Source organism: Rhipicephalus microplus, chromosome 5 (assembly GCF_043290135.1).
Source record: "Rhipicephalus microplus isolate Deutch F79 chromosome 5, USDA_Rmic, whole genome shotgun sequence".
In the NCBI taxonomy this organism is placed as follows: Eukaryota; Metazoa; Arthropoda; class Arachnida; order Ixodida; family Ixodidae; genus Rhipicephalus; species Rhipicephalus microplus.
In genome coordinates this window covers 165,664,339-165,952,696 of record NC_134704.1, presented here as the reverse complement: position 1 = coordinate 165,952,696, position 288,358 = coordinate 165,664,339, and the positions used below count along the sequence as shown (strand labels likewise).

Here is a 288,358-nt window from a genome sequence, read left to right as displayed (position 1 = left end):
GAATGAATCACAGGTTACTAAGATATTCTCTATTAACTCTTATCTGTAACTGTTCTCAATTCAGGGCTCTCAAAACTTCTTGTAAACACGCGGTAAATAGCATTGAAGAGATCGTTTTTTCAAGCCCTACACCCTTCTTCAACGTGATTATGTCGCTTCCTTGAAGGAGAATGGGTGAGAATGACGTCTCGACTGGTGGCGGGGGATCCGCTGTAGATTTCTTCCAGTATACTTATGTAGTGTTCGTCGTCGTCCTGATTTAGTAGCGCCTGCATTACTGCTGATGTCTTCACTTAGTCAAACGCCGTCTCGTACTAGGTATGCATATGGGGTGGTTGTATTTCACGCATTTCTCCATTACCCAATTTATAGTATGAATATGGTATATAAAAAATTCTTGACTGCCATGTAGCTGTAGTCACCTTCCTTGCGCCAGCAAATCTATGCAAGCCTCAGTAACACCCAGGGCCAGCCACTTGTCGGCTTATGAATTAAGTCGATTGCTGTGCTCGTTTTTTAGATAGTTTGGTGTAAAGAGCGTCTGTTGTGTTTCCGGGTAACATAAAGAAAAATACAACTGCACATATTTCAGAGGTACTGATGAATTCAACAATTTGTTTTTAAGCTTATAGATGAACAGGGTCAGACTAAAGTGGCATGAACAATATATTTATTTATAGGAATGAACTGTTCTAATGTACACAGTTTGTATTATAATAAAATCACCAGCATATATTGGTGCCTGAAGCCTGTCCACTGTCTGACTTTCGGCACTTATTATCAAATAGGAGTATATCGCATAGCTGTAATACGGAACTTGCGCGACTCAAATGCGACAACTCAATGACGCGGCCCATTTTCATTGCGCGGTTGGCTACAAGCTGCTGGCGAGAATTATTGTGTTGCTCTAACGCTTCTGCTCTGCTCTGAGATGTACTCATTTATACTCATGCGTCAGTAATATCTGTCCCTTAGTTCGATCGCACCTTGATTGGCTAAGTTACTTGGTGAACGCGGAACCACGAAACAGTAATTAGTGGCTCTCGGAACCCTGAAGAGGGACCTGAGGAACCATTAGGTTTCGCAGAACAAGCTTTGAGAAACCATGTTGTAGAAAATATTTTCTGAAACTCTATGCATACAGGTGGTGCACGTAGTTCTCTTCTTTGCTGCTCGGCTGTTGTTATTGCTGCTGCTGCAGCTGCTTCAATAGAAGTGGCCCACTGGTACGATTCGCTGCATAACGCCAACAATAAGACACTAAGCAGTATATGTAACCTTCTTGCGTAAATGAAAGGAAGAAACAAAAAAAGCAGGCAGGAAGGTTAACCACAAAGATATCCGGTTGGCTATCCTACGCTGGGTGATTAGGGAAAGGGACAAGAAAGAATAGAAAGAGGGAAGAGATGGAAAATAAAAAAGGGAGAGACTGACAGTAAACTTACTGCAGCGTGTAGAATTCCCCCGCAAGTCAGAGGTGCCCACACAAACCCGTCATCTTCAAGAAACACATGAGAGTTTTCACGGCCTTGTGGGCTGTTGAGGAATGTGCACGGGGCTGTAAATGCACCTGCACAGAAAGAGGCCGGTCATCCAGTCGCCGAGTCGCCACCATGCGTTGGCAAGTGCTTGTCTCTCTGAGGCCAATCTGGGACAGCGGCACAGCAGGTGTTTGATGCTTTCATCGGTGCCACAAACATCGCATGCCGCACTGTCAGTCATTTCAATTCACATGGTATAAGCTTTCGTGAAAGCAACTCCCACCCAAAGGCGATACAGAAGTGAATGTTTACGTAGTTGTAGGCCGGGTGGAGGCCGGAGCTGTTGTGAAGGGTCAAGTTCATGCTGTATGCTTGGTGTGTTCCACTCAGTTAGTGGGAGACTGCGAACCAGCCGACGAATCTGCCTCACAGCGTCCGCTTTTGAAAGCGGAAATGGAATGCTGTCTGTTTCGTGATGCGATGTGCGAGCAGCACGATCTGCAGAATCATTTCCGCTGATACCAGCATTTCCAGGTAACTTCTGAAAGACGATGTCGTGGTCTTTTTGTATTAAGAGGTGGGAAGTTTCACGGTTTCATAGGTCAACTGATCGTGGCATCCGCGTCGCATAACTGACTTCAGGCACTGTAACGCCGGGTTCGAGTCAGAAAACACAGCCCATTTACTTGGACTTTCTTCAGAATTGATGAGTTTCTGTGCACTACGCGGAGCCTTGAGTTCTGCTGCCGTAGACGTCATCGCGTGTGACGTGTTAAACTGCCGAGTTACCCCCCGTGATGGTATAAACACTGCTCCACCTGAATTGGACGATGTAGTTGAGGCAGCCATGTAGATTTGCACGTAGTTACTATAGTTCTGGTCCAGAAGGAATATACTGAGTGGTTTTAAGGCACGTGTCCGTAGGTCTGATTTTCTCCGCATTCCTGGGATCATTTAGTAAACTCAAGGCCAGCTCAAGCGCCAAGGAGGAAGCAATGGCGTTGATACAGCTGTGTACGCCTTAGTAAATGATGAGCGGTGCTTGCCGACAGTGGCACCGTATGTCGTGCTGGGATTTTCAGCGTCGAGGCTTGCCAAGTGGTGGGATCAGGTCCTACGATAATGCCTGAGGTGCATGCGAGTTGTCATGGTAATAATATGTGCCTTGATTGGGCGATCTAGTGTGATGGCAATGCTTTCAGCCGTTGAAGCACTGCGGGGTAATCCAAGGCATATCTTGAGTGCTTGGGCTTGAATGCTCTCAATGGTGCACAGGTTAGTCTTGCTGGTGTTATACATTCCAGGTAAGCTGTACCACAAGAATCCAATAAACAACATCATGTACAGTTGTAGCATGGATGGTATGGGCACTCCCCATTTCTTTCCTGCAAGAAATTTGAACATGTGACATGTTGCGATCAGCCACTTCTTCGCATAGCTCACGGGCGAAGTCCATGATAGGTTTCTGTCTACTAGGACTCCTAAGAACCTGTGGCTTCTGCTGAATGATATGTGTTCTTCGTTAATCGATATACTGTAAGCAGACATTGATTTCCACGTGCTAGCTACAACTGCACATGTTCTGTTCTGGCGGACACCTCGAGACCTTCTTGAACGAAAATAGCATGACGTTGTTGTAGCCGCTTTCTGAAGGTGGGCGCGAAGCTGAAGCTTTTTACACCTGATGTTCAAATGCAGAGGTCACCAGCATAGATTGAAAGTTCTACACTGCTTGGTAGGAGTTCGACTACTCCAATGAGGGTTAGTTTGAAAAGCTCAGGGCTTAGCACTCCTCCTTGAGGGACTCCTCGGCTACTGTAACACTCAGATGTTGGGTCATTGCGTGTCGTTACGAAGAACAATCTCAGTTGTAAGTAGCTGTAAACCCACATATATATCTTTCTACCAAGATCTACTGTTTCCAAAGAGCTAATGATGGCTTCATGGGCGACGTTGTCACAAGCCCCCATAATGTCTAAAAACAGGTCAGCACACAATCTCTGACAGGCTTTCTGGTGTTCAACATATCTGACCAGATCGACAACGTTGTCGATTGACGAATGTCCGCACCTCAATCTGGTCGTGGATACTGAATAAATATTATAGTGCTTTAATTATCACTTCATTTCTGTTAGAATTATTGTTTCCATTGTTTTCTCACAGAACTGGCAAGCGCAATAGGACGGTATGAGGAAATATTCAACAAATATTTACAAGCTTTGAGAAGCGGAGTAAGGCGAATTTACTTCCATGCTTGGTGAACCGTACCAGTCTGCCAGGAGTCATTGTAGAGGCATAAAAGCACCTTCTAAGCTTCGTTGTCAAGGTTACAAAGAGCACAGTACGTATGCCATCATGTCCAGGTTCTGAAGAACGCGTGCATAGTGCCAGTGCAGCTTCGAGCTCATTCATAGAAAACGGGCACTCTATTCGGGGGTCACGTGAGAGCAATTGCTTGTCAAGTGTTGCCATTCTTGTTTCTGTAAAATTGGGCTTGCCGGCAATTCTTCTACAGAAATATTCTGCAACGTAAATCTCTCTACATTTTAGGTAAAGTGCCAGAGATATAAACGGGCGTCACTGACCAAAGGTTGTGCTAAAACACCGGAAAGTTCTCCATATCAGCGATAGAGGTTTTCGCGAATCCAACGACTCGCCGAATAATGCCCAACGTGCCCTGCCAGTTGGTTTATGTGCCTTTGCATTTTCTTTTTAGTGCGTCTAGCAAGCCTCAAATCATCTATTCACTTTGTCCATTTGCACTTTGACGACGTATTGTGCGAAGTTTTTGAAGCTCGATGCGGATATTGGTGCGCTTGCGACTGGCCAAAAGTGAAAGCGTGATATTCGGCAGGGCATCCTTTATCGAGGCCTCTAGGTTAGATGATAGGCCGTCACTACAACCGTCTTTCACTAACATTCTGAAATTCAGCCAATCGGTGTATTTGAGGGCTCTGGGGAACTTGGAGCTGGTGAAATTTTGTATCCTCTGGTAAGTTGGAATATTGTCGCTGCCCCGCGTTTGCGAATTCGAAAACCAGTGCACTTTTCTGGATAATGAGCGAGAAGCTAATGTAAGATCCAGGCAGCCACTAAAGGCTGACCCGCTTGAACAAGAGGGCCTCTTCTCATTACAAACGCGAAGTTCGTACTCTGAGGCAATAGGGCACCACCTTTATTCCTCTAGAGTTTATGCTAGCGCTTCTCCATGCAAAATGGTGGGCATTAAAATCACCAGTGCCCAACCGTGAGCATAGAGTTTTTTATGTCAGATTACCGCATAAACGCTCGCAGTAGAGGCGGCTTGATGGAGACATGTCACCAAGACCTGTGAAAGTAACCTTCTTCTTCTTCAGAGTAAGGCACACATTCTCGTTGTCTTTGTCAGGTAAGGCTGTGTGGTGGACGTGAGGTCACGGTGCATGAATACATTAACCTTGCTGCAGTCTCTGTGGGTGGAGGACATAAAGCACTCATATCCTGACATTTCCATTCAAGCAGACAAGTTGGGTTCGCAAATCACAATGATGGGGAAAGGGTTGACAAACACAAATGTTCGAAAGTCATACATACGCGATTTAATACCTCTGTCGTTCCACTGAAAGACCAATGCAATTTACACTTCCACTCAGAATGATGGTACCTTGCTGGTCGGGGTTCTACCCTAGAGAGGCAAGCACCGGACTCAGGGTGTCCAGCACATGCACCGCGCTCTGCGCAGATGGAGGCTTCATAATGCTTGTTAGAGCACGCATGGCGCTCATCAGCAATTGCAGCAAGCTTATCACTTGTCGATCTTCATCCCTCGCATCAGTGGTTCAGGGGCCATCGAGATCGGCGGGATTTGATTCGGCTTCGATGTACGTTAACCTCAGAGAAGGGAGGGCCACTGTTCGGAAGGTGTGACTGGTCCCCCCTGTCTTTTGTTTCGCAGTATCCGTCTTGGTTGAGTTCGTTGTTCGTTGGTCAGCCACTTTGATGGAGGATGGCATTCCTTTATTGGTACAGCAGTCTTTTCGTGATGCTCTTCGACCTCGACGCCGTCAATGGCAAGTGTAGCGGCAGCTTTCCTGTGCGTTCAATTGTCCCGCACCTTACGCTTGAATACCACGTGCCCGTTTCGCACCTGCGGGCAATCTTTGTATGAGGCTTTATTGATTTATATGCGGAATTTAACGTCCCAAAACCACCATATGACTATGAAAGACGCCGTAGTGGAGGGCTCCGGAAATTTCGGCCACCCGGGGTTCTTTAACGTGCACCCAAATCTGAGCACATGGGCCTACGACATTTCCGCGTCCATCGGCAATGCAACCGCCGCAGCCGGGATTTGAACCCGTGACCTGCGGGTCAGCAGCCGAGTACCTTAGCCACTAGACCACCACGGCGGGGCGATGAAGCTTCATGAGCACCGTGGCAGTTTTGACATCGCGCCGCGGGCACACAATTTGTTCTCTCAGAGACCCTCTACGTGTCCAATCTTGAAACATTTGTAGCATTGCAGTGGCTTCAGTACGTATGGACGTGCTGAGTGGCGAACGTGACTAACTTTGACGTACGAGTGAAGGCTGTCTCCCTCGAACACATCTCAAGCAACGTGAGTTGCCAAGTCTGGTGATGTGCTTGATATGAGTTCCTTCTGTGTCTGGCTTTATCAATACTGGCAGGTCACTAGCTGAGATGGGAAGATCCACATAAAAAATGATGGAAAGATCCACATAATAAATAATGCCTACAGTGCCGTTACAACATTTGGCGACCATTGCCTGATCTTTCATGTTGCCGATTACTATTAAGCTCCAAAGGCTATGCAGCTCGCCAATGTGCATGACGTTCACGGCAAGTAAAGTGGTTGCTTGGATGTGTTCGTGCGACATTTTTTGACTAACACTTTTGTCTTTTTCTTTTTTTGTTTCACTGCCTAAGTACATAGTTCCACTGCATAGATGCATGGGTCAGTGCTCTGTATGGGTTATTTTTTGTCTGGTCTCTCATTTTTTGCACTGTTTCTTTTTTTACCCATGTCTACGGCAAGCACAGTCTTTTGTGCATTGATCTCCACATCTTCGACCGCATTTGGCGCGGTTTCTTCGTGAAGCACAAAGAGATCTTGCCTGTTGAGGAGTCGCAAGTTGGACGCAGGGTCCTCGGGCATGAACAGCGTGGTGGGCGGCCAGCGCTGTGCTGCAGCCTTAACGGTGGAAATGCTTGCGCGCGATGCCATCCACAGCAGTCTTAGTTTTGCAGTTCCACTCATGACGACCTTGAAGTCATTGTCTGATGACTCATAACCATCCGAGAAGAAATCGGTTGCCTCGCTGTCTTTGTCGCTCAGTGCTTTGCCACGTTTCCTGGACGGAGCGTGACGTGACCGTTGCACGTTAGGAACATTCTCTGGTGTGTCCTGAAGCACTACCACAAAGTGGGAAGCTGTAATTCCCAGGGTGTTTAAGAAAAAAAAATTTTAAATACTGAGATGCGGGTACAAGCGTTCAATTCAAAAATTACTTCGTGTACTATCACTTAAACGTGGCTGAGTATAGTTTTGTAATTTTGATATTTTAGTCGAGAATTCTTTGCCAGTACCTGTCCGTAGGCAGTGTAACAAATAATGTGGATACGGGACGTCATCGAACATAGTACCACAAAAATTCACACAATAAATTCTAATTATATTACTATCCGGAACTTTACGTCCCCAAACCATGATTTGATCAAGAGATAGCTTGGAGTGAAGGGCTCCGGAAATTTTCACCATCTGTGGTCAGTTAACGTAATGTGACCTCACTTTGTACACGGGCCTCTACTTTTTCACCTCCAACAACATGAGACCACCATTGCCGGTATGGAAACTGCAACCTTCAGGTCATCAGCCGCACATGGGCAATTTTTCCGCTCGAGCGTTAAGAAATACTCGACACCAGTAGCGTTGAGCCGAGGAATGCAAATAAATGTTGGGGCCCCAGTTGGGATCGAACCCAAGCACTCTGCATGGCAATGAAGCATTTTACTACACGGGTACGCCAGGCCTCGGACTTCTGCTCTACTGTGGCGTACTACGGCACTCTTTATGAGGCACAACTATGACAAAATGAATTCTCTCCTGTCTCGCGTTTCTGTAATTAAAGCAGCACAAAAGACAGAAAAAGAAATAGACTGTATGAATGCTTCATATAGTTTGAAACCATACTAACTAACCCAGCTGTCGAACTCCTGTTCGTACATTTTTTTTTAAATGCGAAGCATGTCTTAGCGAACTTCGGTGACTTTAAGCGTATCCAACTGTCTCGCCGCTTACGTTTGGGTGCTCTCGTGGTCACCCCCTTGGCTTGGCGCGAACCAAAATTAGCATAGGAGGGTAAGAGTTTTACGAATAAGACACGCTGGTCAAGACAAGAATATTGTCATGATGCCTTCGCGTGCACCGTCAAACACTTCCCGCCAGACAAAAGCACATACCCCCGGGCGGGTACGTGCCGCTTGTACGCGGGTATATGCCACAGGTGATTGACACTTAGTATCTACTCAGGAACGACGAAAACACAAATGGGCAATTTTAACACACGCACGCTAAGAAATAATCGGCCTCAGTAGCTTCGACCCAAGAAATGTAAAGAATAAGTGTTAGGGTACCAGCTGGTTTTGAACACAAGCACTCTGTGTGGCTATGAAACATTTTACCATAAAGATACGCCAGGTCTCGGACCCAGTTTTCAAATAGACGCTAATCTTCGTGATACGTCAATAGTGGTTGCACTGCAGCCTATCCAATTTTTTTAAACATTACATATGTACTCCTTCGATGCAGCCGTCTTGTCGGGTAAATGTCAATTGTGGTTAGTTCCACGTGCTGAAGTTGATTTATGTAGCAGTGCCCAGAGCCAGCAGCCCGACAAAAATCAGTGCTTGATATCAGCTTCTGGTGTTGCTAATACTGATGTTCCCGTTGGCATTGTTGCGCAAGTGCCAACAACTGGTTATTTAAACATCTGCATCTCTTCAACATATGCCTGTGCGCGCAATATTCGTACATATATTTAGCGTTGTTTCATGACGTGTGGCTCAATAAAAAAGTTGCAAAATGGTCACTTTCCCTCCGCATGCTTAGCATAACGTCAAATCCCAGGTATACGGGGGATCTGCCGAACTTTTCATTCCAAACATTTAGAAGATATATAAGCATACGCACTTATTTCACATGTTTCCCCAACAAAACAGACGGATGTGATGTACTGCATTCTACTAAAATAACACAAACAAGGGTCTCGGAAATTTATTTACTTGTTTGTTTCGCTTGTTCTTCACAGGCTTCGAAGACTTTTCGGGTGCTGGTGTGGAAACAGAAGACCACCATATTGGTTCCATGAAAGAAGTCGTGCCAACACCGACTAACGCACACTCATCATGGCTCCCCCGTTGGCGCCGAATGCCCAGTGCCGAAGAAATAGCCGAAACTTACCATAGAATGAAAGAAGCACTGAGGGACGCCATTAGTGCATTTCGCGGTCGGGTTAGCACAATATTTCACTGAGAAACCTAAAACTTCTACCAACAAATAAACAGTATTTCGGGTGATATCTGTGTCATCTGAACTGCTTTTTTATATGCCACGGCTTTGTTTTTACCGTCGTAAAAATTATCGCTTTTACATTGGTAACGAAATTAAAATGACCACATGAGGTCGTAGGCGTCTAGAATGACAGGTAATTTCACGCACTTTTGATATTTTTATACTAGTGGGCTGCGCTAGCTAAAAAAATAGAGCCAGTGCTCAGTCCAGGCTGCCGAAATTTTTCGTAAATTTATTGATGCTTTGAGATGATTGCTCGTATATTGCGCATGCGAAAAGAATAGTTAAGTTCATTCTAGGGCTAACGAAACCGCCAAAATAAAGCTGGAATTTTCGATACTTCTAACGTAAAAGACGACCTATGAAGGTGGTCGTCACTTCTTTGATGACTCACGATTATGATCACAGAGCTCGCCTCAATGTGAGCGTCTGCTGGACGCGATTCAACGGAGAAAACAGATCAATCTTTTTTATGTTCCAGTTTTATGCGCTTCACTCTCACGATTACGTGGCAACATGGTCAAAGCGGCTTTGCTTTTTATGTAGCTGAAACGGACCGAGTCTACAGTTCACTGAATGCAAAGCGATTGGTACACATAAACCAGACGCTCCCATTGAAAATCTGTGCTACTCCCACTAGTAGCATAAGTGACCCCCGAAAGCAGAGAATAAGAGGCAGCAGTGAACCGTAGCGCAACTACCGATGTTGAATACAGGCAGATGGCGTTAACTGCCTCGGCTTCCGTCTGTCGCTTGCCGTTCAACTGCAGTCACTGTGGTTTATGATTGAAGATTCGAAGTAGTTCATTTTCATAAGCTTTTCTACGTGTTCACGTTCATCTAGGGTCCTTCTAACACATGCTACAAGTGCGCAAGTCGTGGTTCCCGCTTTACTTACGGTTACCTTTCACGCCAAACAATTTCAACCCGCCCAAGAAGAGTTACAAGCGCAGATGACATTCTATATATAGCTAAATGATCCGTGAAGGCAGCAATAATAATAAAGATATTATTATTATTATTATTATTATTATTATTATTATTATTATTATTATTATTATTATTATTATTATTATTATTATTATTATACTTCAATGTACACATCCATAAGAAATACAAAGAAACGGGCCTGTCTAAGTCACCATAACTTGTGCGACTAGGCGCGGCAGAACCGGTTACAGCGATGTGGATACAAGGTAACAAAACTATTGTCATTTCCTTACCAACGAACCGACAAACGATTGACACCATTACTTTCTTACAGGCAGTAAATAAAAACAGGAACAAAGGAGGGACACAGAGCATACGTGGCATAGAAATAGACCATCTGATTTTACAGCTGAGCCAGTAATTTCTTTTTTGCCTTTTTGAACTCGCTGAAAAAAATTCGTCAGGTAATTGAAAATTATTAAAATATATACACTTCTACATGCTTTTCCATATCTGGTAGAGAGCCAGGGTACTATAAAACGCTTTTTGTCTCTCAGGGGTCGACGCGTTACATATGGCACTTTAAAGTCATCACACCAATTGTATCTTATAATAAAGATATTAATACTACTACTAATAATAATAATATTAAGAAGAAGAAGAAGAAGTAGTAGTAGTAGAAGAAGAAGAAGAAGAAGAAGAAGAAGAAGAAGAAGAAGAAGAAGAAGAAGAAGAAGAAGAAGAAGAAGAAGAAGAAGAAGAAGAAGAAGAAGAAGAAGAAGAAGACTGTTGTACACATTCATGAGAAACACAAAGAAACGGGCCTGTCTAAATCTCCAAGAACTTATGCGACTAGGCACGGCCGAGCCAGCTACGGCGATGTGGTTACCAGGTCACAGACACTATATACAAGTAGAACATAGCCATGCGATTTTATAGCTCAAAACAGTAATTTTTTTATTTTGATTTTTGATGTGGCTGTAAGAAACTTTTCAGGTAGTTCATTAAAAATTTTGGGAATATATACACTTCTACGTGCTTCTCTATATGGATTAGAAAATCGCGCTACAGTAAAACTTTTTTTCTTCACGGTGGTCACTACACAACACGTGGCACTTTACAGTCATCCCACCAGTTGTCTCTTATAACAACTGTTTTTCCAGACAAATCCTGCAATCCGCTAAAACCCGTATCATGAGAGATAGTATTGGCAGATAACGGATTAAGGTAGATGTCTTACTACACCTTAAGAAACACTGTTAGGCGCGAAGCTTCTTGAGGCGTGGGTCTTACGTCTCCTGCATGTGGTAGCCACCGCTCGTCTTAGACCTTGGAATGTCCGCTGGATGGCGGTACTTGTTGATTGATTGATTTTGTGGGGTTTAACGTCCCAAAACTACTATTGGATTATGAGAGACGCAGGTACTTTTATATAATGAATATATATGATGAAAAGCTGCGAGATGGCGGTGCTTGGAATGTTCACTAGATTTACGAAGGGACGGATGTATAGATGGACAGTCAGACATACAGACAAAAGGACATGTGGACAGACGGATGGACAGACAGAGAGGCAGACGAACATATGGACGAACGGACAGACAGACAGACAGACAGACAGAGAGACAGACAGACGGATGAACGTATGGACGAAGCAACGGATGGACAGATGAACAGGCGGATAAACGGACAGATGCATGAACGGACGGACGAACGTAGACAGCAGATGATTCGCGGTTTGCCGATAAAACCCTCCGAAGCTTTGCCCAACTGATCGTCGTTCACTTCGTGAATATGCTGTAATTTTGTAGAATCTTTCGAATCACACTGTCTATGCATGTTTTTCCACACTTTGAGTAAAATGCGAAAACTGTTATACCACATCTCACAGCAATATCTTCTAGAGTATGAACTATTTTTTTAAAGACGATAGTCTTTCTTGAGTACCTTCACCACAAAATTTTGGGTCTGTCTGTCTATCTGTCTGTCTATACATTTGTTTGTTTGTCCACTCTTAATGGCACCAGATACTTGAAATGGCCGACCCCATCCGCAGCGACCACCAATGTTGCTCAAGATTTAGTGTTCATACTTGTGCAACTGTCAATTAATAAGCAATTATTCTGCAAGTCTGGGGCATCATAACAATACGTTTATATTCTGCATGTGCATCTTTTACTAGAAACTGCATACATAAGAAATTTTAAGGACCGTAGCGCTTATCACGTTGCGCTGACCATGCAACGCTTGCGCGAAAAGGTGAGTGTTCGAAAAGGTGAGTGTTCACGTTGCGCTGACCATGCAACGCTTGCGCGAAAAGGTGAACGCTTTGCTAAGACGCGATGGTGGTGGCACCTACCCGTCGCCTTGCGTTTCTCACCTTATCACCTCTGAGACGGGCGCGCACACCCGTCTCAGAGCCACGCGTTTCGTTTTGCAAAAAGACTACCAGGTGACGCTCATGTCTCACGTGGGACGTGAGACATGAGCGCTCATTCGCCTCCGCTGCACGCTCGAGGCACTCTAGCGCAGCGCCTCCAAAATACCATCACCGATTTTCTTGCGAAGAACATCACACTAATTGTTCACTCTCTCCACACGCAAGACTACCATTTTTCGACGAGATCTGAAGATTACGTGCTGATACGGGGCCAATTTTTCAACTGGTAGAGGCGCCAAGTTTTTTATGTTGATTAGTTATACTATTTGTTATTTGCTGTCAATATTATTTGCTGTTTGCTGTTTGAGACTACTAGATCCCCGTTCTGCGCCCTCCAAGCTGGCAAGCCGTTAGGTGGTGACCAAATCATGCCAGTATCACACGCTAAAAGTTCAACAGGCCAAGTAAAGAAGCAGCGCGAAGCTGGCAACCCTGAGAGCAGCATCTCCACAGCGAGCCAAAAGTGCCTGAGGCTCATCAAGGCAAAAACAAATTACGAACAAATAGTTGTTCAGTGTAGGAATGAAAAAGGTACGCTCTCATTCCATATGTTCATGGTCTTTCTAGTCTATTTAATTGGTGGCCTCCCGATACAATGTGAACGTCATCTTCTATACGAAGTATATGGTTGGTTCCATTTGTCCGGCTCTTCATACGCACCTACACAACAAAGGATTGCCAAAGCAGTGAACATGCGAAATAAACCATGGAATTCCGTTTGTTTCCTGTGTTTTCGACTTTATTTACAGTGCTCCTTTCACAAGCTGTCAACCCTACGTAGGTAATACTAGCCGCTGCCTGAATATCTGGCTAAGGGAAGAACAAAGTTCTCTAAAAGGCGCCACATATTCGCACCTCGCGCGGCACTATCAAGAATGCGGGTCCATGCCACAATTGAGCAATACTTCCACTCTTTTCCGACACAAAAACGGGGCAACAAGAGAAATAATGGAAGCCTTTCATATTCACAACATTATTCGGCGTGCGACAGCCAGCCATCTATTAACCTATTAACAAGTGAAGTGGCTTACCTAGACAAGTCTTCCACGCTGAGAGCAAGGCCAGCGATAGCCACTCGCTCGCTTGTCATGACATGTGTTGACTTTGACCTCAGTTATTTTATTTTATGTATGATATCTTGATCTGCTGTAGGCACCTGGTTCTTTGCGTTTTTTAAACTCTGTGGTGATAACTTTTCTCCTATGTTTTCTTTCTAGATTGTAGTTTCATGCATGCGTTTTCATGTTCAGTGTAGAATGAAACACAGTATTTTCTGTGGATGAACTTTAGTTCGACATGAGTGCTCGTCTGTATACCTCTGTCTTTCGTTTCTTGTCTGTATACTTGCTTTAAATATACAACTATATTCTATGTTTCGCCCTCACCAAACTACCAGTAATTTCGGTAGTTTTATTGCGCCAACCTCCCACCTATTTCTCAGAGAAGAGAAGTTGATGTAGTCTACTGTGACGGGAACAAGGCTTCTGACGCGAACTATTTTTGATAAACTTGCAAACTTAGATATCACTAGTCTGTTGTGAACCTCCTGCACAGCTATCTGCCTAATAGATAAAGTTATGCTGCCGTAAACTGTCAAACATCTTTCTTGTTAAAATTGACTAGTGGAGTCCCTCAAGCATTGTTATTATGGCTACCCTTATTTCAATTTCAGTTGACAACGTTAAGGGCGAAGCTCCTTCTGGCTTAAGACAGTCCCGCGTCCCTCCGGTGTAGCCAGCACAGCATATCCACGGACACGTAGACAGACGGACCGACAGATGAAAGGCAGGACAGATGGAGGAAGAGACAGGCAGACGCACGGATGGACGCATGCACGAACAGACAGACTGATGGTCGCACACATGAACGGACGTATATATGAACGGACGGACAGATGGACGCACGAACGGACGGATCGATGGACGGATGCATCCACGGATATTCGGGCAGACGAACGAATGAATGGACACTTCGCCCCACTTATCATCATGCCCTTTATGAATATGCTGTGATTTTTCAGTTTTCTTTCTCTTGTATGCCGACGACATCAAGATATTTAGGAATATTCATTGAGTTAATGACTCTCGTTTGCTTCAGTCGTATTTGTGTTCTTTCTCCAAATGGTGCCACACTATAACTTTTCTATGAATACGTCGAAGACCTAATTCATGAGAATATCTCGCAAAACATCCATCGTGTAGTTTTTATACTCCTTCAATGCCCTGTGATTATATAAGGTTTATGAATTCTGTGATCTAGATCTTCTTTTTAAAAGCATGCTATATTTTTCCTCTCACACTACACATACTGCTATTCGTGGCCTTCAGTCACTCGGCTGTGTTTGCGAAATCTATCAAGAATTAAGTTTTTCGGCATCTCTCCATATATTGTGCACTGCAGTATGTCTTGCGGAGCTTGAATATGCATATGTGATCTATGTTGGCATTTCTAAATCCAGTGTCTATGCCTTTGAGTGAGTCCGGGAAAGCTTATAAGCATCTACAACCATCGTTTCACTAAGAATGACTGTAGATCTAGTTGTAGCACTGCCACATTCTGTCATTGCTGTCACTTCACTGCCGACTAAATTACGCAGACCACTTATTTCTTTACAAACTAGTTCACTACGTGATATCCAGCGCTTACTTCACATTTGTGCAAATTTTCAGATTCTGCGCAAGTTAACCAGAGAGAACAACTATTTCATGTACTTGCCAACTGCTTTCAACACTATACCGTTGACAGAATACAGTCTCTATTATGTTAACTTTCATGATCTTGGTGATCTTCACAGTGCAAGTGCTGTCATTGTTTTATATACAATCTGCACTATATTAACAAAGGTTTTAACAATGTATAGATAATTTTCTTTGCCACTTTTCAGTAAGGCTTATATACAGTTGTATTCCTATTCATGTTTCAATGTTTTTCATGAATCTTGTATTGTCTTTTATATCCTTACCATCACGTACTCATCTTTGGCAGTGTGGTGTCACTCATTTCAGTTGATTTTTAGTAAGACTGACTGTATTCTTATGTTAATAATACTTGTTTATGCGTATATGTATATTTATTGATAATATGTAGTGCATCTACCTATTGTTTAATTTTTGCGTGCGCCTTCACTAAGACCGCTCGGTTGCTTCGGGTTACGTTAAGTGAATGATTGACTGATTATCTGTGAATAATACTAATAACATGACATCAGTAATAATAATAATAATAATAATAATAATAATAATAATAATAATAATAATAATAATAATAATAATAATAATATCATAATATAAATACTAATAGTAATAATAATAATAATAATAATAATAATAATAATAATCACAAACTAGACCCAACAATTGCTCGAGTAGAAGCGTTGTTTCCTGTCCTGTTTTCATGGCTGTGCTTTGATTGCGTTAGGCCCCCTGTCTATCTTTCCCTCACTCTCTTTTCTAGGTTGTGTTAATTGGTCTAAAGCCACACTAGTTTCTGTTTTATTGGTTTGAGCCTGTTATGATTGTGGTGAGGGCTTGGCTACTACCATTTGTTTATTTTTGTGCCTCATCATAACTATAACGTGATCATGTCATTGTAGTCATCTTATCTAATGTGTGAAATAAAGTAATGCGAAAGGACAAAACAAAAAGTGACTCGTTATAATCTCGATATTTTATATTACCGATAGAACAATTTTTTATTGTGGGAAGACCCTTGGTGAGCAAGAAAATTTGGGCAAAATAGAGTGTAAATGGTCATTCTCTATGGAAAATTGCGCAATGGCTATAGCAGGACCTTATACAATATGGCAGTATCTCCCATGTCCTCCGGAAGCAATTATTGCTAAAAATATTCACATTCTCATCTAAAAGCGAAAGTATTCACAAGAAAACTTGCGGAAAATTTTCATAGAACCAATTTTGCCCGATTGCGCAAAGAAATGTTGGCAGTCATGCAATCACATTCACTTGCTCAAATTCCTGCGCAAATTTCTGTAATAAAAATTTTGCCATACTTTCCTGCTCCGACAATTAAAATGTGATGAAGTAAAGTGCTAGTGACAGAATTTAGAAAGTATGAGCCGTCCTTTTAAACAGGAATTAATTACTCGCTTTCGTGTGACGTCTGTGAGAGAGTAAACAAATGTGTGGGACATAAACTTTGCTTCTCGGGTGAGCTCGAATATGACAATCTTAATGGTATTAGGCGCCACCACAATGCAACGGAACAACGGGAGGACGTAGACTCAACACCCTCTATACAGCGCATAGTCAAGCGGTGCGCCTTCATCCTCGTTTTTCTGTTGTGTTTTGTTTGTGGTTAATACCAGTATGGCCTAAAAGTAGGGGGGCACACCACAAAATGAGGACCATATATACAGTGACTCAGCTTCATTAATTTTTTCATACAAATAGAAAGCACTCGGTAAATGTAGATAGGCTCGAGCCTTTCTTCCCCAAGCGAAGATCTTGTGACTAGCTGGGAAGTGATGGTAATCATTTCTCTAAATATCAACAAATGTAGACGAAAAGAATCACGACGAGCGGACTAAACAATGTTGAAGAAAATCCCCCACGCACTTATGCATGACATGTAAATTAAGAACAACCAGTGTGGGTACAGTAAAGACAACGTGTATTTATAGAGTATTTGGGTAAGAAACGAGTAAATATAAATAGAGGAAATTACCAATAATTTGCCAATCATTAAATTTTAAAAAGAGTAGAAGAAATTAAATTTTACTAAGTGAGAGATTTGCGAGAAATACCACCTTTTTCAGATTAACAATATTTCTACAGCAGAACAAGTATACTGTCACGCAGTTTATTTACGTACAGACCTACTGGAAGGCCGAGGAACGCCAGAATTGCGAGGAACGCCAACAGACCGAAAATACAAAACAAACGCAAGCTCGGGTCGCGCGTGTGCACCAACGCCATGGCTTGCCGTTTCTTGCTGCTTCATCGTCGTTCACATAGTTCCCTACATTGGCCCCCGGTGAATAGCATAGCCAACCTGGCGACTTAAGGCGTAGTCACTATAGCGGGGTCGTAATACGGCTTCAGGCGACTCACATGCACAATTTCTCGGCCACGACGGCGTAAGTCATGAGACTGTGTCAAAGGCTCAATCTCATAATTGACTGGTGACGTACGGGCGAGAATGCGGTAGGGCCCGTGGTATCGTGCCAGTAATTTCGACGAAAGGCCAGGAGAGCTCGGTGAAATACAGAACCAAATGAGAGCACCAGTCATGAAAGTAGAGAGATGTCGGTCGGTGTCATGCCGTAGCTTCTGGTGGCCTTGGTCCTCGGTTGTCAGTGAACAGGCCAATCGTCTGCAATCTTCTGCGTACATGGCAACATCATAAATTGCAGTGTACTCAGAGGAGTCGGGCGTGTATGGAAGGATAGTGTCCAGCATGCACGATGGTTCGCGTCCATACAACAGAAAGCGGAGAACCCTGTTGTCGCGTGCGAAGCGGTGTTATACGCATACGTGACGAATGGAAGGACAGTATCCCAATTGGTCTGGTCTGCAGCTGTGTACATCGTCAACATATCAGCGAGAGTGCGATTAAATCGTTCTGTGAGGCCATTCGTCTGCGGGTGATATGCTGTCGTCATGCGATGAACCATGTTGCACTGAGCGAGCAAGGCTTGAATGGCGTCAGACAAGAAAACACGCTCCCGGTTGCTCAAAAGTTCGCGGGAAGCACCATGGTGAAGAATGAAGTTGCGCAAGATGAAAAACGCAACTTCCCTCGCGGTTGCTGTGGGTAGTGCTGCCGTCTCCACGTAACGCGTGAGGTGGTCCACGCCGACAATTATCCACCTATTTCCAGAAGACGACGAGGAAAGTGGTCCGTATAAGTCGATACCGACGTGGTCAAATGGACGCGCTGGACAAGGCAGAGGCTGAAGTGTACCGGCAGGGCAATGAGGTGGGGCTTTACGTCGCTGGCATGCAGTACAAGCACGTACGTACTTGCGAACAAATGTGTACATGCCGCGCCAGTAGTACCGCTGACGAAGACGGTCTGTACGTTTTGTGAGCGCCGGCGTGAGCGCTTTGCGGGTCGTTGCGGAAAGCTGTACAGATTTCTGAACGCATGTGGTTGGGTAACACTAACAGCCACCTCCGACCTACAGACGTGTAATTCCGCCGGTCATCTCGAATAGCGAAATGTGTGGCTTGACATTTGATTGTTCTTGAGACCAAATTAGCTAACGGATCAGTCAGAAAAGCGAAGAGTTGGGACATCCACACATCTTTGCGTTTTTCCAATGCCATGTTTGTGAAGTTGATTGGTGTTATGACAGCTGAAGAAGGTGACGAGGAGGTTGGGTCAGCCGGTAGCGGCAAGCGGGACAGTGCATCAGCGTCGGAGTGCTTGCGGCCGGATTGGTATACAACACGAATGTTGTATTCCTGTAGGCGAAGCGCCCAACGACCAAGACGCCCCGACGGGTCTTTGAGCGATGATGACCAGCATAAAGTGTGGTGGTCCGTGACAACTTCGAAAGGGCGGTCATATAAGTATGGGCGGAACTTTGTCAAAGCCCAGACAATTGTGAGGCACTCTTTCTCCGTGACGGAATAATTACACTCGGCTTTCTTGAGGGTTCGACTCGGATAAGCGACCACGTATTCTTGGTATCCTGGTTTTCAATGAGCCAATACAGCGCCAAGACCGACACCACTGGCGTCGGTGTGGACCTCTGTAGGCGCATTGGGGTCAAAATGACGTAGTATTGGAGGGGATAATAATAACCGCCGAAGCGCGGTGAAGGATTCGTCGCACTCTTTCGACCAAGCAGAAATTCCTTTGGAAGTTGTCAACAGGTTGGTAAGAGGCACGATGATGGAAGAGAAGTTGCGCACAAATCGACGAAAGTATGAGCACAGGCCGATAAAACTTCGAAGCGTCTTTATAGAATTGGGCTTCGGATAGTCGGCCACAGCGCGGAGTTTCGCCGGATCCGGGAGAACACCCTCTTTGCAGACGACGTGATCCAGTATAGTGAGCTGACGTGCGGCAAAACGGCACTTCTTGATGTTAAGTTGAAGGCCAGCAGAGATGAGAGACGTCTGAATAGCACGAAGACGAACAAGGTGAGTCGAAAAGTTGCGAGAAAGAACGACGATATCGTCTAGGTAGCAGAGACACGTGTTCCACTTGTAGCCGCGAAGGATGGTGTCCATCATCCATTCGAAGGTAGCTGGGGCGTTGCAGAGTCCGACCGGCATGACGTTAAACTCAAACAGCCCTTCAGGTGTTACAAATACAGTCTTCGATCGGTCAGGATCAGCCATTGAAACTTGCCAATATCCTGAGCGTAAATCTAAAGAGGCGAAACATTCTGCTCCTTGCAAGCAATCGAGAGCATCGTTGATGCGTGGCAACGGGTACACATCCTTCCGAGTTATCTTATTAAGCCGGCGGTAGTCGACACAAAATCGGATAGACCCATCCTTTTTGCGCACAAGTACAACAGAAGACGACCAAGGGCTCAGCGATGGCTGGATGACACCACGCTCGAGCATATCGTCGACTTGTTCGTTGATAATACGGCGCTCTTCCGCTGAAACTCGATATGGTCGTTGGCGTAAGGAAGCATGAGTACCGGCGTCAATGTGGTGCGTCATGTTCGCTGTGCGACCCAAAGATGGTTGAGCGCAATCGAAGGCAGAACGGAACTCTCGAAGAAGAGACAAGAGTTCCCTTCTTTGGGTCGGCGATAGCTCAGCGGCAACAGAGGGCTGGAATGTGTCTGGCACGGGCAGTGTGGCCACAGGTGGCGTCATAGCATTGAGCTGGAGGTGAGGTGGGTGTTCGGCGAACTCCACAGGGCGCAAGAGGTCAACGTCTTGTATGTTACCAAAACATTCTCCGCGAAGTAAGGTAACTGGCGACGATAGCGAGTTCGCGACGAGCATGGCGGTAGCACCGGGTTCCACGGTGAGTACGGCAAAGGGCAGGTGTAGGCTACGGCGGCGGGCAAATACGTCAGACGGAGTGAACAAAACAGTTCCGGCAGGAGCGGCTCTACAGGTCAGGGCTACAAGGGTGGATGTTCTCGGTGCTATTTCCGTGTCTGCAACAACGACAAGTTTGTAAGCTTCAGAAAGAGAATCCACCAAGCAAGAGATTGGCAGCGGTGTTAGGGCAACTTCTGCACATGAGCAATCTATGATGGCCCGATGACGCGAAAGAAAGTCCCATCCAAGAATGACTTCATAGGAGCATGATGCCAGTACAATAAATTCAATGGCATAAAGTTCACCTTGGATAATGACACGTCCAGTGCACACAGCTGTAGGTTCTATGCACTGCGAGTTGGCCGTGCGGAGCATCAGGCCCAAGAGAGGCGTCGTCCCCTATTTCCACTTGCGGCATAAGGTCTCACAGATTATGGAAACGGCGGCCCCTGTGTCGATAAGCGCTTGTGCGGTGGTCCCCTCAACATTGACGTCAATAAAGTTTTGCGGCGAGAAAGGTGGAGGCCTTAAGCAGTTCGAATTGTATGCAGCTGTTGCCTCCGGAGCTGCAGCGATCCGTTTCACTCTTCCGTAGCAGGTCGGCGACGCATAGGTGACAGGGAGCGTCGTCGGGGCGATGGTGACCGATGGTTGGCGTAGGGTTGAGGACCGTCAGTGGTGTACCTTGATGGCGTCCTAGACGACGACGCCATTAGCCTGCCCACGGTGTCGACTGGAGGGGGATCTCGGTGACAGTGGCGGGCGACGTGTCCAGCGATACCACAGGCGAAACAGATGGGCCTAATATCCGGCGTTCTCCAAGCGTCTGAGTGACGGTAAAATGGAGCTGAAGATCTCGCGTAGGGATACGGCGCAGCAATCGGGGTTGTAGGCACTACATAGGGTGGCGTGGCAGGTTGAGCATATGGCATACGCTGTTGCGTAGGCCGAGCAGCGACGGTGGCATACGTGAGCGGCGTAGTGACTGGTGGTTGCTGATGCATCGGCGGAAGGGCCTCAGCGACTTGGACCGAATGACGTGTTGGAGGTCCGGTGCCAAATCTTGCGCGGGCTCATGTGTAAGTGGCAGCAGTGACAGCTGGTGCGCTACCTCTTCGCGACGAAGTCCTTGATTGTCGAAAGCAGCGGCTGCTGATCGGTAGGATGGGCAGGTAGGTGCAAGCTTGCGAGCGTGTCTGGCGTCGTGAGCGCTTGACGAGCAATTGCGCGATGCCTACATAACCCATCGAAGCTTTGACAGAGGGAAACGAGGACAGCAATTGTGGGGGGATTTCTCGCGAGCAACATCTGAAATGCGCCATCGTCAAAGCCTTTCAAAATGTGCCAGATTTTTTCTTCCTCAGACATGGTAGAGTTGATGCGGTTGCATAGATGCAACACATCTTCAATGTAGCCCGTGTAGGTCTCGCCTGGTTGCTGCGCACGGTGACGTAAACGGTGCTCGGATTGAAGCTTGCGTGCCGCAGGTCGTCCAAAGGCGCCCGTAATAGCAGTCTTGAATGCAGACTACGTAGTAATGTCAGCTGCGTGGTTATTAAACTACAGTTGCGTGGTGTCCGCAAGGTAGAACGTGACGTAGCCCATCTTACTTGGGTCGTCCAATTTGTTACTTGCGCCGACTTTGTCGTACCTTGCCGACCAATCTTCGACGTCTGACTCTGTGGAGCCCGTGATGATAGGAAGGTCTCGTTGATGATACATGGCGCCGCAATTAAGTGACATGAACGGTCGAAGGTCCCCCCTGGAGAGGTGTCTCAATGGCCATGTTCGTGTCACGTAGAGGGGGAAGCGGGAGCGAAGTTCAAGGTTTGTATGGGAGTCCACACACCTCCACTAGATGTCCCGCCGTTTATTTACGTGCAGACCAACTGGAATGCCGAAGAACGCTAGAAGAGCAAGGAGCGACAACAGGCCGATAATACAAAACGAACGCAAGCTCGCGTCGCGCGTGTGCACCAACGCTGTTGTTGTTGTTGTTGTTTCCCTGTGCAAATGGCTCGCACCCAAAGAAGGGGATTGGCCGATTATAAGGTGATTTTGCCCTAAACTTTCAGCATTGCGTCATTCCTACAATTTTTCTGTAACTTAATTTTGATTTGAAATACCGATATCAAGTTTGCAGAAAAAAAAGAAGAAAAATAGTGAGACAGCACTTTAGCAAGAAAATCGTTTAGTCGCAGTGATGTATTCTTGAACGGCGAATAAAACATCCCTGTGGCTGAAACCCAGTGTAGAAGCTCCAAATGAAAGAAGATCAGGTTGTGATAGTTGCAAGCCCAGTCTTTGAAGACGTGGTGCTAGTATGCTTTGCCTGAATAAATCGAAACGGCGACAATGTAATAAAAAATGACTGATCGTTTCCTCTTGATTACAGTAAATGCACATAGGGGAATTCAATATGCCTGATCTATGCAAGTAAAAATTGAGGGAGGTAACGCGGCAACGAAATTTCGTGATGACAACTTCCATCATCCTTGAATTAGTCAGTTCACTGTGCCAGGGAAATAACAGGTGTTTGTACTCTGGAGAAGCCGTCAGTGCAGGGTCAGATAAATTTTGCCTGATTTTAGGTGTGCGAAATCGCGCCACCGTAATGTATACTGTATGAGAGAAAATAGGAATAATTGGTGTCGAAAGGGATGCCTTCGCAAGAGAATCAGCTATTTCGTTCAACAACAAACCTTTGTGCCCTGGTGTCCAGATTAAATGAATACTTTGGAGATGACAGGGGATCAACTATTTAAAAAGATTCACTATAGGTGAGTGACTAGATGCGGATAGAGAAGAGCAAACTGATAATGAATCAGTTATGACTGCTACGACTGGAATGGAAATATTTACCTTTCGCAAAGCTAACATTATTGCCATGAATTCAGCCAGAAAGACAGGAAGAAAGTCCGGTAAGCGAAGTGAAAATGACCAATCAAGTACGGGGCAATATATTCCAACGCCTGATTTTTCATGTGATTGAGATGCGTCCGCTGCTATAATGACATTTGTTGGCACAGTACTTAAATGGTCCTGCAATAAACCATTTAAAATGCCTGTAGGTAATAGCTTTGCGTGAGTTGGGAAGATATCACGGTAAACAATTTCTGGAGAATTTTGTTGCTCAGTTAAAGGAATCAGATCACGAACGTGTACATTTAGGGGCTCAAGTAACGATTGAACAAATACTATTTGTGGTTTGGTAAATCTGGGCCAATGCACGGAAAAGAATAGGTCAAGATTAAAAATAAAAACAATTTGTTCAGGGTTAAACGGTGCTTCATATAGTCGTAAAAAGGTCTGCACAGTGAGAATGTTACAGCGACATAATAAGGTTGGTATTCGTGCTTCAAAATATAACACCGCATTTGCAGTATACTTTGGAAGTCCTAAGCAGAGCCGTAAAGCCTCTCTTTCCAACAGAACGAGCGGCCGAAGTTTGTAGGCTGGCGCACCAGAAAAAAGAATGCAGCCAAACTCCTCCACAGGTCGGACATACATTTTATATATAATCAAAACTGCCTTTCTTCTCATACCTGATCTACAATTGCTCAACCTCCGCAATACGCCCATCGCGCGTACTGCTTTTGTCGCGATGTATTCAATGTGAGGGCGCCAATTTAGATGTTCATTATACATAACTCCAAGATATTTCAATGATTGTACTTGTGGGATATCTTGAAGCTTGTAATTAATAGATATGTGCACGGGATCTTTGATTGGAAAAACGAGAATAGCACATTTACCGGTATTCAGGTTCAACATCAATCCATCCTGCCAATGTTCTATTTTATTAAGATATGCTTGCAAGATAGTGTAGAGACAGTGGAAGTCATGTGCCATAGCAAAGAAAGCAATGTCATCGGCATAAACTTAGGTTTTCACATCTGGATGAACGGGGATGGTACTAAGCAATATGTTGAATAAAACCGGGGAAAGTACTGACCCCTGAGGTACACCTCGGGTTTGCTTGTGCTAACAGGAAGAGAAACCACCTTGATAACAATAGAATTCTCTTCTACTTAAAAATTCCGTCACCCATGCTACTATATAAGGTGGAAGTCCATGACCCCATAACTGATTAGTCAAGATAGAATACTCTACACTCTCTTATGCTTTAAATATGTCTAACGTTACTAAAGCCGCAAAGTGCTTTTTGTGACGGGCAATATGAATACGACTTTCCAGATCTACATGTGCATGCCATATGGAATATCAAGATCTAAAGCCAATTTGGGAAGAACTCAACAGTTGTTTCTCGTTAATAAACCTAATTATACGACCATGAAGTACCCTTTCAATAAGTTTTACTACATTAGATGTTAAGGCTGTAGCGCCCTCGTTCGGGCGGCGCGCAAACCGGAGTGCGCGCGATGGCGACAGAAGAAAATAAAGAAGGCGCTAGGCCGTGGCACGCGAAGCCACGGCTCGCGTTCCTGGCTGGCATCGGTTATCGTTCAGGCGTGTCTTTCTTTCGCTCCTGTGGCATAAGCCTACAAGTGGTGACCTCGGACGAAGACAATGACTGACTCGAATGCACCCTCAACCGAACAAGCCTCACGTCCGCAGGATGTCTCGGCCGTGCAACTGCGTCTCCCATCTTTCTGGCCACAGGACCCGCAAGTTTGGTTTCATCAGGTCGAGGCGCGATTCTCCCTGTACCGCATCGCCTCGGAAACGACACGCTACTACCACGTAGCCTCCGTCCTTCCTCCTGACGTTGCCTGCGAGCTCTCCGACGTCCTCTCCAACCCCTCGGACACTACGCCATATCAGCACCTTAAAACCAAGGTGCTGGAACGATTCATGCCTTTGGAACGCGTCCGCCTACAGCAGCTCCTTGCAGAGGGGGACCTTGGCGACAGGCGTCCCTCCCAACTACTGCGCCGAATGCGACAGCTTCTTGGGAAACACGACGTCTCTGCCCACTCAGCGTTGCTTCGCGAGCTCTTCCTCCAACGCCTTTCTCAGCCAATCCGCCTCGTCCTCGCGGCGGCCGGCGACGTCAATCTCGACCGCCTGGCGGAGCTCGCCGATCAGGTTCATGAAGTGACCTCCCCATCTGTCAACGCTGTCTTACCACCAGCAGACACAGCGATTTCGCGCCTTGAGGCCCGCATCGACGAACTCGCCGCCTCCATTGCCGCACTCCGGAGCCCCCTGCAGGAGACTCGTTCGCCTCGTTCCGGTCGTCGAGCTCTTCCACGCACACGAGATGCTCGGAGTCCCAGCCCTCCACCCCTCTGCTGGTACCACCGGCGTTTCCGACACCGAGCCACGAAGTGTACACCCCCCTGTTCGTGGCAGGGAAACGCCCGCCGGGATCACTGACGGCGGCGTGTGATCTCCCGACTCGTCCCAGCCGCCTTTTCATGGTCACGGACCAGCTATCGGGCGCCAGGTTCCTTATAGATACGGGCGCGCAAATTAGCGTTGTGCCCCCGACTAAGGCTGATCGTTCAAAGTCACAGGGGCAAGTGCTTCGTGCTGCCAACGCCTCGTCTATAGCAACGTAAGGGCTCCGATCTCTCACCCTCGACTTCGGCCTTCGCTGCATTTTCCGGTGGGTTTTCGTCATCGCAGACGTGGTTCAACCGATCATCGGCTCGGACTTCCTCTCATACTTCGATTTGTACGTCAGCGTGCGGCGGCGCCGCCTCATAGATGGTAAGACTCGTCTCTCCATATCGGGAGTCCTGTCCGACATCGCTCCAATGGCCATCCGCATGCTGATACCTTCCTCACCGTTCGAAAAAAATCTTGGCGAGTTTCCCGGAGTTAACTAAACCGTGCAACCTCGCTCAGCCGCCTAAACATACGGTGACACACCACATCGTCACCCGGGGTCCACCGGCAGCCGCTCGACCACGCCGCCTGTGCGGAGACCACCTAGCAATTGCTAAACGGGAGTTTGACCACATGCTGCAGCTCGGCATTATCCGCCCGTCGTCAAGCGCTTGGGCTTCCCCGCTGCATTTGGTGCCAAAGCGTGATCCTGGTGACTGGCGTCCTTGTGGGGACTATCGAGCGTTGAACGCCAAGACTGTCCACGCCAGCTATCCTCTACCTCACATCCAGGATTTTACATCGCACCTCGACGGCTGCACAATTTTCAGCAAAGTGGACCTTGTTAAGGCGTACCACCAGATTCCTGTCGAGCCCGCCGACATACCTAAGACCGCCATCACGACGCCCTTTGGGTTGTTTGAATACGTGCGGATGCCTTTTGGACTCCGCAATTCGGCTCAAACTTTCCAGCGGTTCATTTCTGAGGTCACACGGGGTCTTGCTACTGTGTTTGCGTACCTTGACGATGTCCTCATCGCCAGCCGCACACCTGAAGATCATGAGCACCATCTACGCGCTCTGTTCCACCGCCTTCAGCAGTACGGCCTCGTTGTGAACGCCTCTAAGTGTACTTTCGGCGCATCTGAGCTCGAGTTCTTGGGCCATCACATATCATCCAAAGGAATACGCCCTCTCCGGTCCCACGTTAAAGCAATTCAGGATTATCCTCAGCCTACAACACTGCGCCAATTCCTGGGGCTTGTGAATTTTTCCAGGCGCTTCATACCACATTGTGCCGAACTGCTACGACCGCTCACCGACCTCCTTCGGTCGACCACCGGCCCGTCCTCCGCCATTCCTTGGTCGTCAGAGGTCCAGGCCGCCTTTGCTGCTGCTAAGCAAGCAGTCGCTAACGCCGTGCTTCTTATTCATCCACGCAGCAACGCCCCTACTCGGTTGATGGTGGACGCATCCAGCGTGGCCGTCGGAGCCGTCTTACAGCAGTGCATTAACTCCGAGTGGAGACCCTTGTCGTTTTACTCTCGGAAGCTACTTCCTGCTGAGACCTGCTACAGCGTCTTTGGCCGGGAACTACTAGCCATCTACGCTGCAATACAGCACTTTCGGCATTTGCTGGAAGGATGCTCGTTTTACGTGCTGACTGACCATAAGCCACTGGCGTATGTTTTCCGCACTAACTCATCCAAGTACGTGCCCCGTGAACTCCGCCATCTGGCTTATATATCGGAGTTCACGACTGACATCCGCCACGTGAAAGGAGCTGACAACACCGCCGCAGATGCCCTTTCTCGTATAGCCGCGGTTGACTCTCCACCGCCAACCATCGACTGGGCCTCATTCTCCTCGGCACAGCAGGATGATAGAGAGCTTGCCGCTTTTCGGGAGAACCCCCGTTCTCTCCGACTACGCCTGGTGCCTAATCCATTATCATCTGAGCGCTTGTGCTGCGATGTCTCAGCTGACCTTCCCCGCCCTTTCGTTCCCGCTTCATTACGACGCACCGTTTTCGACTCCTTACACGACATCTGTCACCCTGGCATTCGGGCTACTCAGCGTCTTCTCACCCAGCGCTATGTCTGGCCCGGAATCAACGGTGATGTGCGCGCTTGTACGCGCATGTGCCTGCCCTGCCAGATGACAAAGGTCTCCCGTCATACTAAGACGCCGCCCCAACCTTTCCTTCCACCCGGCCGTCGTTTCGACCATGTTCATCTAGACATTGTGGGCCCTCTACCAGTGTCTCAGGGGTACCGTTATATATTGACCATGGTCGATCGCTTCACACGCTGGCCAGAGGCTGTTCCGATTCAAGATATCACAGCCGAGACAGTTGCCCGCGTTTTCATTTCTACGTGGGTATCCAGTTTTTGCTGTCCTGGCACCGTAACAACAGACCGTGGACGTCAGTTTGAGTCCTCGCTGTTTACTTGCCTTAATCGCATTCTCGGAGCCAGACATTGCCGTACCACGGCTTATCATCCCTGCGCCAACGGCATGGTGGAACGCCTTCACCGACAACTGAAGACCGCCTTGACTACCCGCCTCAATAGAGCCACCTGGGTTGATGCCTTGCCACTGGTGCTCTTAGGTTTACGAGCTGTCATCCGGGCAGACCTGCAGTGCTCAACAGCAGAGCTGGTGTATGGCACTTCTCTACGGCTTCCGGGAGACTTCTTCACGTCAACGAAGCTACCAGACCAGCCACAGCAATTCCTACAACGCCTCCTCGACTGCGTTCAAGACCTCCGGCCCACTCCACCCAGACCTTCCGAACACAAGACCGTATTCGTCCACCCTGATCTGGCCACTGCAACACATGTTTTCGTGCGCCACGATGCGGTCAGACCACCTTTGACACCAGCCTACGACGGACCATTCCGCGTCCTTCACCGCACCCCCAAAACTGCCACTCTACTTCAGAACGGCCGTGAAGAGACAGTCAGCTTGGACCGACTCAAGCCGGCGTACCTGGAGACCGCCCTAGAAAGCCTCTCATCTACGACTGATCTTCCGTTGGAACACCACAAACGGCATATCACATTCCGACTTCCAGTCTACACGGGGGGCCCTGTAGCGCCCTCGTTCGGGCGGCGCGCAAACCGGAGAGCGCGCGATGGCGACAGAAGAAAATAAAGAAGGCGCTAGGCCGTGGCACGCGAAGCTACGGCTCGCGTTCCTGGCTGGCATCGGTTATCGTTCAGGCGTGTCTTTCTTTCGCTCCTGTGGCATAAGCCTACAAGGCTATCGGTCGTATGTTGTCTAAATTATAGCCTGCCCCCTGTTTCTTAAGCAATGGTATAAATTTCGCAATCTTCCATTCAGAAGGGATCCATGCTCTTCTAAGGAAATAATTGACGAGACCTAACACATCATTCGGATATTCCCTGTGAAGTATTTTAGCATTGTATTTGTTATTCCATCGGGGCCTGGTGCTGCATTTGGCAATATTTCCATAGCCTGATTTAATTGGGAAGTCGATATTTCTGTGTAGTCATAGATGGTTGTTGTGTAAGCCGAATTAGAAAGATGCGTTGGGAACCTGTTTTCTAAATCTTTAGCCAACTGATTCAATGATTCCTGCAGTTCCTGTGAGGTGTAAAGTACTGAGTCAACGTTTTCTGCTATAGGGGTCTTCTTCCTTCCACGAAGGAAGTTGAATAAAGCACGTTTGTTATTTGATTTAGACAGGTACTCGAAATGTTCTTGGTCATATTGCTCTTTCGCTCGCGATACAGTGCGTTTAAATGTTGCCGCAATGAACTGATGATCCTTCCAATTTTTTGGACTGTGATTACATATATATCTTTTCCATGCAGCTTTTCTTCTTCTATAATTTCGTGTGCACTCATCATTCCACCATCTACTAGGTTGGGCACTTTTGAATGACGACGAAGCAATTACAAATTCTGAAGTGTTCTTGGAGATTTTCAAAGCAGAACAGAGATTTCTGCCGAGGTCTTCATTTTGACCACTGGACACTGCCCTAATGTTGGAGCGCAAGCAGTCTTTAAATTTTTTGTAATTGATCAATGTTTTCTCTGTCCTTTCAATAGATTTCACAGCACACGAGATTTCAAAGTATACAGGAAGATGGTCACTGTTTGAAGAAAAATCAATTGTTTTCCAAGACTTTATTGAAACACTTGGGCTGCAAAACGTGAGATCTAATACCGATCGTGTCCGTCCGCGAATAAATGTCGGCTGTCTATCTTTCAGGCAGGTAAGTTTTTTATTAATCATCCAATCCCACAGAAGAGTACCAGAAGGGTCTGTTCGAAATCCTCATGAAACACGATGTGAGTTGAAATCACCAGTCAGAAGGAAATCATTCTTGCAATAAGCTAAGGCAGTATCTAATTGTTGAGTATTATGCAAACCCGTTGAAAAATATGCGTTTATAAGTGAAAAAGGGTGGTGTCCTGGCAGACAGAGGTCCATTACCAAAATTTCACAGTCAGTGGACATAAGCTGAAAAGCTATGCTCGCTGTGCGGCAAAATTTATTCGAGACTAGTATAAGTAGACCACCTCCTAGTGATGGACAGTCTAACCGAAATGCTCTAAATTGTTTAAATGATAATTCTTAACAGGGTTAAGCCAGGTTTCTTGTAATAAGATTATATCCGGATATAACTGAATAATTAAGCAAAGTAAGTCAGTAGAAGCAGAAATCAAAGACCTACAATTCCACTGTAGTACTTTCAAAGTATCTATGTTGACGAGCGAAACACTTCAGCAACGGCAGCTTCTAAAATACTCTCCTTAATTAGTGCAATGGCATTTTTGCTGCCCTTTTTGGGTTTTGTGTTTGGGCAAGGAGATTTTAATGGAGATCCAGTGCGCTTCTGACGCCTGAAATCTTGGCATACGTCCATTTCATTCTAATCCTCCACGTGGGTCGACGTAGAAGGTACGGACAAAATTGGGGTTTTCTCCTCTCGGGATTGTCGCTGTGGGGCTAAATTCGGTATCTCTTCCACTGCACAAGGTGCCGACTTGGCCATCGGTACTGCTATTGCAGAAGCCAGCTGTGTCATCTGTGAGCAAAACACTTGAGAGATGCACTCACTCACGCTCGTAACTATGTGTTCCAGCGCTTTCGACATCGCCTTTTCTACTGCAGCTCAATAAGATTGAGAATCTTCTTCTCACCTAGTTGTTCGTGCCTCGACGCGACTCCGGCATATCCAAAGGCTCTATCCTTCACAACTGTTATTGCTTCTCGCCGCGAGCAACGACGTCTGTCCATGATTTCTAGAAGTTGCGTTTCATTAGACCTTGCGGTGCAGTTCAGATAATCGGCCGCGTGATTTCCTGCACAGAGGCAGCACTTTTCGGTTTCGGCGTTGCACTCCTTCGATGGGTGGGTATCGCAACAGATGCGCAACGTGAATTTGATTTACAGCCCCCTGCACTGTGACCAAAACGCCAACAGTTTTGACATTGGAGAGGACGAGAAGCGAGACGTTCGACTCTGAAATGGAGCGGCCATATTTTCAACTCGGATGGACAGGAAGTGCCGGCAAAGGTAGCAATAACCGACTCAGTGGGGGCTTTATCACCGTTAACTAATCGGTTGCATCGGTACACAGCTATGACCCCAGCATCAGACAGCTTTTCCAGAGTCTCAGCGGGCGTTAATGTACAGTCGACTCCTCGTACAATTCCCTTAGTGCACGCTAAATGAGGCGGGATAAATGCACTTACCGGGACCGAAGCAAATGTCTTGCATTTTAGGATGTCAGAAACGCACGAAGGATCTGACGATCTGCATACCAAACCACCTTTTCCGAACTGACGAACATCACTTATCGCTGAAAGTGCGGCGTCATGGCCTGCAACTCCACCTGGATCGCCTGCGGGTTGTTGAGCCTAATAAACCCACCACTCGAGGGCACCAGCACAACAGGGATGCTTCCAACACCACTGCGGAAAAAATATTCCAATGGCAATTCATCATTAGGCAAGGAGGCTGACCAAGGGCTGTGCCCTTGGCCAGGAGATGAATTAGACATTAGCACTAATTCAATTGCTTAAAGAAGTAATATGCAAGGTCAGCTAGTTTCAACAGGTCAAATTCACCAAAAACTCAGCCAAACCACCGTCCGAAAGAGTTCGAAGGGACGAGCCCAGTTCAGAACGAGCAGATCACCGATGGCCACAACCGAAAAACCGTTCCCGGTTTTGCCAACTCATTGCCAACCAATTGCCAATCATTGCCAATTGCCAATTTTGCAATCATTACCAAATTGCCAATTTTGCCAATCATTGCCAACCAACGCTGTGGCTTGCCGTTTCTTGCTGCTTCGTCGTCGTTCGCATAGTTCCCTACAATAGCATTGACAATGGCCTTATCAAGAGGCTCCCAAGGATATCATACAAGAATTAATAAAATCCAATCTAATTCTAAGAAAAGCCGCTTTATGAATGTTTTCCTCAACAACTGAAGCCGACTACACGATAAAAAATAATGGTCAATGGTTTCGTTCTTTTTACATGATGAGCAAACGGGGGAAAGAGCCAGACCAACACTATGCATGTAATAGTTTGGTTTTGGAAGTATACGGCGTCATTTCGTGAAAATAACTTCATCTTGTGTGTTGACCAGATCCTACTACGCCAAGGGAACAAGAGGTGTGGATATTCGTTTAGGTCGAGAATGTCTTGTCTTCTCTTGTCGCCTAGAAAATCTTGGCTCATACCCACAAGGGGGATTGGCCACACTGTACCTTATAATGAAAATTTTTTATACAACGCTTGCCAAAAAAGAGAGAAATCAGATAAGAACAATAATATTGTTCTTTTAAAAACGTAAAAAAGTGCAAAGGAATTCCATGAACCAGAATATATAAAACAAATAAGCCAAAAAGAAGAAGGGGACAAAGAATTGGATATATCTGGCAGTAGCACTAGAGTGTCAGGTCTCGAACACGCTTATTCTTTGTCGTCATCAATCAAATTTTAGGCAATTATCTGTTTTGTTTATTCTGTTCCTCTAGGGCCACTTGATATAGAAGCACAAACTAGAGGTATAGAGGAGTTTTATATTCTTTACTGTCACTAAATGCCTATTTGTGGCGTTTGCGTCTAAATTTCTTTAGATACAATGAATGGCTATCTTCAGTATTGGTGCCTACAAGAACACTATTCATTGTCAAGCTCTGATTTGTTGTATAGTCTGAGACCATTATTCATGTCACTGGGCGAAATTCACCTTCCGATACTCTATGTGGTGCAGCCAAGTTCCCAGAAACAAGCATCTGAAAAGCAACCGCAAGGAGCAGTAAAATGAAAAGTGCTGGCACTCTTCGCGTCCACCCGGATATCGCACGAGTAATTGAAGGAAGGTTAGACGGTGGAGAAAAAAATAGGCTATTTATGCGACCCTAAAAGGTGGCACGTCCTAGAACATACAGGGCAATGTGGAGAGCAAAAGAAAGGTGGTAGTACGAGAGAGGAAGAAGAAGACGAGGATGAAAGAAGAAATAGGCCCCGTATCAGCATTTAATCTGCAAATGTAGTCAAAAGACAAAAGTCTTACGTGTGGAGAGAGTGAACAAAACATTTATTTGATGTTCTGCTCAAGAAAATCGATGAAAGGTATTCTGGAGGCGTTGCGTTAGAGTGCCTCGAGCGTGCAGCGGAAGCAAACGAGCGCATCAAGGCACGTCGCACGTGAGACATGATCGCCATCTGGCAGTTTTTTTTTCAAAAACAAAGCGCGTGGCTCTGAGATGGGTGTGCGCGCACGCCTCAGCGATGATAAGGTGTAGAACGCAAGGCAACGGTAGGTGCCACCACCGTCTCAGTTTAGCAAAGCTTTAGAAACACTCGCCTTTCCGTGCAAGCGTTGAATGGTCAGCGCAGCGCGATAGTACTATGGTCCTTAAATGCGTGCCTTTTACTATAAAACGCACAGATAAGTATATATGCGTTTTATAGTAAAAGGCACGCATGCAGAATATATACGTGTTAATATGGTGCCCCAGACACGCGCAATAATTGCTTTTTATTCAACATTTGCACAAGTATGAACGGTGAATCTTGAGCAATATAGGAAGGCACTGCGAATAGGGTCGGCCATTTCAAATACCCGATGCTGTCAAGAGTGGACAAACAGACAAATGTATACACAAGCGGACAGACAGCCACACAGACAGACAGACAAACAGACAGACAGACCAAAATTTTTCCGTTGAAGTCCCCAAGGAAGGCTATGGAATGGAATGAAAAAACATTATTTCAGTCCTGCAGGACGCGCTTAGCGCGTAGCGGGCGTCTCCCACGTAGGGACCGACAGGGAGCACCTGGCGGCCGCTTCGTGTGCCTGCTGGACGGCCCATTGCTGGTCGGCGAAGAGTGAGCTCCTGAGGCACCTCTCCCACTTGCTTGAAGTAGAGTCGGGAGGAGTTGTTTTACACTCCCAGAGCATGTGTGCCAGTGTCGCTATGTGTCCACATGATTGCCATGGGTCGCTGGGGTATGCATGAGGATAATACACGTGAAGCGTGGCAAGGTTTGGGTATGTATGGGTCTGTAATATCATCATCATCATCATCATCAGCCTGACTACGTCCACTGCAGGACAAAGGCCTCTCCCATGTTCCGCGAGTTAACCCGGTCCTTTGCTTGCTGCTGCCAATTTATACTCGCAAACTTCTTAATCTCGTCTGCCCACCTAACCTTCTGTCTCCCCCTAACCCGCTTCCCTTCTCTGGGAATCTAGTCAGTTACCCTTGATGACCAGCGGTTATCCTGTCTACGCGCTACATGCCCGGCCCTTGTCCATTTCCTCTTCTTTATTTCAAATATGATATCCCTAACCCCCGTTTGTCCCCTAATCCACTCTGCTCTCTTTTTGTCTCTTAAGGTTACACCTACCATTTTTCTTTCCATTGCTCGCTGCGTCGTCCTCAATTTAAGCTGAACCCTCTTTGTAAGTCTCCAGGTTTCTGCTCCGTAGCTAAGTACCGGCAAGATACAGCTGTTATATACCTTCCTCTTGAGGGATAGTGGCAATCTACTTGTCATAAATTGAGAGTGCCTGCCGAATGTGCTCCACCCCATTCTTATTCTTCTAGTTAATTCAATCTCGTGGTTAGGCTCTGCGGTTAATACCTGCCCTAAGTAGACATAGTCTTTTACAACATCAAGTGCACTATTACTTATCTCGAAGCACTGCTCTTTTCCGAGGTTGTTGTACATTACTTTCGTTTTCTGCAGATTAATTTTAAGACCCACCTTTCTGCTCTCCTTGTCTAACTACGTAATCATGAGTTGCCATTCGTCCCCTGAGTTACTCAGCAATGCAATGTCATCGGCGAAGCGTAGGTTACTAACGTATTCTCCATTAACTCTTATCCCTAACTGTTCCCGTTCTAGGCTTCTGAAAACCTCCTGTAAGCACGCGGTAAATAGCATCAGAAAAATTGTATCCCCCTGCCTTACACCCTTCTTGATTTGTATTCTGTTGCTTCTTTATGAAGCACTATGGTAGCAGTTAATCACGTGTAGATTTCTTCCAGGATGTTTATATATACTTCATAGACGCCCTGATTCCGCAGTGTCTGCCTGACGGCTGATATTTCTACTGAATCAAATGCCGTCTCGTAATCTATGAAGGCTATGTATAGTGGTTGGTTATATTCTGAGCATTTCTGTATTACCTGATTGATAGTATGAATGTCGTCGATTGTTGAGTAGCCTGTTTGAAATCCTGCTTGTTCCTTTGGTTGATTGAATTCTAATGTTCTCTTTACTCTGTTAGCAATTACCTTTGTAAATAGCTTGTATACTACAAAGACCAAGCTGATCGGCCTGTAATTCTTCAAGTCCTTATCATCTCCTCTGTTATGTATTAAGATGATGTTAGCGTTCTTCCAAGGCTCTGGTACTCATTCCATCAGGAGACACCTCGTAAACAGGGTGACTAGTTTTCCTAACACAATCTGTCCTCCATCTTTCAGCAGATCTGGTGTTACCTGATCCTCACCAGTAGCTTTGCCTCTTGGCATGCTCTCCAAAGCTTTTATGACTTCTTCTGTCATTACTGGTGGGGTGTCATCTGGGTTACTGCTAGTTCTTATAGTATCAAGGTCGTGGTTGTCTCGACTACTGTACAGATCTCTGTAAAACTCCTCCGCTATTTTAACTATCCTATCCATATTGGTAGTTATTTTGCCTTCTTTGTCCCTTAGTGCATACATCCGACTTTTGCCTATCCCAAGTTTTCTCTTCACTGCTTTGACGCTTTCTCCGTTTTTCAGAGCGTGTTCAATTCTCTCCATGTTATACCTTCTTACATCACATACTTTACGTCAATTAATCAGCTTCGGAAGCTCTGCCAGTTCTATTTTGTCTGTTGTACTTGACACTTCCATGCTTTGACGCTTCTTAATTAGGTTCTCCGTTTCCTGGGAAAGCTTGCCAGTGTCCTGTCTAACTACCCTTCCACCACCTTCCACTGCACACTCCGTAATGATAATCGTCAAATTATCATTCATTGTATCTACGCTAAGGTTGGTTTCCTCATTAAGAGCATAGTACCTGTTCTGCAGCGACACTCTGAATTTCTGTACTTTCCCTCTCAGTGCTAGCTCATTGACTGGCTTCTTGCGTATCAGTTTTTGTCGTTCCTTCTTCAAATCTAGGTGAATTCGAGACCGTACCATTCTATGGTCACTGCATCGTACCTTGCCAACCACTTCCACATCCTGCACGATTTCTGTGTGTGCAGTCATTATAAAATCTATTTAGTTCTTATTTTCGCCAAGGGCTTTTCCATGTCCACTTGCGGTTTTCTCGTTTGCGGTAGGAGGTATTCAAAATCCGCAAATTATTGCGTTCTGCGAATTCTACTAGTAGCTCTCCTCTTGCGTTTCTAGTGCCGATTCCATAATCTCCTACTGCCTGGTCTCCAGCCTGCTTCTTCCCTACCTTTGCAATTAAGTCGCCCATCACTATAGTATACTGTGTTTTTACCTTACTCATTGCCGATTCCACGTCTTCATAGAAGCTTTCAACTGAAGCGTCATCATGGCTGGGTGTAGGCGCGTAAGCCTGTACTACCTTCATCTTGTATCTCTTATTCAGTTTAATTACAATACCTATCACCCTTTCATTAATACTATGGTATTCCTCTATGTTGCCAGCTATGTTTCTGTGAATTAGGAGCCAGCCCCACTCCCAGTTCTCTTCTGTCTACCAAGCCCAGATAGCAAAGGACGTGCCCATTCTGTAGCACAGTATAGGCCTCATCTGTCCTCCTAACCTCACTGAGCCCTATTATATCCCATTTAACACCCTCTAGCTTCTCGAATAGTACAGCTAGACTTCCCTCACTAGATAAGATTCTAGCGTTAAAGGTTGCCAAGTTGAGGTTTCAATGGCGGCCTGACCAGATCCAGAGATTCTTAGCAGCCTCTGCTGCGTTGCAGATCTGACCGCCGCCATGGTCAGTTGCTTCGCAGCTGCTGGGAACAGAGGGCCGTGAGTTATATGACGTATGCATGTGGGAGATAGTGGCCAGATACTGCACCAGGGTGGCCAATCCTTCTCTGGTGAGGGAGTGCGCTCCCGGTGGTGGTTACCGGTGAGGCCGCACCCCAGGCCTCGTAATGCAGTTCCATCAACACGCGGATGTTTTTTTTTTTTGGTTGGAAACTGCGCGGCACCGGGATTTGAACCATGGACCTCTTGCATGCGAGGCGGATGCTCTAACTACTACGCCATCGCCGCACCCGGATTGTTATGTTTCTAAATGTAGGTTTCAGCGGTGTATCAGTCAAGTTTGTGGTTATTTTTATAAATATGTTTTAATAAAATGAGATTTCTGCTGATTACCCCCTTAATTAACGGTCTAGAGAGTACGGAGTTGGGCCTCCGATTAGCCTATGGGGTGCTGTTTATTAGTATATTAAGCGGACAAAATTGAAATTCGTTTGTGAGGTGATGTTACCAAATTAATCTTTTTAGTGATTAGGCTTAATTTTGGTAACGAAATAGTTCAGGCACTATTACTCCTGTTCTGATGAAACCTGAGCGGCGACAGGTCTACAATTATGGATTTGCACTGTATGAGTTAGAGGCTTCCCGGTAGGTCATTAACAAAGTTAAAAGCGATCGTAAGGGGAAAAAACACGTGGTTCAAGACTTTGATCTGACGGGCGTACATTTCTCCCGAGCAGTGAGCCACCTTCCTTCTCTGAGCGAGGGAAGACGCGGGCGCCACACGTTTATTAGCGGTTTTTGTTATATTCTTTCTAACTCTCTATTTTCCGGTTACCTTAAGCTATCAAAATTATTTTTACACGAAAAAAACTGGACTGTTGTGTTCTAAAAGAAGATATTAGCTATTTTTCGGTGGCGTTCGTAGCTTCTTTTGAAAATTTGTTTTAATGAAATGAGCTTTTTGCTGATTACCACCTTAATTAAGGGCCTAGAGTGTACTGAATTGGGCCTCCTGGTAGCTTATGGGATGCGGTTTATTATTATATTAAGCAGAAAAAATTTAAATGCGTTTGCGAGGTTATATTACCATTTTATTCTCTTTAGTGATAAGGCTTAATTTTGATTACGGAATAACTCTGGAACTATTGAACCTAGCCTGATCAAACTTCAGTAGCGTCAGGTTTGTTCTAAGGACTTTTAACTTTAAAAGTAAGAGGTTTCCCGGTAGAATATTAACGAGGCTACAAACGATCGTAAAAAACACGTGGTCCGACTGTTGTTTTCACAGATTCACACTGTTTTCCGCTCCTAGAATTTAACATTTTCGTTTGTAATAGCAGTATTTGTAGCGGTTGAACTCCTTGTATCTTCACGAACAAATCTGCGCCACGGGAGCGGCCGCGTCAGCAGCACGGGTAAGTGAGCTCTGCCCATATCTACCTATAACTTTAGCAATATTGGTTCTAGGAGGGTCAGAGTGGTCTGTAATAGGCGTAGGGTTAATGCCTGCGGTCTGTTAAGGTTCGGATGTGGGGGTGGAAAATGATAAAATGATTAAATGATGAGTGGAAAATGATTTTGGATGTGGGGGTGGTAAAAGTGCTTTGTTATGTCATTGTACGTAGTTGGTACATCCCGATTGGTATCTAACTCAGCAAGAAGGGGTCGCCCTGTGGCGGTGCAGTCAGTAAGTGTGCGCGCTCAGAAATCGGTGATATGTCAATCATGCAGCGGGAAGAGTGACCATGTTGTGATTTCGTTATTTACTGGCACGTCAGGAAACGACACTACATATATGTATAAAAGTTGCACGCGTAAATATATACTGAAGAGTTGCACATGTTTATATAACCAGTTCTTTCCTCTTGCACAAGCATGCCAATAGGAACATGAATATTAGCGACACCAGAAGGAATAAGCTGATATGAAGTGCTATTTCTCGTGAGGGTGGTAGCCCTTGACACTGCCTCATGAATCAAGTTCAGCGCAATGCACGTAACTGAAACTGACGTTAGTTCGACGTCAAGGATGTATCATAGGAGCATATGTATAATATTTATTTAATTGGATAACAAGCACTGCAGCTAATATTGACGTTTCAAGAACATTCAGGTGTATTAGAAAAGTAGTTCAGAGATTTGACGTGAGAGAGAGAGAGAGAGAACTCTTTACTGAAATGCAGAGAATTTAGCAGGCATGCGAAACTCACTTACTTCCTACTCTGCGTGGAGAAGGGTATCAAGGATTGAAAGTACAAATAAGAAGAGAGAGAGGGGGAGAAAAAGACAAATTGTAAATATACATGTTAGAATAAAAAGAAAAGAAAGGAAAAGGCCAACTCTTTGACCATTGAATGAGGACGAGCGTAAGAGTTTTTTCGTGGTGTCAAGCTACAGCTACAGCTTGTCTAGCTGACTGATGCTGTCTATGTACGCAAAGAAAAGTTTCATAGCACGTCTCTGTAAAGTGGGGCAGGCTAAAAGTCCCAATACACAGCCAAGGGAGAACGTTCTCTTGGTCATAGAATGCATGCTATGTTCATAAAGCGCACGCTTCTGAGCATACGCTCTACACTCAAACAATATATGTTCCACAGATTCGATGGAGCCACAGTTTTTGCAATACGGACTCGCTGACTGACCGAAGCGGTACCGCAGGCTGTCAACATAGGCACTGTTTAAACGTAGACGATGGTGCAGTGTTTCCAGGTGGCGAGGAATTTTTATTGATAGTCTTGTTCTCAGATAGGGGTCGATTGAGTAAAGCAAGGCATAATGATATGTCGAGAGGTTCTAGCGTCTCTTGTTTTCTTCAATCGCAAGTGTTTTGGCCATCTGGGCTGTAATTGTTCATCTTTAATTGTGGTGTCGAAGATACTTGCGTGCTCCTTCATCTGCTTTTTCGTTGGCAGGAATTCCACAATAAGCCGGTATCTACTGAAATGTGATATAGTTCCCTGTGGTCACAGCCAGGTGATGTAGATATGTTATGTCGAATGAAATGGGGTGAGAATTCGTTTTCTTTAGGAGGTTGAACAATATCTGTAGTGCTTCTTTGGAGTAGGTGAAAATTACCCATCGGTCCGGCGTTTGGTGCGAGATGTAAAGAACAGCCTCTGTGATGCCATGAAGTTCTGCTGCTGTCAAGGATATGTTCCAATGCAGTCGACAGAATAGCATTTGTCTTGTAGAAGGGATATAAAGTCCATAAGCGGAAGTCTCCTGGGTGGTTGAGGCGTCGGTGTAAACGTGTGAGTGCTGATCATAGTTCTTTGCTAAACACAGGAGAGTAGCTGCATCAGCGCAGCCTGTGACATTCATCGCTGTGCCCCATGAGTGCAGGTACAGCTTTTTTTATATAGTTAGAGGCGAAATAGTCCAGGGAGGAAATGTTACAGGCATCAATTTTCGTGGCTGTATAACAGGGGAGAGTTGAAGCATTCGCACAGCTTGGCCAAATGAAGAATTGTTGTGCGTAGGTGAACTCGGTTCAGGCAATGCTTTTTACCTTGTAAAACATGTCGAATGTGTACGCATGGTTTCTTGTATAGAGATGACATCCAGTGGGAGCCACCCTGCTTCCGCTACAGTTCCCAATGTTCATGAGTTCTTCGGGAGCCATAGACATATCCGTAGGCACCTGTAGCGTGCGGCTTATAAAATTTTCTTATTTGCTGGGGATAAATGGTGAAGCACCTGTATACAACAGCGTAATGTTCCTTCAATGTATGCTTTCTGAAGCTGTACCATTGAACGGCAACTACATACCCATCGTGTTCCAGCCATGAATTTGAAGAGTTCAGTGGCTGCTACCATTCTAGTTTGAAGTTTCTTCACATGAGGAGACCAGGAAAGATTTCTGTCGATGATGATTCACAGAAATCTTTGAGACCACACATAGGTCAGCGGCCGTCCACCGAGGAGTACTGCATACTTGCTCATTTTCTTTCTCGTGAAAGCAATGGCTGTGCTCTTTCCTGGTGAAAGGTGCATGCCTCGGGGCGCTAGATATGTGGAGTTGTTCTGTAAAGCTTTTTGAAGTCGCTGTTTGGTGATGTAACGTGATCTTGAAGCGCCCCAGATGCAGATGTCATCAGCGTAAATCGTGATGTGTACTCCTTGAGGAAGTGATTTCGTTATGTGTATCAGGGTAAGGTTCAAAAGGAGCGAGCTGAGCACGGCACCCTTTGGTACACCCTTCTCTACTGTATAGAACTGTGTGGGACCATTGCGAGTGCTCATATATATTTTCCGCTCTTCCAGATAGTTCTCCAACCATTTCTACAGATTCCCTCCTAGGCCAATATCTTCCAATGTTGCGAGAATGGCATGGTGAAAGACTGAGTCGAAAGCTGCCTTGACGTCGAGGAATATGGCTGTCGGGATTCGACCTGCCGAGAGGTCCTTTTCAAGGAAAGAGACAAGTTCGATGACATTGTCGATAGCCGACCTGCCTTGGCGGAACCAATTTATTTCTTGAGTAAACTCGCTGCGGCTTTCTAGGAACCATGTCGATCGTTTGTGAATCATTCACTCTATGAGTTTCTTAACGCAACTCAGTAGGGCGACAGCTCATAAGGAGGTGTAGCTTGTTAGCTGCTTACCAGGTTTTAAAATGGGCACTATTTTCGCCAGATTCCACTCAGCGGGGACCACTACAGAGATCCACGAGGAATTTTAATACTCTAGGAGTCGTAGGCGAGACGCGTGGGGTAGCTTTGCTATGGCTTCATAAGTTACTTCGTCATGGCCAGGTGATGTGCGCCTGTTTGACTCACCGCTAGCAGTGTTCAGTTCCTCCATTGTAAAAGGTTTTGTCTAGCGCTGGCACTGCCACCCATGAGTTGGCAGGCTGGTTACTTATACCTGCAGGTGAGGTCCAAAGCGTCGAATTTGTTTATAGTAGTGCGCAATATCCTGAAAGCTCTTTAAGGGGTTTTTGTTCGTGCAGGGAGAGTGCGGTGAAAGGGTGAAGCTGCTGGAGTGGCGTGTGCATGTCTCTAAAAATCCGTCACATTTTGGACACAGGCTGACGGGCATCTAATGTTGAGCAAACGTCACGCCATATTTGCCAGCTACGTTTATCCAGGTAGTGCTGAATATGACGCTGTGCCTGACGGCAGGCTCGGAGGTCTTCTAAACTCTTTGTGCGCAGAACTTTCCGTTCAGCTCGTCTGCGAATAGCACATAGTCTTTTAATCTAATCATCGTTTGCCGGAAATCTGTCGTTTTTAGTTGAAATGTGTGTTCATTCTTTTAGGCAATGAGCTATCGTAGCGAGTGATTCATCTTCCTTTGTAGCGGCAGTGATTCCCTTTCCCGCAGCGTCTTTGCACGCATCCCGATCTATGGATCCCGTGACGGTTCTCTTTGATGTCATATTCGCTCCAGCACCTTATATCATGATTGGGTAGTGATTACTCCCACGCGTTTCCAAGTTGATGCACCAGTCGAAGTCGCGAGCGACTGAACTTGTTACGAAGGTCCCGTGGATGCTGCTGGTAGTCGTGGTGCCTTGTAAAAAGGTGATGCTGCCTTCTTTAAAGGTTCAATTGAATGTGTTGAGAGCATTTCTGCATGCTTAGCTCCTCGAGAACAAGTGTGTAAGCTGCCCCGAATTTCATTGTGGGCATTGAAGTCTCCACAAATGATATGTGGGAAAGGTGTCCATGAAATCAAGTTTTCAAGTCTTGAAGCGTGGAAAGGCCTGCCTGGGTCCAGTTATGGTCCAATGAGAGTGCATTCCTGTTTACCTATTATTGTTTTGACACACACATATTCGTTGTCACAATGGGGCGCGATGTAGGTGGCGGAGGCTGGAATGTCTTTATGAAAGCCGACGAGTAATCTGCTGATACCGGCAGGTCGTTTTGAGTGATGAAAACAGTATCCGTTAATTATAAAATTTGGGTCAACGCGCGATTCAGAAATGACGATGAATGGGAATCGGTATTCTCGCACCAGTCACCGGAAGCCTGAGAGCTTCGAGCAAAGGCCGCGAGCGTTTCACTGGAATAAGGTGCATGTGCGAAAGATTCTGTGAATGGTCAGCTCAGGTGAAGATGTTGTGGGGAAGCCATGATCACTAGTGCGAGAGAGAACACCCCTGCGCAACGTTAGACGTCGACACCAACGATTCCATTGTAAGAGTTGCTTCTGCCTCTGGGATATTTCATAACGGAGGATTAGCGCAGACAAGGGCTTTGACAGCTGCGAACAGCATTGGAATCAGTATGCGTGCAAAATCTTGCTCTGTGTTTCCGTGTTGCTGCCCTTCGCAGATCCCCCTGTCATGTTGCGGTGGCTGTGACTCGTGACAACTGTACTCGACCGATGAATCTTGTGAGACGCGTTGTGGTGGTTTTGAAAGGTGCGATGTGCCAGTCGGCTTCCCACGTTTCTTTTTCGTCACATCGGCGTACGTGTCACCACGTGCCTTATGGCTTTGTGGGGGTCTTTCCTGAGAGAAGTCTTTCATATTCATGAATACAACTTCTGTATTAGGCGGTGGATCATTACGCCTTCGTGGTTTCCCTCGTGTTTGCTCTGACGGGCGTGCAGGTGTAGCAGCCTTCTTTTAAACGCTCCCTCCAAACGAAGCAGGGTGGGGACCACCGCAGTTAGCACATTTAGGTTGTGCTCTTGGGATTCACACTTCTTGCGAATGAGGACTAGCACAGACTTTGCCGCGCACCGGGTCATTGCAATGTCTCGATATATGACCATGCCTCTGGCATTTATAACACTGTGTAGCATCCCCGACGTACTGGGCCACCGTCTAGCTACAGAACCCAAGCGTAACTCGGTTAGGTAGTGGTGAATTTTTGCAAAATTACGGATCAATGACGTGCCCCTTTCACCTTGCCGCCATCTTCGGGTGCGTAGGTGGTGAGTCTTCTTGCCGATAAACGCCCTGATCACGTAGATAGTCTTGTAAGTCTTCACTTGAGTAACTAAGAGGGACATCTTGTATTTTCTCATAGTTCGCTGTGTAAGAGTATGGAACCCGGGCTTCCATGGGTATGCCTGCTAATTCAGTTACCGAATGGTAGACGGTTGGCGGCCGGCAGGGTCGACACTGCGACCATCAGGCTTCTGTCTTTGTTGAAGCGATGGTTAAGAACTTTGTCTTCAGCCGACGTTACAACGGCTGATGCGACCGTGTCAGGATTGACTTTCCATAAGCTTTCTCCATCCGTGGTAGGCCTGAAGACAACAGGGACGCCAGTACCACTTTTGTTTCTTGTAGGATACAACTGTGAAAAATGCCTGGTCCAAATCTTCTGCAGTTTCATCTGAAGGATCGGAGCCATCTTGCTCCCCCCGTAATCTCTTGTTCGCATGGCCAGGGTCTGTAACTCCACCTACAGAGGCTGCAGGAAGTGTAGTTGCCGCCGCTGTCATAGATGCTGCGTCGAGTGCATCTGGCGGTAATGTTCCGCGCCGTGGTGAGTAAGGCACAGGCCGTCTAGAAGTCTGTTTGACATGCTTTTCCGGGTGGGCGGGGACCACCAGGTCGTCACGGTGCGAGTACGAAGCACAAACATGTAATACGAACTGTTAGACTGGGAGAAATACCAAAACATTACGAACTGATCTAACAAAGGCAGTGCTTCAGAATATCGTCGTCTTTTTCCCGAGATCTGACATGGCTTGGTGGAGGGATGTCTCATTACTGTGCAGAATGTTTGGGCTCAATTCCTGCCGAGACCCTGACATTTATTTTTGCATTTGTAAGGTCAACGCTGCCAATGTCAGGTTTTTCTTTACGCTCACGCGTTAAAATTGCCCATGTGTGTTCTCGTAATTCCTCGGTAGATACTAAGTGTCAATGACCTGTTGCACATACCCGCACACCAGTGACACACACCCCCCCATGGGTATGTGCCACCATTTGGCGGGAAGTGCTTCATGACGAACGCGACAAAATTTTGACATGATTTATGTCTTGACTTGCACTTCGTATTCGTCAAACCAGGAGACCAGGAGATGTCTTTTTGCAGCCGCAAGAACATGGAGAATTAATACGAAGCAATGTAGAGCCGTCGTGAAAAGAAGAGTGTAGTTTAAAAGGATCTGTCGAAGTTGTCTTCGTTTGGATTGTAATTTACTTCATAAAAGGGGCTTACCCAAGTCGCGTGATAAATCTTTATTTGGCACCGAACGTTGTTGAGTGCCCAGTAAAGAGCTTCATACGACAAGCATTTTTAATTCGTTGATTGCGGGCTGCGAAAGAACGGCGCGATGAGGTGAGCTTGAAATCTTTATTCCTCGCTGCGTGTAGACTTCGCAAGCCAAATTTCTGCCCTGCCGTCTTCTCTATTGAAGCAACTCAGGACTACACGACGGTGACGCAAAATGTCATGCGCACGCAAGCTCTACATTCGCATGATATGGCCAAGCCAGGTCAGGCACGCAAGGTGTGTTTATAGCTTTATCGTTCTCGATCCCCCTATGCGCGCACGTTCGGAGAGGCCGGCATGGATCGGGTATCTTGACCATGATACACAGCGTTGCACGTACTGATTGAACTACCACTTGTCCCACTGATCATGTTCTCCCTGGGAAGTTCCATCAAAATCATGGCCACCATTGGCAGGGCTGGCGCCAAGACGGCGCGAGCACGGCGATAACACGAATGAAACAGAGGCAACTCCTTTTCTGCATCTAGCTCAATTCGAAGTACAAAAATGAATAAACTAAAAACGCGCCCAGATTTCGTTTGTAAGTTTTGATATTTCTATGAACGTTGATACTTCTATTCAAGCAACAGATTCCACAGATCACACAGATGTCGCCACGCAGGGTCACTGCGCGCGCCTTACGTCACCTCCTACATGTTAAGGTGAGCACACATGAAATGAAGGGCAGCTATGTCCAGGCTGATATTTCACCTTTTTCCGGGTGCATAGCATTGCCAATCTTGGCAGACATGTTCGTCAGCACTCGTGCATATATTACACTTATCAACTTGGATTGCCTAAACTTGGAGAGGGTCCCTTCAAAGTATTCATTAACAGACGAGAAATTAACCCAACGTGATTATATCCTGTTATTACGAGGCTAAAATACCCTTGTGGCCTCCTAAAGGTTAGACTATTTGCTCTTCCGTGTGCTACCCTTCCCACCAGGCCTGAAAGAAAGAGACGCAGAAGCGTGTTCAATCGACAGACAGTCAAATCACCATGCTGGGCAATAAAAGAAAAGACTGAGTTCTGCAAACCATCTGAGACGAAAAAGAATATTTTATGGCTAAGGTATACCCGTCGTGATCAGTGCACCAAAAAGGAACACGGAACGCAGGGAACTGCGCAACGCAAGTGCTACCAGTAATATAACATCCTCGCCTTTGTGCCGTCATAAGTCAGGACATTCTTTAGGAGCTTGCTGTTTTTGCTCGCGGCTTGTCGTACGGCGGTTGCTGGCGTGTGCACCAGTCTTGCCAGCGTGTACACTTCAGTGGCCGCCGCTTGAAGTCGGTTCTCCGGTGATTCCATCAGTACCCACCAGATGGCGCGCCAGCAGTCATGTCAAAGTGAAAAAAAAAAGAACTGGGAGGCTCATCATTAAATATACGGCTGGCAGTGTGGACGGCATGGCAACAAAAAGCATTAAGCGAAAAGTCAAAAAGCAGAAGAGGATCTATTGAATGATATCGATGTAAAAGAAGCCGGCTCTCAGTAACTACCTAAAGGGGAAGACTAAAATAAGGTGAGGGAGGTTTTATGAAAATTCAAGGGGAAGCGCTTTTTGTTTGAAGTGAGGTTGGGTTGCCATTGAACACGTAATCATAAAGCGAGATTCAGTAAAGAGGAAGAAGAATGTACATGCTTCGGGTAATTCAAGTAAACAATAGAACATGTTTTCATTGAATGCGGCGATATTCACCCAGGTATACGTGTGAGTACAAGCCTACATGAAGCTTTGGGTTTAAAGGATGAACATTGAAAGCGGAACGCGTCCACAATAGAAGCGACAAAGAGACAATTAGAGTACTCCGAAATAGTTAAATATGAGATCATTCTGCCTGAAGAGGCAGAGAGATGGAACACAAATTTATACTCTTCTTTGTTATAATAAGATTGGGTCCCGCGCTACCGTAGTTGTCCGCTGCCGCCACCGCTGACGAAAATGGCATAACGAATGCCGGCCTACTACCGAAAAATTTGTAATAATAATGTCATAGTGGGTATCAAACAAGTCAACTTCCAGTATTTAGCCGATGAATGCTTAGAAAAGGCTCTGAAAGGCCACTCTTCTAGCTGTCGCTGTGACTTTGCTGCACTTTATGCGCTGGCCTGGCGTTTTTTTTTTTGCGAGTCTGGTGGCACACATATAACCGCCCAGTTATAAAGGGAACGCTCGTAGGATTCATTCATTCATTCATTCTTTCATTGGTTTTCGATGGCCCGCGCGCTCGTTTACTCGAAGGGGCTCTGAAAGAAATGGAAATGAAAAGAATAGTGTGATGTCGTAACAGTCTCTCTATCAGGAGGTCACCTCAGCAGCACCATACTAGGAATGGGTACTGGAGAAGAGAAACGAATGTGAAATAGAGGGGAAAAAAGGAGGTAGTCACTAGAGTTAGGTTCAGGCTCAGAGGTGAATGGACTGAAAAAAAAAAGGATGTCAGGCAGGCTGGCAAAGCAAGGAGGATCCTAGCGACTACGTCGCCTTCATTCTCATCGTTTCGCAGGCACGGAAGCACGTGACAAGTTCCTGTGATGAGACATGCGTACGGGTACTGATATCTTCCCAAGCCCCTCACCTGCCTTAATAAGCGTGAGGTATTTGACTCCCGGTTGTGACCGGGGTATGAAAATAAGGGCAGGTGGTTAACGTACCAATCGACAATGCCAAGACTGTGCAGTGCCGACCACGAAACGTGTCCAACAACGCCACCTTCGACGTACACGCACTGGCTCATATACAAGTCTTCCTGCGGAAATGGTCTTGCCAAAGAAACGTCCTGTGCACATCCGGGCAAGGTCTTTTAACACATCATTCACTTTGTAAACATCGCTCTGATTTTTTTTGCTTTCCTGTCGTGGACACAGGTCACGCACGCCTTTGTTTGAAAATATAAATTTTCGAATACTTTTTTGTGCCTACATTTACGAACTAGGGGACATAAAGCTGTGTTTTGCTTGCTTATGTTTAGCACCTATATAGAATCAAATTTTTCTGTGTCCCTAAATTCAGTCTCTAGTAATCGGCCACAGCGTAAAGCGCACATAATGACTTACATGTGTGTAGCGGGCACTTTGCCTATCAACTGAATTACGAATGACATGGTAGTATACTGTGCGGCATAGTAGCATAGCAGCATAGTTACGGTGAGCGTATAGTGGGTACCCTGCATGTTTGTGCCGCTTAGTGCACAACGCACAACGAACAAGCCAAGACCCCCCCACCCCACCAAATTCATTCCCCTAACTTGGAAGCCAGGGCCTAGGTGAACCTCGAAGAGGACTGGGGGCCCTGTCCCCTCGTCACCTCATAGGTTCGCTGGATAACCCACAGTTTATCATAGAGGTTGGAGCTCCTCAGCGTGGCTGTTCACAGTGCCGTGCTACATTTGTTTTGTTTTTTTTTACAGTGAAAACAATGTCACAGCAAAATATTTCTAATCTGAGGTCTTTAAGCCATTTTTTTATTTTTTATTTCACTACTATATTGAACGCATACGTGTTCTTACCTATGAAAAATGGTACTTGCAGTCAGCTTTAGTAGGCCAGCGTGAATTCGCGATCGCAGCACGAGTTAACCAACGCCTGAATAAGTAGGCTCAATACAGGTTCTAAGCTTGTTTCTCATATATAGACGACTGATAATACTGCGAACCGGCGACTAAGAACAAGAAACACCATAAGACTTCTTTTACAACTAGGTATATTTTGAAGAACACGAATGTATATAGAAGACAGAAAAACGTGACGAAAGAACACGTTCTCCCATTTTTTCACTTGTTTTAGTCATCTGTATATTTCAATTTTCTCGATGACAAACCTATAGTGGCCAATCCTTGCCTTTTTGTGTCTCTTTTTTTTAGTGCTCAGTTCACGTTATAGCAATAGACATGACGTACATAGCTCAAGCCACCAGCCTTCTAAGCCTATTTCTTCATTTGACAACAGTCTGTACCTGTACAACGAAAGGCGAAAAACCAGGCGCTGTGATTGTACATTCTGTTAAAGTACACGTAAGCCGTCTCTGTCATTGCGCAATGCCATTCAGACATACGTCACAAATTCACGCACGCCTTCTCTGTTCGGCTTGCTAAACTCTTTGGCGACGTTCGCTGTTTTCCAGCACCGCATATTTTGCTGAGTGTTGCCGTCGCTGGAGTGAAAGAATTGATTTATAACTAGAACAGCGATCTAAATCGAAACTGATTTGCTCGAAGCACTGTTTCAAAAGAGCTAAAATGAAGGATTACTTGCTCAGCCGTCGTTAAGCCGAAAAAACAAGCACGCTTGTTTCTTCATCTGGGCCGTGAACTAGCGGATAGCGTGCGTGTTCACCGACCTGCCAACCAGAAACCTTGAAAAGGTGGCGTTACAGGACTGAAGCCTCCCTTTTTGTGGGGAGCAGTTTACAGCATGGGGCGCTACACTGTCTTGTTCTTGCTATTGCTTGTGGTATGCTTGCAATTGACGATCGGCTCATTTTTGTACTGTGATACACCGAACACTCACCAAAGTAAGCATGCTGCGACAAAGATGCGTGTTTCAGGTAAGATGCCAGTGCGTTCAAGCTATCTTCACAATCTAATTTCTTACAACCTATAAATGTGCCAGAAAAAAGCTGCATGAAGCAATGTTTATGCATGTACAAAAACTTATAGTTTAAATAGATAGGGACTTCGTACATTCCCAGACTTCGCGAACATCTGTGCGTGGCGCCATCTTTCAGCGGCAACAGTGGCGCGCGGTCATATCTGAATGGAAAAGAAGCTAAAGAACCATATCTTTTGGAATGAGTTATCAAAAGTTCAATTGGAGATCTATTCGCGAGAGACCTTCTGGAACATACGAGCAAAATTTATGTTTCCCACTGGGAAGCATGTGGCTTCCCAAGACAATTGGCCACCGTCCTTTGTAAAAGCCGCATGGTATAATATAAACAACATGGGAAAACACGTGATTTGAAGTTCAACACTGCAATTTTAACAGTATGCCTAATTAAGCCTTTGCTGCGTAGAAATGGAGCGGTTTTTGATAATTAGCTATTTCCGTCAGATATGTTTTTGTCGCCTATATTCCTTTGAGTTACCCCAGGCCGCCTCTGTCACCAACGAGCGAGGGCGCTACGTAGAAATGTCCGCAAGTGGTGGCCATGGTTGCAGACCACGTTGCTGAAAGAAAAATCTGTATAGACGTGTTATTTCTCAACAGGGGCGGGCGCGTTTATCTTAACGAAACAAAAAAACGAATTGCGGTTATGTGTTAATAAATGTGGCAGGGTCACTCTAATCAGATGGTGTCACATAAATTATCTTACTGTTTGACCCCCTGGCTGTTGGAGCGCATGACGAGAGTAAAAGAAAATTAAACGATCGCTTGTGCTCGCAGCGGCCAACTTCGGCCAACTTCGGCCAACTTTTGTATAATGCTACTTCGATGAAGGCTACTCTTGTCTAATGTTGCACAACGCTCGCTCTTGTTGATCGACGTTGGCTATGTCACCGTTACAACAGCAATATGTGCTTGATTTATTATCAGTTAAACTTAGCTTCCCCTAATGAACCACCCGGTTGGCACACACCTGAGATCAGAAAGTTCGAATGTGTATGGTCAGACTATGTATGGTCAGAAATGCTGCCGCCAGCGTAGCCCACATTTACCTTCTCCGGCAACACGACAAAAGATATAAACCGTAAGAACTATACGTGCAAAGAAATTTCTTTAATATGTCAGCACCGCCTGCACAGAGCTGACCAGAAGAACGGCGGTGCACTCCCCGGAATGGTACCCCAGCCACCTGTCCCGCTCATGCGAAAAGAACACGTGCAATGTCTATATAGTGTGTATTTAGGTGAAATAAATGTTTATCCAACGCAGAGCAATGTATTTTTCGTATAACTGTTTAGCAGGGAAAAAACTCTGAGCGGAGTGTTTAATGTGGCCTTGTTGTATTCTCACATATATTCAGTCAGCGAGGGTTTCACATTAGTAACTTAATAAAACCAATTTCCCCAACTGTATCGCAATGAAAGATTGCGATTGGAATATTTCAGTACAACCAGATTAGACATTATTTTGTCAAACATGATTGCTACAATATGGCTTTTGCGCATCACCTATTCTGTTTCAAAAGTTTATATCTTCTTTGCGCAAACTTCATGAAAGGGTTGTGTAACTACCACAACCTGATGCTCCTAAATAAATATTTTGTGCGATATTCCGCATGCTTCATCTAGCGTGTATGTATATTTATGATTCACTCACTTTATGTGTGCTTTGTAAGAGGACACCGAGTTAGCGTAAAGTGCACAGGTATCTCATTGGATAAAAGCGGAGTAATGGAATTGAAATTCACCAAAAGCGCGTTCTCTTTTTGTTGGTTGTGCACGTTTCGATGCGTTCCTCCTTCAAGTACGTCTGCCCACCAATTTACACATGTATTTGAAATACAGCAAATCGATGCTACACGGCCGAAGCCGTAGACAAGAGCATATGGGCAGAAACAAACTGCCAATACTTTGTATAGTGGTGCTCCACAATCATGGGTTTTAACTATGCAACACCTAGCCAAGAAACGCATTCTATTAGACTCCACCTGCAGACATATTTATAAAGAAGAAACACGCCCTTGCACTACCATAAGAGTGAAGGTATTCCACTCATGTACTATGACGCTCCTATATTAGCACGTTTCAGTTTTTAGCTGTATGAAATGCTAGCTGGTGATAGCCACTTGACTCAGGCTGGTATTGTGGTTGAGCTAATTTGTTCAATACATTCTTGTTGCAAACAGAAAAACCAGTATTGTTTTGCTAATACTAATCGCGGCGTGACACGCCCTGTTGGTTTAAGCAGGACATGTTCGAGACCTAATGAAGAAATATGGACGTTGTTTACACTCCAATTCTACAAGAATGCTAGTCCAGGTGAGCGAGTGTTCTTAAATCTCGGCTTCTAGACTAATAACACAGCATGCATGGTTTTATACTTTGGTTTCTCTGCAGTGTATGAAGAAAAAAATTATAGGCCAATTTTATGCATTTTTTAGGTAAACTGCTCTAAACAACAATCGAAAGTATGAAAAACGAGCGTGTTATTTTCTCCGAGCTTTTTCGTCCTTGGGGCACAATTCTTGACGCCAGCAGTATGTTCAGGTGATGTCAGAATGAAGTGAGCTCTCGACTGGGTAATATATGAGAGATATCAGTTGTGAACTGTGGCATATACCCCACGTTTCTATGATGTTGAATGCGCGTTCTGCCTTACCTTCCTTGCATATCGTTTGCGATAAACGTATAGAACTTCGTTTTCTACGTTTAAGAATGCTCAAGCGGAGATAATAGCGTGTAGCCGAAAATCGCGAAACCATGATCGTGAAACGAAAATCGCGAAACGCAGAGTACTGAGATTACATCCGTTTTATGATAAAATAAGTGGCAATTAAGGAGAAGACAGCACTTCAAGATAACGCTATGAAGGCGAGGAAAAAACCAATCGATCACCTTCGAACACGGTGACACTTAGGGGCCCTTTAAGGTATCAATGGCGCCTTGCTGTTTACTTTAGTTCTCTGCAAAGGAAAAAAATGAACCTTCACATGGAAACCTTTTTTCAAACTAATTTCTTCTTAATTCATCATTTTGAATGCATAATAGCTTCAGCTTTAATAATAACGTGAAAATTTTGGGTTCTTTAAGCGTCGCTTTTAAGAGTTGTACGCGTTAGCAGTATCCTGTTTGTAGTGACCACTTTAACTACATTGTGCAAACCTTTTGTGGTATGACCTTACTCAAAAAGTTTAAATTTCGAAATACTACAATACTAGCAAGTTGAAAGAGACTTGTGTCAGTGAAGCTTATGCATATGGCTGCATTCTTTGTAGTGAACAGCATGCTTTGAACCACGAGCATTCATGAGCGTGACACCGTTTCGAACATTCTTTGGAAACGCCACGTGGTCTTACAGGAATTCGCTAAGAGATGTGTGGAACATGTGTGCCTTTTGTATTGAGCGGCCGGCTTCAAATCACGAAGCCGTTTTGATAATCACATATTCTGACGCCCAATGTCATGTACAGTTCTACAACGCAATATCCCCGCTATATAACAGGTTCTATTACGACGTATAACAGGTTCTATGGCGATGGCGTAGTGGTTAGAGCATCCGCCTCACATGCAAAAGGCACGTGGTTCAAATCTCGGTTCCGCGCAGTTCCAAACTGGATTATTAAAAATCCGCGTGGTGATGGAACTGCATTAGGAGGCCTGAGGTGCGGCCTCACCAGTAACCACCGCCGGGAGCGCACTCCCTCACCAGAGAAGGATTGGCCACCCTGGTGCAGTACCTGGCCACTACCTCCCACATGCATACGTCAAATAACTCATGGCCCTCAATCCCCAGCAGCTGTGAAGCAACTGACCACGGCGGTGGTCAGATCTGCAACGCAGCAGAGGCTGCTAAGAATCTCTGGATCCGGTCAGGCCGCCATTGGAACCTCAACTTGGCAACCTTTAACGCTAGAACCTTATCTAGTGTGGGAAGTCTAGCTGTACTATTCGAGAAGCTAGAGGGTGTTAAATGGGATATAATAGAGCTTAGTGAGGTTAGGAGGACAGATGAGGCCTATACGGTGCTACAGAATGGACACGTTCTTTGCTATAGGGGCTTGGGTGACAGAAGAGAACTGGGAGTGGGGTTCTTAATTCACAGAAACATAGCTGGCAACACAAAGGAATATTATAGCATTAAGAAAGGGTGGTAGCTATCGCAATTAAACTGAATAAAATATACAAGATGAAAGTGGTACGAGCTTACGCGCCAACATCCAGCCATGATGATGCTTCAGTTGAAAGCTTCTATGAAGACGTGGAATCGGCAATGAGTAAGGTAAAAACACAGTATGCTATACTGATGGGAGACTTTAATGCAAATGTAGGGAAGAAGCAGGCTGGAAACAAGGCAGTAGGAGATTATAACATAGGTACTAGAAACGCCAGAGGAGACCTACCAGTAGAATTCGCAGAACGCAATAATTTACTTATTTTGAACACCTTCTACCAAAAACGAGGAAACCGCAAGTATACATGGAGGAGCCCTAATAGCGAAAATAAGAACTAAATAGATTTTATAATGTGTGCACACCCAGGCATCGTGTAGGATGTGGAAGTGGTTGGCAAGGTACGATGTATTGACCATATTATGGTCTGGTCTCGAATTTCCAAGACTTGAAGAAGGAATGACAGAAACTGATACGCAAGAAGCCAATCGATGAGCTAGCACTGAGAGGGCAAGTACAGGAATCCAGAGTATCGCTTCCGAACAGGTACTCTGCTCTAAGTGAGGAACCCAACCTTAGAGTAGATACAATGAATGATAATATGACGAGTATTGTTACGGAGTGTGCAGTGGCAGTTGGAGGCAGGGTAGTTAGACAGGACACGGGCAAGCTTTCCCAGGAAACGAATAATCTCCTTAGGAAGCGTCAAATCATGAGAGTCTCAAGTACAACAGACAAAATAGAACTGGCAGAGCTTTCGAAGTTGATTGATAGGCGTAAGGTATGCCATGTCAGAAGGTATACAATGGACAGAATTAAACACGCTCTGAAACACGGTGGAAGCGTCAAAGCAGTGAAGAGTAAACTTGGGATAAGCAAAAGTCGGATGTACGCACTAAGGGACAAAGAAGGCAAAATAACTAACAATATGGATTGGATAGATAAAATATCGGAGAAGTTTTACAAGGATCTTTACAATAGCCGGGACAACCACGACCCTAATACTAAAGAACTAGCAGTAACCCAGATGACACCCCACCAGTAATGATAGAAGAAGTCAGAAAAGCCTTGGAGAGCATGCAAAGAGGCAAAGCTGCTGTTGAGGATCAAGTAACATCAGATATGCTGAAAGATGGAGGACAGATAGTGTTGGAAAAACTAGCCACTCTGTTTACGATGTGTCTCCTGATGGAATGAGTACCAGAGCCTTGGAAGAACGCTAACATCATCTTAATACATAACAGAGGAGATGATAAGGACTTGAAGAATTACAGGCCGATCAGCTTGGTCTCTGTAGTATACAAGCTATTTACAAAGGTAATTGCTAACAGAGTAAAGAGAACATTAGAATTCAATCAACCAAAGGAACAAGCAGGATTTCAAACAGGCTACTCAACAATCGACGACATTCATACTATCAATGAGGTAATACAGAAATGCTCTGAATATAACCAACCACTATACATAGCCTTCATAGATTACGAGACGGCATTTGATTCAGTAGAAATATCAGCCGTCAGGCAGACACTGCGGAATCAGGGCGTCTATGAAGTATATATAAACATCCTGGAAGAAATCTACACGTGATCAACTGCTACCATAATGCTTCATAAAGAAGCAACAGAATACAAATCAAGCAGGGTGTAAGACAGGGGGATACAATTTTTCTGATGCTATTTACCGCGTGCTTACAGGAGGTTTTCAGAAGCCTAGAATGGGAACAGTTAGGGATAATAGTTATTGGAGAGTACCTCATTACCCTCCGCTTCACCGATGACATTGCATAGCTGAGTAACTCAGGAGAGAATTGCAACTCATGATTACGGAGTTAGACAAGAAGAGCAGAAAGTTGGGCCTTAAAATTAATCTACAGAAAACGAAAGTCATGTACAATAACCTCGGAAGAGAGCAGTGCTTCGAGATGGATAATAGTGCACTTCAAGTTGTAAAAGACTATGTCTACTTAGGGCAGGTAAAAACCGTGCAGCCGAACCATGAGATTGAAGTAACTAGAAGAATAAAAATGGGGTGGAGCACATTTTGCAAGCATTCTCAAATTATGACAGGTAGATTGCCACTATCCCTCAAGAGGAAGGTATATAACAGTTGTATATTTCCGGTATTTAGCGACGAAGCTGAAACCAGGAGACTTACAAAGAGGGTTCAGCTTAAATTGAGGACGACGCAGTGAGCAATGGAAAGAAAACGGTAGGTGTAACCTTAGGAGACAAGAATAGAGCAGAATTGATTAGAGAACAAACGAGGGTTAAGGATATCATAGTTGAAATCAAGAAGAGGAAATGGACATGCACCGGGCATGTAGCGCGTAGACAGGATAACCGCTGGTCATTAAGGGTAACTAACTGGATTCCCAGAAAAGGCAACCGGGTTTGGGGGAGACAGAAGGTTAGGTGGGCAGGTGAGATTAAGAAGTTTGCGGGTATAAATTGACAGCAGCAAGCACAGGACCGGGTTAACTGGCGGAACATGGGAGAAGCCTTTGTCTTGCAGTGGACGTAGTCAGGCTGATGATGATGATGATAATGATGATGATGATGATGATGATTGCGATATCTGTATACAAAACGCGTGTTTTTGTAAAACACGAAAGCTTTTTTCGTGCATTTGAGAGCTGAGGAAGTCATTTTAACTGTATTTTCAGGCAGAGGCCAACACCATCACCGACGCTCATATATCGATGAAATGAGCTTTTCACGCTATCTCGTTGAAGACCTCGCGCTAAAAAACGCACAGAGCATCATTTCATCCGGAGAAACACACCGACACCACTGTCGAATGCGAAACGAGCTCTTGGGTAGAGGTAAGAATTTTAATGAATGTCAGGAGAAGTTATTCGACGACAGTAACGCAGTCGTATAAAATAAACGAACATTGGAAGATACTTCTCGATAGGAAGAGTGAGATTCTCGCATTAAAAGAATTCCATCTCGTGCAGTGTACTCTTCATTGCATGTTAACATTAACGCTAAAAATATTGTCCAATATAGTTTTAATATAGAATGATGATGATAAATGGGGTTATATGTCCCAAGACCACCATATGATTATGAAAGACGCCGTAAAGGAGGGCTCCAGAAAGTTCGACCACCTAGGGTTCTTCAACGTGCACCAAAATCTGAGCACACGGGCCTGCAGGAATTTTGCCTCTAGCGAAAATGCAGCCTCTTGAGTCGGAATTCGATTCCTCGACTCTCGGGTCAGTAGCCGAGTACCTTAGCCACTACACTATCGTAGCGGGGCGTAGCTTTTATACAACAGAACATAGGCATGAGCCTTATCTTTCAGCGACTTACCGATGATATTCATAGTTATCACGCACATAGGCTTTTCAAAAAGCATATCATCTCCTGAAAGTTTTAGTAATCTTTACTTAGTAGAGATACGCAAAAACACAGGCACTGTGTACTTCTCAGTGCAGCAGCCACAATCGACGTATACAATGGTTATCGGTAATTGCTTTTGATGCAGGACATAAAAGCCCGAGCCCCTATACCCAGCGGAGACCAGGAAAGCGTTAACATTATGTACGTCGCCCCATGACGCAACAACCACAATTTTCAGCGGATATGTACAGCGATGGCGCGAGGATACTGACAACTATAATAAATCTCAGTAATACATAAATAGTGCAAAATTGCACTAACGTGACATAACACGTGTTGTTTGTACAGCTGCATGTGTGAGGAGAGTAGTTATTTAGGGGCACAAAAAGAGGCAGCTTTTTCTTTCTTGGAATATTTTCATTGACGTATAATTTGAACTTTATGTAATCTACAGGCAAATTCAAAAGCTCCCAGGTCACTATCTGATGTTTTTCTTTAGAAGTGTTGCCTGGGAACTTTTGACTAAGACGGTAAGGGTGTCTCATGAACTAGAGACTGATTACAGATCCATTTGAAAAGCGCCTATCACCCATCGTCATTGCAATGAACTCTGACGGTGCCTTACACTACAAGGTGTTCCGTCTCTAACCTACTTTCTGCGTCTTATGAAGCGTCAGGGTTCTGCAGTGAACAAAATGTCTAGAAACTCAGTCCGATTGCTCTAAATTTCCCATTCTAACATAACTGGCAGAAGCTTGAAAAACATATAAACTGGGGAACAACTAAAGTGCCACGCAGCTTGTCATAGAGCAAAAACTGATTGTCGTTAGCTCTAAGAGAAGGAAGGGAAGCAGATTCGATCAGAATACAAACAAATATAGCTGATATTTCAGTTGATAATATGAAGGGAAAATTGAAGAGGGTACTTCCTTTCGGGTTAAGGGCGAATAATCGATGGTCTAGGTCAGCATTTGAACGGATACCAAGAGTTGGCGACAATGAGCTTTGGATGGTAAAAAAGAGTGAAGTTTCACTGCGCGGATGAAATAATGATTGTAATGGTGAATGAATTGTAGCGGGTAGCTAACTCTCTGGGACCCAGCCTCACGCAACTCTACAAAACACTGGTGTAAAGAACACGGCCACACCAGAAACATTTTTTGCGCAGTCTATTCGCGTTGAGAGCAGCGCACGTAGAAAGGTATAAGAGCAGACTCCTGATGGCTACTAAGGCAGCGAGAAAGTGCGTGCCAGCGATGGCGATCGCGCCCTTAAAATCAATGTTCACAGTTGCTGCTCGTGCAAATCCCCTTCAACTCGCCTTTTTTACGTTCTCGTTCAAGACTAGCGGGGCATTTCCTCTATGCTGGAGCACTCGTTGGCTGTTCTAACAAGCAGGGAGTTTTCATTACAATGTATTGATGAAAGTTCACTTTGTTTTGTTTTCCTGATGTGATGGTTGAGACCAGTTACACTTACAACAAACGACAACACCTCTTGCAGATTTACAAATAATTACACTTTAAAGAAACATAAATGAACGAGCACTCACACGTACTAAAGAAACAGAGCAAACACAGCGAACAGAGAGAGATAACTAGAAAAGTTTCAAACGCGCAAAGTGTCCTTGCTATATTCTATCTCGGCGGATGGAGGCTCACCCTTGGAACAGTCGGACACGCCAGGCAACGTGAAGAGACGAGAGACGCGGGATGGCTTCAAAGTGGTTGGCGACGGCTTCTAAAAAGTTCGGCAATGTCTTAAATGCGGTGAAGAGGAACGCCTTGCCACAGGGAAGGGGGGGGGGGGGGCGCTGCGAGCGCTCGATGGTGACGGACGCACTCCACATCGCCTCCGTAGATTTTATGCTATTTCTGCGGACATCCACCTTGGTACCCCTGAAACTTGGATTTATCCTCACCGCCAAGTTCTCCGCTTCGCCTAGACAACACCTTCGTCCAGGTGGGTCCAGTTTTGACAACTTGAGGGACGTCCTTCACTCCCGGCTACAACGCCGCCTCGCTAAGGGCTCTCAGCCCGGCGATGGCGGCCGCTAACGTGGTTACGGGCTATGATCCTACCTCAAGCCAAATGCTGTCCATGGAGATTTCATCCTCCGAAAACACCATGCCATCAGAAGATGAATACCTCGACGACATGGTGAGACTGTGGCAACGCAAGCAAGCGAAATCGAAGTCTGCGTCTCAACAACAACGAGACGCCACAGCGGGCCACCATTCCCCAGCCTTGCAAGGAACGCCGGCGCGCCATCCCTCCGGTGGTGTGCTTACCTCTGCTCCGTCCTCGCAGCCAGCGAAGCAACGCAAGTGGCGTCCGCATCAAACTCCTCGCCTCTCTCGCGACGACTACATCGTAGTAGTGAAACCTCGCGTTCCCTGCGAGCTACGCACATTTGTCCCGGCCGATCGCGTGGGCGACGCCATCCGCAGCTACCTCGGCGACCGGACTACCACGCAAATTCAAGTGTGGCCAATCTGGGAACAGAACATCTTGGTCTGTAGCACCACCATTTTGCCTATGGCACAGAGACTCCTCGAAGACTTCGAGCTGCAAGTGGGGGATCAGCAGCTGCCCGTTCGAGGCAACGCCAAGGCACCAGGGGATACATGCAGGGGCGTCATCAACGTAAACCCTGCTGAAAGCCCGGAAAAGGTAAAGTCTGAACTGTATTGGCCTCGAGGTACTATCCTTGCGGTCCGCAAACTCGGAGATTCCGCGGCGGCGGTGGTGACTTTCGAGGGCACGAAGTTACCCCGCTTCCTGTTCTACCACTGCGTGGCGACGTACATCCGCCTCTACAAGAAAACGGTCCCGGTTTGCACCAAGTGCGGTACCATCGGCCATCGACCACCTCAGTGTCTTCACCCCGCTCCAACGCAGTGTGCCAAATGTGGAACCCCCGCACCTGCAGGTCTCAATGCCCACGACTGCCACCCCAAGTGCCTCCTCTGCCATGGCGCCCATGAGACTGGGACCAGTGGCTGCACGGCAAAATATCGAAAATATCGGAAACGCAAGCAGCCCTCAACATCTGCTCGAGGGACCACCTCATGTTCGTCACAGCCAGACAGCGGCACCAACCTGCATCAGTCGGCTCCACCACTCCACGCCGACACTCAGGCATTCCCACCGCTCGAAGCACCAGCGGTGGTACCTCAGGTGAGCAGTTGGGCAGGGAAAGCTGCTTCTAAGCCTCTCTCACCCCCTTCTGTCAATCCTCCTTCTCCAGAACTTGCGGCCCTTCGCCAGCAAGTTGCGGCACTTCAAAAGCAAAATTCTCTTTTAACTAAACAACTCGAACTCTTGAATAAGCGACTTCAACCCCAACAACAGTGTACTGCAAGGCCATCCGGTATTGCCTCCTCTGTCCAGGCGGCTACGCCAGCTACGTCCAAGCTTAGTCCTGGCGCTAAGCCCACTCCCATTAAACCGCCGGTTCAAGCAACCATTTGTACTCCAGCACTCGGAACCGGTGCCACATCTACTCTAGAAGCTCTTGAGGCTCCTGGGGCACCTCAGGTTATCTTGCCCGCTAACCAAACTCTCCCTAGCGAAGAGCGCACCCCGCGCGAAGAGGAACGCCTCACGCGCGTCAAAGCTTCGATTAATCACCTCCTCACCAGCTTCTCGGTCCAACGCATAGTAGTAGAGGTTACCCAGGCTATTCAAGCCTGGGCAATCACCCAATTTCAACCCAAGGCATCGCGTTCCCGCTCCTGCTCGGTGAGCAGTGAGGGTACAGCTCCACGGCGTCGTCGTAAGGTGGCTACCACCACCCCGCCGTTAGACAATCCGGCCTCCGTGCCCCTCTATGCCTCTGAGGAATCCGAGCGGGACATGGAGGACCAAATATAAAACCTAAGACAGTCACGATGGCTACCAATTGTACGTCCCGTTCAAACATTGCGTCTAAATTCGAGATCATACAGTGGAACCCTGGAGGCTTCGGGATTAGGCGAAAGCGTTCACATCTTTCCCTTTTCCTCAGCTCACTTGGCTCTCAGCCGGCCGTCTTGGCGCTCCAAGAATCTGGCCCTGCTCCATCCCTTTCTGGATACTGCTCCTATGTAGGCGGCACCACCACAAGCCTCCTCGTGCATAATGCTTACACGGCGGTACAGATTGACCTTGATCTGGATCTTCCTTACGACTACTGCATAATATCAGTGCTGTCTCAGCGGAGGGGCCAACCTTCAATACATATCTTAAACGTGTACTGTCCCCCTCGCATTGCAAGGGCTTCGTTTGCGCATCTCTTCCATCGGGCGCTGCGTATAGCGGCCCGACAACCACTGGTGATTGTCGGGGACTTTAATGCCCCCAGCCCTCACTGGGGTTACCACTACGAGAAGGCCCGGGGCAGAGAGCTCAAGGAGCTCATTTCCTCGCTGAGCCTGACGCTTCTTACCGATCCGGCACAACCCACACGTTCCGGCAACTCGGTCACGCGAGACACATGCCCCGACCTCTCTTTCACTTGTCACATCCGCGATGCTACATGGGAGAATTTAGGCGAAACCCTAGGCAGCGATCACTTTTTACTCCACATTTCGTTCACACCGCGGCAGAAAATGCGCCAACACTGGGGCCAAGCCCGTCTCACCGATTGGACTCGTTTCAGAATGCAACCATTCCCCGCCGGCCTCTCCTCGACCGAATATGCAGCGTGGGCATCATACGCTCTTCATATGAAACAAGCGAACACTCGCACCCTTGCAACCTCTAATTTGACTCCTGCAATCGATCCACACCTCCTACATCTTTGGCACGCTCGCCGCGGGCTCATAAGGCGCTGGAAACGCAACAAACTTAATCGGAAACTTCGCGCTCGCATTGAGGCGCTCACTTCAGAGGCGGCCGCATACTCCGCCCAACTTTCCGATGCTAACTGGGTAGACACCTGTTCGAAGGCTGCAAAGCAGGTGAGCTCTAAGAGTGCGTGGCGACTCTTTAGAAGCCTTCTCGATCCCTCCACCACCAGGGGAGAAACGCAACGCCAGCTCCACCGTGTTCTGCATGCCTTTCAGGGCACTACGGATGAACTCGCACGAGAACTTTGTGACCGCTACATCTGCCGCACAATTGATCCCGCAGGCCCAGCATATATGTATTCCGGCGCCCCGAACACCGACCTCGACGCCCCATACACACTTTCTGATTTACGATTTGCACTCACGAAAATGCGACGGGGCACGGCCCCTGGACGCGACGGAATCACAGTATCGCTCCTGGCAAATCTTCCCGACCAAGCACACCTCTCGCTACTCCACCTTATAAATTTGATATGGGACGGTTCTTCACTTCCAACGGAGTGGACCACATCGGTCGTGACATTCATTCCCCAATCGGCAAAGTCCGTTAGTATTGAGGCATTGAGACCCATCTCACTTACGTCTTGCGCAGGCAAACTCATGGAAACCATGGTTTGAGAACGCCTTTCCGCCTACTTGGAGGCCAGGAGGACCTTTGCCGACACGATGTTTGGCTTTCGCCCACATCTGTCGGCGCAGGACGTCCTGCTCCAGCTTCAACACGATATCATAGAGCCGACTACTATGCGCCATAACGATAAAGCCGTGCTCGCTCTCGATCTCCGCGGGGCGTTCGACGTCAAACACAGCACTATACTCACTAACCTGTCTACCACAAACTGCGGGCAGAAGACTTTCAACTACATTCGCGCCTTTCTATCACATCGCACCGCCTTCATTCGTCTTAATTCTACCGAACACGGCCCGTACTTATTAGGCACGCGGGGTACACCTCAAGGGGCAGTCCTGTCTCCTCTGCTTTTTAACCTGGCGATGATGAACCTCCCCTCTCTTCTAAGCGAGGTCGAGGAAATACAACACGCACTATATGCGGACGATATCACAATTTGGACCAACACCGGCTCCTTAGCGCAAATCGAAGAACGTCTGCAAAAGGCTGCCCTTCTGGTGGACACCTACGCAGGTTCATGCGGCCTGGAGTGCTCTCCAGCTAAATCGGCTCTTCTTTCAGTCTCTCCGCTACCGCCGCCTCAAATTTTTCTTCCGTCCGGGCCCGTCCCGTCAGTGCAAAATATTCGGGTTCTTGGCCTTCACCTCACATCGTCGTTGGATCCAAAGGGCACAATAGCAGCCTCAGACGCACCAGCGAACAGGTGAGCCGCATGATACGGCGAGTGTCTACCAAGCGCGGCGGCCTCCGCGGGTCTCAGTCCCTCCGATTGGCCCACGCGTTTGTGACCAGTCGCGTCCTCTACGCCTTGCCTTACCTTCGCCTGTGTCATCGACACGAGCACCAGCTGGACGTCCTTCTTCGTTCAGTATACAAACGCGCTCTGGACCTACCTATTGCAACTTCCAACAGCCGATTCACGGTTTTGGGGGTACACAACACCTTTGCAGAGATGCGCGAAGCTCATCGCGTTAACCAAATCAATCGACTGTCGCAGACGCCTTCAGGGCGCCGTCTTCTACACAGACTTGGCTTAACCCGATATCTGACCAAGACCCTCTGGAACCGGTACCAGAGCTCTGGCGTCAAAAGCTATGGGTGGAACCTCTGCCCCGTAATATGAACCCCGACCTCCATCCTGGCCGTAGACTAGCACGCGCCGCGGCCCTTCATACGCGACACTCCGATCGTCCTGGTGTTTTCTACGTGGACGTCTCGGGTCCCTCCCCCTCGGATCACTTCACGGCTGCCGTGATTACAGAGGGCAAACACGTAGATGGCCTCTCCTTTCGAGCAGACACAGTAACGCACGCTGAAGAGGTTGCCATAGCTTTGGCCGCCTCTCACCCTGCTTCACGCACCATCCTGACGGACTCGCGCTCGGCGGGTACCTTCAGGGTTCCATTGCCCCGCTGGCGGCTAGCCTACTACAGGCAGCCTCTTGGCGCTTTAACCCTCATCCCATTCGTATAGTCTGGACCCCAGGCCAGTCGGGCCTGCCCGGCAACGAGGCGGCAAATGCCGGTGCCCGCGCTTCTCCTGTCCGGGCCGTTGCCCCTCCATGTCCCGAGAAGGAATCTGGCAATACCAACCTGACGCGCTTTCGCGAAATTTTCGCTTATTACCGGGCTTCGCGCCGCCTCTACCCGGACCCCGCACGCGGTTTGGAGAAAGCGGACGAACGACTGCTACGCCGCCTGCAGACGAACACCTTTATCAGTCCGGTGGTCGCCAGGCACTTTTTGCCGGAAATCAATGGCACCTGCTCGACCTGTCATGTCCTCGCCGACACATATCACGTCGTGTAATCGTGCCCAGTTAATCCCGTCCCTTTCTCATCCCCTTTTCCTATCCCAACTAGAGAGGCTTGGGAGGGGCACCTGCTCGGCTGCTCTACCTTGGCTGCACAACGCTCCTTGGTGGAGCGCGCGCGGGCAGCTTCCAGCTCCACTGGCGTCCCGGAATAGGGTCTTGCCACTCTAGCACGCCGATGGGCCACGTCGGCACTCTCTAGTATGCTTTTTCTGAAATAAATGTTTTTACCACCACCACCACCACAGGGAAGTGCCCGAGGTGGAGGAAGTCAGCGGCCACGTGAATCCCGCACCTTCAACTCGTGGAACGCGTCCTAGAGCGTCAATGCTCGGTCCTGTTCACCCGACTGCATGAACACCCAACTCCATCTGCTCTTCTTTTTCCTTTTACCCCACGAAACTGCGACGCTCGGCACGTGCACGCATATTCGCACGCGCCCCAGCGTCTTCGTCGTCGTCTTCGAGCACCCACATACCACCAGGGCACTACACATTTTTCAGGCTCACATCACACACAGGCGTCCTCCGCGTGACAAATGAAGGGCCGGCTCGTTTGATCTCTGCTTCAGCACAGTTCTTTACCCCCGCTCGCGCGCGATTACCCAAGAGTAAACTGTAATTTGCGCAGAAAAATCTTATCAATTTGGACTTTGCGCGAGGCTAGACAGTGATAGTAACGATGACGGCAAAATCTCGTCGAGAATGTCCATGTGGTTGTTATCGCAAGAAATGTTTTGTGCAGTGCTGAAAGAAAAAAATGCCCCCACCTCCCATAAAAAATCGTGAGGAAATGCAAATGCATTTCTTGCGCTCAGAGAGGGTGGTGGTCAAACATTTAATAACCATGAAATGGTTACAGAGAGGTGATTGGGTTGTGGTTTCATTGGCCTCCTTCTCTCACAGCACTAGGTCGAACCCCTATATCGGAGCTTCATTGGCAAGCAACGCCGCACGCATCCATCGAACCTGGGCCTTTTTGATCGTCAGATCCTGACAGCCGAGCAGGACCGCCTCCTAGTCCTCTCTCATTAGGTAAAGGTTGAGGTTGATAGATTTATTTAACTGGTATGCGCAGACTATGTGCATGGTGTCAGCCAACTCTTCACAGAACTGGAACGTACCCTCAAAGCATAAATTGAAATGTATTAGCACCACCGGGCAAAGTACAGTATTGGTAAACAGTTTTAAAAGGAGGAGCTCGTCAGTGAGATGCCGTCCCTCAGAAGGGTTTGGATATAGCGCCGGTGCTCCTCCTTGTGGTACTTCAAAATATCTTTGAATGAAAGGGCCTGAATCGTCTGATTAGGAGTAGGTTCCCAAAGACAGGGAGATAGCCCGGAAAGACAGTGTGCGGGCAGCCTCATGAGCCTGTTCGTTTCGCCTGAGTCCTTAGTGACCGAGTGCTCAAACCAGATCCCGTGGGGTTGGAAGACAACCACCGCGGTCCTCTCCAGGTGCGCATGAAAGTGTTGCAACGACACTTTGGTCAAGAGCAACATGTGTGCAACGCGGACGTTGTCGGCCCTCAACTTCGGGGGTGGTATACGGCCGCACTCGTACACAACACAATCACCGTAAGCGGGCTCGCTCTCAAAGCCACCGCGCAACACACGCGGAGGAAATTGCCATCGCCCTGGCTCTCACCTATCCCTTTTCGAAACACATTGCTCCATTCCCTCCTCAAGTTTTGTTATCTCCCCGTTTCACTGTCAGTAGTTCTCTACGGTAACAATGCCTACGATGTTCGAGAAGCTTTGAGGCTTTAGTAGATAATTTTGTTAAGATTACGCCCATTGCATGAATCTTGCATAATATTCTGAACCTACGTCGCCGCTAGCGATAACGCTAGAGTATTTGATGGCAAGTGTATAAATGCCAACACACTTCGCCGCTTGTCAGTTGATCGACGGCTGACGCTCTGCTTTTGCTATAAGTGCCAGTAATATGTAACTGACTTTCTTTTACAGGGCCACAAGTTCAGCCCAAATCATGTTTTGTTCGACCTGCAGTCTGCTCCATTCGTCAACTTCATGACACCGTGTCAATAGCATCATCGACTCGCGACGGGCCCGCCGGAACTATAAGCTAGGGAGGGATCCCTCACTTACTCATCGCATACTGGAGCCTAGCTGCTAAGAGAGGGTACCATTGCCGCCAAGCATTCATCCTCGACGACTTTTGCCATCGCCTTGAGAGACACCTAGCCAGCGAACGGTCGAGAGTCAGGAGCAAGTGGACGGGAGAGTGAGGCGCCAGGGTTCTCGGCTTGGCGTTGGCGTTTCACAGTTTGTTTCGAGCACACAATTTCAGATGTTCTTGAGAGTCGCCCAGCCAGAGAATGGTCGAGAGTGAGCCGAGAGCGGACGGGAGATAGAGCTAAGGAAAAAAGAGACCGATCGTGGAGAGAATGCCCAACGATGCACTGCACCTACCCTCTCTTACATTCTCGCAACACGTGCCCCGGTTGCTTGGAGCGAGCACAACAGCGCGCGCCGACAGCTGTTGCTTTGGGAGAGAGAGAGAGAGAGGAAATAAAGCACCTCCCAGAGCGCTGACAACGCCACGGACAAAACCGAATGCTTGACATAGCCCGAGTAAAAAATACATTCGCATTTATATGTGGTAAAATTCAAACCAGCTGGCGCAAAACAAAGTAGGTTGGAAACCGACCCGGGAAGCATGCTGCTCTAGCACACGTAAGGTGTGCTATTACGTGTGCACACGTAAGGTCGCACACGTGAGGTGTGCTAGGCAGCCCCGTACACGTAAGGTGTGCGGGGCTGCCTGATTTTACGTATCCTTATGCGTACCCTACACGCTTCCCTCGTTCTGCCAGATACATGTGCCAAAGGAAATGGCAGTTTCTAATCTTGCGGAATATTCATGCACTTTTAAGTATAACCGAATTTCAGGAAATTATCCACTGATCGAATATCAAACATTTTTCCAGATGCCACACCTAGTCCAAGTCACTGACTACTTCAACTTTAAATGAATAAGCAGTTTCAGGATGTGCAATAACAAGGACAAATATGAGCGCAAAAGCAAAGAACGGTAGAGATTGAATTCAGCGGGAGTTAACATTTGTAGCGCACATGACACGTGTTAAACTATTTTAATGTCGTATAAGAAATAGTTGCAATAAAGGTACGCGTGGATGTCAGAAAAACTTATGAAACTTCTACATTTGGGAAAATGCGGACTCATGCTCTGGGTTGAATAGTAAGAGTGTCATAAGTTAATCTTTGCTTTGTTGTGTCTGTACGTGAACCTGAAACAACAAAGCACTTTTATTCAAGAAGTTGACGGGCCAGTCTTCGTTTCATTCCCTCGAGCAGTCGTGTTAGCAGTAAGCGATGCTTTCTATTTGCTGAAACACTTCTGTATTATTGGGTCGAGCAACAAAACTGTCAGTATTATTGAGCAGAACTATTTAAGGATCTCACCGAGTGACTCTTTGAGTGGCACAGGGTACGCGAATGAAGTAGCACAAAAATTTATGTCAGGTACGTCATGTGACGTAATTAAAGTACATTGATTTCTGTGAGACGATGTAACAGCATCGTATGACGTCATTCGTTGACATCATAGTTTGGTAGTAGGTGTCCATATTTTGGGGGCAACGCCACACCAAGTCACACCTAGAGTTGATATACTCACTCTAATGAAACACCTCCCCTTATTTTTATGCATTAAAAGCTATAACTACATGGGTGCTGCCATGATGGGACGATACTCAGCTTTCGGGTGACGTCTCACTCACACTCACCACGGCAATCATTCCTGATATTTTGGCATGAGAGTTTTATGTCGGAGTCAACCAAGACATCTGTAACGTGTTTCCGTCATGGAAACTACATCGAAAAATTAGGCATGATCAGAAGATAAACGTTCAGTCAACGGGAGTCGCACCGACGACATCTTTGTCTATGATAAAAGATGCCGAAGACGTTATCTACAATTCTATGATCTTTTTTTGACAATAGGGCCTCGCACACAACGGGACAAGAAAATTATGCTACAATACACAAGAAACATGGCGAAAATAACGCTGCCAAGGCCGTCAATGTCTGCTAAAGAACAACACCACGCCTTAAAATGCTCTTATAGTAAGCAGGGTGTCTACCCCTTCGACTTATTCTGTAGGCTTTACAAGCGCGCCATTTTTTACTCTTCACTCTTCTCTCATTATGACATTGCTAAAGTGACGTAATGCTTCATGATCGTGACATGCGCGATTAGTTCCTTTAAAGCAATGTTTCTGCAATCCGTTTCATTCGACTGGTTTTGAATAGAAAAAGTTCATTTTGTCAACGCATTACCACACCGTCAGGTGGTGGTGACCTTACCGCCAGTGTCGGCCTCTCTTATAACGTTCATCCATGCAAAAAAAATGGCCCCGTACCTGCATGTTTCTGCAAATGTCGCTGAAAGACGTCTTGCGTGTGGATAAAGTGAAGAAAACATTTATTTCATGTTCTGCGCAACAAAATCAGTGAGTGGTATTCTGGACGTGCTGCGCTAGAGTGCCTCGAGCGTGCCGCGGAGGCGAACTAGTGCATCAAGTCACGTCATACGTGAGACATAAGCGCCATCTGACAGTTTGCTTAGAAAACAAAGCGCATGGCTCTGAGACGGGTGTGCGCGCCCATCTCAGAGGTGATAAGATGTAGAACGCAAGGCGACGGGTAGATGCCACCACCGTCTTGTATTAGCAAAGCGTTGGAAATACTCCCCGTTCATGCAAGCATTGCATGGTCAGCGCTGCATGATAAGCGTTGCGGTCCTTAAAATTACTTATGTATGCCTTTTCTACTAAAACACGCACATGCAGAATATATAACTGTTGTTATGGTGCCCCAGACATGAGCAATAGTTGCTTTTCCAAACTGGCAATTGCACAAACATGAACGCTCAACCTTGAGCAACATTGGTGGTCGCTGCGGATAGCACGGCCGTTTCAAGTACTCAATGCCGTTAAGAGTGGACAAACAGACAATTTTCAAACAGACAGACCGAAATTTTTCCGTGGAAGTTCCCCATGAAGGACTATCGTCTTTAAAAGGGCTGTGCAACCCACAATTGCTTTGCATGGCCGAAACTTCACGTTTGCAACTGACGCTTGTCCTGCGAGAAACTGCTTCCGGCGAACGTTGCACTCGTTATTTACGTTGTGTTTTCCTTTGGTAGGACCAAACGGGCTGTGGTGTTGAACAAGTGTAACATGCCGCGAGTTCGCGACTTCAGCCAACATCTCTCATATAATATGGTCAAATCAAGTTAGTTTTGCCTGACCCCCAGTTTGGCATTCAATCAGTGACGCTCTTCTGGCTGTTACACCACTTTCTCTGATAACGCTCTCACCAGTAACTACTACAGCTACAATGAGCATCTATGAACACAACATTTTGTTTATAAAATGCGAAGCAGCCCTTTCACTAGTCTGTGTAAAGCTTTCCCTCCGTACGAACATGCCGCACGCTGCAGATGTTGACGTGGTGCCAAGTAGGTCACGCTGCTGCTGCACGTTGACGTCATGCTCCCCTCGCAGTAAGCGCTGTCATCGCTCTCTTCCTTGCCATCCACGCGATCGCAGCCACGCCAGCAGCGGCTGCCTCGTCTGTAGGCCGCAACAACTGCCGCGACCACCACACGGAACACCTAGAACTTTAGAAAATGGAATCTGTACCTTTGGGCTGTTGCATCAAAATAAGATGCGAATAGTTAGCGGCGGCCCGTTTAACTGCAATACCGCGAGGCGAGATGGCGCTGAAAGCACTATGATCATCATTAAACAGGTGCATTTTTTGCTGCAGGAGGTGGCTACCTGTTGGTTCGAGTTGCTCGCTTCCACTGGTATTTTGTTTTTGTTTTTCTCGTTGCTAAATTGTGAATTGCGTGTGTAATTATCGCCAAGTGACCGAACTGCCCTCGACTAGCAAAAACAACGTCAATCAAGTAAGGTTCGCATCGTTTATTGCAAGTGTCCAAGCCGGTACAGTCAATGTATACGGTCGGGTCCGAACAAAGCAAGTCATTCATACATATCAAAAGCTTTCACCCCATGTGTAAAAACTTTTGGAAGCTAACAAGCATATGTATATAACTTAACATCGAGATCGCTGAATGAACGTCACTGTTGCGGCGCTCAAGTTCAATAGCGTGATTTCATGACAAGGGTCAGATTCTGCCATAATATGCGACGCTGGCCCGGTATTGTTGATCTTGAAGAGAACTGAATGCATTATGTGCAATCGGAAAAGAAACTTGCACATTGCCGATATTTAGATCGCACTGTAAGAGCAATGTAGTTTTGCTAAATTTGTTAATAAAATAATCGTGAATGCATACCGTTCTGAATCTTTCTCGCTCTGCAATGCTACATTGAGTACTTCAAATTCTGCAATGTCGCATCGTGTCAACAGGGTAGGCACTAGTTTTAATTCTCAGCCGTGAGCCCATATCATAAGTAATATGTATTGAGAAGATGGGCCTAATATATTTAAGGCTTGTTATATTTATTGTTAGAGTTTAGTTACACAGAGACTACCGCTAGAATTTTTCGTCGCAAGTAATGACTGGTCTGCCAAGTATGCTAAAATAACAGAGTTATGAGGTGCGTGCTTACAGATCGTAAATGCCCCATTCTATGAAAATAAGCTTTACGAAAGCATTGTACAATTTTGTTGTTCTTACATCTTTGTTGGTGCTCTAGGCACTAGTTTGTGCTCAGAGCTGAGCAGTTGTTTACTGCTCAGCTCTGAGCACAATCTATTTTTTTTTTGCATCGACATATCGATAAAACTTGAGCATTATCTTGCAAGCAGGCTTCCTGAAATCAATTGGTGGCACATGATGGGAATCTTTCCAAATACTAGATAAATAAGGGTCACCTTTATTACACACTTGTTATGAAGTTTACTTTTTCAGTATTTTTTTATTTATTTATGCAGACCCTTAGGTCCAAGCAGGTGGGCAGTTACAAGGGGACATAGTCGAACAATAAGTGGCATAAAGATAGTTTGGGGTGAGTGTTTCATACACTCATAGTGAACACAAGAAGCGACATAGCAAATTATTTCATAATAACGCATGTATCGGACAAAAAAGAAAAAACACAACAAATTCATACTTCGTATGTTGTGCGATTAAAGTACAAATAAATACATAACAAATCAAAACAGTAAACACAATTATTTTTACCGTTCAAGCCAAGAAAGTAATGAATACATAAGTATACAATAAGTACAACACATACAAGATGAAAAAGAAAACAAAAAGAAAAGAAAAATGCTGTAATAAAAGATCGGAAACCTGAATTTTCAGGACAATGCTATTTAGAACGAAGGAGAAATAGATTCTCTGAGGATGCCCAAGTTGTTCTGTTCCAATCTGAGACCGTGCGTGGAAAATATGAGAACTTATAAATATCTGTCCTGCAGAAATAGGGTGTTAGAAATTTCGCGTGATGATGCCTTGTGGGTCTGGTTCATAACGATTTCAGGTACGGCGATGGGTCAATCACAAGATTGTGGTTCAGAAGAAGAGAAAGAAGGTCAATTCTTATCTGTTTTCGACGTAAGCTAAGAAGGGAAATGCCATTGGCCTTCATTATTTCAGAAGGAGAGTCGACTCGTGAGAACTTGTTAAAAATGAACCAGATGGCTTTCCTTTGTATTCTTCCCAGACACTTGATGTTAGTTTGAGTGTATGGGTCCGATACTGCACTCGCGTATTCTAATTTAGGTCTTATTAAAGAATAATAGGCCAGTAATTTAACATTGCTTGGGGCATTATGAAGCTTATGTTTTACAAAGCAAAGTTTTCTGAATGCAGAGGAGGAAATAATATTTATATGTTTATTCTACGATAAGGTAGTTGTTATTGTAACGCCTAAGTATTTATAGCTATCGACTTGCCTAACTGGCGAAGAACCAAGCTGGTGTGTAAAAGACAGGGGTGCTTTTTTACGCGTTATAAGGAGAAGTATGGCTTTATCGGCGTTCAAAACCATGCCTCATTTTTCGCACCACTGCAATACGTTATTTAAATTGCTATTTAACTCAACCTGATCATCAAGATGAAAAATTTTTTTGAATAATACGCAGTCATCTGCAAAAAATTGAATTTGAACACCAGGGCTTACTACGCTAACAATATCATTAATATAAACCAAGAAAAGGAGGGGGCCTAGGACAATGTCTTGTGGCACCCCTGAAGTGACTGCCAAACTTTCAGAACGTTCACCTCCAATGTCAATATATTGCTTCCTGTTAGTCAGGTAAGCAGAAATCTATCTGATGAAGTGTTCAGGGACGCAAAGAATTCTAAGCTATATGACTAGTTTATTGTGCGGAACTTTGTCAAAAGCTTTACTAAAATCAAAAAATATTACATCTACTAGGCCATTACAATCAAGAGATGAAGCGAATGAGTGAACTACTGTTATTAGTTGGGTTATCGTTGAATACCCTTTTCGAAAGCCATGCTGATGTCCTGTTAGTGCAGCATTATTTTCTAGAAATTCACGAACACAGTTGTCTATATTATGTTCCACAAGTTTGCAGCATCGGGATGTCAGTGAAATAGGACGATAATTTTGTATAAGTGTCCTGTCACCTTTCTTGAACACGGGAACAACCCGGGCTATCTTCCAGTCAATAGGCAGTTGTGCAGTGATGACTGAGACACGAAACAAGATTACAAGAAAGTTTTCAAGAAGCTCGGCATATTGTTTGAGAAATATGTTAGGAATCTCATCGGCACCAGAAGAACACTTAGTTTTCAAGTTAAGAAGCATAATAAATACCCCACCATACGATACAAAACTCATATCTAATTGTTTGGAGAATGCGCCATCACACGCGCATACAGTTGCGCTAGAGAATACATCTTGAAAATAGTTGCTGAGGTGTTGAGCAATCTCACACTGATCTGTCACCGGCTTCCCGTCAACTGATATTTGAGTAACTGGTTTCTTGCTATCTTTTATGTAGTGCCAAAACTTATCAGGCTCATTTTTCATGAAGTTAGGAAGCGATATTTCGAAATAATGATCTTTTGCTGCGCGAAGTGCACGAGCGAGGTCATGTTGCATATGCCTTATTTTGTCATTCTGCACATGTTTCTTTTTATATCCCTTTATCCTGCGTTTTAGTTGAATGATTTTCCGATTCATCCAAGGCGTTTCCTTTTTTACTTTCTTCAGTTTATTAGGGACGAAATTATCCAGGCTATAGTGACACATGTCTTCGAACTTGTTCCAAAGTAATTGAGCGTTGTTGCCGTCGAAATCAATCAAACAGTTTTGCAAGTAATTGATAATGTTTGGGTCATTGGCATGAGAAAAGTCCTTAAAAGAACGTGCAGGGACGTGCTTATACATTTCAAGCGGTTGAAGCGGTAATATTATGCTTACGAGATGGTGATCAGAGAGCCCTGGCTTCACTTCTACAGTGCAATCAGAAAAATCACGACTGATAAACGCCAGGTCTAACACAGAGCTAGATGAAATCTGTACACGAGTTGGTTCATGGACTACCTGCATTAAATTATACCTTAACATAATATCTACTAACATAATGCTAACGTGTTTATTATATGAGCTACTGGCAGCAATGTCTTGCCAATCTACTCCCGGCAGGTTAAAATCACCGAGAACAATTTTCTTATTTTCGTGCATTGACATTTCATTATTCAGCGTCTCTAATACATCCGTTGTGGCATCTGTAGGTCTATAAAGTACGAGCAACTTAAAACTCTGACCCCAGATAGAGATTTTAACAAGACGGCTTTCGATACCTACTACGTCATCTAATAAAACCGCCTGAACACTATCTTTAACTAAGATAGCCACGCCTCCACCCCTAGCCTGCCGATCTTTACGAAATACTGTGTAAGAAGGGGCGAATATGTCATTGTCACATATCTCCTCATTGAGCCAGGTTTATGTTAAGACAGCTACATGAGGATCATACTGTAGCAACAAAATTTCTCGGGACTCAGTTTTGTTTTTCACACTGCGGGCGTTTACATTCAATATTCGGACTTGTTTAGGGCTTTTAAAGGCATCATGTCAGTCGCAAGATAATGTCGATATATTATCACGCTGACCTTTTACGTGCGTGGACTGTGTGGTTTTTGTGGCTTTAATACATTTGTTCAGCGTTTCGTCCCAATAAAAATATTCCTTATCTATTCTTAGTCTGTCGTGAATAAGCGAGACCTTCTTTCCGAATTGCTTTTCACTTTTAGCACTTTCCCACAGTAGTTTTCGTTTTCCGAATGTTAATGTGGAGTAGTCATTCTGGAAAAATATTGAGCTGCCTTTTAGCTTTTTTACATTAGCGAAGATTTCCTGTTTTTCGTTGAAATCTTGTAGGTATATGATCACTGGGCGCTTACCTTTGTGTTGTCCAAGTCGATGAATGCGACCAATGGATCTACATTTCACGCCAAGTCTAACTTCGAACAAGTCTTTCACAACCTTATCCTTAAGCGATGTTTCGGTTTCATCGGATGATTTGGGTATGCCATGACCTATCAAATTAGATCGTCTGCTTCGGTCCTCCAGATCTGTAAGTTTTTTGGCTTGAAAGTTTATGACATGCTCCACTGACTGTAGCACTGCCTGTACTTTATCAGCTTGTCCTGAAGGAAGGAAGGGTTCAGGGCTACTTTCGGACACTTTATCGGTAAGTCTTTCTATCGTCTTTTTTATATCCGCTATTTTTCTCTTTAATTCATTTAAGCCACATTGCAAGGCCTTCTGGCCCTGAAGCAGCTCTTCAAAAATTTCTTTTTGTGTAGGTCCAGGGTTCACTTCCACGTCACCGCACAACAGCAACTTCAGCATAAACACACATTCATAATAAATGCTATAGCACCGTTTGGGGCACGGCAGGGCCACTAGGCCAGGACAGTTACTTCGAAACGTGCAGTAATGAGAACTAACCTGCAGTACGAAAAACAGTTTCCTGCTTAGCGTCATGGCATTGCCGGGTCCGCCGTGCCCAATGAAGTGGTAGTCGTGAGGCATCTGTTTTATATCCCCGGCTGTTGATGACGTCACGCCTCGTTGGTTAATAGGTGTCGCCAGCGCTATCATGCGATGTCGCTAGTTGATTTGATGAAGAGACCGAATTGAAAAGCTGGTATGCATCGGTGGCTTGGCGCACCTCGTGGCACGCCTGACAAGTCGTTGGTAAACCGGCGGCGATTCCCAGCAAACCCTGCAGTACCAAAAACAGTTTCCTGCTTAGCGTCATGGCATTGCCGGGTCCGCTGTGCCCAATGAAGTGGTAGTCGTGGGGCATCTGTTTTAGATCCCCGGCTGTTGACGACGTCACGCCTCGTTGGTCAGTAGGTGTCGCCAGAAGTTCCACGCTATCATGCGATGGCGCTAGTTGATTTGATGACGAGACCGAATTGAAAAGCTGGTATGCAATGCTGGCTTGGCGCACCTCGTGGCACACCCGACAATTCGTTGGCAAACCGCCGGTGATTCCCAGCAAACCTTGCAGTACGAAAAACAGTTTCCTGCTTAGCGTAATGGCATTGCCGGGTCCGCCATTTCCAATGTTCTTGAAATACTTGTGCTTGAAAGCTGAAGTTGTTTTCTTTCTGCTAGTTTGAGAGGTTTGCACTTGAAATACGTCCTATCTTGCAATGTGGCTTTGGATAAGTCAAGATCACGTATGTTTCAACAACCTGTGCGATTTCGTAATTTTTTTGTGACAGTAGTACACAAAATTTCACTTCATAGTAGTAGACACTATAGCTATGACAACTTAATTTAAACAGCAGCTGATGTGCTCAAAGAAATCTGGGACGATATTCTGCTATATGAAAAAAAAATGTACCCCATCCAATGAACACAATCCTGCTCATTCCGACAATATTCACGTGTTTGAGGAAGCTGTGTTACAAGTTCTCATCACCTGCATGATTTCTTATTTTAGCAGCCCATTGATTATATGAACATTGCTAGTGCAACTAAGTGCAGCCTTATGAGCTTCGGCGCATATTTTGTGAATTGTATAAGCTATACACAGTTAATTTAGACAAAAATTTCTGGGTGTAGTTTGCAAATTGTATCCCAAGGTACAACTAAATGTCGGAAAGCCTCTTAATGCCACTCACGGCGGAGGGGGTTTATTATGTAATGCAAATAATAATTTCTGACCATTCACATGCGAACTATGAAGCAATCGTGAGTCGTACACAAGTGGAAAACTTTAGATTGATTATGGCTTCCAGGGGTTAAAACAAATAACATTGTAGCCAAGACTGCATGTCGAAACATGTGCTCTGACACCTCATCTTCACAGATTTTTCATACTTTCAAGCTTCCTTCTTTTCAGGGTCAGTTTGGTTCACCTGCACCAATGAGAACTGGTTCACAGCTGTGCACGAGCAGTTCAAAACTTGTGCGGCACGAGTTGAGCAGTGCGACATCACAAGTGAAAGACAACATGGAATTCTTATTTGTGTTCGCTTAATTTATTCAGGCGCAAACATCTTGGCAAAACAAGCTGCGTTTGTTGAGGTGGGTACGGCACCTTCGTTAAATGCTATCTCGTTTGTTAGGCTGTGCGTGCGGCTGCACAAAACCAGCGCCGTCAGAAGAGGAGGTACAAAAAAATCATGAATTAGTTTTAGGTCTGTACTTCTCCTGCGCTTTTTGAAATGAATGGCACGGTTTAAAGGATGCCATCGCTGCACCACTTAAACAAATGGTGAGGTTCAGCACCTCGTAAATTGGATCATTTCGTGCAGGCGAATCGAACAAACCCTTAAGTACACGGCGTCTTAGCATTTCAAACCCATCGAAATATGGCCACTGTGGCTGGGATCGAGCCTGTGTTGTTGAGCTCAGCAGTGCCACGCAATCAAACAAATAGTGATTCAGTTTCAACGTTATTGAAGTCTAGGTTCTTTACCACGGTAGACAACTAATGCTTGTGGCCAATCTAAAGCCCCCTCCACGATAACCGTGGCAAAACATTCACAAATACAGCATTGCATGTGTGAGGTTCTAGATGACCTGTTGTAGTGGACGTTCAGATGCTTCAACATGCTTGCAGAGTGGACTGCAAAACCAAGTAACATACCAGATATTGATAAGCATAAACAGCATTATATGTATATATATATATATATATATATATATATATATATATATATATATATATATATATATATATATATATATATATATATATATATGGCACATCGGGAGCGTTGTCAACAAGGATAAATATATTTATTTCTCAACAGTTTTGAGAGGGGTCCTCCCTTCATCAGGGTATGAGTTTTACTGACATGAACTTCCAAACTTCGTTGCTGCCACGTCCCTCTCGCCTTGAAAGATATTTGCGAGAGGGAGAGAGAACCAAAAAAAGAATATTTATCCTTGTTGACAGCGCTCCCGCTCTGCCATACCCCATACCTTCATGAAGACTAACTGGCCCATTGAATTATAACTCCCACTTTATATCATCATCATCATCAGCCTGACTACGTCCACTGCAGGACAAAGACCTCTCCCATGCTCCGCCAGTTAACCCGGTCCTGAGTTTGCTGCTGCCAATTTATACCCGCAAACTTTTTAATCTCATCTGCCCACCTAACGTTCTGTCTCCCCCTAACCCGCTTGCCTTCTCTGGGAATCCAGTTAGTTCCCCTAACGACCAGCGGTTATCCTATCTACGCGCTGCATTTCCGGCCCATGTCTATTTCTTCTTCTTGATTTCAGCTATGACATCCTTAACCCCCGTTTGTTCCCTAATCCACTTTGCTCTCTTCTTGTCTCTTAAGGTTACACCTACTATTTTTCTTTCCTTTGCTGGCTGCGTCGTCCTCAATTTAAGCTGAACACTGTAAGTCTCCAGGTTTCTGCTCCATAGCTAAGTACTGGCAAGATACAGCTGTTATATACCTTCCTCTTGAAGGATAGTGGCAATCTTCCTGTCATAATTTGAGAGTGCTTGCCAATGTGCTCCACCCTATTTTTATTCTTCTAGTTACTGCAATATTTTGGTTCGGCTCCACGGTTATTACCTGCCCTAAGTAGACATAGTCTTTTACAACTTGAAGTGCACTATTGCCTATCTCGAAGCGCGCTCTTTTCCGAGGTTGTTGTGCATTACTTTCATTTTCTGCAGATTCATTTTAAGACACACCTTTCTGCTCTCCTTGTCTAACTCCGTAATCATGAGTTGCAATTCGTCTCCCGAGTTACTCAGCAATGCAATGTCATCGGCGAAGCGCAGGTTACTAAGGTACTCTCCATTAACTCTTATCCCTAACTGTTCCCATTCTAGGCTTCTGAAAACCTCCTGTAAGCACGCGGTAAATAGCACTGGGGAGATTGTGTCCCCCTGCCTTACGCGCTTCTTGATTGGTATTCTGTTGCTTTCTTTATGAAGCACTATGGTAGCAGTATCCCCTGTAGATTTCTTCTAGGATGTTTATATATACTTTATCGACGCCCTGATTCCGCAGTGTCTGCATGACGGCTGATATTTCTACTGAATCAAACACCTTCTCGTAATCTATGAAGGCTATGTATAGTGGTTGGTTATATTCTGAGCATTTCTCTATTACCTGATTGATAGTATGAATGTGGTCGATTCTTGAGTAGCCTGTTCGAAATCCTGCTTGTTCCTTTGGTTGATTGAATTCAAATGTTTTCTTTACTCTGTTAGCAATTACCTTTGTAAATAGGTTGTATACTACAGAGAGCAAGCTAATTGGCCTGTAATTCTTCAAGTCCTTGTCATCTCCTTTCTTACGTATTAAGATGATGTTAGCGTTCTTCCAAGACTCTGGTATCTCTTCCCGTCAGGAGACACCTCGTAAACAGGGTGGCTAGTTTTTCTAACACTATCTGTCCTCCATCTTTCAGCATATCTGATGTTACTTGATCCTCAACAGCAGCTTTGCCTCTTTGCATGCTCTATATGACGGCGCTATATGACGCTATATGGCGCTATATGACGGCGCTATATGACGGGTCGCGCTGCTCGCGCCACACATGCGTCCGAATGCTTTCCCCAGAAAATGCGATAGACGTGTTTCTCACACCAATGTGATACGTCTCTCAGTGTTGCTCCTTCATGCTGCTTCTTTCTGGCTTGAGACAATGCCACCGCCATGTCGGAGAGCACCACATGCAGAAACGTTGCAGTGACGCTTGCCCATTGGCTGCCCGCAAAGCGCCACCAACGGCGAAACGGTATCTCGTATTACTGTATCATTCCCAAAGCCAGCTTCACTGTCAATATTGTGAATACGAGGAACGCAAGACGCAAGACGCGACTCCACAGATCTGTACACAACTGAACAAAATTACTTCATATGATATCCGCCAGGAGACCCTGCACAAGGGGCTACTCTCCCCCATGACCACAAAGCACACATGAAGGCTGGGCGATGGGAGAGAGCAGGAAAGGGCTAGAGAAGAGGGTTGTGAACAGCGAGATCGGGCACATCTGGCTGGCACTGATAAAATATAGGAGGCTTTGCCTACTACGCCAGCCATCGCTTCGAACTAATCTTCAGCGCTCATCGCAGCATCAACGTTAGCGCCGTTCAACCCGCGACGCCACCCAGCCGCAATGCTGCTGCTTCGCATCCCGTCAAAATTTCCTTCGGGGAGATGGTCCTAGTTTTTTTCATTGATTGTGGATATAAGTCACCGGGATACAGATGCACCTCGAAGCGTAAGCGTGTATGCATCCACGTTAAACAGAGCTATAGCTATAAAATACCAACAGTCAATTTGCAAGCTCTCTTATGTCAACGTACCGTAAACATTAGACAGACTTAGAAGTGTGGCAGATTGGGCTAGTTGGTATGACATGGCGATAGTTATAGCGAGGAGACAGAACGACGACAAAGAGACAAGAAGGCTTTGTCGTCGTTCTCTTCTCGTGCTATAACTATCGTCATTAGACAGACGTTCACGTCCGCGTTCACCAAAGCTCGGCGGACCCAGCCTTCAGATGGAAATAGGTGGCAGGCTGAGTCCACCGACTAGCGCCAGACAAAGGACTAAATCTGTCTATTCAACTACATCTGTAAGGACACGTTTCACTTTCATGTTAAACGGATTCCTAAGACGGAGATGTCAACCATACTTTCTAGGGGCGAAGCTCCTAAAGCCGTGGGTTTGTCTATCTCTTGTATATCTTTTGGTATACGTGATCACGTAGTTGTATGATACGCGCTCTGGTGTCATAGGAATGAGCGGGCGGGCGGGCGGACGTATGTACGGAGGAACGGACAGACAGACAGACAGACAGACAGACAGACACACAGACAGACAGACAGACAGACAGACAGACAGACAGACAGACAGACAGGCAGGCAGGCAGGCAGGCAGGCAGGCAGGCAGGCAGGCAGGCAGACAGGCAGGCAGGCATGCAGGCAGGCAGGCAGGCAGGCAGGCACACGTTTCGCCCCACTCATCATCATGCACTCAGTGGATATGCTGTAACATTTATTAAGTTTTGCGGCTTGCTGGTTGTTACAAGCGGCCGCACAAGCGTCACCGGCGCGAATTCGGTGGTGGGAATGACAGCACGTTCGTTCGTTCCGTACGCAAGCAGAAACAGTGTAGAGATCAAAGAGGTGTATGGGAAAACAAAGCCACACTGAAATCGTCTAGAAAAGGAACTCGATGATCTACTTCAACACCATGTTGTACAAGCAACTACAGTGATTATCAGGGCGATATTCTTCTCATAATTCTCCTTGAAGCCCCAACATTCTCTTTTTTTGAGGAAAAGAGAACCATAGACATGGGGCCAATCATGGGCCTGACATTGTTCGAAATTCCACCCTAAAAATATGTTCCAACGACGCCCATTCGCAAAAGCGGGGCATGTTGTCAACTGGTCGAGGGAGCCCAACTTGTGAGGCGATCGCTTACAGCTCGTCGGCGTGTTGCTTCTACTGTGGGAAAGGGACTCTTGCCTCTGTTTTCCGCCGGTGTGTCGGGTGGCCCACACCTTAGTTGGGAAATAAGGCGGTTTCCCCGTGTCGCCACAGACGCGATGTGTGAATTCTCAGCGCGGGACGTCCGAGACGAACACCCCCATCAGGCCTTGGTGGCTCAAAAAGAAACTTTTTTGGTCACCAAGTGGTCTCACGATCAGAGGGAGAAGCGTGGCGCCTACTAACGCGCCAAGACGCCGGGTCGCAATAATGGCAGTCAGTGACACTGTTGCATTGCAGTCAAAGACTGTCACATGAAATCAAGTTATTAGCTCATCGCAAGAAAAACCATGGGCGACGACAAGGCACTGTATACGACACGCCTGATGCGCAAGCATGCCGGTACAATCGCGCGCACGCCCCACAGCAACGCTCTCAAATGTTGATATGGTACAAAGATGGTGGCGGTACATGGTAAGCAAACGTGCAAACGCCTATTTACGCACGCAGGAAAATCGCATAAACGTTCATTGCATCGCTCCTACAAAAAGCTTTTATATACCTCAAACACATTGCATTCGTTTTTAAGACATAATGGCGCTTGTTTCACTAATTATAAAACGGCAAGTTTAGCGTTTTAAAACATTATAATTAGCGCGTCTTTCAATTATTGCAATGGCAACAATGAGAGTAAACCAACATGCCAAAGCATGGTAGCAGCTCTTACTAATGCGTCTTGACAGCTTCCTAATAAAATATGTGTCATTCACACTTCACTCCTCATGTCTTGCCAGAATTTCGCTAAGCGACTATATGGGCTCGTTCTCACAGCCGTCAAACAACCCGTTTCATCACCATGACGTCACCAGTTTTTGTCAGGGGAGAGAATTTCCGACTCGTTTTCTCTTCGAAAACTGGGTGACGATGACGTAGAGCGATGCTCCAAGTTTCCGTCGCCGGCGCGGGGGCGGAGCCCCACTCGTCATTGTACCAGGGCTGGTTGCTCCTCGGCGCACCTCACGAACACAATAAATCGTCGAGAGCACAAAAGAACGTGGGGTTAGAACGACTGGGTATTTGTAAGGTCACGGAGAAAGGGATTAAGGTGTAGAAAAATTTGCTGCTGTTGGCTTTGCAACCACTATCGTCTGTCCGTACACAGCTCTATTGCGTATTCTCCGCGTTTTTTTTTCGACGTCACATAAGGCGACGGATCGTTTGACTGCTATGAGAACGATGTCCATAACGTAATAGCTTACCATGTGGGAACCAGGCTGTCACCCTGGCGTTTTAGAGAAAGTGCAAAGTTTTGAAGTTTTTCATCTTATCAAAGAGTTTAGGCTTTTTGCACGTTATATTGTTGTTACAAGGCTGAAACTTCGAAGCAGTGTTTGAGAGCCTACCAGCTCATCCTGGTAGAATCTTGAACTTTGTAGTGGCTTGAATGATCCGAAGCCTGTCAGGTCCTGCAGGAAAAACAACTCTTTTTGACAGCAATATTTTCTTCCAGAAATACGGATTCTACTACAACACCACAGTGTGCATTGGTCAGCTGGACCGTGAGGAAATCTGCAATGATTCTGATCGAGTGGCTGAGGTAAGTTTTATGCACTCTTAGTAATTTCATACAATGTGTATGAAGTAGCAGTAAACAAGAGAACTGTAGGAAGTGCAAAGCAACGATTCGCGTCTCCTTTTTACGTGTCCCCTCCTCGGTTTCCATGACGAGACAAATTGTTTGTGATGCAGCGGTGCCCTCCTCTCTCCCCTTTCGCTCCTCCCCACCATAACATCACTCCTCATCTGTATCACTTCGATTTCCAGTTCAATGCTACACTACGCTATACGCTGATATTCCATGTTTTTTTCTCTTGCCTTATTTCTTACACCTTTTCTTGTCCCCATCACTTCTCTTTGCGGCATTCTGTACTCTATGGCTATTTTATATTCTGCCATTCTCACCTCCTTTTCTATCTTCTGGCACTCCCATCCCTCCTCACGCTCATCTCTATTGCCCCTTTTTTTCTTTAAAGTGGGACGCATGACTATTTAATACTTTACACTCCCCTCTTTCTAAACCTCATCCTCGTCATCACATCACTTCTGCTCACTCTTGCCATAGTGCGGTACGCAAGGCTTTCCTTTCTTTGTTCTAGCTACCTGACGCTCACATCTACGAGCACTGCAGATTGGGCGAGTTGCTGCTTGATGAAATCGTATTGTTATCGCAATAAACGAAACTTTGCAGTTGAGTGTTGTTTCTTTCTTCTGTGTTTACCTTTTTTACTGGCTTTTTTTTCTTGTCGCTGAGAGCTGCGCTATAACCATACGATTTCGCTATCACATTGTTGATCCCTCTCACTTGCTACCTTCTACTCTATTCCACTTGCTTTCTGTGCTCGTAACACCCAGATCTTAAGTTCACGCCTTTACTCCCTTTCATTCTCGCTATTAAAAAAACACCAGATGGTCTGAATTTCTGGAGCCCTCGAATGCCACGTCTCCCAAAATCAAGTTGTCGTTTTGGGACCTACAAACCTATATATAAATATCATTCTTGTTATAATGTACCACAGATGATTGTGCTAGCCTTTACTCGACCCTTCTCTTTTCATCCATGCTTTTTCTGAAATATCTCCCAACACTGGCTTCATTTTTATCCACCCCAGCATTCACTCTACTATACACGTCTAAAGCATACCTTACTCACTCCTCTTTTTTCTCTTCCTCATCCTCACATCAATTCGCCACGGTGGATCGAGGTTTCTTCGGCTGCTGATGGTCAGGGTTTTGATACCAGCCGCGGTGATTGCACTTTGGTGAAAGTGAAACGGTAGAGGTTTGATAGCATATTATACGTGGTTATCACATATTTTATCAACTTGTCCTTCTTTGCTTCCCTCATCACCCTCACTTTGTTTTGCATCACCTTGCTATTTCGTACTACGTGTCAGTTTGCACTAAATGAAGGAGCTATACTGCACATAGCCCTGCTCTAGTTTGATTGCTATGCTATGCTTTAAATTTTCATTTGTTCTCATTGCCATCCTCATCACCCTAAATCACGCCTCACCCTCACTTCTTTATCTCACCTCTTGCCACCCATAACTATACTATAGATCGCAATTGCATGCTTTATTCTGTCCCTTCTTTCTTTGCATCATCCTTACCCTCAGATTAGTTCACGCCTGCACTTGCCTTTGTCACCCCCTTGCTATTTTTGCTATGCAATACATTTCGCCTGCGTGACGCCAAAGGGGACACGAAATGGCAGCATGCGATGGCCATATATTCTGTTCCTCCTCAGCCTCAGTTCCTCTTCTCAGCCTCTTGCTTCTCATGGCTAGCCTACACGTGGTTATTCTGCGCGTGGTTTCGTCTGCGTTACGCCAAGTGACCCGAGGTCACGACAGAAACGTACTATTGCAGCACACAACAATCCACGTCGCTAAACTGGTCTGCTTTTAAAATTATTTGTTGTGTTTAAAGTCAGGCGATGACCTCGTTTGTTGTTAGTGCACAGCATCGCCAAGGTCAGTTGACATCGGCTGTGAAAGTTTGAAGGAAAAGTGGCAATGAGATAAATATAATGCGAAAAAAGACATCAAGGCACAAGCTGAGAATGCCGACTCGGAGGGTGTCATGAACAATCATCTCACAGACAGATATACCAGTCATTCAATGTGTAACAAGCAGTTTTAGGTAGATTTACGTCGATGTACTCAGAAGGAATAAGCTTTTGATTTCTCAGCTTGGCGGCTGCTTTAATAGCTGCTGAAATATTTATTATTGATACCATTACATGTTTCAGTATGGCTGTTTCTTGGGTGAGCTTGTTTCAGTAGATATGCGAGTTATGTCGAGCATATCTACGCACACTATATGGGTCGGCGGGCATTGTAGGCTTGTAGTGTTTGTCAAGTTTGTCATTAACGTTGTTTTTTAAATTAACGGACTCAAGAAAAAATTATGCGTAGTATACTAATGTTTTGCCGAGCTCATTTTTATGACAACTATTATTTATATTTGCTGAACTATGTAGTTAAATGTGGACTTAGAAAATGAGTGCTCATATTTGTCTCTTTATTCCTCTACCTTTGCAATTGCAGTGGGCGCGGGAGAACCAAAGTATAAGGTGGTGGCTGGAAGAAGTTGCTGCTAAATTAATCATCGCATTAGTCTGTTGAACGTGCGTTTTCGTGCTTACTGATGGGACACGTTTAGCACTCTCTTAGGCATACGCGCTCATATAAAAAACAATTAGCTTTCTGGATGTACGTGCTCAAGTTTTACTTAAAGCAGCAACATAGTTTTGACGAAATTGTGAGTGCACCAAAATGCATGTCTTGATCTGTTGATATATGTAGTTTAATATTTTTGCAGTTCTATGATTGCTATTTCAAGCAGCATCAGCAAATTTTTGTAAGTATGAATTACCTCTGTTCAAGTGACACGTCTGTTGCTAACCAGGGATGTCATGAGTACTTTTTCTTCTTAAATGTATTTACAAGAATGCAATCCATAGTTGCAGACAATGAACTAGCAGCTTCTAACTAGGAAAAAGTTAGATACACAGTTATCCAGTCAAGAGCTACCAGTGGTCAAGATTAAGGAGGAGTCTTTCACAACGGCGTGACCCATAACTAAATCTCTGTTTTGGTTTGTAAAACCAGAGCACTGATTGTTGCTACGACAGAGCGCTTTTGCACACCGTTTATTCGGTTCGAGATGTAAACAACAAACAAATCATCAACATTCATTCGTTCACTCGCTTCATCCCCCTTTGCTTCGCTCATCGAATACGATATCCCGGAATGTGCTCTCCCACCACAGCGATTTGTGGGATGTGGAATGCAATAACTCTTGTGGGCTAAGCCACGAGGGCAGAGAGTAAAAATAAAACAATAAAAATTTGGTGACCCTGAAACTTCGTCTTTGGGAGTTGAACGCAATGGTGACAAACTGATCCGAATGCGTACTTCAAAATCTTAGTGCATAAAACCTTTTCGAATTTTTTATGCACCCAAAACGTGGATTTAAGGGAATAGGCGCAGCAGCGTGTGCGCCTTTGGTAGTGGAGTAACGGCTTTTAACCACGAAGCCGTTATGATAACGACATATTTGGACACCCATTGGAAATGGATGCTTGTACCACACATTATTACTGCAATATTTTATGTTGCATTGTGAAGGATCTATACAGGACGCGCGTGTTTGAGAAGCATGGAAGCTACTTTCACTGCATTTACACGCAGAAGAAGTCCTTTTCACTGTTTTCATTAGCAGAAGCACGGCCGTTGAACATTGCATGCACCAACGACTTCTTGTTAATAATCATAAAGCGCCCAATGCGATTCTTCTCAGTCGAAAATGAGTGACACTAATGTTGTTGTATGATGTGCAAAAGTAAGTAACATTGATAAAAATGAGGTGTGCCGTGTGGTAGAGCATCCGCTTGCCACGCAAATGACCCGAGTTCAATCCCCACTCTGTTCCAGAATTTTTCAGCATTTATTCATTTTATTTTCATGGTTCTCAATTTTTTGGTCATGCATAAGATAATGATTTTTCGCTCGCAATAAACGACGCCGACACTGATACGGACGATGGAATTTCCGCGAATTGAGCTCTTTACCGCTATCGCGTTAATGAGGAAGACGGCGAAGGAAATGTGCAGCAAATCATGCAGAAAGAACCGGATAAAAAAAACATCGAGACAGAAAGAGAACCGAAGGTAGAATTGGAGAAGATGAAATAGAGAGAGAGGGTTGAAACAAAACAAAGTAAAAAATAATGACAACTAAGAAAAAGGAGAGGCAGAAACAGATAAAAGGTGAAGGAGGGATAAAGATACGCAAATAAAAACGAAAAAAATGAAAACAAACCAAAGCATTCATCAAGTCGATCTATTGATAGCCAGCACTCACGATCTAAATGCGATTACATGAGCACTTCATGCATCGTCCTATACGTGCCCGTGTGCCTAGGCACGCCAAGACCAGCTGAGTGCCAACCTGCTCTGTTGTGCCCAGCCCTGCGCTACTCAAGGAAAGCTGCGCTAAGTTTTATATTTGCGAAACAGTTGCCTTCTGGTTCTGTTCTTCCCCTTTGGCTTTGGCTATCGTGCATCATCAGCTATTGCCGAAATCGATATGGCAACTACCGGAATTTCACTGTTCGCGCTGTGTTTGCAGCAACTTCACGATGCATTGACTGAGCTCCGTACTGCAATCCCTCAAAGGAGATATGCAGGGTCAAAGAACAACTTTCTGTGTCAAGCGTATCATTTAGGTGCCGTGTAAAACGCCTTAATTTGTATCTGGGGTTTATTCGATCATTTTTATTGATATCGAATATTTGGATGAGTGTGCCCCGTATATGCAAGTTGAATGGTATGAAGAACACAGAAATCATTTAACTTGGTTACAAGATAAGCATATTCCGCGCAATAGCTTAACCACGTGAAACCACACTAACACCCGTACAACTGAGAAAAGTGTTTTCTGTCCTTCCAAATGTAAAAATAGGACGGAGCGTCACTCAATGCTCTCCGCGGCATTCTTTCTACCATTCACTTACCTCTGTGCATGTGAAAAGTCCTCGAGGGTAGCCCTGATATGAAGCCTCAAACGCCACGGCGACGAAATTCGAGATGATCGCGTGAAACGGTGGTTAAAGGCTGGGAATGCGCAATGGCTGGCAGTGCCAATCCGTGAACAGTGCGAAAAGGTTGTTCACAAAAATTGTAAGAAGACGATCAGTTCTATCGGTGGCGTAAACCACAGATTACAAACACAGGTCATTTTAATTGAAACGTGGGGAAGCCTGTATAAGACACTTTCTTCATTTATTTTGCTTATCCCGCTACGTGTTTTCATTCGCCAGCTCCAATAGTGGTTTTTGAGATTACGAAATGAACTCTGGTACTTCTTCAGGGAGAACATTCACGTGATCTGTAAACCGCCGTCGCAAGTAGGATAGTTTCGCAATGCATTGAATGTTGCTCCCTTAGGAGTATTACCCTAGTAGGTTTGTTTCCAATTATGAATAATGGCTACCGCTGATTCGTCCTAACAACTGTAAAAACATCTAAATTTCCTACCACGCATTGTTAGAACATATTGTTGCGTGAAGGCACAAGGGAAACTAGGCGTTTTAAAATATATTTACACAGCGCCAACGCGCAAGCCAAGATGGCGAACAAGAGAGAGCGCGCGCGCACACAAGTCACCTCGTCTTCCTCAGCGCCTATCTCACTGTTTAAGTGGGGCATTGTCTCGTAACATAACCCCCGGGTGCTGAAGCACCGTCTCGGTGCTTTCTATTGTGTTGCCGAGTGGTAAAGCTTAAGGCGGGATACGTGGACAATGTCTGTAGACAGCGAAGCGGAGGCGGAGGAAGACTCGAGCGGGGCTATCTCGTATGTCACATCTGTCACCTGGCGTAATACGCGGTAGGGTCCCGAGTACCGGGAAAGCAGTTTTTCAGAAAGTCCGACGCGTCTAGTCGGAGTCCATAATAGCACAAGAGAACCTGGTGTAAAGGAAATTTGGCGGTGATGTGAGTCGTAACGATGCCGCTGGTGATCTTGCGATGCTAAAAGGCGCTGACGAGCAACTTCTCGTGCTTTGCGAGCCCTGGTGATAGCATCACGGGTGTATTCAGTCGTAAAGTCGACGGCTGTCGGAAAGATGGTGTCGAAAGGTAAAGTTGGATGACGGCCAAACACCAGGTAGAAAGGTGAAAAACCAGCTGCATCATGGCGTGAAGAATTATAGGCAAACGTAACGAAGGGCAATGCAACGTCCCAGTCCTGGTGGTCGGACGATACGTACATAGCGAGCATATCAGTTAAAGTCCGGTTGAATCGTTCAGTGAGTCCGTTAGTTTGCGGGTGGTAAGCTGTCGTAAATTTATGTTTCGTCTCGCAGGAGCGAAGCAGGTCGTCGATAACTCGGGAAAGGAAATAGCGCCCACGATCTGTTAGGAGTTGGCGTGGGGCGCCATGGTGAAGTATGACGTCGTGCAGGAGAAAATCGGCAACGTCTGTGGCGCAGCTGGTTGGCAAAGCCCGCGTGATAGCGTACCGGGTTGTATGATCCGTCGCGACAGCTATCCACTTGTTCCCCAAAGTGGATGCAGGGAAAGGGCCTAGGAGGTCAAGACCAAGTCGGAAGAAGGGATCAAAGGGAACGTCAAGTGGTTGGAGGAACCCGGCAGGACTCATAGAAGGTTTTTTGCGGCGTTGACACTGATCGCATGAGGCGACGTAGCTGCGGACCGAGCGATAAAGACTGGGCCAGTAAAATCGACGCTGTACGCGGTCATACGTCCGAGACAGTCCGAGGTGACCGGCAGTGGGAGCGTCATGAAGCTGGCCGATCACGCTCGCACGTAAGTGGGAAGGTACCACAAGGAGCAGTTCGTGTCCATCAGGGCGGACGTTGCAACGGTACAATGTGTCATCCTTAAGGACGAACAATCGAGTAGAAGGATCGGGTGCCGCAGAATGAAGCTTCTCGATGATGTTACGCAAGGCAGGATCTCGGCGCTGTTCCTCACGGATGTTGCTTAAAGCGGAGAGAGACAGCACACATGGCGATTCATCGAACGCTTCAGGTGGGTCCACTGGATTCCGAGATAAGCAGTCAGCGTCATGGTGTAAACGGCCAGATTTGTAGGACACCGAGTAGTTATACTCTTGAAGCCGTAGGGCCCATCGACCAAGGCGCCCAGTGGGGTCCTTCAAGGACGAGAGCCAGCAAAGTGCGTGGTGATCGGTTATGACAGTGAAATGTCGACCATGTAAATAAGGCCGAAATTTTGCTACTGCCCAAACGAGAGCAAGGCATTCCCTTTCGGTGATGGAGTAGTTCCTTTCCGCCTGCGAGAGGAGACGGCTGGCATAGGCGATAACGCGGGCGCAGCCGCTTTGATGCTGAACCAAAACAGCACCGATTCCGTAACCGCTGGCATCTGTGTGTACTTCGGTAGGGGCAGAAACGTCGAAATGGGCCAGAACAGGTGGGTTTGTTAGCGATTCAATAAGTGTAGAGAACGCCGTAGCCTGCGCAGCGCCCCATGTGAATGAGACATCTTTTCTCAATAAGTCTGTGAGAGGACGGGCGACTTCCGCAAAGTTGTTCACAAAACGTCGAAAGTACGAGCACAGACCGAGAAAGCTGCGTACTTCTTTAGTGCAGGTCGGAACAGGGAAGTTACGCACGGCTCGCACTTTATCGGGATCAGGACGTACACCAGAGGAGTCGACAAGGTGGCCCAACATTGTTAGTTGCTGGCGTCCGAAGTGACACTTTGACGAGTTCAGTTGGAGACCGGCATTGCGAAATACGGCCAGTATTGAGGAAACGCGGTCGAGGTGGGTTTCAAAGGTCGGGGAAAAGACGATAACGTCGTCAAGGTAGCATAGACAAATTGACCATTTGAACCCACGCAAAAGAGAGTCCATCATCCGCTCGAAGGTGGCTGGAGCGTTGCATAATCCGAAGGGCATGACCTTAAATTGGTAAAGACCATCGGGGGTGACAAAAGCGGTCTTCTCGCGGTCCATGTCATCGACAGCAATTTGCCAGTAACCTGCTCTTAGATCAATAGAAGAAAAATACTTAGCGCCGTGAAGACAATCTAGGGCGTCGTCTATGCGCGGTAGCGGGTAGACGTCTTTTTTAGTGATCTTGTTCAGATGTCGGTAGTCAACACAGAATCGCCAAGTGTTGTCCTTCTTTTTGACAAGAACAACGGGGGAGGCCCATGGACTACATGATGGTTCAATTATGTCTTTGGCGAGCATGTTGTCGACTTCTGCTTGAATTATGTGACGCTCGGTCGAAGATACGCGGTATGGCCGTCGATGGACAGGGGAGGCATCGCCGGTGTCAATGCGGTGCTTTACCGCACTGGTTTGACCTAGTGGACGATCACAAAAGTCAAATACGTCCCAGTATGACTCAAGAACGCGAAGGAGTTCGTCAGCTTGATGCGGCAAAAGGTCTGACGCGATCATTTTTTTAACATCAGGAGACGGGCTTCCTTGCGAAGATCGAGCATGTGTGAAGCTGGAGTGTCGAGCCTCGTTCGAAGACAGAGCTGATATGACGCATTCTTCAGAAGGAGTCAGCATGGCGAGGGCGATTCCGCGCGGAAGCACTTGCGGACACAGAGCAAAGTTGAGCACAGGAATGCAGGCGCGGTTTGCACGTAACTGAATAACAGTGTGTGGTAAGGTAACACTGTGGGTCAAGAGAAGGGATGTGATGGGCGCGAGCACATAGTCACCATCGGATACAGGTGGCGAGGGCGTAACGGTGATGCAGGTCACGGTTTGCGGTAACAAACGGACATGTTCAGCAGAGCACATACGGGCTTGCGGTCGACTGGGCGGATCAATCGGACACGGTAGGTCAAGTTGCACAGTACCGGCTGAACAGTCGATGAGAGCGGAATGAGTGGACAAAAAGTCAAGACCGAGGATCACATCATTGGTGCAGTGAGAAAGAACAGTGAAGAGAACTGAAGTTTGACGGCCGGCAATAGTAACGCGTGCAGTACAGACGCCAATAACAGCAGCCGTACTACCATCAGCAACGCGAACGCTGCGTGAAGGGGCTGGAGTAAGTACTTTCTTTAAGCGGTCTCGAATGTGCAGGCTCATCACAGAAATATGGGCGCCAGTGTCTACTAAGGCTTTAACAGATAAACCGTCCACTTCAACGTCGATCAAGTTCTGATTGGTCGGGAGCGTCAACAGAGGAATTGGAGAGCAAGTCGTATCAGCAGCGTCACCTCCAGGAGCTGCAGCCGTTAGTTTTCCGAAGAAAACCGCCGGGCAGAGGACGGGGACGGGGAACGAGGTGGTGGTGGAGATCGGGAAAATCTACGTCGAGGTGAAGGTGAGCGACTGTACTGGGCAGTGGTCGTAGTGGTCGGGTCGTAATTAGCTGAGCCATCACGCCGTGGTGGTTCCTGGTCATAGAGGTGGGCCGGTGAATGGGGGTTGGAGAAGTTTGGGTTTGCCCGATACGGTGAGGTCCACGTGCTTCGGCAATGACGGGAAATGTGTCCCACTCGTTCACATCGGAAGCAAATCGGCCTGTCATCAGGCGTTCTCCACGCATTTGGGTCACGATTACGTGGAGCAGGGCGGCGATACTGCTGTGGGTGGCTCGGGGTAGACGAACTGACAGCGCCGGGACGGTGCACAGAACAGACTGTGTGAACACCCGCGTTGGCTAGTTCCTGGCGAACAACGGTCTGTATTAGCGATATGGTCGGCTGAGGATCACTCGGTGCCAGTGCTCTCAAGGGGGCGGGTGAGATGGCTTCGATTTCACGGCGTACAATTCTCGTGATGTCACTGGAGTGTGAATTGGGCAGGGTCGGTACATGGAGATCCGCACATGTTGACGTCGCAGCAGTGTTGGGAAGGCGCGTAAAGTGGTAAGCAATGCGACGGCTTTTAGCCTCTTGAAACTGTTGGCACTCCAAGATAACATCTTGCACGGTGGAACAGCCTTTGCACACAATGAGGTTAAATGCATCGTCTGCGATGCCCTTGAGCACGTGCGCTACCTTGTCGGCTTCAGCCATGGTTCGGTCAACTTTACGGCAAAGGGTCAGCACATCTTGAATATACGCCAGGTAGGACTCCGTGGACGTCTGAACACGTGTGCCAAGTTCTTTCCTAGCGGCCTGCTTGCAGCCGGCAGATTGACCAAACAACTCGCGTAATTTGGTCTTGCATACGTCCCAGCTTGTGATACCGTCCACATTGTTATTAAACCACGCCTTGGCCGTTCCTTGTAAATAAAAGATGATGTTTGCCAGCATTAAGGTTGGGTCCCACCTGTGATTTGTGCTGAAGAGTTCGTAGAGTTTAAGCCACTCATCCACGTCCTCGCCGTCCGTTCCCGAAAAGTTGCCGGGATCGCGGGGTGGAGCGGCCACGAGATAAACAGGAGAGGTCGGCGCCATTGATGCAGTGGGCGTAGCAGTTGAGGAAGCGTCGCTGCCGGTGGACATGTTGGGAGCAGAGACTAGGCGTCCGCTGCGTAACTCCGTCGTGCGTTGTAACCCAGCACCTTCCACCAAAATGTTGCGTGAAGGCACAAGGGAAACTAGGCGTTTTAAAATATATTTACACAGCGCCAACGCGCAAGCCAAGATGGCGAACAAGAGAGAGCGCGCGCGCACACAAGTCACCTCGTCTTCCTCAGCGCCTATCTCACTGTTTAAGTGGGGCATTGTCTCGTAACAATATTGTCTGTAAATCTCAGAACTGTTCGGATGTTTTGACATTTTGAAATACCATAACTAGTTTCTTTGCCGTCTGATTGCTCACTTTAGTAAATGCATATACTTTCTCATTTGTCAACCCAATCTTTATTATAGTTTAATTTTTTACTTTTTTCCAGTTTTCCTTCTCTAACATATTTTCATTTTTGTGTTTAGTATTATTTGTAAGGCGTTTTGTCCTTTATACCGTTTGATCTCACATCTTATCACTTTGAGTATTCCGTTTTGCAATTTGCTTCCTATTTTATTGTAATCATATATTATCATCTCGGTTTTGAATTGTTCTTGTGTGCTAGTACTATCATTGCATAGTATATTACTACCATCATTGATGATATTATGGTTTTGTATATTGACACGTGCGGTTCTTTTGGTTTACGAAGAAAGCCGCTATCACTTTTTGTTAAGCGCAACGCAGGCCGCGTTTATCTTGTATGCCACTCTGGAACGCGTTACGACGCGTGTATAAAAAAAGACCCCCAGTGGCGCACTGCGCCGGCTTTTTTTATACACGCGTCGTAACGCGTTCTAGAGTGGCATACAAGATAAACGCGGCCTGCGTTGCGCTTGACAGAAAGTGATAGCGGCTTTCTTCGTAAACCAAAAGAACCGCACGTGTCACTATTGTGATTCTTATTTTGCTTTATATTTCATTCCGTTTCTATTACTTTGGGTCGTATTCCGACTTTTCTTTTGTGCTCACCATCTGCTAATCTTGTGAAAGTATTTTATTCCACCTTGTTTTAATCTTTAACAGGGAATAAAGTAATAATAATAATAATAATAATAATAATAATAATAATAATAATAATAATATACCGTGGAATACCAACGTGCCCAGATGTCCACCTTGGGGAACAGAGGATACCGTTCTCAGTATTCAACTCGAAAATGTTGTTCTCTTTACAATTATTTTCAAGTGATGTATATATGCACCTTTGTTCCTGGCACCCACTAATGCTCACTTCCTTATGTTATGCTGTTTCAGCAAAACGCTAATGCCACCGCTGAAGAACACATAAAAATGCAGACTTTTTGGGTCAGTATGCGTTTTGACACATGCATGCACTGTCTTTTAGCAAGGTCTCTAAGTGAACTTGTTGTTATTAATCTAAAATATTGGTATGGTTACACACCTTGTTGCTGCATATCTGGCTGTGAAACGGTTTACCGATGGTTCATTTGTTTTCATTGTTTGTTTGTGCACTTTTTTCGCCTCTGTACTACTCGGCGAAATTATCCCGTGGTGGTGATTGCGCTGTTCATTTGGTTCACTATTTGTAAGTTTTCTTTTATACTCACTTTAATGAACTTGGCAGTTTCAAGTAAGCCTTGTAAGTGTCAATTTATACTGTAGCTTGCATGATTCGGATATTATGGCACTGTCTTCATAAAAACTCTGCATACTCTAGTCAATGAAATACAAATACGCCTATCACGGGTTGCTATAAAAGAGGTTCCCTTGGTAATTCATACCGATAATCAAATCAAAAGCACGTTTCAAAACATTGCGTGCGTTTTTTGCGTACGATATATCCGCTCCCTCTTTCTACCTTTGGCCCAGCGTGCCACAATTATTGGCCTCTGATTACGTCACAGGTGCATTTTCCAAGAACGGGAAGAGAAGAACTGCGTGGCAACTCGCAATGCCTACATGAGCGGAGCTGATTGCAATGCCAGATATGGCCCCATTGTCACCGACACGTACAAACGGAGTGCATGGTCGCATGTGTGAGAACTTTCTTCAGCTTGCGGCGAAAAGTACTCCTCATGACGGAAAGTTCGGCACCAGTGTCAGCAAGAACAGTCACACGCACAATGTCTACTTGAACGCCGAAAAAGTTCAGTATCGTCTGTATGGTCAGCAGAGGATAAGGTGCCGGTCCGACTGATGCAGCATGACCTCCAAGGGCTGCGACACTAGCTTTCCTCCGGGTAACGTTGCAAGAAGGCGGGAGAAGGTGGTCGGCGGGGATGTAGAGGACGAGACTAGCGATGTTTGGTGATTGATAGTGGGAGCAGCGGGCTTCAGTAGCAGGTCCTTCAACAAAATGATCAGGGCTCACCTCATGGCGATAGTGAAACTAGCATTGAAAGTACGCGAGAAAGTTTGTGAAGGAGAACCCTAGCGACCTCTTGAAGGGCGAATAATTTGCCCAATGTGGTGTCAAGAGAAGCGTATAGGCTTCTCCTCCTGTGTTCGCCATGCTGGCGGATTGCAGAATGTTGATGGAGACCTATACGAGAATGGACGTGCAGTCGAGAATTGTGGCCGAAAGTTGGTACGGGTAGCAGGGAGGCGTCGAATGGGAGCACAGTCCCATGCTGGCAATTTCATGCCATTCGACTTCTTCAATTAGGGGTAAGGGAATTGAAATATAGGGTCAGGGTACACCGGTTCTACTGTCTTGGAAGTGACTAGTAAAACTCACCCTTCTACTCACTCCTTCTGTTCTCTAGAGCCGCGCTTTCTGAGCTGCGTAGCCGCTGTTGCTACAGAAAGGAGTGGAAGGTTGGTTGAATGGTGTCTGTCTGGTCTTGTCATGGCTTCTGGTGCTTGTTCAGGGATGGAGACCAGCGCCCTTCGATACGCTGCAACAACTCGACTTTATCTACAGGAACTTATGTACAAATTCACATGACTTCACCGTTGGAACCATCGCATGCTGCTTTGGTAGAGCCGATATTGCAGAGCACGGTCTGTTGTGACCAGAACGACCGTGAGGAAACGGGAACCAAGTCTTAATCCCTCGGTTGCCCCTCCCAATTCTCCTCACGGCGAACCAAAACAATTCGGTCCGTTTATTGGAAAGACTATAAACAGACTTCTTGCAGCCCTCTCCTCTCACTGTCTTATTCAAGCACTCAACCTCTTGGTCCGAGAGAGATACGAAAGGATCAGCTGGCCCACGATGTTCCGCGACCTGTGCGAGCGCACACGATGGTGGCGCCGTTCGGCTGTGGGCCCATGCCAATACTACGAGATAACTACGCTGTCCAGCGTGACAGCCGTCTCGCGTACTGAAATCAAGATGGATGGGTGTCGATACACCGGATCTCTTCTCGTCGCCCGCCGGCACTCCGCTGGCCAGCGACCACCTAGGTTGTTGTTAAAAGCGGCGACCGACCGCAGTCTCCTTACTAGAATGGGTGCCCTTATGCCGGGATTCTCGTTTCACGAGAACCAGATCCTTGAAAAGCGCACCCTTTTGTGACAAAGAAGACTTATCCCCCCCCCCCTTACCTGTGACCCTAGACCTTACACGCCCTTCCCAAGATTCGCGCAAGCGTTCAACTGCAGCTACGCGAATAACAACAACATAAAGGGATGGAGTCAAACGCTTCCAAGCCCTGCGGCCGCACTTCGCAGTTCCTTGAACGCCGGAGGCGTTCGTGCAACATGCGCAGTATTCTCTCTACTTAATCCTCAGGACCTCACCGAACGGGCGCCACTTAGAAGCAAACAGAAAGAGAAAAACGACACGAAATCAATGAGTACGCCAGTGCAATCAATAAAGCAGGCAGTCCTATGCACTCAACAGAAAAAGACTTTCGCGAAACACACACACCCTTCCCCACATGGTGCTGAACAAGTTAAACACCGGATACCATTACTCCTACATGCTCACTTACAAATACAAAAAAATTGGCAAAACCCACGCACAGCGGGAACCGATGATATGCGAAGCACGAATGAGGAAGGTTGATAAGCCACTTTCAAATCACCAAAACGTTAGGAGGTGGAGGTAAATTATGCCGTACACGACTTCCTGGTCATGATCATCATGTTTGGCTGTGCCATTTACCTTCATCTATTCACGTCACGTGATGCAAAAACTTAGTATATGTGAAGCTAGAGAAACGGCCCTGAGAACGCTATGAGTGTGGTGTGTTGTCATGTTCTTACATGATACGTGTCTCATGATTATAATGTTTGCACCAGTCATATACCTTCGTCATCTATTGACGTCACGTAACAACAAACTTTGTATATGTGAAGCTAGCGAAACGGCCTTGAGTTCATCATGAAGGACCCCATATCGTCCAACGTAACGTTAACGCGAACGCGAGCTTGGGCGGCAGGGTTCCTTTTGGCGTTGCATGAATGGTTGCCAGACTGGAAGGGTGATTGTTGCCAGATTGCAGTTATATTTGGTTGATAAGTTTTTTTTTGTAGTTGTGGCTTCTCCGTAGGCGTTTGTTGTTTTCCGCGGTGCACTTCTTGGCTGAAAGTTTTTTTTTTTTTGAGTTGTGGCTTCTCCGTAAGAGTTTGGTGCTATCCGCGGTGCACTTCTTGGCTGAAAATTTTTCTTCCATAGTTGTGGCTTCTCTGTAAGAATTTGGTGCTATCCGTGGTGCATTTCTTGGCTGAAAATTTTTCTTCCGTATTTGTGGTTGTGGCTTCTCCGTAAGAGTTTGGTGCTTTCCGCGGTGCATTTCGCGAGTGCATGAGCGATGCTGGCCGTTTTAATTAACGGAATGAACAGAGCCTAGCAGAAGTCGCGCGTGGTGCTGCCGTGCAATTAAGAGGCCGTTTTAATTCCGTTTTAATTAACGGAATGAACCACACATTACAGAATTCGTTTTGTTTATGGAATGAACCGCGCCTAGCGGAAGTCGAGCGCGGCGCTGCTGCGCAGTTAAGAGGCCGTTTTAATTTACGGAATAAACTGCGCCTAGCAGAAGTCGAGCGCGGCGCTGCTGCATAATTAGGAGGCCATTTTAATTAACGCAACGAACCGCCCATTACAGAAGTCGAGGCCCGTTCGCTTGCTGAGTGCGCAGCTGTGCGATTAAGATATCGCGTCTCAGTATTAGGGATTACGGGGAAAACTGAATAGAGTCGCAGGAGGTGATGCGCTGCCCCCCTCCCCCCTTACTTATCTTTTTTTCTCTCAGCTGGTCGTGTCACGTCGACCGCGCGCTACGACGGCGGACGCTACGCTTCCCCTAGCTGTGTCAGCACAAGACAAATCGTTCGGACTCGTATATACATGTGATGAATAAGCGTTCCAAGGCTGGTTAATCGGGGTATGTCGGATATGCTACAGCTATGTACGCCTCGAAGGTGGCTTTATCGAAGCAAATGGAGCGAATTAAGCGCGACATGCGCGTACCTGTAAATGGGACCCAGCCGACGAGCCGCCGTCGCTTACAGGGCCCACCCACAATAAGCAAAAATTGTCACTCAGGTCAAGAGCGCAGTATAAATAGGGTGGGTACATAAGAATAAAATGGCTTAATATGTCTCACTACACGCTCACGATATGGCAGGGATCCCTTAACAGGATATCGGCGAGCGATCACCTCCATTATTCGAAGGAAAGGGTCTTTCACATTTAGACGTGCAACGACCAAGTACGTCTCGAGAGGCAAAAAAAGGAGCTTTGCCCCTGTCTACCCAGCATCGTGAGTGTCCCGCGGAGCTGGGACAGCTAGCTGTTTCCTGCAACCATTGTACCTGAAGTGTGGGTCTGCTCGTTTTTTTTTTTTTTGCCGGGGCGATTATACGTGACGACTTACTGCATCCTGGGTCACCATAATTAAGCTGAGGTCCTTGCGAATTCCCCATCACTCGGATGTCGACGGCCGCTTCTGTGCTGTTCCTGACTGTCTGCAGGTCAAACTGCCGCTCGAAGCGATGGCGTCTTTGACAGTCCAATAAAAACGTGACGGCTCCTGAAATGGTGACAATGTACTTTGCACAACTAACGCTACGGCATTTCATAAGGATCACGACCCTAAAGCTTAGGGATTGCGACCGAGATAAGGAGCACCAAATACGGAAATTTAAGAGGTTTACGTGAGCAAGTTTGGCCATGTCTCGACGCCCAATGCACCGAGGTGGATTACGTGCCCGTGGTGGTGTACTGTTTACGTGATACGTGGGTCACGTCACGTAGCATGGTAACGTCGTTCGCATTCCCGCTCAAGTCACTGTTGCTGTAAAGAAGGAGAGGCACCGAAGAGAAGAACGTGACCTAGGTGTTGTACGATTCGAGGCGTCTTCGCCTATCCCGTATTTTCACACATATGCTCGCGTCGCGTCGGCGCCGTGACCCACCCCCTCTTTCTCCGCAGACACTCGGGTCACGCCATGTCAACCAACGTTAGAGGTCCAAAAAGGTTTTTTTTTATGTTTTTTTTATTCTAGTCTTCTTTACCCATCCCGTCTTTCTCCGCAGGTGCTCGCGTGGCGTTAGGGCCGTGGCCCATCCACTCTTTCACAGCAGATGCTCGCGCCACGTCGGCGCCGTGACCCACCCCATCTTTCCCCGCTGATGCTGCATAACGTAGGCGCCCTGTCAACGTTAGAGCGCTCTATCCCCCTTTCACCTCATGACCCTTATAAAATGCCGTAACATTAGCCATGCAAGCTACACTGTTACCAGTTCAGGAAGCGTCTCGTCATGGCGACGCCACGGATAGACCCCAGTATTGTCGAAATCGCCGACATCATAAGGAACCCTGCCGCGGAAGAGGCCTTCCTTCGTGAAATCGGACTTTCGCCTGCGCCATCGCTTCGACCAGCAGCACATTCTTCCCGGGACGATGGTGTACAGCGACGAGTGGGCCGCGTACCAGTGCATACCCAGACTTGTGGATGCCAACGGAACACCGCTAAACTTATACTGGCACACCGTGAACTACAATGTCAACTTCGTTGATCCTACGACAGGCGCCAACACGCAAAGGATTGAAAGTGAAAGGCAAAAGGCCAAGCGCCGTCTCGTTCGCATCAGCAACAAGACGACTACCTCACTTATGCCGTCTCACCTCGCCTGGCTTTGGTCGAGATCAATTAACGTACGTCCCAACGTGAAAGACCCTTTTCTTCGATTAATGGAGGTAATTGCTTGCCGGTATCCAGTTTAATTGTGATTAGCGCGTAGTGAGACATATTGTCATTTTGTTCGTATCTTTATGTTGTCATTACGTTGTATTATTATTATTGTCATTATTATGTTTATTATGTCATTTTATTCTTATTGTTGTATACTAAGCTCTTGAGCTGAGAAACAGTACACAATCATTATTTGGAATTTTGGTAGTTTGTGCTTATTGTGGGTGGGGCCCTGTAAGCGACGGTGGCTCGTCGGCCGGGTCCCATTTACAGGTACGCGCAAGTCGCGCTTAATTCGCTCCATCTGCTTCGATAAAGCCACCTTCGAGGCGTACATAGCTGTAGCATATCCGACATACCCCGATTAACCAGCCTTAGAACGCTTATTCATCACATGTATACACGAGTCCGAACGATATGTCTTGTGCTGACATAGCTAGGGGAAGCGTAGTGTCCCCCGTCGTAGCGCGTGGTAGACGCGACACGATCAGCTGAGAGAGAAAAAAAAAGTAAGGGGGGACGGGGGCAGTGCATCACCTGCTGGGACTCTATTCAGTTTTCCCTGTCATCCCTAATACTGAGACGCGACATCTTAATCGCACAGCTGCGCACACAGCAAGAGAACGCGCCTAGACTTCTGCTAGACTCGGTTCATTCCGTTAATTAAAACGAATTCTGTAATGCGCGGTTCATTCTGTTAATTAAATTGGCCTCTTGATTGCGCAGCGGCGCCGCGCTCGACTTCTGCTAGGCGCGGTTCATTCCGTAAATAAAACGAATTCTGTAATGCGCGGTTAATTCCGTTAATTAAAACGGAATTAAAACGGCCTCTTAATTGCGCAGCAGTGCCGCGCTTGACTTCTGCTGGGCGCGGTTCATTCCGTAAATAAAACGTATTCTTTATTGCGCGGTTCATTCCGTTAATTAAAACGAAAATAAAACGGCCTCTTAATTGCACGGCAGCACCACGCGCGACTTCTGATAGGCTCGGTTCATTCCGTTAATTAAAACGGCCAGCGTCGCTCATGCACTCGCGAAATTCCCCGCGGATAGCGCCAAACTTTCACGGAGAAGCCACAACTACAGAAAAAAAAAATTCAGCCAAGAAATGCACCGCAAATAGCACCGAGCTCTTACGGAAAAGCCACAACTAGAGGAGAAAAATTTTCAGCCAAAGAATGCACCACGGATAGCACTAAACTCCTACGGAGAAGCCACATATACAGGTGAAAAATTTTCAGGCAAGCAATGCACCGCGGATAGCACCAAACTCTTACGGAGAAGCCACAACTACAGGAAAAAACTTGTCAGCCAAATTTAGCGGCAGTCTGGCAACAACCACCAAAATCTGGCAACGAACTTATGCAACGCCAAAAGGAACCTTGCCGGCTGGGCACAGTGACGCTACGTAAGCGAAATGTCAGCACTCTAGTCTGATGCCAAGCGCGACTGGTGCGACCAGCGTTCGTCGTCGCGACCAGATGTCGGCTCGAAAACTACATGCTGCTTTTGGCGCCACTGCGTTACCCAGACAGCACTGCGACTGCCTCTTTTCGAGACAGAGGGACGCCGGACGCGCTGAAACGCGCATGCGTCAAACCGACGCAGCGCGCGCCTGCGAGCAACGTTACTAGATACTTTTTTTCAGTTTGCAAACTGCGGCGCCGCGAGTGTCACCCTTCCCTGTACCGGTCAAAAAGCCGCAAGCGCGCCCCCTCTCGGCGGTGCCGTCTGACAACGGCACCGACGCTGTCAGCGTTGGCGTGATCTGCATGGTGCCGGGTGTTTTTTAATGTCTTCAACTCAGTCATCGCTTTCCCTGTGAGCTACACAGCTCACATGTGTCATGTGACGGTTCTTGAATGTGAGAAAACATGCCTCGCTGCTTTGTGACTGGTTGCCGAAGTGGGTACGATTCGAAGAAATCCGCGGCCGAAAAGAGACATTTTTTCAAGCCTCCCGCTGACGAGGTGCGCCTTCAGAGATTTTAACCATAAATTAGAAAACAAGGAAAACTTAACTTAAATTGTCCTCTACGTGCCTAGTTCTCCAGTGTCTCAACGGCCCCTGAGGCACCGCTGCAATTTCCCGAGCGACTATTAGGTGCTTTCAACCGTGCACTTGTGCATGCATCGGCCACAATAGTGGGTGGTGGCCACAGACCGTTGTCATCAGTGCGCTGAAGGGCCAGATATTAAACGCTCCTGAATTTCGGCAGGCTGACAAGGGTTCGTGGCATTGATTAGGAGTAAACCCGTGTTGTGCAAACGTGACAGACGCCTGAGCGTCTCTCTTCGCCTGCCGCGATAGGCGGACCTAAGATGTGGCTATGGACAAGTTTAGGACGAGCCACTATGGCTTTTCAGGATCCACTCTTATCAATGGCGCTGCATCACACAGTGTGGCTCCGTGCCACCAAGATGCCTCATACACCCACGCAATTTCGTCCACAACCCACTTTCCGGTTAGCTCATAAAACAGCCGAGCTACCTCCGCGTAACTTAGCCCGAAGCTTAGATAGTGTCCACACGATCCCTGAAATTCTATCAGCTCCATTCCTACTCAACCCCTTGACTACCACAGGGTCCTCACCATCAGGCTCTCGACAAGGAAACCTGCAACACACCCTAAGTAGCTCTCCAAGTTGAACTCCCCACAAAACTGTTTCCACTCAAGAAGTCTGCCCACTTCCCCCATTACGATGATAAGGGGAAGCGAGCTCCTTCCAGTTAATCTCTCTTCTTCGGTAACTTTTGTTTGCCGCACCGATGTCGCGTTGGGTTGGCCACCGAACGGCACCCCAATCTCACTAAATATCTCATGGAATCGGTCGTGGTCTCGTTTTTCGGCGTCAACCGACTGATCAGAGACCGGGCAAGTACCCGCAGCACACGCTGCTGCCAGCCACGCTTCATACTCTGCATCGCTAAATTCCACGCCTTGCTCGAACGATATGCCAACTGACCCAACTTCTGGACAACAAAGGCGCAATTCACTCACATCCCCCAGCTTTCGAGGCTCCACCGGCCCCTGTGCCACGCACAAACGCTCACGGTGTCGCTCAACAATGCCTTCCGTGCCCTCCTCGGATATCTGTGGTTTACCTCGGCATGCTCCTTTTCGTGGAACTCCTCGGGCGCGGCTGTATCTTTCACGCCACCGCTTGCGACCCATCAGGCGACACGCAGCTTCCCTGGGATTTGTCGCCGTCCCCGCTGCTCATGACAACCTGGGTGATCATACCCTTTATGTACCGGTTCCCACCTGGCTTTCAGGGTTCTCGCTTTTTAACTGCCGCACTTTGCCCGTATTCAACGGGCCACTTTTCGGTGTCAGCTGTGCGCCGCCTGTCTTCTCCCCGCCTCCCGATATGCTCTCGGGAGCGCACTCATCTTTAAGCGATTTACACGCTTTTTTGACAGCAGGCAATCCGCTCGTGTTGTCAGTTGGTCAGTGAACGCGCAAAGCACGGGAACCATCCCATTTAGGTCAGCGCTAGCGCCACTTTAGCTAAACATCGTCAACGGGACCACCGCGAGCTTCACCTTCACTGTACCACCGAACGCAGATGTTAAGTTAATAGTACCTTGCGGCTTCACCATCTCCGGTGGGTTCGCGCTCTCCCGCAACAGAGTGAGCTCCGCCCCCCGTGTTCAAAGCCGCTCCGATATGCCTATCCTTACAATCCAGTGACATGGCGATAAAATCACTGTGTGCTACCAACGGCTCTCCCATCGAAACGCGGGGCATTTAGCTCTCGCTCTCAGCGCCCGGAACCCCTTCAGTCGGCTGTTTCTGGTGCTGAGGGAAATTCCATTTTCGGTGCCCTGCGCTACCGCAACAGTAGCATGCCCTGGACTTACGTTTTCCTTCTGCGCCTAGGCTTTCTCGGGCACCACGCCTCTTCACCATCTCATTCTGAGCTCTAGCTTTGCTCACGCTTTGCGATTCCGCTGGCTTTTGGTTCGCCTGTCTCGCAGCGCTGTTTGCACTATGTGCTTCCTGAAACGTTCGCAGCAACGCGGACATCTCTGGGGCTCTCATCCACGTTCTCCGTTCTTGGAGTGTCACATACCGCACGGCCTCCTCTGACGAATTTTTTTATTTGGTTAGCAACCAAAAGCTTGACTAGGCCTTCGAATGTCAATTTTCGGTGCCCTGCGCTACCGCAACTGTAGCATGCCTTGGACTTACGTTTTCCTTCTGCGCCTAGGCTTTCTCGGGCACCGCGCCTCTTCACCATCTCATTCTGAGCTCTAGCTTTGCTCACGCTTTGCGATTCCGCTGGCTTTTGGTTCGCCTGTCTCGCAGCGCTGTTTGCACTCTGTGCTTCCTCAAACGTTCGCAGCAACGCGGATATCTCTGGGGCTCTCATCCACGTTCTCCGTCCTTGGAGTGTCACATACCGCACGGCCCCCTCCGACGAATTTTTTTTATTTGGTTAGCAACCAAAAGCGTGACTAGGCCCTCGAATGTCAACACCCTCGTGCCTCAAGGTAAAAGTGGAGATAGCTCTCTCTATACGTGCCGAAAAAGATGTCCTGCCTTCGTTCACACGCTTCCTGGACCCCAGGAATCTTTTAAGATATTCCCCTGCTGAAAGTTTGACCTCGTCCAGCACCGTTTGCTTGGTTACCTGGCAATCTTTATGCTCCGTTGGGTTCAGTCGCGTGGACGAAAATGGGACTCTCTCTACTGCCAACGGGAACCAAACACCCCCAAATTTCTCCCGGTACTCTGTACGCTTTTAGGGCACTCTCCACAAACTCAAACCACACCGTGCTTCAGCCTCTGTTGGAAATTTGGGTAATACCTCTGGGAGAACTTTCGAGTTGCGTCCCAGTTCGCTACACGGATCCCGCTGGCCGAACTCGGGTCGACTCAACCAAGAGCTTCTGCCCATCATCAGTGAAAGTCTCTCCATTTCCAACCGCAACTCCTACAGTCTACGCTCCTGTGGGAAATTTCCGAAATGGTCATCTCTCTGGCTCTCCCGCGCAATACACTCTTCCGGGTTTGCCGCATCACTCTCGTCTCCCGACTCACGAATCGTGACCTGCACTTGCCTGTCCTGGTTCAAGTAGGCTAACCTCGTGTGCATAGGATACCTTAAAGCTCAAGAGAGGCAGTGGCACCCCTGAGATATAAGAACACCAGAGGCCTCACCACTTGTGATGCTGCTGCTCGCTGCCCTCTCGCCTTGCCCGCTCTTAGGCGCTCGACATCGCCCGATGTCGCCTGGGTTGTCGCAGCAGCTGTCATCGCGATTAATCGCGATGACAGCTGCTGGACCACTGACTTCCTCAAGTCGATGGCTGTCGCACCACAGCCTCCTCAGCTCAGTGGCTTGCTTCTTCATTGCAGAAGCTGATGTCTTGGCTTTCTTCATGCGTGTCCCCCGCAACAAGATGCACTCCTTGGTACGCACAGCGTTTCTTGTTGTCGTCGTCTCTATCTTGTTTGACTGCGCCAGTAAAACTCAACCTTCTACCCACTCCCTCCGTTCCCTTCAGCAGAGCTCTCTCAGCTGCTGGCTGCTGGTGCTACAGAAAGGAGTGGAAGGTTGGCTGCATGGTTTCCGCCTTGTCTTGTCATGGCTGCTGCTTCTTGTAAAGGATGGAGATCAACGCATTTCGATACGTTGCAACAACTCGACTTTGTGTACAGGAACTTATGTACAAATTTACAAGGCTTCACCATTGGAACCATCGCATATTGCTTCGGTAGAGCGGATAGTGCAGAGCACTGTCTGTTGTGACCAGAACGACCATGAGGAAACGGGAACCAGGTCTTAATCCCTCGGTTGCCCCTCCCAATTCTCCTCACGGCGAAACAAAACAATTCGGTCCGTTGATTGGAAAGACTAAACAGACTTCTTGCAGGCCTCTCCTCTCACTGTCTTATTCAAGCACTCGACCTCTTGGTCCGAGAGAGAGAGACGAAAGGACAGGCTGGCCCACGACGTTCCGCGAACTGCGCGAACGCACACGATGGTGGTGCCGTTCGGCTGTGGGCCCATGCCAATACTACGAGATGACTACGCTGTCCAGCGTGACAGCCGTCTCGCGTACTCAAATCAAGATGGATGGGTGTCGATAAACCAAATGTTTTCACGTCACCCGCCGGCACTCCGCTGACCGGCGACCACCTAGCTGATTGTTAAAAGCGGCGACCGACTGCGGTCTTCTTACTAGAACGGGCGTTCTTATGCCGGGATTATCGTTTCCCGAGACCCGGCTCCTTGGAAAGCACACCTTTTTGTGCCAAAGACGACTTACCTCCTTGCATGAGACGTCAGACCTTACATGACCACTCCAAGTTCACGCCTCACCAGTCGCGATATGCTGTCACAGGCGTCTGGAGCACGATATAGATCGAAAAAGGAGAACGTCGCTGCAGCATTCGCAAAGCGCTGGAACTTTTCGGTGATGCACCTGCTTTAGGCCTGTTCGGGCCGGCGGCATTCTTGAAATATGACACCAACAGACGACGAGCTATTTAACACCAGCTAGTTAGACACATCATCGGTGATACCCTTGTCAGGACACCTACGAGACCAAATTTGTTATTAAACCTCCTGTTAGAAAGTTTAATGTGATGCAACAGACACCCGGCAACGCGCCTCACACGAAGAGCACGAAGATCGCACAAATCCCATGCACAATGCTGGTTGCTTGAGGTGGCTACCAAAGGCTTCAGCCAGTTTGTTGGAACTTCCGCGTGAAGTACGACCACTTCTACGAGTGCATTAGTCAGCAAGTGGAACTGCTGCGAACAACACGTAGCTAGATGAAGCGCTCCAGGAGGCTACAACTATAAAAAACAACGAAATTTTCTCAAACGAAGCGCGATAATGCACTAAATTTGCTAGATCGCCAGTTAGTGTACCCTCCCCCCCACCCCCATTCGCTTCATTGAAGAGATGGTAACCCTACTATCATATGAGCAGTAAACGTCTTACCTATGGCATTTTCTTAGCACAATTCCCCGCATTATAAAGGGCATCGTGTGCAACCACAACGCATAACGACATGTCACTCATAGCTGGCAGGCCCATACTGAACGGAAATAAGTGCACCAAACCAACAAAAAGTTCGCAAAGCGACAAACATGATCATTGCCTTGTGAACAGCAGACAATGCAGTGGTGCCTCAATTCCGTCAAATCCATCACTTTGACATATGCGTTGGCACACACGCACATTGTTCGAAGCCAGTTGCCAGAGTCGGGGCAACCTTTAAAATTCATTTCTAAAAAATCTTCTCATCTCTTCAGCCTTTATTTGGGTACGAATGATGGAAACGTGCAATTCAACGTAACACGCGAATTTCATGGATATCTATTGATATCGAGAAGTCGTCGAGGTTGGCCTTTGAACGCCATCCTCTGCAGTTATATGTAGCTGTGCCCACGTCTACTATCCTCTCGAGCAGCAGTGCTTCATATCAGGTTACCGCTTCTGTTGTGACTGATATACATGTTGCTGAAGCATTGTTACGCACTGTAAAGAAAAGGTGACACAAAACGTATGCTGCTGTTTAAGAGACATCTGTGCCGTGAATTTTTACATATGTTTCGCGCCACTTTGTAAAGTTTTGCTCAATAAAAAATCACAACACATTTCCATTCCATCAGCATGTTTTCTATACCATCAATTCCCAAGGTTCGTGAGATCTGCCAAATTTCAAGTGATCAGAAACAAAATTGTGTACAAAAACATGCCACACGTGTTTTACGTTTCAATGTCCTCCACAGTAAAACTCTCATTCATGGGGGCCGCATGCGTCCCGCCACCCGTATTTGGAAACGTCGTGCATTATTTCTTTTTTACTTAAAAATAATGTCTGCCTAAGCTACGCCGACATGCTGATCTAAAGCACTGTTTTTGTAAGGCGCCACCTGTTGTCAACGTATTCCTAAGCGTAACCTTGAGACAATACTATTTTAGAATCGGCGTCAAGACGTTGCCCATTTTAGAAAATGATATCCACATGTTATTGCAAGACACCTTGGCCACTAAGCGTCTTCAGAAAACACCCGTGTATGTGTTACTAAAGCTCTTGTTTTCAATGATAACGTTTGCTGACAAGGTGTGCGCCCCAACGCCTGCCTACCCTGCCTCTGCTCTTAGCTTCTTTTCCAATGCGGTCTTTGCGGGACTAAATTCTGGGACTGGGGCTACCTGCGAAAGATGACACTGAGACCGCTGTCTTGTACAGATAACTTTACAATTTGAAATTCTGGATACCCCAACCGTACGTTCTCCACTTATTCATCACGAAAATAACGCATCAGAAGCAGGGCAGGGACAGCAGAAAGATGGTTATGTCCTTTTACAGAAATTTATTCGCGCCTATTGCTTCTGCCTGTCCCACATCAGTGTATGAACACTTAGAGTGGCCTCTTTGCACTACATTTTTGTGCTCTTTTTCAACCTCTCAAATCCCCAAGGCTATTTTTGACATTGACTGCCGCCCTTGACTTTTTTTCAGTTGTTGGTATTAGTTTTATTAGAGGTATGCAGGACAGTTCAACGCCAACGTACTCACAAAGCTTCATCCCTCTTCTAACTTTTGAAAACGTTTTAACTAATACGTAGCGCATTTATTTCTATCCAAAAGTACCGAAAAAAATGAGGTTTACTTATGTTTCAGAGACCACAATGTTTATTGTTGTTATTAGGTGGTAATGAAGAAGAGCTGCACTGTAACACATACCAACTTTAGCAAACGCGGCGCTGCTTCTGACGCAGACGAAGACTTTCTAGTGCATCAACTGTGCTAGGCCACTTCCTGTTCTTTTGCATTCTTCTCAGTCTGACAGTCCTCATCGCTCTCCTGGGCTTCGTACTCCACCTGTAACGACACTGAGGCTCCCGTTATTCTGGAGGAACACGTGAAGTGGACTTCTAGGTAAGCTGCGCCGTACACACTACAGCACGATACATCGCCTGCGAATGCACTCAATGCAGCATCTATGGTGGTGGTGGCAAGTACTACTCCTGCAGCCTCTGCAGAGGGAACTACAGACCATGTCCCTGTTGTAGTAAATAACAAAGACGTAGATACCATCAGGTCAGCTATCATAAATACAAGAAAACAGGCACGAGATCGGCGATCAAGCACCGTCATCTAGGTCCGCCTGCGTTCCTTTAGAGCTACCACCCGCTTGCTCAGTCCTTCAATAAACCCCCTTTACATTTGTTGGATCGTGCTGGGTAAATACATCACCTACACCCTGGAACTCCGATCCCGCACCATGCCGTCGACCATGCAAGTTGACGCTGTCCAACACACAGCCCCTCTCGCGGCCGCTACTTGCCCCGGCCCGGTTCACCAGCGAGACACCCTAATCTTTTCGGGCGCCGAAGACCAGGACGTCGAGGACTGGCTGTCGTCCTACGAAAAAGTCAGTGGACCAAACAGGTGGCATGACGCTGCTAAGTTGAGCGCCGTCAAGTTTTACTTAGCTAATGTGGCGAAACTGTGGTACACAAACCACGAATCCCAGTTCGAAAACTGGGCCACTTTCAAGCAGGCAATATCCTCAGTTTTCGGTCGCCCTGCCGTGCGGAAGTTGCGCGCCGAACAATGCCTGCGCTCACGGGCACAAGAACCTGGCGAAACGTTTACCGCCTATATCGAAGATATACTCGATCTCTGCAGGCGCGTCGATGACGCAATGAGCGAAAGTGCCAAGATCCAGCACATTATGAAAGGTGTTGATGACGACGCATTTCAAATGCTCCTTGCGAAGTCTTCTGGTACGGTGTCTGAAGTGGTAACTCTGTGCCAGAACTACAACGAATCGCGACGGCAACGAGCTCTCACCCGTCGTCCATTTCAGCCTAATCAACCACTAGCTGCACTGAACGTCGTACCTGACCACTCCCGCCTTCTAGCACAAATGAAAGACTTTGTGCGTGAGGAGGTCGCACGTCAGCTTTCCCTCCTGCCGTTTTGTCAGCGCCAAGAGCTCCCGCAGCAGCATCAAGAGCAACCAGCGACACCATTAGCTCCCATGCTCCGACATGCACTTCAGGACCAGATTGCCGAGGCTATGCCCGTACCCTTTCAGCAGCAGGTTGTCGCCGCGCCTCGTACTTATGCTGACGCAGTAAAGAGGCAGCAGCCACACCAGCCCTCGCCATTCAATGGACTGCCGCATGCCACCACTCCTACTGAGTCTTCCGTCGCATGGGCTCCTCCCCTGGCTACCACAGCCTCGACTCAGCCGTATGCCGCGTGCGCGGCGGCCCTCGCTGCAAATGCCTGGCGAACGCACGATAACCGGCCGATCTGTTTTCGTGTGGCGGCCCTGGCCATATCTCCCGATACTGCCGTCGTCGCGTGCCCGCCTACACAGACGTCCGACCACAAAGCAACTACATGGACCGACCCCCTTTTGGTTATGAAAGTTCGGATCGTCAGTCAAACACGTCTTCCCGTCACTATCCAGCAACTTCGTCTCGTCGCTCACCTTCACCCAATCGATCGACGCTCCTTGTCACCCATGCGTCCACGACCAGCCCCTCAAAATGAGGGAAACTAGCCGTCGCAGTTCAAGGGGCAAGAACTGCGCTATCGAAATGTTCAAGTCCTCGCACCTTGCCGTCAAATATAGTCGAAGTTTTTGTAGACGGCGCCCATGCATACGCTCTTGTGGATACCGTTGCCGCTGTGTCTGTTATAGAGGCCAAACGTTTCCGCAAGCTCCGAGAGGTTACCACGCCACTTGATATGATGTCCTTACGTGCAGAAAATGGAGACCCTTTTCGACCTATAGCCGCCTGCACTGCCCGACTCGCAATTGCGGAGGACCAATACATTGTTGAGTTTATCGTCCTTTCCTCGTGCTCTCATGACATCATACTTGGCTGGGATTTCCTATCGCGTAATCGTGCCGTTATAGATTGTGCCCGTTCCGAACTTGAACTGCTTCCGTTGTTCGACCAGCCCTACGACCACACTAATCAAGCCGCGCACAAGCTAGTTGTCAAAGAGGACACTGACATTCCACTGACAACAGCTGTTTTGCTCCCTGTGGTCTCCGAAGGCATGCGTGATGAAGTTGCATTTTTTGAGCCATCAAGCCTCTTTTAAAGTCGGAAACCACTTCTGCTCCCTTATTCAGCCCTCTCAATTTCTAATGGAGCCAGTGCTTTCTGCCTTATCAATCCCTTTCCGCATACCTTCAAACTGTTTAAAGGCGAGTCTCTTGGATGCGTACAGCCCATTGATAACGGACAAATTTTTACCGTGCCGCAAGAATCATCCCAAAGTGACCTCGCCGCCGTAAGTGCTCTTAACCACTCTGATCTACAGGCTTCGAAAGTGTTCGATTCAGGGATTGCAGACGGACTGTCACCATCTGAACGATCTGAACTCCTCCAACTGCTGTACCAGTACCGCGAATCATTCGATGTCGTTCAACCTTCACTTGGCCGCACTTCTATCACTCTGCATTACATCGATACCGGCTTCCATGCGCCACTACGACAGCGACCATATCGTGTGTCTCCGGCGGAACGCCAAGTTATTACCGAACAGGTGAACGATATGCTGCAACGCGGCGTCATTCAACCTTCACAAAGTCCATGTGCCTCACCTGTAGTGCTCGTTAAAAAAAAGGATGGTTCCGTTCGCTTCGGCATGGATTACCGGCGCCTAAAGAAGATCACTCGAAAAGACGTGTATCCTTTACCCAGGATTGACGATGCCCTTGATACTTTACAACGTGCCGAGTTTTTTTCATCAATAGATTGGCGCTCAGGCTACTGGCAGGTCCTCCTTGCAGATGCCGATCGACCAAAAACAGCCTTCGTGACACCGGATGGTCTGTATGAGTTTATTGTCATGCCCTTCGGCCTCTGCAATGCGCCTGCCACCTCCGAGCGCATGATGGACTCGGTTCTTCAGGGTTTGAAATGACAATTCTGTCTCTGCTATCTCGACGATATTGTCGTCTTTGCGCCAGACTATGGAACACATCTCGAGTGCCTCAAACACGTCCTCACGTGCCTGAAGAATGCTCAGCTCCAACTCAACCTCAAGAAGTGTCACTTCGCTGCTCGGCAACTTACGATTCTCGGGCACATCGTATCGAAGACGGTATACTTCCAGACCCGGCTAAGTTACGTGCTGTCGCCGACTTCCCCAAACTAACGACTATGAAGCAGTTACGGAGCTTTGTGGGGTTATGCTCCTACTTTCGCTGGTTCATGCGCAACTTCGCCTCTATCATTGCGCCTTTGACCGATCTTATAGGCAGCACCACTGATATTTCGTCATGGTCTTCTGAGTGTGACCAAGCCTTCTGTACCCTTCGTCGTCTCCTCACGTCACCACCAATACTGCGTCACTACGATCCTACGGCTGCAACTGAGGTCCACACCGATGCCAGTGGTGTCGGCCTCGGTGCGGTTCTCGCGCAACGCAAGCATGGATTCGCCGAGTATGTCGTCGCCTACGCCAGCAGAACTCTCACCAAGGCTGAATCAAACTACAGCGTCACCGAGAAGGAATGTTTGGCGATCGTTTGGGCGCTTGTAAAGTTCCGCCCATACCTTAGTGGCCGTGCTTTCGATGTAGTAACGGACCACCACGCATTATGCTGGTCATCTTCACTTAAGGAGCCATCGGGTCGTCTTGCCCGTTGGGCTCTTCGGCTTCAAGAATATGACATTCGCGTTGTATATTCTTCCGGTCACAAGCATACCGATGCTGATGCACTGTCACGATCTCCCCTATCCCCGGACATTGCATCTGTTTCCTCGGACAACACATTGTCAGCTCTTGATGAGAACACCATCTCCTCTGCACAACGCAATGACCCATGGATAGCTTCGCTTCTTGACGCGTTATCCGAGGCACCGAAACTTCCAACCACTCGAACCCTCCGCCGCCAGGCTCCGCACTTCAGTATTCGGGCTGGCCTTTGGTACCGGCACAACTATTCAGAAGATGGTAGGAAATGGCTACTAGACATTCCCCGAACGCTGCGCTCTACCGTCGGCACGTCGTTTCATTCCGACACGCAATGTGCTCACGCCCGTGTTTTCAAGACCTACGAGCGCCTACGGATAAGGTATTACTGGCGCGGAATGTTTACCTTCGTCCGCCAGTTCAATCGCAGCTGCCACGAATGCCAGCGGCGGAAAAGCCCGCCACATCCCGCAACAGGTTCATTGCAGCCACTTCCATGTGCAGACTGCCCATTCGACCGTGTAGGAATGGAACTCTACGGACCACTACCATTAACAACGGCAGGTAACCGATGGGCTATCGTGGCAGTGGGTCATCTAACACGGTACGCTGAAACTGCTGCTCTCCCCCCAGCTGCAGCACAAGACGTTGCACCTTTCATACTCAATCGTTTTATGCTTCGTCATGGTCCTCCTCGAGAACTCCTCAGTGACCGAGGGCGTGTTTTCCTCTCCGATGTAATACAAGCACTTCTTCAACATTGCCATATTGTTCACCGGAAGAGTACAGCCTACCACTCACAGACGAATGGCTTGACTGAGCGGTTTAATCGTGTTCTGGGGGACATGCTCGCTACGCATGTCGCTTCTGGTCAAACAAACTGTGTCCTCATTCTCCTATTTGTGACATACGCGTATAACACCGCTACGCAAGTCACTACCGGGTTTTCCCCATTTTTTCTCCTGTATGGTCGCCAACCATCGCGCACCATCGACACTTTACTGCCATACTCGCCAGATCCCTCCGAATGCAAGCCTGTCTCGGAAGCCGCTCGTTACGCAGAGGAGTGCCGCAACCTAGCCAAGCGGCTTACTACATCCGACCAACAGCGCCAGAAGCAGACCCGTGACGACGACCATCGTTCTGCACCAACGTTCGTTCCTGGAGCACTTGTATGGCTTCATGTACCGCCCTGCGCCCCTGGTGTATCACCCAAGCTACTATCTAATTATCCTGGTCCCTACCGCATGGTCGAGCGTGCTTCACCTGTGAACTACGCCATTGAACCCCTCACGCCACCGAGCGACCGTCGTCAGCGTGGACGTGATATCGTTCACGTAAACCGTCTGAAGCCCTACTTTGAGCCGCTTGTCCCCACGTGTTAGATTGCCAGGATGGCTTCAACTTTTTCGCCGGGGGTAATTGTAGTGAATAAGAAAGACGTTGATACCATCAGGTCAGCTATCATCAACACAAGAAAAAAGGCACGAGATCGGCAATCAAGCACCGTCATCTGGGTCCGCCTGCGTTCCTTTGGAGCTACCACCCACTTGCTCAGTCCTTCAATAAACCCCCTTTACACTGTACACAAGCGACGGCACGATGAGCAGGACAGCTCCGATTTTTCGGAGAAAAGGGAGAAGATATTGACCAAGTGCCCTTCACAGTTGTGCCCTGCAAGAAAAAAAAAGAGGTACTGGCGTTCTTGTCGTCTTCCAACCTACTGTACAAAGAGGAAGCTTATGGAAGGTCAACCCTAATATTGTGGCATCTGTGGTTGTAACGTCGTCTCAACAGAAAAATCTCAATCATCGCCTCAACCAGAATGAAAGCTTTTTGGTCACAGTGTCAACACTGCCCGTGGCATACAGTTAGCTCATTGTGACAGAACAGGCTGGCGTAGCTGTAGAAGCCCGAGTTCCGTACTCATACATGGTGAATTATGATAAAATACAAGATGTCCCGCTGAGCTACTCGAATGAGAACTACAAGACTATCACGAAATCAAGGTGTCATTTCAGCAAGGAGGCTCACTACCTTCACACCAGAAGAGACAACAAAAGTCAGAGATACGCCGTCAATCTGTCATTTTCGAATTTGGAAAAGATTCACCACTACCTAAAAGAGTTACGCTGGGTTCCTGTAGTTACCCGGTCGCCGAATACGTCGGGGGAGCTACCCAGGGTTACAAGTGTCAAACGCATGGTCACATCTTGAGACACTGCACAGGCCCGCTGCGCTGCAAAGTGTGTGGTGGGCCTCACTCGCACCAGGACTGCACCTCAAGAGCACAACCTGAATATGCGAACTGCGGTGGCCCACACCTTGCTTCATATAGAGGATGCATTAAAGAAGGCTGATACACTCGCACGCACGTTGGAACAAGCACAAGAGAAACCACCAAGGCGGTATTAATGTGGTCCTAATCCTGATGTGGTATTCACGAGTATGAAAGACGTCTCCCAGGAGCAACCACCACAAAGCCAAAAGACGTCTGGTAACTCGTGCGCAGCAGATGTTACTAAACTAAACGTTGGAAATTCACGATGAATTAATGTTATTTTCATCGTTCAACACAACCTGAAAATTTCAGCAGACTACTCATAGGCATTCGCAGAGATCTTCCGGACTCCGAAATGAGCATCTCGCACCACAGTGACAATGAATATGAATGTGCCATCTGTGGCGTCTCGATATGCCGAGTGCCACGCTCTTGGAACACAGACGCAATTGACACGGTCGGAACCAATCAAACCAAACACATTAATTTATCTCATTTAAAACGATAATATCGTCCGCATAATTATTATAGAACTATCGTGATCAACACGCTAAGGCATCCTTGAAAATATTACCTTACACTCCAAAAACATGAGAAGCAAGGCGGTGTCGCCATTCACTGACTCATCACAAGGGCCCCCGGCAGACGGCCCGCGGGGCCGTGCACCGTGGTCACCCTGCGAGAGACAACCGTTTGCGCCAAACGGCACCAGCCGAAGAGACTCGCTCAACTCTCTCTGCCGCCACGAAGGCTTGCCTGCCAATAGGAGTCTCCGCTGGCTCTATCGCTTTAACAACCTTGATGGCGATGATAGTGGTTGTCAACCCTCACGAGCACAACGCCACCTACTGCGCCACAGTTGCGACCCCTGAGTGTGGCTTCAGCGCCAGACAAGTGAGCAACGAGACACAAAAACCACCTCCCTCCTCACACACCCATCACAGCAATAGGTAAACAATAATACACCCTTATTGGAGTATGCCTGGAGCCCAGGTAGGCCTTTCGACACTTCAAGACGTGAAAATTAGACAATAACACCTTCTACAAACATACTTTCTGGAGACTTTCATGTTTACAATGAAATTCGTGGCATTTCACACACTTGTACGTGAGTAAACAAGCTCGCTGAACTACTTTCAGAACAGTTCGTTGAACCTCTAAATATCTTCGGTATTACATATCTACGAGGCTCTTCTACTTCCAGCAGCATCGACGTGACCTTCGCAGCAAGCTCAGATGCCCGTAAATTTCACTGGCGCACCGGCTTAGAAACACGTGGTAGCAATCGCTACCCTATTATTATATCAGCTCTTGGTGCGAAGATCTACAGATTGAGATGCATACAAAGACGCCGCTAGCAAATGAATTACTATTGCAACCAAGGACGAACAACTACTCACTACAATATTTCATTGCCCAAGAGCATGCATACACATTTTAACTAAAAGTGACAGATCTTCGTGAAACGATGAAAAAATTCCAAAATGGTGTGCAATTCGCAGATGAGCTGAAAGAAAAGTCTTGCACACAAAGTGTTTGAAGACCTTCGAGCTTGCCGATGGACATAACGTCATATTCGACTTTACCTGGATAAACGTAGCTGGCAAAGATGGCGCGACTTTTGCTCCCCACTGGATGTTTGTCAACTAGTAGCCAAGCTTTCGCACCTCTTTTGTCAACCGGTAGTCAAAGTTTGGCAGACACTCCATCAGCTTCACCCTTTTGCCGAACTTTTCTTTCACAAACGAAAATCTCTCAAACAGCTGTCAGATGTATACTGCATACTGTTATCATCAGCTTCAGTGTTTTGGAACTCTTCCGCAAGTCAGTCTGACAACTCACGAGACGCAGTGCCAGAATTAGACTTGCCTTTCACTATTGAAAAATTTAGCCCTGCAATCAGTGAATCAAACAGGCACACATCACCTTGCCACGACTCAATGAGCTATGAAACCATCCCAAAGTTACTCAACACCACCCGGCTACGACTCATAGAATATTATAATTTTTCATTACTGTCTGGCGAGGTTTCCACGGAATTGAAGCTCGCTGAAATAGTGCCTATTTCGAAACCTGGTAAGCAGTCAATAGGCTACGTCTCTTTCCGGTCCGTACCCCTTCTGCGTTGCGTTGGCAAGCTTATATAGAGGAAGGTTCAAAACAACTGACACAAACAACGGACAAGCCACGACAAATTTCCCGAAGAAATTAATGGTCATCCAAGGCAGATGAGCTGTCGATAATGTCATCCCACTTGTCTCTTCACTCGTAGAAAACCTCTTTGCTGGACGTATCCCAACAGCTATCTGTTTTTCCTCGACATCAAAGCAGCTTTTCACTCTGTCTTTCACTATGTCCATCTCGCAGCGATGGTCACTGTTGGCCACGGAGGAAAGCTGTGCTAATATATTGAGAGCAATTTAAAGAACGGAAGATATATATGTGCACTCCAAATGGTCCCACACAGTGCTACGCAGTAAAGAAGGGCGTACCCTCGGGTGCGGTGCTCAGTCCAGTCTTTTCAACATCACCCCTATATATATAACAAGGTTATTGCCACGAGAAATGCACGTCATTATTTACACCGATGATATCTATATTTGGTGCGCTTCAAGTTCGCGTTTTGTCACCAAACAACACCATCAAAAAGCTTTGCTTAACCTCTCAACGTATTTGGCTCTCGGAGGCATGCTTTTTTACGAGAAATAAAATGACCAATTCTCCGCTCCTCCCTATCGAAAAAAAAACGTCCGTTATAAGAACGGTAGATTCCACCACGCTGGATTATAGTGCTAGAATTATTGGTGGCACATGGTGGATCATGGAGTGCCGGCAAGGCTGGAGCATCAAATGGCGTCACAATCACCATGACGAGCTGCCACTAAATAAATATAAAAAGAATAATTGTATAGAAAACGATGCAGAAAGCACCCGTTAAAAAGAAGAAACATGACCACGAGGATTCAAACGTGGAACCTTCGGAGTTTTAACTGAGCACGCCAACCACTGCGCTTTAGCGACTTGTACGAGTTTGCTTTTAAATCGCCAGTGAACTTTCTGATTGGCCGTTCAACTTCAGTTTTTTTTTTGTTGCTTACTCCAGGAGATCTACGCCTGCTACTAAAACTGGCACATTTATTTAACACAAACAACTGCTGCCTAGAACAAATTACACTGCGATAATGGCAACAGCGCTATGTTTTTCTCTTAAAATTCGCAACCACACAAAAGAAAACCAACTGAACTGATGATCAGGTACAGTTTAGCGGCGGTTACTGTCAAGTTTATTATCCGTTTCGCGCTCGTACTAAAAGGCGACATCTGCTCAGGCTTTATGACGCCTCTAGGCTCATTTGATAGATACGCCCACATATTTGATTGAGTATTGCAATTTTTTTTGCGCCACATACAGTGCAGTCGTAACAGCGCACTGCTGTAGCTCTATCGATAGCTACAACTACGTACAGCTACATAATAAAACGAATGCAATGCGCAGAAGACATATATGCTATCATATTGGTTCAGTAAACATGTGAATAGAAAAGTCTATGTTCTCGCATAAAAGCCAGAGAAGTGCCGGCTGAACGGCGGCTGTCGGTTACGGCAGGCGTATGATTGCAGGAAGGGCTGGTACCGCGTTGCATTGATGTTTGTCGCTTCTTGTGCGGACACTGTACACTACAAAAATGATTCGTTTAGGGTAAATAATGCCAAGGCTATGCTGTAAGTGGGTCTTACTCGTTGAAATCATGTATTCTGAAACCCAAAAGTGCCGGTAACACTTGTACGGGCTCAGTCGGGAGGCCTAACTTTTCGTGGAAATCATGGTACAGAAGAGTGAAAGTCAAACTCCCTGGGACTCGTCTCAATGTATGACAAAGGTAGAGGTTGATGTATTTTAGCGTCGCACGCACTTTGTTAACATTAAAGTACGGCTCAAGAATGGGGTCTGCAAGAATCGGCAGGCTGTCGTTTCTAGCGTGGTGACATCAAGTGGCGGCTGTATTCTGGTCTACTGTTGAAAGGGGTAATTGTGGATTGGAGCTTTTTTATTGCACGACAACTCCGCGGCAATGTAACACATTTACTATTGCTGTTCACAGCGACTTTCTAGTCTTCTAAACATGACAACATACCACCATATTGCACATGTCCAACTAATATTACGTACACGAAATGTAAACATTCACGGCATTCTACGCTCCACAAACATTAAAGCGTTGTTGACACCACAGCAAAAAAAACGTGCTAGAACGCGTAATGAGCGTTGTTGGTTTCTTTATACCGTAAGCATATTTGTCTCTGCATTCCGGAGTGAAACACTACGAATAGTTAGGTGATTTCACATACTGTCATCTTCTTTTTCCTCATGCCACCATCGTCCAACAAGCTTTCATCATGCCACCGTCATCAAGATTGTTAACCAAGCTCTCCACCAAACAAGTTCTAGTCACCACCATCAGCCAGCATTTTCCAATGTCGTCACGATAGGCTCGCCACCACCACCACCACCGTCTGCCACCATTTTCTGAAATCTCGCCGTTATCAGCCATTATGACCAGGACAGCTTCCACCATATCCACTATTATTCCCACCATAACCACCAACGATACCAGCATCTACCAACCCAGAATTTTCAATAGGGCTCCTCAGTGGCTAGCCGCTGACCTATGTACAGTGTCAGTGATTTCTCGGTATAGCCTTCAACAGCAATGCTTTATGGTCTCCTCCGGTGAAGAAACTTCGAACTATAATAGCTGCGGCATTGAAACCCTTCAAATCCATGGCAAGAACAAAACGGGGACGTGCATGCTACTTGATGGTTCTGCTTGAGAAATTGTATATAGAAGAAACCTTGCGTTACTGCCCACCGGAGCTTCACCGGTTATCACCAGCAAACAAAAAAACATTAGAAGCCGCACGAAACACTTGTATACGAATCAGTCCATGCCTCCCGAAGAGCTCATCAGCCTCGGGAGCCGAAGCGGAAACGGGATGCCTCCCGCTAGATGTCATCTCCACACAAGAAACTGATGCGCACTCCTTCTCAGCCTCTCCAACAAGGGAAGAAGCATTTTCTGTACCGTGTACCTGTTACAGCAATTCTGCATTCGGCCAAGCTGTGCAAATGCAGCAACTTTACAGCTATTACACCGGCTGAGCAGTTGATGCCTCCGAGATATTCTCCCTGGACGCTTTCACCTCTTGATAATAAATCATTTGTACCAGACATCAAAGAAGCCAAGAGACGTATCGCGCGGACGGACGGCAGACGACAAATTCGCTGGTTATCATCATAATTTCTGTGTCTCTAATCTATTTGCTGTCAGCTGTCAAGACAATGTAATTGAGCACTCGGGTAAGTTTTAGGCCTCCGACTTCTAATAACAATGACCTGTCCTGAAAATATGAACCAGTATTTCAGTCACTTCTTGGGTGTCTGCACAAGAAGAGAGAAATGATTAGCTTACACTAGAATTCACTTATTCAGGACGTCATCATCTACTCAGAAGTTAGGCTAGCTAGGACCCTATCGGAAGTCCTTGCTTCGCACGGTGCCATTGAATTCGTTGACACGAACCACGGCTCCCACCTGATCAAACAATTATGCGAACCTGAAAATCGCCAGCGTTGTTGTGCGTCTCTCGCATTACATCTGAAATTCATAATTGCATATACAGGTGAATTAGTCCAAAGCACGTGCCCAGAAAAACTTCCTGCACAGATACCCCTATATCAGAATAGACTCTCCGGCCGCTGTGTACGTTTTGTTTGAATAGCACTGTCATTTACATTTGAAATACGATTCAGCACAATTCAAAATTCAAGAGCAGCCACAGTCAATTACTCAGCATGCTGGTTTGCCGACAAGGTTTTTTCAACACCAGGCCAGCCACTTTTCATAATCATTCTTTCATGCGCGCCCGCCTACAATCATGAAGTACGCTATAAATGCGCCTGAAAAAATAACGTACTTTATTAACGCAAATGACACGAGGGCGCAACCAGTTTTCATCCTTGAAAGCCCTCCTGATGTTCAATAAGCATGCCAGTATGATATGTCTTTAGCCGTTTTATGTATGTCTATGTAAATGAATTTCTTTAATTGTTGAATTAATGAAACATCGCAATGCGTAATTTCACTCAGAATTGAGCGAACTATTTCGTAACGCAGTTTTTGCAACAGCTATATATGAACTGTTTCTTTTATTTCAGAAATGCGCGAAGGATGCTTTTAAAATCTTCCAGCACGCTGTAATGAGGAAACGTTAGTGAGTTGATGCCAATATGGGTAAGCTAAGGACATTATTGTTTTTTCGGGAAGACCTCTGGCTGGTCACATACAGATTTTTTTCTTGTCTGTTCCTTTCAAATCAGCCAAGCTTCATTCTGCAAGTGCGGACACTGGAGGTGCTCTTCAGCGACCATCTTTTTAGTATGTTGGGTAAAAGCAGAAAATATACGGTCTTTATTATGTGAGCATCCAATGCGGTGAAATAAAGATTCACATCTAATGAAAAGGAGCCCTGTGAGTATTCTGTTTCATGTTAAAGATTGCCTGTGCGAGTGGACAAGTAAATGACGGGTTAGTTTGCCTAAAGCTTTCATTCATGGGTTGATAGACTTAGGCTATCCTCAGCACGCTCCCGCCTAATATTGTTGCTGAAGACTAAGATGCCATCATCAAAGAACGTATGCTGATATGTCACTGGCACCACCCCAGCCTTATGTTGTTACTACATATCCCAGCTTATTTCAACGCATTCGTGACTGTTTTAGAAAGCAAACGTTCTTACTCAGAAAGACTAAACGATTTCGGTCGTTTAGTCTTTCAACATCGAAAGCATCGTCTGTATCGTGTGTAATCTCGCATTTTGAAATGTAATGCGTAATAGACGGTGTTAAAGTAGACTGAACTGCTGATGTATTGCAGTGAACCTTGGGCCAAGCCAAATTCCCGTGAAATGAACGTGGTACATGAGTGGTGGCTACATTGTTAGAGCTCCCGCTTCCTATGCGGTAGGTACCGAGTTCGATTCCCAGTGGTGAGCGCGAACCCACCTGTTTTTACCAATGGGTAGATGGGTACAGTGACCTGCCGCTTGGTTGTCCATGGGTACTTATTTCAAGAGGTGGCCCCATTTGAAGGCTCAAGGGCGTAGCTTAATCCACCACAGTTTTGGCAGAATAGCTTAGCATCGGATCCACGGCTGCTGTGGGAGGCAAAGGATGTCCACCAGGCACTTACTGGCTAACTAGGTAAAAGGGCACTTCTGGCCTGGTTCTCGGAAGAACGATGTTCATTGTCCCTTGGTAAGGCATCCGCCCTGGGAACATCAGTGGGGTGGGACCGTTAGACCTGAAATTAGGGTCATTCTTTCTGTGGTGTACTTGAAACACGTGTGTAAAAGTCATTTCATTCCGGCGCTTCCCTACCATGTGGAAACTGCTGGACAGTTCCGTGCAGATGAAAAATGTGAAAACCAGCGAAACTGGACAACAATTTTTACTGTGCTCTATTTATTTATATATATAAATATATATATATATATATATATATTTATATATATATATATATATATATGTATATATTTTTTTTACTCAGGTAACATTATGCACGGATATACAATAGGCAATCACAAACTTCCCTTGTAGCGTTTGCTGTTTTTGAAAAGTACATATTTAACTTATATTTCTTTTGCTGAGTAGTTCAAGCAGAATATCGACACAGGGGTCAATCGTTGAGCCTTATAAAAATCAGTAATGAAACAATTTGGAACACAACGCACTAATAATAATGAGATGAATAAAAATAGCCTACTTCACAATAAATATGAATGACTGGCTGACTATGACTGTTTATTTTGCCTTGAGGCATATATTATTTGGAACAGGCAGGAGACGTGGTTATTTGAAACAACCTTTATTTCACTATATACATATCTTGGTCAAGGAACAGAACAGAAATGCAATGACATGGGCACTTTGATTTGTTAGTGTAAGACGCTAACGCCATGCGCATTCAGTTTGTCCAAGAAAACATTCAACGGTTTGTGGCACACCACCTCATCATGTATTGCAGCAAAACATCGATCGCCATTTGCATTGTTCCTTGTCAGTTACACTGTGTTTAAGCACTGTGCGAACAGCATAAGCTTTTGAGATGTTCACTGAGCCCATCCTTGGGTAAAGTGACTAAGCAAGGATCACAACAAGTGCCACTTTGAAACTGAGATAAGCCTCAAGTTTTGGCACAATATGGCGCGCGAAAAGCAGCTAAACGAAAATAAGTGTACTACCAATCACAAATACAATTTTGGTTTGCATCTTTCACGTAAAACCTCGTCGCTAAGGTTCGTTTGCTGATATTGCAAAAACGTTACCTGTGCTGTAAGCTACTCAGCAAAAAATAAGGCACTCTGAATGTGTATAAGACAAATGCTGAGTGAGTGCTAAAACCAGGTAAGTCTTGTAAGTGCTTTAGTGATGTCACACTCCCAAAGCCTACGTGTTTGAATAGAGAAGACACAATGGCGAGGAGCATAGAAATGGTAGGTATCCTTACACACATTGCAAAGAATAGTAGAAGTTGTAAGTTTAAAAAGTTACAAAAGTACACTACCACACTTTCAAAATCTATATACAGGAGAACTAAACTCCTCTGGCAAGAATTAAAGAACAGTGACTACACGCAAGCCACGTTCAAAGTGACTGATGAGCCATTATTGTGACTACGAGGTTAACTGGTACATAGCCGCACTGGTCCCTTTACATCTCTGCAAATCAGTATTTGAGATTGCTGAAAAATGTTAAGACATTCATGTTGCGATCTCGTGTAATCTTGACTGCCATAAAATGTGTACACACCTGTAGTAGTAGCCCGCATCTGCATGGTTGTCTATAGTTCTCCTGTTGATGTTTCATGCGAGGAGTTGGGAATGAAATGAGGATTGAAGTGCGAAATATCAATTGCGTTTTCTGTGTATTATAACGTGTAATGAATTACTGTGGTATATGCCTTCTAGGATAAAGTTTTATAAAAATAGCATATCACCTCCTACTGCCACCTATATATTAAGTCATTTTAAGCTAATTGCCATTGTGAACTGTCACAAAGTATTTGGCAACAACAGTCGGAAAAATTGCACATTTGGTCACCCGTAATACTTTTGGAGCAGATGGTCAACTTTTATAGACGTGCCTGTTTTCGCCTTCATAAAATTTTGCAACAAATAGTCAAAAGAACGGGAAAACAGAGAGCAGTCTGAAACAAATTGAATAGCCACAGGATTTGTTACCCATCAAGTGGTAGAACTCTTGCACGGCATTGTTGCGTGGTTACCACAGATATTCAGTATCTCCAGTTCTAACGAGCGGACAAAAAATAGTTTTAAGGCAGTTTTCTTGCAGATTGCACACTCTTCAGTGTGAATAAAAAATCATACTGTATTAACTAAATGTATGTGCTTGCAAAGTGTAGACTAACCTGAAATTTTGGAACACCACAGCCTCCAATCTGGTAGCCACGACCAGAATCCGAATAACTGCCTCAGACATCTACTTTTCTATGTTGCTATTTTAGCAATTATGAAAACAACACTGGCTATAATGTATTTAACACTTCATCTAAGGTTAGTAAATTCATGATCACCATGTGTTCACACAAACGGTAGTTTTGCAGAAAGATATGTTGCTAAGGTTTATACTATGATGCATATTTTTATGCTAAATAGAACTCGCACGATGATATTTAGGGTAATCTACTTCACTGATTGCAATTAAAACACAATACACTGCTACCCAGTACGAATTATCCAAATACGCACACAATAAAGAACAGGAGTAAACATGTAAAGTAAGACAATTTGCTAGTAGCAAATGAACAAGAAGTTGCACACCTTTGGAATTAATTTGGTGATCTACCTTGCCGAATATAAAGCAACACTTTATTTTTAGCATTCACGCGATACTTTCCAGCATTTACACTCATTATACTTTTCTGGAGACAACAAGCGTTCAATATAAAGTTTCGAAGGTTACAAAAACTTTAGCACTAGTTTGATAAAATTTTCTACAGCAGTTTGTCATGATAAGCTTGTGCTGTATGAATTATGCAGCTGATAAGAATCTCATGGGTTGTTTTCAATTCATTTTTCCGCTATCTTGCTTCAACCTAAACGATTTGCTATAAAGTGTAAACCGCTCAATGCATACAAGCGCATAAATCGTTTCCACCGGGAATCTTTGTGCGCATCCTTTCAAAGAAATCTATACAGTCATTCGTAACAACTTGCAAGTCAGCGCCCTCTTCGGTGTTGGGGTGCAGCACAATAAAGGACAAGAAAGCGATGTCTACTATTCCCCACACAAAGGTAATAACACACGAAGAACACTAAAGAAGAAAGCATTTTTTTAGCACTTCTCAGCCTACACTAATTGAAAGTCTAGCAAGAGCGAGAAATAAATGTGACTCAGGCAGATCTTCTAATGACGATAGAGGTTGGATGTTGTGAACTCTGCGAACAAATAATGTCACTGTTGACAAAGGTTACGCCAGTAAGGCAAGTGAACATGTCTTCTTGAGGGGCTTGACGATAACAAGTCCCCTTGCCTACTGTCAATACATTTGGTTCCAGGGACAGTGCTTATTCAACAGCTTTTAAGCACAAGCAAGAAAAAAGAAACACAATATACTTGACTGGAATGTGTCGGCACGCTCTTTCCTCATCATCATAACTTACGGAAGTATGTCGCGCAATGCGGCATTCATCACGACAGTGCTTCGGATGCCACCCGATTTGCTTCCATGTAGGCGAACCCCATACACTAAAGACACGCTGAATGACAAGAGGCCAGCCTGCCACGTCTCTTGTCACATTGCGCTGTGATGACACAGCGGCATATTTTCACACAGTTACACATGTGTGTGAGTCCCAAGCGGCTTTTACGCTCTTCGGCATACAGTAACAGCAATAGCGTTGTCGCTGCACTGTAACACTGCAGTAATGTTCAGGGTCATAGTTCTACTTGTGATGCATGTGACCAGCGGGACAGTGCACACCCTGTGCAGCTCCACAAGACACACTGTTTGAAGATGGACACCACGTCACGCGGTGCAGGGATCTTGAAGCCGCATGCGGAGGACGTTGCTTGCACTTCCAGAAAGGTCTAAATCACTGGAGTAGGTTTTCAAGGAACCGCGTGCGTGCTGCGGCAATGCTTAAATGACTTATGGCTGCTGTTATGAAGTTAAAGCGGAATGACCACTTGCTGCTCGGGGTGGTAGGACATTCAATACAGTGGAATCGAAATTCAATACAGTGTCTCCGCTGCACTGTACCATTCGTTTTTTCTGCCGATGCGTGATGAATCTATGTTCGGTAAGCTCACCATGTTGATACAATTTGCCAAGGCCACAAAGTTATTGCGCCATTTTTATCAGCACTCGGGCTATGTGCACTATGGTTTTTTGTTTTGTGCCCACAGACCTGCTTTCTTAATTTATACGGGGTTGAAGCTCCCTGCCTGGCACTATTCAATTACTCTTTTTTTATGTCTGAAAGAACTTCAGAAGCATCTTTCTGAAGCTTCTCTGAAATTGTCCTCACTGTGCACACACTTTAATCTACTTCCAATGTAATTGAGCTAAATGCAATTTTACGAAACCTGCAATTTATAATCGGCACGGCTACTGACAATTCTTTCAACACTGAATTCTTGCACTGCTCTAGATGATACCCATCTTCTTCTTCTGTACTTCCTGTGTGCTCAAGCGTATTCACACCCGAGGCCATTAGTCCAAGCATTGCCTAACAGCCGCTTGCGGTACCCTGGAGATCTCGTTCCAGCGGTGCGACAAAAACCGAGCTTCAGAGCCGCGTGTCCTGCGCGTCAGGCTTTTCCTTGCGCTCGTTCACTATCTGCGAGTATGGCACCACCCAGCCGTCGCCGTTGATGTGTGTGCCGTTGCCGTTGATGGACTCCTTTAGCTGAGCCTCTTCCTTGAGGATCTCATCGGCCGGCCGCAGGTCGCCCATCTCAGCACGCATCTGCAAGTCCTTGGTCAGCTTTTCCTGCACAGCCAAGCCAGAAAGTACGGGTTACATTGCTTTTTATGCATTGTAGTGATCTTCCGCAAATAAACGGTGGTATGAATTGAACAATCTTCTCAGTTAAATATGATTATTAGTCTACAATGCGCAGGCTGAGTAAATTCCGCATCATGCCTTTGCATTTAGACTTATTCAGTGGTTGCTGCTGCAAACCTATAAGGTCTATTGAAGGTGTTCACTGAGACAAGTAGAGGGCAGGAAGGTTGACAGGAATAATTTTTTAGGTTATTTATGCTTCTTCTGGAAAGAGGAAATCACTTTCGATGACAACAGAACTACACAGACGAGACCCATTAGATTGACAGGAAGGGCAGTTAGTTTAGCTGAAAAAATTTGGTGTGGTGCTGTTGCAATACTTATCGCAATCTCAGCAACGTGTAATCTTCAACGGCGAGACGAGTTTTTGTATTGTAGCGTGAGCAGGTTTGCGAGCAGCAAAAAAAAAAAAAAACACGTGAGTGATATAGTAACGTTTCAGAGGCGTATTAAACTAGCACCTCGTGCGTTCATAGCGAGAACCCTGTAGTCAGTCAGGCATCGTGACATACTCCTGAATAAGCATTTAAATGTTTTTGTCTGTGATAGTTTTATTGAGTTTTTACAGCCCCCCTCTCTCTTACAAACTTTTGACTTCTTCGACGGCGCAAAGGAAGACCACACTGAAACATGCAATGGACAAATATTTGTACAAAACGCCGAGGCACAAAAAAAATACTACACAATCTCCCGCTAAGGGAACCATGAATGGCATGTGAAGCAGCTCACGGGTTGACTTAAACTTCCAATCATCATGGGTGGCTTGCCTGATGTTAACGCTTTCTTGCAAGTGGAGCACCGCGGGAATTTATTGTAGATTCTGTTGCTGGTACTCGTTCCGAATTCTTGTTCGAGAATGCCACGTTGCATGGCCCCGCTGGAGCATGCGAGTTCATCAAATCTGTAGAATCTCATTCCCCGACACCATCACACGATTGATGAGAGAGTGTAAGGAAGAAAGGTCACAGCGTCTTACCCAGTGTCTTATACAGGCCGGAACGCGCTAGCGCGTGACCCCGTTCTGGTAGTGCTTATGCCTGCTGTTGTGTACACGCAGTAAGAGTGCTCGTGCGGCACACCACCGGATATAACTCCGTTATAAGCTGCTTCGCATCTAAAATGCTCAGCTCATCATGCAGCATGTGTGTCAGAGAATCGGATATTTTTTTTAATTTAATGTATATGAGGAGAGGTTAACCGAATCTTCATCTTTATTGCACTAAGACAGCAATTGTTTTTTTTACAAAAGGTTCTTTAGAGCTCCCGAATTACTGAGACGTGCACGTGGCAGAAAGTTTTACAGCCCTCAACGCGTGGTTCACAGTAAGATTGCTGTTCTGGCATGTAAACCGTCCCGCTCACATTGTTATTTGGACAGAACATCACACAAAAGCAATAAAACGTTTTAAAACTTTCTTAATTTTTCACTATAGGAGACAAAGCTATAAGCGTAAACCTACTAATACATGATATAGACGGTCCTTGTTGTCTTGAATCATTTCTCAATGACTTGTGCAGCGCAAGCTACAGCATGGATGACACACATTACTGTTCATTCCTTAACTTGTGCTACACAAGTCAATTGAAGCAAAACGTAATACGGAGTTTCTTTGTATGAAATAACTGGGTAGCACGGTTTGTATGTATATTGTGAGTAGCTCTCCTATACCGTTAGGAGTAGGCTTTAGCTCCGCCGTCGTGGTCTAGTGGCTAAGGTACTCGGCTGCTGACCCGCAGGTCGTGGGATCGAATCCCGTCTGCAGCGGCTGAATTTCCGATGGAGGCAGAAATGCTGTAGGCCCGCGTGCTCAGATTTGGGTGCATATTAGAAAATCCCAGGTGATCGAAATTTCTGGAACCCTCCACTGGTAGTTTTGGGACGTTAAACCCGACATATCATATCAATCAAGAAGTTGGCTTTACATATTCTCGTGCGTTTTCTTTGTAGCGTAAAAAGGGGCTCAACATATTATTAATACGTAGTAAAGATACTCACCGAATCGGGCGAGTATTGGTTGGAGGATAGCGTTCGGCACTTGACCATGATTACCACAAGCAGAGCCAGAAGCAGCACGGCTGCCACAGCCGCACCCACGATGACATAAACGAGGCCTAGAGATGATCCTAGGAAAGTTGTGCTCGGCTCATCTTTCTCGTGCAGCACGGGCAATCCGTAAAAAACGTCCGTGATCGCCGTCCCCAGCTGTAATGCAATAGTGTTGCGAAATTTGATATCAGTTATAGAACGTACTACGCACTGGCATGCTGAAGGGCTGTAATATTTTCAAACATAAGAAATACGTCTGCCGTTTGCCCTTCCCGCCAGCTCTGATTGTTGGATTCCCGCGCTCAGCAATATGCGAAATGACTAAAACATTTGACTAAAGCAATCACGACGGCTGTATTGAAAAAGCTCAGTATATTAAGGTGAAAATCAATGGCGCACGCGGCGATAAGGCCATTGACGGAACCAAGCTTCCGGTAGAAAAATGGTGCTCTTGTGAACGTTCTTGTGTTTTTATTGGTGCTGTCTAAACGCCTCAACAACTCAACGTTGTAATTTCACAGCTGTCGACCAGCTGGGAGACCAACTGGATGGCACGAATTTGCAGTCGGCCAACTGAGGCCCTTTTTAATAGTTCCTGCAGCCACCCCGTCTCTCCCGGGGTAGATTGTGCATGCTCGTGCATTCAGTGCACACGATAATCACCACCCAATTATATTGGAGACAAAACATCTTTAGCAGCTTAGTTTATCTTAGTTCGTTAAGCATGCTTATTGTAGCTCTTGTCAGAGACTGAACAATGTCGCGTAAATTAGTTGTCGATTCAAAAACTACAAAAATCACGCTACTGGATTACATACGCCAGCCTCCTATGAAAAAATTCCCCGTGAAGTTTAGAAAAAAGGTATCGTTGCGACGTGAGCACCGTTGTATTCAGCTGGAACTCGACTTCCAAAATAATCTGACGTAACCGTTCTCAGTCTGAGCAGCTTCGTTGCGTGTGAAGTCGTCCATCAATGATTTTCACGATTGTTGAAGCATGAGTTCCTAGCGAGTGCGTCAAGCTTTTATCTGCACGGTGTCACAAAACGAAATGTTCAATCAAACTCAAGCTTTCAGGGTAACGCTTCGCTTGTAGTAATTAGTTTGCGAATACAGGCTATCATTATTCTATCAAATATGTTGTCCTTGCCCCACTTTTACGCAGTTTCACGAAGAATCATGGACTGACGCATTCACGGGTGATTAGAGCCCGTATTCACTAACGTTTCTCTACTCGATGGTCAGCCTCAACGAATTCTTGATCGTTTTCGTGTAGCAGATATCGCAACGCGAAACAGTCCTTAAAAATCTCCTCAAGTGAAGCTTCGAGTCGAGAAGCGTTTGCAAATACGGCTGCAAGACTCTCTTGCGCTGTAGAATGATCAGCGCATTCTCAATGTGCCTGCCAGGCCACTTTCAAATGTCTACCGCAATCAACACGCCGACATGGGAAAAGTGGTGTTGATTTTCCTAAGGATGATTATATGACAAGAAAGAAGCAATTGTAAGTACTTCAAGTGTGTGAAATGCATGGCATTCACGCCGGGTACAACATAAGCGGCGTCCTAAGGGTATGTGTCCTTGATGCATCAGTGCAGCGGTACCCCATCGCGTTTTCTATACAAATAATAATTTTCTATATATAGAAAATAGAAAGTATCGAAATTTATATGCTACCTCTTTCATGGCTAATATTCCCTGGCGCCATCAAACGATGTCGAAAAAGTGGCACACTTGTTTTATCTCTCTGTTGTCTTCATTTTTGGACAAAAAGGCATTCTAACGGCTCGTCAATCGTTAAGGAGGACGTGCAGGGAGCTTTATTTATGGAAATATAAATGGGTGGAGAGACATTCATTACTTAAATGCACTGTGTAGACAACTTGTCAGGTTAACACGCCATTTCATTTCAATTCAATAAAACTTAAGCTTTTTTTCGCTTTGTGTGAGAACGTTTGTGTTTCATGACTTGTAATCTCTACCACATGCATCTATGATGCTTGTGGTAGTGTTTATCTCAAGCTACCACAAGCATTTATGACCACAAGGGTTTGCTTAGTCAGCTTCTTCATAATGAATGTTATCCGCCGGGATAGAGATGTATGACTAAGCGTCAACGCAGAATCATCAACGTGAAGTGGTGCTGTAGCTGTCAAATACCAGTACGCATTGTGCAAGCTCCCTTACTTCAATGTACAGTTAACATTAGACTACTTCAGCAAGGACACATTTTACTTTCGTAATTTACCGAGTCCTATGACGGAGGGATCAACCATGTTTTTCTCCTTATTTATTGCAAGCTTTTCTTTTACAAAAAGGATTGACAATTTCTACGAGCAGAGCAGTAGATATTTAGTATCGAATATGAACGAAACATCCGAGTCTGCAATCATTCTGAAGTATGCATGATGGCCGCTAATAGAGATATTAGGTGCATTTACCGCAAAACTTACTTCCAGCATTTTTGCTGCGTTGTTAAGCCCCCAGCTTAAATACTATCGTTAAAGCATTTCATCTTTTCATATTCTTCATCGATTTACTTACTTGACGCACCCGCCACATCTCTTACCCTCCTCTGCCAGCCTTTTTGTTAATTCTTCACTCGCACCTGCTTCGTAGGCCACAAACTATGGGCTTTTGTTCGACTCTGTAGGCGTCTTTTCGGGAGCGACGGCTTCGTTGCTTTAGAAAACAAAGAAAACTGGACTTTATTAGGCTTATTAAAACAAATGTGTCAAACATCCTTGACCGGAATGGTGCGTATCGCATTATTTTTTACCTGCGTTCACACTATTGCCCACACGACAATATTCGGTCTCATTTTCTCATAGAACAAGGCAGTAACATTTACTACGTGAATTGAACAAAAAAAGCAGGTTGCAAACTGGACGGGACCTGGGACAACTGATGCACATGTTGCAGCACCGGGTTTGTGCACTCTCGCTTTAGTCTTGTTTTGGCACTGTTTCTTCATTTAAAACTTTACCTTTCAGCTGAGCAGCTGAACATGTTTTGATAATACGTGATGTGTTCATGCTGCTACCAAGCTTTTACTAAATTTACATGTGATTAATTAAAATTACCAAATATTGACCCCGCTGTCTAATGTTTCTCGTATTAAACATTCTTTTCGACTTTCGTACCTTTTTCTGCAAATATAAAAAGCTTCAAATCTACAACATTAACGCCTTGTAAATACACAATGCATACAAACGCACCTGGAGTATAAACTTCGCAAAATGGGAACGGCTGAAATAATTATGGCTGTTTTGCGCCTCTCATAATCATATGGTGGTTTTGCGACGTCAATCATTTGGTGGTTTTGCGACAAATCAATCACATTTGACTGTTTCTGTTGCAACTGTAGAGAATGAAGTAATATCTGGTTATTGGTTGCAACTTCTGAAGCTTCACTCGGTCACGCACTTTTTTTCATAACAAATGAACAACTCAAATTCATTAAAATGAAGATCTTGGTACATATATGCGCATATAATTTATGTACATATACGAACATATAAATAGGGCTCAACATGCATGCATATATCATTATGAAAGACTGGGTGTGCAACCGCGGCCGCAGGGGAAAGTTCGGTTCAGAATGTTTTGTCTTTCTCTCTGGTACACGTTTACATGCAGTCTTCACAACGATTACGTTTTGTGCTAGATCAGCTTTTCTTTGATTGAAACCATGCTTATTTCGCCAGATATGTGATGTCGTACTAGATGTTATAGCCACTGTTATACAAACTTTTTCATTTCGAAGGTCGTAACTACAAGGAATGTTTTTCAAAGCTTCACAGATTGCGGACTTAGCATCAATGGGATCACCGAGTCCGAATTTTGCAAAATTATCAAGGTCTGAGCTCTCAGCCTATTTGTAAAGAAAAACCAATCATAGAGGAAGACGAGACCTGTTATTCAAGGTCTGGTCGAAATAGCTAAAAATACTAAGTTACGAAAATTTGCTGCTGGCATCTGTACCGAAGCGTCCATCTTTACGTAAGCAGTGCAACACGAGCAGTCTGGTGCACGTTTAGGAATGCGACATTGGTAGCGTAAGCGCAAAATCATCCAGTGAGGCGATTTCCAAGCCCTCATAATAAATCGAGAAACTTTCTCTAGGAATATGAGCCAAAGTGGTAGATACGCAACATGACTGTGCCGTAATAACATCAGCTCTAACAGTTCATTGGGGGTTACACTTCGGCTCATACGATGCTCACTTTTCTTTAGCAACGAGGTGGCGTTCACCTGAATCGAAAGATCTATATTCTTAAGTACATATGACTATAAACATCGTAATACTAAAATGAAAACATCAATACTTGCTCTTGGCCAAACTCCCGTTACACTTAAACAAAGCGCTTGCCTTATATTATTAGTTGTGCGTCTAAATTTTATCTACTGGAAAGATCTTCTACGACGATGCTTGAATATAAAAGACTTGTACGATGAGTTATACAGCCTTACCCTATCTTCAAACGTTAGCTTCATGCTGTTGAGGACTGCAACCACTGTGTCACTCGGAACCACAGAACCTGCACACAATTTATAACGTCAAGTGTCGAAAAATAATCAATGAGACTATAAAACATCTGAACGTTTTCAAACAACCGCAAAGACTTTTTATTATTGCAACACTTTTGATAAAACTGAAGGTCATCATTTTGGTGCGATAAACTGACATTTATTTTCCTTTGGGGCACCGACAAAAAGAGCTGAATGTCGATACCTAAATATGCCTGTGAAGTGCACAAAAATTTTTGATATAAATTCTTGTCGACCTAATGCTGCGTGCGGCAGGAATGGGTCAGCATTTTGCTCGCAGATTTCGCCATGGTGGGTCAAGCAACTGTAGGTTATAAACAAATGATCACCAGCACCTCCAGTGGTACAGAATTGCTTGCGTCTCGATGGTGTATGCTCCAAAAAATATCAAATAGAACCGACAGCACTTTGAGTACGCACTGCTTTGTGCTAAGAAAACGCCTCATGTATCTGAATTCGTTTGCTTGTACGTGGCCCATCCTTACAGCAGACCCATTCACTACAACTTAACAGGCCTTGGTGCAATATAATGTGAACAGGTAACGCATTGGTTTCGAAACTAGAGGCTCAGCAATCAAATGACACCTTCTAAACAATATTGCAAACCCGCACAGCCTATGTCATAGCATCTGCCTTTCCCTTTTCGCCCTCTCCGAGCAATACCAATTCGCTAGGATGCCCGAATCGCCGACTTCTGCTCGATTCAAAAGACAACTTCTGCAAGCTGACGCAATTACTACATCAATTAAAAATTTTTTTTTCTTGTTGATGACATGGGCTACGTAACGCCGAAAGGCTTAAAACGAGTGTTGCATCCTCGCCACCATGGCTACTGGTGGCTCTGACTGACACTACTACGTTTATATTGCACTTATATACCCGCTAAAAAGGGTACAAAGGGATGGATGCCCCTGTAGCTGAGCTGGAACAGTATCGTACATATTATTCGAAGGTCGCAGGCTTGGTCGCTGCCAGCGACAAGTTGTCTTTTAGTCCATTTCTGATTCTTCACTTACACGATAATTACTCCTAAATATACGATCCCTCATACTTCGATTGGCATTATTGTGTCTTATTTCTCATTATTCATGTGGCTTACCAAGAAAACGACACCTTAAATATCAACTTCTTTCCAACACGCTTCCCGACGGTTCCTTTGTTCATGTGGAATTCGCAATAATGCTCCACCGTACTCTGAACAATATTACCAGTTTTATTCGTGATTATAGGGGACTACTGATGCTTCCTTGCATGTGTGTGCAAGGGCCTGGAAAAACGGGCGAACTCTTCGAAAGTGTCTATTCAGGTGGTATAGGCATGACAGCTCCGTTTCTCGTACCGGATACAGCATAAATGTTAAACTTAGTGGGTACTTTTTCCTGCGTTGCTACTACCGAGATACACGTAGCAAGTGCTGTAGCACTTACAACATGTGTACCACTTCTGGATGAAGTAGCATGCCGAGGTAAAAACCAACAACATTGGACGTGTGAGATAGTGTTGTGCTGTTTGTTCTTTGGTGTATGAAAACCAAGATGCATGGGGGGGAGGGGACCTACACTAACCTCAAATTACTGCCTGTGCAGCTGCAGAGTGGCCAAAGTTTATTAACATGGAAATTGGTGAGTTAGCGCCCCAGGCCACCCCAAGCTAAAACTGGAAACAAATGAATACGAATAATTTTTCAAAGTGTGTGTGCCCGTGGGTGCGTGCGTGTCTGGATCTGCCTGCGTGTCTGTGTGTTTGTGTTATCGTTCCTGTTACCTTTTATTTCCGGCCCGTCTTCATTCCCACGCTTCCCATTTATTCCACTGGTTAAAAGTTCGAGGTTTTGTCAAGCGATTTATTGCTTTTTTGTATCCTTGTGAGCGAGCCTTCGGTATCACTCTTTACTACACATTTTTTCTGTTTGGCATCAGTGGTTGAGCGAGTGCTCTTTCGCGAGCTTTGGAGGAGAACTTTAGCAAGTGTATTGACACTGACAATGTTTTGTAGGGATAAAAACATTTTTAAGCTGCAATAAAACAAAACATGTCTGAAAACGGGGCATAGTTGGCCAGTCGCGTCTCCGTTTTTCGTACGTTAAAATGAATAAGTCGTACAAAACGCAGATAATTCTCCTACGATTCAATTATCACGCAACGATTAGCGCCATCACGACCACAGCTATGTCATCACTGAATTTCGTGAACATACCTCTGGTGTTGTTGACAACGAAGAATGAGATGTGGTCCATGTGGTGGTCTCCGCTGAGGAACACGACTGTCGGTTCACCAAGCGGGATACCATTTTTCTATTGGTGAAAAAACGAAGTCGGTAAGACATGTGCGGTAAGATGCATTGGACTAAGGTGCTCCTGTCCAACATATGTTCATATTACATAAAACTTTGGAAGTTTGATGACGTACTACCAAAAATAAATAGCAAATAGTCCCGAACATTAACGTCTAACTAGATTTATATAGCATGGAACACAGCAAAGCAGGCATGCAGCATAGCAGCAAACGTGTAGTACAATTCATTGTTCTTTCAAGTTTGCTTCTTACTTCTGTCCATTTGCTTTTTTATCTCGAAGTTTTCTATTATTACATTTCTATTGCTCTTATTTTAACATGTGCTTCAGCATAAGCGTGGGCTTTCGAGCGCTGTAAACCAAGGTAACTTACTTCCTATTGTCATCTCAAATCATAAAGCGAATATTGGTCAGTCAACTCAGGTAGACAAAAAATCAGATATTTAACCAGATACGAACAATATAAACAAAGATAGACAGACAATGGTAAATACAACTGGAAAAAGCAAAACGAGCGCCATTGCTCGTACTAGGCAATACTCGTAGTATTTCTGAATATTGGTCAGTCAACTCAGGTAGACAAAAAATCAGATATTTAACCAGATACGAACAATATAAACAAAGATAGACAGACAATGGTAAATACAACTGGAAAAAGCAAAACGAGCGCCATTGCTCGTACTAGGCAATACTCGTAGTATTTCTGAAACCTCCCTCAATAACTTTAATGAACGCGTATATTCAATAATGGTTCTCAGTGCGTTTTTGCCCAGCTTACATTTTTTTTTATTTCATGGCAGATATTATCAGGCTCTACGTAGGGGACTTCGATGCTCACAATACCTGTGATGTTCATGTCATCCTTGTCACGTCAATTGACCTTAATATCCCAGTGCAGAGACTAAGTGAAATTCTTGTAGTACTCAAGCAGTGAAAGCCACCATTTTTTTTCACTTCCTTCATCTTTTCAAAAGAAACAACCACTGCACCGATAGTGCGCACACTTTTTCACTTACTCTACGAAAAGGTTCACTAAGGAACACTCACATTGCAATAGTCCAGCAGCCAGAGTCTGGTCTCTGTGCGGAATGTTTCCTCCCTGGTTCGGTTCAGCTGTAAACGCACATAAATTGTTATTAGCTTAATTAGCAGCTTATTGAAGATACCTGCGAAATCATTAGGTTTTACCATGTTGTTCGCGTGTCATCGTGACCACTTATTAAAGAGGCTGCGCTTATAACTATGCTATCTTTATTTTCTCCGTACTTTGTCTTTAAATTCTGGGCTTAACCCATAACAATATTTTAAATGATACTCAGAAGAAGCAGTCTAACTTGCCATATCGGCCGACAAACATGCGCTTCATGGCGTTGGTCGAGTACAAACGGCCCTAGTGAATCAAACAAATCTCTCTTAAATCCGTAGGGTAGCGGCAAAAAAATTACAGATTGTGTATAAGAGAACTCGCTACACAGCTAAGATGAAAGTGGGAACTGCAGGACAGTATCTTGAGGAAAGGCGTGAGATTTATCATATTCCTAAGTTTCCTCCACTTAGGGTACTAATTATAATCCTATTCACTCGCGTAGTCTTTCCACAAATAAGGCTTACAGCGAATTTCACCGTCCTAAATGAAGAATGAATCGCTCCTTTATATATCTTTGCAGCACGCACCGCTATGAGGTTTAAGTATAAGTGTGTTTCTTTTGAGGGCGGAGGCACTGCTTAAGGCGACTGTTACTCTGTGCAGAGGGAACAAAATCCTGCCACTATCATGAACAAGCGCGTGCTCTGTACGTTCTCTTCTTCATTTTCTACTTTGCTCCTAGAGCACGTGGGCCCATTTGTCCGACGTGGGATGTCGTAACTCTGATAGACGAGAGGATGAGTCCACAGAGAAAGAGAGGTAGAGAGAAAAAGAATGATCAAATTAAAGAAAATGTGGAGAAATGACGAGACAGATTCAGACAGTGAGAAGAATATTGAAATGGACTCAAAAAAGAGTGAAAAAGAGATGAAGGAAGATATTGTGCAAGGAAAAATCAAGTGCGATGGGAAGAGCAGAAAGGGTGAGTATTCCTGTATACCCACTCCTGCCCTAGCGCAATTGGTACCCGGGTATGTGTGAATAAATAAATAAATAAATAAATAGAGAAAGAAGCCATGAATAGAGAGTGAAAAGAAAGGAAAGAAAATGAAAGAAAGCTAGAACGAGCTAGAGAGTGAGGGAGTGAGTAAAACCACTTTATTAGGTCCACTATGTGCGAGAAAGAAATAGATAAAGCTTTATTAGAAATAAATAGAAAACATATTGAAAGTAAAGAAAGAAATAAAGAAAGAAAGAAAGAGAAAAAGAAAGAAAGGAAGAAACGAAGGAAGAAAGAAAGAAAGAAAGAAAGAAAGCGAAGAGAAGATGTAAAGAAGCAAGGTAGGTTTCAAAGCTCCCCACTACCTCAAGCTAACTTGACACCACTCGTGCTAAATAGAGTTTAGCTACTGTACCACTGTAACCTCCTACTACACAACGCCTGTGTTTTATTAAATAAATGGCTGACTTCCTAAACAAGCAAATAACGTATGATCATTCATTCATTCACTCCTTGTTTTGACAACGTCGCCGCGGTGACACTTACATCGCCAAACTTGACCGTAACAGTGTGGTTGAGCTCCTCAGGCAGAAGACACCGCACCGGCAGAGAACCATCCGAAATGACCTGCAGAAAGACCATTTGGTGGGTAAGGGAGTATTCTACTATGCCAGCCACATGCTTTAACAATAGAACTTTGCTCAAAAGATAACCATTTATATGCACAGTCACTTAAGAACTACAAATGCAAATGAAAAGCAGCTGACCCAGAAGGAATCCTTTCAAAAAGATGTCATCCCTTCTTTAGCTAACCATTATATTCCAACGCAATGCAGAATACAAGCCATGTACACTATTCTACATAATTCTCCACCAACTGACTACTTTCTAATTATGCGCCTGTCAAAATGCGTTCCTAAAACACGCCATTCAGCATATGTGGAAGACAGGTGGATCAGTACTGCTGGTGTTATTAAAGTTTTTTTTAATACGAAAAGAACTTCTGAGGTGATCGTTTCAATGATACAATTTTTCATAATTAGGACTCTGAGTGGCATATAGGCGTAGCACTTAGGTACTTAGCTTTGTCAATAATTGGATGCGCAAAAGTTACCAATCTTAGGTCTATTGCAATCAACCCTCGTCCAGCACGTTTCCCTCGTGAAGTAGGTTGAACTGGTGCAACGAGTTTCGCATATCTTATGCTCAGGTTGTTCCACATGCACTGTTGCTAGGCTACTGAGTGGTATTACATTCCCAGTGATAATAACAACTAAAGTATCATTGTGTACAGTAGACACCCCTCGGGTAGAAAATATTAATTACTATCATGAAGCTGTGTATAGCTCTCTCACTCTACAATGGCAGCTTCGCACATTTCTGCGTGGACTTATAGATAAAAAGTTTCGATGCCCTTACATACTGCTTCACTGTTTTTCTCATCTGCGACACTGCCACCCCTCGCGATATATCGATCTATTGCTTTGGATAACTTGACCTAAAAGCCATAAAACCCAACTCACAAGCATTAGCAATAAAAATGATACTACTCCCTTTCCGCTGCTTATCAGTGCAAGTGACCGTAGACTACGTTCATTAAAATAATAACGCCCCTGATTTTTTTGTAAATATCTTCATTGAGCTGAAGTGAGTGGCCATACCCACTACAGCTCAGCAATATGGTCAACGTGCAACATGTGGAATTTCAAAAGGAATCATTGCCTATACATCTGCCGGAAACGCGTGTACTCAAACTGTGGAATTTTTCATTAAGTAACAGTTTCATCAAAGTCTGATTCTGATCCTTATTTGCACCTACACTAAGCAAGAAGCATGCAGCGATCAGCGAATAGAAGCCACCTTTCCCCGCGTTCAGGCTATTGCACGTCTCATATATATATTATTCTATGAGCTCAGCATTTTTGAATCTGCATTTAAATTAATTTTTATGCAGCCATACTAGCAAAATACACCTTGGTGTTTCACGTGAAATCTCTTACGAATTGATATCATGCAAAGGCTTTGCGAGCAACCTTACAATTTTGTTTCCAAAAGTAGAGGGGACCAAGATGTCCCGATTTAGCCTGTAATGCGACGTCTTGAATCACGTATATGGAGTATCGCGCACTGGCTAAGATGTCGTTACTGTCACCTGCGGATCTCAAGCAGAGTTCTCAAAACAATCGTCCCTGTGAGCTCATCAGCCTTCGAAGAGTTGTGGTAAAGCAAGCTCGGAGAAGGACGACATATACTCACGCAAGACTCGTCGCCTTCGGTTGTCCTACTGGTTGGCGAACCTGCGAAGCCACAAAGAAGCGGAAGTCGTAAATAGCACCGGCGACTGCTGCTACCATCAGAGAGTAATGCAGCGACACTGAGGGAATGCCGTCCCGGCAGACGAGACTCGGCTGTTCCCATCAGTAAGCCTGGCGGACTCACTTCGGCGCTGCTCTAGCGCCTGTCACCCAACGGTTGACTTGCCCCGTCAACCACGATTGTTCTCAGAAAAGGCCGAGCACAGCAAAGCGCAGGATTGCCACACTGCACTTTTTCTTTCACATTTTATGGGCCTGACACTACCAATATGGCATCAATATCTTACTGATTTATTCAATAGTCAAAATATTTTACATAAATTTCCACTCTAAAGGTGTTTTAAAGGCATTTAAGCAATTCATTCACGTAACGCGCATACAATGAGAGCCAAAAAATTATATAATAAAGTACACTCTAAAAAAAGACAAATCGTTTCATTCTTGCTTCATAATTTCCCTTTGCCTCATATATGATTCTCTTTGAAGAGGCACGTTGACACTCTTTTGGGTCACACGCCTCCCAGAAGGGAATAGAATGACCCCAAAGAAAGAGTTGACTCTTCGCAGTGGACATCTATGCTCTATAAAGGTTTTTACAGAGGTAATCTGAACTATGTGTTTAGAGGCGCTTATCATATTTGTATGCCGCTAATCTCACCAGCAAGTGTCGCCATGATTTGAGCGTACCACCAGTTCATGGATATGTCACGTTTTCTCACCTGATTTGTAAAAGGGCGTCTCTGTCGACGGCTTCCACTCCTGAATAGTGGATACCGTCGTAGGATATGTATTCCATGGTTGCCTTTCGGTAATCTCGCGGCCTACAGGCTCTACAGAAGGTGGAGCGTGTGTCGTGCTCGCTTCCGAGCTCGTATATGACTGCGTCGTTGAAAACAGGTCAGGGGCCGTCGTGAAGCTGTGCTTGTCATCGAGCTCAGCAGAAGGCAGCGTGCTCCACTCTGGAAGAGAGGCGGACGTGCTCTCAGCAAGTTGCTTGGGACTGCGGCTTGCCGAAGAAATGCCTGTCACTTCCGCTTCTGCTCCAGCGTCACCGGATGCTTCCGTCGTCTGGATGTTTGCGAGTGTTGTAGTTCTGACTCCTGTCGCCGATTTAATACCGTTTACTGCCCCTGTCGTGAAGTCTGCGCCTGATGATGGCATCATGGCCTCACCTACTGATGTTGTTGTGTCACGTTCAGGTTTCACGGCAGTTGTGGTTTCCACAGTTTTTGTTGTGGTTTCGACAGTCTGCGGTGGAAGCTCTGAGGCCGGTGAGGTAGTTTCGGCAGCTGGTGGTACTGCAGTTTCGGCAGCTGTTGGTTCTGTAGTCTCGTCAGCAGGTGGTTCTGTAGTCTCAACAGCACGTGGTTCTGTAGTCTCGGCAGCAGGTTGTTCTGAAATCTCGGCAGCTGATGGTTCTGTGGTCTCGCCCGCTTGTGGTTCTTTGGGCTCGGCAGCAGGTGGTTCTGTAGTCCCGGCAGCACGTTGTTCTGAAGTCTCGGCAGCTGGTGGTTCTGTGGTCTCGTCAGCTGGTGGTTCTGTAGTCTCGGCAACAGGCGGTTCCTTAGTATCAGCCATTGGTGTATATGTGGTCTCAACTGCTGGCGCTTTTGTAGCCTCCGTAGTTGACGGCACTGTACTTACGGCAGCCGGTGCTGCTGTAGTCTCGGCTTCGGGTGTTGGTGTAGTAGTCTCTAAAGTTGGCGCTGTGGTTCTGGCTGTCGATATTGTTATGATATTGGCGTTCGCTGTTGTAGTGTCCGCACCTGGCACTACAGACTCAGCTTCCACTGTTGTTGTGGTCTCGGCAGGTGATGTCGTGGAGTCGTCTGGTCTGTATACTACAGGTGGCGTCGTAGCTGCGTTCCCATCACCTTCACTAGAAATTTCCGGTGAAGATGTAGTCGTGCCTTCATACATCGGTAATTTTGTGGTCTGAGACTGCTCCGACGTTGTTACCTCTTCGGTAGTAAGAGCAGTTGGCTCTTCCTGTGCGGTCGAAGTAGTATGCTGCGCACTGCGCATCTCTTCTGTCGCCAATTCTTCTCGACCTACTGGCTGAGTCATTTCGGTTGTAACTGAATCTGAAGGGCTTGTTTGTGTATCTTGTGAGCCATCGCTTGCTGAATGCTCAGTCACAGCAGCGGCTGTAGTCGTAGCAATATTCCTTGTAAGTAACTCTGAGGCCTCTGATGTTGATGTTTCGCCTGTAGACGTTTCTGCGCGTGTTGTCTCAGCCGAAGGAGTCACTGAATATTCTGTCATGGCAGCTTCTGACGTCACTGCGTCGGTGCCTTCTCGCGTTTCAGAGACTATGTTTGGTGACTGAGTGCTACTGTCGTTACTATCGCCCATAGCAGGCTGGTCAGAGACCTCTGATTCTACTGTTGGCTGTGTCACACCCTCGGTCAACAAATCTATAGAAGAACTTGACGCTTGATCAAGGTTCTTTTCTGCCGTTTCGTCTGTACTTGGACTTGAGGTCACTTGTTCAGGATTTGAAGTGGTAATTTTCATTTGATCTTGGGACAATTCAGCCTTGGTGGTCTCTGGTGGTGTGCCTTCACTGGTAGAGGTTGAATGCCCAGTCGTTGTTTCGGACATAGCTGTAGCATCAGAAGTGGCAGTGATGACAGGGGTAGATGTTTCCATTGTAATAGGCGATTCCGTTACGCCATCACTGCTGGTCTGCGTAGCAACAACAGCAGGGGTCCCCGCAATGTTTGTCGAGGAAGTTGCCGTGTCGGCAGTTGTAGCATGTTCTATTTTGCCTGTGGAAGTCTCTGTGCGTTCCGCAGTAGAAGTTGTTGTTGGTTCATTTGCAACAGTACCAAAAGGGGTACTTTCTGAATTCGATTGAATAGGTGAAACTGGTTGCGAAGTCAGTACGCTTTCTTCAGTTTCCGAAGACGGTGTGACAACCAACGTCCCTTCACTCCGCTTCCCTGTATCGTCTACATAATTATTAGTAGGGTCTGATGCATCATCCATGGTTCGGGCCCTGCCCATTTTTGCCCTAGTCCCAAAACTATCCGGTGTCATGCTTGACTCAGTAGTTGGTACATCAGTTGCGCTGTCGTGTAATGTGGTATCAGATATAATGGTTGTTGCTTCGTCAAGTGACTTATCTGTAGAGCTGATATGCTCACTTTGATGTTGCGAGTCTCTACTTTCCGGCTGATCCGAGGGCCCAGCAGTACCAGTGCGAATATACTGGGCCGTGGTTAAGGGCACTGCGTTAGTGCTTCCCTCAGTTGTGGTCTCACCAGCTAACGTCAGCAACGACGCCGCATCATCGCTGTTCTGTACTGCATCTGTTGTGGTGTGCGTGGGAGGTTCTGAAGTCACGTTATGATCTTGACCCTGTGTGGATGTATCTTCATTTACCCACGGAAACCTAACACCTAATGTTGGTCTTCGATCGGTGCCAAACAATGTTGATCCTCGATTACTTATTAGTCCAGAGCTGTAGTCTGGGCCGGTGTAATCAGTGGCATGGCCGGGCAAGATGCCACTGTTTGTGCTAATCGGACTGTAGTAGGTTGGAATATGCGTTCTTTGTGGTACAGCATAGCTGCTCGGTGTATGAAAAGGGCCCGTTGGTACCTGGTCAGGCACCACAGCACCGGTGGACAATTCAGCTGGGTTGTTCGGATAGCCTGCGTATGCCCCCTCACTGGAAATCACCAATGGGCCATCTGTTGCCAGGGGACCGTAATTGCTGGGCAGTGAAGTGGACTGCGACAAGACATCGGCTTGCGTAAAGGGCACGGGATGCACAGGCTGAGCAGCGAAGGACTCGGGGGGCGTCTCTTGCAAAGCGTTTGGAGCATTTGTCGCCGAGAATGCAGTTTCTGTGGCACCATCGGAACCGTAAGGTGTAGTCACTTCCGGGGACAATACACGTGATGTGACTGTATCAACTGAAGACGCACTTGTTACACCGTCGCCATCATCTTGACTAGACACAGTCGTCTCCCCTGTACTAGAGGATGCCGCTTCTTCGATTGACCCAGGCCTCATAAAAGCGTTAGCAGGACTTAGTTCTGCCTCTGTGATTGGGGAATGCGTAGGTGCCACCGTTGAAGTCTCGTTTCTCGTCAAGGCGGGCACATCAATACCAGCGGCGTTTTCCGGCTGTGCGTGTACTTCTGTCTTTGTCAGTTTATCTGCCTCTATGTCATTCAGCTTTTGATTTTCCGTGCCGAAAATATCATTAGGTGACGCTGCTCCAACGCCATTTCCAGTGCTTGTTGGCGAAGTAGCAGATTGTCCATCCGTTAGATCCGTGAGCTTATCGATGGCTGTTGCTTGATCGCTGAGCGCACTGTCTTCTGAGGATGTCCCGAAGAAATTGTTCGGGAAGTCTTGCGTCTAGAAAAAAAACGAGAAGACATATATTTTCAAAATGAGGAAAGCAGGAGCCTTTAAATAAACACTAATGTTTATCTGGGGTTTGTGATAGAGAAAAAGTACATTTAATTCACCACCAACACATGACAGCTCATCACACCAAAGCATCTGGTGAATAAACAGGATCGCTATTCTCTACGTAGCAGATGCGTTCCAAAATATTTCATTATCGGATTATCGTCTAATTTCGCTCAAGCAGAAGGCCGCGGAAACGCAGTGCCACTTGCAGTGCTCCTGTCTCTAATATTCAACTTACGAAACAATCTTTTCATTTCCATTTATTTGCACAAATGCGAATGTACAACGAATTGGGGATTTGTTGGTTACCAAGTGCATCGCAAACATGTTTCATTATCAAATCACCAGTGATCGACATCGAAGATGGAGACCCACGAATAGAATGGTCAAAGGCTTTTCGCGGGTGATTTTCTAACCACAGGAGTGCCTCATTACAACTGAGCTTCTTGTGTGGCGTAACATTCCTCCGCATTCACACGACAAAAATTATGCTGTTAAGGTGGATACCTTGCAGTCCCGTAGACAGCATGAAAAACTAATGCGAACATCATTACTACCCCAATAATGTATGGCAGGAAAGAAACTTCGAATTTATTATCGTGGCTACATCTCATTGCCGTTGGCCAGTGCGATGTCAGACGTCATATTATGGGCGATTGTGGTGACACGTCAGTGGCAATACGAGGAAACAACTCTGCTGTGACATCTTTTCAAGCACCCTATTCCACGTTACAAAGCAGGAGCTGCTGTATAGACCAAACTTAAGGTTCATCATAGTCATAAAGTCACCTTCGATCGGAAAGTACTCTGGCACACTCACAGCTAACCTATGTTCTGTGAACGCTGATGGTTATTGAAATTTTTTTCTGACTTACGAAAACGCTTGGGCTGGTGTTGATGCATCCAACTTATTTCATTTCACAGACGCCAAAACTTACCCACCACTAACTATAATATTAATGGCTCCATAGTTTCTTCCCTAAGTTCCATAAATATCTCGGTGTTAACATTTCACAGAATCTAAACTGGTCTTTTCACGTAAGTAAAATAGTTAACAATGCTAACAGAGCTCTCGGTTACCTTCGTCGTAACTTGCATCTTGCCCCTCCATCAGTCAAATTACTAGCCTACAAAACACTAATTCGCCCAAAACTAGAGTACGCATCCGCCATTTGGGACCCATTCCAAATTAACCTAAGTAAGTCCATCGAACTAATTCAAAACCGAGCAGTTAGATTCATCTACTCAGATTACTCGTATCATACCAGTGTTACAACCCTTAAAAGAATAGCAGATCTACCTAACCTTGACCTACGCCGTAAGGTTTCCAGACTATCCTTGTATCACAAAATGTATCATACGTTTCATTACAACTGTCCCATTCAATCAGCTCATCGTACTTCAGCCCGCACAAGCCACCACAAGGCCGTGTACCCACCTCCTGCATGTACCACAGCCCACCATCACTCCTTCTTCGCTCAAGCAGCCAGGGACTGGAACGATCTTCCCCCAAGTGTCATCCATCATAGCAACACGGATAGATTTAAAAATGCCATAGAATCATTGTTTTATTAACCCTATATTGTTTGCCCACACCCTCATGTAAAGCCCCCTGTTGGGTGGCCTTTGAGGTATATTAAATAAATAAATAAATAAATAAATAAATGTGCTCTAACTTTATCGCTTGTAACAACGATAAATTATGTAGTTGCTCACACCTGGAAGTGACTTTTTATATAAGCTAGCAACATCATGCTGGTCGAGACAACTGCATTATTGACTTACAGCTGACAGGGCATCCTGCGCAAAATCGTTTATAGAACTTATTGTTGGGTTAATTAGGACATGTTACGCGAAAATTAGTTGAAGCAAACCACCACGCAAGATGAGGCAAAAAGAAAGAGGATCAACTTGCAACATTATTCTTGCGTTCTTGCGAAACCACCGCAATATATTCATGTCAAACATGCGCGCAAACGCACCATACGTCAGATCACACACTTCGACACTCGAAGCACCTGCTTGTTCTGAACCTTGTCAAAAAATCAAGTTAAAGTGGACGCAGTACATCCAACATATCAATATTGCTAGCATCTCTTTTTCTCTCAGATCAAGTATACGCTTGTATCATCTCTCGCTCAATCACCTCCTTGCTTCTGCCTAGAATGCTGATGAGCAAATCCTGCTCACATTCAGACGCCCTGCACAGCATAGGAAAATCTGCGAAAACGTTATTTTTGGTTGAACCAGCATGCTGTTTCACTCTATTGTTTCCGCATCGGCCGGTTTGGCCGATGTAGGCCCTTTTACAGGAAAGCAGAATTTCATAGACCACTCCCATCGCACAGGTGACGTAGGGCCTCGCATGCCTCTTACCACAGGAGGCAGGCGTGGGTCTTCTTAAAGTATGTGGGCACAGGCCTGTCGTGTTTGTTTTCTCTTCTTTCTTTGGCGGAGGATACATCACAGGTACTTTGTACCTATTGTCCACCACATTAAGGTTATGTACAATCTCGTGGGCATACGGGACAACTACTGGTCTTTTTTTTGAAACCGCTGACATTCCTTCTTTTTCCATTTAGCCTTTCAAATCAGAGATCCAGCAGCTACCGTAATGACCCAGCGAAAATACCCAACTGAATGCAGCTGGCTGACCTCGTCTCGTTGTCAAATCTCTCCTGTATTCTGTGAGGGCAAGACAGCCTATGCACTTTATGAGCACTATAAAGCAATACCTTCTTTAACTGCTTTTGATTGATCAGCGTGAATCAGCTCTGTGCCCGAATGAAGACCAGCAGTTGTGCTCCTTCGCCAAAGTGGGGCTCAAGTATAAAAAGTGAAATGTCTCGTATGCATGTATCTCATGCGTGAAGGACAGCCCTTTCGCATGTTGTCAAAATTTCTGTAGGATTCTCTTCATGAAGTTGGTCAGGGTTGAAACTGGTTTAGCATTTGAAACTATGAAGAAGTTGTCTACATGCCTGTCCACTCTGCTCAAATTTGCATTATGAAAAGCCTGAGCTGACACTACGTCAAACGAAGCCACATACAAACTGCACAGCACGGGCGTTACACACGAGTTGATACATATATCGTTACGTTGAAAATGTCTCCCCTTCGTCGAACACAGACAAATTTCAAACACAAATAAAAGTATAGAAGTGTCATGAAGTTATCGACGGAGGTACCCGCACTGCTCTGAAATGCCAAAATGCCATCATCTGCAATGCCATCTTTCCACGCTTTGAACTTTCCACATGCGTCACTGAATAAAATAGACCCACACCAACTACCCAGAACGCATAACCACCCCCTTGAAAATGAAGCAAATATTTGGTAACGTCAGCATGTTTCCTCATATATAACAAAGGGATCCTACGAGGGGAGTATACTAAGTCACTTTAACAGACATATTGTGCCCCGAATCTCGTTTGCTAGCAGTAGACTGGAAAGGCTTGTCAAGGTTACGTATTTTAACGCTCTTCCTTATGCCTGTTCATCCATGGTAGTTTGCGTCCACAAATTTTTATGTAACAAAGTCGTTATTCACGTTTCAAAAGCTTTCTAGTAGCTTTAGTTTGTTTCTTAGGCACAATTTTAGTGAATATATTGAAAGTCTCATTAACCTTTTCAAACCACAGAGCCGTGTTTCCCTTTCAACTAAACATAAAATGCATCATATTCATAAATATAGCACGCTATTCAAATAACTTGCCTCTTTCACTGGTGTTGTAGAAATTCGCATTCAAGAAACACCCGAGAGTTACTCTTGAAAATCGCCAATAGAAATCTTGAAATCTTATAGAAATTTACCTTAACGTTAACGAACCTCAAAAGGGATAATGTATACCATCAATAAGAGTTTGAGCATGAACCCTTTCCGGTGCAGTAGAGCTCTGATGTTTTGACACTAGACTGGTTCATTATTGGCAATTTTACTTGTTGTCTATTGAACTTTCTGATGTATGACGACGCCGTTGTTTTTTATATATGTACCTCTGTATTTCGTGGCATGGAATGGAGCAAGTTAACTCATACGAGGTAGATATGGTCAATATAGACATCAACAACACACAGGTGCGGAAACATTGAGGGGTAAAAAGTAGGATTGTTGAGTGAAAAACGACAATTTTTATTCTGAATTTACCCGCATTTTCTGATACCTATGATGTTCTTTAACAGTTCACTAAAATTGAAGCGTGCTTTTTTTTTCGGTGACTAAGAGCAATACAAGGTATTGACATAACCAACAAACAAATACCATTGCCTATAATTGCTTATTTTAAGCAAAGCTTTTTTTTTTCAATCATTGCCGCGGTTTTTGTATAGGTAACCAATATTTACCTCAAGATAGGCAATGTTCTTTATTTGCTATGTGCTCCTTGGTAGGCTATATGTTTTTCAGTAGGTTCATGTTCTTGAACAATGCGACCGAATGCATTTGCGCGGACAATGTAACTAAACAGAGAGAACAAGCAACAGTGTTCAAAAGCGCAATATTTGTTTCTTTATTTTTTGTTTGCTTAGACATCTCCCCAACATCCCTCAATTGTCAGTAAAATAACACAACATCCATGCATACGGAAGTCAATCTTGTGATTTGAATTGTTTAAAACGAATCAAAATCGTTCACTGTGTGGTTGAAATATCTGCCGTTTTCGACAGAAAATCCGCCCGGCCACAAACGTATTGAGCTCTTCATATGTTTTGTCAGTTTTAAAAAAGCGAAAGTAAGCGTTACATACGAACACAATAAGTTATTGCCATAAATTTGCCAATACGTTCCTTTCGTTTGGATCAAGTTTTGTGAGGCGATGTAAAAGAAGCAGGAATAATGGCACAGAGCCTTCATAAAATTATCTGATGTAGTTCACGATATCAGTGATAAGTGAAAGCTGCTATTATCGTACTTATTCCTAGATGCTGAACTTCTGATGCTTGCCGCCACCTCTTATTTTCATAACAAAATAAACAGCTTTTTTTTATTCTGTCTTCAAAACTCTGCCTTCGCACGTCGTGCTTCCATGGAATCGGCAAAAGTGGCTGGCAAGGGACTGCGCTGATTTAAGGCCTCTCACTTCGATCATTGCAATGAATTTTACTTGCCCTTTCCGTGCATGTGCACGTTTGAACTACCACGAAGGACCAGCACTGCTATTCCCTTATTCGCACACGACGCGCAATCAAGGGTTCCTCGCGGGGGATCATCCAGGTCGTATCCTGTACGATGAAAGCACACCCCGTGATACAAGGGTGAACAGTAGATATCGCACGGCCATTCTCGGCATGCCGGCCTCACATACGAGTGGCAGCGATGTAGACGTCAACGTCAACACGCACGTTTCTCGACCGTCGAGCTTCTCCAGCTCTGTTCTGCTCTCCCACGGTCGTGAACCTGCATTCTCTTGAGGGCTGCGTTTTCGAATACACTGGCTCAGGCTGCCTGAACGCACTTCTTTTGGTTGCACTCGGCGTGTGTGCCAACCACAATGACGGATTCTCTGGCTTCACTGAGAGGGTGAAAGCCCTTCGCCTTTTTTTTCTCTTTTTTTATTTTTGAGGTACGTCTCGTGTTCAACCAAAGCCCGCTGTAACAGAGACACCATTAAGCTCAGCCGCGGCAATAAACAACGATATGCCTGATTGCTGAAGAAAGGTGTGCGGCTGCCTTCAGCTAATAACAAAAAAAGTTACACTTGATTGGATTAAAAAAGGTTGTCTCAACGCCTCGTCAGCAGTATTACGACAGCCAGTGCCGACAAAGATGGCTCGAAAGATTTGCGCACTCGCATAAACGGAGGTGAAAGTAAAGATGAAGTGTTCTGAAAGCAAAGGGCTATTCGCTCGTGGCTCTAGAAACAGCGCAAAAGTGGGGCATTCACAAGGCATCAGAAGGATATCAATCAATACTCAGGTAAAGTTCCAAGAAGTCGCGTTGCAATTCAAAGCAAGGGCAATACGAAACAGTAACGCTATCCCACAGGTGCAAGCACTTAGCAAGGCTACCTGGCTTTTAAATTGGGTCATGATACGAACTGCGCCGAACGAGAATTATGCGAACAGCGCATTCAGGCGGCATGCCGTACGCGGTTACGCTGCAAAGGGGTGCCTGTTGAGACGTACAAGTAAACTATGAGCAATCGCAGATATTATCACAAGAAAACAGGAAACCAGGGTTATAATACGTTATCGCAGGTTTTGTGCGTGCTGTGCCTACCTTGTTTATCAAACTTTGCTGTTTTTTTCTAATTTCTCCTTTCTAAATTCTGTCTGTTTCTCAGTGCTCTGCATGGTACTTGCGTCGCATTTTAAAAATCTGAAAACAGCATGGTATGCTTTCGAGTTCTTTTCTTGGCTGTTCCCAATTTAACGCTAATCTGTGGTTTCAGTGCTCAGCTGCTGTCCCAAAGGTCGAAGGTACGATCCTCACCGCGGAGGTCGCATTTCAATGGGGCGAAGTGCTAGAGGTTCATGAAGGGTGTGATATCAAGGACCCTTAACGAAAAAACATAACTTTTGGAGGCCTCCACAACGGCACGCCTCGGCATTATAACATTGTTCAAGCACAAAAATTCTGGATATTATTATTATTATTAGTAGTAGTAGTAGTAGTAGTAGTAGTAGTAGTAGTAGTAGTAGTAGTAGTAGCAGTAGTAGTAGTAGTAGTAATATATCTTTGCCAGCATTGTTATCCTTGATGCTATTGTTGTTTCGCACCCTGGGATTAAGGAATAATGCGCCATTTATAGGTTAGCCCTATTAACTTATTCACTATATCTCAGGCAATAACAAAACACACATGCGGGTTTCTATTGGTCGAGAGATTCACAAGCATTTCTTAACTAAAATCGTCTTAAAATGCACTACCCACTTACAGTGCAAATAGACGATTCCATGGAGTGTTTCCAAAAGACTGCATGATTTAGGCATCTGATCGCGCTTGTTCGTGTTTTTACTTTAGAACACTCCACTATTGGTCTCCGCATTATATACCAGCATTCTTTTGCTCTTCTCTCTGTTTGACTCGAGAAAGTGTCAGAATGCCTAACAGGTGTAATTGTATTTTTATGAAATATTTGTACAGTAACAGGAGCATCTTATTTCTTAGGTTAGCGCTGTTTCAATTTCGCTCGGTGTCCACATTACCGATGCCCTTTTCGGCGGTCGTACCGGATCATTATTTCTCTCCGAACATGGTGGGTATACTTTATCAAAATTCAAATTATTATCGCCCTCTTTGAGACTACTCGTTGGTTGCACAACTTGCATCAAGCGTGCATTGAGACAATTGAGCTAATTTATAGTATTATGACGCGCATTGTACACAGATTACTGGCCACTAAGGTATGACGTGGCGCTGTAAAGGCCGCAGCACCGGACCACCAATTAGGAAAAACCCTGCGCTCCGTCTCATTGTCTCCGAAATGGACCCACGCAAGCTCGCGCTCGGCGTAACTCGGGAAATGAAAATGAAGCGGAAATGAGTGAAACACTCCGCGTAACATTGGTACGTGTACAGTTCGATGAAAACTCGTTGCCTGCCCACGAACAGAGGACGCGAGGCCGTTCCAGAAAGCGGCCCCCAAGGACGATGACCACGCGCTATGGACAGCTGGGGCAATCTATCCAGGGACAGCACGGTTTTGGCTGTAGGTTTGGCCGGGGTATTTTACGCTAGCGCCGGACGTGCACTCCAGCTTGTAACAATATTTAACGCGCCACTAGAGTCACTATCTTTTGGCAAGTAAAGTTAAGGTTGAAAGCAAGAATGCCCCCCCCCCCCTACCCATGCAATGTATCTCGATTTACTGCTAAGTTAAGGGCACCTCGTCATATATCGCCACACGTAAACGCGAACACATTGGCTGTACTGTAAACTCTACACCCCATGATTTCAGCACAGCAGTGGAGTGTCAATCTTCGTGGTGTGACATTTTTCGTTATCACTGCTCTTCGAGTCATAAAGTATTCCACATCACCATTGATTTTAGTATCGACGCCTGTCTTTTCCGACACTTCGCATCAGTATTCTGACATGCAATAAAGGTTTTTCATGGAAATTTCAGATTTTTTCGCAATATGGAAATTGATGAATAAAAAATTTCAACGCTATTATACAAATAATACCCTGGATAGTGAAACATGGGAAACACAACGGAAGATTTCTAGGTCGCTTCGTCATCTATTGCAAGTGCTTACAAATAGCCACCAAATTTTTGCACTGATACATTGTACCTACTACCACAGAAAACAACGTGGTACAGAGGACACATGGTAGGCATATATTAAAGCCTGTGCGCTTTGTAAACTTAATGCGGATGTAAGTTCGTTGAACCTACATAATATAATGGGCAAGCAGGTAACTACTTTTACGCGTAACCTTTCCGCAGTTTTCGCGACAATTTAGATAGACGCCAATGAAATGGAACGGAATGGTAAGCTTTAATGTGTAGTGTAAGTCTATACTATGCCGAATGTAGTTAATCTAACGGCTGTTCGGTGGGTAAAACAAGCAGAAAATATAAAATATTGTGCACACGCTGAATTAACGCGAGTTCATTGAATGGCGCAGTCATAAATTCAGTCATAACGGGTCTAGGCCGCTGAATTCACGTTAAGTTTTTTTGTTTTTTTATATAATAAATTCCGTAGTCCGCCCATCAAAACGTCACACACCATCAGCCACTATTTTGTCGCCTTTTTTGTCAAGCTTTCTGGATAAATGCGAATATTATTATTGCAGGGAGTAAATCTCCGGACGCATGTGATCCGGCCGATCAAACGCCTCAGTTATGCGACTTTCCTGAAATGTAATAGCACCCAATTTACAAACGAGATAACTTTTGGGGAGCTTGCAACCTTACACAGATTTGGCAGCCAGGGCTGCACCCACTGAGTCTTCACATATCAGATGCGAAAAAGAAAACTGCGATATCGGAAACAGCACGTGTTCTTTTTATTGTCCCACTGGAATGTTTCTTGCATGTCTACATAAAATACGGGACATACAGCCTCTGTTTTCAGTTCGTAGACGTCAGGAATGACAAGAGAAGTGGAAGACGAATAGAATGATCAGAATAGAAATGGACGGAATGTGAGTGGAGTAAAGAGGTGCTGGAAGACGGGGTGCGCCAAAAAAGAACTGCGTAGTGAGCACGGAGGACTGGAGCCGATAGAGCGAGGACGTTGACTACTGATCTTGTACTACAGGCCTAAGTTCGCTGTCTGCCCACCTCGACGAGCGGTCGGCTATTTCCCAGTCGTTCAGCTGGCCGGCTGTGCAGCGAACTGCCAAGACGGCTCGTGAAGAACGAGCCAGGTCGACCCGGCTGTCGTGCGATCATCGCACGGGTCAGAAGGGCCTGGAACGTGCTTGGAGTGCCTGCCGGCTCTCGTCTCAAGCTGCCAGAGGGGAACGGTACCCGAGTCAGCGAAGGCTAGTCAGCTTAGCGCCTCACAGCTTCGTTACCGAGAGACGCAACAAGTGATGACTTCTTGACAGAGTCCGACAGCGAGCGTAAAACACCAGCTGTTTTACAGAGACGTTGATTGACGCGTTGTAAGGGACGCCAAAAGTTTTGGGTAGAGATAGGATTTATTTGTTGGGAGTTGTGTATTTCTATTCTCTTGTGTACTTTATATCTGTTTGCGTGTAATGAAGGTTCTGTTTCTGTTGCATATTCCTGTCTTCGTGTGTTCAATCTTCTTGGTTAAACAAAACAAGCCGGGCGCTTGACAACGTCGTGACAGTTTGGTGCTTCACTGCATCGAAAATGGAATGCCATGGGTTATCGGTAGCATTGGTTCTAGTGGGCTTCAGCAATTCCTGGTAACTCAGAATTCCTGTTTTTATTTATTGAAGATGTTGCAGTGCTTCGACGCATCGTTACAGAAATTAGCTCCCCGGTGTTTGGAAATCATCTGCAGCATTCAGAACGTTATAGCGACACAACTCCGGGAGCAGGCGCTTAATATTTTTTCATACAGTATAGGCAACACAACAGAAAACAATGCTGTGTTAGGCTATCACAGCACACGCAACCAGACAATCAACTGCAGTCGTGACAATTGGCGTCAACCTGTCTACGCATCTCTTTTCTATTGCATAATGGATCGTACCGATCAACGCTGTTTCATATATCCTAAGCATCCCTTCTCTATAAGTGGGCCGTTCGACGTTCCCTTCACAGCACGATTTCGCAGTGCCAGTGAAAGTGTACTGACTGCTGTGGCAATGACGTCACATCAGGAACCTCAACTGGAAGTGAGTCAGTCGGATGACTGGGAGACACGTGCAAACGTCATGCAGTGACAATCGATCAAAGCCCGACGCAACATTATCGGTATAGGCCCACCACACGTTGATGGCGCCTTGCCGACGGCGCGAGACGAGATGAAAGCCATGTTTCCTGGAAACCCCATTTTCGCCCCCTCTTGCGATTCTTTAATTTCGTCAGCGCGCGAACGTTTCGGCATCCCGATGGAATCTCGCTGGCATTCTCTGCCTGTTGTAGCCTATCCGGCTTACACCCGCGCAGATGTTGTGGCTATGTATATCCAGATGCCGTTGTCGGGGCCAGAAGGCAAGACATCAGCACTAGCGTGTCGCCAGTCATAAAAAAACGTAATGCCAAACACGTTGGCAAAGTCACGAAACACGCTCTTGATTGAATGAATTTGCGATCAGAGTGTGGATGATATAAAAGAACGACTACTAGGACGCCTGTCGGAGCCATGACGACAAGCGCCTACGTGATATTAACACGTGTAGGTTCATTGAGTCTTCTGCACGAAGGGTAACAGCAAGATTTATTTTATTTCCGGAGTACAGTATACGCTTAGGCCTACTGGGTGAAAAAAAAGTAATTTTCCCAAACTAACACAAAAGAAAAAGTATTGCACTCAGCACAATAAGTCATCTTTCTATGAGAGCAGAGAAGCACTTATTTCTGCGATATTTTACGTGAGCCAGTAAAGGTACAAAAAAGAGCGCTATTCACATTGTACCCATAATTTATGCATCTGTTCGTTCCTGCTGATGGCAACGTTTACAGCTCTTCCCGGACTGCCTCTCTGAATTAATTTTTTTCGAATGCAGGTCAGGGCGTTCATGTCTACTGTGACTGCTAAGCAACACTTCAGCTTCCCAGTACAGCGTCAAATATGTGGCAGTCGTGTTCACATTCGCTATAAATCTATGCAATCATCGTAGTTTTCATTTACTTCTTTCCCAAGTAGCTAGTCTCCTGGGCTGCGAACATCGCTACAATCCGACGTAGAGCACACCGGGATGATCACTATTTATCCTTCAGCTTGAAGGCATGAAGTTGTTGGCGTTTCAACGCGAGCAGCTCCAGGAAATAATGAATTACTTATTGATTTCAGGTAATCAAAGCCGTACATCAAGGTGGTAGTAAAATAAAGTTGCACAGTTTCATGGCCTGAGTAACCTGCCCTTAGTGACAGTATCAGTGCTTTATGGCAATCTCTGGTCCCTTCACGAATACGTTTGCCCTTTCGTGTTCCCTTTACTCAGAAAGCTACTCGCACAATAAACACAATAATACAAGCGTCAATAACATTGAGCCATACTTTTTGAACTCTGTCACCCCCTGTTCTGCCTACATTGCTCCTGCTTCCCGCACTTCTCGAGCGTATTCGCGATACTTGTTAACAGGCAGAAGGCCTTACTCAATCTCCGCCTTAAAATAATAGCGTGGCACAAAAGAATAGCAGGATAAGGGAGACGAGAAGACGGGTCGAGTGCTCACTCTCAACCCTTATCACACACTCTTGTCTCTTGTTGCCCTACCTTTCTTGCACTATTCTTTCATTTTTAAGAGAACAAACCGGCCCTGCCGCTGTGGTCCAGTGGCTAAGGTACTCGGCTGCTTACCCACATGTCACGGGATGGAATTCTGGCAGCGGCGGATGCGTTTCCGATGGAGGCCGAAAGGTTGTACTTCCGTGTTCTCATATTTGGGCGCACGTTAAATATCCCAGGGCAGTCAGAATTTCCGGAGCCCTCCACTACGGCGTCTCTCATAATCATACGGTGCTTTAGGAACGTTAAACCCCACATATCAATCAATAAAAAGGACCAACCGACCCTCCCACCAAAGCATTCTGTTAACTCACTATGCGCACGCACGTTAACCGTCACTATGCCATGTTCCCGTTACGTAAATTGACTTCTTAGCTAAAAAAAATAATTAAAGCATGTACTAGAGGAGGGGGGGGGGGGGGGCACAGGCTTTTTAAACATCATTTCCCAAAAACTTCAATAAAGTAATCCTCACGTTATGCTCAATATTATTATTGAGCGTGCTTGATTTTTTTAACGTTTTCTAATGGCTCAGAAGCACATAACCAGAGAAGCTCGGAAAGGAAGTCATTAAACTACAAAAAAGTAAATGCAGAAACGGAAAGTGAGAGACACGAGATGTGCCCTGTGCCCTTTGGTATAGTTAGTTTTGCCGACTCGTGAGTACTGCGCGTTCACCTGTGCATGATCATAACACGCCCCTAATGGCACCGCGAAAAGCGTACGACCATCCAAGCGATCCATTTGGCTTGCTTGTAGCGAGAAGCGTTGTGTTAGCGGAATGCCAGCCTAACGAGCCGCGAGGCTCGGCTATTAAAAGCCTTTCCCTTCCACTCTCGCCCCAAGCATCGGTCACCTGGCTACGCCCACAGTCTTACAGGAGGCGTTGGCCGTAGTTGAGCAACAATGGATCCGTGTAATTGGCAACGATACTTTCCAGGCAGGCGTATCAGCAGTGCTCCAATTAACGCGCTGTTGTAAGCGACCCGAAATTCTTCCGCGTTCGAGGGCTTGCATAGCGAGCGCTTGAGCAAGAGGCAACAGGGGAAAAGAGAAAAGAGAGAGAGAAAATTTTAATGCGGAAAGGCAGGGAGGTTAACCAGAAAACATATCCGGTTTGCTACCCTGCACTGGGGAAAGGGTAAGGGGAAAGGGAGGAAGAGAAGCACAAACACACATACACACACTCGCACACAGTAGTGTCACAATCGTTCTACGAGGCGGGTCGCTCGCAGAAACTTCATCAGCGCCTTCGTTGCTTTCTGGCGTGAAGCTCGATCTTTCCGACATTCCAAGATTGACTGCTCAGAAAATGGCTGGTCGTCGAGGCGAGCAAACACTGCTGAGAGGGACTGTCGCTGAGAGCTGTACTGGGGGCACTGACATAAAATATGTTCAATTGTTTCGTCATTGTCGCAATGGTCGCATGTAGCGCTGTCTCTCATTCCGATGCGGCAGGCAAAAGCGTTCGTGAAAGACACCCCAAGCCACATACGGCAGAGAAGGGTCGTCTCGGATCGGGGTAGGCCAGATGGAATAGTAAGTCGTAGGCATGGGTCCAGGCGGTGAAGACGGGTGTGGAGAAAACCGGGCGTATTCCGCATAGACCTTGCGACATCCTGCGCAAGCGTATTAATCTTTGCTGCTGCGTCGCTTCTTGATAGTGGAATGGGTTCCATCACTCCATTTTCGTGAGCATTCTTAGCTGCATTGTCGGCATGCTCGTTACCGATGATGCCGCAATGGCCTGGTAACCACTGAAAAGATATGTCATGTCCTTCGTCTATTAGGTGATGGTACAGTTGTCGTATTTCGAGCGCCAATTGATCTTGAGGTCCACGACGTAGAGTATTGTGTAGACATTGGAGAGCTGGTTTCGAATCAGTAAAAATGCTCCATTTTTGTGGTGTCTCTTGGTCAATCCTGCGGAGTGCGCTGCGGAGTGCCGCGAGCTCCACGGCTGTCGATGTCGTCTTGTGTGACGTTCTGAACTGGATGGTTTCGGCTCTTGCTGGGAAGATCACAGCTCCTGCAGATCCTCCAACAGTTGTCGAGCCATCCGTGTAAAGTTTGACATGATCTTTGTATTCTTCGTGTAGCATGAGTAGAATCATCTGCTTTAAAGCTGGCGCCGAGAGCTCCGCCTTCTTGCGAATCCCCGGCACTGTCAAGCGCAGTTTTGGTCGGTCCAAGCACCAAGGAGGTGTTAGTATCCGTTCCGGAGGTGTGTAGACTGTTGGAAGGCACTCACGGAAAGTCAATACTCTCTTACAGAAGGAGGCACTCGGTCGATCTTCTGGAAGCGAAGCTAGGTGGTGGGCAGGGGCGCGAGCAAGGTGTCTAATATGAGCTCTAAGCACCTCCAAAGTAATGTGCACTGTGGCCGGATAATCTTTGGCGATTGCGATGGTTTCCGCTGTTGATGTACAGCGTGGTAATCCAAGACAAACTCTGAGTGCCTGGCCCTGGGCATTTTCTATTGTGCGTATACTGCTTTTGCAAGCGTTCGTCAGAACCGGCAAGCTATACCGCAGGTACCCCAGAAACAGCGTTTTGTACAAATGCAACATCGCGTGCACTGATGTGCCCCACGTTTTGCCTCCGAGGAACTTGAAAAGTTGTGCGATGGCCGTTAGGCGCTTCTTTAGAGTGGCCACATGGGGACTCCAGCAGAGATTTCGATCGATCGTGACCCCCAAAAACCTGTGGGTCCTGGCGTAGCAGACACTGTGTCCATTGATGGCGATGGGATATGACGTCATTGCCTTCCGCGTGAACGCGACCAGCGCCGATTTCTCAGGAGAAATCTCGAGGCCTTGTTCTCTAAGGTACGCCGATATTGAATTCGCTGCTTTCTGGAGTCTCGCACGTACCTGAGGACGTGTTACACCTGATGTCCAGGCACAAATATCATCTGCATAGAGAGATATCTGCACGGAATCTGGTATGCGTTCAACGAGACCGATCAGAACCAGGTTGAACAGTGTGGGGCTCAATACACCACCTTGAGGAACACCACGGTGTGTATAATGTTCAGAAGTCGGCCCATCATCAGTTTGCATAAACAATGATCTCATATGTAGGTAGCATTGGATCCAGCGGTACACTCGCCCACCCAAACCAACTGACTCGAGGGCGTCAAGTATGGCTTCGTGGGAAACATTGTCATATGCTCCTTTGACATCTAAAAATAGTGCGACAGATAACCGTCTGCTCATTTTCTGGTGTTGTACGTAGGTCACCAGGTCAATGACATTGTCAATGGAGCTCCGAAGACGACGAAAACCGGCCATGGCGTCTGGATATATTCTATGGCGTTCTAGGAACCACTCGAGTCTGGCAAGGATCATTCGCTCCATCAGCTTTCCTACGCAACTAGCCAGCGCTATTGGGCGGTATGATGTCAGCTCTAGAGGCGATTTTCCAGGTTTGAGAAGTGCAACCAACCGGCTTGTTTTCCACTCTCTGGGGACCGTTCCATCTCTCCAAGATTCATTGAATACTTCCAGCAAAGCACTTCGTGCTCGATCACCGAGATTGCATAATAGGCGGTATGATATGCCATCCGGCCCAGGCGATGACAATCGATTGCATGAAGCAAGAGCCACATTCAGTTCTTCCATTGAAAAAGGCAGGTCCAGGTGCGGGTCAAGGGAATGTGGCGTGTAATGAGCAGTAAGGGCTTCTGTGCAATTTGGTGGGCCCGCAATCTTCCTACAAAAATCTTCCGCTACCTCGATATCCCTTCTATTTTGGAAAAGGGCCAAGGCTTTAAACGGAAAACGTTGTTGGGGAAATGTGCGTAGGCCTCGCACGGTTCGCCATATTTGAGAAAGCGGTTTGCGAGGGTCTAGACTCGCGCAAAATTTCGCCCACCGTTGAAACTCCAGTTTGTCTATACGACGCTGGATCTTCTTTTGCATGCGCCTGGCCATCCGTAGATCTTGAATGGATTTTGTGCGTCGATATCTACGCTCCGCACGCCGACGAGTCGCACGGAGTCGCTCTAACTCCATGTCCGTTTCTGAGGGCCTTGAAGAATATGCCAGCGTGCGCATCGCACTCTGCGCTGCTTGTTTGATCGCTTGCTCAATGTCAGAGGTTAAGCCTTTTTCACAAGCGTGTTCAATGTTGGTTTTGAATGCTGATAGATCGATCTTCCGTACGGTTTTCGGCGGGTGGTCGCTAGCAAAGCCTTCGATGGTGAGATAACTGGGGATGTGATCGCTACCATGTGTCTCGATGTCTAAAAACCACTTAACACTTGTGGCGAAGCGACGTGACACGAACGTCAAGTCCAAACAGCTGCTGTACGTTGATCCTCGCAGAAATGTAGGGCTCCCGTCATTAAGTAGAGACAGTTCATGAGTCGATACAAATGAAGCCAGCCTCCGGCCCGTGGTATTGACTTTTGAACTTCCCCAGATTGGGTGGTGGGCGTTGAAGTCTCCTATAATTATCCACGGATCCGGGACGCTCGAAAGAATGTCATCCAGTCTTTGGCAATCAAAACGGGCTGAGGGAGATAAGTAGACACCTATTAATGTGAAGGTGAGGGTTTTCTGCTTCACAGTCAGGCAAACATATTGGTTCTCATCATGAGGCGACACAGGTTGAATGATGTAGGTAAGCTCCCGACGAATATACACAATGACCTTGCTGCTTTCGTTTCGGGTTTTGGACGGGATTGATTCGTAGCCAGATAGCCTGATCGGGTTTGATAATTTCGGTTCACATATTACGATGATTGGGAAAAGGTTAGAAAACACGTACTGACGAAAATCGGAAATCCGTGATCTAAGTCCTCTTGCGTTCCACTGGATGACTGATGCTTCTCTGACGTCTTTGCGGAACGATTGTTGATCTCCTGCCATGACTCTACGCGAGGGAGGCGAGGACTGGGCTCAGCGCGTCCAACACCTGTAACCCGCTTCGAGCGGTTGGAGTTCCCAGGCTTCTTAGTATGTCTGCCATGACAGCGACGAGGGATCTTAACATCGGGATGATCTGTCGATCGACCCTTGACACATCCTCAACGGAAGTAGACTCGGTGGAAGGTGTAGGGCGGCGAGGCCTCGCAGGAGGCTCCTTTGCAGGCTGTGTACGCGGAAGCGTAGGCCACTCATCCGCAGCTGTGAGCTTCTCCACTTCTTTTCGCTTCGTGCTTACTACTTCACTCGTGCTCGGAGGAAATGGGTTATGCGCAACACTCTGTCCTCCACGCCTCCGTCGGCGACTACGTCGCCGCCGTACCCTTTCAGCAGCCTCTCTGTGGGTTGAATTGTCCCTAACCATTTGTTTGATAATGGCGATTTCCTTCTTAATCCGAGGGCATTCCTTGGATGCAGCATCATGCGGACCATCACAGTTTCTGCACTTCAGACTTGTTGCCCGACATGCGTCTGCAGTGTGCGGCTCAGCGCATCGGGGGCATACTGTGGTGTTTGTACATACACTCTTGATGTGACCAATTTTCATGCAGTTATGGCACTGGAGTGGTTTAGGGACAAATGGTCGAACAGGATGTCGGAAGTGTCCCACTTTGACATGCGACGGAATGGAATCTCCTTTGAACATTATCTTTACACATCGGGTGTTTCCGAGGCGAAGTACATTCGCGATGAGAACTCCTTCGTTCGCTGGTTTTATGAGAGTTGGGAGGTCCGAGTTTGCTATGGCCAAATCAATGTCGTAGATTACTCCCGCCGTGCAGGCACCGTCCATTGGAATAACCGGTCGTACTTTGATGCCTCCCAAATCTGATACTCTGCGAAGCTTGTCTATGGCGCTGGCAGTCATTGTGTCCACAGCTAGAATATTCTTCCGCGTGTTCACCCGGATATCCTTAATGTCGTTTGGTGCTACCCCCTCAAAGTACATAGAGAGAGCTTGCCTGTTTACTGCTCGAAGGCTGATGGTGGAGTCCTCGGGCATGAAGAGGATGGTGTGCGGCCAGCATTCTCCTTTTGACTGAGACGTTAATGTCCCTGCTGGTGAAGACGACTTGATACTTCTTCTTTTGGCCTTCCTGCTTCTCACGGTCTCGAAGTCGTCATCCGACGAGTCGTCGCCAGTGGCCGAGTACAGTTCTGTGTCCTCGCTGGTGCTCGAACAGGTGCTTCGTTTCCGCGACGAGCTTGCCAAAAGTGGTCTATGGTCGGACATAGCCGCAGAAGGCTCCACGTCCACAGCCATGATGCAGTGACTATCACCGTTGGCCTCACTGGTTCTGGGCCAGGCGCGCTGATTTACCGAGGAGCTCGCCATAGCAGACCTCTGGCTGGGCGGACCAGCGGATGACTCCGCGTCCGTCGCCTTGGGGCAGGGAGCAGCGTCTCCCGTAGAAAGCGAAAAACTTGATAACAATGCTCGGAGCCGAAAGCAGAAGCGTTCTATGAAGAGACACTTCGTCCGGGAAAAGAGAAAAAAAAAAAAAAAGAGAAAAAAAGACAAAAAACCTAACGGCACATAAAATCTCCGTGCGAAGCCTGTCGACGAATCATCCGGGTAAGTGACCCGCTGCAGCGATTTCACTAGCAAGGCTTCACTCAATTTTGGCTCTCAGATTCTTGCGTAAAGCAGTGATCTAAGTTCTCAACGGCATTTTCAATCATGTTCAGCTTTCCTGGGTTGTGCTGAGCTTCTTGCAGAACGTCTCGGAAACAAACGTTATTAGCTCTGGAATGCAGCCGGCATGTACATGCATTTGAGTTTTGATACGATCATCGCCGCATTGTAGTGATGCGGATAACGTAATAGTTTGCTGGTTTTGTGTCTTTGACCTCCGTTTATCAAAAGTAGTTGTGATACATTAAAAAAAATGGCAGCATATCCACGGAGTGAATGATGGAGAGTGGGGCAAAGAATTCGTCCGTCGATTCGTTCTTGCTTCCGTCCATCTATGCGTCCGTCAGTGTGACCGTCCATGCGTCCATCAGCCCGTCCGTGCGTGTGTCTGTTCGTGCGTCCGTCCCTGCGTTCGTCCATGCAGCCGCCCCTGCGTCCGTTTATGTGTCTATCCATGCATCTGTATATGTGTCCGTTCGTCCATCTATTCAACACTCCAAGTACCACCATCTCGCATCTTTTCATCATATATTCCTCATATAGAAGCACCGCCATCCAGCGGACATTCCAAGGACTAAACGAGAAGTAGCACACGCACACTTTCTTACGGCTTGCACTTCGGGTCCACTTCCCACCTTTAACCACCTCCAGTTCATGGTATATACTAGTTCACTGTATTCATGGAACTGCGACCGAACGCTCGCTAAACCTTTCGAAAACCAAGGAGGTTACGCCCAGCGAGTATGACGTAGCAAACTTTTTCAGTCAGATAGTGATCAATGTACATGCCAATGACTGCTAATGGGAAATGACAGGTGGAGAATTCGGCTTTTACTTTCTTACGGCTTGCGCTTCATATCTACTTCCCATTTTTATTCACCTCGAGTTCATTCATGGTATATACAAGTTCATTGTATTCATGGCACTACGGCTGAACGCTCGCTAAACCTTTCTAAAGCTAAGGAGCTTACACCCAGCGAGTATAACGTAGCAACCCTTTCTTGTCAGATAGTGCTCAATGTACATGCCAATGGCTGCAGCTAATGGTGATCGCAGCCTGCGCGTTAACTAAAACCCGAATGCTCCTGTCTCTCATTCCCCATTAGCAGCCATTGACATGTACATTGAGCACTATTTTTTATTGTTCAACAACGCACAGAAGAAGTCTCTCACCGGCACCACCTTAGTGGTCAAATTATCATACTTGTTACATACTATGGGGGACGAACGGGTGCCGCTATAAGGAGCTTTACCCCTAAAACTTACAGTTCACTGCTCGTGTTGATGCAAATAGAACACGTCTCTCAACGGCTTAAGTGAAGACGTCGATTCCTCTTTCAAAAATGGCTGGAGCAGTATACAGCTATAATTTTTTCGGGATGCTAAAGGGGGGGGGGGGGATGTAACCATATGTTCTCTATATTCGTGCGTGTGCTTGCACTTGCCAGCGTATAGGTAAACGTGCAAAATGGAAACATTTCGGGGGGTGACGGGACAAGGTTCAAACCCCCCAGCTCCATAACGTGCCTACGCGAATGATGGGGGAAAGACGGCAGCGGCACAGCTGTGTCCTGTGGAGGGGGGGGGTATTAAGAATCAATTCGGTTTAGCTGGAGGCTCAGAACAAAGTACATAATGTAGTTATCTCGTTGCTATTGTCAAAATGCAAAGACTCACTTCTGCTAGGTTTATTCCCACATATGCAGTATGCTTCGGACAAAATTTTGCCCAACTGCAGCTGATGCGGCCATGAAAAGGGATGTGATAAGCATGGTCAAGACACCCTTATCGGCAAGTTCTGAAGTGAGTCCCTCACCGGAACTAACATCCCTGCACAGTGCTGACAATGAAGGCTGTTTCATATTGATCATCTTTCTTTTATCTATTCTGTTAAACGGTGCTGTATTGTGCTAGTGCTTTCTACTGCCTAGTCCGTTGGACAACCACACACACATGTACCAGCTCTTTGTATTTTTTTCCTTTACGTCTCTCGGACATTCTATTTGAACCTAACGATTCTGATACAAAACCGTTGCCCCTAAATTCAGCTCGCTTTGGGGATACCTTTGGCGAAATAATTTATGCGTAAATGCAGCAAAAGTGTTTCATTGTGCTCTGATGAGTTATTGCTCCCTGTGAACCCCGTCTGAGGCAATGAATGAGTATAATGTCCCCTGCGTGCCTCTCAGCTGCGGTATAAATACACTGAAAAGAAAAAGAAGCATTTCTTAATATAGAGGACGTTGCCGAAACTGTTCAATCTCCTTTGAAACAAGCTCCTGTGATGTGTTCTTATGCATTCCCTGCGTAACGTCTTGCCAAAATGAACTTCCTTTTTTTCTGAAATACAAAAGATTATGAAAGTTTCACTACACACAAAACGGCAAAAGGCTAACTTGCATACGTACACCGGCTTTGAAAAAGGCATTTTTTCGTCTTTGAATTAATGTCGCACCCAAGCCACCCCCCCCCCTTTTCCCCCCAGGCCATGCGACGCGCAACGAACTAAATATTACCATGTACTTAGCCAAACATAAGCGCTTGCAATCAGTTTGCCTCTCGAGGCCCTATTAAGTCGTGCATTACGGTATCCAGTTCTTTGTGCTAAGAAATCGAGAGATGGGCTTGGCTTAACGCCCATGATAGGGATATCCCGTGTTTTCGCAATACACTAATAAACATAATAGCCTGAGTTTTACGTCCCAAATCCACGATATGATTATGAGACACGCCGTGGTGGTGGGCTCCGAAAGTTTTGGCCATCTGCTGTTCATTAACGTCCACTGATATCGCGCAGTACACTGAGCTCTACCATTTCACCTCTATACGGAAATGCGACGGCTGCGACCGGTACAGAAGGTATACGTGATGTTGCATTCGCTGCATTGCGTGTATTTCTTTCTGTACGTATCAGGCAAGCCTCTCCAGCTCTCCATCAAAATAATTCACTTTCACTAGATACTATTCTAACACTCAATTGTAGTGCGACTGCAGCCCAGTCTTGTCATCATCCTCGCATTTATTTGGAAGCGAAGAGTCGAAAGAAACGGTGTTTTCAAGCTCAGTTTTCTCCGTACAAATAGCTCTTAGACACTTTGGGAAATTTGATGCCAAGACTAGGGTGGATCGAGCTGAGGGAAAGTGCGGCATCAAAATTCGGTTATATATTTCGACCTCAAGTTTAACGTGGCACTGGTGTGTGAAATTTATTGTCGCGTTAGTGTAAACCAGTATGTACTTCCAAGTAATAACTACGATGCATGTAACATTGTTACAATGCAGGTGGTTGTGGCAATCAGCTCTTGCCGATATTAAAGTTGCGTTGTGTGCGTCTGACGCCACATAAAACGCGAGAAACAGCTTATTGTAATTAAAAGTTGGCGGAGTACTACCACTGATAATGCAGCTTAAAATTACATCAATGATGTTAATAATAATAATAATAATAATAATAATAATAATAATAATAATAATAATAATAATAATAATAATAATATTATCTTTTTATTTATTGCTAAGATTTTATAAATATTACTATTATAATATTTTTATTAGTGGTAGAGGTTTTAGGAGTAGTAGTAGTAGCAGTGATAGTAGTGGTAGTAGTAACAAGTATGGCCACTAGAATAACAAAAGCAATTCAAAATGAAACGTCATGTGCATGACTCAACTACTTCTGAATGTTCTTTTTGTTCTGTTTTTCTGTCGATGTTTTTGCGCGTGCGCACACGTATAAAAGCAGTCGACCAGTACACGCCGCATTGCACCAATGCGCAAGGCCTTTACCTTGCCCACGCCAACACTATGACGAAGTGGGCGTGTAAACGAGGCTATCCAAGGCGCTCGAGGCTGTATTCGTGAAAGCGCCGGGCGTACTACTGCACCCGCGATACAATAATACGCGAAGTATTTCCACCAACAATGTCAGACTTCTATCTCAAAGTATATTCTAGTATGCCGGCTAGCCGTGCTCGTACAGCTATATTTATACCTACGAGCGCACGACAGAAAGCACCGCGCCCACAAAGCGCTATCGGGTCTAGGCGCCCAAGGCCTGATCATCGGTGGTCCCGCTCCCGAAAGGCGTCGGTCTCGTCCATCAAGAGAATTGGGATGCATAGTCTGTCCAACGAGCCGCCGACAGGCAACGGCGCACGAGGGTTTAAGTAAAAGGAACGCGGCGTTGATCAAACAGCAGCGCTACGGCTTTGTATTCAACGTGCTTTAGGTAGGATCTCGCGGTAGACATCGCCCTGACTACTCGTTCAAGTCAAGTGTGCGCAGCTGGCTCTCCATCACTGCGGCCCCCAAAATGGCCGTGATATTCAACCGCTTAACTCTCCAACGCGATCGTCAAGATTATCGAAGGAAGGTTTATGAGGGGACTCTAAAACTGGGTTACGGAGTGCGAAGAGCTGTTTATGTAGTGCGTCTCCTCTCGCTGTCTATGAAGATTCGCCTGTCGATGATGCGGGACGAGCAGCGTTTAAACACGTGGCCCCATCGTCGATCGGCGAAATTGCCTCGCGCTACTTGTCTTTTCAGGAGTTGAAAAACACAATGCCCTTGTATATCTTCCCCACCACGTATAAGTAGTGGTTCAAAATCTACATCAGTTATCTTGATAATTATTAACGAGTCGCATCTTGAGTGAAAAATGTGAAGTTTCCCACAGTCCTGTCATATACCTCAGTATTATGAACTGCCGCCTGTGTAAACTTTGCTGTGCAAGGTAAACGCTATGGTTCTCTTGCGTAGATGCATCCTGAGAAGCAGCTCTTTCACAGGATGGACAGGTTTTCTACCACCAGAGGGTGATTGCGCTTGCTGTAACCGAACGTGAAGTTTAGACGCTATAGCATCCGAGATCCTGCTTAGGCTTCACGTCTAAGCTTTCTTGTTTGAGTAGCAGCCTGTTGTTCATGAGATCACGAAGTTCCAAGTGGTCTCGAACAACCGCAGTAAGACGTCAGAGCAGATACGGCAAATAAAAACTGCGTGGTGGTCCCTTCCCGACATACTCGCAGAGCCACACTCCCGACGCGTTTTAACAAAACCATTCATTCGTTATTTAACAGTGTTCACTTCTCGTGAATTCACAGCATATGGTTTAATTTCCTGGCTTCGATGCTAAGAGCAAAAAAGAAAGCTCCTGGCAGACCAATTTTCAACAAAGCTTATTCTGCCTCTTATCCTCGCGATCCTTGTCCAGTTTTTAAAGACGCCTTGTCCAAAGGACGACGCCAAACCCATCCAGAGTTTTCACTTATCAAGTATATGCTCAAACGCTCTCCGTTGTAGTGTATGGGACTGCGATTGCATGTATTCGGAGTTATTTTCAGGCTGGCGAAATTAAAACTGATTCTCAGCACCTAATTGCATAAAATGAGTTCGTTGTTCATCCATGCCGAGGCCTATGCAGAAGGACTCATTGGCGTGCGAGAGGCCTTAGCACCATTTCTTTCAGCGGGTGCGGCCGGGATACAAGGGATCGCCCTGTTGCAGCAGTCGCTTAACAACTTTAGAAACTGGACAAATGGAACACCTCGCAAGCACTGCAGTGGAATGCCGCCGACGGTCATCACCAGGGGCACCATTATAAATGCCCCCCACTTTTCTTTGACTTATTAATGCATACGCCATCCAGATTGCGTTTTTTTATTTGTCTGTTTCCCATATAGAGGGATGTTCTTTTTTTTTTCAGTGCCGCCATTTGTGCATGCTGCGAACGGTGCTATACACAAACGAGGAATTGATGTAGTACACAAATGGCAGTTTGATGGCCGCCGTGTAGTACTTGCTTCGTCACAAATGACTTAAGTGTTAGGTTTGTTTTTGGCATTATATGCGAGAATCTAAGTACTACACTCGTAGTTGCTTTCTTATCTAAATTGTTGTTATTTTAGATTTACACGCTTCTGTAAGGTGATGAAGTGGTTTGATTGATAGCGGGCAGCAAGCTCCACGCCGCCTCACGTGACGGTGCCCAAGTGAATCAAAAAAGACAAAAGGAACGTGCAGATAGCCACAAAACACAGCTATGAACGACGCCACATAGTTCTTACGGTATCCATATTTATCAAATGAATAAATGTTCTCGAAAATAGGACAAGGAGGGATCCCGACATCTCGAAACAATACAAAATCCTAGGGGTAATAACAGAGATGGAGCAAACATAGATATATAAAATGTTTTTATAATCTCGCAATGAATCTTCGACCATGTTTGCCTTTATCCGCCATATTATATACACGTTCCCATCTTGATATGTCAACAACACCCGAGTTACCAATGGCAGAAACTCAGAGGCATTCATCAGTCCTACACAATAGACACGCCGTTCCAATAGGAGAAAGCCACACCACAACTTATCCGCTGTTATCGATGACCGTATAATGAACGCTTATCGTCCGACATCACTCAGCCTAATAATCAAGCGGCGTAAGAGGAGCCGACGACTCCTGCTCCGATAACACTCCCAAAATAGGTGTACCCTCGCGGTAAGGAAAGTGGATTGAAATTGCGTCCGCGCGTAAACATCTCTCATTTTCTCTATGCACATGCCTCACCATTCACTCTTTCTACTGACACGTCCTTCAGGCCAGAGGAGCACAGCTATGGTAAAAGCCTATTGTGCCCACACTCAGTTTGAGATGAGTTCGATGGCTGCTGCATGGCGTTGTCAAGAGACGGGTAGCAATCCAATCTATAGCGGCGGTCGCAGATCGCTTCCTCAGATACGCCGCAATCCTATAACCACGTGCCGGCTCGCAAGTGTGTCGCCGTGCTAGTCGTGCAGCCTCTCTCACTGAGGGAGCAAGCGGCCGCAAGGCAGGCGCCATCCGATTCTCGTGTCACCGCTGCACACGCCCCGGCCAATCCAAGGGATGCCGCGCCGATTATTGCACGCAGGCCACGCGCCAGACGCAAGAAGAAGGAAGAAAGAACGCCGCCTTGCTCGCAATGTGATAGATAGCGCGAGCCTTTATATGCTAAACGGGCACACCGTAAATACGCGAACTGCAACACGTCCGCTTCCATACTGCTGGTCGGACCAGCCGCATAGTTGGGCCTACCTGCCTGCGCACTCGCACCGTTCCAAATGCCCCAATTTTTTTGTGCATGCATTTCTCCCCTGCTGTCGCGCACCGATTTCCTCGTTCTGTTGTATCACCGATGTCACCGGGGGATTCTTTTCCTCCGCTGCCGCGCCGATGGGATAAAGGCGGGAGGGCACCAGCCGCTCTTATTTTGAACGCGCCGCGTCGCGACCGTCCTTTAGTGACGTCTCGAAGAAGGAACAAGATGGCCGGGCTTCAAGTTCAGACATTCATTTCCGTAGTGCAAACCAATCGCAGCGCTTCCGCCAGTCAGTCAGTTTGTTTTAGCTCCCGGACAGCTTCCTATTTTCGTACCGTTCATAAACAGGAAAGATGCACGCGCGCGAGCGGAAAAAAAAGCGCGACTGTCGCTAACTCAGGCGTGCATGATTAGATGTCGAGAAATGGCTCGCTTATTTCTATTCTCGGACGAATGCTACACCACGAATGTGAAGTGGCTGCTTGGAATGGGAGGACTAAATTAGTGGACAACCAAGGGGGCAGCATCACTGGTTGTGCAGCACTTAGGTGCATTTTAATGTAGGGTCACCGCCTGCTTTAGATTAATTTCATTCGTTCTCCCACGTCCCGTCGCTTTAGTAAAATTCACGCGCGATCAAGATTGCCCGGTCAGAGGCGAGAGCAGAGCAGCTTGCATGCAAAGTAGGGGATAACGGCCGACTGGACCCGGAACCACGCGCGAGTGGGTTTTAAGGAAAGCAGAGTAGTGGTTTGGAATTAGTTCGCGATTGTTACTCGCCGATGACCGCAATTTCGATCTTCCGGATTCTATGTACTCGAATGCGATCTCTGCCACTGGCCCACCTAATAGCACCAAGCACGCGCGTGTGGGACACAAAATCACTTCGTGAAAGCACTTCCCAGCGTTGCCTTAGCAGTCACCAGCATAATGCTTGCTTTATTATGACAACCAAAAGCAGAGTAGCAGACATTCCACATATAATAAGTGAGAGTTAGAGTGCAAGCGTATGTCACTTGGTTGTGTCGGCATGTGAAATGGCTCCTGACCAGCCTAGAGGGGAAAGGAGCTCATGCCGTTAGGAAAGTATCCACGTCTGCAAGCTCCAGAGTGAAAGCCCCAGAAAATTTTCACGTGAACTATCTGGTCTTCCCAGTGTGGCCCATGGTCTTTTGGCCTGCATACTGAGCAAGAAGCCAAGGCACGTGTTTTTTTCTTACCATTTCCAATGCGCGTAATATAGGAAAACAGCGCCAGCCTTCCCACAGTCAGGTGTTGGCGATGCTACATGGTACTGAAATGTTGTATTTTGCCATAACATAAACAATGTGTCGTGAGGGTGCCTTGGTTGTTGAGTGAGATAGGGTGTGAACATTTCTTTGCACATGATTCGTAATACCGGGGCTGCATGTATTTCACTTTTGATTAAAAATTTCTTATTGAATGAGAGAGCTTGTTCATGTCATTTTTTCCCGGAGCGTTCATCTTGTTTATTGGGGCTGCTTGCGACCATGTATCCGTACCGAATGGCCCAGCTACTTAAACTTTTGCTTTCTACATTTTAACGTTTACACTTACCTGCAGGTTGTCAGCCTCACTGCGTGGCTGCTGAGCATGCGTTCAGGATCGCCAAATGGCATAGTACCACCAGCAGCAAAGGCGAGAAACGTATTAGGCTCATCCATAGCGCCTAGTTTTATATCCATTCTTTTGCAATGACTTTCCTCCAAGTCCTATTCAGTTTTATGTTACGCACCCACTTATAATTTTTCGTTCCATGGCTGGCTGCGTCGTTGTCTACAATTCAAGGTGAACCCGCTACGTAAGCCTGCAGATTTCTGCCCCGTAATTTAGCGCCGGTAACATGAAGCTCTCGTAATTTCTTGAGCGACTGTGGTAAACTTCTGTTCATGATTAGAGAATACCTGTTAGAGTAGCTTCACCCTTTCTTATTCTTTTGACTACTTAAGTCTCATGATTTGTATTCGTAGTCACTGCCTGCCATAAGTACACGCATTCGTTTACAACGTTATATAGCGTTGACCATCGGCCAAATCAAGCAGTAGAAAGGGTTATAAAAAAGACTTGTAGCACAGAGAGAACATGACACCTGGTCATTAACAGTTATGAAACGAATTCTAAGAAAACGCAAACGTGCGATGTTTAAGAAGAAATGTTGAAGCGCTCATAAAATATAGAAATTGTGTTGCACATAGCTTGAATAGATCATATTACAAAAACAACACAAAACCCAGTGAAATTAGACTTCGTGTAAATATATATGATATCAATGCTTTCTGATTAATGAAAATTCAGTCACCTAAAAGATATCGTCAAACTCAGGTGTTCACTAGGAAAACTAAATTGATATCTAAATTTAGAGCAAGCATTAGAACATAAGCTGCACAAGCAAAAAGCCATATAATTCTATTACAAGGGCGCGTAAGGTTACTGTGTGCTTCCACAAGCATATACGTCTGCGTGGGGTCGTGGATGAAGTTACACTGCAACAAGTGCTTTTATTGCTTTTTTTGCAAGTGCTTTTTGCATTGCTTTTATTGCAAGTGCTTTTTTTTTTGCTGTTTGCAACAAGTGCAAACAAGAAAAAAAAGTACTCCAAGTAGTCGTTCCTCGCTAGTTCTTGTTGTTGTGTGCTTGTGGACCTCACAGGTGTTCCTTTCACATTAATAAATGGGGCAGCTTTCTTCTTATGACAAGTTCAAGTGTTAAAGCTAAGGAAAGACAGTATGGACCCCTGGAATATCTGAACAAGCTCTAGCTTTTAGTAATATTTTTGATGGGATGAAATTAGAAAGTAATAAGCGGCACCTGCTGTGTGAGCGTCCAATGTCCTCAAGCCGCTCTCATGAAAGCCACGTGGTTATCAAAGCATTTTTATTCAGGTGGAGATACAGTTACGTTTGCTGCTTCTGCTCAAGGTTTTCGAAGAAATGTCGACTTAATTTAGGGCATTGTTTTAAAGCTGTTTTTCTGCTTGTTTCTGCAACGCAAAAAAATTACAGTTGTATTCCTGCCCAAATCGACCGTCTGTTTTCACTTTCACTTACGCTCGAAGAGACTGCAAAGTGTGGTTTATCCACCAACACATTATGCGATGGCTCAACGAGTAATGACAGAAAGATGCAGTCACTTTTTAAGACATCTAATGAACATCTGAAGCTCTCATCGTCACTTGACACGAGAGAGCTTACACCATTTCTACGTACGAGCTATACGTTATGGCAGGTACCACTGTGCCTGATCCCCGTATTGAAGCATCGGATCTATCAATGGCCTCTCTGCCAACTGGAATTCCCAAAGAAGTTAGGGTTGGATACGTGTAGAGGCATTTACGCGGACGAGATATACACGCAAGGGCCGGCAGCTCATCCATCACGAAGCACCGCCACCAGACGAGGTATCTCGCAAAACGCCGCCAGCAGTAACTTTCTCACGATAAACCTCCCCCTCTCACGGCTTACACCATACCTCGCCTGAGCCATACCACAACAATAGAGGGAAGCTTGTCTTTCTTGGCTCTGGAATGTGAACAGGCGTCTCCTTTACGAGCCAGGGCGGCACTCCCCGCGAGGTGAGTTAAGCAGTGCCGAAGAGGCCGTTGACGTATGGGGTGTTTTTAGAAAGGGACGTGGAAAACTAGCTCCACGTGAGTGAGTAAATCAGGACTATCAGCTTGCCGTCCTGGTAACGCCGGAGACTGGCAAGCGGAAAGAGTGAAGTGGCTGCAGATAAGTATAGAACAAAGACGAGGCAATCTTGTGCAGCGGCCTTCGAATTCCGCATCGCAAACATTTTAGACTAAGCGATTTCTTCCAGCACCAGTCATTCTTCCTGTTGCTTGGTTGCGCACTTTCGTGTTCGAGTTTTTCACTACTACGGCATGCTTTTTAGGCCGACGCTTCATAGCGAATAATAAAGCCAAGAGCGTCTTCACCTGATTCCTTTGTAACATTGACACTTATTATACAGTTAACTGGCAATTAACCAAAGCAAATAAATTCACTGAAGGCGAAATAATTCATCATTACAAGTACCTGGCTGAAACCAGTGACTTCCTTATATATGCCAGAATATTTTTTACAGCGAAAGTTGTTATAAGATCACAACAAGGATTGCGTGCGTGGTAGTTTTCCTCTGCCACTGGTGTCCGCAACCACTATCGCACGAAATAAGGAAAAGCTCAGAAAATGAAAAAAGCCAAGGACGCAACAGGATTCGAACACGGAGTCAGCCCAGTATTTTACCACTGAGCCACACCCATGCTTGAAACTCCTTTTCAAACTGGCCTTAGGCAGGTTTGATGTCGGAAAAGGAATCCTAATAATATGAGTCATAAAGCGATCTAGAACAGCAAAGGGACAATCAGGCGTCACACAATGCGAATTGAGCAACAAGTGATTCATCGAATGGTCTAATTCATTACAATTGATCTTGTTCATGTATTAACTGTGGCACATACCCACTGTCGGAAATACGGGTACTACAAAAGATTCCTGCGTAATTCTTTATCATACTTAGCCACAGCAAAATCTTTCACTAAATTCTTTGCAAGTGTGCACCGTGTACCAGGCTTCTCCGAAGAATGACAAAGGATGACACAGTGAATGCGTGCCTACTGCACATTGATTTATGGCGTAGTGGATACTCTGCGATTGTGTTTGCAGCAGCTACCGAAAGAGCATTGGAAAAGGCTATGCAGGAAAAATCCCTTCCAGCTTTCGCTGTGACAGTGCTGCGCATTTTGCGCAGGCCAGGTGTTTTGTTATTTTTTTTATTTATTTTGTAATAGGTAACTGTCATACCTATTCAATGCTTTAGCTATTTGTGCGGGAAGGCTACCTTACACACGGACATCACCATCTACAGAATTTTTCACGATACTTTTTCTATTGACGTATTGTACTCCTATGTTGATCCCTAGTATAGTTTTTAACGTTATGACATATATCATGAGTGAATTGAAATGAAGAGTTTCTGAAACCTCTTCGATTTAGCGTAAATCATGTCAGCAACCATTTTTTCCAGGTGCGCACATCGAAATTCGTTGAAGAGCGCCGAAGTTTACCATTAAGTAAAGAAAACTTTCCTTACTATTGATACCGGGGGCTGTGCAATTCGTAGATATTTATTATACATGGACATTTATTATTGCACAGAAGCAGTTCTTTTTTTTTTGGGGGGGGGGGGGGAGGAGTAATACGAGCCACTTGATTTACCAATATTTGTATTTAGAGGGTTTCCTAACAATTATTCTTATTTATGTTTATTTTCATCACAAAACTTCCTAAATGAGCTTGCAATGCAGCTTGCTCATAGATCGAATATATTAAAGAGCTTTCGAGAATGCATATATGTCTCAGACAGACATGGCTCGCAAGAATTGATCTGTAACTAACTTGTGGCGGAAGCACCACCAGATAAGATGTCTTCTGTGTGTTTGTTCTTTACTCTGACCTCTTTTCTCCCTACATGCCACCTTTTAAAGAGAAAAATGTCCGGTGGCAGACAGCTCCTTGTGAGTTGTTTTGCAGGCTTTTCGATTGCAATAAAACATTAGCTGCTTCTCACTTCGCAGGGCATCCCTTGCACACATGCACAACAACGCAAACCAAGCGTTTTGGACAAGTTGGTAGCATGCACTCACGGGAGTTTCCGTTGTTGTCGGGGTCGGTGCCGTTGTCGTCTCGATCTGGCCTACTGTCGTCGTCGAAAAAGCGGCTGCAAAGAGCAGACAAAAAAGAGAGAAGCCTCTTTTCAGTGACTAAGCCACAATAGCCTGAAGTACATGCACACTGCATCGATGCAAATGAAAGTCAGCATTACTTCGATAGACATAGCTGCATTTCACAAGAGAGAAACCTTTCCCGCATAGAACTCGCAGAGTATTTTTTTTTGTAATGTAATAATACTAACAACAATGAGTAGTGCAGGGTGAAGTTCGTAAAGAGTTGAAGACACTTGTCAAAGCACAATCTCGTTCAAAAGTATCGAACGCGGGAGACACCGTATCACTGAAAAATACTGATCTTCATGCCACATGTTTAGTGCTGCCACATAATGGTCACAACTCCGTGATTTTCATGTTCTTCACTTCAATCAGTCACCTATGTTTCTACAAAAAAAGAATTGTGCAAACGACGCTGGAAAGAGCATAACTTTCTTGAAAAAAAAAAAAAGCATCTCGCTGTTGGTTTTTAGTTTCACCGTGTAGTTATCTTCAATCTGTCATCGTTTTAGTGAAGCAAGTTTATGTTGATATTTACACGAAATTTACATCAACGTACAAACAGCGCGGCCTCATCCGTTCATGGCTTTCCTAAAGTAGTTGCAGTTCCTTCTTTTTCGCGAACCATCACCAGCGATATTATAGTTTGAAAATGACTGTTGAGGTGTCCCATGCTACTGCTTTGCTTAAGAACTATGCACCTTTCATAAGTTGTTCTTTATGTAGCTGTTTTTCTCTTTCTCTGAGTCGCTGCTCCTCGATAGGGTCTACATGATTGGAGGGAGTGCTCGGTTGGATAGCACTAGATCACCGTTTCAAAACGACCACCAAACTACATATGTACCAGTCCTTGTTTCTTTGTCATGTATTGCTTAGTTAAGCGGCTTTCCTTTAAGAATACACCTAAACTTTCTTCGCTATACGGCTCAAACGTTTGGCTTTCGATGACTTTGTATGACCTGTCAAATGGTGAGATATATTTAGCAGGTAAAAGTTCCTAGACGAGTTGTTCGTTCACATCTCGATGCGGGTAAATATTAGACCTAGCGAACAGAGTGAAGAAAACATGCGTCAATAAAGACGTTACTTGTCTTAAGATCGGGTGACACACATTTGTAGGGATCTTTGCTCCCTTACGTTTTGCGAATACGTCGACGCCGTACAAGTACTCCTAATTAGGCAAAGTCTCCGTCTTGCCCGTGACCGACGTGTGTGCCCGTATATGCAGTAGGCAAACACATGGATTTGCACTAAACGGAGGATAACAGCAACTGTACATTCTCCCGCGTGAATCGGTGTCAATGGCGGTGGCGTGCAGGCATCGAGATGAGCTCCGCTCCTGTGAATACCATGGTAAGCATCAAGCCTGACATAGCAAAACAGCAAGAAAGAAAAATGTCGCAGAAGAGATGGAGAAGAGCTCTTCAAACAAGATCTGAACAGTCCTGGGCGATTATAATAAGGCTTCAAAAATCTCAATCCTGCCAAAAGTACTACACATGTCAGGACCTTCAAAACTGATGAGGTACCTGAAAGCGACTAAGCGAGCAAACATGAAGGCAGCCAATGAATACTCCGCCCACAGTGATCAATCACTCAATGACCAGTTGCAAAGAATATCGTTTCTGCTGAGACTGAGAAACATACCACATTGAATGCTAAAAGGACGACTGATATAATGCAAATGCGCATAACTATGTTGTAGATCTGTCACTCAACAGATCTAACACACAAACATGATGGCTGTGCGTACGCTCTCTCCCCTTTCCCACGTAAATAACTGTACACAAAATGTATTACATCGAACGCTACTCGTCAAACAAGATTGAGAGTACGTGAGAGAGTGAACTGGAAAACAAAAAACAAACGCACGAGCGTCACGTTTTCTTCAACTAAAACCAAGGGCAATAAATGTACGCATCTTCTACAGAACATGACACAATACTGCTCATATAAAATTCTAGACAGCAGCGTCTTTTTGTATGCATATATTTCAACCCTACTGAAATAATACAAGACAGAAAATGTTCAAATTATATATACTTAACAAAACTACTGCATCAATAATAATCTATCATAATATCATGCCATTTTTTCGCTTTTTACTCAACACTCTTTTTTGTGGGATGATGAAAGAGGTTTGAAATTCGTTGTGTATAATAAGGGTTGCAGCGCGAGCACGAATGTGCTAGAAGAAACAGACGAAAGTCGAGGTACGGAAGGCAAAGAGGACAACACGTTGTGTATAGTCGTGGTGTGATTTGATTCGCACAGCGCAAGCACCTTTAGTAAATCTTTATTTATTGCCACATGTGATTTTGAATATATATGCCGTACTCTAAAGTGTCCCGCCGAGAAACTAATACTCGACGCATGAACTATGAGTGAGGGTGGGGCGAGGGGTAAGGGGGCATGTATGGGCTCACTGTTAAAAAGTGAACGTCATACAAGAAAAAAACATAACTTGGCCGCGATTCATAAAACAGTGATGGTCAACAGACCTTCATATTTCTTTCACATTTTATATTTCCTCGTAGCGTGTTTACAAGGCAGCTTAGATTGGAAGCAGCCTCCGGATAACCTAGATGCAGAATGCATCAATTTGCAGCAGACCACTCTCTGGCAATCGCTCAATCTGTGACCCCCTTTCATTCTTATCGTCAAAATCTGAATATCAACGCGCACATTCTGGTGTGCACAGGCGCGTAAATAAAACATGAACGTAAAGGGAAAGAAACAATAACTTGACTGGCCATTTTCCTTCTAAGCTGAGCACAGACATAGAAAGGCACCTGTCTTATCTGTGCACGCTTCTTTCTTAAAGTGTCGATTGTTCTGTTGAAACGAGAAGCTATAAGTAGTGTCATGGTTACGATGTTGCTCTCGTCGACGCGTGCCAAATGGTTTATCATTCAAGAGAATCCACATAAGCGGAACCTTGCATACGTAACACATGGTGGCACCAATTGTAGTATTTTAACCATCACGATCCGGACGTAACGTGAGAATTTATATAACAACACTTGGTGCTTCATATTGAAAGTTCAGCAGGCAAATCACAATGCCACGTATATTATTAAGCCCACTACTTAATAAAGCGCTCTTTATTTCAGCCCACATATTCAAACATACAGTCTTATTCACAGGAACCTCAATGTGCTGCCTAGTTAAACGGAGATATGGGAGAAGGAATATTGTCAATCCTGTCTTCCGATACAAATGTCGAACGCTGATCCCGTCTTCTTGGCACTTCAAGCTCTTACAAAATAAAAAGGCGTGGAGTTCTTCAATGTGGCGAGCGTCACAATCAATTTTTTGCTTTTGCTATGCGTAACTCCTTGAAATTTTTTATATGAGTATTGTTGCACCGGAATTTCTACTTCGCTCACCACATCATACACAGTTCTGAAGGGCCATCGTTAAGGCATATGTAGCACTCGAAAGACCATCTTTGCCCACATTCCTATGCACCAGCTGATGCCTTTCCTCCGGCTAAAGGTAGCGGCGAGCCCTCTTGTGAACTTTTACGTAGGCTATATATAACCGCAAGATTTCATCACAGAATGCATGAAGCCACGTATTCCGTGCAAGGGCAAGGCTGACGCAATGAACGGGCTCCGAAGATGCAGTTCAACAGCGTCTATTGCGCATCACAATGAAAAGAAGAGGGGATCTAGGAAACAAGGATAGCAAGCAAGCATAGACGGGCCTTGTCCCGCGCACACTATAAACGCTGCATTCCCTGGAAAGCGTAGGTAATGCGGCCACGGGCACGGCTGTAAATTTTTGTTTTCTCCGCCTTATACTTTCTACTGGGTGGCTTCACGCGTGTTTAGCCTTGCGTACTACACGGACTCCGAGCGTGTCGGCATTTGGCATCGCTTGGCCGCACAAGCGAGAACGTTTCCGCCGCTGTCGACGCAAGCAGGAACGTGGTAGCTATGCGATCGCAGGTGCCGATTGTGCTTTAACGGCAATGCGTGGATTTTGGAAGCTGCGGGTCCAAAAGGCAAGCTCAGGTGCAACGGAGGATGCTGAAAGCGTCGGTGGGTAATAAGAATAAATGTGGTTTGAGAGACGCTTGGGTGCAGGGCTCCGAAAATGTCGTACATCTTGTCTTCTTCACTGCGTACTGATATCGCACAGTACATGACACGGGCTTCTACCAGTTTGTCTCTACCGAAATGGGACCGCGGTCACCGGGGCCGAACCCGCCACCTTTGGATCAGCAGCCGAGCATGCACTATAGCAACTGCTGTACCATAGCGGATTTTCGGTGGAGTGATGGAGTAAGTTTAGTGATAAAATAAATAAGCTTCCTTAGGGCAAAAGATCACTTGTAGATTGTTGAAAGAGGCATCTGGGCTGCTGTGCACACCAATATAAATAGAAAATGGTTATGGTGACGTTACTCACCAAATTTTTACGTGCACCATGGGATTCGGAAGGGAGCCCACAACTTCTGTTAACCTGCAGGCCTGCTGACCTCTCGGTATGCAGATTTGCTACTTTCGATGACGACGTATTGATGCGACCGCTGGAATGCCTTTGTTTTTATTTATGTGTTTTTGATTGCTCTTAATTGTTGCCATAATGTTATGTTTCTTAATACTCTAAATTCTCGTGAGGGCTGACTTCATTCCGCTTTCCACTTCGTACACCAGCAACCCGCTAATTGAATTTCGCGGTCTATATCTACCGAACTCCAAATGCCCGAACATATGAATCCTTCCATCCCATCGCATTCATAAGCCGCTCGAGCTTCGTGAGCCGTCCACGAAGATGACCCCGTCTTGGCCCTGAACCAAAGCGAGCCGGACGATGCCAACTTAGCTTTCGGCGAGCGAGCGCATCGACAAAACAAAGACGCCGGTGAGGCAGCGGCCGCGTTTCCAAAGAATGGGCGCCTCTCCCCGCCGTGCCCGTTATCGGGAAGTCCCCCGAGTCGAGAGAATGCGTTCGCCTTTTACACGTCCACGAGTGACCCTGGCGAATGCCTCCGCGAAGTGCGGCCGTGCACGTGATGCAACCCGGTCTGTCGATCGCCGGATGTCTGGCCGGGCAGCTGGAACGCCGAGGCGGGACGAACCGCCTCGCGGGGGCGCATTCCATGGCGCTACGCAACTCCTTGCTGACCGCTCCAAACCGCCGTCCTTGTTCGAATGTCCAAACCAATCGGGAATGCGGTGAGCGTATTATCGAGGTGATATCGCTGCATACAAAATGGGGGCTTCTGGCTTCGCAGACCCTAAAACATTAACTCTGTCAGTGGTTACAAAGATATCCGTATCAGTCGGGAGCTTTCACTGAACACTTGAAGCGTGATCTGTGCTCGTTCAACACACACTGATAGCTAATATTGCCGTACAAGAAAAGAAATCTCAGGTGAGATACAAGACCTGCCTTAAACGCCGAGGGCCACAGTCTGAAGGTATCTTGTGCCCTGCTTTATTTGATCGTTAATAATGTCGAGGTAGGCAAGTGCCCTATTCATATCATCGTGTTCGATACAATAGTGCATGGCTTCTCAAACTGAATTCCGTTAAACCGGGGGGTTGTGCAAACCTCGCCTCGGGGATCAGCGAGTCACTGAAAAAGTTTGTCACGTACCATTCTCACTAAGTCATTTAGCGAAACCGAGGTGCGATCGATCTAAGGAACCTTCATTACTGAAGCAAACGTTAGCACATATCAGTGCATAGCAAAAATTATTTAAGGCACGTTGCTGGGCTAGTTGCTTGGGGTTCATCATTTATATGGGTATAGCGCATTACGACAAGTACACAAAAAGAGAGACATACACCCACACAGCGCTAAATTGCATATAATGTTGTGTTTGCGATCACAAATAATATTTATACAATAGCGGTAGCCGATGAAACAATAGCAGTAGCCGATAAAGATACAGCACAGATCATACACGCGTCATCACCGATTGCAACAATCTGCTCTCGCTAACGCCAAAATGAAGATTCTAGATACTTCTTTTCTTTAGGTTACAAAGCTGTGAAAGCCACACTCACACATTTTTTATTTCATTTTGTCAACTTCATAGGCTTCAATGATTTCACGCGTAATCCTGTCACAGGCCCTATAGTAGAGAATACGGGTCACTGTTTTACGTATATTATTCACTGCCGAGAATGCGAGAATTAGTTGCAAGTTAGCGCTGTGTGTGTGTGTGTGTGTGTGTGCGTGCGTGTGTGTGTGTGTGTGTGTGTGTGTGTGTGTGTGTGTGTGTGTGTGCGCGCGTGCGTGCGTGCGTGTGTGTGTGTGTGTGTGTGTGTGTGTGTGTGTGTGTGTGTGTGTGTGTGTGTGTGTGTGTGTGTGTGTGTCCTTGCATAGTCTAGGTGGTGTTGGTCTTTGTAGTGGTGCGCTATACCCCTACAAATTCTCAGGCTGTGCGATAAGTTTATCGTTACTTAGAAAACCATTTTGTTGGTGCAAAAAAAATGAATTAAGTTGTTGCATGTCAGGGAGTTGGTTTTTATATACTCATGCTTTACATATTGTCACATGGGAATTGTGCGTGAATGGAACCAAATAAATGCTTGCGTGGAAGTGTTGGATATGGAAGGGAGCAGGGATGTTCCATAACAGTGTTCCCTGGCACCAACTTGCTTGAGAACACAACAAAAAGAAGAATTGGTCTAGTTTGTTTGCGTTCATATTGAAACAACACACAAGACCGAGGGCACGAGATGATTTGGCAGCAAGAGCGCTGTCTGACAACTTATGGCTTCTCCTCTTTTTCCGTTTCATTTCAATAAAACAACCAGTCGTCATTCAGCGCTCGTGGTGTCAAGTGTTTCTGCGTCCCACTGTTTCAGCGAGCATGGTTGAGAAGCCCTGCACCAGTGGAGCGACGGCCACGCGTGTCTAACGTACTTGTTCCAACATAACCAACTATCAACGTGGCAATGCGAGACTGAAACATACACGTTTTGCCTGTCCATTGTGTGCGTATTAGGATGAATGGGTCAGTAGCGTTCCAGAAGTGTATCTTCCTACCTCTCGACAGGTGGCACGCGCCCTGTTGCTGAAAGCAACACGTGGTGCCGTAATGGAAGAGCGCGTTTACCGCCACCGTGTGGCTTCGGGCGAGAAAAAAAAAAAGCTAGTTGAAAACCCACCTCTGTGCCCGGACTTGTTCGCGGTTCTACCGTCTATACTAGATCGCTGCCGGTGTGCGGTGGCGGGCGTCCCGCCCGAGTCTGGCGCGCGCCAGCGCGTTGGCCGCCGGGCAAGGTCGCTCGCCAGTCGCCCTTCGAGGAAGCTGCGTCGTTGCTCTACATTGCGCCGCCAGCCGCTGCGCCGAGCCGCCAGCGACTCAGCCAGCCTCACTCTTTAATACTTCTTTTCTTCGTTTTTCTTTTTTATCGAGTTACTCTTCCTTTTTTCTATATTCCCAGCTCGCTTTCGTTGTTGGTCTCCCACGGGAACTCTGTCCATGCGCGCGCCTTGCACGAGCACCTCCGTTCGACGGCTTGACGCCGCGGAGAGGGGGGGCATGCAGCCACTTGCTGGCAAACTTGCTTATACCGCAGCCGCAGAGTGTCAGCATTGTGCGTCGTCGTGCGGCGATGAGCAGTGTGCGGAGTGCAAGTTTTTTGCCTAATGGCGCCTAATCCAGAGCGCGAGACCCCACCGTAACAGAGAGGTGCGCTTTCGAATACGGCAATCGTTTTCAAAACTGCGTCTCTTTCACTCACTCACCCACTCACTTAGATTCACTCAGATCCATTTCAAGCCGTGAGTCTAAGTGAGTACGGGAGAGTTCTATTCTATAGAGATTGAGCGCGAGTGAGTCCAGTTGAGTAAAACATTGGTTGGTGTGAGCTCGAGTGAGCTCTAAGCACAAAATGTACGTTTTCCGTGAGTGTAAGTGAGGTCCACCTTTTGTTGCTGACCTGCGCTCGCATGGGCTCCATTTATTCATGCCACAGAGCCCCAGGTCACTTTAGCTGTGTCTGCTAGGAAACTGCAATACTTCGGGAATAAAGAGCAAGCTCCATTTTCGGGGTGATGCTGGTTAAGTTGTGGGTCGTTTACTCCTCTGTAGTAGTATGTATGTATGTCTCTAGCTACTTTTTGCTTATGAATTGCTCACTAGACGGCGTTGTGTAGATATGTGCTTGGAAATATTATCATTAGATGTAGTTATTGGTTTTCGTATAGTTGACGAATAAAAAGGATGCATGGCACTCATATAGTGAGACATTCACAGTATATCCATGGTGTGAATGATGATCAGTGGGGCAAAGCGTCCGCCCATCCATCCGATCCGTGCTGTTGTGTAAAATAGGAGCGGACGGAGAGACAGACAGGTGGATGGGTGGACGGACACAAGGACAAACCAACGAACGCTTCGCCCCACTCATCATCATTTCCTTCGTGGATATGCTGCGGCTTATTTCTTCTGTAAGCATGCCTCATGTTTCAGCGTATGTGTGCACAAAAGCACTAATCTCACGCCCCACTGCTAGATAGCAACCTCGACCTCAGCAGTCGTTTCCTTGTTTAACACACTGCCGCTACGAACAGCAGTTTAAACTACACGGACTGCTCGCCTTCCCTGCAGCTATACATCGTCTCTCCGTGACGCAAGATATTAACAGTACCACAGGTGATATAAAGTTACAACGTCGTCGTTTTTGTAATTATATGAGTTCTCTGGTTATATACGTGTGATTCACAATACACGAATCGATATCGTTACACTTTATACATCTAAATGCGGGCTTGCATGTCGCCAGAAGCCTGAAGAGACCCCTGAGTTGATGGAATATTTATACCACACACCTCGTGGCTAATATTGGTATGCCTGAAGAGGTTTTTAACAAAATATTGCAGTCAACCCGCTCATTACGCAAAGCACACTACCCCGTCAGCTCAGCCGTTAAACGAACGCAAAAGACAAACAATGACTTGGTGTCTAGGTTGATACACTCTACTCTTAAACTGTAATGTCCCAAATTTCACTGTCTTTGGTGCATTATTAGAAGTGAAAATCGTTGGGCGGAAGTTTCATTTAGTACTGAGTAGATGCCGTCAAAATCGGACGTCCCGGCTTTTGGTGTGAAAAATTGAAGATGGCGTTTCCAACCGCATTTGTTTTTCGCGCGTTTTCTCGCTTGTCAAGGTTGACTCGTGGTAAAAGTCGGCTTTTCAGTATTGTGGAACCATAGTATACAAACACGCAAAAAGTCGTTTTTTTTTTCTCTTACGTGTCCCTTTAAAGCAGCATTAAGACCGCTACTTTACACTAAGATGGGCTTATACGTTCAAATACGTCAATGCAATAGAATCTTGTAAAAGAGAACTGGAGCAACGAAAATAAATTGCTTTTTAGCAGCAGTGGTTGATCGAGCAATCACTTCTTTTATTTATGGAGTGAATTCTTTCATTATTTGTTGCATTTATTCATCGAATAATCTGCCAACCAGATGTCAAGTAATGAATGTGCGAGGTCCTCTGCGTGCGTAAGCGTGAAAATTACAGCATTTTTGTTCCTTACGGTTTCTGCAGCGTCTTCGACAGCGCCAGTTTAACTGAGCGAATATTAAAGAAATTTCGTAAAGCTGGTGGGCGTGGACTCCGTATCAGCACCGCGCTCTACGCAATATCAACATCTCGCAATATACGAAGATGACGCGACGACAGCCACGCTGTAGCCGAGCTTCGGGCAGCGGCGTATAATGCATAGGCGGCATTCACAACGTCTCTAAGCACGCGGCTTTGAAAACGAGGCAGCCCGGCCGTGGGGGCGGGAAAATAAAAGCGCGCAACGCCAGTGGAGGACTGGTGCACCGCAAGCAAAGGGCTGCGGCCGCGTGACGAAACGTGCGGTGCGCGTTTTTTGCGCGTCAACCCGCGGCAGCCACAGCGGCGAAGCGTCGTCGTCGCTACCACACAACCACGCCCGTCGAATGACCGCGCCAACATTCGCATGCACGCAGCAACAGCAACGCAAGCTCAAAGGAGCCGAGATTTCAAAGTCTCTTAGAGCGCGCTCGGTGAAAAAATCAGGACGCGGTGATTAGGGCCACGGGGAGATCCACGGCGGTTTTTTTTTTTTTTTTGCGTAACGGACACCGGGGTTCCGTAGGAAGCTGGAAGGAAGTTTGTTTACTTGCGCATATTCTGCTTGCAGTGTATGCGCACAAGGTAAGGACCCAGCAGCAGCTGATACTTTAAAGAGAAACCGGTAATGCTACATACCTATATTAGGCCTTTCACACGTGAGCACACGTGCGCATCATTTGCTGTCATTATCGTGGTCATAATTTTATTCTGCAACCTTCAAACTTAATCTTCATGAAATATGCCTCATTATTCCATGGTGAAGGGGTGATTAATGCCAGAGAAAGCATGTGTATATCAATAAAGCGAGGAACACACTGGCAAACCTTATGTGTATAGTGACTTCAAAAATATATTTTCGAGCCCTCAAGTACGTTGGTGAATGGACGAGTTATATGGGTGTCCATAATTAAGCGTCCGTGTTGATCCAGCACGAATCAACTCCAGCATTGAGCGTGAAATCATCATACACTCTCTTTTTTTTTCAATGATTGCTCATTCAGTAACACCCAAAGTCAGCCACCCCGACGCATGAACTAAGCTTCAAGCACTCTGTACGTGGGTGAAGATTCCACAGCAACACACTGAAGCGAATGAGAGTTTTATTACAATTGGTATAGAAATAGTATACACACAGCGCACGGAACAATCGTAAACTCTTGGGCACTGAAATTTAGGGGCATCTTCAAGAATGCCTGCCAACTAAAAAATTTCGAAGAATTCCCACAGCAACGCTGTACAAAGAGCAGGAGTGATAATTTAAGGGTTAATATGTACACTTCCAAAGCCACGAAGAAAAAGTTCCGTCCGCTCACTGAGCTCAGTTACGCTCGCTCGAAATGCGTGAGTTTGATTTTGGCCGAAGTGCCCACTATGGAAGCGAAGTATACCAAAAGCCCGTGTACTGGACGAAATCGGCGCCCGTCAAAAAAAATAATAAAAAACGAAGTGGTCGTAATTTTGCGGTGCCTTACACTGCGGCGTATCTCATAGCAGGAATGGCTTATAGAGGCAAAATTCCATACAATGACAAAATTGCTACAGCTCCTCACATCCGCCCTTCAAAAGCTAGATTTAGAGTTGAATCACTTTAAGACGTTTAGCTAAAGGTGCGTGTGTCAGGCGCGGATAAAGAGAAGAAAAACTAACCAGACTGCTTCCCTGATATAGGGCGGCTAATACATGCTGTGCATGTCGTGACACACTTCGTTGCCTAAAACTTCAGCCTGCGATCGGACACCTACACGAATGGGCTTGCTTCCCGATATAGGCTGCGTCAAAAGCGATTCATCGTGTGGCATAAGCATAAAACTATACGCCACTATGTGCCGAAGTTTGGGCATATTTGCTCAAGACCAAAAAGGTGTAAGCTTGGCAGCTAGTCCCCGTTCAAACTCAAAGCGACCGCATCGAATTCCTCTATAAACACCAACCTCTGGCTGCATGGGCAAACGGCAGGGTCGTCCACCTGCCAATCAAGATCGCCGGCGCCTTTTGAGCTACTTTGGGCTTCCGCGTTGTTGTGCAGAGAGCGAACCCACCTTCACCGCCGGCTTTCGCTTACAGAGGCAGTTCGTCTCACGGTCAGCACCGATTGCGAGGCAGAAAGCGTGCTTCTCAACGTCCTTCGGACACGCTACCCAATGGAAAAAGTAAGAGTAGGAAAAAACTGCACAGAGGGACGAGCAAAGGCTTTCAGAAAACGGCCGCATATTTTTAGGCCTTTCACACACGCAGCCTCATCGAGAGGGCCACTCGTGTGACCACGTATACGCGATCTCCTCCGCCGAATCAGGTCAGCAATGAACCGGCGGCGACGGCGCGTATGCGTGAATGAAAAGGACCGGCGGCGCGGTGAAGGACAGACAGGCGTCCCACCCGCATGCTCGCAGTGCAAAGTCAGCGCGAACGGCGCGTGCACCGCGCACGAACTCCATCCACCTGAACACCGTCGCTCTCCCAAATAGCCAGTTCCTTGTTTGGCTAAGCGATTCGACGAGCAGCTCCCCGTGGGTCCACGGTCTCGACAAAAAATGACGCCGACGCGTCGTCCGCCCAGCAGCAAACATTGTACAGTAGCGCTTAGTACCAGTTCGCTTTGGGCAAATTGCCCCGTGCATTTCGTACCGTTTTAGGCGTCACGAGTCGTTGAAGACAAGACAGACGAAAGCAGGATTTAAAAGGTCGGCATTCGCTGATCCGCTACAGACAAATCGGAGCATTAATGGTAAGTGGCTGGAAAAGCTTAGTTCAGTTTTACGACATTCCCGACTACTGTTTGCAAGCTCATTTTCTATTTGTTGTCTGAGAAAATTTTCTCTTTCTATTTAGGACAAATCCCGACGAAGGAGTTGAATGGTCTCTTACGTTTGCGCTGACACTTTCTAATATGTACGTTGCCATTGTCCAAGATACTTCACCACGAGACCGATCTGCGGCAAGACTGCTTAGTGAAAGTGCACTCGTCCAACATAATGAAAAGCTCTGTTCTCCATCGCATGCCATCATTAATTAATTTTGGCACTTGTCGAAGTACGAAGTTTCTTTGAGCAACGGACTCAGAACGCGAACTTTGACGCTTCACATAAGGTCATCCTCCTGTAAACAAATAAACTTCAACCACACGGTTGACGTCAGCGTCATTTGAAGCAATCTGTTACTACTGAGGCGTGTGTACATCCCCTGTCACGCCCTTAAATGTCGCGGTACAAACCAAAGACACTGCCTCCTACTCTCTCATCTTCGAGGGCAGCGGCAATGTAATTATGTGGCACGTACACACTCCATGGCACACCGTTGAACAAAAAACATAGGATGCACGACAGCAGACGCAGCTGAAGTCGCAAGATGCCTTGCGCGACGATCCATCCAATGAGAGCAGCAACAATGCACCTACCACCACTAGCCAAACTACACGGGCGCGGAGCGATTGTTCTGGAACTTTAAAATTGGGCTTCTGCCTCGATCGTCTTTACCTCACCTCTAAACTCTCCTCCTCGCCCAACAAGATGCTTTCTGAACCAACATAAGAACCACGCCCTCTCCTCTAACCGACTACATACTGTGAGTTCTTTCTCTCGACAATTGCTATACTTATCATGGTCAGCTATCTTCCTCATCCAATTACCATCTCAATCTGCGTGCAACGACATCGTGACACTTTTCTTGGTACGTTAAACAATGAGGCAGAATTTTCGGCTTGCTGAAACTGCCTGGTTGCGCTTGGTGCGTTTGCAACTAAATACTCAAACCAACTAAACGGTGAATATTTCCGGAAACGAGCAAATGCCCTGAGTTAACATGGAGAAGGGAGGTGATCGGTGAAATTCCATAAAAGCGTCGTTTCGTTCTCGCGATGATGGCGCTAGGACTGCGTGTGCACCAGTAAAGAGCAAAAACTTTTCCATGTGGTTTCGCCAGATCTGTACAATCTCGAGTTACTTTCGCTATGGCTCCCGGTTTTTCTAATGAGAGAAAAAAGACGCAGACTCATTCAGAGCGCGAATTCTGATTGTGTGCTCAAATCGATTCCTTACAGAAAATATTTATACAGTCAGAATGCCTTTTGGAACTGTCCTTAAAAAACTTCGTTGAACAAGAGGCAACGAGGTGTGCGCATATGCAAAATAATTTGAGTCTATTGGCTTCAGCCCAAACCGCACAGTTTGTAAAATGCTAATGCTGAAGTTACATGTGTGAAATCATACTGTTGAGGATTTTTCTAAGCACTCACCAAAGCGACATATTTAGAGGTGTAAGCCCATACCATGCAGCCACTCATTGCTAATTATTTCTTTTTTTCTTTCTTTTTCCAGCCTTGACAAGTCAAAGCTGTCGGACACACCACCAAGTATGCCACTCACATCTCGACACTATACTGCCTTCACACGTGTGCGTTCGCTGTTGAAGAGTGAACGGGTGCATCGAATGGGTGCAAAACATATATAGTCTTGGCCATCGCTGGAACGTGTTCGTTGTACGATGTGCCGACAAGGCACGCAGTGTCCAGCCGCTCAAGTGTGCTCGCGAATCGGAACATGCACCATGGCGCACTAAAATGGTTACAGGGCACAACAAAACTAAAAAAAAAACTAGTGCCTATAGGTTTTAGGGGCTGTAAGAAAGCCGCTTCCAGTCCCTCTAGTATACAAGGCGCTTTCATTGTGGCGGGCGGCATACTCCTAGAAATTTTATGAGGTTTGATAGGTAAATGTCTACAGTGCGAGAACAGTCAACGCAAAATATAATTTTTACGCTGCAATAATGAATAAAGGAGTACGAAGATCACCCCTTCCCCAGCATTCACTCCTCCCAATATATCATAAGACATTGTTCTGAAACCAGCGTCTGTCTCTAAATGAGCGTGTTTGTCGTAGTAGAGCAGTCGTTATGATGTTCGGCTGCTGATGTTACAGTCGTGGATGTGATTCCGGCCACGGCAGTCACATTTATGATGCAGCCGAAATGGTAGAAGGCCGTGTACTGTGTGATGTCAGTGTGTCAATGGGTGCATAAGAAAGCACCGGATGGTCGAAATTTCCGAATTCCACCCCTAAGGCTTCTTTCATAAGCATATTGTGGTTTTCGGACGTAAATACTCACATATTATTAGTTTGTTGGAGTGCGTTTGTCAATGGCAAACGAAGGAAATTGAGAAAGACACGTGCGAACTATGAAAGAAGCCGTCTTGAGCCTTTCTTCCATGTCAGCGCACATTTTTTGGGTCAGTGTACAAGCGTAGATGTGCGGCCTTTAGCGGCATTTAGCGGCATTTTTGCTTAGTTTAAGACAATGCATTTGCGTTCAAGAAAAGATTTACAAGAATACATACAAGCTGCTTGCTTGAAATGAACGAGTTGGAAGTTCCGCTGATGTTATCGTGCTAGTGTAATTTATGTGCATGTTGCCTTTACTAGCTGCATAACGTCATGACGCTTCTAACATACTTGGAAACAACTTAATGACGGAACATCGTACTTCGAGTATTTACCAACGCTCATTCCACGATTTTACTGCGCGTTCAGAAAGTGTCGGTTGTCGCGCACTATTTAAGAAGCGAATCCTGAAAAGAATGGCCACACTTGTGCCCCTGCCGACCTTGATCGACAAACACATTCACCGCTTTCACTGCTCTGTTGTGAACGCTCTCTCTCCCCTTCTCCCTCTCGGAACAAAATACTTTAGTGGACACACAGAGTGAGCCGCGAAGGGGCCGCGGTCCAATCAGTGCACTGCTTGTCACCCCGGCCCACGCAGAACGGTCACATTAGCCAAAACGGGACAACAACGGCAGCCGTTTTATTGCTCACTCCCCAAATAGGCCGGAGCGCCCTTCCTTGATGTCACGATGCGATGTTTCCTCTCCTGTCCCACCACGTATAGTAGCCGCATTGCGCGGCCAAACGTGTGCGTAGCTTCGGTGAATTTCTGCCACGCCAGACACGACAGCTGCCTTCAGCGCGTGCCTCGATCTCGGCGAGGCCCATCTCCCGAAGAAGCGCCTTGTGAATTGGGCCCACAGCTGTCGTCACTCTTTCGTAGCTGTATTCATTTTTTCTTTTCTTTTGTGGGACTCCCAGTGCATCAACTACAGAAGAAACGGCGCACCGGTCCTACAATGACAAGTGGCACGTATGCTGCCGACGGCCACTGGAGTGCGAGAAAGGCTGGGAAAAGCGCTGCGAAAATCCCGAGATTCAGATATTGACCGAATAAGCTGCTTTTGCAGCTGTAACTTGTCATTACCTTCTTTATGAAAGAGCCCCTCAAGAGACGGTGGTGACTGCCTTTCCTTTTCTTGGGCAAAACCTTCCTTACAACCGGAAATATGAGAGCTTTACGCCAGGCAACCCACGGCCGCTTCGTGTATACGTTTAACACTGTTTGTCTATATGCGCCAATGAATGTAGCAACGAATTTCAGTGATTATATGGTCCAGCACTCTACTACAAAAATTAATCAGCCCTCTCATTCACAAAAATTGTCCCTCTAAGTTCTCTTTCCTTGCGCCAAGAGGAGTTCTTAAGGATATGCCCCACAATATGATTAGCTAAAATATTTTATGAAGAATAAAATTATCATAGAATTTTTTTTACATATGGGTGCAGAGCTACAATATACTACAAAAACGAACTCTCAAAGCGTAATGCCGTGTCACTAAATACGTTCGATTTCTACGTGACGACCGCAAAAAAAAAAAAAGAACCCAATCTTTCGACGATTAAATCTCTGTTGATACCTCCATCCTATATGCGTTATTAGAAAAGTCAGCGAGGAGTCCAGTTACACAACGTTGGATGCATAGTCGTGAGACTAAACAGCATTTTTTGTTACTGGTTGCACGGCCGCGGTTATACGTCACTTGATAATTCATAACAGTTGCGATAAGAATAAAACAATTGTAGCAACTAAGTCAATCTGTATAATCTATGGCTATTTAAGGTAACGTCAAAAATAAGGAAGCGTTCAGAAACCGTTAAAGGCAAATGCACGTTCACTTCCCCCTTCATCTGTATATTGGAACATTTTTTTAGTCCTGCAGATAGATGTATGGTGAACGCCTATGCGTGATGCGCATTCTCTAGACTGCATTGAAGTCAGAAATTTTTATTTCTTGCCTTTTCAGTTTAGTTCGAGTAATCACAATTACATGTCGTTATGTTCATTGTTTTTGTTATCATTATGTTTCTTGTGATTTGCGCCTAAATAAGTGGCCTAGGCAATGCACCGATAACTCGTATTATTTGTTGTAGGTAGGAGGTGCTTGTAACGAAGCTTTTTGCGGTGGCGTAGAGTTGTTACACACGAAAAAGAAGGGGAAAGCACTTGTTTATTGCGATCTTGTATGTACATCTGTGCATATCAAACATATTGATAGAGGGGGGTAAAAAAAGGAAATATGTAGGACGAATAATGAAAATGGCGTCTGGTTTGCTACCCTGCATGTGGAGAGAGATGAATAGAGCAAAATGGGAATGGAAACAGGCAAGTATAACAAGGAAGATCGAAGGCACATAGAAATATGGCTTATGTCGGCATAATGTTCCCGGTATGCTACTTTTATTTCTTGATGGGATCTCTAAAAGTTCAAAATCTATCTATCTATCTATCTATCTATCTATCTATCTATCTATCTATCTATCTATCTATGTATCTATTTATTTATCTATCTATCTATCTATCTATCTATATATCTATCTATCTATCTATCTATCTACATATCTACCTATCTGCCTGCCTGCCTGCCTGCCTGCCTGCCTGCCTGCCTGCTTTGTCTCGGGCAAATTGCTCCTACAAACGCTGGTCTCTATTGATGTAATCGGAATCAATCCGACGCAACCTAAAAGACGAGTACAGTGAGATTAAAAAGCGTTCAAAAGTGGCCTTACGCAAGTGGCCCAAAAACTTCATCAAGATCCACAAGAAAGCCACAAAACAAGCAACTGTAACAATGAAAGGCTGGAATCGTGTTCTCGTGGAGTTAAGCGATGTCCATACACGCCTGCCAGAACGACGGCGCAAATGACTGCACCACGACGAAATTCGACGGCAACCTCTTCCTTAGGCACGCTCGGAATACGAGAGCTTCTCGTCCAGTGTCGGCAAGACGTACGCCTTGCCGAGCCCAAAGAGTTTCCCAAAATTAAATTGAGGGCACTCTGGCGCTGCGATCGTTCAGCGACCAAGGGAATGATGGGTAGGACACACATTTGCCTAGTATTGGTACTTTCGGGCGGCGAATCGTACTTGCGGCTTCGTTTATTGCTGTGTTTTGATTTTGTTTTGAAAGAAAAAACAAACCATTTTCAACTTAGTGACTTGATTCGAAATAGTAAGCCTAAAATAATAAGGTTGTGAAGCGCAAACGGTGAACATTTGCTAATTTATTTTTTCATGAAAAAACAGCTCCAAGCCACACGAACACACACGGAGCCAGAAGCAAGCCAGAAGTACGAATATTAGACAAATGTGTGTACTACCCATCATTCCCATGCTCGCTGAAGCGCCGTGTGTTGCAGCTCCCATAGACACTAGCGCCACAGTTCCCTCTAGTGTATATTGAGAAACTCTATGGCCGAGCCTACCGGTGAAATAGGTCGTTCTGTCGGTGGCGGCGAGTGAGACGACAGAGGCGAAAACGTGCCGCCAGTGTGCACGCACCTGGCCACGCTGCGGGCGGTCCGGGTGGTTCTAATACTAAGCGGTGTGGGAAGATGATAAAGCTTTAAGCCTAACTGTATGATTCATGGCTGAGTGACTTAGTTTAATATAGTGTAATCTAAGAAATTGTAGCAGAAACGTCAATAAGTGGACCTTCGTTGTCGAGGCACCAACATACTTTTACACATTTCACTTGGAGAGTGTTACTTAGCAGTAGTCAGTTAAGTGGTTGGAGTGCCCATTTCACCACCACTCCAACGCCACAAAAATACACTAACACAAACACAAAGATACATAAAAAGATTTTGGGGGCTCCTTGAAGTCCTCTCTACGCTTTTGATACAGTGAAGAAAGTTGATATGAATTTCCTTGCTCCCCCTTTCTATGTAGCTGTGGCTTCGCCGCACACATGTACGTAATGCAGTGAAGCATAGCTTGAAACATCGCGTATATTGTTTTGTTAATTATTTTTCTCCTTCTCTCAGGTCCCTTTGCTCACGCACACCATACTAGAACTTCAGTGGTTGTGTTTCACACGATTGTTCGAGTGTTCACTTGTCGTAAGCTGTTCTCAGCCATCGCGTGCAAGTACATTTCGCCATTTGTTCGCGAACGAGAAAGTACGCGCTCCAGTTGACAAAACCGGGGGAAGATAAGAAATATTTCTGTGGCCGTTGCGCTTATCCAACGAAGGTGGAGATGCAATCGGCGTCCTCATTTGCAACGACACGGCTCGCTTGTCGGCTGGTCGCCCTCGCCCACGGAAGCTCTCTGTCCGGCCATAGCAGCCGACGTAGGACGCAGAGAAGCGGGGACCAGCGACAGGCGTTTTCTACGAGACGCCGAAAGCTGAAAAATTGATGTCATCGCTCGCAATTCTGTGCTGTCCATGTGTACGTAGAACTGGAGTGAAATCGACACTCAGATCTCTGAAGTATTGTAGGAATGCACCAATCGACATAGTACAGCGTCTGGTCTGACCTCATTGGAACTATCATTTCCATTTCCTTGTTGTTCTTGTATTCTAGTTTGCGTTTCATAAGTACACGACATCATCCAGAGTTATTTTCTACTAAGTGTAGAATACGTTTATCGACATTTCTAGCAAATAAAAATGAAACATCACCGCTCATTTACTCTGTAGTTATCCTGAGTGACGTAAGCAAAATAGAAAGAAGAAACGAATGAGTTATTGGCTATTAATTGTGTTTACGGCAGGTGCTGCACGTTAGAAAATTGCTAATTGATATGTGGGGTTTAACGTTCCAAAACCACCATATCATTATGAGAGACGCCGCACTGAATAGTTCCGGAAATTTCGACCACCTGGTGTTCTTTGACGTGCACCCAAGCTGAGCACACGGGTCTACAGCATCTTCGCCTCAACCAATAATACAGCGGGGTTCGATCCTGCTACCTGCGCGTCAGCAGCCTAGCAGATTAGCCACTACACCACCGCGGCGGTGCCACGTTAGAAAACGCAAAGTTGTCGAAATTTCAGAAATCCTCCTCTGCGGTGTCTCCCGCAGCAATGTCGTGGCCCTGGGAGGTAAAACTCTGACAGTTATTATTACGTTTCGATCGACAGGTAATGAAGCCTGTGAAGAATAATATTCCCAACGCCTTTTTGATGTGGACTTCGTGCTTCACCGAAAATACCCAACCTTGTAAATTTTATATTTCGTGCAAAAATTGCAGAGGTAGATTAGGGCAAAGCCGATTGGATGCTGTTCGCCGGCTCGCTATACTGTTGAAGCCAATATAAGAAACGGGTATTCTTAAAGCTGCGTCATGCTAAAAGCACTGCCTTTCATAAGACATCTGGCCGCGTACCTATCGCACAGACATCGCTCCACAGTAATGAATATCTTTCTTCTTCCGGTTTAGGGCAATGATAGGCACAGTAGTGTCCTTGCGGTGATCATTTGCACGTATTAAGCTCGCTCTGTATTAAACCCAGCTTAAAACGATTTCTGTCTCATTCACTTTCATTTAGGCGACTGCTTGATCAGAACTCCGCTACAAACGCCCTTCAATTTTCAGATAGTGAGACTGATACAACGACTGCCAGAAGTTATGAATCACGAGACTCCACGAAATGACGCTAAATGCGGCAGCGCCAGTTCAGAAGTGTAGCTACAGCGTATGCGCGTTATGACAGAGAAAAACGCGTTTAATGGCATTCTATTGACACCTTTAGAATTTCTGCTTGACACATTGTCTCTAGAACAACGTACGCTGCCTGATTTTGTAGAGACGGCCATGGCTAATGGTCAAGTGACACGTTGACGGCAACGCGCTGCTTTCGTTTGCGACTGCAAATGCTGCGCTGCTCCATTTGCGGGCCGACTCAATCTTAAAAGGCTCACGCGATGCCGAGAGCCGCCGTGAACGGAGGAAGGAGTACCTGGCTGTGCTCGCTGATCAATTCATTTCTTGCAGCGAAACAGGGACTGGCGCTGATTAACGGGGACCTATCAGCTGACGGCCGCAAAACCACAGCTACATGATATAATGAGAGGGTGTGATTAAGAAAGATAGAAGGACACCATGGCTAGTTGATGTGGCGAACCGGTGTAGGCCATCGTATATCCGTCCTTTTGGAAGCGGATAGCGTTGGTGTTTTAATTGGCCCACTTTTGATAGAGTGAGCCAACACTGCGTCGGAACGGCGGTGTAAGGGCATTGCGCAATAAAAATACCGCTCCTGTTAAACCAACCGCAGTTTTATTGTCATTCACTTTTCTATACTCCTAGTCCAACGACGAAAAATCTGAAAACAATAAATTAAAAGAATCTCGAGCTACCTTTGTTGAATGCGAGAACATTTCGACAACCGCTAACCGCAAGGTTCTTTAGAGCAGGAGGGGAATGGAGACTGTGGGTAGAACTTCGAAGACAATGAAGTGGTGAACACCGACCCTAATGCGAATTATTCGTACGTGAGCAGATGATTCTTTAAAACAGATCAAGATTGGAATAGCCAAAACAGCTGGTGTGCTGTGGACATATGAGACCCATTATGATGTAAAAGCTTTCTTTTGTATGTTTACTTGCTCGTTCTTGCTTGTTTTGGGGGCATTTATTCGTTCACCTATTTATTTATTTTGTGATGCTGATGTTTTATTTATCAGCGCATTTGGACAATTAGCTGTTTAACGTTGCGATGATTTGCTCGTGTGCTGTTTGTGTGTTTCTTGTGAAGTTACCTTTTGAAAGTTGCAATCTCTGTGTTGATACAGCGTGTTCTAATGAGACCAACCACCCCATCTATTTATTTGCAACAGCCGCAGCTTAGGTCTGTCTTAAAATCTGGGCGAATATAGGCGCCCATACCTTATGCGTGCACCACGTTTTTTTTTTTTCTCCTCAGATAAATTTTTCACGCTCTTTCTTTCGATGTGTACGTTGAAGGAAAACAAGCAGGATCGGGGCAGTAGGCAACCGTGGGCATGGCTCAACCCGCGACGCTGGAAGCGGTGCGAGCAACGCGAGCGCTCGGCCTCGAACCACGCTGGGTAAGTGCCAACCGCGCCCCTCGAATCCACCCGTCCATTCATGGGCGGACGCCGTGCACTCAGCCGACCACCCCGGGAAGCACGACGACGCCATTAATTACCTCACGGCTTGTCGCGGACACTCCAATAATGGTGTACTACATCGATGGGAGAACCATGCTCCCGCAAAATGGGGGCATACAGCGTTGATGAATCTGTAGAACAGCTGATTCAATTGACACTGGCCTTATCATGTTAACTTATCTGCGGAAGTGGAATAGGGAGCTCGTCAGTCATTTGGTTCTCGTATCTTTGTGTTGATGTCACATTTTTGCCCAAGTGTCGCCCCTTTTTTGTCAGGGGTTTTAAAGGGAGCCCTTATTTCTCACTCATGTGCCAACTTGTGTGTGTGTGTGTGTGTGTGTGTGTGTGTGTGTGTGTGTGCGTGCGTGTGTGTGTGTGTGTGTGTGTGTGTGTGTGTGTGTGTGTGTGTGTGTGTGTGTGTGTGTGTGTGTGTGTGCACGCACACTGTACAAATGTAATAAACTGCTTGTATCTCTCTTCGGCCCTCGAGTCCTGCTCCCCCAACAGCAGCTCTTATTGCATTCAAGTTTTTCGACCACCTGCCCGAACGCGAAGAAACCAGAGCAGTCAAGAGAGCCTGAAGCCTCAACAACGTGTAGATATAAAGTTGCTTAAATTCTACAAATTGTAGCTGTCAAGAAGTCGTCCCTGCAATACGGTAGCGCCATTTATCAGTCCTGCGTTCAAAATAAAGTTTGTTTCTGCTGCTTTCTACAGGTGCTTTTTTGTGCTGCTTTCTGTCTAAGTATGCCGCACGGAAACACAGTGGGGGGGAACAGCTTTATTGTAGTAATGAAATATTTAGCAGGCGAATCTCCCTGTACATGCACTTATTCAAGCAGCAGAGGTTACAACGAAAACTATGATGCAAAAAACCAAGTAAGTGATGAAGAGTAGCCCAAACCTGGCATACGCACCAACATCACCTTAATAGGATTTGTTGAAATAGAAGGCGAGCTTATGTACCAAGCCTCTCAGGAAGCTTTTCTGAATTCAGCAAATTGTTAGTGACGTTCGGGTACTAAAGCCTCATTGCGAGAGAGCTGTTGAACCCTTCCTTTGCTGAACATTTTGTAACTGGCACAAAGCTAGAGACATGAAAAAGAGAGAAGGAAAGAGACAGACGAATAGCACTGGTCTGTCTCTTCCCTCCCCTCTTTTTCATATTTCTCGCTTTGTGCCAGTAATAAAATGTGCAGCAAACAAAGGCATCAACTCGCCAGAAAACAAACTCTTCTAGAGTGATTTGTTTTCCTTTTTTTTCTTTGTTTGCACGAATATTAGAGAAATGAAATTGCCTTAACTATCCAAACAGCCGTATAGAAAAGTTCCGTGCATTTTGCTGAATAATTATATAACGCTTGTCAATAACGCCACATAATTCCGTTTCCACTTGCATAAGATGCACGCCCTCATGAATATGTGAGAACAAAATCTAAAAACTTGTTCAATCTGAACGTCAGAATACCCGCCATGGCCACGCTATGTCACTTATTCGTTTCGAGCGAACCTGTTCTGTTACAAACGCGAACGGAAGTATTTCGGCGAGAATGAAATGGGAAAACTCGGGCACATTTTTATATAAGAGCATCAAAGAACTCCGCGGGGTAATTACTCTGAACTCCCCCTTAAACAGCATGCCTCGCCATCAGATTCTGGTATCAGTGCAGAAAAGCTCCCGTGACATCATTCGTTCAAATATATTGCATGTAGAATCGCTCATCAAGTAGAAACTTAAAATACTCATTTTCAGACCAGCAGTGGGAAAGCAAGGTTCAGGCAAATTACACCTGGGTCGGTGAGAGAAAAAAAAACAGCTATTTTCTTAAAATCTCTTTTGATTGCTGCCTGTCACCATAGGCTGTTCCGTAGTTTCCAGAGGTCAAACGACGCTTTTATAGTAATACGCCACCGCAGACAATTTATGTTGTCTCGAGGAAGATGCTGTTCTAAGTCAATGGTTTCACTTCGAAGATTTTTTTTTCTGAGCTCTGCGCTCAGGAGCTCAGTACTTGCACATCAACACTGGGCTGTCCGGAGGGCCCACGACGGGGCAGTGGGGCTCGGTCTACCAGTTTAGACGTGGGAGTGGCCCGCTGCTATACCTCCTTGAGGTAGTGTTTCTCAAGACCTCAATAAAGCTCTGTGTCTGTCTGTCTGAGTGAAAGGTTTCTCTCTCATTAACGTAGTCTGGTGGAGAACTACACAGAAAGTGTTGCGAAACCTAATGTGAGCATAATCAGTGTGTTGAAATGAACAGATATTGAAGTAACATGAGATTCCCTATGTCATAATAAAGCGTTTGTCTAATGCTAAAAAGACCAGGACTGGCCTTCGTTCGTTTTTAATAAAGTTGTCCACGCTCTTTTACTCTCTCTCTTTCTCTCTTGTAATGCTATGACTTCGAACTGGCAGTTAAAAAAGTTTAGTAGAAACTATTGCGTCCCCAATAGTTAAAATAATCATAAGTGAGATAACAGTCAACAAGAAGTAACCGTCCTCACGAGGGGTACATAGCAAAATCATTATCGTGTAGTGCGCATGCATTCCCAACCCCCCAGTCATTTGTGTTGTACTTACTTGCTTATTCATATGACTGACTTATTTTTTTCTTAAAGCCTTAGCAATGCGTAATTCAACAAAACGGGTTCATCTACGGTGAAATAGCTGATATTTATTTCAAATCACTATTCCTTTTTGGTATAGGCACTTATACGATATATAAGACATTTGGATAGTCGGTGAACGTCAAGAGAGGAAGCAGCCGACTGAGCCTGAATCCGTTAGAAGCCAGTAAACAACGCTTTCGTGCTAATACAAAGAGGTGGTTGTGTCACGTTATTTCATGCAACTAAGACGCCTTTGTGGGCGTGAACATATTGGCCAACACCGTCACGAACGCTGTAAACTGTGCGAACAGGGGAATTCATCCCCGTTCATTTGGCAAGCAAACTGTATTGCTTAGCGTAGTTGCCACCAAAGGGTATTTGTAAGTTCAAACGCCAAGTAACAAGACCACCTTGACCACCAGGCAATGTGGGACGTAATACGAGCCAAGGAATCAGTAACAAAGGGAAATACCGAGGTAGGCATCATTGCTTCATTCTTCTGTTTTCTTTGTTCACAATATACTGGTGGATGAGCATTATAGCAAAGGTACAAGGTACTATGGCCGCTTTTACCTTCACATACGCCTCAGCGTTCACGGTTTACCCTCACATCTGAGAACCGTTCTAGCTCCCCCCGCCCTTTTTTTTTTCGTTTCTTGCTTTCGATGCCCTGCCATCATGCTAGACGAATTAAGCCATATACCTTATTTGTGCACTTGTCTTCTTTTCTTTGTTGTTGTCTATTTACGGCGCACGAGGGGAGGCTCACGGATTTATGCGTTCGGTCAACAAACAAAGCTGTGGTGAACAAGTCTAAAAATATCGGTGCCTTGTGGCGATGCACGCCTGGCCGATCGTGATCAAACAACACGTATCAAAAGGTTATTCCGAACGTACAGTACCCACGCCCGCTGGCCATGTGCCCTATCGGCTTCATAGGCGGTGAAGCCGCCTATAAAGCCGGTAGTCGTGTCACTCAGTAAGACAAAATTAGCAGCAAATTACTTCTACTGAGCGGGAACTTAGGTCACGGAGCAGATCTAAACCGTTCTATAAAAATATTCTGGCTTCAGTATGTGGAATTCGATCAATATTATCTGGACTGCATGATGCTGCTTCCACAGCCATGGCATGTGTAAAGAATTTTGAACACATACAGAAGATGTAGCCATGTGAGCTTCGCGACACTCTGCGTTTCCAATAAAAAAAGAGAATTATTTATTCGACAATATATAGCACCCAAAATGCATTTAGATAACACCCCCGTAGAGAGCCACACAAAAGTGGAGGAAAAAACTAACAGCAAACTGTACCGTTTAAAGGAATAATAACCTCACATGCAGCATGATAAAGCTTGCATAAAGAATGCTTTTCTTTTTCTTCCCTTGGATGTAAGCTCAGGAAGAAGCAAACAAAGTACAATAATACAAAGAACGTGGTGGCTATACAAAGTATACTTCCGCGTCGATTCCTCCGACTGGAGGCGACAAGAGTGAGTCTTCTTATCCCGCTTTTCTGGTAAGCTCGCTACTTCGCACTCGCTTTTCACCCTAAATGCCCAGTTCGTATTCTCAGCAAGAATGCTTACTGCAGTGTCAATCGACTCGATTTTCTAACAGCCACGTGTTTCAGCAACCTCGATGGCAAAATCCGTGCCGAACAGGTTGTTAAGGGGCTACACTATGCAAATATCCACAATTCTGTGTCGCCACATCGCACTCTCCGTCAGAGAGCCGTCCTTTCGATCATATATTCCCCTGTCCTCATGTGCACAACTCGCGGCACGCGCGCTCTTCTCTTTACTGCCATACGGAGCCGTGAATGACTCGCAATCAGGCTTAGGCTAGGCGCCCACGGGCTTTGGCCTTGTTTTGGCCACGAAATTCAAGTGCGGCTCACCGATTACCGCAGGACGCTGCACTATAGCCAGACCCGGTCCGACCCGCTGCGAGTTATCCTCGCAAGATGCCCAAGAAGGAATGCGAGGATGATGCGAGGGGTAAACGACGAAGAGCAGCAAATGAGAGGATATCTATCCTCTCTTCCCTCCTCCCTTGACCACAGCACATTGACTCTCTAATGAGAGCGGATAAGTGTGCCCGGCCATGAGCCTCTTTTACGGCGTTGCTCCGCAAACCACAAGAACGGGCATGCCCAATGATGGGTGCTGCCGCATTGCTTCGCCGAAATATCGTGGACGTTACCGCGATATACGTAGGTGGCTGTCTGTTATGCGATGGGGCGCTGAGATATTCAGGTTTGTGTGTCTAATTAGTGATCAATCTTGTGGCTTCTTCACGTCCCTCTGTCGACCTATAAGCAGGTACTTGTAGGTCCTGCCTAAGTTTAGAGGCCTCCCGAGGTGGCAGATTTCTAGCCATATCTCGCAGCCCTTCAGCATGCGCGTCTTAGCTCTGATCACGTTTGGTTCAGGCCCAGATAACCTCATTCCTGACGCATTACTCACGCATACCGCCACAGGGGAACATATAATAAGAGATGGTACAGTTTTGCCGGCACGGTTTCCACATTACTCATTACGGCTTGGTGTTAAAAAATATGGCTCATCTTTCATCATGACTCTGTTCCCCGTGCACGCAACAGTCCACCGCTTAAAAGGTAAAATGAAATTATTACCTTCAATAATACCACACCATTAAAATTCATCACGTAAACAACTTATAACAGCATGGTGTGGCAGTTTCTATACTGCCCTCACTAGGAAGCCACATCATATATACGTCATGCGATAACAACGTGGATATCACAACCACATACGCCATGCTATCGCATTAAAAGCAAGTACCCAGAACTATGTACCTCTGTAAAAATTTCGAAAAAGGGGCATGTAGCATCCATCAAACCATTCAGCTACATGACCAATTTTGACCAAAGCAGTACAAGCGGAGCTTTGACGCAAGCGGGTGCCATAGTAAGCACGGCCTCTGAGTTGCAGTTATTCAAGCCGTCATGAGCGCTTGGTGTCCTCAATTCCATAAAAGCAAATGAATAAACATAAAATCTGCAAGATAGTCAACGTAATCGCTGTCTGATGTAACAAACACATAATTTCAACAACTACTGCCACGTCAAATTTTATATTCTGGGCCGAATTTCCAGGACACACAATTTTTCGACGGCTTGGCTGCTGTAAAAGCTTTCCAGGACGCAAACGAACATGCATTTCTTTTTCCAGAATTTTATTAGGAAGGGCGAAGATCGTTTGTCAAATTGGCTGGCATTTACCCCAGCACAGCCCACCCCAGTGGGTTCGCCATGCAATGAATAAGTAAAGCATAGGCAGTGCGGTTTTCTATGTCTATGCCTGATTCAATATTGCTCAACTCACCCTTCCCTGCACACTGTAAAAATAAAAGAAAAGGACAGAGAAATCAAAAAAGAACAAAAAATTTACAGTGCTCCATGATTCATGCCTCCGACGTCCAGCATTATAACCGGCAAGGACGTCGTCGAAAACAGTGAGTCAACCCTGTGGCCGTCCTTGCCTCTGCTGCGCGATCAGGTGTGGAATGAACTGAATAAAAAAGAACCGGATCAAGAACGAAGCACGTGCTTTGTTCTCCGGATTGGTAATTTTATGAAATTTTATTTTTCTCCCCTTGCAGCCTTTCTTGTCTCTACTCATTGTCACGTGTGGCATAGCACAGTGACTTTGGTGACCATAAAAGCAAGGAAGAAATGTTGTTTAACACACTTAATATTCTGCGAATGACTTTTAATGCAATCACTCGAGCGATGATTGTGACAAACACAATATTGGCTCGTCGTTCCGGCTGCCGACGATTGCGATATCTCAGCATTTGCTAGGAAGACTTTTTTATTATTTACTTGGGTGTAAAGCATGTAAGCTAGGCGGCATTAGCGCATGATGCCACAAATTAGTGAATGCTGTAAATGTACAACAAATAAAGAGAAAAGGGGAGTAATGCACTAAATAATACTAATACGCAAGCACACGGACTATATTTGTGGACTCAGCCCTAAGGGTATAAATCAGTCCTGGCTTATAACACCACTGAGAGCGTGTATACTTGTGTTTTTAGTGCAATTCATGGCAAGATGATCCTAAGATTATTGCGTTTACAAACTAACACAATGTACTAAGGTCAACAAGTAATGTTCACTTTAACCAGTTCATCAGGCTTCTGTTTGCTAAAATATCGCTAATATCGTCAATTTTTCAGGGCACTGGGTGAGCACTTTGCTCAATGTGAGTGATCGTCTATTTAGCACAACACTTTTACCGTTGCACTCAAGACGGCACATTCTGCCGTGCCTTCTCTACTGATCAGCGGCTAACTGAAACGACAACATAGCGACCATATTGAATGTTTGTGGGATCTCTCACTAAGATGCAAGAAAACGAATGCAGTACGCCCGGTTTCAATAGTCCCATCAGGAGGGCTTTAAACAATTTTCACTGGACTAAATACTGTAACAGTTCACTGGGCCTATTTATTTCCCTTAAGTGAGGTAAAGTACGAAGCAAGCATAATATAGATATCAGTAAGTAATTGACCGCAGTATACATACAATGCCAGGAGTGGAAACAGCTATATCATTTTTTTTAAATTGCTGTAGCGAACACCACCGATACACTACATAAAAGTTCAGTTGACAAGCAATGACAACATTGAGTTGAAAAGAAGACATCGCTCGATTTATTATACCTAAAATGGCAGTGAAGAAGTGAGCGTAAAAGCTATAGGTATAGAAATCAGAACTGGAGACCTACAAGCGAAAATTCGGAGCCTGAACCACCTTAGACCATAGACATGCGTAGGCCTGAACGGCCCATGTTATGCTCGTTTTTCGCAGGATGTTCAAAAAAAAGTAATACATTGTTTACAAATGCCAACCATTCAACTTAAGGAACACTTTACTTGAAATAAATTTGTATACAAGCACACTGTACCACATGAAGGGTAATCGAGAGAGCAAGGAAGGCTTCGCGAGCCAAAACATCTGAGATGTCTGCACAAATTTTCGATAAAAGCAACGCCCTGAGCTTCTACTCTATCATATATACAACATCGTCTCCTTCTACAACGCTTGCTTAATTATAGCTAATATTATTATCTGAGGTCTTACGTGCCAAAATCATGATTTGATTATGAGGCGCACCAAAGACTGGAAAATTGTAACCATCTGTTGTTCTTTAACGCTCACTGACATCACACAGCTTAGGAATGGGGCAACAACGAATTCATTGTGTCTCAGGTACCCTCGACAAGGTTAGATATTCGCTCGTACGAGAGCACCGACATTAACAAAAATATTTTGGAAATGTAAACCTCACAATAGCATAAAAGGGTGGTGTCAAGCATGAAATTCAAGCAAAGAAAATGGCAGCGACAACAATTTTACATAACTATACCAACACACGAGACCCGATTGGTGGCATCATGACGTCGTTATGACGCTTGATGATTGAAAAACTCGGCATTTTATTTTGGGCAAAGACGGATTCAAGATTTCGTCCTACTCCCTACAGCGCTCTCTTGTTTAAGCGTATCACACCGTGTGCCCCCAGCGGCCGTGGTTTAGGCACCTCTTGACGCATAGCTATATGATCTATATCTACGACCTGCAATACTAAAGCAACCATCTGAACTAGTTCACTTCATTCTCAAACACCAAGTATTTTCTCGCAAAACCATTCGCTCCCTGTTTTTAGCACGCTTGTGCGCAACAGTCGTTTCGATCAATTCTGCCCCAACAAACACTAACCGAGTGTTGTGGCCCAACTACTCGATTGCCATTGTTGTGTGCGACACAGACACCATTTCACACGGGACAGGTAGGAGCTCCTACCCAGCAGCAGCAGCGCCGAGGGTTCGGGCAGTCCCTTTTCAAGTGTCGCCGCCCTTGTCCTTGGTGAGATCGGCGGCGTGCCTGCGGGCAAGCGTCGCGCCTGACCACGCGCGGTCCCGGTACATAATAGGACTGCCATTAGAGGCTCACCGGACAGCTCCGTTCCGCGAACGGGAGCACAGGGCCCCCGGGGCATCGAACGAGACCAGCTCGGTCGACGTCACCGGCGTCTGCACCAGCCAGATATGTAACGTGCAGAAGCCGTGCGTGGGAAGAATTGAACGGGAGGCGACTGAGTCACCCGATTCGTAGGAAAAGAGAGAGCGGCCGTCGATTGTTCAATGACCAAGTTGCTCAAGCTTTTATGCAATTGGTCTGACCTGACAAAGAGACGAAAACCGCCGCACGCTATCTATACAAAGGCCTCACAAGCCGAATGGAAGACACGATATGCCCACCGTTTTGTTAGTGACTTGTTGCGTGCTAACACATAAACCCTTCCGGCATCATTTTATAGGTCAGCAGTGGGTGACCATTTCAAATATCCGAATCTCATCAAACGTCTAGCACAGCGATCTCCGTGGAGTGATGCCAGTAGGGTGGTCGTGGCCGCAGCTTCTCACGCGATTTCGAACCGCATAATATAATTGGTCGAGTGCCTCCGTAGGTCTGTAACTCAAATGTCTGCCGGTCGCTTTTGCCCTGACCATCGGCGCTAGCTGACTGTGCCAGATGTTCAGACAGAACATTATTCATCATCGGAGCGAACGCAGACAGCTCAGGAGCAACAAGCCGCTGTGAGTTTTCGAAATACGCCAGGCAAATGGCAATGTTTAAGCAGGTCTGCTCAATTGTTTAAGCGACGATTAAATCCCTCCTCCTGCTTCCTTCGTGCATGGCAGACTGTCATATGTCCAACTTGTTATTTTCCAGGTCATTCCTTGTAAGCCCATCTTTCCCAGCACGTACTAGGCGTAGTTCGTTGAGTATAGCTGATCTGGAATGTCCACGCACACATTCGTTGTTGTTTTCTTGAGTTCGCCACTCTACACGCTACGGCATGATCGCGTTCATTCGTAGCATAAGAATTTGTAATCATTTGTAATTGTCAATAACAATTTTAATAGATGCATACATTGCACGAACTTTTTTTCAGTTTTCTCTTATGCATGTAATTACGTATAGACGCAAAAGATGCAAGTCAGTAAGAGAGGTAATTCATACAGCACAAGAACACTGCCCACGCAATGACATATCACCTTCACCTATTGCAAGCTTGCTTAAGCATTCGGTGTTATGGCCACCACTAAACGTGTAGTGTTGATTGACGTAGTAACGCTATAAACGACAGGTACCAGAAAAATTAGAATGAGCTATGCGATTCACTACACACTTGGGATAAACTATCCATGAGTAGCCTCCTCGGCAATAACGATGACGTGTCGAAAAGTCTACTGGTACTGTAGTAAACCGGTGCCCAACAACGTGGCCTGCAAATGTGAAATGTATCCGCAGGTAGCATGTGCTGTACCTTTAGTGAAGAAAGAAAGCCGCAGTCGAGGGAAACCGTGCGAACTAGTTTTCGGGAACACTTTGCAAGATCACATGAAGGAGCTGTGTCTCGGGGATGTGACATACACGCCACGTGAGAAACCCTAGAGAGACCCACAGTAAGTGAGGAACTGCCGTTGTGTTCGTGTAGCACAACGGGAAGTACTGTAAGTGCCATAGTTTTTGAGACTCATTGGTCAAGTATGAAACGAAGTAACAACGGGTGGATTACCGAATTTGAAAGGGCCAATTACTTTATCTTCAAGTTGTAGATATTTCAATTTTGTGATTGTAAGACAAATATTTTATGTGTATTGCTTGCTCTAGCCAACATACTTTCAAATTAACAATAACGAGCAATTGTTTTTTTTAAGGAAAGGGGCAATGATTGAAGTTACTCTTTCCTATGTAAGTGCTCTGCGCAAATTACCGCGACTTAACGGCACATGAGGAAGCGTGCTTCCTTGTTCAAGTTGCACGTAAAAAGATGACAAAAGATACCAAGAAAAAAGGCCTCCTTGATACTCAACTCACGGTAATACAATGTAAATTACAGCGATTGAAGGTATGCTACGAAAATCAATCCCTGTAGTCTTTTGCTAATTAATGTCTGGCAGAAACTCTTGGGCTCTCTAATTCATGGCAAAAGTAAAGTGAGGAGATGACATATGTTCTGCAGCATGTAGTTTTCCCCGCTATGTTCTGCACCATGTCCGTGTGCTCTGATTTGGGTGCACGTTAAAGAACCCCAGGCGGTCAAAATTTCCGGAGCCCTTCACTACAGCATCTCTCATAATGACATGGTGATTTTGGGACGTATAACTCACATATCAATCAATGTTCTGTACCATGCAGTATGTAGTAGGAATTCATTAGCGGTATATTGATCGCCAAAATTACTCAAATAGGGCAGTGCAATAGCATTTACGACACAAACTTTTAATGATCGACAGCAAGCGCTTTGCGGGGAACATCGCGCAGACGCTTTCTTCTGCTGTTTTTTTTTTAATTGCAAACCACTGTAAAAAAAAAAAAAAACTCGATAGCTGATCCACTCGTCCTGCTTGACGAGTTAGATGATTCCTTGGCAAATTATCCCTCCCACAAAAATTGTAATTTTGCTCAGTGCTTCAAGCACCGGTGTGGCTCAGTGGTGGAATACTGGGCTAAGTGCTTCAGGAGCAGGAGTCCGCAGTCATGTGACCATTCCATTCCTTTTGCGCCGCGGGATCTTTGGCTTGCTCCTCTAGTACAATGATTATGTCATCACGCAAGCACGGCCCCCAAGTAATCATTAAATAAAAGGCGAGAATGCGCTGCCTTTCTGTGGTAGTTGCCCTCTAAATATAAAAGGGCTGCATGAAGTAATAGCCTGAAATCGAGCGCGAGAAGGTGAAAAGCTGAGCCGTGATTACGGCGAAACGGGCGCTCACGGCAGCCCCACTTGTTACCACCACGATGCGCGTTCCAGAGGGGCGCTGAATAGCTGTGACCCCGAGCACCAGACAATAGCTCGAAACGCGTCCTTCACGAACTCTTCATCCCGTCCCGTCGCTTTTTCTTTCCGAAAGAGTTGTGTGGCGTGACAGAGCGGATCGGTCACTGTATTGGCGTCTTCTTTATGCCAGTCTCAACCACTCACTCACTGAGGGCTCGTATGGAAGGTTTTTTCGTTCTGTCTTTCCTACTTTTCTTGTTCTTTCTTTCTCTCTTTCTTTCTTTCTTTCGTAGCATCGCGTGTCTGCGCACCGGAAGCCGACTCCGAGTGCTACCAGCCAGCACTGGTCCTCACGCGTGGTCTTCTTCGTGAGCTGCGTGCGTTGCCAGCAAGCTTGGCGGCCAATTAGGCCTCACCGCGATAAAGGCGCGCCACGGCACGGTCATTCTTTGCCGTGACGTGTATACAGTGCTGCGCGGTCCGTTGTCCCGCATAGCGCATCGCGTGCGCACACCGACATTGTTCGCTCATGGACTGGTAAACATGCATGTGCGCCTATTGCACAGCGTCCAGTGAGCCTAAAAACACGCACGCACCTACAACCTTACGACTGCTAGGACGGCGTTTAGCAATAAATTATTGAATGCGACAGTACTCAACAGATGCCTCAGCTATCGACACGAATGCTTTTATGGGCGTAATTGTGAGTGCGACAAAGCTATGATGAATCTTTGTCCAACCTAGAGATACAGCGAGCACTTCGGGGAGTACCGGTGCGTCTGACACAATCTCTGGGCTGAGTTCGCATTCTGGCGTTGTGAATAATAATAATAATAATAATAATAATAATAATAATAATAATAATAATAATAATAATAATAATAATAATAATAATAATAATAATAATAATAATAATAATAATAATAATTTATTTCATGGATTTTAATGTCCCGAAACTAGGATACGATTTGACACACAGCGTAGTAGAGAGTTTCGGAAATTTCAGCCACCTGGAGTTCTTTAACGGGGACCTAAGTATAACAACGGGTCTCAAGCATTTTCGCCTCCATCAAAAACATCGCTGCAGTGGCCGGGATTCCAACTCGCTACCTGTGGGTCAGCAGTCGAGCACCAGAACCACTGACCCCCGTGGTGGGTAATGGCCAAAACAAGCAACCTGAGTAGTTTGGAGAGGCATTTAAGTGCGAGTGAAGTTTAAGCGCACACCTTGATCTGAATCGGTGCAATGCAAAAGAAAAGAATTGGTGCTCTTGCCGCCCCCCGTCCCAGCAGTGACCATAGTTTAGCGCAAGTATATGCAATCAAGCCTCAGTGAAAACTCCCATGACGATCATTGTGCGCCAAATCAATCAGTATATCGATGTGTTTACAGCTGTCCCCCGCTTCCAACAGGGCCCTGTATTGATTGATACGTAAGGTCCCAAAACCAAAACCCTGTATTCCTAATCAATTCACTATGAATACATGTTCTGTATTCGTGAGGCTACTCTTGTACCGGGAGCATTTGTGAGAGGATATCTAATCGAATGGACTTCTCAAACATGCTAATAAATACTGAGCGGAAACAGTGCCCAAACGCGACGAAGAATAAATGATCGCACAACACCAACTGCTGTTGTGCGATCATTCTTCATTCGTACCGTTTTTGCGCTGTTTCCCTCAGTATAATGTATACCAACTTGCCCTTCCAGACAACATTTTGCTGAGAGAGCCGAGATCAATCAACAGAAAGAGCTCCTACATACAAAAGTTTTGCGAACTCGATGAAGGAGAAAGCAAGTAAACAGATAGCCACAATGCAGGGAGATCAACTACACGGAATTCCGGCTCAGGGCGATGAGGAAAGGGGAATAGAATGATGAAAAAGTGTAGAGAATGGAAAAGGAGGGAAAACAGAGAGAAAGGCATTAAACTCAATTCTGCGTGTGGAACTGCACCGCGAGTAATTTATTACCTCTATATGCAAACCTCACCTTACTACGCTCTTGTTTGGCTTTGAGGTATTTTTATGTGGTAATCATGCCCATTAACTGCAAACAATTTCGTACAGCAGAATATTATAACCACTCCAGAAGCAACATGTTATACGAAAAAAAAGATAATACAGTCTACATGTTGTGGTCTCACCATGCAGTCGGTGATATCATGTATGGTTCACCCAGCTCCGGCAGCGACTTTGGCAAGGCTCTACAATAACATTGCTCTACATTGCGAATGACCTCTGGAGAACAATCTCCTTGACGCATTCGCCTGTTCACACAGGTACACTGCAAGAAGAACTACCCGTAACATGACCATAGCCATAAATTTGTTCCGAGGCGGGAGGGGATGCATAAGCAACCTTCGCGTAGGTCTGTGTGTTTCGACGTCCTTGCGCTATATTTTGTTTCTGGAACCACAAGCCTGACTTGCCATTTCCCATATTATGCCAGTCTAATTTCAGATGTGTCGGGCGGAGCAGCTGAAATGCACATACCTCTCACGTTTCAACTCCCTGAAGTGAAACTCAGCGCTGGTGTGAGAACGGCCCTACAGCACAGAATACAACATGCCTGAACATGACCTCTGCTAGCAGAGGTCATGTTCAAAACAAAACAGTAAGGTGATCCGAGATCAACTAGGCTTCGCTAGTGTATGGTCTCACCTGTCAAGGGGTTTACGTTTTTTCATGTGGTATCATATGTCTTCTTCTCAGGCGTACACCCATTCAATATAGAGCCCAATTTTGTAAGAACGACGTACAGGAAAAAAAATGATGCAATTTTCTGAGGGATAGAGTCAAGAGTGGCTGAAGGCTGTGCCACTCGAGCCCGAGGAACTTTATCACCGTAAATTTCAGCGTTATTTTCATAACAATGGTGCGCAAAACAGCTTCACCAACGTTGTGAATGCAGCAAACTCGTGCGGATCCAGTTTGTGACGTCTCAGAAGGCGTCTGAAAAAAAAATCATTCATAAACTGTTTTTTTGCCAGCCTTCTGACGTCTCGCTGTCCTACGATTTAAAAAGGATTTCGCCGGCAACTATAAATGTCGGTTAATATATCCTAAGGCGAGTAACCGTACTAAGAAATCACGCTTCGCCCACTGAACCCACCAAAAACAAGGCATGCTTTCACGGGCAGTGGTGTTGTTACAACATTTACACCGGCTGATGTACTTAGGAATTTAAGTATTCCTTCAATGGAGCCAAGAACCATCTATTCCGCTGTATTTTCCTGTCATACTATAACAACAGTTAGCCTATAATTAAACTCTGTTCAGTTCGCTACAACTGGCAGAACTTAGAATGGAGCTTTCTGTGCGTGTTGAATGCTCAGCAACACTTATGTCACACGGGGCACTGTCGATGGCGAACGGGGTCAAATTCCAATTAGACTCGATCTGGACATGGTGCTGATACAGGGTCACCTTTCATAACTATCGAGTATGTTCATAATGAAGGCGACCATGACCTAGCCCACAGTTTTGTAGTATGGGAAATCTGAAGTACGGGCCAAAAGCTTTGCGCAGTGATTTCTGCAGCAGTATGAAAAATCTCGATCCAGATTCATTTTAACGTTGCAGCAGCGAAATAAAAAAATGCTGTGCGGATCGGCCCCACTAGCGATCGAGAGTACTCGCGCGATATCGGTGCAGAAATGAAGCCTTGCTGGGGATTGCGAATCTGGATTGTCAAAGTAAGACTAATGAGAACGCAAATGCGTTCCGCGGAAAAAGAATTATAAAACGCAGGACCCTGATACCATGGGTCTCACAGCAACAGTCACGTCTGTGGTTGAGCCCAGGAACGACCCCTTCGAAACCGGATCAAAGTCGCCTCGGCGTACGAGGACAATGGACTCGACTCTCCCCGTCTGCGGCGTGTTGGCGTCCAAGTCACGGTCGTCGTCCACGCAGCCGAGAGTGCCCCGCCCAAAGAGGCTTGCGTGCGTGCCTCGCGCGGCAGTAGAAACCGCGTGTAACGATCGACAGCGCCACGCCGGGCCTCTCGTACGCCCAACGGGCAACAGAGCGGTCCAGACGGTGCAGCATCTCCTCCGGAGAGAGGGAGAGTTCGGGTTGAGATTCACCGCCGAAGCCGCCCACTAACGACCAGGGCCGGCGTTGTCTCTGGTTCACCGTTCGCGGAACCCTCGGAGCAGCATCCATTTCGGGGCGCTTTCTTTGGATTTGCTTCTTATATCTCAGCCTGAGAAACGGCAGTGACCAGGAAAAGAGCGTATTGTCCGAGATATTCTCAGATAAACTAGACATTGTGCCTCGAATTCTCCGCAAAAGCCTTTCGGGATGAAATTAAGTGATGAAATTGAGCTATACTCGCATTAGTCAAGTGTACGGTGTAATATAGATTTAAGAGCGTATGGTGTTGGGTTAGTTGCTCTAAGACATGAAAAACGAACAGGGCACAAGAACTAAAATGTGGACCGGACCGGCGCAATTCCGTCGTAGTTGAACGAGAACTTAACGGCCACACTTGACGGTAAGTATTATATGTATTGAACTGCATTGCTCTATCACAGTTCTGAAAGTTCAGGTACGCTGCTTTTGTTCAGGAAAAAGAGCTTAGAAGATGGCAGCAGAGGGCTTGAAGCAAAAAGTATCAAAGTGGAAATCAAGAGTTAGGCATTTCATGTACTCTATTTAAGGATGAAAGCGAGTGACTGATTTCATTCTGTTGTAAGCGTCTTTCTTTCTCACCGACAAAATATAGGCAAATCTTTGGAGGAAATCGAGTGGCTCTAACCAATTACCTGTAGCTTCCATGCGTCATTCGAGTTCGAACAGAGTGTTCGTAACGTAAACAATATAGAGGACTCATGCCGGTGGATTGATTATTCTTCCTTTTCGGAAGCCTCTAACCTCTACGCTATTATGAAAGCGGCGCCGAGCAATACTTTCCTTCTTATGCCTCAATTTTTGTCCCTATGATATCATTGCTCGCAGTATCCAACTGAGTGTGCGCTGTTGCGTCACGGCAAAGTAAAATAGGCGATGTTGTTTATAGGCCTTGCATATTGGAGCGTACGGCGCACGCTTACATACGCTCCAGTACGACGTAAAACTGTTTTCGTTTTAGAGACCAGTCTTCCGAATTATTTTTTTGTTCACAGTAGCCTCTGGTTATTCTTCTTTTTTTGGTTGTGTGTGAGTTGGAGCGCAGAGAAAACGTTGTTTACAGGGAAGTTTTCGCGCATGCTTAATTCCGCACGATGTCCTGATTGCAGAGTATAACATCGAACGGAACTAGCCTGCATTCTAACTTGAACGGTTCCGAGAATATTCAGCAAATTGCAACACGGGGAGATAAACTTGAGGCGATTTTGCAAACAGAGCGACCGGCGGTGACGTCCAAATGGGGAATTCAACTCACGCGTGGAGGCTGCGAATACAAATTTATATAACATAAAACCTGGAAAATTGGTGCGCGTGTCAGGAGAGCCTTCTTTGTCTACCGTAGAGTGTTGGCTGAAATGGGCGCATTTTTATGCTGTGTGGAGGCTCAAGGAGCCGGATCATAAAGGTTGACGTTAAGCCAGAGGCCATCTGTGTTAAGCTGGAGGTTTCCAGTACAGAATTATCGTAACAGCTGCATTACGTCGGTGCCTTAAAGTTCATCGATAAGGCAAGCAACCATTTATCCAGCATTCAGTCACTCGTTCGATCATTCGACAATTCAATAAATAAATCAATTAATCATCTTTCAGTAAATCAATTTCTCTTGCTCGCAATGTTGGCGCTCTGGTGCAATTTTCTCAGGTGTTCAGAGGCGACAACGTTAGCTTTGTAGTCAATTAAGGCGAGGTTTACTTTATCCGAATGTGGTGCTGCTTATATGAACATTGCAGAGGTCTACGGACTTCAAGCACCTGTGGATATGAGCAATAAAAGATCTTTTTTTCATCATAGTTCTGTTCATATAAACATGTTATGCCAAAAAGTGGTCTGCGAGAAAGGCTTCATGCAATTAATTTGTCTAAAGGAGTTCTGTTGGAACCTCAAACATTCGTAAAGCACAGGGGTCTTCTTACACGATAAATGTGGTTTTCATATCACACAAACTGCGAATACTGCTAGTCACCATTTCAAAATCATAGCAAGAATGAGGCGTTCTTATAAAGGAACAACTGTGTTGCTAGGTGACGTCTATAATAAATGATTTACCCACGTTGAACAATCCAGGTATCTGTACAATGATTTCTTGTAAGCTCTTCAGGATGGAGTGTAAACATATGTTGCAAACTGTCGACGTGCAAAATAGTATCGGCTATTATTTCAATATTCTTTTGCTTCCATGTTTTTGTAATCTTAAATAAACGAACTCTCAGAAAAACGAACATAAGCTTTTCCCCTAGCTCTCCTTGACCAAGTAAACCAGCGGAATTATGATGTAGCCTACGGACAATGGGCGTCCAGCTCTTGCATCACTATGACACGATGACTCAAGCTTCTTTTATTAACTATTATGCTGCACTTTATGAGAATTCAGTCACCCCAAGTTTTGCTGGGAAGGACCACTGCAGGGGCCGAAAAACTGTGATTTACGTAGTTTAAACAAGGCGTTAGTTTTACACAAGTCGTGTTTACAAGGAGAGGCATTGCACAAGTTTCGAATCTTCCTGTTTCCGCCGCGATTAATTGTAAAAGATAAAAATAAATATCCATGTCGGTATAGCGTCAAACGCGGTATTTAATCACGCCTTACGACGGGCTCGTTTTTCAAGGAAAAACTTTCCTTGTTGTACAAGAGCTAAGATGAAACTGCGCAGCGGCCCTGCTTCACATCGTCTCCCCTTTTTTAATACGTTGTCATTTCCGTCTTTGCCAACTCATACCTGTGCCAAGTTTCCGTAATCTCCATGCTGTTACGCCCTCTCCCCATGCACTTTTTCTCTCACAGCCCCGATAAGAAGTTCTCATGCACTTTGCACTCGAAAATGACGCCGGCCTTGCAAACGTTTTCTCGCGCTTTTATGCGGTCTTCGTCATAGCGCCCCTTACTCAACGGTAAATAGTTCGTTAAGGAGAGTACGTCACTTTGCCGCCTTTTTACGTCAAAAGAAAAGTCGAGCAAAGAAGAGCCCCGCAAATGTGTCGATAAGTGCGAGTGTGCCTCGAAAATCATATTACAGCATCTGTTGTGAGGTATTCGCTCCTTCTGAAGCCTGACGCCACGACATGGCACGAGATTCTCGTGCCGTGCTCCCGAAAAATATCGCCACACTTTCACTCGCTGCTTCACTCCGTCGATGCATTGAAGGCCTAAGCGCAGCCACTTTGTGTTTTTGGTGGCCGACGTCATCGCAACTAGTCATACCGGTGCATGAAGTCACCATGATAGCTATTGTTGCGTCGATGACATGCTGGTGAAGGTGTCAGTCGGTGACTTGTTCGAAAGTTCACCTAAAAATCGAAACAAAATACCTTAACAGCATTCTACAAGCCTCACTCTTTCTGAGAGCTCTACCTATGGAGAAAATTTGCATGGCCGCTTTCAGAACAAGTACGAAGAGAAGGTCTCCCAAATGCCTATGACATGTTCTGTAGCAGGCACGTTGACAGCTCGTGACACTTCTTTTCATAGAATGACGCGTGCTTCGACAAATCGGTTCGCTCCCAGATGCAGACACATGTCGACTACAGTGCCAAGAAGTAAGTAAGGGCATTTAGCATCCCTATTTTGTACTCGCGCTGCTACCAAACAAATGTGGAGGAGGTTGCCAGAGCACACTCAATAATGAAACTGCATTTGTAGTTGATAAATTGTTTATCAAGAAGCCAAGTGCTGCTCCGCGTAAATTGTTATCAAGAAGCCTTCACCCCCGCAATCAGACCAAAATTTATTGTAGTGGACTGATGAAGGCCAATGGATAAGGGGTACATCGAAAGTAAGGACATGGCCTGAGCGTCTGTGACCAGATTCTCTACTTGTGCCTATAAATGAACATTAATATCATGCACCTTGAGTTATCGTAATAAGCACTTTCGCAAAGCTTGAAAAATATAGCGACGAAATGCACGTAATACAAGAATCCTTTTCAAGCATTGTCCCCGTCACAATCACATCGTAATTTTAGAGCATTTAATTCAATTACTAATTACTGGTGCTTATTATTCGCGGTCGATCAGTGTAAACCATGCTACTTCAGTTCTTTTGTGAGGCTGCAAAATGGGGACCCAATATGTGCAGCAGTGCGTAGGCTTTGACCTATCACAGTCGACGAAGAATAGCAGTGCAAATGACCTCGTATATGGACGACTTATGAACTTACTTGTCATCGAGGTTATAACTATTGATATAGGCGTGCACCCAATATAGCCGCTAATACAGTCATTGTCGATATTTGTGAAGCACAGTGACATTGACGACGCTTTCCGCTGTGAAGCTTTAGTGTCTGGTTTGATCCGGCAGGCATTCCTCCATTCCGTGCCTCGGCTGTGCTGTTCAGAAAGAGATCTGGATGCCCGCCATCACGCAGCCAGTTCGGTATATACGCGAAGGCTGGCGTTGCATAAGTGTAAAAGCCTGACCAGCTCGAGGTTGAGGTCACCTTTTCTGGCAGAAAGAAAATGTGAAAGAAAGTAGATATATTGAGCAAGTGATGAGTGATGCACGCCTCAAGCGGTGTCACTGGCGACGGAGAACGCCGCGCCAACTTTCGGCTTCCCGGTTGCATGCATAAGTGATAGACAAGTTTTTTTTTTTTCTCGCAAGATCACGCTGACGTACTCCAAAGCACCTGTGTCTTTGCATCTCTTTCTTGGGTAGAGTCTTGCATGCTCTCGTCTCCGAGAACCGTGCGTGACTAACGTGCAAAAAGAAGTGTGATGTTGCTGTAAGGAATTCTCCAGATTCCTGCAAAACCTGCCTGTACAACACGAAAAAAGCCGATGATAACAAAGAATCTGCATCCTGATTTTAATATTACGGATGAATGTTAATATTAACAAGTCAAAAAACGCGCACATTCTGAAAGAGATAAAAAAGCTATGCAGGCAAACGGGTTTATCATCGTGCCTAATTGTAGAAAATGGGCGCCATGTGCATTTTTTAAGAAATGTAAACAGATAACGTGCAGGAGGAAGAAGTAAGATCTTTACTGTGCGCAAGACATTACATGTGCTTGGGAACGACCTGTAAGTATTGTTAACATGTTTTTCCCGCTCTTTATATTCAATAGTGCCTTACTCTAATTAACTGTGCTTATTAAAAGCAATTGAGCGGGGTGTCATGGTGTCGCCGTTTATCACCATGTTTATAAGCACACGTCTATTCTTCTGCCATACTTGTATGTGAACGAGGCCAGCTACCGCACGGTGCAAGCTATTTCCCAGAAGCTATGAAGTCACACCGAAAACGAGACTACCTCTAATACCTTGGGTGCCTATAGATAGTTTTTTTTTTCAATTCGAAGTGTCTTAGGGTCGAGCTCAATCTGGTGTGCGGCGTGACCACCCTTGCTGCACATGCGCACACCCCTCCCACTCCTCTTTTATGCACCTCCTCTCTCTTCACTGCTTCATATCTACACATGGCTCCCTTTAACGGGAGGTGGTGTAATTTTTTTTTCTTTAGCCATGTTATAGTACTAGAGCAACCGTCACTTCGTTTCGTTCTTGTCCCTTTGTCGTCGTTCTGTCCTTGCGCTATAACTATCGTCATGCCATACCAACTAGCCAAAACCACCCACACTTCATCGCAAAGCTGACTTCAAGCAAGCGTTGCGTAGCATAATGACCCACTAACTTATTCAGCATTCATTATTCAGTAGGTACTTGAGTGCTATTCGACTGTCTGGGTACTCATTACGTTTACAAAAGTAGTATGACATGTTGCACGCAACACTTAATTTTACCCTTCTCGGGCGCTAGTAGAGGAATTCTGTGCTAGGAATTCACACCGCAGGTGCATTTTCCTGCCAAGTACAAATCAGACAGTGTTCGCTCGTATTTGATTTTCGTGCTGTGCCGGCCACTGCAAGAACAATGCGCGGCCCGAACTTCAACACTCGCCAGTATTATTCTGTTCAGGATAAAATCCGTTGGACGGTGTACGCCATGCCCTTCAAACCACAGCGACAGCGACGTGCAAGGGATCTGCCACTCCTGCTTCCATCGGAACGATGAGGCCCGGCACAAGCTGGGCGGCGGTGAGACGGTTATACTCCTTCACTCTCTCTGACGAATGGCAAAACCACCTGGCGCATGGCGGCGGAGGCGCACGCTGCCTTGTGCCCTACCGAATAACCTCGGCGCCCGGCTGGGGCCTCGACGACGGGGGCCAACAGGGGGCCTTCTCTGGCGGCAACTGACGGGCGCTGTGCCGCAGCGAACGGATCGGCAGAACAGTCGAAAACGCACGGAAAATTCTGCTACTGAACCCACAGAGCAGATTTCAGTGAAATATACTGTACAGGCTCAACAGATGTATCCGTTTAAGTTTTATTGCGGCGTTCTTATATTCGAGGCCCAGCAACTGTAAGTCGGCTCACTAAAGACGATACAAATATAGTTGTATCTTTCTTATAAAGTAGAGATTGCGACGTGCTTAGAGAAATTGTCGTGAATGGTAGCAGAAGCGTTCAAAAGTTCGACGCTTCTCGTTCACGACACTATGACAAGTGACATTCTTTTTGCTTCTCAATTTCTGACGCCAACAAATCGCAATAACATTAACGATACATCACATCACACACCCCTGTTAACAGATACACTATCACAGCGAACGCTTAATGTACTGCTTGAGCGCGTACATTAGTGCTGAAAATATCGAATGAGTCACCGTGTGCATCACAGACCCAAATAATGGAACATGTGTAACTCAGTCTGCGCGACACTTAATTCTGAAAATTCTTAACAACATTGTCACTAATAAGTTCTGTTTTAGAGTCGCACACTTCTCCCTACAAAAGTTGTTAGCCTCGAAGCTCCCACAATTGTCTCCAGATATCCGTTTAACTCTTCCTTTTCGGCATCTAGCACAAACATCGGTCGCCCTATTTATACGTATACGATTGAAGTTGCACCCAGTATCATCACACCACCCCTCCGTGCGATCAATCAGCTCCCTACGCGCCTGCTAGGTCCGGAAACGAAAGGGCAAGCCGCCCTCCTTCTTCTCCGGGGCAGCGTACTTGACGGACGCGCACCACCTGCGAGATGCCGGAGAGGACCAGCGCCACTTTCTTTGCGGCGCCCTCGCGAAAACCCCCCGCCGTGCGCCCCGTTGTTCGCACTGCTGGAGACGGCTGCGCCGAGCCCTCGTGCATATTGCGCCAGGGCTACGCGTTTGCTTTTGTACGCCGTCCTCTGCACCAGAAGTCTGACTCTGATGCTTGCTGCCCACAACAGGTCACACTTCTTCATTCATTTACAGAAAGCGGTCATTCACAAAAGGGTATGAAAAAAAAAAAAGAAGACTCCATCATTAGAGTTACGTATACCAACGTTGCAACTCCCGTAACCTTTTCCGCGACCTTTGGAGGCTGCACTTCAGTCCTAAAGGGGTTCCTCTAATCGTTTAGAAGGAGAAATTGCTACAAAAGTGAGATTTTTGCGCGGTCTTCCGAAAACCTTAGTATGAAGGTGTAGCAGTGATAAATGGCGATAAGAATTACTGTACAGCTTATTGCGATTGAGTAGTCATCATATAAATCATGAAGAATTTCTTAAGCAGAGATCTTACAGTTAGATAAGAAACTTAGGTGCAGGCTGGATTGGACTGAAGTTACGGGGCGCATCATGTTTATTTTTAAGTGGAAAATAAAATGAACCTTGATTGATTGATTTGTGGGGTTTAACGTCCCAAAACCACCATATGATTATGAGAGACGCCGTAGTGGAGGGCTCCGGAAATTTTGACCACCTGGGGTTCTTTAACGTGCACCCAAATCTGAGTACACGGCATAAAATGAACATTGACATGCTCTAAGTACTGCCTTAAATTCATTGACTTAGATTTGAAATAGCATGCGTTTCCCTTTAATCTAGTGTGTTTCAATTCGAAGCATAGAAGCGTTCGCCCAGTAACTAGAAAGTACATACGAGCTGCTATTTAAATTTTTGCTCGAAGTAGCCTAGCGTGCCGTAATATATACAGGTATTTTCGACCTAAATGATTAGCTCGGTTCAAGAATTAAATTTAGCCAGCATGTTGCACCCTCATGAGCGACTAAACGAGAGAAACGTGGCTCATGAAAAACTAGCTTTGGAGACGCTTACAGATCAGCAGTAAACAACGACATATTCGTATAGAACTTTTTCCTAACAGGGCATCGCTTTTGTTGGAAATGGGTGGACTGTGGCACTGATAATTTAGTGTTTTGATTAACTGAAGGCCTGTTTATTACGTACCACCTTGCGTCCTCTTTTCTCTCTCTTGCTCTCTCTCTTTTTAGGAGAAGGCGATGCATCAAGCCAGCAAACAGTGGGGCCACTCAAGAGCCGACAAACGGCAAGGCTGTTTGAATAGGTCCGCGAGTGTCAAAACTTCTGGACTTGACTCACATTCGCGATCTGAATAACGCAATGTGGGCTTGATAACCGAAGAAAGTAATAACTATATTGTGTCAGCGATGGCTGAGAGCATTAGCTTGGAACTACGCCTTCGATGGTGTGCAGCTTTTCAAGGAAGTGAAACTGCCGAATCGAACTCTACAGGTCTAAATTACTTCCATGAAGTTATCGTATTGAGTGACAAATCGGATGTTACGGAACTAAATTGCACGAGATACGGCTGCACCGCCTCGCAAGTAATTGCAAGGGAACAACAACTGGTGTTAGATGGCCAGAATAATCCTTGTGTGTACGTAATATAAACTGCACAAACTTTGGGTAAATCTGACACTTTCGAGAAGTCATGAGCAAGAAATCCTGAAACAATCTCGAAAGGCTGCGTTATCCTTCGTTCTGGTGAAAACGACGCAGTGATTCTGTGAAACATGATTCTCCGTGAACGTTTGCATGGTATGCTCTTTGGAATGCTATTCACATCCTCATAAGTGTTTCATTTAGAAGAGTCATACAGGCGAGCAGACTTGGCTCTGTTTAACAACGAGAGGTTTCAAGCGAACGAACAAGGACACGCGAAGGCCAGTCATCAAGCGTTGAAGCTCACATCTAAATGATTCCAGGTGGACGCGTGGCCGTCATTCTGATGTCCTCGTTAAATCGCGCGCTTTGTTTTTAATTAGGTGCCTGCAGTACTGCATCCGCGTTCCTGTTTTTTTTTTGTCGTCTCTCTGCCCTCGCTGTGTTGCCCGTTTTAGGTCTAATTGCGGCTCTTTAAAGTTCTACTTTTATCGGAGTAAGGCCATCTCCGTAGTGGAGTACTGAGCATTACCGGCATTGTTGGTGCTTCCAGTGTTAACAAAGCAAGTAGTATACAGAGCCGGAAGCGTAAAAAAAGCGGGGGGAGGGGGGTGGAGGGGTAAGCGTTTGCGGAAAAAAAAGTGTACAGCTCGTAAACTAAAGATATTACACTGAATGTTTCAAACTGCATATGGAGATGAGGAAGCTTCATGTTAAAGATGAAAGTATTATCTGTAGGCTTGCATAGAAATGTTGAAAGAAAAGCGGAAAACCTTGTTGAAGTAAAAGGTACCACTGTCCTGTGCAACCCCAAGCGCAGTAAGTCTCACTACTCGACTAGACTTGAACCTCGCGCATGACGATATCGCCAACGTTGACACCGAGAAACTATACGCAACGAAATGTATGAACTCGTTGCCCCTATATTTTTTTAGTGATGTTGCAGTAAATGTTGTCGTAAATTCTTGAAGAAGGTGTCTATGTGAATATCACCGTCAAATTTAACGGCGTACTCCGCAAAGAACCTCCAGAGAAGGTACATTTGCAGGAAAGTTGGCATGTTTATCAATGTTGCTGCTAGTATTGCTCTTGCTGGCACTTGAACGAAGAAAGCATTTTTCTGCTTTGTGCATAAGTTAGTGCAGCGCTTTTTTTTTGCAACAAAAACAATTCGCGTTTTCCTTCATTTGTGTGGTTCACTTTTAGATAATCGTTCTTCTCTTCGCATTACATAACACTTCCCACGGAACTGCGTCCTCCGCTGCCTATACCCGCAGGGCATAGGGCGTCAGTTATGAACCTTATCAGCCTTCCTGGACCTTGGAGCGGTACCTGTGATGTGCTGTACACAGCGGAAGTGCAGCTGGAATTTTCAAGAGACAATGGTGCTTCTGAATAGGTGCGGTGTTATGTATACAATGGTCTCTGTGTACTTGACGCGTATGAATGCCGCATTTTGCAACGTCAACCTCGTCATCTGAAGTGCACAGCATGTTGAGCGTATGGCAAAGAACAGCTCCTGCGTGCACTAGGCTGTTTTACGATTGCGTCAGGCGGGAAAGCTCTGCGGGTAAGCATTCAGCTTTTTTCTTAGCCCAACACGAAAATGTGTCAAATAAGTGCAATGCTTTGCTTCGGGACCCTCTTACTCAGGATGGCCCCGAGAGGACCTTGAAAACTTTGCTTAAGAAAATTAGCTGTTTATTTAATTCATGCGTTTATTCCATGTGATATCTAAAGTTTTTATGACGTAGGACTAACAGACGTGTGGCGTGAAATCCTCGTACTGTAGGTAAGAACAAAAGGCTCTTAGTAAATTATGGTTTCTAATGTACACTCCTGCAGGATACGTTGAGTATTGCGCTATAAACACCTTAGATTTCTAGAGGCATGAACTGCATAAACGGTCTTTAAAACAAGTTGGCGTGGCACCGTTCTCTCCGAAAATCTACTAGGAGCCCAGCATGTGTGCATGCAAGTGACTCTCACCGCGCCTGTTACAGCGCCCAGAAGCGGTGTACACGAATTACAACGTAACAGTGTTTTCGACTCGGCATGATTCTTCACTGAATTCACGCCCACTTCACGGTAAGGCAAGGCAGAATCGGTACACATAGACGAATCCCAAGGAAGTACAAGACCACTGTGCGTGCGTGCATGCGACGACCGTTAGATGGGGCCACAGTGCACGGGGGCGATAGCGGGGTCGCGAGCGGTCGCACTCAACGGGCGGGGCTGATAAGCGCGAACCCGGAAACTCAAGGGCAAGCGGCGACACTGCACGCACACTCCGACAGAATGGAGGTCGTGCGAATAACTTTGAATACGCGGGAGAGAAATGCCGCATCTCACACGATCTCTGTCAACGGCGACCACTCTCACGTTTCTAGAGACCGAGCGCGCGACCGCACTCGGCTCTAACTATAATAATAGTCGATGCTGCAACATCGAATCACTCCGACTGTATGTTTGCAACAGCCTAAATAAAAAGCAGCTGATAATGAAGGTAATGATAATGAAATCCTAATGAAATATAATGAAGATAATGAGTTTATCATTTCTGTTACATATATACAAAAGAGTGTAATTTTCACTAATTTACAAGTGGCGCTGACCACTCTGCAGCACTAGAGCGAAAACAATAAATGATAGCCTGATTTACAAAACAGTTCAACAGCTCACAAACGCAAACCATAAGCACTATGAAATAATGTTTCAGTGGATACCGGGACAATACAACATACCTGGACGCACAGCAGCTGATGAAGCAGCACGGCAAGCAAATCAGAAAGATGCTCTGGTTTCTATTCCAATATTGAAGAATTAATTGCACTGCATTTTAAAAACAAAATCTCTCAATATGTGTAAAAAGACGTGATTTGCCAAAAACATCAAAAGCTCCTAATTATGTCATATAGATCCACCAATTCAATGTGAAATTATACATTATCCCTAGGCAGATCGAAGTGTGGAAACCTTTATTCATCGATGAAGATTGGGCACTGCCTTCAGCAAGCATTCTTTACACAGAACTGGCCAAGCTGAAACTTCAGATTGTGATTGCAGATTTGTAGGCGAAGACGTATATCAACTTCTTTTAGATTGCACGCAACACGAAACACCAAGACGCAAACTTAGAGCATCCCTAATTAATTTAATAGCCAACAAGAGCTTTACAGAAGTGCGCCGTAAAAGTGTTGAAAATTTGCCTTGAAGACAATAGTATTATTGGCCGATATTGGTGCAATTCAGTTTTTTTTACAAGCCAGCGCATATTTATTCGACTGTAGACTGTTGTGTTGATAATAATATGACTTTTATGTTTACACTTGCTTGTCTTTTTTTTACACTTACATGTCTGTTCGACTGTACGCAATCGATTCTCTTCAATTTGTCAACATCACCATATATGCACGTATATGTGATAGTTCATTACTTTGCTTCGAAATCCCATGTACAAACTGTTATGCTAAATATTATATTGTATATGCTGTTGACTTGCTGCTCTTAGAAACTTGGCCTTGCGGGAAATTTGAAGGGATGAGGAGTAGCCGGCTCCTGATTGGTGCACCAACATCTTCTTACATCACATAATTAAAAAAATTACGGAAGCCAAGACAAGCAGAGCCAACGTTAACTCTACGGTCTTAACTTGTTGTAGTAATTGTGACGTAAGTGCACACAAAGTAATGTAAATGAAGAGACAATTCAGTTGCCTCTTCGTGCGCTTTAATGTTTTAGCATCTCTGCCACAATTACTAAAATACACTTAAAACAGTACAGTTAACGCCCACAATAAGTTCCTGGCTTCATTTTTGTTTCCTTCGAACAGACGTCAAACACCAAATACGAGCCATCAAAATCCCCTTCGTTCGACTGCAAGTTAGTGCGCTTGCGCTAGTGGGCTAACTGATTGAATTGGTGTGCTAAGTTCGTCGCCGGAAACTTTGTTAGGGGGTAGTGAAGGAGGGTCTGAAACCTATTTAGGCCCAATTGTACGAGTATTTGTTCGTGCGCGCGTGTATATGCACATACGATTTTTCTTAATGGCACCCTTTACCACGCCACTCTTGTGAGCATAGTGGTTGAACTCAAGCTTCGTATGACCGTGATGATCGAAGGCGCAGTCCACAATAAGTGGGATATGTTTTTTTTTTTATCTGGCAGGTTGTGCATAAGCATAAATGGAAGCCTTTACTGCAATTATGCTGCTTTTTTAGCCGCGTCAGCATTATGCTATTTATGTTTTTGCCTTGTTCGGCAGACAGCGATGCTCTGCTGGCCAGAAGTTCGTTATGCTTAGCCGGCATATTTGACGCCATTGCTACGTGGGTGAGTTTAGTCTGATCGTCACCCGGTCGAACGAAGGGGAATGAGCGCCAGTTTTCAAGGTGACCCGAAGCAGAGTTTAAAGCCTAGCGGTGAGCCGGAACATGAGACGACATCAACGCGCGCAGACACCTCTGTACACGCACACAAGCGCAAGGCGCGGCGATGATGATCGTTTTACCCGTGTGTGCCGCGTGCAGACACCAGTATAACGTGTCGTCTTTTTCAGGTTAAAGGAACGTTGCCGGTGAAAGCCGAGTGCGGTGAATTTGAACTCGGAACAACACGCTTAGCGCCTCGATGTTGATTTTGCAGTCAGCCTATAGAGCGAAGTTCGCTGACAGAATTCGTAGAGCTGAAAGACAGAGGTATATATTGCGATTTATCGTAGCGATGTGAGTGGTTGGTTTGACTTAAGAGTGCAGAAGCTTAGGAAAGAAAAAATTGAGAAAGCGAGTTTTTTTTTTTTGCATGCGAATGCATTATTTAGTCGGGCTATGTCAGGCGTCCGTTGGGATCCGTCTCCCGCGCTCTCCCATGGTAACAGCTGTGGGTGTGCGCGCCCCTAGCAACCGGAGGCCCCTCTATGTCACGCTTTGGCGTCGGCAGCTGTCAGCAACAGCTGCGGGCACGCGCGCTTACTCTTGCCCCTAGCAACCACAGCCCCCACCTCCTTGACTTGAACGTGACTTGCCACCTTCTCAACGCAGTGCGTTTTAAAAGCATTTGTAGCGTTTGTGCTGCCAGCATTTGTGTAGCGCTTGTCTTGATAAGACGCTAATATTATGGCCATCAGGTACAATGACAGGTGCAATGCTTCGCCGCTCCTCCCGTGTAGTCTCAGCGCAATAAATGCATTCGCATTTCCTCACGATTCCCTTCGGGGAGGTGGGGCACTTTTTTTTTTTACTTGGAAGTGACATATGTGGACACAGCAAAAAAGCCGACCTTAGTGAACCTGTGGAAGAGATAGTTTCTTAGTGATATAACAGAAAAAGCTGAGCCTTTTGAAAAATCGAGTCCACCGAGGCCTAACACAGAATCAGTTGGCGGTCTTTTTTGTTCGCTCTCTTTTCCTGTAAGCCTTGCGGTGCTACTGTAAAAAGCAGTGAGTTTGTTTGTTTTTGCATTAAACAAGACTGCATGAGCTACTCAACTTGGTAATTTAGACATGATAATAAGGACCACTTGTGCTTTCGTTCAGCGATTGCAAGAGCCTATATTGACTAAGTATCGATTTGAGGGTTGAAATATTCGCCACGTTTCTTTTCTGAGCACTCCTCACATTGTGTGCACGGCCTTTTAGATTCTGCTTATATAGAAACGGTACTATGTCGGATGTAGTTCTCGACTAAGTGCACAACTCTACAGGGAGAGAGAGAGAGAGAGAAAAGACTTTACTACGTTATCCGGTGGCCGAATATCCCAGCCTTGTGAGTGGAATGTCATCGTCATGCGGCCACACAACAATTCGGCGTGTCGTCCTAAACACTATTCAGAAAGGCCGATTGGTATCACATTGTGCTAAACACAGGATTGTCAGCACGGCTAAATTATCTGATCTGCATATACCACCTTCTCTTCTAGAGCACTTAACGTGAAGAAGTTTATATATAATGAATGGTGCTAAAGACTTGAGGCACTGCATCTGACAAAACACGTGTGATCTCACCCAGCCTACAAACAAACCAAGCATGGGGGATTGGAAAGCGGAATCCTGTTGTTGTGACATACAAACATATAAAAAGTACTGTAAATATTACTTTTATTGTTTACCTCATGTGTACTAATCATTGAAAGGTAAAATCAGGCCAAGCGGACCTAAATACTTGCACACTAAGGAGACTGAACTCGAAGGCTGTTGGTCCGGATATGAGGCGAGTTAGTTTTTTTACTTCTACTTAACTCCTATTCTCTTTGCATATTATTATTTGTATATATCAAATGAAATTTAGAACAACATTCTACTTTCTTTTCTTGTAGCTTCACTATATCGGATTAGGCTGAATTTACGTGGAAATTCATGTAGCCACACCTGTTTAAGCTTCACGGCGCTAAAATCAAGCACGCTTTGCAGACTATTGCCTGAGTACCTGTCTTTTATTCACCGCACAATATCTTCACCCGGTTGTGATCTGCACGCTACAGTTCTTTGTCATTAAGACAGCACTTCTCGGGGATTAACACAAAGAGCGTATCGTAAACGTAATTAGATCATTCTTGCAGTTAATCGCATGGCGATCACCAGCTAAAACGTTACGAAAGGACGTGTTGCACATACTTTCAAATATTGGCTCTTCTATCAGTAGCAGCTTTCTACTATGGCAGTGCATAAAATAACGGAAGACGCGCAATGTCAAAATGAAGTCTCCAACTAACAGTTTTAGGCTGTTCAATAGCAACAAAACATTCGTTAAAAATCGGCCTTCATAAGTACCACGCATCCATTCATATACAAAGCCTATAGAGAACCAAAATTTTGTCGAACAATCTTGTAAATTCCTAAGTATACACATATTCATTCGTCATTGCCTCCTATGTTTTCGCATAGTGTCAAGATTGTTGAACACTGTTAATTGTTAGGTTTCACATATTGGTCGTAATTATGTTCAGAGACTGTTGAACTTTTTCTTTTGTGCAATTCACTCCTGCCTATGGCTTGTGATGGAAGCTGGCAGTATGAAATATATATATATATATATATATATATATATATATATATATATATATATATATATATATTACATAACTGCGATATGTAGGAAGTGGAAATTTTAAGGACTCTGTTCGTTTCTATCCGTTCTTTTCTGGCTGTTTGCTGAGGAGAGGTTGAGTTCCATATCGCCTCGGCTAATCCACATCCCGAAGTTCTGCAGCGAAAAAAAAAGAATAATACTGAACGGTACCCAAAAATGCACAATCCAAAAAAAAAACATAATAGCAGAAATAATAGCACACACAGTTTGCTTACAGCAGATACGGGTGTGCGCGAGGAAGGTGTAAACAGGTCATAAACTGTTTACACGCACACCTTCCTCATTTTTTTTCTTTGTGAGACACATAATGATGAGATCTAATAGGCAATAATTACAAGCAAAACACAGGGCATGTGCCTTGAAGTAAATGCTCAGCTGCAAGATCGTAATCAGTTCACAAACTGTGTAACGCGAACAGGCAGAATTAAGGAAGAGGGCTCCCCACTTGCCGTCATAGCTACTAGCCGTGCTCACTGACTATTTCACGTTTAAGTGGGAGAGTGGTAGCTCAGTTAGCAGAGCATCGGACGCGTTATACGAAGGTCACAGGTTTGGTCCGTTTCCGCGACTAGTTATCTCTTCATCCACTTCTCTTTCCTCACGTTTGCATTGCAGTTACTGTACAGCTAATGCTCCCTATACTTTCTTTGAAAGAATTTACCATTAGTTCTCATCATTAACTGCTATATGTGTGACTCCGTGTACGCGTGCTCCCCTTTTCTCTCTTTCTCCATCTTTAGAACTCCCAGTCCTTTTACCCCGGGTTGGGCAGCATACCGGCACCTCTAGACGGGTTAACAACCCTGCCATTCTTTTCTCTCCTTGTTCATTTAATTCTCCTGGGCTCATAATCAAAAAAAGTTCCATGAAAAGCAGCGCAAACGTTGCTCTGTTTTACATTTAAACTTAGCGCGCGATAAGCTTTCATGCACTCATTTCTCCGCGCCACAATATACGGGAACACCCACCGACTAGGAATGGCAGCTGAATTACGAGCCACGCGCTTTCGCTTTCGTTGTCGTCCGTGTGCGAGCATCACAAAAACACACAGACACAATGCCCTCGTGGCCAGTGATGTGGTTCTAGAACACCGCAGCTCGGCCGCCCGCTTAACAACCACTGTCGGTGAATCTTTCTCTCTCTCTCTCTTTCTCTCTGTGTGCGTGTGTGTGTGTGTGTGTGTGTGTGTGTGCGCGCGCGCGCGCGCGCGCGTGTGTGTGTGTGTGTGTGTGTGTGTGTGTGTGTGTGTGTGTGTGTATTACACGAGGCTAAACAAAGGACACTGTACGAGAAGAGGAGGCTACCGCGCCATGACTGGTAGCCTGCCCTCTTCCGGCGTGCGGGGCTTGCGTGAGCAGCCAGCATGATGCGACGCGACGCCGTCGCTCCGCCTCGCTTGCACTGCTTTCTCCGGTCACGAAGATCGGCGCGACGGCGCTCGCGCGACCGTGACGCTCTGCGCGTCCCGCCGCGTGGAGGCCCAGCTGTCAAGGACGCGAGGATGCAACGGCGCCCCCGACTTCGATGAGACTAACGCGGGACATTTCGGCGAGCCGTCCACGTAATGCGGCCGCGAATGTAAAGAATGGGTAGAAGGCCACATGAACTGCGGAAACTCGCTCTTTCGTGGACTTGCGCAAGCGTGGCAGCAAGTGCGCACTGCACAGGGGATGTGAAACCTAAACGCGTAATGTAAAGAAATGGGATGAAAGAGTAAATGGAGGCGTGTTCTTACCAAGTAATCGATAAAATAGAGTGTCGCTTTCGTGCGTAAACGAAATGACTGGAGCTTTACACTAGCGTATGAATGATGTGATAATCACGTGAGCTTCTCGGAGAACGATGGTGCGGCTTTGCGGCATGGCGCCAAAATACAAAACAAGATCATTTGAGTTTAAGTGAGACTTTCTTATGTAAATTAGCTTTTTCTATGATAGGACGCCTTCTGCGTCACAATGTCGTGCATAAAGCGAAACTTCGTGTTTTCTGCTCAGATTGTGCGAATGTATACCTAAACTTGTTGCTTTTTTTATCTCATGCGCAAGATTGCTTACTATATGCGTTATTCATATTTCTTGCATGCCCTCTTTTTTTTCGACTGGGTCTTGCGGCCACTGTAAATTTTCTTAGAAGTCAGTGGCAGTGAATGCACACAGCGCAAGCTTCTTCACGGAGTACACGAGCGAAAAGCGGACGCGGTTCCTTGTGCTTTGAAGTAAGGCAACTGGAAGGCGAAAGCCGTCTACTTTCACGTCTCAGACGACGTTATGATGATACCCCGCCAGCCTCCGAAAGATCTGTGCGCCGTACCTGGTTTCGCATTGACTCCGTGATCGTACTACATTTGTCCAAGCTAGTATGCGATGTGATGACTTCCTGTCACGTCACATCACTATAACGCCAGGAAGATGTTTAATATCGTCCCAACTTTCGCGGTCTTTGGCGTCACCGTGACGTCATACGATAGTTTCAGCTTGCCATGATGATTTTGGGCATCGCTTGTCCTGGACGCCGCCGACGCGGGAAGTGCATGATCGAGTTTCGCTTTTTGTGAGGCATCTAAAAATATCGCCTTAAAATGAAATAAACTACGCCCTGTTTGTACCCCTTACTGAAGACCCGGACAAAATGCGCAGAAACGTGTATACTAATTCACTCATGTTTTTTTCTAGGGAAGCCCTGCTTTACCTAGGCACTAAGTGTGTAGGAGAGAACACCTGCTGTTTTAACCTGCAATAGCAAACGCCTCCCAGAGTCATCAATGGTGACCTGAAGTGCAGACTACTCCCGACAACAGACTCCATCGCATCGGTGGCCGAGTTAGACAATTGAGCGGGTGGCGCCCTAAAGAAGGGGTAGCTTTCCGAACACGGTTTTTCGAAAAAGGAAAGACGCATAGAGGCGGTTATTTCACGAAACAGTAATACTTTACGCTCGCTGCGTGTGGCGCCAAGCTTACAAGTCGTAAAGAACGGCTGTGTTGTTCCTTTCTTCGCATTGACGTTCATCCTTTCTCAGGGCAGACGTTGTTTTCGACAGCATTAGAACGACGCTGAAGGTGTGACACCTAAGATGGGTTCTTGGTGATTGCCATGGCAAAAAAAGAGGGAAGACAAATCAGATGCAATACATTATTCTTTCCGCGGAAGAGCTCGAAAAGCGTCGGCCCTTTTTGTACTGCCATGCCTTCTGTCGTCCAGGAATCCAGCGCGAGGACATTGCCTCATGACTTCTTCGAGGAGAAGCGCGCTCGCTGCGCCGACGCGAGGAAGGGAAGGTGTATCCCACCAGTTGCTCCGGATTCTCAGAAGTTGCGCTGAGTCACGATGGAGTGGGATGCGAAGTTGAGAGGAGGTGGATAATGGAAGTTCCCGCTCCGAGAACGCGCGCTCGTGGAGAGGGGCATCTCCGGATGGAAAGCGCCGGCCCACCCGCATACGGGAGTGTACGTATACATCAAACCTAAGGAAGAAGGGGGGATGCTTTTAATGAGAGCCCGTGATTGGAGAGGGCCTTTTGAGAAAGAGTCAAGCCCTCCGAGCGAGTGCTGGGCTCGCGGATGCTGCTTACGCAACGGCTCAGACGGAGTGAGCGATACCCGCGCTGATAGTATCTTGGCTACCGGTAGAATGAACGGTATAATCGATGGAGCGGACATCCTTTTCAAGTATCCGTGTCCATCGAGCCAAGTGGTCACGTATATGAAATTTTGGATAATTTAGCTTAAGATATGCAGCAAACGTTGTACGTGTACATGTGGAAAAAGCATGTAGTCGCGCATAAGATATAAGCTGCATGCTTCCTCTAAAGTAAAAAAAGAAGTGAACAGCCAGTTGGCAAATAAGTTCCCGGCAACTTTTGCAGCTGATTCACCAGGCGTGAGATATCATCTGTTCATAGACTAACCTCTGCAATCTCTGATGGAATAGTGGCCGCAACACCTGGTACGATATGAAAGTTTCGTTGAAAGGTGTATAAAAAATTTACGCGGCTCCAAAGTTAAACAGCTACTCTTCTATCCTCGGAGCCGCACCATTTACTTCATTCAATAAAATGCGAATAAATGTGCAGACCTATCTGGATCGACAAAGTTAGAAAGTAAGAACAAACCTAGCGCTAGGGGGTAGTGAATTGATGACTCATAGTCAGCGTATAGTTGCTACCAATGTTGGTAATCACTCACTTAATATTTTGGTATTAAAGAAAACAGTGCAAAAAGTATAAACAAGATGACCGCCCCGTCATCCCCAAACTGGATGCAAAATTTCAAATATCTTCGTAATTTGATCCCACTCTCTCCAAGAACTAACAACGCGGAATTCACGGGCCCAGTCGGCTTTCCCAAACCTGAATTCACCGATCGCTACGAGTTCGGGTTCGACCGCACATTCAGCAGGAAAACATCAAGCAAGCCGCCGCCCCTTCAAATTTGCATGAAAACGCCCAGCGAGGACGTTTCGGAAATCATCGGGGAAACAACGGTTGCCCGTTTCCGCCCTCTTGTTTTGCACTCGCAGGTGGCAACCGGAAGCACGAATGAGCGGAAGCAACGTTTTCACGGGTGAGCGGGCCCCTTGCGCGCAGGTAGTCTAGTTCAGCGCGCGGAAGGAAGCCATTTCCGGATGAATGGCTGCCTCTTTTCGCCCGTTTGTTTTCTCCCTTAGGCGGACTGGGTCAGGCGCCGCCGACCGATTCTCATGCGCTTTGTTTTTCGCCCTCACCGGTGTGGCCGTTCTGTCTCTGCGGTCGACTTCGACTGCGGTAGAGCCTTAGATGGGGCTTGCTTTTTGTAGCTGGTGTTTCAGCTGTGTTCCTGTCTTCTTCACTTCTTCGATGCATTGAGAGACAAGAGACTCAGAAAAGACGCCATTAGTCGACACCGCTTCGAGGGTTCGACTGTTAAACACGCAAAGCGGGCTTGTGCTGAGCCGCCAAAACGGAATAGTGCAAAGAAATAACTTGGTCGGTCAGCTGCGCCATTGTTGCTTTTTAGGTTTCCAAGCTTGGTGTAATAGATGTTACAAAACTCAAGGACCTTTATGCACTGACTTAAGGTGATTGGAAGGCAAAAGTCATTTTCGCTTTTTCTTTTCTTAGTCGATGTATTGATCATGCGTCGTCACCCCCAGAAAGATTTATACACCTAAAGTGGTTCTCCACTTCTTCCTGCAGGAACGGAGCGCCTCCGTCATCTTTCTTTTTCTTTCCTCTCTCTCTTTCAATCTCCCTCATCCCGTACCGACGTGTAGGGTAACGAAACCGGTTATCCTGCACTGGTTAATCCCCCTATATACTGTTCCTTCTATACAATTCCACCTGTCTTTGTGATTGACTCACTGTTGACGAAGTTGCGATATAATCTGATGACGTCATCACGAGGCGTCATGATGACGTCACAAAGTTCATAATCCTTGACTACTTGATGATGCGATATGCTGATGTCATTCCGCGATGATCTTTCGCATCACTCGCTCTGTCGCCGCCAACACGCGACACCGCCCAGTTTTTTTAGTTTTGGTGGACACCTTGAATAAAAAAATATAGCGCGCCGTTAACGAGGCGTCATCGGTAAGTAACTATAAATGCAACAGTGTTCTATATGATGAGACTTGTTCTGACGCTATAGGAGCAAAGTAGCTGGCGGTAATTGTAGCTTCACCGTTCTGTTCACTCCGACTCTAGAGCACTTGGATGTTAAGGCGCGTTTTACACTTGTTAGTTCCTTCGTTCCGGTTCACTTTAATTTTGCGATGCACATATCTTCGACCTCAACTGACTACGTGTCACCTGCCTGTCTATATTTAGCGAATATCATATATAACAGACGCTATTATTCTTTCGAAGAGATGAGTGCTTACCTGCATTATACGATCTCACAATTCCTGCAGCTTGTCTTGTGTGCCGAGTTAGTATTTTGTTTAATTTTATTTTATTTAAGTTCATTCACAGTGGTTGTTCAACATAGGATCATATTTCAGCAAGAATATAGCAAATAATTTTCCAGAAGGAATTTCTTCAAAAGCCATAGATGGATTTGATGCGTCAAAGATTCATTTGATTGAAAATGATGCTGTAGCCTGCGACCAGTGAACGGCTGTAAACTGCTTAAAAAAGCAAAGTGTCAGGTTGTCGCGCCTTGTTATTTAGTGTAGAAACGCAATGTTATTTGTGTGCCTGTCGTGGCCAAATATTTAAATAGGTATTTATATCTGTCACCGAATGTTAACTCCGCATGATGGGGTCAAAACTGAAACACAATAAAATGTTCCACCTATTCTCAAGCGTACCTGTAGAAAGCTAGAGGAAGTGCTGGCAAAACATTGGAAGCAAACATAGATTAACCAAAACGCTTGAGAGTTTTCAGTATTAGAGGACGTATACGTTGGTGTTACGAGATCTTGAAGCACAACAAGATATTTGAACGATTCTTGGGACGTTAAATCTCATATATTAATCAATCAAATATAATTGAAGGACAAAATAATTCTTCTTCAATGACTCTAAATTTATAACTCAAAAATAACAAAGAACGAAGACGCTAAAAGTCACAATAATAATGTGGGTGACTTGGTGCATCACAAATAGCTGCCTGAAGTAAAAAAAATAAATCTAGAAATACAGGTAGCCATGTACTCACGTGACAAAACATCTTAACCTGGAGCAATTGAACTACGTATTGCTGATTTTTTTGTCGTCTGCACAATCATTGTTCAGCTATATTGCAATGTCACATGCTACCGTGTCAGTAGAATATTACGTGACCAAAAACAAAACCATTTCTTGTGCTCAAGCTAGCCTCTTTGCTAAGATAATTGTCCTTTTTACGCGTGTGATCCAGTCATCAATATCAGCCTGACTACGCCCACTGCAGTAGAAAGGCCACTTCCATGTTCCACCAGTCAACTCGGTCCTTTGCTTGCTGCTATCACTTTATAACCGCACACTTCCTAACCTCATAAGCCCACCTAACGTTCTGTCTCCCCTTCACCCGCTTGCACTGTCTTGTAATCCAGTCTGTGATCCTTATGGACCAGCGGTTATCTTGCCTTCGTGGTACTTGCCCTGCTCATAACCATTTCTGGTTCTTCATTTCGACTATTATGTCCTTCACACCCATTTGTTCCCTGATACACTCTGCTCTCTTGTCGTCTGTTAGTGTTACACCTCTATTTTTTTGTTCCGTGTCTCGCTGCGTCATCATCAACTTAAGTTGAACCCTTTTTGTAATCCTCCAGATTTCTGCTCTCTAGGTAAGTGGATTAAGTAAATCATGCTAAATATGTAGCTGCAGTCCAAACTTCTGTGAAGCTAAAATATGCTGCACTACTTCTACACAAATGCACCCGTGTTCGAAGTCCGGGTTCACTCTTAGAACTTTCCCCGGGTTGAGTTTCTCTCTCTTGTCTTCCTATGCTGGTGCATACCAGTTCACCCTGAATCATGAACCAACTCACCCAGCAACAAATATTACTGTACCACATTTCTGCTACAACGGGCCCTTCCTTCAACTATACGTCCGCTCCTTCGTTGCGCTTGTCCTTGTCTTATTTTTTCTGAGTCGTTGTCTGTATTTACGCACACCAGTTTACCCTGAGTTCTCTCTCCTTGCTATGAAAAGAAAACGCGTATGCATCCAGATAAAGTATTTTGACATCACCTAGAGCGATCGCTTTATGTACTGTCTGGCTATCTCAGTTCGGTGAACTTCCGACGAATCGCTTTGTGATTACAATAATCACAGAATACCTGCTGTCATCAGTTCTGCTCTATTTTGCCTAGCTACTACACTGATATTGCTGTAATGGATACAACCCTTATGGTGACGAGATATCTGTTTATTTAATCCGCAGTACTACGTGCCATGGCTGTATCTGTGATATAATTCAATTAGGCATTGCACGTTAGGGCATGTGTAACGCCGTTGGTAACTTCCTTTTTTTATTGATCATTCATACTTGGAGTTTGTACAAGGGTCTACTCCTACAGTCTTATAAAGAAGGATTGAAAAACGTCATATATTCAAGAAAATTGATTGCTACATGTCGTATTCACAATCCATTAGTTAAGAAGTCCTATATAAGCAATACGTGAAACAAATCATTTTCATGATCGACCACAGAGCTGCATCGTTCAGAAGGATTCTTGCGAAACTTGCCATACGTCGTTGAACGACAGTTTAGTCTCACGTCATAGCACGCTGACGATGTATTCGCCCGCTGCCGCAAAACAATGAGATGAAGCGCGCCTCGTGTAAAAGAAACACGAGGTAGCGCAGTGCCGCTCCAAAGGGCAAGACTCCCGGCGTCCCTTGAACAATGGCGACCGGTGCGCGAATGACCGAGCCCCCTCCCATCGGCGCTTACGTTGGACAACGCTTCCCAGGATGCCGCAGTGCCCACCAAGGCACCCACGGGTCTAGTTCACCTTAGCGCGGATGATCCGTGAGAACTAACCGCCTCAGCCATCGTCGCCCAGTGGGCGGTTCGCCATCGCGAAGGACGCTTCCGGTCTCGCACGCGGGCACTGCACGACATTACTGTCACTAGGAGGCGGCGCGTGGAAGCCTAGCAGATTTCGAAGTCGTCGGTGGTGGCAGCAGCATCCGGTCGGCCCAGGTGCTAACGAGGACGCTCGAAGCGGGAGGGAACAGTCTAACAGCGACCGAGGTCACCCCGTTCAGTGCGACCCACACGTCTGCGATCACGCAGTATACGCTCTGACAAGCCCACCTCTTCGCCTGTTGAAGCACACTCATTAGTCCGCCTGATGTAAACGGTTGCTTTCTCATAGTCCTACTCTAGTTCTTACGTGTCTCTGCAGATACGTGCTACAAGGGCACATTTGTATTAGGTCAATGCCGAATTACGTGTGCTGCTGCTTTCTGGAGATTCTGAAAATTGCGTGAGGATTGAAGAGGGCATACAGCAACAGTCCTTTCGGAAAATCCGCTGCAAATAAAAAAAAACAAAACAAAACAAAAGAAAAAAATCAGACAGAAATAAAATGGGAAAGACAAGTTGAGCATGTTGCAGTTAGCTCGTCACCGAAGATGAACATTGCTTACGGTGCTCGGCTGCGAGACCCGAAGATCGCACGTTCAGTCCTAGCCGCGGTGCTCGCATTTCGATGCAGGCGAAATGCTCGTCGACGACCGTGCAATGTGATAATAGTGCATGTTCATGAATCCCAGGTGGCCGAAAAAGCCTGGAGACACCCACTACGACGCATCCTGCCGCACGAGTCACTGGGTCTTTCGTAGCCCGAATCCCCGTTACGGTCATGCGCAAGGCCCCACACGGGGCCTCTGTCATACAGGTGTACCCCTTGCAAGCGATAAAGGTATACTCCTTGCACTCGTTAGAGCCAACTCTACTTACGCATACGCTTGGTTATCTAAGGCTGGACGTTGAAGCGCTGTTTTTTAATTTTCTACAGCAGGTGTAGTGCAATGTATTCCCGCATATTGATTGTTGTCCCTGTCAGACCAAGAAACTTCTTACGCCGGAGAGGTTTTCGTGTTCCTTTACGTTATCACTGTTATCACATTCATCTGAACCTAACCAAATTCTTCGTGGCACCGAAAGAAGTGGTTCGTTGTGCTAGCTCGGTAGTTTCAAGATAGACTTTCGAAAGACATTCACATTTACATGTTGCTAACATTCATAAAGGCGAACAGTCATTATCTTACGTTAAGAAAGGTATAGGTTTCTTCGACCTCGCGAATTTGTGTTAGTGATCCTCAAACCGGAACAAAGTCCTTCTTTCCAGCGAATGGCTCGGCGGCCCCGGTGTCTGAGTGGCCCATTCGTAGCCGAGAAAAGGGGCCAGACAGCAACCGGCCTCTTTTTTTCCGAAGATCTCGTAATGTGAAATAAAATCTGACCTACGTCTCCGTTACGGCAAGGAGCGGGGTCGACACTGAAAAGCCGTCTCCCCTACTTCTTCTCCCTCTCTCTCTTTCTATCTATCGGTCGTCTTTCGGCTCCGAATCGAACTGGTCCCGCGGTCGATTTAGCTCCCGATATTCCGAGGCACGCACCCGTTTTGAAGAAGGTTTCTGTCAGGCCCGATCGCGACGCGGCCGGGCATTAACTTCATGTTTATAAAGCCTTGTCGATGCTTGTAGCTTTCAGCGAATTTCGTAGGCAATATCTCCGCAGCATCCTCATTACGACACGGTCCACTAAAGGCGTTCTGCATTAGCCGACTCTGCAATGCTCCGATTTCAGTTTTATAGACAATTCAATGGTCCTGCGCCAAATCATGCACTCTAATGAAAAGTGTGCACGTATCTTTATTGCTCATCGCCCCGCAGAGTTGTTTTGCGTTCATTGTTTATCTTGTTACATGACATCGGGAACGTGAAACCATGAAGACGACGAATGCGATCGCGCTCGTGTTGCTGTTGTCCCGCCATATTAGCAGCAGCTGCCTCTGATTCTTCCTGTATATTTTGTAAATATATTTATTTCATTCATACTCTCACCTCCGTAACATTTGGGGGATGTGCTAGGGATTTTTTTAACCGTTTTTTCGTGGTCAAGTCTAGCAGACCGACTGGAACATCTGTTTGCTTGCGCTGAAAGTGTATCAGATCTTTGTCCATGTGCGAAAATGGATTCCTGTCATATATATAGGAGGTGCAACTGTCGCTGGCGAAAAAATAGAGCAAGCTTCATAAATTTTTACATGCTTTCTTGGGTTAAGAAATTATATCACATTGCCACGTGCGCCTGATTCACGTGCTCGAACCAGCACTTATTTGTTCAACATGTGGATGTGCTCAGCAAATAATATTTGCCACGACCTTAAGATCCTTTGTTGCCACATGCATATGCAATTTAGACCTTTACCAATAAATAGTTAACTTTATGATAGGTTCGATTCTCTCAAGAAACACGGCATATAGGAAACGAGGCTGGCTAGCCCGGTTTATTTCTCTTTTATTTCGTTTTCGTTCGCCCGTCAAGCACTTCGTTGGTGCTTTAATTAAGAACTGCTTAACATCGTCAGTTTAAACCGGACGTTTAGCGGTGAAACAAAGTAGTACTTATTATGTTCACAATGCTGTTAGTCTGGGCGAGCTGGTGCAACATTCCGCATAGGCAGAAGAAGGGAAAAAAGCATGAATTCAATAAAAGTGGCCCACTTACGATTGATGCTTATTAAAAAATTTTCTCTAGTGAAAAGAATCGCACATTTGCAGGCAAGCATCATCAAGAGCACACGTCACTGTGCCAGATCAGCGCCACTCAATGCTCGGTTATCATAAAAAAAGCTTTGTTGCTTGTTATGTGAATCTGGCACTGTAAAATCTTGTGATAAGTGTTTCTCCGCATGCGTAATTCGCTGCACTTGTAAAAAAAATCACTAAGCATCAGTTCCATTTTGAGCGTCTGTTATTACTTAATTTCTGCTCATAATTTTACAATACTTAATAGATTTGTTTATTTTGGCTGTTTGACGTACCGGACGATGATATGAACACAGAATGCATGAAAGCACTCTCAAATGCGTCATAAAGTAGAGCATAATGTTGAGAATGCGGGTGTGCTTAGCACGTAGACGGAAGTGAGGTTAACTGTGTATCTAAGGTTTCCTGCCTTATAGTTTGTCTCTGTTTGGCTCTAGTTTGCTTCGCCGTATAAGAGTACACATCAACAGATCAGTTGTACTTGACAGACGCGTATATTAGCCTTCTGCTGTAATAGCGACTGTGACGAGACGGTCGCGTAGCGCACATGCAGCACGACCACGCAACGCCTCGCTCTGCTCGCGTCGTAGCAGACGGCTGGTCGAACCGGAATTGGGCCCTCGAGAGCATACAGACGAGACACTTCCACGCACATTGGTACGAGACGACACCGGCTCGAGGAAAGCGCGACGTGCGCGGCATGCCCGAGTGGCATCGCCTGCATGGTGCGAGTCGCATACACACACTGTGCCTACGCGCGCGTGTTTTCCAAAGAAGAATTTCAAAATATTTGTGTTTGTGTATGCAAATTTCTTGTCGAGTGCATTGTGAGGGACTTCCTTATTGTGCGACTCCTGCTTTATCCAAGGATCTGCGCACCTATCTTTCAGATCTGGTCCACTCTCCCCTTGCTTGAGCGTGGCGGCTGAATCGTTTCTTCTCCAAGATGCCACTTTTCTATAGGGTACATAAAAGTGTGATCACGTTGTCTGTTATTTTTTTCTTCTTCTAGTTGGCGATACAATGCACATGGGTCTGCGTGCTATTACACCTAATTATGCTGTGTGGTTACCGCATCCGTTGACACTACGTGCACGTCAGAGGAAGGTGTTAATGTGTGCTCGCGGATAGTGAATGTGGACTGTATATGGACATGTATGTCTGTGCTGTTTGTCTCTGCACATCCGGTGAATGCGGTTTGTACGTATGTCGCTGTAATATTTATGAATGTACGCTTGCGTAAACATGCAAAGTATACGTGGAGAACATCTGTCTGTTTACTTGTTCTAATTATTAGAATCCACGTCTTTTTTTCTTGTTTACTGTAATCAGAGTGATTCCACGTGCATGCGTAAACATCCACATTGTGTGAGTATATGTGCCTGTGCACTGCACGAGGTATGGCTATCAGATTGTTTGCTCTCCTGTTGTGCCAAGCTAATGCTCTGGTAGTAGTAGTAGTAACCGTAATTGTAATATTAATTATTTTTAATAATATAAGACGAAGAAGAAAAAGAAGAATATTTTGGGACTGCACAAGTCGAAAGCCTAATAAGCTTATGAGACGTGCCGAGGTGGAGGACTATAAATTCGAACCCTCTGTAGTGTTCTAACGTGCACTTATATCGGCCAGTATACGAGCCTCCAGCATTTCGTTTTCACCCCCGCGGCTGCAATCTAGTTCATGACCTTCGGTTTAGCAGCCGAGCGCTGTATTCCTAAACAACCGCGTATTTGGTGGCACAAAAGTTACGGTGCTCGGATGCTGGCTGTAATGCAAGTATGTAACTTTGATGTGGAATTTCAACAAGTGGATAAGCCGTGCTACCTGTTATGACGGCTTGGTAATGTAAAACGTGCTGTAACGAAAAAAAAAACGCAGGGAGCACGTGACACAGGTGCTACGCCTTATAACGTGCACCATCGTGAAGGAATCCGGAAATTTTGAACAAGTAGTATTTTTTAACGAGTGCTCACAACGCCTTGTTTTCGCTGTTTTGCGCAGTTGCAAGGCTGAGGAAATCATTTCAGCGTGGTATGCAAACATTGGTGACGTATAGCGTTAAGCTTGCATGGCACTTAACACTGCCAACGAGAGCAGCCGTTGCAGCAGCAACTCGTCATTATGTGAGTGGGTGAAATAAGAACAAGCTGAGTGTGTGCTCTTCATCGCCACCCGCTGTTGCATTGCAGATGCAATCGATATGCAGCGCCTTCCAAGCCGAAAGCGGTCGCATCAAGTTTGGTGCTGTCGGATGGCCCCTCGTGATTAGCCTCGATTATATAGCCTAGTCTTCTTAACTCGCGTTAACTCGCGCCCGCCCTGTATGCGCTTAACGGCTCGTACAGGTGAGAACTGCGGGGCTCAGCTGCGACGCATCTCCAGCGAGCGTTTTCTAGGCCAGGCCGAGGAACGACCGCTCTGATTACGTGAGGACTCACAGCGACGATATCTAAAAAGGCAGCGCTTTATTGCGTAAAGACGATTCAGCGTTCCCTACTTCATTATATTTTACTTCCAATCACTCAAGTGCTGGGGAAACAGCCAGTCATGGTAGAAACCCGTCAATATTTCATTTAGTCTTAACATTTATGCTGCACATGGGTATCGTTAAATATCGTAAACATTTAGAAACATAAAGCTACCTATGAATATTATCAGAGTGAAGTTTGGCGCAATTTTTAACTGAAATACTGCGCTGCATGTCACATGGAACTTGGGAGTATTTAGTTTTCAAGTGACCTCATTAGAATTTGCAACCTGTCGTGAATATAGTCGTTTCAAGTAAATCTACCTATGAAAATCAGCTTGTGCGGTCAACGTAGGAATTCGATTTCCGCGCCCACTATGAGGAGCAGTCTGGAAATAGTATTCTTGTTTAGAATCTCCCATTGTTGTATTGCATACATATGACATCACCACAGAGACATGTACGTGGTGAATGCTTTCCCCGCTTTATTTTTTCCCAAATACTTCTCCGAAAATCGAAGGACGATTTCGAGCAAGAGCTTCGACCGCATGCGTTTGCTTCGCATTTGGAATCACATAACGTGTAACTCATTGCCTTGGGAGGGAACATATTAAAATGAGCCAAGCATAAGAAACATTTACGAAAAATCGGCGAACCACAAAAGCTGATCACGATATGATAAAACAAAACCAGCGTTTCGCAAGGACCACGTAGTCGTGTTCTTGCGCGAGCAGCATAACTGCACGACATGCACATTCATGTGTACGACTAATGCGTCCCACCATTTCGGCTAAAAGCTACAAGAAGAAACCATTGCGTCTTTTCGCTACTCGGACGGGCGCGAAGCCAACGCGTTGTCTCCAAGGCAAATGGAGGTGGGTGATTTTAGGGCGACACTTGTCTAGGCGTTTAGCATAAAAAACTAAGAATAAGTGGTTCTTATGAACCAATTATTATTTGAGTTGAGCTTGCTTCTGCCAAGCATTGCTGTTCTCACAAGAGAGTTTGGAGCACTTCCGGCTGGAATCGGTCGCCAAGTGTACCGATGGCTGCGCGAGTGGCACGATTGGAAGCTGTATTCGTTATCTACCATTGCGGGAAAACCCTTGGCTCAAAAGGCGTTTTCCTACATAGGCGTTCTCGACACTGCTTGCAGCGCCTGGCGAGATCTAGATTGCGCCCAGCGACATTCCTAAATTATCGAACCTTTTGCGGAGGACGTAAATTTCACGCGTTGTCCGGAGCCTTCGAATCTGAGGCTGCATTCCAGCTCACGTGGGAGGAAAATTGGCGCGGTGGCGCTGCGTCCTCGATACCGACCGCATCCTGACTGATTCGATGCTTTCGCAGAAAACTCGTGTTTGAATAACGCAACGGCCACGAAATGTTGTTGAATATAGTTACAATTGTAACCTCCTAGAAGCGAAAAGGCCGCGTTACGAACAGGTGAGGCAGCGCTCCACGTTTCCAGAATCACCGACATGAAGCAAACTTGCTTTATGAAATACTGGCAGCGCATAAACTCTTTGCAAGACGACTTCTAATCACTTCGCATCATTTTAGCACCGGTCGTGGCCTCAAGATTTCTAATTTGTCTTAAACACTAACAGAAACGTCCATTTTCCAACGTTGACAGCACACACTTTACCATTTCTCGTTGTCACTACGATCTCAACCTGGCATATCATAGGTGATGCGCTGGTATACTCCTGAGTCCTGTGGCGTAGCTACATGTGATTTTGTTATCGTCAACATGCTTATGCTTAGTGTTGGGTGATGACCTCTGAGACATCACTCTATACGTTATCGTTACGTCAGACAATGCCATCTTACGTGTGACTGGCCGCATCTCGTCACACGATATACTGCAGAGTATCTCGTACACCATAGAATCGTGCTCTCGCCGGCTCTCCAGTTTCTTCATCATGACCCACCGGCATCGATTTTCACTCCGCATATGCGACGCCATTCCGATGAATTCGATAATTCTATTTTTTACTTGCGCTTGAGCACGAGCAAAATTGCGGCCCTATATATCCACCTAACGTTTTCATAGTTTACATTCCATATCATGTTCTCGAGCTCTTTGTACATCTAATTCTCTTGTGCCAAGAAACATCTAATTAAATCATTATCATCATCAGTTCAATTACTTTCATATGAAGCATACATGCTTACATAAGTATACAAAAGAAGTCCCCGAGCCCTCAGCTGAAGGGGGACCTCCTGTCAGAAAATGTGTTAACTATGTACAAATAAAATCCAACTCTGTAAAACACGTAATAAGTTTTACAAATAAAATTAATGCAGACACAATCCTCGTCATAATATTTCATGATGCCCCGCCGCGGTGGTCTAGTGGCCAAGGTACTCGGCTGCTGACCCGCAGATCGCGGGTTCGATTCCCAGCTGCGGTGGCTTCATTTCCGATGGAGGCGGAAATGTTGTAGGCCCGTGTACTCAGATTTGGGTGCACGTGAAAGAACCCCAGGTGGTCAAAATTTCCGGAGCCCTTTACTACGGCGTCTCTCATAACCAAATGGTGGTTTTGGGACGTTAAACCCCACAAATCCGAAAATCAATAAATTTTATGATACCAAAAGGTGTTGATCGGTGACAAAATAAATGTAAAGCCGACTAAATAACCATCATAAATTTTATGGCATCAAAAGGTGTTAAGATATTTCCCACGCACTTTTTCAAGCATCTTCATAATCTTAGTGTCCTCTGCACTCCTTTCTACCTGGTCTTGAGAATCCAAACGTATGTTTTTTTTTTCTTGTTAACCTCATTTCTTTGCCAAACTTCTTGTTTCCTTCCTTCGTTCTTGAAACAGTACAGCGGTCCTGCTTTCCGTAACAGTCTAATGTGTTTTTTCTTTCGTTGTAAGTTGGCTCACTGCGCACGCTCATAGTTTCTTTTAAAAATGATATACGTCTAGCTCCTACTGGGGGGACATTCGAGTAACATTCGAGCCAAAAGAGAGAATCGTTAGCCGGGCCCTCAAACGAGAATATCCGGGCATCGTTGCGAGAACAAAGCGACGTCTTCCGGTCAGCCATTCCAAAGATAAAAATATAAACGCTATTTCCAAGCTCCTACCCTTTGTGCGTGACCAAATTACATTCCTTATTTTGTACCTCTCTCTGTCTGTCTTTCTTCGTGGCAGTACAGGGATTTTGATATGACTGGAGCACAAATCTGACTCCACCAAGCTACAGCCGTAGATGTTGACGAAATTTCGTTTTCAGATGCATGTTCTGATTGAGATCCCCGTGCAATGCGTCCTTGACCTGCAAGTTCCCCGCCGTGACGAAGAGGTCTCGAGAAGCATCTTCGGCGAAGTAGCGATGGGAGACGAAGCTTGACCCAAACTGTTCTCCGCCCGATAAGGGGCACAGAGAGACAACAGCTACAGTGCTAGCAGCCGACGCACTATGGGCGGACACTCAGCTCTTTCACCACAGTCTGTTGTCGAATTCGCTTTCCCGACGAGGCTCCAACCAAGGCGACTGCTCTGGCACAACGCTGCAAAGCAGACAGATGACTGTATATTGGTCAGCAGTGCTTCGCATTTACAGCTCGGCGCTCTACCGCAAGATTGAACATTGGTCGCTAGCGCTGGCGACGCTGGTTTAATCTAGATGAAAGCAGCTTTCGCCGCGGATTAGGCCGCTGTGGTTGTCCGAGCATGTCCTTCTTGATTTGTTAATCGCATGGTGGTGGACACGACCGGTGTACAGACGATTCAGGGGGAGAGATGGGAGTAGCCGGCGGCGAGGAGCGTAATTCCTGACCCCACACAGAAGCTCGCGGCTATGCGGGAAAAACAAACACTCCGCTGGAAGTTTTCAATGGCTGGCAAGCCATTGTGTCGCCCCCCGCCCTCCCCTTGAAACGCTTGGTCGCGTGCTCGGTGAAGCGACTGATCGGCTCTATCGACGTCATCTCCCGTCTGCCAGGGTATAGCAAAATAGGCTAAACGCTTTCTTACCGTTTATTTTTTTTTATCAGTTTCGACAGTGTGCCGGGAACTGAAGCTTTTGTTCGTTGAATGCGCAATCACGGCGACATCTTAATGGTGAATCTTGCTGCGGTGAGTGATGACGAAAGTGACAGGCACGACAGACTAGGTATGCTACAGGTTACGCAGGCGCACCGTGCACCATGCACCAGACAGCCGTTTCGCGAGCTTCACATATACGAAATTTAGCGTTACGCGACGCGAACAGACGACGAAGGTAAATTACCCGTCCAAACATGATAGTCGTGATATGCATGTCATGCAAAACATGACCACATGCTACACTCATAGAGTACTCATGGCCGTTCCGCTAGCTTCACATATACCAAAGTTGGTATCACGTGACCTTAATAGATGACGAAGGTAAATGACACCTTCAAACATGATAATCGTGACATGGACATCGTGTACGGTATAATTAACGTCCGCCTCATAACGATGTGCTGATTTTAAAGTTATATATCAACCTTCCTCATTCGCGCTTCGCATATTATCGAACCCCATTGTACGCAATATCTGCCCATTTTTACCAACTTATGATTACACACAACGAATACGGGAATCGGCTAATGCCAGTATTCTCGAGGTGCACCGGTAAAGGATATTTATTTTTTTTTAATATAGGGGCACAATTCAAAATATCGCGTCACTTTAACCCACAGACCGCAAACGCTGATCGATGCAAATAAAGTGCGTATACCTCCCGATACACCAGAAACGTTTACGCTCACTCGAAGAACAATAAAGCCGCACAGCAGTGTCGCGTTTGATAAGGGTACGCCTTCCGACTGCACGAAACACTATCGTTACCTCAACAGACGACAGCAAACAAAGTAGAAGCGCTGCTGATATATATATATATATATATATATATATATATATATATATATATATATATATATATATATATATATGTCCCATCGTTCGTGCACATACACTGTTCGCGAGGATTATCCGGTTGGATTGCGTCGTAATATGCAGCGATAATAGCTAGAAAGGTAATCGCGGCACCAGTTTGTGTAATGGTTGTCGGAATGTGGCCGAAGGGAAAAACGGTCATACCACCTCGCCACATAGACGCACACACAGGCACACACACACGCACGCACGCACACCCACTAACTCCTTGATAGCGCCGTCTACTTCAGCAGTCCATCCCAACACAGCAAGTGGAGGATTAGTGGCGGGAGTGGGACTTAGGAAAGGGTGTACCTCGCCGTAACCAGAACATTGGCGGAGCCAAGAATGAACGGGCCTCGCGTATATGGCAGTACGTGAGCAGCACTCGGTGGCCCCACTAACGTATCAGGCAGCCCGGGCGACCCGAATTTTTTTGATAATGCGCGAGCGGCCGACCCCGTTTTAGCCGCGCCGGTCGAATGAGCGGAAAAGGACTGGGAGCCCGTCGGTGGCGAGAGGCCGCGAAATCGCCGGCACGGATATATCACGCGGGCCGTAAAAAAAGGTGCGCGGTCGGCGCATTGAGCCCGTATGGTTCGTCCTCATGCCCCCAGGGGGAGCACTCAGGGCAGGTATGAGGCGCGTACACCCAAATGCCGGCTGCTTAGGCAAGCGCCTCTCCTCTGCCTAAGCTACTGCGGTGTGTGTGCGTAACACGAGTCATTTCTGTCTGGGGCTCTGAACAACCCGAACTGACACACTTTAGTTTCTTTTGATAACCCCTCCTCGATAGCCATTCTGAGTTCTTTATTTCTGTTGTATTTTTTTTTTCTTTCCAGGACAAATATGCCACGACGTAAATTGACACGAGGGCTTTTTGCTGCTTGGTTGGGACCTTACTTAATACGTATCCGGCTTTAGATCACACGGCACTGTAGTCTTTCTAGTCTAGAACGTTTCCATTGAAACATTTCATACGTGTGCTGTGTGTATGTGTGTGTATGAGAGAGAGAGAGAGAGATTTGTTTCGTATCCAATTGTGAAGTGTTTTTTTTTTTAGTGCCACACCACGATTCTATTTTCGGAAATACTGCTACTTCCATATTAAACTGTGCTCACCAGTAAAAGCTTCACTGTGAATATTTCTCCCAAATTATTGTTCTTTTCAGGCACAAAATTCGCTGGCGTTTTAAGCGAAAAATCGCTACAATACTGACATCTATGCCATTGTAAACTACGTTATACCAAGTACTAAAGCAATTAAATGATTTAATTACGTTTCACAAACCCTCACCAGGATATGATTATAACCTATATTTTGGTGTGATATACTTTGGTGTGCTGAAGAACGCAGGTTATTCGTTCATAATCACAAGGTTGGGGGGGGGGGGTGCTGCTCTACTCCACCCCCCTTGGAGTCAACTATGAGAGGGAGTGGAAACTTGACTGGGTAGGGAGTAAAGCTCTGTGACGAAGTTTCAGCCCCCTCCCCCTAGAGAGAAACCTTGCGGAAGCTTTGTGCTAAGAATAAATAAATGTCTGAACTGAATTCTACGTGTGGGTCCTAACCAAACCTGCTCATTCGAATGCTTCTTGAGATAAGCTGCCACGTCACCTTTTCTTCTTTTGAATGGACAATATTCGGTTTTTGACACTTACTCTACTGTTCACGGTAGTATAGGATGCCGCTACTGCTGTATACAAAGGTCAAACTTAATCACATCTGAGCCAGAGACTGAACTGCAGCTGGCCTCCATTAAACTAACGGTGCATGCTGGCTCCTCGTTTCTATTTCAGTGTTTCAGAAGAATGAGATTCATATTAAGAGCACAGAAACCAGACTGCGTCGTTCAGTGGCTAATGCATGGTTCATAGGTCACGCTTTCGCTGCCCCCGTTGGTTACACGTCTCTTCCGCATGCTGTGCCGCTTTGAAATATTCTTCACTGTTCGCGCACCTTTCGGGTACGGCCAACAAAGAATGGAGTGTCGGTTCAACACTCTCGGTGGCGGCTTTGTTGCTCGGCGGTGTGCGCCGTGTAAAAACATTAGGTAGGCTAACTTTGAAGTGATCTGTGTCTCAATATTGTTCTTATTTTAACTGGAGGCTCTAAAGCTTGCAAGAAATCAATTTCAATAGACAACATTTTGAAGGAACAATCTATTGCGTTGTATACTTGAATTTCATTACATAATGAGCTCCGTGGAGAAATCCTAATATCGTACGCTTCTCACCATCACTATTCAATGTTTAAATAATTGATACTGCAGCGATCGGATGCCTTTTAAAAGTCTATGAAGGCATTTGTTCAAGAGAGCTTAATTCAAGACATTGAGAAAACATAATGTATCATTGAGGCTCTCTCAATATACGTAAAAGTGTGCTTGCGTAGATACTCTATCGAGTCTTAGTAATTTGTTTCTTGCTTGTTGAACTAACAATATGAATGTCCGCAAACAGCTATAGTCATATACAACTTTAAAAGTCAGTGGAGGCCCAGCCAGGATGACAGAAGCACCCCGACCGATTGGCTCTTTGACTATGGAGTTGGTCCGGCTCATGTACCGAGCAGTGTTCTCCGAAGGCGGGATCTCTGGTCAACCGGCTCATGACGTCATTCTGGAGCGCGCACCCATTGGTGCAGGCTTGTGTGCATCAGCCTATGAGGAGGCGATGCCACCGCCATCTTAAGTTTTATCCGATTATACCTTGAATCTTAAAGCAAATAATGAAATGAACGGTAATGTCGAATTACTTTGGACGCCTAGCTTCTCATATTTTCTAAAGACTGTGGCAACATCTTGTCAAAATGTTTTTAGGATGCAGAGACGGTTAATGTATACCTTAAAATCAGCAGTATCACTGAATGAAATCAGGATAAGCGAGTTTCACTTATTCAAACTCGAGGAACCAAATGTGCAAGCTCTCAGCATCAAAATTTCTTGAACCATGTGAATTCCGAATTCGGCCTATGAAGCTAATGCAACGTTATAAATAGTAAAACATTAATATAGCCATCCTATCTATCAAGTGCTGAAGCCTATGTTAATCAAATTTTATTATTGCTATCGACCCAACAAACTCTCTTTCTTGACTGAAGGCATTGTCGTCAAGCTTTCTGTATTTAATAAGGAACGAGCTTGATCATTTTGCTTCACATATTTAGCCTACCTGAGTTACACTTAGAGCACATGAAGAATTTTCAGAACATAGGCTGCCATCAAGTCTCCTGATTATAGCAGTGCTGTAAGCATGACACACCGAACGGGTTCCAGCTCCTTCAATGCGTCGTAGTCATTCATATCGCCTTCATCTTTGACTGCGTATGTTCTGCTTGTCATTGCCTTCCGCAAATCTGAGTACTCGGAAGATGAGGACATTGACTGAGGCCAACACTTAATATTTCATCCAACGTAATGAATGTATTCCGCTCTCTAACCAGTCCAAACTTGATAGCTTCTGTGGAAACTCTAATCAAAGCATATCTTTCAAAGTGTCCCCCAATACTTTGCGCCTTCTCACTCTTGCACAATAAGCTTCATTCGGACTCTCTTTTTTACATATTGCACGTAAGCTAAGGCTTTTTGCCATTTCATTTTATATTACATGCGGCAATTTGATACTGTGAATGAAGGTAAAAGTGACACACTAAACCTAAGATCAACATCTCCATAGGAATTCCCGCTGTTAGCAAATCCATATAAACAGCGCGTGGCCGCTTCAGGATAATATATTCACAGAATAACCGTGGCCGGTCACTGATTTCGAGTACACGCCGATCCCCTTAGTGAACGCTTTCCCAATTACTTCCTCGTTTTCGATTGCACGCTTATCTATTGTTTTGATAGAATCAACAGCTTCAGTCTGAAACAAGGTGCGCCTAGCTTGTTAATCGCATCATAGCATTGGCGTGACGTCGCAGTCCCGCGCTAAGCATTCCCTTTGCAAAGAGCGACTCACGACTTATCGCAACAATCACTCGCGATGCGTCACCTATGAATATGTTGTAATGCTGTTGTGGCGTAGCCTAAAGAGCAACGTACGACCTTATTTCAGGGCTTTTCTATTGCGGACCGAGACACACGATAACCACGCCACTGACAGCGCCGGACAGAATAGAGCCTTAAATTGCCCAGACGAGCGAAGGGCGGCGTCGGAGAACGCGAGGCCAAGCGACAACTGTGGCGTGCGCCCAAGCTGTTCGCTTGTGGTGATCTCAGATCGTGCTCTATAGTGTGATTCACACACCAAGGACAGTGCTTGCGGGAACTGCTTTGACCAGTGGAGACTGTTGGCCCAAGCAGAGCGTGACGATGGACCGGCACTGCGAAACACTAATCAAATGTTTAGATCGAACCTTAACGCTGTCTACGTAATGCAACAGAAACATTGCCGTCTCAATTTGGCACAGAGCTCTTGTATATATACTGCATTAACCGTGAAGCGTTGAGACTGATGCGCAGCCTCTTACAGCTGTATTACTCCTTTAATCCACGGCATTATTCGGTGGGCAGGTGAAAAACATTCATGCGAAGCTGTTAGAAACCCATTTGGATTCGATTAGAGCACATAATCGAAAAAAGGACAGATAGCCATGATGTAAGTATATCGCAACACCGAAACTTATATAGGCATATATGTATGTGTACATTAACCACACGGCAACAACCTCTGAAGAGACGACGCTGACAACTATCGTACACGCACAGCCTCTATCGAACGATTGCAGCACAGGGGACATCGTTTTTGTTTTTGTTTTCAAAAAAGAGCCAGCTGACTGTTGAAACTAGAGTCGTAAAATGCTAGTGAGCCAGAAAGCAAATATACATCACATAAAAAGCCCAAAAGAAGCGAAAATTTGATGATTTTCTCGGTTTTGAAAATATTTTGATTAAAATAAAAGATGTCACCTAAATACGACATCGAGTTGGAAAAAATTACTTTGAAAGTCGTTTTGAAAAACCGCTTTGTTCTATTTTGACGAACAAAGTACATATTTACTTTTAACACTGTCCGCGCGTTTAACAATGTGTGTCCGACAGTCCACAATTACCGTTTCCTGTTGAGTCCACCAACGTGTATTTGCTTTAACACTCAGCTACTCAAGACAAACGCTCTATTATAGGTAAAGACAAATGCGCTCTTGGTGAACGTGGTGAACATTACAATGACAACACTTGCAGGAAAAAAAACCAATAATCGCAGAAACTCGACCAACGACTGAAGAATTTTAGGGAAAAAAACAAAAGAAACAAAAATTCGCGTATTTCTAGGCGAACTGACTACTCTGGTCGGAAGAGATCCGCGTCGAGGAAAGTTCAAGCAAGAGTTTGAAGTTTCTTTAGAAAGTGTGTCATCCAAAACGCCATTTAACATATGCGACGCCCCATTTTTCGCGCCTCAAAGTGTATACCATATTTATTTATTTGTTTATTTACAAATACTTGTAGTTCTCGCAGAGGCATTGTGAAAGGGATGCCGATACAAACTAACAACAAAAGAAAACAGCAAGTATAACGAACATTATCTCAGTGTAAATATAGTCATATGTATGTTAGATATTATACAACATGAGGAATCACAAGTTTGAAACACAAACAAGAAATGCACCAGTGAGTTGTACCAAGGCCATAGTCGGAACCTGGCACACCATGCCCATGCGCCACCCGAAATTTTTTTAGCCATGGCATGGAGAGCGAGCTATATCCATATAAAAAAGGTTTGCCCCCCCCCCCCCTTTGCGAAATAAATTCTGGTTACGCCCCTGTGTTGTGCAGATTGAATGCAAGCACCATGAAACGAATTGAGCAGTGCATCAGTACTAATTGCCAGAACGGTTATATAATGAACAAATCTTGAAACAACAGCACCACTTTCCTGATGAAATAAAAAAAAGGGGGGGGGCGCATGCATGTATCGTGAGACAAAATGGACCATCTAACAATTATTCCTTCGCTAAGTGAAACGAAGGACGTCATCTGTATTAGTCCAAAGCCCTCGCCCTTTATCGGGACTTGTAATTAAAAAATTGAACCACACTTCCAAATTCCACAGTGTGTTTGGAGAAAGCCTGTGGCCACTTTTAGGGGCAAAGCTCCTTAAAGCGGCACCCGTTCGTCCATCGTCATAGTACGTAAGATGTCTTACGTTTTGACCTGCAAGGTGGGCCGGTGGGAGATTTCTCCTGTGCGTTGTTAAACAATGAAAATTCGCAGAATGCGCGTTACCTATAAGCCGAATTCTCCTGTCTCTCATTCCCCCTTAGCAGCCATTGGCATGTACATTGAGCACTATCCGACAAGAAAGGGTTGCTGCGTTATACTCGCTGGGCGTAACCTCCTTGGTTTTAGAAAGGTATAGTGAGCGTTGGGCCGCAGTGCCATGAATACAGTGAACTAGTATACACCATGAACTCGAGGTGGTTAAATGTGGGAAGTAGACACGAAGCGCAAGCCGTAAGAAAGTGTGCGTGTGCCACCTTTCGTTTAGTCCTTGGAATGGCCGCTGGATGGTGGTGCTTCTATATGCGGAATATATGATGAAAAGATGCGAGATGGTGGTACTTGGAGTGTTGACTAGATGAACGAACGGACTAGATGGTTGAACAGATCCATGGACGGACGCACGGATGGCTGCACGGACGGATGGACGCATCGACGGACGCAGGAGTGGAGTCATGGATGAACGCAGGGACGGACGCATGGATGGACGTGCGGATGGACGCACGGACGGTCACATAGACAGACGCATGGACGTACGGAAGCAAGAACAAATGGACGGACGGATGCTTCGCCCCACTCTCCATCATTCACCCCGTGGATATGCTGCCAATTTTTTTTTTTAAGCAATCTATGCACAGTGGACGAACTGTTCTTTCGGTCAGTCGTTGCAGTGTCTATTTATGTCGTGAGGTCGTTCACGGCAATATTTTTGTCCCCGCGGCCTCATCAAGTATTATACCCACATGCAGGAGGGTTCTTAGGCTCTTCTGCAGTGGTGTACCTCATACTCTAAATCATTAACAACTTTTTTCTTAATACACGATGTGTGAAAGAAACAAAAGGGGACGAGAGCTATTCAAATCGTGTGTTACAATGTCAAAACTCGCTGCGTACTTTAGGCGGCAACGGCTACTTGCGATGTTAATAACGAGGGCACGCAGGTCTCAGCCACGGCGGTCGCATTTAAATGGGGTGAGGCGATATATAGAACCTGTACTTAGATTGAGTCGCTCATTGTGCAATGTCGGCTGGTCAAAGCTAATATCGGGAACACCACTACGGCGTGCTTGATGATGATATCATGTTGGTGGCACACATAAAATCCACTGACTTTTCGTCACGACGAACCCGCTTTGTAGAGCACATGCAGGTCGACTTGGCACTCAGGGTAGTTATATCGCAGCGCTCCGCAGCTCTCTTTCATTCCTAACACAAGGACCTGTCTGGCCTGCGTTAATAGTTAGTTGTTGTAAAGAACTGATTGGTAAATGGAGCCTTGCAAAATCGATATCGGCGTTATTCAGAAAAGTAACATGTTACGTTACTAAAAAAATTGCAAAATTTCCTTCCTCAGAGACAGTATGGAGCCGAGATCAGCAGGTGTTTATTTCGTAAACGCTCTTTTTCATTGTCAGCAGGACATTCCTGACATCCTGACATCGACAGCTATTTACTTTAACGGTATTGTTTGTATAACAGTTTTCCTATTGTTTGTTTTTTCAGAATTGCTGGTCCTGTTTTTGTTTTTTTACACTTAACCACGTGTGGTGTTACATTCGACCACGCAGAGAACAGAGGAAGGGTGGCAAGCCTTGTGTGTTTTGTAACATCTTTCAGTGATTCGCCTGCCTCACTACGAAAGCGAGAACAAGTGTAACAAAGTGGGCGACACGCACAAGCTGTTTCGAGAAGGGTGGGCGGGGTGAATTGGAGGTCACTCGCACAAGTGCAGTATCGCAGTGCACTGGATGAAAAAACTGAGCAGCCGGAAAATGAAGTAGCCTGTCAAGCAGCGATAAATGGAAGCGAGAACTATGGCGCTAAAGGAACACGCACAAGAAAAACCCACGCACGCCCTTGTCTTGCTTCAGACGGAACCAAGAAAGAACGAGTTTGTTGTTTGACCAAACTAACTGCTGAATTGAAACGAGAACGAATAGGAGAGTCAACGAGTACAAAGAGAAAGGCGTCAGAATAAATAAAAAACTATATAAGCAGGAGAAACTACACAAGAAGGAAGCCCATGGCCTGAGGCTCACTTGACGGAACATTACTGCCTGTGACATCTCTTGCTCTGCATAGATAATCACACCATGTCCAACTGGTCATGCGAATTTCTATCTTGCTTAAAATATACGCCGCCGTCACCCAACATGGTGCAAAAAAGACACAGCACATGGTCATTTAAAAAAAAAGTTTCAGGCCTAAGGTTTTTTTGTCGTGGCCCCTTAAATAAAACCGTACCATTCGAGATTATCTATGAGACGAGTACTGTTTTTCAGTAGCTGCTAATGAGGCAGCATTATATGAACGTTCGTTTACTTTCCCATCCCCTTGGCGCTATGCAGCTCACTTGTATAAGGTTATGAATTTCACAGAGTCGGCCATTTGCTGCAGTGTGTCATGTAATGAATTTAGTAGAAATGGAGTCTTAGAAAGGACAGGAACAGTGTTGTGCGTCAAATTTAAACTTCACAAAAGCAAAAAAGAATCGAAGGAACACAAGCCATAAAAACAAACTCATGAGCATATTTTAAAACTTCTTCACGTTGAACATATGAGCAAATGGGGCCTTTTTAATCGTAATTTTAATGTGGGCAGCGCGACCCGGACTGAGGTATAAAAGGAAAGTACACAAACTAGCACTGACTGAAAACTGAATTTATTTCCTGCTTTTTTAATGAAGCTAGATAAAAGAAAGCATTAACAAAAAAGATATTCTTTCGCGAACGAAGAGGTAAATCAATTCCTGTTCGTATTGGCGTTTATAAGTGCCCTCAATAAGAAACGCCTGCGGTACACGCACTCACCGACTCGTACTCTCTTTTGCGCAGTAAACGTGTCTCGCTTAAAATGCTTGTGAAAAAAAAAACTAAATCGGAGCACTGAGAGAGAACGCTTACTGCAGTGCCCGCAGACAGCTGAAGTTTCGAGCTTGGTGGCTACGCACAACAAGAGGACTACATCCTCCACGCTGTTTTGCCTGTTATATTTGCGGCTGCGTCTTGGCCGATGCGATCTGTCCGGCTCGAATGCCAATCAGGGTTACGCGGTACAGCCCGAACATTCCGAGCGTCGTCTTCGACCGGGACAAGATGCAGCTGCGTGACGACCGATCGGCGCTCTGAAACTGGCTCCGTGCCTCAAGGAAAGGAGGCTTGCAGGCGTGGAGACAATGAGACGACCGAAAAGGCGCCATGCGTGCGAGCTCGTTGTTAGCATACGCCAGCTCGTGCGCACTCTCTCGATCACCCCGGACATACAGCAGAGAAGAGGGCTAAATGCGCTCGCGAAAGCGAAGAACCGCGCCGGGCATTGTTTCTTGCGTGCCGCGATGTCCCCGCGCTCCTCTTGCGTCTTCTTGCCGTGTTTTTCCTTTGAAACATTACGTGCGCGATGCTTCATTCTTCGAGTTTTTTGCTCTCCACTTGCGTAAGCAACCGAGGAACTTCGTTGCAGTGCAGGCAGGAGTTTATTGCGAGCATTCCTAAACAAAAATGCGTATGCACCTTTTGAACCTGTTCATCACAGTGCAACTTCATCATACGCAGAAGTATATATGCGCACTTATCAATAATGAGATTACGGAGCTACAAAATGTGACGCAGCGACACGCAGATTTGCTTCGGCTGTTAGCCTGGTCGCATTGTATACAATAAGTCAATATCTCAGACACGCTGCTCAGGACGCAGGCACAATGAAGAGGTGGCCACCCATTGAGCCTTAAGAACACGGGCTTGCTGGTAATAGGCCATGGGGTATAACGTCTCTAAACCACAAAATCATTATGAATGATACTATAGTGGAGGGTCGGGAAATTTCGACCACCAAAGGTACTTTGCGTGTACCTAAATCTAAATACTCGGGCCTCGAGTACGTTCGCCTCCATTGAGAATGCGGCAGCCACAGCTGGAATGTGCTCCCCCGTATCCGGGTTAGCAACCACGCCCACAATGGCTAGTAAAACGAACGTGCTTAAAAGTAGCAGCACATATTATCTGCCTAAGGCTCTCGTTTCGCATTTTCTTTTTTTTCTGGTTCTTGCTTAAGAACTAGTTATTGGTTATGCAATTCCACAGGCCAGGTATGATGCTTATATAGCACATTATCATTAGACAACATACCCCAAGTTGAGTCAGTTCTATATGCCTGATATTTACTTCAATTTAATACAGCTTCGCATATACACCAGTATAATTGTAGAAAATAGAAAACTCATCACAATACCAATGAAACAAATATTGCTGGTATGAGTAACAATCTGCTGAAAACAAAGCATAGGCGCCAAACACGAAGCTGTGATCGACACTTTGTTCGGCGTTTGGACACTCCTGAATCAACCTTGCATCGCTCCTTCAATTACCAGTTTCAGTGAGTTGATTGAGGAGGGCAGTAATTTTTAGCAAGTCTCATTTCGTATTCCTCCTGTTCTTTTTGGATTTCTGGCTTTCCGCAATACCATGCCTGTACCTTGTAAGAATGGTTTGGCAGTACCATGATCTCGTGCATTCTCCGAAATCATATCGCTTTCAATGCCTCGTTATTTTAATCGTTATTTGTTTCACTGATGACCGGTTGCGGTGCCCATTGAAGGTAGCTGTGACTATTGAAGGTCAGCAGTAGCTATGCACCAGTAAAGAACTTTCTTATTCGGTAAATTTATTTATATTTATTTGTGCCCGAGACAACTTCAGATCAGTCCTTGTATTCCACAGTATGTAAAAGTTTTACATTTACACTACACTAATTACTAATAACTTTTGTTAGCACTATTGTCTGTTGGTTCTAATCAGTATTGCGTCTAACAAAGAAAGCGAGCCCCCAAACGTACACTTTCCTTCTCAGTAAGGCTCTTGTAACATATACCCTGGAATGTGAGGTGCAATACTGTTTTCATATCTATGGTTCCATGTCAACAGGCGCCATCTTTTCTCTAGACATCTTTTGTGTAAAAGACCTGTCCAGCTATTCCTTCCATGTAAGCGCTTTTATCACTTTCGCATTATGGACTACCTAATGCTTCTACGTGGGACGTAGCATTAGTTGTCTTTAGCGTGTCCATGTTTGCGCACCAAAGATAGCTTCGTCAAATGGACTTTCGGTGCTGAATTGGAAGCGAAGGAAGCCCACCGTGTGCACAACTTTCCACCTCACTGCATGTACAAACCTAGCCCAACTCTTCCCCCTCTTCCACTTTAGCCCTCTCTCGTCTGTCATGTGCTCGCTGGAAGTTCATGATGTGTAGAGAGACGAAGAGGGCACTCAACCGTAGAGCGGCCAACCCACGCCCACGACGCAAAACGTGTTCTCCGCTGTGCGGCGCGGCTCACCGGGAGAGGTGAAATCTGATCGCGTGCCACCTGCCCCTTTGCCGTACAGTGCGGCCGCCGAAATTCCTCGAGAGCCAACCGCGGCCCTCGTGAACTCCGTAGCAGAGGACGCCGTTGTTGGGGAGAGTGGAATGTAGCGTAAGCCGTTGGTTTCAAGCAGTGGCCGCAGCGCGCTTTACCACAGCACACCAAGTGGGTAGTTTGATTCTCGACCACTGGTCTCATTCCGCTAGCAAAATGGCATACCAAGACTTTTAAGCGCAAAAGTTTGAAATGCGCGATTTGCGCTTACAAAAGATATTATAACTCTTCAGGTGTGGCAGGGCCATCGTAGGAATTATGTTTGTTGTGGTATGCGAAACACTGTCGATCGATGAATCACAATAATTATAATTGTTGTGGTCCTACGTACCAAAAGCGGCCACATGATTATGAGGAACGTTGCAGTAAAAGGCGCCGGAAATTCAGACCATCGGCGATATTTACCTCGCCCCGCAATATAAGTATAAGGGTCTCAAGCATTTCACGTCCATCTAAATGCTGCGGGTGCGATTCCATTCTGCGACCTACAGGTCAGAAATAAAGCACCGTAACAACTAGGCAACCATGATCAATCAATCAGGCCACCATGATCAATAATCCATAAATTAATCAACAGACAGCTGTGGGTGTAGCTGTGAGCAGACCATAACCAGGCAGATCGTTCATACATCGAAGAGCCACTGGCCATCATCCAGGGGAAGCGTGCCTGTTGTCAGGAGACACGCACTGCAACACGAATCTTTTTTGCATATGAGAGTATATATATTTAACCGACATTGCCTTGGGTCACGTCGCGATTATCGATATCTTTTTGTAGTCTGTATATATTGTGTATGCGGTCACATAGGCTCGCCCGACGTTTTACTGAGAACTGTTTACTGAGCAGGAAGTAGGGCAGACAATACTTTCAGCGTGCGACAATACAAAAAGTGAGCAATACCCATATCGCGCAGTGTCGGTTTACTACCAAAAGTTGCGCATATGCAGACTTACACGGGCAACGTATCTAAAAAAATCACACTATATCCACAGAGTCAATGACGATGAGTGGAGGGAATCTTCCAAGAAATTCATCAGCAAACCATCGGCGGCTGCGTTTCCGATGGAGGCGGAAACGTTGTAGGCCCGTGTGCTCAGATTTGGGCGCACGTTAAAGAACCCCAGGTGGTCAAAAGTTGCGGAGCCCTCCACGACGGCGTCTCTCATAATCATATGGTGGTTTTGGGACGTTAAACCCCACATATCAATCAATCAATCAGCAAACCGTGAATTATCCGCTGGCCGCGTCCATCCGTCCATCCGCCCGTCCTTCCGTCTGTATGTATGTATGTATGTATGTATGTATGTATGTATGTATGTATGTATGTATGTATGTATGTATGTATGTATGTATGTATGTATGTATGTATGTATGTATGTATGTATGTATGTATGTATGTATGTATGTATGTATGTATGTATGTATGTATGTCCATCCGTCCATCAGTCTTTCTGGCTATCTGACCATCCGTCCGTCTGTCTGCCTGTCCGTCCATCTGTCTGTCCATCCATTCATCTAGGGAACACGCTAAGTACCGCCATATTGCCTCTTTTCATCATATATTCATCATACACAAGTACTGCCACCCAGCAGACATTCCAAGAACTAAAACGAGAGGTGGTTACTACATACAGGAGACGCACGACCCACGCCTTAAGGAGCTATCTTCGCCCCTAAAACGACAGCATAGACCGTGCTGGTTATTTTCTGTTCGCGCCCACCAGTTGCTATGAGCCGCGAACGAGCGCAGGGCGATTACCTCGTCGCGGTCGTTTGCAAGTTTACACCACTTTCGCCACAGACGCAAACATGTTTCTCAGTTACTACGTAACTCTAGCAGAAGAGAATGCAGGTTAAGAGCAAGCACGGAGTCGGGTATCAAAAGCGGCAACGCGGAATCTAACAACGTTACATCATGTACTGTACTACCTACATGGCAGCCCCGCCGCGGTGGTCTAGTGGCTAAGGTACTCGGCTGCTGACCCGCAGGTCGTGGGATCGAATCCCGGCTGCGGCGGCTGCATTTCCGATGGAGGCGGAAATATCGAGGCCCGTGTGCTCAGATTTGGGTGCACGTTAAAGAACCCCAGGTGGTCAAAATTTCCGGAGCCCTCGACTACGGCGTCTCTCATAATCATATGGTGGTTTTGGGACGTTAAACCCCACAAATCAATCAATCAACGTACATGGCACCAAAGAACGTGGGTCGTATAAACGCATGACACTGTGTAGGTAACGCCGTTGACACTTTTTCTTTGTAACTAATGCAGCAGTGGGTGGTCGAGGGCGATAAATTGCGTGGATATTACTCAAGTTATCTATGCATCAACAAATTCTGTCATAGAAATATGCAGCAGATCATCCTCGCATGTGTCGTTGTCCAACGTTTAACCGGATGAAGTCGAGGATGGCACGGGAACCAGCCAGCTTGCAAGAAAAATAAACGCAAAAGGCGGATCCAGACACAGGCTAAAATGATTTGAAAAGAAACATTTTTACTTTTTGGATCCACACGAAATCCTCATTTGCAATAAATAAGAAATTCTTGTTGGTAACGCTCTTGTGACGTAGCCGAAACTTGAATATCTTTTTTTTGGAATACCAGGGTACGTGTTTGGGTCGTTTTCTATATTTCAAAGTCCACTTTAGGGATTTTAAGGTAAAACTATTTTCCCCTGGATCATGTTTTAAGATTTTGCTGAATTGTTCCCTATGGTCAAGTGGCTACTGTTAGTACGCCACTTATGATTCTTTTGATATAGGATGCCTTCAAACGATTCGGCTGATAACCCTCCATTTGGGTTGCTTTCTAAGCTGTCGCATGTGTATGCAATATGTTAGTCACTCTTGGTCGTACATTTAGTATTGCATAATTCCTTTATGCTGATGGGGTTCGTTGGCGTTTTTCTTATTCAATCCAAGGAGCATCGATCAGAACAGTAACACACTTTGTGCTCACCTCTCTGACCTAACTGCCACGGAAAATAATTAAACGTTTCAGAATGAGCGCCTACATTTACAGGAATACCTCGCCAAGTGGTTGAAACCAGTCAAAGGGCATTTTTAGTAATCTCTCCTGACATAATTTCTATGCGGTCCAGTCGACGTGCACGCCTGCGTAACCTTGAAAAACACGCTTCGGATATAAAAAAAACGAAAAAAAAAACAGTGCTAAAATGAGAGTAAAAAATTGCCCGCAGCTTCCCTCGGGGGAACACTGAGGAGGATGCGGAGCGTATAATTGGTTAACGGGGTGTTAAAGTGCGACTTATTCGGGTCGATGGCTAAATTGGTTAACGTGGTTGTGAAATGGGGTGTTAAATTGCGACTTACTTGCGTCGATGGCTAAATTGGTTAACGTGGTTGTAGGAGGGGGTGTTAAATGAGTGAACACGTACACACGTATGCGAAAGGGCGGCGCCGGTCGAAGGGACGTCGATCATTGTGTTTGTGGATTCGTTGGAATTCGTTTCACCGCGACCTTGGACGTCGACGCGCCGTACAAACCAACCGACGAGCGGCAACTGCGCGAGCGAGCGCCGACCTTGAGTATATATACAGCGCGACGGCGCATGCACTGTCAGCTGTCGAATGTTCGAGAAGGGGGAGAAGCGCAACGGCGCATGCGCGCGCGTCAGCTGCCGATGTTCTCGAAGCGCGACGGCGCATGCGCGCGCGTCAGCTGCCGATGTTCTCGAAGCGTGACGGCGCATGCGCGCTACATTATACAGCTAGCGAATGTTCGTGAAGAGGAGAAGCGCACGCGGTGTGTAGAGGAGGAAGGGTGCACAGATGGTGGAAGAAAAAGGAGGAAGCTTGCGGACGGCGCCGCACTACAAGCCTCGAGTATTAGATGCTCCGCATCTAAAAAGTTAAGTTTAGTATAGACAAGGTCGTGGTAAGTACTTGCTCTTCTTTTGCATTATTTAGACACAAATACACTCAATGTGATTTCGCAGTGCCGCCAAGCTTATGGAACGCTCGACGACCATGTTTTCCGCTTTTCTCGTGTTGCGTTCGTGGCCTCGTCTCGTTTTAAAGCGTGTCATAATAACGTTTGCGATGTCATGCCGTCTACATCTGCCAGCCACGTGCCCTGTGTGCGTTCAATCTTGTCCTACGTACACAGCAGCGCTCAGTGGGCCCAATTAGCGTTGCACATCTATTGGAGTGATATTCAGGTGGCACTGCATAGCAGCCTCCGGCCGGTCGCTCGCCCTCAGCCCTATCCCGGTGCGCCATCGTATTACGTTTATAAGGTCTGATCTAGGTCGGCTGGCCGGCTCAGAGACGACGGCAGTGGCGACGGCAGCACAAAAAAAAAAAAAAAACATTCGAAAGACGGCGCCTTACACCACTGTAAACGTGCCCAAGCGGCCGTTTAGAGTTGAAGGCACCACGCCGTCTATATAGCACACCGTAAAACCGTAGAAATAAAAAAAAAGAAGCAACAAAAAGGGGAGATATTCGGCACGAATAATACTAGAAGAAGAAAGGCGAACCGCGAGAGCAATTTAACAAAAAAAAATAAAGAAGAAAGGTGGCGAGCTCTGGGGATTGCCTTGATCTACGCAAAAAGGACGACGAAGAAAGCGTGCTCGAGAAGAAAGGAAAACAGGTGAAAAATGAAGCGCGAATGAGCAGCCGAGCAGGCTGCACTGCTAGCATTACAAGGCCCACGAGATACGCATTGTAACAATCGGTCAAAAATTGAGCAGACACAGAGCCTACAAGCAGACACCGAAGGCACGTGGTGTATGATGGAAGCCTCGCAGCTGTTACGTTCAATCCGACTCGCTTGCTCTATAGACTACGAACAGATTGTTATCAGGTAGCGAATAGCACTCCTCTCCTTCGTCCGTAACCGGAACAGCAAAGGAGCTGTTTTTACGGGGCCCAACCAAGAACTGGTTATTTAGAAACTGACCCGCTGCGCTCTTCTCCGCCTCCTTACACTTCAGAACGCGAGCTCGAAACAAAAAAAAAAGCGTGCAACGTACTACGGGCCAACGGGCCGCCCGAAATTGTAATAGTCACGCCACGTTTTTTTGTGGATCGTGTATATTCACGCACGATCTCTCCTCTGTCGATGGATGGAGCCGCCAAGTTCGCCTGGTGACCAACTCGAGCCTCTCTCTTATGACCCAGAGATTATTCCGTGCAACCCAGAAACACGATGCGTTATAAACTGTGCTGTAGTGACTGTATACGACCTATCTTTTCTGCTCGTTTTTTTTATCTTAAGATTATTCGTCTTGTTGTCGTGGGCTGCAGGTCGAACGCAGAGCCGCCTTGCGACCCCTGACCTCTGGACGTTTCCAATTCTACAACATCGGTCGGAAGGAGACGATCGACTTTGACCCTGTTAATGGGAGATGGAGCGCTATAACAACATTGGCAGTATTGGAAAGCTGTTTCCTTTGAATAGGCCTTAAACGATCGTTTTATCCAGAAACCAGCTGAATGGGCAACGTTTTCGTGTAGCTTTCCTTCCCGCGTCAACCGCATTGCGATTCGCTATATGTGATCAAATAAAATAAATGAAAAAATATATAACGACATGCTTGAAAAATGATTCAGAACAAACTGTCCTGGTACCAGGCACGCCCCGGAACTGCACAAGTCTCAAAGTGTTTTGAAGCCTTTGATTACCTAATTGGATATGGTCAACGAGCGTGCTAATCAAGGAGCCGCTTAGTATGCCCTGACTGACCATAAGGCAGCAGCCGTTAGCCAATGGAGTATTGGGAGATTAATGAATAAGAGTAGCTCGCAAATACTACAAGCACAAAAAAAGGCGTGCTCGGCGATCTTTTACCTCAATCGACGACGTTTCTACAAGTTTTTTTTCGTCTCCTAGAATCTTCGTATTAAAATTTTATGTCACAACTGGCTTACTCCAAAAACAAATGTGGTGTCTCGTTTTCGCTGCAACGCAACAGCAACGGGTCGGTACGGTGTTTCTGCATCGCACGTGTTGCTTAAAAGGCTCCCTCGCAAGTAGGAGAGTTTCTCAAATGAAATAACCAGCCGTGTGGCCCCCGCCTCTAGAACTTTGTCTCGCCAGACAAGTCCAAAACTAAAATGTCCAATCTTCTCGTCAGCGCATGCGAAATGCCTCTTGAGTATGGGCGAGCACGCGTTGGACGGTCGATGAGAACTCGTCTTTCGCATCCCTCGACCGTGACATTGCTGCTAAGCGAGTGAACGCGAAAGCGGCCAAATGCGTCCCTGGCGAGTACCGCGGCGAAGCAACTCATAGCAGTCGCCTGAGCGTACTTAGCGCGCATACCGCACGTGCTTGGCGAGCAGAAGAGCCACTTATCGGCTATCGCCGTCTCACGCAGCACCGGGTTGAGCCAGCCTCTCGCATCTCAAGATGTGCACCCGCATGCAGCCGATGCCAGTGACGACATCCCGGTAAGGGGGCCCCCGAAGAGCCTTTGGGGAATTATTGTTTGCGAAATTGCAAAATATTGTCGGCTGCATTAAGAAATTAACACTCCATCGTTCTATTCGGTTGATACGTATTACAAAGTGCATCTATGAGCGGGATAAAACTGTCCTGATCTAGAAAATACTTGTGCAAAAAAGCTAGTGAAGTTAAAGCGTATGTAAGCAGGCGACAGCTGACGGAGTCGTGCTCAGGTTTTCGGACTATGTCACTGTTACGCCACCGATTTGACAACGCCAGGGGCAGTCTTGTTTTATCAGGCCGTACGAACTATTTCTTATTACCAAAACGCAATGAATGCATTTATTAAGCCTGAACAACTTTTGCGCATACACATTGGCCACAATGCGAAAAACGGCTCCCTTGGATGAAGAGATTTTAAAGCGCCGTTGATTACACGCATTTGTGTTTCTGCGTACCTAGTTTAATAAAATGTAATTCATCTGATGGGCTAAAATTCTAGGCGCGATACATGCCTAACGGGAATGAATGACTATTATCCCATCATTCGGGTAACGATATATATGTGTAGTTTTGTTTCATTGGACTGTTAACTCAGAATGAAAAGTGATTGCTAGTTTCTTTTTGGTGCCTCTGCAAAATTACCCGTCTTATGGAAAAAGTATGTCAGGAACCATTTATTTCCCACATCAAGCTGAATGCTTGCAGCTACGTTGGTTATAAAAGCGAGTGCGTTGAAGAGTGTGCATCAGTTTTTTTTCTTTAACTCCTCTCTTTGTTATGCACTGTTAGTTCGCCACACAGAGACGTTATACTACTAGCTTTTGCGAAAGCTATAGATAAGAATCAAACCAAACATCACTTGATAGCCTTTATCAGGAGAACATGTGATTGTGAAGAATCCGAAGCAATTTATTGGTATTGGTGTAGAATGTCAGAGATCACAAGCATATCTATAAGTTACTTCGATCACCTTACTTATCTGTCATAAAATCTACTGAGAAAGTGTAGGGCAGTCATAGTTCCCCAGTGGCACTGTGCTTCTGGAAACACATTGAACTGACCAAGAAATATTTTTTCGCGTCGTAAATGTAGTCTACAATGGCAGATGGCCGCGGGACGTTTACCCCAACCAATGCGCAATATTTAGAACCATGACGGCCATTTCCTAAATAAAAATACGTTAATTCAATTCTTCCAACACATTAGCATGACAGGTGGTCTACGTATCAAAATATTATTTTTTCTTCAGACAACAAACCATCAGGGTTATATAGCTCTCTTATTATCACAGCTACCACGAGGCATTGACAGAAAACATCTTAAATGGGCTATTGGACAACTCTGGCTTTTTATTGAGCATTTCTAACCACTCCCGTGCATGCTAAAAACCTTTAATGCCCCTCGTTCTTCTACGACCAAGTTAGTGTTAACACAATATATCGACATTTTTAGGGCTCAAATCAAACTTCTGTATTAGTGATCTATATTTAATCATCAATTACGCCTGTTCATTACATTCATTGCCTTCATTATATATATTTTTGCTTCATAAACTAAATATGCAGAATCTGGCTTTTGCTCCAAATTTCTTACCAAGCTAAAACGGTTGCTTGGGCATCTTGATGCGACATGTTGGAAGAAAACAGCGTGAGCAACCACACAAAAAACGACACACAAAACAAAGACAAAAAGGAGGCCCTTCATGACATCCTACCTTGGCAACCGTTTCATCACCCTTAATGCATCCCGCATTATATGCTGTACAGGCGTCATGAATTATCCGATTCTATAATTACGCAATCTCGACGAAATTGGCGAGCTGTTTTTTTAATTCATACTGACGAAAATATATTTTTTTTGTATAATGAGAAAATTTTGCAACAGCAGTTCATGAGAGCGTAAACGTGACTTGACGCGCATCAAACGCAGCCCCTGAATTGTTGGTTCTGCTAATTCAAATAAACCAGATATTTGAAATTTCTCTCTTTCCCTATAGTTGCAATGCAAGCAGCACGTGTTATTTAATGCAATCCTCGTATTACACGAGCAGCACGGACAAAGACTGTGTGCGGGAGCATCGGTATGCTCCAGTCGCACTGCACCGAAGGCATGTCAAAACAGTTGTTTCATCATTCCTGCCAAGTTGTAATGGGATCCGGTAGCTGCATTGATTCATTTGCATTATTGCGCACAACTGAGGTGCGTGTCCCGCACGGCTGGCGTCACACGTTGCAGCGGACGAGTATGTGCACCCGGATCCATTCTGCTGCGTCGAGACACTCCATGACGCGCATTCATTCTAATCACGTGCGCAGTGACAAGGACAGTAAACTCACTGAACACTAAGGGCTCATCGACCACTTTCCGTAATGTTGTCGAGTCTAAGCAACATAGCTCCTTGAATTTTACACGACCTTCGCAAGTGCTCAGTCAGGCTTGCCCCATGTGTGCACTCGCCTGATTTAATTCCGTACACAACGTAAAGCTTCAGTGACGAAGTATGCTTCAAATATATAACTGTAATCGTACTTCTTTGTTGCGCTTACTATTTCCATGTCGTTCTCATTGCAAAATCTAACAAACAACTCAGGGTGCTTCGACAATTGTTTAAACAGTTGCACACCTATAACCAGCTTCCACATATACGATTGATGCGTCGTGATTGTGGCGATGAAAATTAGACGCGTGCTAATAAGAACTTGGACAAGAAAATCACACATTTGCACTCCCTGTGAGTTTAGCCACGCTATTGTCAGTTTAAAAAAATATAAAACCAAAAAGTGCAATTGAAATATTAAGCACCAGGCCAAATCGTGTATACGTGCCCTTTGCGGTGACCGCAATAAGGAACTGTCTCCCACAGCACTAGATTAGGTTGCAGGCTCGCAGCCCGCAAGAAACGGCAGCAGCTGTGAGATCGAACCTTCTCTTTCTTAAATATTTTTTTTTCTTTTCTCATCGTACAATTCATCCGGGTCACCGTATATAGCCCACATGGCTTCTTTTTTTTATTACTTCTTCTTCATGAGGTGGGATAGATGTGTATCGATATGCCGAGCGCGTATTCCAGCGTCTAGGCACAGCGTAGGAAGCGAGAAGCCTTGGGGCTTTCTTTTTCTGCCGTTTCTTTCTTAATCAAACCGACAACCGTCGTCCTTGCTGGTAAAGAGATCACTTCGCAGTGTCAACTTCTTTTCTTTCTAGTTATTTTCCTCCTTTCCTTATGCCCTTATTTTCTTTTCTCCTAAACGTTGTCTCCAGTTGCTCGGGGAGAGGCGAAACTAAAAGCAGCAACCAGGCAACCAATGAGGCCCGGCACATGAGATGTGTGCCGATCTATACACAAAGGCAGCGCAAGCGTTCTCAGCGTGGGCCCACAACCACTCTCTGTCGCATTCCGTGGCCTCGAACTGGACCCAATGGAATCGAGTTTTTTGCGGCTCAAATTGGAACGCTTGCCCAATCTTGCTCGCGATCGAAGTGTACGTCGCTGAAAAAAGCACCTTAACAAGAAAAAAAAAGCGGCGCCTCAACGGTTGTCTAATCCCCACGCGTAACACTTCGTTTCAGCGAAGAAACGGCAGGGCTCGCCTTCTTGGCGTCCATGACATACGGGTCATGTTAGACAAGAAACGTAACTGTGTGCAACAGAAGAAATAGACGAGCTTGCTTTGGTATTGTTACAATCACTTAGAACGATATGCCTGTGGCTGAAGAACATATACTACGTTTGGGGCCATGTAAAAGGATTGTGTTGTGTACGCGAACATACAAAGATACAGTTCATTACTTATTTAATCTGGCCATTCAAGTTCATTCAGTCAGTGGTGAGCACTCGGCACTATGAAGTGCAAACAATTTCGTAACAGCTGCTGCCGCAGCACTTGTGTCAGCCCAAACATAGTATTCCTCGGTCACTGCGTGTACTTGGAAAGTGTACGATGCCCCCTCTGGAACAAAAGTGCAACGAACACAGCACTCTCAAAGGATCACCCGCCTGGTGATTTCCTCTACCAACCGAGATTCGATTCCACTGTGTGTTTCAGAGCTCCCAGGCTGCGTTACCTTCGAAGTGGATGGTGTACAGGGTCCGTGGAAAAACTCCCAGGCCACAATTACATATGTAGTGGGGAATTCGCAAGGCACTGACTAATGGGACCATCTCCGAGTGCGAAGCGCGAGCGTGTGCACGAGCTATAGACGCTGGACTGTCCGAGCATTGGTGTCCGTACCGGCTGCCTGCCTACTACCTGGCGTCACTTTTAAACTCCCTTGCACATATATGAATACATAGGATTGCGGCCTGGGAACTTTTGAAACACCCTGCAAATTTATAACAGGCTCCGTCTTAAGCGGGCGTCTACATCTGAGCTAAGTACTCATCGTCACAAACTCATTAAGGACCATTCGGCGAAGGCTGCCTAAATAACTCGTCTCTAGCATTGCTAGGTAAAACTAAGCACATTTGATGAACTATACTTTATAATAGACTTCCAATATGCGGTGTCAGATGCTATTATCCTTGACACAATGGCCCCTACCTTCGGGACCTACCATCGGGAAAGTGGAGTTCCGAAATCGGTGCGGTTCGTTCACTTCGTTGTTTGAGCCAATAGCTAAAAACAAACGCTATGGCCAAACACACAATAATCTTCTCTGCGTATGCCGAGTTTGTTCAGTTAATCTCATATTGTGCCGTGGCGATTCCAAGTACACTGCACGTAATGTAAGAATGGTAATGCATAAGGACGGAAATCAGGTGTGTTCTTTTGATTAGGGCTGATGCTTCAGTCGTTTTGGTGAGCTGGCGTCAGGAGATATTGCTCTGGTGTGACACAAGCCGTAAATAAGTAAATCACTCTACAACTCCACAACTCCGAAAAACCTCAAGGAAATAGAAACAGACACATATGGGGAGGACCCCAGAACGCAAAATATTTTGGACCTTGACAACAAACCCATTTACAGCAGTATTGCTTGTACAATCCAGGGTTCTTCATGTCCCATACAAACTTATATTCATCGTACATATCTCCTCGCTATTAAAAAGAAAGGAATGCCTTCTCAGAACTCAAGTTCTTTACTGCGAACGTCCATATTGAGGGTGCGTGTAGGAAAAGGAATCTTTACGATTCGGAGCACTGACCAGTGGGCAGGACGCCCCATGCTAAATGACATTGAGTATAGCAACTTGTGCTTTCATAGGAGCATAGTATATCATTGCTGCTACACAGCTGTACTTCGCCTTTCTCCCATGCGTGCGTTCCTTCTGACAACGTCTGCAAGAAAAAAAAGTCGGACCATTTCCTCTCCACGTTGCTTTAAAATCATTTTTAAAAACAGTTGTTTTGCAAAAGCGCGCTAGTCAAACCTATTTTATTAAGAGCGACATGGTGAGTGGTTTTCTTTAACCGGAAATGCCAGCGACGGAGACATTTGAGTAAGTTATCGGTGAATGTTGACTGGACATGCTCCAAGCGGCTTAGCACATATATAGAGTTTCTGAAGGTGTCCAAGTAACTTGGTAGGGCTACTGTCGTAGCCGAACAGCCGGACAATCCTTGAAGGACACTAAATTTTTTAAAGGTGAAGCTTAAACAGCGGTACATTCCAGTTCTTCTGGAAACCAGCACCAACACGATACCACGTCGCTTCAGATCTTTCTAAGGCTCCCAAGCTCCATCAGACATTTAGAATAGCTCCAAAGTTACTCTTAATTGCACATGACGATTGAGTGCTAGTGACACGCGTGTCGATGCTGACACTCTTTAAGTTTCCGCGGTACATTGGTAAGGTACCATACCAACCTCCGCAATATCATGGTCACTTGCACCACTTCCAAAACGCCTTTGTTATAGCAAGTGAACAGATGCCGAAGCCACCACAATGCCAGCTTACCACCTTGCATTTATTGAAGTTTTCGCAATAGGACCATTTACGAGACCCTGTAACTTGACGTCAACCACAGAGCTGAATCAAATGCGTTCGCCTCAAAAGGTCTCAAAATTTGACTTTGGAGGTCCTTGTAGTGCAATTCTGTGGAACAGTTATTGAGCAAGTGCACCATTCGTAAAAAAATAATAAAGGCGGCGATACGTTGTACTTTACAGAGTCGGACAACTCACCCAGCAGGAGAATGATGGGCGTGAGGCAGGTGGTATCCATAACTGAATTTGAGGAGGCGGCGGCTTGGAAGCTGCCGCGCTCTGTGCAACGACAAAACCACCGACGATCCTAAGCAGAGAGACTTCCCCAAAATTATCGACGACTCGCCAGCACCGTCCGGTAGTTCACGAAAAACAGCGCGTCTTTCTTCTCACACACAACACGAGCCGGCAGTGGTGGCGCGCATCCACGCTAATCCCGCTCGCATCCGGGCGTTCACAGTCGCGCCAAGCGGAGAGCACTCGCGGCCAACATCCGAAGCGTCACAGTGCACAAAGCGGAATGCCACCGACCGGTGTTACCTCTCTCTTCTTGGTCTTCTCACCCGCCGAGCGGCCGGGCCAAGACAAGCCAGTTTGACCGGTAAGGGGCCCCCATTGGCAGTTGCCAGGGGCAACAGGGACGACGCTCGCTCTCCCATTGGCTGTTGGATCGCACTTCGTGCGTTCCGGCCGTCGTCGTCTGCTTCAAAAAACGAGGCAACGGGAATTGTCTGCGTCTGTTGCGGCACACATTAAGTTTGCTTTCTTTATTTCATAAGTAGAGTCCGGTCACGCACTATTCAGCTCAGCTACCCCCCCCCCCCCCAACAAACACACACGCACTGCAAGCGTGCTGATTTCTGACTGCTTGATTTGCAGCGTTGGCGCAAAACCCCACGCCGTGGCGCCTCCACACCACCCTCCCTCGAACGCCGACTGCGTACAGGTATCGATTACACCAACAGATCTCGGGGTCGGAGTACAAAAACACACTTCGCCAGGCAGACCCCTTTTTCAGCGCCCTCCGCCAGTGTTTGGTTACCAAGCGGCTAGCCAGATAGCTGGCGGTGGCTATCCGCTTTCTACCACGTGATGCGCTGCCTGATGCACATGTTCCCACTAAGCCCACGACGGCTGAGCGTCCAGACCCCTGGCATTCATGCCCAGATTTCGAGAACAAGATCTTCATGCTAGAAGTTCCCTGAACATCATATGCGCTCGTGTATGCGCTCGCATGTTCGTGTGCGCATGGGGAAGAGTTCGGAGTTGCTGTCGGCGGTATAGAAAAATGCTCACGTTGTAACGCTCACCTCTTAAGAAACTCATTCCAGGATAAAGAAAGCAGCAAAAATGAACGAAAGACCCATTTTTTAGTCTCCTTAGTATGTTCTTTGGTAGTCCGAATGGAACCAAGAAATGGATGACGTTTTCAATAACTTCAAGTGGACTAATATTTTTCTAAGAGCCCCATGCAATGCGCGATGGATGGAAGAACTTTATTTAGAGCCCCCAGGAACGCGACTAGTGCATGCACAGTGAGCTTCTATGACCGATGTTTGGGCACCTAAGTCCATGTGAGAATAATTTCCATAATTGTACTTCAACGCCTGTCAGTGTCAAATATACGTGAATTGGATATTATTAACTGTCAGAATGGTGGTAATAGAGAAATCTATGAGCTTTTTTCTTGTTTTTTTTCTTTTTACTCACTCTTTTTTTTTTTGAGGCAAGAAAGATAGTGAGCGACCAAAGGACGGAGGAAGGAAGGAAGGAAGGAAAGTAGAGGGAAAAGAAAGGCAGGGAGGTTAGCCAGCCTATAGGCAGCTGGTTTGCTACCCTGAGCATGGGAGAGGGATGGGGGAGATGAAAGAGAGCTGAGAGGGAAGAGAGAAACAGCGCATTCGTCACCACACACGCGCACACTCAGTCATGATCCAGTCTTATCTTTCGCGGTGTGTGACATTGCTGTTACAGTCGCTTGTTCAAGTCGTTGTCGCGTAGGAATTTCAACAGAGATTTCGTCGCCTTCTGTTGCAATGTCTTTTCTCGGGCACTTGACAGAATAGTGTCCAAAGACATGAGGCTGTTGTCGATGCGCGCAAAAGCAGACGCCATTGACTGTCTCTGGGTTTTATACAACGGACAGTCACACAGGATGTCTTGTAGCGTCTCTTCGCAATGACAGGGATCGCAGAGAGCGTTGTCGGCCATTCCTATGACAAAGGAATAAGATTTTGTAAATGCCACTCCTCGCCATAAGCGATGAAGGGGGCTTCTCTTCGGTCGACTCCAGTGGGTATGCGGAGAGCCATCAAAGAGGACAGGTGGTGTTGACGATTCGTATCGATGCTTGGTAGGCACCATAGTGAAAACGTGATTTCACGCGCAAGTCGTCGAAGATTGCTGGCAGCATCGGTCCTCGAAAGTGGTATGGCTTCAGTAGGCTATTTCAGGTCCCTGTTTTGATGTTTGAAGTATCAATGACGAACGGCGAACGTTAGGACAACGTAGAATAAATACGTTATGCGAGCTCACTGTATAAACATTTCATATAACATATTTCCAATTAGATATCAACTGGGAGCTTTTTAACACATGTGGGACGATCACGTGAAAATTACCGAGGCGCAACAATGATTTGAATTCACGCTGCTAAAAAGAGAGAGATGCACTGTAGCTGCACCAAATATCAGCGAAAACAAAGGCGGGAAAGAGAAGAAGCAGACACAAATGAAAGAAGGAAGATCTAACGTAGAATACGACTTGACACTCGTTTATGAACTATTTGGGAATGGACTAGAAAGGCGAGGTGGACACAGAGCGAGATACATAGACCATGCGAAAATTCATGAGAGGAAATTACTGACATATGTAGCCTCGTAGCCTTGGCCCAAGGGCTTCGTGGGAGTACCGACGGACTCATTGGCACATCTACTGACGGCAATATTTCTTTCCGCTATTGCACTAGTAGGGCAATCGACATAACCCAAATTAAAATGTGGGCACGTAATGAAGCGCAAACGACTAAGTCATATCAAAAGATTTTCAGAAACAATATGCTACAGTTGACATATACATTGAATTGATTTTTACCCTATTGAAATGCAAAGAAAGTTTACACGTCCAAAAAAAAAGGCCTGTGGGATTCATGCCTAACAAAGTCCTCCAACCAGAAACAACAACATTTTGCAAACAAACAATGACAAGAAAAACAGAAGCAACGAAAAAACATGCATACTAAATACGCGACTCCTAAAAGGAGAAGTAACCAATCTCATTATTGTGCTATACAAGTGCATTAAAATTAAAAACATAGTTAATTAGCTACCTAATTACAGACTACATGTGGGTGGCCTAGTATCTTTATTTTAATAATTCTGAAAAATGCATTTTGAAGAATACATGAGTCTGCAAGCATGGCCTTCGTAAGAAAACCTATTGAGGGACGTTTTGCTACATAGCTGCATCAAGTAACCACAGCTATGATAAGGAGGAATGCCACAATGTAATATTATCTTTATTGATAGGTGTAAAGTTCTATTCAAGGAGCTATTAGTAGTACGTTTTTGTCAATGAAAAAAACATTAGGAATACTCTCGATGCTCTGTGGGAATCCGAAATGAAACGCAAAGGTGCTGATTATTTGTTGTGCTTGTTGATAAATTTAGCTCAGCTGGTGGGTAGTGACTAAAGACCTTTATAAAACTAGTGAACGTGCACCAAGGCTACACAGACAAAGAAACAATAAATTTTACTTTTTTCAAGACCACACACTTATTTACATAACGAGGGACACGCATGCACATGCGACTAGTGCTTGGTCATGAATCAAACTAGATGCCTTAGGAAAACCATAAAGCGAACGCATGAAACGAAGAAAAATGCAAAAAGAAAAATCACTGAGCAGTTACTGACATACCTGGCCGGGACTGACGTCCTCCTGCAGCAAAATACATTAAAAATGACTATTTATGAGCTTTGTCAAAAATTGACAGGCCAGAACAGAAATCACTTACAGGAGTACTGACATGATTTGAAGACACCAATAGGGAAATTTTTTTTGTTTCCTTCGTATGAAGTGTCAACCCCCTCTCCACACCGGAGTCAGTCAACAAGTATAACATACATAATTTTGATTTTGAAGTTTTCACAGGAAAAAAAGGAGACAGGGTAGGGCGCAAGACTTTCGACTCGTTTCAACTACTGCTCTTTTCTGGTAGTATCAGTTGCGTCACAAATATTTTATTAAGCTATGTATCAACTTACCCAACGTCACACTCTGCTAGAACAACCGCTAACTAGAGCAGCTCGATATTATATTTCAGCACCTGAATTTTTTTGTCTTTTGCTTCAAGGTTTCCACCCCTGTTTTGCTCGATTGCTCACAAATGCTGCTCTCCAGGAGAACACATCGATCTTTTTTGCGCATCAAATTACAAAGGTCATGGTTTTGTTGCTACGAAATGTCACCAAGGTATACTGCAAATGCCTGAAAACGTTCGGAGTGCAGCAGATATACGCAATTAGAACCAAGTCGGTATAGAGAACCATTCTATGGCTGTGTGTTTTCGGAGTAAATGGCTTGGCGCGTTTTCTACACCTGTTCTCTGAGCACGTGAAGTGTTGTTTGCGGTTGCACTATCTCTCGGTCACATAGTCGGTTACACATAGTCGGTTACAAACATAGAACAATAGGGACGTTAAGGAGCAACCATGATATTCTGCTGAAGCGGACACTGCCGAACTTCGGGTAAAAACACAGACAACCCTTGTATGAAAATAAGTTTTCGTTGGTGCTCGAATGAATACAATTGCACTTTACCCATAGAAAATTCGCCAGGGTTGTCTAATGATTACAGAGGTCGGGGGCTGACCCGCAGGTCGATCGAATCCCGGCAGTGGTAGTCTTAGTTTGGATGAAGACGAAAATATCGTGGTTTCAGGGTGTCAAACACCAACAATTATTATACTAGCACCCATGAAAACAAGATTGTCAGACGTGTGTCCAAGTTTATTGTTTTCAAGAATTTGTTCATCGTAAATTATTAAAAAATGAAACCTCATAGATTCAAAATATTGCCAACAGGCGGAAAAAGTCTGTGATGCTGTTCTATTTTTTTATCGAATCAATGCCATGCCATGCTGGCGCTTGAGAATGATTTTCTTGTTGTACGTATCTTAGCAGCAGTGCGTCGAGGTTCGTGAGAGGTGGCGCGTGGTGTGGGCGACTGATACGTCTAACTACGGATGCTTCATAAACGTTTTTTTGCATACTCTCATAAATAAAGAAACCCTTAGCTTTTTAATAATAGCTAAATACTTTAAGCACTTATGTTTTGTTTCTTTGTAGTGTTTCTTTGTGCACTTAAACTACGAAGATACCAGGCATAACAATAGTTCCTGGATTCACCATAAATGACGGCATGACGGCACATTGGTATGCACATGATGAGAAAAGAAGTAAGCTAGCGTTTTTTTTCCAGTATACAAATAGAATGCTTTCCAAGCAGAAATTGCGTAGACTGGTATATATGCTGATGACACAAACACATTAAATGACACACCTTTTCACGCAGCAACTATCTAAACGTAGAAGCAATTTAATTGCGTGTATATATAGATTTGAATCGAATAATTAAAACCTAGCTAGCCCGAACAAAATACTTAGAAGATTTTAAAGGGATCCCTTTACTTATTTTGATAGCTGAAGCACAAAAAAGGCCGACGGTGAATGAAGGGGGCAGCAACACGCGAGATGAAAATGCATGCCGGTGTTTGATAAGCAAGGATAAGCTTGGGAAGCTTATCCCTGCTCCACAAGCAAGGGATATTGTGACGCAGAGCTTACCTTGTGTTTGAGGAGTGTATTTCATGCCAGTCACATTGACAATGAACAGCGTTAACGGTTGAAACTAAGCAAGCACACTTCAAGTCCTGATTTTAGCAGTTCAAAGCTTGTTTATGATTTTCAGTTGTCTTTATACCATACATATCCTCATAACTGTTTTTCTCGCTAAGTGTTTTCTGTTTGTTTAGCTTTAAGCTTCGTCTGTTTCATTCCTAATGTTCCGATCCATGCGTCAGCGTCCTTGTGATTGTTACGACATTAGTTTGTAGGAAAATCATTGTCAAGTATTAAGCGCAGTTGACTTTGAAGTGATTTTTTCTAGATGCTTGTTAATATTGGACAAGGAAGTTTTAAAGCCTTCTTGTTGCTAGCGTAAGCAGCAATTATTTTTTGTGAGGGAACTAATAGGTAATTGACGGATGCGGCAGAGAAAAGTGAACGTGCAATTTTTACGTGGCTCAAGCGCACCTCCCGAGATGAAATGAAAATTAGTGTACAAGACGAGAAGTTCACTGTTTACAAATAAGATCCACTAACTAACGAAATTCTTCTTTTAAAAATATTAGGCAAAGAAGTTTCACTAACTAGGGACACAGTTATAGTAATTTTTGAGATGATGTATGTCATCGGCGTTTTTACCATGATAACCTCGGCTTAAAGGTTAATTTTTGGAGATAAGGTCCTAGCCTATTTTGACGCTGATAGGTGCGCAGAAGGTAACGGAAGTCGTATGGAAGCGTCATCGCTAAGACAGTCGCCACTCACTTCACAGCAGCAAGCCGGTCATGCGGAGGTGAAGTTTCGCCATCTGTGGGACTTACACCCGGTCCCACATCTGACTTTATGCCTATCTCTTCCCTAAGTGGTAAGTTTAGTTCACGTCAATGTCTCTTTCTTTTTATGTATACTAACTAAGGTGCATCTTTTGTCGACCGCGCTTTCTTCAAGGTCACGAAATTTAGCTCTGCGGAAATAAGCATGCAGTCATCTGCTCCGGGCTATTGTATTACGAAGGTCACTTCTGACGTTCCTCCTCACGGCGTGGCCTCTTTGAAATATTTTTATGAAGCCAGCGCCCATTGAATACACTTCCACCTCTATCTCGCCTATATATTTTTTTCTTTGTCGCGACAGAAGAAGTTGTCCCACACTGGAAGTATGCGACATAAGAGGGTGCCTTAATACCTAAGTTTAAGTCACTTTTTCTTATGTAGATCCGCTTTTTGTCATTCTTACAAGCATGAATAGAACCTTCAGTATTGCTGTAACGGTTAAATTATGTTTTGCCAAGACTTGACAGTTGCTAAGTTCTTTATGCCTATTTTAGTGTGAAACTAACTTTAATACATGCTTTTCAACTGTTTTTGTAGTTTTTGTGTAGAGCAAGCGTATCTTAATTACGGGCTTTCTCTATTTTGAGTACGGTTGGTTCCTGTTGTCTTTGCTTCTGTCGTGAATGCATGTTTCTCGTTATGTTTTTGACTCGATATAAGGATGTGTTATCGCTCAAATAAGGCGCGGACATCTACTCGGCTCCTGAAGCACTTATAAACAGGAGCGTAAGCAGACATTTTTTTTCGTCGGGAGGGGAGGGGGTTACAGCAGCACGAAGGGGGGGGGGGGGAGAAGCACAGGCGCTGCAGCTTTTCACTGTGACGTCACTATCAATGGTAGGTAAACAAATGATGCACTTGCATATCAAGTCATGAAATTCCCCTTCTCCTCATGCGTACGGTTGTTAAGAGAGTAAGGAAAAGTGCTGGAAGAATGATTCATTGATATGTGGGGTTTAACGTCCCCAAACTACCAATTGATTATGAGAGACGCCGTAGTAGAGGGCTCCGGAAATTTTGACTATCTGGAATTTTTCAACGTGCACCAAAATCTGAACACACGGGCCTACAAGATTTTGACCTCCATCGAAAATGCAGCCGCCGCAGCCAAAATTTGATCCCGCGACGTGCGGGTCAGCAGCCGAGTATCTTAACAACTATAGGCCACCGCGGCGGGGCAGTACTGTAAGAAGTACTGCAAAATACTGTAAGCGAAAGATACACTGACCTTTTCGAGCAATGGCCTGCCATCGCACCATTATTAGTCTTCGAAAACGCATTATTGCGATGACCCAGCCGATCAGAGAAGAACATCGTGAATTGTTAATCTCTGTTAAGCGTAGATGGCGTAGTGCTCGTCGGGCACGAAGTGCGTTTCACAGGTCAAGGATGGTTTCTCTTACAACAAGGAATGAGAGGTATACGCAGCATGTTTTTATACATTCATAACTACATTTTGGTCTTGCTTACTTTGCTGAAAGAATTTCTAACTATCGATGTCGTGACTGCATGCCTATAGGAATTATTTTTATGTTGATATGTCAGGCAGCCCTTACGCAGTGGTAGCCTTTAATCAATACTTTTTTTTTTATTTTACGGCGTGAATCTAATCATGCTCGCAATACCCAATAAGTAATTTTTATGTGAGATATGCTGCACGCTTGCAACACAATTTTGCACACGTTATTTTTCGGGCAGACCTTCAGTTGCACTGTGACTTTTCATAGCAACGAAGTACTCCAATCATAAATGTTTTATCGTGCAATCTGCGAGGACATGGTAATCATTGATGAAAACTGTTCACTTGGTCTCAATCGAAAGTGTACGTGTGAAAGTACTATACCTACTCACACAAAACTAGCTTGTTGGCTGCGTTTATGCGCTAAAACACTTAGATGCGCGCAATAAAACACGGAAAGTTCTCGTTTAATTTTTGAACGCTTTCGTCACTCAGCTCCCTAAAACGGCAGCGTTGCGGCAAGGCGTCCTCCGTTGTGTACAAGCGTGCAGCTAACATTTAGCTCTACGTTAACAGATTCAGAATTGTACAGAATATTTCACCGCACAGCGTACGTGCATTCATGTTTCTGGCCATTACACCGGTTTGAACTAGAGCAGCCTCGAGCCACACAAAATCTTCAATGATCGGTTCACTAGGAATAAAGGAATGAACTCTGGAGTTGTTCAGAGCATAGGACACTATAATCTATTTCTCAGAACATGTGAACTCCGACGAGAACTGGTAGCACATGCATACCTGCCAACCAGGCAACAGAGAAATTCGTAAACCCATAGAAGGGGTTACCGACTTTTTTTTACTTTGTAGGTGTGATTGATTTGCCTTACGTGACAAGCATAATACTGTTTTGCCGCCATGAGACATATCGACGTGCTGAATTATTTTCACCCATTTTCGCCAATAAAAAAAGACATCGCGAAAAACAAAAGAGTTGGGGTCCCAAACGCTAGCGAAAACATCGGTGTTGTGGCCTCTGATGGCTTGCAGTGGCCGAACATATGAGGGTAGAGTTTCTAACTAAGGTGAGAGTCTCAAAGGGGGAGCGCAATTGCTTCCGAAATTTCGCGGCTATAAGCCGAAAAATCAATTCCGTAAAAACAACTAGCGTATGTCTTCACACGTGCATGGACGGCACAGCGCAGCTGGCTGCTGTGAAAGCGTGGGTCACAGCTTTTGAATTGCTCGCTACTACATTCTTAGGACAGAAACGCCAAAACGCTTCTGGCCTTTTTTTACGTATTTACCGTGTTTAATCTACCACTGCGTCAGCCACGTGTCCTCGGAGCTCGTAGATCGCTATCGCATCGCCGCGACAGTTGCGGGAAACGTTAGTTTTGTTTTCAATCCATGTGTCTTCATAACAAAGCCATTTTATGCTATCTATGATGAAAACTGTCACAGTTGTGTCTGACAGAGATTGCGGAAAGCAGCGTTGCTTTGACTGGTCGAGCGTTGGCCGTGCACACACTTTCGAAGTTCTGTGAGTAACGTCGTCGCCATACATGATCGTGTCGAGCTACCGCGGTTTCGTCCACCACACTTATGGCAACGACAACTACACGCACTGTAGAAGATAGTGTGTGCGCTGGTCGCACGCGTACTTCCGAAGTTCGAGCACGCTGCTCTCGAACGGCCTTCGTTCGACGGTTTCGGTACTCTTGGCCCAATGGACACATGGATTTGGCTGAAGAATTTCACAAATTCGTATCTGCCGCGGTTTTGTATCACTGAGACTCTACTGTACGTTTAGATGAACGCCTCTCAACTTCGTTTATAACGAAATGTGGTGACCTCTCAAAAAGCCTGGAACGGTCTGACCTGCACTGTTGTCAATGCGGCCTCATCTCGCACACAAATTTAGATTTCCGGGAGATTTTTAAGGTAACCGTACAAAAGGAAGAAACCGTCAAAATCCGAAAGTCTCCTGGACAATGTGGGACACTTGGAGGTATGTGATGATAACACCAATAAATATTGTTATCTCCTAGTGGCGGAATAGAGCATAACGCCGTTTTTATGGCCTCCACGACTAGCTACGGCAATGCGTCGTGGCCATTCGCGGTGGCCACGCTACTTTACCTATTTTTTATCAGAAATGAAATATTTGTAAAATTGCAGGTAGGTCTGCATCTAGGGGGCTGAGCCACTCGGACGCCTGTCGAATGGGCTCTGCCATTTTTTGACTTTGGCGGCTGAATAAGTACAACCACGGGATTAAGGACCATCACAGCTGTAGCCAGACGATCACCCGATTCATCCGATGCCAGGATATACTAGGTGGGCCTACTTTTTTTTTGAGCCGTGACACTTCTTTTAAGTTCCCACAACGGCGTAAGAGTACAACGACACTCAAGGATGGGTTGTGGCCCATGAACGACGCAAGAAGGCAAAAGACAAGAGAAACGCGGAACCAGCCACGAACGCGGGGGGTGCGTCCATGGAGGCGTCTCGGAGACTGAAGGATTTTTCGCATCGCCGGCCAGTGCCAAAAGAACCGCAAATACCAGAAGACGATTACAAGGCTGTAATACGCCCAGGAGGAGGTCTGGATTTGACGCGACAGAGTCTAGCTGTCATAAGAGACTGTGTTCTACGAGCGGCAAAAGTACAGCCTGACATTGCTGGGGAAGACACTTTCAGAATCAACATGCGACAAAATACCATGGTCATGAGCACACCTAGTCTGGCCAATGCGAAGGAAAACAGCAACATCAAGGAAATTATGATCAATGACAAGAACTATGCTACAGCCGCTTATGTAACAGCACCAGAAAACACATCCAAAGGGGTTATCCACGGAATACCGAAGTATGATAATCAAGAAGACATAGAAAAAAGCTTGGTCAATCAGAGAAACCCGATGATTCTACATGCACGACATATGGGACTTACGGACTCAGTGGTCATTGTTTTCGAAGGGTTGTTTGTGCCGTATTTTGTATACTACCGCGGTGCCGAATATAGGTGCTTCCTGTACAAGAAGCAATATGAAACATGCACTACTTGTGGTCGAATTGCACATCGGACCGATGTCTGCCCACAGCCTGACAGCAAGAAATGCCATGGTTGTGGGGTGCTCAATCCAACTGAAAACCACCAGTGCGTCCCTAGGTGCAGCCTTTGTGGGAAAGGTCATCTTACAGGGGACCAAAAATGCAAAGAACGGTTTAGGACCCCGTACCTTTTGAAAAATAGATGGTGAGAAAAGGAACAACAACAAGGCGATGAACAAAGAGAAATGAAGATTTTGTCGAACACTAGAGCAACACAGGCATGGAGGGAAGGGTATTCACCAGAAAATCCAACGGAGGAGAATGGCAACGCCACCCAGGACCGATGGGGACAACGCAGAGATCGTTCCAACTCCTTCCCGCGACTCGCCGAAGGGGAAAGAGAAGGGACTCAACACGAACCCAGATCCACATCCAGATCAAAGTCCACTCGTCAATACAGATCCAGGTCACGGACCAAATCCAAGACAAGGGCAACGACATCACCTCAAGGACAGTCCCACGAGGGTCCTGGCGGCAGTCGGGGCAGTCAACAAATGGTGAGCTGGGTGGGCGAGGTATCAGGGGAGTCTCTCCGGTCTGGAAGTTTGCCTGAGGTTGTGGCAGAAGGGTCCACCCTAGGTCAAGAGTTAAACCACATTAAGAAAATGCTAGAGCAACTCACCCGTGAAAACGCCAAACAGAGAGACGAAATAAAACAACTAAAGGAAGAGAACTCTAAACTTAGGCAAAATAAGCAGCGCAAGTCAACTAGCTCCATAGCATCGTGTAGTCGAATTTGAACTCCAGCGCCTGCACTGGAGTCAGGAGTTCATGCAGCGAAACGAAGAGCAAAGGAAATACTTCCGGTAGAAAATGAATACCTCTCGAAACCCCTGAAAAGAAAGTCGAGAATATGCTCGGAGAACTTACTAAGGTAATGCAACAACAATTCGCAGGATTGCAGCTGCAGCTCGTAGAAATAAAACAAAGAATAGATAGCATAGAAAATCGACTAACGCTGGTGGAGAACACGCAAACAGATTTAAGGTCTATAGGAGCAGGCCCGGTTGAAACTACTACAAACCCTACAACCAGCTGAATACGACCGAAGTAATCTAAATCGCAAGGGAAGGGACCGTTCCTAGACATGGCACGACGTAATCAGTATAAAATTTGGCAGTGGAACTGTCGTTGGTATCGCCGGAAATGGGTTAACTTACGACAGTTCCTAAACGGAAAGGAGGCACCAGACGTCATCGCCTTACAGGAAACTGGAGGAATAGCTAAATTGTCGAATTACAAATCCTATGGTACCCCTGATGAAAAAACGTCCGTAACAACCCTCGTGCGAAGAAATCTCACGGTGATAGAACATGATACAGAAATCTGCGATGTCGATCATGTTCTTGTTGAGTTTGTTCCATCGCAGAAGAGTGGTGAAAATCTATTCATATTAAATGTCTATAGCAGCCCTAGACAAAAAAAACAAATTTAGGTCACTTTTTAGAAAAACGATCAGCATTACTAAAAAACAAGCATTGGTTATAGTAGGAGATTTGAATGCGTTGCATGCGGCATGGTGTTATGACAAAGAAAACATCAAAGGTAGAAATCTCTGGATCGACGCCCAACAGGAGGGCCTTACGTTAATAACCAGCCCCCTTTTCCCAACTAGGATTGGAAACAGCGTATCCAAAGACAAGTCTCCTGACCTCACGTTTACTAAGAATATCATCGAACCTTATTGGCTTAATACACAAGAAAATATGGGCAGTGACCACTACATAATTGAGACGACGTTTAAAGCAGGTCCACATAAAAGAGGAGGCAAAGAATTAAGGATGGTTGAATGGGATAGCTTTAGAAAAATCAGAGAGAAGGAAGCATGCGATGCAATCGAAGACTTAGATCAATGGCTAGGGAACCTTAAGCAAAATATTCAAATCGCCACTAAGACCATACCAAAAACAGAAGGACTAGAAAGCACAGACAGTAAGCTCCTACAGAAGTGGGAGGCAAAAAAGAGCCTAGAAAACGATGGAAAACACAAAAACACAACAAACGCCTTAGAAAAAGGATAGCCACTCTAAGTAAAAATATTGAGAAGTACGCGCAGGAACTATGCAGAAAACAATGGGAGGAAAAGTGTGATGCGATGTAAAAACAAATAAGTCTCTCTAAAATATGGAACTTGTTAAGATGTCTGATAGACTCGGAAGCGAGCAAGACAGCACAACAACAAAACTTTATTAGACTTGTCCGTAAATACAAAGGCACGGAGGAAGAACTGATTGAAGAAATCAGACAGGGATACATTGGGGATACAACCAAAGAGCAATTAAGCTCATACAAAGGTAAAGAAATTGATTCCCTAGACCGACCCATATTAAAGGCCAAGGTACGATCGGAACTAATGAAACTGAGCACAACATCAGCCCCGGGACCCGATGGGATCACGAATAAAACGCTCAGAAACTTAGCCGACAAATCTATCACAGCCCTCACCGAATATATGAAGAAGTGTTGGGAAAAAGGTAAGATACCCAAGCAATGGAAAACGGCAACAATCACAATGATTACCAAGCCAGGCAAGAAACTAGATCTTCATAATCTTAGGCCTATTTCCCTGACGTCCTGCGTAGGAAAGTTATTAGAGCATGTCATCCTAACTCGCCTGTCAAATTATATGGAAGACAATGAGCTCTTTCCTCATACGATGGTAGGCTTCAGAGCAAAACTGTCCACACCGGACATTATGCTTAACATTAAACACCAAATAATTCATTCGGGTCTCAATACACACGACACAAAGGTAATAGTTGGCCTAGATCTTGAAAGGGCATTCGATAATACATCCCATAAAGCTATACTTGCCAATATTCAAGCGTTAGTGGTAGGAAAAAGAGTATACGAGTATATAAAAGACTTTTTACCTGACCGGACTGCAAGAATAATACTAGGCGAAGCAGAATCCCAAGAGTTTAGTCTGGGCAGCAGAGGTACGCCGCCAGGCTCAGTCCTATCCCCCTTTCTTTTAACGTGGCCATGATAAGTCTCCCTACCAGACTGAAGGAAATTCCAGGACTCCACCATAGCCTCTATGCAGATGACATTACCTTATGGGTAGCACAGGGTAGTGACGGATACATAGAAGAAACTTTACAGACAGCAGTGAATGTTGTAGAAGAATATGCCATCCATACAGGATTACAATGTTCACCGGAAAAATAGGAAGTTCTCTTCTATAACCCGACATGTAGGGGTCGGAAAAGCATCCAGGAAAAACCTAACATTAAAGTCTTTGTTGGAAAACGCAAATACCTACGGTCGAAAGCATAAGAATTCTGGGACTCCGAATCAGCTCAAACGGGCACAACGGAGAGGATATTAGAATACTTGAAACCAGTGCGCAGCAAACTATGCGTCTACTTAAACGAATTGCAAACCGGCACTATGGTATGATGGAAAATAATATGATAAGACTGGTACAGGCTTTTGTCATCAGTCGTATTGTATATTTGATTCCGTACCTCAGACTGCAAGTGGCCGAGAGAGAAAAGATTGACAGAATCATTAGACGAGTTTTCAAACAGGCGATCGGACTTCCAATTACTACCTCTAATGATAAATTACTTCAATTAGGGCTTCACAATACATCAGAACAGCTTATAGAAGCTCAGAGAATCGCACAATATGAAAGACTAACGCAGAGTAAAACAGGTAGAGCCATACCAGAGGAACTGGGTATAAACTACGCAAATCCATTTGGCGCCAAAAAAGATATCCCGTACGAATTCAGGAAATGTTTAGTAATATTACCGATTCCACAAAACATGCACCCCGAACATCACGAAGCAAGGAGAGCTGAAAGAGCGAGAAATATACAAAAAAAAAACGTAAAAGATTTAGCGGAAACAACATACGTAGACGCAGCCAAATACAAAGGAAATGACAACATGACTATAGCAGTAGTGGACTACAAAGGAAATCATAAGGTCAGCGGCTTGGTGAGAACGAGCTTTGCAAAAGAGGCGGAGGAAGCAGCTATTGCAATGGCCCTAACATCCACCTCGACTTCACTCATTGTTAGCGACTCGCAAACGGCTGTGAGAAACTTTGCACGAGGGCGAATATCCCAAATAGCTTTAAGAATATTGGTTGGATGCAAAGACCAACGAACAATTTCCAGACGGGAGTGGATGGGATGCCGCGCTCCTCAGCTCTGACTCTCAATTACAAGCCCGCTTAATACGGCCGGCCGAAGACGCCGCCAGGGCCCATGGGATCATGGCCGTCGTCTAGGTTTGGTCCTCCCTTCTCCTCTCGCATCTGAAAGGGGAAGAGGACCTTTCTGCTAATTAAATAAAGTTTGTTCATCATCATCAAAATTGCAGGTAAGATTCGTAAAATTGTAACCGCACTCAAAATTTGTATATTTTACGGGAAAATCGGAAAAGTTGGCAGGTGACATGCAACGCAATTTACTGTGCACCGACCATGCTTGAACCG

The 288,358-nt window shown here is 45.7% G+C and overlaps 2 protein-coding genes and 1 long non-coding RNA gene across 3 annotated transcripts; 2 read left to right on the top strand and 1 right to left on the bottom strand.

Moving 5' to 3' along the window:
* The first annotated feature begins 49,757 nt into the window (after positions 1 to 49,757).
* On the top strand, positions 49,758 to 122,351 carry LOC142817431 (uncharacterized). The gene is made up of 7 exons (XM_075894452.1): positions 49,758 to 49,897; positions 52,204 to 52,274; positions 83,197 to 83,283; positions 86,070 to 86,108; positions 94,987 to 95,037; positions 122,044 to 122,119; positions 122,206 to 122,351. Exons 1-6 carry the CDS (start codon positions 49,765 to 49,767, stop codon positions 122,098 to 122,100), a joined length of 438 nt encoding a protein of 145 aa, XP_075750567.1. The 5' UTR covers positions 49,758 to 49,764; the 3' UTR covers positions 122,101 to 122,119; positions 122,206 to 122,351.
* Positions 122,352 to 123,735: 1,384 nt separating this feature from the next.
* Positions 123,736 to 273,186, bottom strand: LOC119174137 (uncharacterized). The gene is made up of 10 exons (XM_037424952.2): positions 272,855 to 273,186; positions 176,838 to 176,911; positions 141,989 to 145,643; positions 141,211 to 141,251; positions 139,501 to 139,581; positions 137,915 to 137,980; positions 136,771 to 136,867; positions 134,497 to 134,564; positions 129,973 to 130,179; positions 123,736 to 127,901 (listed from the first exon to the last, which is right to left on the bottom strand). The coding sequence occupies exons 1-10, from the start codon at positions 272,892 to 272,894 to the stop codon at positions 127,698 to 127,700; spliced, it is 4,533 nt and encodes a 1,510-aa protein (XP_037280849.2). The 5' UTR covers positions 272,895 to 273,186; the 3' UTR covers positions 123,736 to 127,697.
* LOC119174138 (uncharacterized) lies at positions 163,964 to 191,288 on the top strand. Its single transcript, XR_005110173.2, has 2 exons — positions 163,964 to 164,031; positions 190,817 to 191,288. It is a non-coding gene; the product is annotated as an uncharacterized LOC119174138 (long non-coding RNA).
* Positions 273,187 to 288,358: the final 15,172 nt, after the last annotated feature.

What these genes read in the sequence shown, in the direction of transcription:
- LOC119174137 (XM_037424952.2), bottom strand. Translation starts at nt 272,894, where the DNA reads ATGGATACCACCTGCCTCACGCCCATCATTCTCCTGCTGG. An exon ending in GACGCCCTTTTACAAATCAG is followed by an intron (nt 141,252 to 141,988) that starts GTGAGAAAACGT and finishes GTGGCTTCGCAG; the next exon opens with GTTCGCCAACCAGTAGGACA. An exon ending in ACCAATACTCGCCCGATTCG is followed by an intron (nt 127,902 to 129,972) that starts GTGAGTATCTTT and finishes TTGGCTGTGCAG; the next exon opens with GAAAAGCTGACCAAGGACTT.
- LOC142817431 (XM_075894452.1), top strand. Translation starts at nt 49,765, where the DNA reads ATGGGGCGCTACACTGTCTTGTTCTTGCTATTGCTTGTGGTATGCTTG. An exon ending in GACAAAGATGCGTGTTTCAG is followed by an intron (nt 49,898 to 52,203) that starts GTAAGATGCCAG and finishes TGGTTTAAGCAG; the next exon opens with GACATGTTCGAGACCTAATG. An exon ending in TAAAAATGCAGACTTTTTGG is followed by an intron (nt 95,038 to 122,043) that starts GTCAGTATGCGT and finishes CTTTTATTTCAG; the next exon opens with AAATGCGCGAAGGATGCTTT.